The 211,348-nt window shown below is 48.6% G+C and overlaps 23 protein-coding genes and 1 long non-coding RNA gene across 49 annotated transcripts; 8 read left to right on the forward strand and 16 right to left on the reverse strand.

Moving 5' to 3' along the window:
- Positions 1-3,380: 3,380 nt before the first annotated feature.
- Positions 3,381-18,736, reverse strand: sapcd2 (suppressor APC domain containing 2). Its single transcript, XM_066713295.1, has 6 exons — positions 17,692-18,736; positions 9,401-9,534; positions 5,915-6,061; positions 5,579-5,680; positions 5,217-5,345; positions 3,381-4,976 (listed from the first exon to the last, which is right to left on the reverse strand). Exons 1-6 carry the CDS (start codon positions 18,506-18,508, stop codon positions 4,848-4,850), a joined length of 1,458 nt encoding a protein of 485 aa, XP_066569392.1. The 5' UTR covers positions 18,509-18,736; the 3' UTR covers positions 3,381-4,847.
- A 6,539-nt stretch (positions 18,737-25,275) lies between these two features.
- On the reverse strand, positions 25,276-27,148 carry tmem141 (transmembrane protein 141). 2 transcript variants are annotated; one of them, XM_066713297.1, is made up of 5 exons: positions 26,991-27,148; positions 26,611-26,677; positions 26,419-26,502; positions 26,192-26,293; positions 25,276-25,957 (listed from the first exon to the last, which is right to left on the reverse strand). In XM_066713297.1, exons 1-5 carry the CDS (start codon positions 27,057-27,059, stop codon positions 25,881-25,883), a joined length of 399 nt encoding a protein of 132 aa, XP_066569394.1. In that variant the 5' UTR covers positions 27,060-27,148; the 3' UTR covers positions 25,276-25,880. The 2 variants fall into 2 exon arrangements, with proteins under 2 accessions (XP_066569394.1, XP_066569395.1); XM_066713298.1 differs by having other exon boundaries at positions 27,006-27,146.
- Positions 27,149-27,838: 690 nt separating this feature from the next.
- On the reverse strand, positions 27,839-39,924 carry LOC136758712 (uncharacterized). Of its 3 annotated transcripts, none has more exons than XM_066713300.1 (16): positions 38,886-39,924; positions 37,281-37,624; positions 36,294-36,462; positions 35,946-36,198; positions 35,550-35,644; positions 32,508-32,704; positions 32,273-32,351; positions 31,562-31,740; positions 30,518-31,267; positions 30,168-30,362; positions 29,889-29,949; positions 29,204-29,427; positions 28,894-28,997; positions 28,711-28,803; positions 28,537-28,612; positions 27,839-28,382 (listed from the first exon to the last, which is right to left on the reverse strand). In XM_066713300.1, the coding sequence occupies exons 2-16, from the start codon at positions 37,487-37,489 to the stop codon at positions 28,232-28,234; spliced, it is 2,835 nt and encodes a 944-aa protein (XP_066569397.1). In that variant the 5' UTR covers positions 37,490-37,624; positions 38,886-39,924; the 3' UTR covers positions 27,839-28,231. The 3 variants fall into 3 exon arrangements, with proteins under 3 accessions (XP_066569397.1, XP_066569396.1, XP_066569399.1); XM_066713299.1 differs by having other exon boundaries at positions 38,725-39,924; XM_066713302.1 differs by lacking the exon at positions 28,537-28,612 and having other exon boundaries at positions 28,299-28,382; positions 38,725-39,924.
- Positions 39,925-40,918: 994 nt separating this feature from the next.
- On the reverse strand, positions 40,919-47,371 carry zmynd19 (zinc finger, MYND-type containing 19). Its single transcript, XM_066713304.1, has 6 exons — positions 47,113-47,371; positions 45,790-45,849; positions 45,583-45,689; positions 42,289-42,429; positions 41,731-41,911; positions 40,919-41,601 (listed from the first exon to the last, which is right to left on the reverse strand). Exons 1-6 carry the CDS (start codon positions 47,161-47,163, stop codon positions 41,458-41,460), a joined length of 684 nt encoding a protein of 227 aa, XP_066569401.1. The 5' UTR covers positions 47,164-47,371; the 3' UTR covers positions 40,919-41,457.
- Positions 47,372-49,648: 2,277 nt separating this feature from the next.
- Positions 49,649-53,479, forward strand: bspry (B-box and SPRY domain containing). Its single transcript, XM_066713303.1, has 6 exons — positions 49,649-50,141; positions 51,149-51,247; positions 51,498-51,728; positions 51,952-51,977; positions 52,240-52,364; positions 52,468-53,479. Exons 1-6 carry the CDS (start codon positions 49,767-49,769, stop codon positions 52,998-53,000), a joined length of 1,389 nt encoding a protein of 462 aa, XP_066569400.1. The 5' UTR covers positions 49,649-49,766; the 3' UTR covers positions 53,001-53,479.
- An 844-nt stretch (positions 53,480-54,323) lies between these two features.
- On the reverse strand, positions 54,324-63,452 carry entpd8 (ectonucleoside triphosphate diphosphohydrolase 8). Of its 3 annotated transcripts, XM_066713306.1 has the most exons (11): positions 63,374-63,452; positions 63,023-63,237; positions 61,043-61,173; positions 60,539-60,656; positions 60,289-60,439; positions 59,333-59,492; positions 58,821-59,051; positions 57,907-58,173; positions 57,466-57,576; positions 55,408-55,545; positions 54,324-54,973 (listed from the first exon to the last, which is right to left on the reverse strand). In XM_066713306.1, the coding sequence occupies exons 3-11, from the start codon at positions 61,160-61,162 to the stop codon at positions 54,752-54,754; spliced, it is 1,518 nt and encodes a 505-aa protein (XP_066569403.1). In that variant the 5' UTR covers positions 61,163-61,173; positions 63,023-63,237; positions 63,374-63,452; the 3' UTR covers positions 54,324-54,751. The 3 variants fall into 3 exon arrangements, with proteins under 3 accessions (XP_066569403.1, XP_066569402.1, XP_066569404.1); XM_066713305.1 differs by lacking the exons at positions 63,023-63,237; positions 63,374-63,452 and adding an exon at positions 61,706-61,908; XM_066713307.1 differs by lacking the exons at positions 63,023-63,237; positions 63,374-63,452 and adding an exon at positions 61,706-61,922 and having other exon boundaries at positions 54,780-54,973; positions 55,408-55,568.
- Positions 63,453-72,189: 8,737 nt separating this feature from the next.
- On the forward strand, positions 72,190-76,899 carry trub2 (TruB pseudouridine (psi) synthase family member 2). The gene is made up of 8 exons (XM_066713312.1): positions 72,190-72,437; positions 72,940-73,074; positions 73,239-73,313; positions 73,576-73,637; positions 75,494-75,575; positions 75,660-75,732; positions 75,993-76,129; positions 76,233-76,899. Exons 1-8 carry the CDS (start codon positions 72,320-72,322, stop codon positions 76,538-76,540), a joined length of 990 nt encoding a protein of 329 aa, XP_066569409.1. The 5' UTR covers positions 72,190-72,319; the 3' UTR covers positions 76,541-76,899.
- Positions 76,900-77,175: 276 nt separating this feature from the next.
- Positions 77,176-83,836, reverse strand: coq4 (coenzyme Q4 homolog (S. cerevisiae)). Of its 2 annotated transcripts, XM_066713313.1 has the most exons (8): positions 83,483-83,836; positions 82,712-82,753; positions 82,424-82,594; positions 82,202-82,298; positions 81,908-82,010; positions 77,988-78,117; positions 77,798-77,891; positions 77,176-77,697 (listed from the first exon to the last, which is right to left on the reverse strand). In XM_066713313.1, the coding sequence occupies exons 1-8, from the start codon at positions 83,541-83,543 to the stop codon at positions 77,511-77,513; spliced, it is 885 nt and encodes a 294-aa protein (XP_066569410.1). In that variant the 5' UTR covers positions 83,544-83,836; the 3' UTR covers positions 77,176-77,510. The 2 variants fall into 2 exon arrangements, with proteins under 2 accessions (XP_066569410.1, XP_066569412.1); XM_066713315.1 differs by lacking the exon at positions 82,712-82,753 and having other exon boundaries at positions 83,483-83,821.
- On the forward strand, positions 82,877-109,669 carry traf2b (Tnf receptor-associated factor 2b). 4 transcript variants are annotated; one of them, XM_066713308.1, is made up of 12 exons: positions 82,877-83,089; positions 84,125-84,181; positions 92,704-92,910; positions 95,021-95,099; positions 96,395-96,493; positions 103,780-103,941; positions 104,164-104,238; positions 104,616-104,690; positions 104,947-105,288; positions 105,601-105,778; positions 106,161-106,309; positions 106,512-109,669. In XM_066713308.1, exons 1-12 carry the CDS (start codon positions 82,956-82,958, stop codon positions 106,731-106,733), a joined length of 1,779 nt encoding a protein of 592 aa, XP_066569405.1. In that variant the 5' UTR covers positions 82,877-82,955; the 3' UTR covers positions 106,734-109,669. The 4 variants fall into 4 exon arrangements, with proteins under 4 accessions (XP_066569405.1, XP_066569406.1, XP_066569407.1 ...); XM_066713309.1 differs by lacking the exon at positions 84,125-84,181; XM_066713310.1 differs by lacking the exons at positions 82,877-83,089; positions 84,125-84,181 and adding an exon at positions 87,577-87,591.
- Positions 109,670-109,915: 246 nt separating this feature from the next.
- Positions 109,916-115,418, reverse strand: fbxw5 (F-box and WD repeat domain containing 5). Its single transcript, XM_066713316.1, has 10 exons — positions 115,329-115,418; positions 113,494-113,708; positions 113,063-113,220; positions 112,635-112,809; positions 112,285-112,433; positions 111,739-112,086; positions 111,264-111,441; positions 111,005-111,152; positions 110,667-110,879; positions 109,916-110,563 (listed from the first exon to the last, which is right to left on the reverse strand). Exons 2-10 carry the CDS (start codon positions 113,681-113,683, stop codon positions 110,275-110,277), a joined length of 1,848 nt encoding a protein of 615 aa, XP_066569413.1. The 5' UTR covers positions 113,684-113,708; positions 115,329-115,418; the 3' UTR covers positions 109,916-110,274.
- A 308-nt stretch (positions 115,419-115,726) lies between these two features.
- On the forward strand, positions 115,727-117,332 carry LOC136758722 (uncharacterized). The gene is made up of 3 exons (XR_010819987.1): positions 115,727-115,815; positions 116,328-116,420; positions 116,810-117,332. It is a non-coding gene; the product is annotated as an uncharacterized LOC136758722 (long non-coding RNA).
- Positions 117,333-117,348: 16 nt separating this feature from the next.
- On the reverse strand, positions 117,349-121,109 carry LOC136758721 (transmembrane protein 268). Of its 2 annotated transcripts, XM_066713318.1 has the most exons (9): positions 120,987-121,089; positions 120,503-120,578; positions 120,272-120,378; positions 119,796-119,903; positions 119,364-119,513; positions 119,035-119,145; positions 118,741-118,821; positions 117,999-118,187; positions 117,351-117,790 (listed from the first exon to the last, which is right to left on the reverse strand). In XM_066713318.1, exons 1-9 carry the CDS (start codon positions 120,990-120,992, stop codon positions 117,611-117,613), a joined length of 1,008 nt encoding a protein of 335 aa, XP_066569415.1. In that variant the 5' UTR covers positions 120,993-121,089; the 3' UTR covers positions 117,351-117,610. The 2 variants fall into 2 exon arrangements, with proteins under 2 accessions (XP_066569414.1, XP_066569415.1); XM_066713317.1 differs by lacking the exon at positions 119,364-119,513 and having other exon boundaries at positions 117,349-117,790; positions 120,987-121,109.
- A 658-nt stretch (positions 121,110-121,767) lies between these two features.
- atp6v1g1 (ATPase H+ transporting V1 subunit G1) lies at positions 121,768-125,025 on the reverse strand. The gene is made up of 3 exons (XM_066713319.1): positions 124,835-125,025; positions 124,049-124,149; positions 121,768-123,630 (listed from the first exon to the last, which is right to left on the reverse strand). Exons 1-3 carry the CDS (start codon positions 124,914-124,916, stop codon positions 123,457-123,459), a joined length of 357 nt encoding a protein of 118 aa, XP_066569416.1. The 5' UTR covers positions 124,917-125,025; the 3' UTR covers positions 121,768-123,456.
- Positions 125,026-127,816: 2,791 nt separating this feature from the next.
- On the reverse strand, positions 127,817-129,738 carry hdhd3 (haloacid dehalogenase-like hydrolase domain containing 3). 3 transcript variants are annotated; one of them, XM_066713322.1, is made up of 2 exons: positions 129,566-129,738; positions 127,817-128,800 (listed from the first exon to the last, which is right to left on the reverse strand). In XM_066713322.1, the coding sequence occupies exon 2, from the start codon at positions 128,785-128,787 to the stop codon at positions 128,059-128,061; it is 729 nt and encodes a 242-aa protein (XP_066569419.1). In that variant the 5' UTR covers positions 128,788-128,800; positions 129,566-129,738; the 3' UTR covers positions 127,817-128,058. The 3 variants fall into 3 exon arrangements, with proteins under 3 accessions (XP_066569419.1, XP_066569417.1, XP_066569418.1); XM_066713320.1 differs by having other exon boundaries at positions 129,180-129,729; XM_066713321.1 differs by having other exon boundaries at positions 129,418-129,725.
- Positions 129,739-130,702: 964 nt separating this feature from the next.
- anapc2 (anaphase promoting complex subunit 2) lies at positions 130,703-137,187 on the reverse strand. Of its 2 annotated transcripts, XM_066713324.1 has the most exons (15): positions 136,904-137,187; positions 136,644-136,743; positions 135,842-136,491; positions 135,621-135,753; positions 135,336-135,492; positions 135,082-135,201; positions 134,839-134,956; positions 133,270-133,448; positions 133,003-133,144; positions 132,821-132,896; positions 132,483-132,686; positions 132,254-132,386; positions 131,860-132,101; positions 131,485-131,705; positions 130,703-131,136 (listed from the first exon to the last, which is right to left on the reverse strand). In XM_066713324.1, exons 2-14 carry the CDS (start codon positions 136,719-136,721, stop codon positions 131,496-131,498), a joined length of 2,442 nt encoding a protein of 813 aa, XP_066569421.1. In that variant the 5' UTR covers positions 136,722-136,743; positions 136,904-137,187; the 3' UTR covers positions 130,703-131,136; positions 131,485-131,495. The 2 variants fall into 2 exon arrangements, with proteins under 2 accessions (XP_066569421.1, XP_066569420.1); XM_066713323.1 differs by lacking the exon at positions 130,703-131,136 and having other exon boundaries at positions 131,275-131,705.
- Positions 137,188-138,798: 1,611 nt separating this feature from the next.
- Positions 138,799-141,100, forward strand: ssna1 (Sjogren syndrome nuclear autoantigen 1). The gene is made up of 3 exons (XM_066713325.1): positions 138,799-139,067; positions 140,068-140,267; positions 140,633-141,100. Exons 1-3 carry the CDS (start codon positions 138,863-138,865, stop codon positions 140,729-140,731), a joined length of 504 nt encoding a protein of 167 aa, XP_066569422.1. The 5' UTR covers positions 138,799-138,862; the 3' UTR covers positions 140,732-141,100.
- A 400-nt stretch (positions 141,101-141,500) lies between these two features.
- On the reverse strand, positions 141,501-151,668 carry tprn (taperin). The gene is made up of 4 exons (XM_066713327.1): positions 149,411-151,668; positions 145,090-145,312; positions 144,697-144,824; positions 141,501-143,318 (listed from the first exon to the last, which is right to left on the reverse strand). The coding sequence occupies exons 1-4, from the start codon at positions 151,472-151,474 to the stop codon at positions 143,256-143,258; spliced, it is 2,478 nt and encodes an 825-aa protein (XP_066569424.1). The 5' UTR covers positions 151,475-151,668; the 3' UTR covers positions 141,501-143,255.
- Positions 151,669-154,141: 2,473 nt separating this feature from the next.
- On the reverse strand, positions 154,142-157,177 carry tmem203 (transmembrane protein 203). Of its 4 annotated transcripts, none has more exons than XM_066713332.1 (2): positions 157,084-157,177; positions 154,142-155,673 (listed from the first exon to the last, which is right to left on the reverse strand). In XM_066713332.1, the coding sequence occupies exon 2, from the start codon at positions 155,139-155,141 to the stop codon at positions 154,725-154,727; it is 417 nt and encodes a 138-aa protein (XP_066569429.1). In that variant the 5' UTR covers positions 155,142-155,673; positions 157,084-157,177; the 3' UTR covers positions 154,142-154,724. The 4 variants fall into 4 exon arrangements, with proteins under 4 accessions (XP_066569429.1, XP_066569432.1, XP_066569431.1 ...); XM_066713335.1 differs by lacking the exon at positions 157,084-157,177 and adding an exon at positions 156,992-157,071; XM_066713334.1 differs by lacking the exon at positions 157,084-157,177 and adding an exon at positions 156,940-157,023.
- Positions 157,178-157,387: 210 nt separating this feature from the next.
- alad (aminolevulinate dehydratase) lies at positions 157,388-163,000 on the forward strand. 4 transcript variants are annotated; one of them, XM_066713328.1, is made up of 12 exons: positions 157,388-157,525; positions 158,509-158,645; positions 158,848-158,898; positions 159,532-159,628; positions 159,825-159,960; positions 160,067-160,150; positions 160,252-160,340; positions 161,465-161,520; positions 161,639-161,726; positions 161,955-162,041; positions 162,237-162,366; positions 162,622-163,000. In XM_066713328.1, exons 2-12 carry the CDS (start codon positions 158,530-158,532, stop codon positions 162,681-162,683), a joined length of 996 nt encoding a protein of 331 aa, XP_066569425.1. In that variant the 5' UTR covers positions 157,388-157,525; positions 158,509-158,529; the 3' UTR covers positions 162,684-163,000. The 4 variants fall into 4 exon arrangements, with proteins under 4 accessions (XP_066569425.1, XP_066569428.1, XP_066569426.1 ...); XM_066713329.1 differs by lacking the exon at positions 157,388-157,525 and adding an exon at positions 157,556-157,575; XM_066713330.1 differs by lacking the exon at positions 157,388-157,525 and adding an exon at positions 157,600-157,729.
- A 2,121-nt stretch (positions 163,001-165,121) lies between these two features.
- rnf208 (ring finger protein 208) lies at positions 165,122-172,340 on the reverse strand. Of its 2 annotated transcripts, none has more exons than XM_066713336.1 (2): positions 172,048-172,340; positions 165,122-167,444 (listed from the first exon to the last, which is right to left on the reverse strand). In XM_066713336.1, exon 2 carries the CDS (start codon positions 166,016-166,018, stop codon positions 165,278-165,280), a length of 741 nt encoding a protein of 246 aa, XP_066569433.1. In that variant the 5' UTR covers positions 166,019-167,444; positions 172,048-172,340; the 3' UTR covers positions 165,122-165,277. The 2 variants fall into 2 exon arrangements, with proteins under 2 accessions (XP_066569433.1, XP_066569434.1); XM_066713337.1 differs by lacking the exon at positions 172,048-172,340 and adding an exon at positions 168,807-169,690.
- An 8,004-nt stretch (positions 172,341-180,344) lies between these two features.
- On the forward strand, positions 180,345-182,907 carry LOC136758733 (uncharacterized). Its single transcript, XM_066713338.1, has 2 exons — positions 180,345-180,656; positions 180,805-182,907. Exon 2 carries the CDS (start codon positions 180,954-180,956, stop codon positions 181,332-181,334), a length of 381 nt encoding a protein of 126 aa, XP_066569435.1. The 5' UTR covers positions 180,345-180,656; positions 180,805-180,953; the 3' UTR covers positions 181,335-182,907.
- An 11,367-nt stretch (positions 182,908-194,274) lies between these two features.
- On the reverse strand, positions 194,275-199,107 carry prpf4 (pre-mRNA splicing tri-snRNP complex factor PRPF4). Its single transcript, XM_066713339.1, has 14 exons — positions 199,011-199,107; positions 198,089-198,302; positions 197,754-197,940; positions 197,554-197,641; positions 197,340-197,419; positions 197,084-197,177; positions 196,822-196,916; positions 196,584-196,642; positions 196,295-196,418; positions 196,075-196,164; positions 195,860-195,982; positions 195,534-195,641; positions 195,241-195,359; positions 194,275-195,131 (listed from the first exon to the last, which is right to left on the reverse strand). The coding sequence occupies exons 2-14, from the start codon at positions 198,255-198,257 to the stop codon at positions 194,938-194,940; spliced, it is 1,530 nt and encodes a 509-aa protein (XP_066569436.1). The 5' UTR covers positions 198,258-198,302; positions 199,011-199,107; the 3' UTR covers positions 194,275-194,937.
- Positions 199,108-199,666: 559 nt separating this feature from the next.
- Positions 199,667-202,054, forward strand: cdc26 (cell division cycle 26 homolog). The gene is made up of 4 exons (XM_066713346.1): positions 199,667-199,806; positions 200,122-200,198; positions 200,932-201,106; positions 201,358-202,054. Exons 3-4 carry the CDS (start codon positions 201,026-201,028, stop codon positions 201,541-201,543), a joined length of 267 nt encoding a protein of 88 aa, XP_066569443.1. The 5' UTR covers positions 199,667-199,806; positions 200,122-200,198; positions 200,932-201,025; the 3' UTR covers positions 201,544-202,054.
- A 66-nt stretch (positions 202,055-202,120) lies between these two features.
- Positions 202,121-210,719, reverse strand: slc31a1 (solute carrier family 31 member 1). 6 transcript variants are annotated; one of them, XM_066713343.1, is made up of 6 exons: positions 210,133-210,292; positions 207,443-207,539; positions 206,015-206,158; positions 205,810-205,882; positions 203,750-203,918; positions 202,121-203,523 (listed from the first exon to the last, which is right to left on the reverse strand). In XM_066713343.1, the coding sequence occupies exons 2-6, from the start codon at positions 207,467-207,469 to the stop codon at positions 203,322-203,324; spliced, it is 615 nt and encodes a 204-aa protein (XP_066569440.1). In that variant the 5' UTR covers positions 207,470-207,539; positions 210,133-210,292; the 3' UTR covers positions 202,121-203,321. The 6 variants fall into 6 exon arrangements, with proteins under 6 accessions (XP_066569440.1, XP_066569438.1, XP_066569441.1 ...); XM_066713341.1 differs by lacking the exons at positions 207,443-207,539; positions 210,133-210,292 and adding an exon at positions 210,559-210,719; XM_066713344.1 differs by lacking the exon at positions 207,443-207,539 and having other exon boundaries at positions 210,133-210,294.
- Positions 210,720-211,348: the final 629 nt, after the last annotated feature.

Genomic DNA, 211,348 nt, shown 5'->3' on the forward strand with positions numbered 1-211,348 from the left:
CACACACACACTGAGCATACACACACTGACACTGAGCACACGCTACACACACACACTGACACTGAGCACACACTGCACACACACACACATACACACACACGGCATATACACTGTGCACACACACACACTGTGTATATTATAATATAAATAATATTGTTTGTACTTGTTTTAAAACTACAGAGTTGCTGAAAGGAATGTCCCCTAGCAGAACCCCCCACCCATCATTTCTGTGGAACTCTCCACCTCAATTTCTTCACCGCCCCCCCTCTAAACCTCTCCCTCTCGCAAGGCATGTCAGGGAGCACAGTGACAACCAGAGCTGTGTTTACCTATGCAGGTAACAGCAGCTATCTGTCTCCATACATATTCACATAAGACTTGTGTGTGTGTGTGTGTGACTGCACTGCACCCTACTGTACTGTGCTGCTCTATACTACACAATACTGTGGCACACTGTGCGAGGGCTCTGGGCTCCTGCAGTGCTGACTCTGGGTTCCCAGGGCGCATGTGGAATATGGGGGCGAGAGGGTCCGGCACATTCCAGTGTCTGGGGGCAGAGCAGCTGTCACCCAGTCCACAGGGAGGAGGAGCAGCATCAACATGGACAGATGTCCCGGTGAGGACAACAGTGCGCACAGATACGTCCCCTCTGTGCTGGGCTATGCTGAGCTGTCTCCTGTCCACAGCAACTGGGGGTAGGGTGTGGGCCAGGGCTCCCTGAACATACAGCACCGACTGTTCATCCTCCCTGGCCGGGCCGAGACGGACAGTGAGTCATCGATCACAGCGCAGGCACGGCACACAGGGCCTGTGATCCACACACACACAGGCACACAGTCACACACACATATGGAGACAGACACACACACACACAGACAGAGCCCATGTGTTACAGAGATCAGGGGAGCCCTTGCGTGTCTAATAAACCCACACAGCCACAGTATAAAGATATCACCCCCCCACCACATCTGGACAGAGCCCCTCCCCAGCTGTGTAAAACCCCAGGCCAGTTCCCCTCCCAAACCCAATAGGCCAGTGGCCTGGAGTCCAGCCTTTCCTGCCATCAGGCATTCAGTAGAAATGCAGCAATGATCCTTGACCCCTTTACAGAGTCAATCCCACTCTTACACACACATTCCCACTCGCACACTGCAGCTCGCTTTCTCACTCACTTCCTCTGACACACTCACTCACTCACCTACCCCCACACACTCCCTCTCTCTCACATTCACTAACACTCAGGAAGGGAAGGTGAAAAATATGAAAGAGGGATGAGAGAGAGTGGCAGAGCAGACAGAGGGAGAGGGTGGGGGGTAGAGTGAGATGGAGAAAGGGGGAGAAGGAGAGGGGGGTAGAAGAGCCGTGGAGGGGGCAGCACTGTGATTTTCTCCCTGGGTGGGACTGCAGACCCAGATTTAGAACATAAATTGAAGAAAGAAAAAAACAGGGGGAGGGGGCACAAACAGAAAGACCATTGATCATGAGCAACCCACCCGACAGTGTCTGAAACCCCCATACCCGCCCCTGCCAGCCAGAGACACGGCTTTGTCTTGAGTTAGCAACTGTGCCAGTTTGTGTCCCGAGGGCAGAGAGAGAAAACGGGGGGGTGGGTTAAACTTAAAGAGCGAGGGATAATGAGAGACAAGGGGGGTGGGTGGGGAGACATGCAAAGAAAGTGAAGAAAGAGAGGAAGAAAGTGGGAGATAGGAGACAGAGGGAGGGACAGTAAATGTAAAGAGCGAGCGAGAGTGAGAGATATGGTGTACACCGCACTGTAATACACATGTTGCTGATCCTGACTGCAGGTGCTGCTCCCACAATGCACTGCTCCTCAGCACTGGGCCTGTGTGGGCATGCTGCGGCAGCAGTCAGCTAGGTGCATCGATAAGTATTATTTAAGAAGTTAATAGGTCTTATGACGGGTGTCTCTTATTCTATCAGAGCTGTCATCTCATGCAGGTTGGGCTAGAGGACGGGCAGCAAAGCTGAGCTACACAAACTGCACAGAGTGGCCTTTTACAATAAGAGCCCCCTCCACATGACCTATAATTATTATCAATCTCACAAGTTAGGATTGACACACAAATATCGCTTGATAAATGGTTTGGTCCCGGATCTGCTGTACTATAACTACAGGAGCCCATCTGTGTCTTCATGCAGGTTAAACGTAAGGAACCGATTTATTAAAGACAAATGTACATCCTGTGGAACTGGCACCACTCACATTGTGTGCCGCACCGTCACAGGTAGCTGAAGAATTTTAACATCCTGATTAATCTCTGCACAGGGGGACATTTATACACAAGACAAGAGGTATAGCAATGTTTGGAAATGCAGCTCTGTGATTGGCTGGTTTCTCATACGTGATTTTTAATATAAATTCTTAGGCACCGCTCTGTCCCTCGTCTGTGACCTCCCTGTCCCTCTTTTTGTTTTTGTTTCGTGTGTGCGTGCAAGGCCCAGCCACTCCACTGAACTGACTTCTCGCTTCTCTCCTATTCCCTGCTCCCCGACCCCGCCATGGGCAGACAGCATTGTTGGATCTCTCTGGGAAACCCCCCCAGGGGCCAACGACAGAAAACATCTGAAGTTCTCAACAACCTCAGCGTTAAAGAGACAGTGCCTTCTCCCTTAACCTTAACTCCCTTAAAACCTTAAAAGAAATGGATTAGACTGTTTTGTTATGTTTAGTAGCATGTTTTGGTTTTCATTTGTGTAATGCATTTACCGTTAAGTTACAATACATCAGATTGTTTGGAATTGTTTGTTTGGAATTTAATTGACATTGTTTTAGTTAAAATGCACTAATGATTTTGATTTTTGCACTGATTCAGTTGTTCTTGTTTTGTTCTTATTGAGATTTATTTTGATTTTAAGTATAAGTATTAAAATATGAATGTTTTTACCTGTAATTGTAAAATACTCAATCTTAATAAACAGTATTTTAACCTTAACTCCCTATCCTTCTCTATGTAGGCATGATACTTCCCCCAGGCATACAAGTAAACTAATTATGAGAATGATATTTCTGTTTGTTTGGGGGAGTTAAATGGAGAGGCTGAAAAGAGTGCAGATGGTGAAGGGCGTCCTGGATGGAGGTAGGGGGGTCCCTGACGCTGTGCGGCTCATTAAGGCGCAGGGGCTGGCATATGTGGTTAAGAACATCCAGGCTGCTGGCAAGAAAGTGGGTTTTATGAACTGTTTTTACTTTGCTAGCAGCCTGAGGCCACTCGGCCTCTGTATCATGTGTGTCAATGAGGTTTTCAGTGGTCCTAGTCAAACAGTGAGCTTTGTCTCCACCTTGTGGTGGCAAGTGGAAACTCCTCTCCAATAACACAAGTGATGAAAAACAAACACTGCAGATAAAACAGACAGAGCAGTCTCTATACAGCAGCTTTTATTGCTTTATTTACAAACAAGCAAACCAAGGGAGCTTTTGTACAAAACAGGGAGGAGTGGAGTGTGGCAGTGAAGAAGTGAGCAGACCAGTCCGTGAGGGAGCCGCCCAGCCAGCCCCACCCTACCGCACAGCTGTCCACTGGCGGCTTGGCTGTTTCAACCTTTAGAACAAACCTAGGAGGATCTCATATTTTCTGAAGCTCAGCACACCCCACTAGAATACAGTACCATACAGTACAGCACAGCTGATCCTCATTGTACTCTGTATAGCACGGTTCAGCCGGGGGCCCGTCACACACAGCACTGTGCTAACCCCAGCCAGTCTCTGTGAGCAGCCTGCCCTGTCCGAGCCTCTCTGAGCTCAGTATGACGAGCTCCTCTCAGGCTGGGTGTTAATTCACCGTAGACTCGGGTGCACTTACAATGGCCAAATATGAACAGACAGTACCGAAAGCTCAGGATGTGCTACTGAATATATATGCAGAGAGACGTACATACATTTTCTGTGGGTAAGGGGCTGCTAAGTTTCCTGGAGTGTTGTGTAGAAAGACATCAGTGCCAATCTGCTCCTGCTTGTGTCCAACGTGTGTGGGAACAGACACACCGTCTCACACACACTATACTAAAGGGCTATATATATGTATAACAAAAAAATTACATATATATGATTGAGCAGTGCAGGTGTCCGGGCTGGAGTGAGTGGGCAGGGAGTAGCAGTGTGGCAAAGGAATAGCCCCAGTGCCAGGGCTCTCTCTCACCAGCACAGCCCAAGAGTGTGTGTGTGTGTGTGTGTGTGTGTGTGTGTGTGTGTGTGTGTGTGTGTGTGTGTGTGTGTGTCTGAGCGTACACATGTATATGTTTGTGTGTGTGGGTCTTAGTTACAGAGCAGCTCCTTTACTCCTCAGGGTTCTCTATGAATCATTCACCCGTCCCAGAGTGGCCACAGCTCCACACAACACAGCAAATGCAGCCAGTTGGCAACAGTGAATACCGGCCCAGCAGGCATCTCTCTACAGAATTAAACCACAAAAAAAACAATAGAGCAGCAGGCTGCCCTGCACCCACGTGGGAGCCAGCGCTGCGCCCTGCGAATCCAAGGGTTGGAAACCCCGTGTCCCCATCCCATGCAGAATGTCTCATGTGACATAGTGTGTCCCGTGTCCATGTAGTGTGTCCCATGACCCATGTAGCATATAGTGTGTCCCTGTAGCATGTTAAAGTAGAGTGTCTCGTGACCTATGTAGCATATAGTGTGTCCCAGTACTGTGTCCCTGTAGCCCATCCAGTGTCCCATGTAGTATCTACTGTGTCCCTGTAGCCTGTCCCAATCAAGTGTCCGGTGTCCCATGTTTCTGTAAACTGTCCCAGGTAAAGTCTTCCATCTCCCATGTCCCTGTAGTCTGTCCCATGTCCAGTGTCCATGTAGTGTGTATGTCCTGTGTCGCATGTCAGATGAAAGTGGAGTCCAGCGCCGCCCCCTCCTGGGCACTGCGGGACCTCGCCTCAAACAACTGCTTGATCAGAGCCGACTTCTCCTGCTCCAGCTGGGTGATGCGCTCACTCTTGTCTGTCACCTCCTGAGAGAGAGAGAGAGAGAGAGAGAGAGAGAGAGAGAGGGAGAGAGAGGGAGAGAGAGGGAGAGAGAGGGAGAGAGAGAGAGAGACTGTCAGTCAGATAGATCGACTGCACACTCCCATACACAGGTGTCACTGTAACACTGCACTGCAGGGATATAATCTTATAACCTAATTGCCACCCCCACTGGTTCTATATGCTTCCCCCCGATGGCACGGGTCAGTACTGCAGCCTCCCCTTACCTTAGTGAGCAGGCGGTTCTGGTCTTTGAGCCTCTGAATGGCTTGCTGGGGGTGGGGCAGGCTGGGGGGGGCGTGTGGTGGGTTTGAGGGGCCAGCAGGCGCCAGACTGGTGGGGGACGCGGAGAAAGGCTACAGAGATAGAATATAATTTAATACAATTTATGTAAATACATCTGTTATTAAATTATGAAATGTGTAATTAACATATCTATTGTTCCACATGAATAATTTAACTGATCTGGTATTATTATTGTTGTTACTCTTATAACAATTACTATTATTATTTCTACTACTACTAGTATTATTATTATGAGACTGGAGACTGGAAACGACAGCTGGGAACTCAGAATCAGAACACCGACCATTCCAGAACAGGATATGAGGTCACCGAGGCACCGGTTCACTTCCTGGAGTTTGGGCAGTAGCACATTCAGACGACTTTGACTGGAATCGGAGAAAAAATCCTGAGAGAGACAGAGAGGAAACAGATGTGTGTCAGCGCTTCAATATCAGCACATCACAGAAGCATGGTGCAGTTTGAGTGCGTGTTATTGTGTATGCGCGTCTCACAGTGCAGTGCGTGTCAGTATGTGCGCCCCTCTCACAGTGCAGTGCATGTTAGTGTGTGCGCGTCTCAGTGCAGTGTGTGTTACTGCGCGTCTCACAGTGCAGTGCATGTTAGTGTGTGCGCATCTCACAGTGCAGTGTGCGCTCTGGCCCACGTGTCTCTGTCTCTCGGTGACGCTGTGGATTTGCTGCTGGTACCAGTCTCGGGCACGTTCCACCGCCTCCAGCCCGGCCAGCAGGGAGTCCTTCTCCTGCTCCAGCTCCTTCATCTGCTTCAGCTAAAGGGAGGGAGAGAGGGGGGTGCAAGGGGGAGAATAAATATTGAATATTGAGGCCCATCTGGCTCATCCCCTCATACCGTTGCTGCTGACGCTGCAGTCGGAGTCTTCAGTGCTACACAGTCCTGGAGGTCAGAGAGGGACCAGCCAACACAGAGCCAATCAGCCCCCCTTACGTGTGCCCGTGCCTCGCAGTGTATTTATACTTTGATTTTGATCCTGCCTTCAATGTCCTACAGGTGTATAACCCTGACCTACCGGTCTCCTCAAGATCAACCCCTGCCTGCCCCATCCCTCCCCAGCCCCACCAGCATGGTTTCCAGTGTGTGTGTGTGTGCGAGTTTGTGTGTGTACACCCCCCTCAGATGCCAGTGCAATGTGCTCAGTGCCTGTCACTCCAGCACAGGCCGCAGCGCAGCTTATCTGATCCAGACACTCATTTGAGCACACAAACATTAACATCACACACACGCAACAATGGCCATTTCACACAGAGGTCACAGGCCGGTCACTGGATCACACAGATCACACACCTCTGCCTCTCTCGCCCACCTCTGTCCCTCTGTCTATCCCCATCTCTCTTTTCATCCCTGCGTCCGAGACCGACAACTGACCAACTTCACCCAAAGACCAAAAAAACACCCTCCCAGACAACAGTGCCATGCCGGCCCCTGGGACATGACTGTTGGGGGGTGGGGTGCTTCTGTGCAGGAAGTGAAGCGTGATGTGAGTTGACTGTGTTTGTGTATCGGGCCAGAGGGCCAGAGAGACAGAGAGAGAGAGAGAGAGAGAGAGAGAGAGGGATGACAGAATGACAGGCAAAGAGTAGCAGGCAGTCGGGGGGGGTTGCACAGAGGAGCTCAGAGGGGAATCCAGGGTCTGCACTGCTGCTGTTATCAGTGTTATGATCTGCAGGTAAGAGCACAGCATCTAGTTCTCTTGCAAAACCTTCAAGACTATCAGACTCCTCCCACTACAATGATCCTCCCACAGATCCTGTGCTCCACACAACGCTCCAACTATCATTCACCACGATACCTAGAACGCTGCTCTTTATACAGATATGATCGATAATTATTGATTTATGAATCCCATTGACAGCAATGATGGAACCCTCAATATTCTATTCCTCATTAAGCGGAACATTCATTAGCCAAATCAGCAGTGAGATTTACAGAAGATCGATCAGATGCCCTTCTTTTGAATTACTGGTGAAACACGTCAAGCCTAATTTAATGGTGATATCTATCATCCTTCAAAGACACGTTAACTCATAGTCGCTGCATTCTTTGACATATCATTCACCACGCCCCCCCTACTCAACAGCTCCGCAGCAATTCCCCACCACACTCAAAAACTCTTCAGAACCCCCCCTCCCTCCCCACCGACTCAAAATGCATGTGTCCCCCCCCCCTTCTGATCTTCTCTTCTACCTCTCCCTATCTCCTTCCGCTAAGAATCCAGGAGCGACCCTTGACCTCGCCCTGTCCTACTCCCAGCACACTCTGACATGCATCTGCCGATTCTTCCTGAGCAACATATGCAGAATCTGACTCTTCCTCAGCAGCGACGCGACTCAGCTGCTCGTCCAGACCCTGGTTCTCTCCCACCTGGATTTCTGCAGCTCCCTCCTGGCTGTTCTGCCTGCATCTGCTACCCCTCCCCGCAACTCATCTGCTGTTCTCTCTGCCCTGATTCACACACACTACTCCACTACTCTACTCCCTCCCCTCGCTCCCCATCTCAGCTCGCATCCAGTTCAAGACATTGACCCTCACCTACTCACTACAGACTGCACTGAGTCTTATCTGTGCTTACACTCCTTCCAGAAGGCACAGTTGGACAGACCAACATATGCACAAGACATATACACACTTGCTGACACTGTCACAGACAGCACACGCAACTCAGCACCCCCCAGACTCGCTCTCACTGCACCTTTCACTGTGCGTACACTTTTCCCTCCTCCCTCCCTCCCTCTGTACAAAGGGTCTACCCCCCTCCCGTCTTTACCTCTCCGTCACAGCCAGTCTCCCTCTCTCTCTGTGTTGCTCTCCCCATCCTCCCTCTCACTCACCCACAGGAAGAACTGCAGGGCCTTGGTGCTGTACAGGCTGCTACTCAGAGGGATGAAGACGGTGGTGTAGGCTGCCCACACAGCTGTCCAGGCTGGGGCTGCTCTGTCAGGCAAATCCCCTGCTTCTAGGCCCCTGGGCCGGACCCTGCTGGTCACCATAATGAAGGCAACCAGGGTGAGGAGGGGGGCCGGGGGGGCGGTGAGGGCGGGTTAGGGATGAGGGAGGGAGTGGAGAGGTGGGGTGGGGTGGGGTGGGTGGTACAGTTCTGTCTAAACAGAGCTAGAGAGACAGAGAGGCAGAGAAGCAGAAAGAGAGAGTGGCAGAGGGGAAAGAGAGAAACGCACTGGCACACAGAGAGAGGGAGAGGTGGGGGGTAGAGGGAGGGCGATAGGGTGAGGGAGTTAGGGGGGAGAGAGAGGGAGGGTGTTATAGTCAGTGAGAGAGAGAGAATTAAAGAGAGAGGGAGGGGGAAACACACTCACACTGACACACCAGAGGGAGAGAGAAAAAGTGGGGAGGGAGGGATAGAGCAAGGGTGGGCACAGAAGGGAGAGCTGGGTTGTATTGTGCTGTCAGCAGTTTAGTTCTTGTTTGGGAGAGAATGAGAGAGGAGGAGGAGAAAGGGGGGTGGATGACAGCACTAAAAAGCACAGGGGGAACTTAGGGGGGTAACACTCTACCCACTTTAATGATTCCACTGCCAATGTGACCACCTCCGTCTCCCTCACTCCCTTCATCACCCCAGTCCTGGTCACCCTGACACTGAGCAGATCAGGTCAGAGGTCAAAGGTCATTCACTACCACAACAACAGCAGCAGAAGCAGCAGCAAGAGCAGTGATGGGCCCCTGTGTGTGCTGATACAGCGCCCCTTCCCCCCTCCTTCATTCAGCACTCTCCCCATCTCCACAGCATCACTGAGCCAGACAACCAATCACACAGCGGCAGGGCTGACCTGCCCTTTCCTCATTGGCTGTATGCAAATACAGGCAGCAACCAATAGCCAGCAGGCAGTAAGGAGAGGAGGAGAGGGAGAGGAGGATGAGAGAGAAGAGGGGGACAAAGCAGAGGAAGAGAAGAAGAGGAAAAGGAAGAGCAGGGAGAGGAGAAGGAGGAGGAGCAGAAGAAGAGGGTAGGAAAGAGGAGAGATGGGAAGAGGAGGAGAGGCAGAGAGAGGAGGAAGAACAGAAGAGGGAGGAGGAGCAGGAGAGGTGGAGGGCACAGCTCCAGCAGAGGGGCTGCGCTGCAGTCAGGGGGACGCACCATGCCGTAATCCACCCCGTTCGTGATGGTGTGACGCCTCTGCTCGTCCCGGCTCCGCCCATGCCGCCGCACACCGGCCAATCCAGTCGTCGTCTCACTCTGCGACCGTGGCAGTGCCCCGCCCTCCAGTCCACCTGTTGTCGGGGAGAGAGGGACAAGCATCACTATACCACCTGCAGACATTCCAGAAGTGTGCAAGTCCAGGTTTACAGGGCAGGGCAAGATTCCCTGAGGGCAAAACAAAACAAAACAAACACAGCACGCTCATTGTGATGGTTAAAACACAGACAGGCGTGGCGAGTGCCGGCTGGTAACACAGACAGGTCACAAACTGATGCGTCGAAATTCAGGATTTGCAACAATATGGTGTAGAAAACTGGATTTACAAAACAGCAAAACTCATTGTTAATTAATGCCAGGTCACCAGGGGGAAAACATACACTTGTATGGCATTGGCTAATAAACCAATACACAGGACACCAGCTAGATCAATACAATAAAGTTATTATTAAAATAAACAAATGCATAAATAAAGAGAGAGGGAAAGTAAAAGTGTTAACATGGGCCGGACACTTTACAAGAAGAACAGATCAAAGATGGAAAGAGAGGGGCTGACAGATCGAGAGGAGCAGGAGTGGCCTGGGAGCTTTAGCACTAACACTGTGTGGACACTAGAGGAAGCCAGACACCAGCTGCTACATCACAACTGGGAGTGACTGTCAGTGTGAGTGAGTTTTTTTTTTTCCTCAATGTGAGTCTGCATCTCTGAGTGTGTGTGTGAGTGAGTGAGTGATACACCCACACACACCAGGATAGAGAAGCCTGATTAGATCTACCAGTGTCATGCATTGTGCCCAAAAATCTCTGTTAGCACACCCCCCCGAGAGCGGTTTCTGTCAATGTTGCATTGTCGTCAACACCACCACACCCCCCCAAGCTATGCAATATGTGCACACATAAACAGACACCTGCTTTAACCGGCGAGAGCGGTTACTGTCACTACATTTATGGCATATTATTATACATATGGCAAGCACTCGATTGCGATCAACGGGTTGGGCACCCCTGGTCTACAGTCACAGAGAGAGTGTTTCTGGACAGGAATGATCTGAACAAGAGTGTGGAAGTGTACCCGTCTCAGAGCGAGTGTGAGTGTGCGTCAGTGTTGCCTGCGAGTGTAAGTGTGCGTCAGTGTTGCCTGCGAGTGCGAGTGTGCGTCAGTGTTACCTGCGAGTGTGAGTGTGCGTCAGTGTTGCCTGCGAGTGCGAGTGTGCGTCAGTGTTACCTGTGAGTGTGCGTCAGTGTTGCCTGCGAGTGAGTGTGCATCAGTTACCTGTGAGTGTGCATCAGTGTTACCTGCGAGTGTGAGTGTGCGTCAGTGTTACCTGTGAGTGTGAGTGTGCGTCAGTGTTACCTGTGAGTCAATGTTACCTGTGAGTGTGTCAGTGTTACCTGTGAGTGTACGTCAGTGTTGCCTGCGAATGTGAGTGTGCGTCAGTGTTGCCTGTGAGTGTGAGTGTGCATCAGTGTTGCCTGCGAGTGTGAGTGTGCATCAGTTACCTGTGAGTGTGCGTCAGTGTTGCCTGCGAGTGTGAGTGTGCCTCAGTGTTACCTGCGAGTGTGAGTGTGCGTCAGTGTTGCCTGCGAGTGCGAGTGTGCGTCAGTGTTGCCTGCGAGTGCGAGTGTGCGTCAGTGTTGCCTGCGAGTGCGAGTGTGCGTCAGTGTTGCCTGCGAGTGCGAGTGTGCGTCAGTGTTGCCTGCGAGTGCGAGTGTGCGTCAGTGTTACCTGCGAGTGTGAGTGTGCCTCAGTGTTACCTGCGAGTGCGAGTGTGCGTCAGTGTTGCCTGCGAGTGCGAGTGTGCGTCAGTGTTGCCTGCGAGTGCGAGTGTGCGTCAGTGTTACCTGCGAGTGTGAGTGTGCGTCAGTGTTACCTGTGAGTGTGAGTCAATGTTACCTGTGAGTGCGCGTCAGTGTTACCTGCGAGTGTGAGTGTGCGTCAGTGTTACCTGCGAGTGCGAGTGTGCGTCAGTGTTGCCTGCGAGTGTGAGTGTGCGTCAGTGTTGCCTGCGAGTGCGAGTGTGCGTCAGTGTTGCCTGCGAGTGTGAGTGTGCGTCAGTGTTGCCTGCGAGTGCGAGTGTGCGTCAGTGTTGCCTGTGAGTGCGAGTGTGCGTCAGTGTTGCCTGCGAGTGCGAGTGTGCGTCAGTGTTGCCTGCGAGTGCGAGTGTGCGTCAGTGTTGCCTGCGAGTGTGAGTGTGCGTCAGTGTTGCCTGCGAGTGCGAGTGTGCGTCAGTGTTGCCTGTGAGTGCGAGTGTGCGTCAGTGTTGCCTGCGAGTGCGAGTGTGCGTCAGTGTTGCCTGTGAGTGCGAGTGTGCGTCAGTGTTACCTGCGAGTGTGAGTGTGCGTCAGTGTTACCTGTGAGTGCGCGTCAGTGTTACCTGCGAGTGCGAGTGTGCGTCAGTGTTGCCTGCGAGTGCGAGTGTGCGTCAGTGTTGCCTGCGAGTGCGAGTGTGCGTCAGTGTTGCCTGCGAGTGTGAGTGTGCGTCAGTGTTACCTGTGAGTGTGAGTCAATGTTACCTGTGAGTGCGCGTCAGTGTTACCTGTGAGTGCGCGTCAGTGTTACCTGCGAGTGTGAGTGTGCGTCAGTGTTGCCTGCGAGTGTGAGTGTGCGTCAGTGTTACCTGTGAGTGTGAGTCAATGTTACCTGTGAGTGCGCGTCAGTGTTACCTGCGAGTGCGAGTGTGCGTCAGTGTTGCCTGTGAGTGCGAGTGTGCGTCAGTGTTGCCTGTGAGTGCGAGTGTGCGTCAGTGTTACCTGCGAGTGTGAGTGTGCGTCAGTGTTGCCTGCGAGTGCGCGTCAGTGTTGCCTGTGAGTGCGAGTGTGCGTCAGTGTTACCTGCGAGTGTGAGTGTGCGTCAGTGTTACCTGCGAGTGCGCGTCAGTGTTACCTGTGAGTGTGAGTGTGCGTCAGTGTTACCTGCGAGTGTGCGTCAGTGTTGCCTGCGAGTGCGAGTGTGCGTCAGTGTTGCCTGCGAGTGCGAGTGTGCGTCAGTGTTGCCTGCGAGTGCGAGTGTGCGTCAGTGTTACCTGCGAGTGTGCGTCAGTGTTACCTGCGAGTGCGCGTCAGTGTTACCTGTGAGTGTGAGTGTGCGTCAGTGTTGCCTGCGAGTGCGAGTGTGCGTCAGTGTTGCCTGCGAGTGCGAGTGTGCGTCAGTGTTACCTGCGAGTGTGCGTCAGTGTTACCTGCGAGTGCGCGTCAGTGTTGCCTGCGAGTGCGAGTGTGCGTCAGTGTTGCCTGCGAGTGCGAGTGTGCGTCAGTGTTACCTGCGAGTGTGCGTCAGTGTTACCTGCGAGTGCGCGTCAGTGTTACCTGTGAGTGTGAGTGTGCGTCAGTGTTACCTGCGAGTGCGAGTGTGCGTCAGTGTTGCCTGCGAGTGCGAGTGTGCGTCACTGTTACCTGCGAGTGTGAGTGTGCCTCAGTGTTACCTGCGAGTGCGAGTGTGCGTCAGTGTTGCCTGCGAGTGCGAGTGTGCGTCAGTGTTGCCTGCGAGTGCGAGTGTGCGTCAGTGTTACCTGCGAGTGTGAGTGTGCGTCAGTGTTACCTGTGAGTGTGAGTCAATGTTACCTGTGAGTGCGCGTCAGTGTTACCTGCGAGTGTGAGTGTGCGTCAGTGTTACCTGCGAGTGCGAGTGTGCGTCAGTGTTGCCTGCGAGTGTGAGTGTGCGTCAGTGTTGCCTGCGAGTGCGAGTGTGCGTCAGTGTTGCCTGTGAGTGCGAGTGTGCGTCAGTGTTGCCTGCGAGTGCGAGTGTGCGTCAGTGTTGCCTGTGAGTGCGAGTGTGCGTCAGTGTTACCTGCGAGTGTGAGTGTGCGTCAGTGTTACCTGCGAGTGCGCGTCAGTGTTACCTGTGAGTGTGAGTGTGCGTCAGTGTTACCTGCGAGTGCGAGTGTGCGTCAGTGTTGCCTGCGAGTGCGAGTGTGCGTCAGTGTTGCCTGCGAGTGCGAGTGTGCGTCAGTGTTGCCTGCGAGTGTGAGTGTGCGTCAGTGTTACCTGTGAGTGTGAGTCAATGTTACCTGTGAGTGCGCGTCAGTGTTACCTGTGAGTGCGCGTCAGTGTTACCTGCGAGTGTGAGTGTGCGTCAGTGTTGCCTGCGAGTGTGAGTGTGCGTCAGTGTTACCTGTGAGTGTGAGTCAATGTTACCTGTGAGTGCGCGTCAGTGTTACCTGTGAGTGCGCGTCAGTGTTACCTGCGAGTGCGAGTGTGCGTCAGTGTTGCCTGCGAGTGCGAGTGTGCGTCAGTGTTGCCTGTGAGTGCGAGTGTGCGTCAGTGTTGCCTGTGAGTGCGAGTGTGCGTCAGTGTTACCTGCGAGTGTGAGTGTGCGTCAGTGTTGCCTGCGAGTGCGCGTCAGTGTTGCCTGTGAGTGCGAGTGTGCGTCAGTGTTACCTGCGAGTGTGAGTGTGCGTCAGTGTTACCTGCGAGTGCGCGTCAGTGTTACCTGTGAGTGTGAGTGTGCGTCAGTGTTACCTGCGAGTGTGCGTCAGTGTTGCCTGCGAGTGCGAGTGTGCGTCAGTGTTGCCTGCGAGTGCGAGTGTGCGTCAGTGTTGCCTGCGAGTGCGAGTGTGCGTCAGTGTTACCTGCGAGTGTGCGTCAGTGTTACCTGCGAGTGCGCGTCAGTGTTACCTGTGAGTGTGAGTGTGCGTCAGTGTTGCCTGCGAGTGCGAGTGTGCGTCAGTGTTGCCTGCGAGTGCGAGTGTGCGTCAGTGTTACCTGCGAGTGTGCGTCAGTGTTACCTGCGAGTGCGCGTCAGTGTTACCTGTGAGTGTGAGTGTGCGTCAGTGTTACCTGCGAGTGCGAGTGTGCGTCAGTGTTACCTGTGAGTGTGAGTGTGCGTCAGTGTTACCTGTGAGTGTGAGTGTGCGTCAGTGTTGCCTGCGAGTGAGTGTCAGTGTTGCCTGCGAGTGTGAGTGTGCGTCAGTGTTACCTGTGAGTGTGAGTGTGCGTCAGTGTTACCTGTGAGTCTGAGTCAATGTTACCTGTGAGTGTGCGTCAGTGTTACCTGCGAGTGTGAGTGTGTGTCAGTGTTACCTGTGAGTGTGAGTGTGCGTCAGTGTTACCTGTGAGTGTGAGTCAATGTTACCTGCGAATGTGAGTGTGCCTCAGTGTAACCTGTGAGTGTGTGTGTTTTTCAACATTGGTCGAAGTGCTAGTCAGTGTCAGTGTGTATGTTTCACAGTGTGTGTATTAGAGTGTGTGATTTTCTCCATGGATAGCAGTGAGTCAGTGTGTCTGCGTCAGTGCATCTCAGAAGGCAGTCTCTCTCTCTCGCTCTCTCCCTCCCTCGCTCTGTGACAGTGTCACTTCATTCCAGCTGATCAGCTGCTGAGACAATCTCCTCTCTTTGCCCTCCCTCCTTCCCCCCCCCTATTTCTCCTCTCCCACTCCTCCACCCCCCGTACCACTGAAGTAACCAAGCTGCAGTTGCCTGGAGAACAGCATCTGAGAGAAAGAGAGGGGGGGGGGGGGGGAGAGAGAGAAGAGAGCGGGAGAGGGCTGGCAGGATGAACGGCCTTAATTGACAGTGGCTTCTCATCTCATCTACCCTGCAGCCAAACACTGAAACTACTGACACACAACTCACACAGAAATAGAAGAACAGAGGAGGTCACACTGACACACACAGGGACAGAGAGTGAGAAAGACATGAGAGATCACCCGTCAGCACCACCCCCGCCCCCCATCAGCAGGGTGATATGCGGGATTATGTCGCTGTCGTGTTTCAATTACCGCGGCGCTGTAATCCACTGTAATCCCACTGTGGCTGTGCCGTGTGCTGCAGCTGCAAGGGGGAGGTGGTGGAGGGGGACACTGATCGCATGCCTTCCCTACACACACACACAAACACGCTCCACCCTCACCAAAAGATTACATCCCTCCAGTCTAACTTGTGAACTCTCTTACCCCAGTGCAGCACACTGATGGGGAGACATACAGGACTGCAGGGCCAGCTCTCACACACTCACACATCCGCCCTGTCACTCACACTGTCAGTAGCACACTCTTGCACTCACAATCACTCTGTATTTGTTCTCTCATTCACTGTACTGTACTGCTGCAGTCTGCAGTGTGACTGACTGGACTGTGCTGTGCTGGGCTGACCCTGCACTTTGGCCCCAGCTTTGAGAGACTTGACAGTGTGATGTCACAGCTCAGGTCTGTCACTCAGGTTGCACAGAGCGCCTGCTGCTCAGGGCATATCTGCACATCACCACGGCCTCATGTCTCACTGTTACCCATTACATCCCAATCCCACTGAACAACTCTACAAGCGCACTACACAATAGGGCCAGAGAGTGAGCGTGCTGTGTGCCCTGCGTGTGTCCTGCGTGTGCGAGCTGCTCTCTATGGTCAGACAGCAGTCGGGCTCTGGCAGTGCAGCCACACTGACTCATCCTTCCTGAGAGCCTGTTAATGACAGGTCTATCCTCTTACTGGGGATTGAGTGCCGTCTCCGGGTGCAGCTACAGGAGCAAAGCTGCCCCACAGTGCACCGCAGCACAGCTACAGTACAGCACAGCAACAGTGCTAAGAGTTACAGCACATCAATACTGCTGAAGAGTTACAGAACAGCTACAGTACAGCACAGCTACACTGCTGAAGAGTTACAGTAGACTAAGAGCACAGCTACAGTAACACTGCAGTAGTGTAAGTGTAGTACAGCACAGTAACACTGCAGTAGTGTAAGTGTAGTACAGCACAGTAACACTGCAGTAGTGTAAGTGTAGTACAGTAACACTGCAGTAGTGTAAGTGTAGTACAGTAACACTGCAGTAGTGTAGGGTGGTAGTACAGCACAGTAACACTGCAGTACTGTGTAAGTGTAGTACAGTAACACTGCAGTAGTGTAAGTGTAGCACAGTAACACTGCAGTAGTGTAAGTGTAGTACAGCACAGTAACACTGCAGTAGTGTAAGTGTAGTACAGCACAGTAACACTGCAGTAGTGTAAGTGTAGTACAGCACAGTAACACTGCAGTAGTGTAAGTGTAGCACAGTAACACTGCAGTAGTGTAAGTGTAGTACAGTAACACTGCAGTAGTGTAAGTGTAGCACAGTAACACTGCAGTAGTGTAAGTGTAGTACAGCACAGTAACACTGCAGTAGTGTAAGTGTAGCACAGTAACACTGCAGCAGTGTAAGTGTAGCACAGTAACACTGCAGCAGTGTAAGTGTAGCACAGTAACACTGCAGCAGTGTAAGTGTAGTACAGTAACACTGCAGTAGTGTAAGTGTAGCACAGTAACACTGCAGTAGTGTAAGTGTAGTACAGCACAGTAACACTGCAGTAGTGTAAGTGTAGCACAGTAACACTGCAGCAGTGTAAGTGTAGCACAGTAACACTGCAGCAGTGTAAGTGTAGCACAGTAACACTGCAGCAGTGTAAGTGTAGCACAGTAACACTGCAGTAGTGTAAGTGTAGCACAGTAACACTGCAGTAGTGTAAGTGTAGTACAGTAACACTGCAGCAGTGTAAGTGTAGCACAGTAACACTGCAGCAGTGTAAGTGTAGTACAGTAACACTGCAGTAGTGTAAGTGTAGCACAGTAACACTGCAGCAGTGTAAGTGTAGCACAGTAACACTGCAGTAGTGTAAGTGTAGCACAGTAACACTGCAGTAGTGTAAGTGTAGCACAGTAACACTGCAGTAGTGTAAGTGTAGCACAGTAACACTGCAGTAGTGTAAGTGTAGCACAGTAACACTGCAGTAGTGTAAGTGTAGTACAGTAACACTGCAGCAGTGTAAGTGTAGTACAGTAACACTGCAGCAGTGTAAGTGTAGCACAGTAACACTGCAGCAGTGTAAGTGTAGTACAGTAACACTGCAGCAGTGTAAGTGTAGCACAGTAACACTGCAGCAGTGTAAGTGTAGTACAGTAACACTGCAGTAGTGTAAGTGTAGTACAGCACAGTAACACTGCAGTAGTGTAAGTGTAGTACAGCACAGTAACACTGCAGTAGTGTAAGTGTAGTACAGCACAGTAACACTGCAGTAGTGTAAGTGTAGTACAGCACAGTAACACTGCAGTAGTGTAAGTGTAGTACAGCACAGTAACACTGCAGTAGTGTAAGTGTAGTACAGCACAGTAACACTGCAGTAGTGTAAGTGTAGTACAGCACAGTAACACTGCAGTAGTGTAAGTGTAGTACAGCACAGTAACACTGCAGTAGTGTAACAGTGCAGATAATTAGAACATTAAACACGTTTTAATAACTCCATCCAGTAATAATAAGAATAATTACCAGGTTTTTGGAGCTGTGGCGATTCCAGCGCTAGGGACTCTATGGAGCGGATCCGATTCTGCTGCTGTAGCTTCTTCCCGGTCCGGCTCGGCTCGGCTCGGTACTGGCTGCTCTCGGGCAGCACGGGGATCCTCTCCAGGCTACGGCCGGTCCTCTCGTACGGCCCACTGCCGTAGCGCCCAGGTGCCCCGGGAGCCACAGAAACGGGCGGCGGGACGGAGGCGTACACCGAGTGGTCCCCGGAGCTGGAGGGGTAGGGTGTCGGGTGGGTGTTGACCCCGTTGCTGGGCCCCAGGGGACGAACCTTGACCGCTGGGTTTGTGTTCTCCACGCCTCGGGAGCCCTGGGACGCACAGCCGGCGTGGGGGTGCGAGTGGCCGGGGTGGGGTGCTTTCTGCTGCCCCGAGTGGGAGTGGGAGTGTTGCTGCTGTTGGGATCTGTTGTTGAGCAGCGAGAACCGCAGACCGGCCACGAAGCGCTCGAAGGACAGGCAGCCGTGCGGAGGGGCGACCCGGCGCAGGCACTCCAGCACCCCCCGGGGCAGCTCCCGGGTGTCGGCGCCCTGCCAGCGGCTCTCGATCTCCGAGATGTGCACGTAGCCCCGCTTGGTGTCGTCCAGGATATCGAATAAAGTCCGCAGGCTGTGCAGGAAGGCTCTGGGCAGCCCGTCCGTGGAGAGATCCAGCTCCCCGGGTTGCATCCTGCTGTCGCCGCTGCTGCCGCCGCCGACCCCTGCTCGCTGACTGGCGCCCAGGCGAGCCAACACAGCCACAGACCCGCTTAGTTTGCAGCTCCGATCCGCGGCAATCAAAGCCATGGAGCAGAACAGTATGAAGTGTGTGTGGCGCCTTACTGAAGTATAAGCACAGTATATACACAGCTGTATATAATGGTTTACTGTGGTTATATTTGCAATCAAAAAGTCCCTTTCACTCCAATGGAGAACAATAATAAATACAAGTTTTAGGTCGTATTTCTTTTTTTTTCTTTCTTTCTTCCTATTCTCAATACAAAAAGTAAACGTCTCCCGGTATCCCTCTTCCTCTTCCTCTCCCTCCTTCTTTCTCTCTTTCTCTCCTCCCTCTCGCTGTGTTTTTTTGAAACAGGACCGCCCTGCAGACGTCAGCGCTCTGGGTTTCTCGGTGGGCTCTGTGATTGGTCCGCGGTGAGGCCCTTCTGCTCCCTGATTGGTAAACAGAAAACAGTTTGATTTTTTTTTTCTTCTTTCATTCTTTCTTTTCTTTCTTTTTCAAAGCGGGACTATCCCTCCTTTCCAACTCTTCGCCACCAAAGAGAGAGAGAGAGTATTAGATTACACTGTATGATAATAATTATTAGTCTGAATTATAATTTACATATTTATGTGTGTGTGTGTATGTATGTACACTCACCTAAAAGATTATTAGGAACACCATACTAATATTGTGTTTGACCCCCTTTCGCCTTCAGAACTGCCTTAATTCTACGTGGCATTGATTTAACAAGGTGCTGAAAGCATTCTTTAGAAATGTTGGCCCATATTGATAGGATAGCATCTTGCAGTTGATGGAGATTTGTGGGATGCACATCCAGGGCACGAAGCTCCCGTTCCACCACATCCCAAAGATGCTCTATTGGGTTGAGATCTGGTGACTGTGGGGGCCAGTTTAGTACAGTGAACTCATTGTCATGTTCAAGAAACCAATTTGAAATGATTCGACCTTTGTGACATGGTGCATTATCCTGCTGGAAGTAGCCATCAGAGGATGGGTACATGGTGGTCATAAAGGGATGGACATGGTCAGAAACGATGCTCAGGTAGGCCGTGGCATTTAAACGATGCCCAATTGGCACTAAGGGGCCTAAAGTGTGCCAAGAAAACATCCCCCACACCATTACACCACCACCAGCCTGCACAGTGGTAACAAGGCATGATGGATCCATGTTCTCATTCTGTTTACGCCAAATTCTGACTCTACCATCTGAATGTCTCAACAGAAATCGAGACTCATCAGACCAGGCAACATTTTTCCAGTCTTCAACTGTCCAATTTTGGTGAGCTTGTGCAAATTGTAGCCTCTTTTTCCTATTTGTAGTGGAGATGAGTGGTACCCGGTGGGGTCTTCTGCTGTTGTAGCCCATCCGCCTCAAGGTTGTACGTGTTGTGGCTTCACAAATGCTTTGCTGCATACCTCGGTTGTAACGAGTGGTTATTTCAGTCAAAGTTGCTCTTCTATCAGCTTGAATCAGTCGGCCCATTCTCCTCTGACCTCTAGCATCAACAAGGCATTTTCGCCCACAGGACTGCCGCATACTGGATGTTTTTCCCTTTTCACACCATTCTTTGTAAACCCTAGAAATGGTTGTGCGTGAAAATCCCAGTAACTGAGCAGATTGTGAAATACTCAGACCGGCCCGTCTGGCACCAACAACCATGCCACGCTCAAAATTGCTTAAATCACCTTTCTTTCCCATTCAGACATTCAGTTTGGAGTTCAGGAGATTGTCTTGACCAGGACCACACCCCTAAATGCATTGAAGCAACTGCCATGTGATTGGTTGGTTAGATAATTGCATTAATGAGAAATTGAACAGGTGTTCCTAATAATCCTTTAGGTGAGTGTATATGTATATACAACAATACCAGACTCTGTGATGGAGCACTTTAACAATCGCTTTGTCAACTGTGTATTCCAAATTTGAACTGTGCCTACTGGGGGCCTTTCAATCACAGTTTGAGATGGAGAGAGATAGAGATAGGAAGAGGAAGAGAGAGAGAGAGGGGGGAGGAGAGATACCCCCCGAGGCTGGGAAACAATTGTCCTGGATTACAATAACAGGTTCTGAGCTGAACGCTATCGACTACTAACGATCAATAAGCCCCCCCCCCCCCCGCTCCCCCACGGTGACCCCTGCCATCCCAGGACAGCAAAACTACTGCCTCAGGATCCCTCCCAGCCCCTAGTGGGAACAGTGTTGTCCGCTGATACTGACACTGACACCAACACTGACACACTCACATTAACACTGACACCGACACCAATATGGACAATGACATACTCACACTGACACTGACACCAATACTGACATTGACACTGACACTCTTACTGACAATCACACTCATTGTATTGAAACCCTGCAACCAGCTATTTACACTACAGTGCTATTGAAATTAATAATAATTATTAATAATAAGTATAATAAATGCACACACACACAAAGCACACAGTTGCACAGGTGGGGTCACCCGGGGCAGTTGTTGCCCCAGGGACATGTGAGGGGGAGACAGTGCTGCAGTGGGTCTAGGGGCGTGGCTGAGTAAGAGGGGTTGAAACAGCCAGAGGAGTCTGACTGGCTTGTTCCTTATAGGGGTGGGGCTGAACTGAAAGCTGACAAACACTGCTCCCCCAAACAACATACAGCATAAACTACAAAACAAGCTGAATTCTTAATCTTCATCTTCCTCTTCTTCATCTTACTATTATTACTTTTTTAATTATTATTATTATTATCATTATTATTGTTATTATAATTTTTCCCTGGTTGAAGCTGAGCTTCCTGGTGCTGAACACCTCCAGCAGGACTCAGGGGAAAGTCATTAAATTGGCCTAATTGAGGCACTAACAAGATGAAATAGGCAGATTAAAGCTCAGGAGGGAATTAAAACCTGGAGAAGCACCCCCCACAAGGAGCAGGACTGCACTTCGGTGCCCTGACTGCACTACCTTCTACAGCTCTGACACACTGAGACTCCACACACGCTGAGCTCCTCCAAAACTCAATACATCTCTCTCTCTTTCTCAGCCTCCCACTCGTTCTCGCTCTCCCTCTGCTGCATCTCTATCCCTCTCTCTGGCTCCCACTCCTACTCTCCCTCTCTCTTTTCCCTCCCTCTCTCTCTAGACACTGCAGTCTACTTGCATGTGTGGTGTGGAGCTGGGGGGCTGTGCTGTGTGTGTATCCCTCTGGGTCAGGGGCTGCACCAGTCAGCTGTGTCTGTAGCTTTGCTGCTGTCATCATCATTATTACTGCCGCTTCACTCACTATGCTTGTTGTCATTGTTGTTGTTGTTGTTGTTGTCATTACAATCTGTCCAAGCACGTCAGCAAGAAATTCTCGCCCGCTTCCCCCCCCACCCCCCAGCCATGGGACCGTGCTCTCTCTCTCCTGCTGTCGTTCTCAGCACAATCTGATAATCAGGAAAATTCATAAGTGGGATAAGTCTGAACTGTGGACTTTGCCCCCCTCCACCGGCCCACCACAATCACCAGGAAGGGGCTGAATGCTTTTGTAACCACACACACACACACACACACACTGCTGTGCCTTGTTGTGTAACTATTTCATAAACTTGATTTATTTTATCTTATAACTCTCAGTTTTGCTCCTGAAGCCACAGTCCTGCCCTCCCTCCCCTAATGGCTCCTTAGATTCTGCTGCCCAGTCCAGCCCAGCCCAGCCAAGCCCACTACAACTCAGCCCAGTCCACCCACAACAGTCCAGGCCAGTTAAGTCCAGTTCAAGGATGGTCTTCTTTCTGGGCAAATGTCTCCCTTATTGGTGTGTATTTATTGCAGTGTAGGAGTAAGTGCATCACCTCTCCCGTCTTGCAGTGACCACAGCGCCGCTCCTCTCTGGGCAGCCAGCTCTGCCTGTGTCAGCCTGTTTCTCTGGGCAGACTGTGGTCACTGAGCCTGTACTTGGTCAAGATCTGTCTCTGCTTTGTATCTCTGACAGTAAAGAGAGACTCTGCCGGGATGGAGTCTCTGTTTATAGCCTGATACCAATTTAATTTGTTTGGGGATTCAGTTTCTTTGTCTGCAGGCTTTCTCTTTTAGTGCTTTCACTGACAGGACAAAGCTCCCAGACGCACTGATCTTCAGTCTGAGGTAATTGTAGCTCAGGGTGTGTTCCAGGGTGGTGTTGCCTAGAGTGAAGTGGTATCTGCTCTCCTGACATCTGGGCTTTTTTTGGAATATCGTCATTTTGGTCTTTTTTATGTTCACTGCCAGGGCCCAGTTGCCACTATAGCTCCTGTTTTGTGGGCGACAGGAGGACCAGGTCAACTGTGTAGAGCAGGAATTTGATCTCATTGTATAGATCTCATCTCTCTTTCTCTATGTTTCCCTCTCCCTCTCTCTGACCTGTGGATCTCCACTGTTGGCTGTATCGGCCCCAATCAGGACAGTCCATGCATAAGCCTCCAACGTGCAGCCAACACTGGCCCAATGACACCCCTATCTCAAGGGCCTGGAGAGCCACATGGCCAGGCAGCCTCTCATCCCTAATCCGCCCTTGTTAATCCGTGCCGCAGCAGAAGTGCCGTGTAGCAGTAATTCCACAGGACGCGAATCAGGGGGGATAATCGCTCGTGTACAAACCGGCCCTCTGACCCCAGCAGGCCGTACGAAGTGCAGTCAGTGTGTAGCAAATACTGGACACACCAAACACACAGTGACAATTAAATCTGTTTATTTCCAGACAGTACAATTTGTCTGGGACAGGAGATTAATAACCACGCCGCTTGACCGCCTCGTGGGGCATAGAGCAGTTCTCCTCCTGCCCCAGGAACTGAATTGAGTCTGACCACCCAGCCCATAGTCAGCACATTGACCACACACTGTCCACACACTCAACAACACATACTGACACACTGACCACACACATACTAACTTACACAATACCTGCCACACTTACTGTCACGCACACACACTGACCTTGTTATAGTCCTGGGCTGTTAGTTTGGAGGTGGTGCCAACACAGCCTTTCAGGAAGGTCAACTTGGCACCAACCAGCAGCAGCTTCTCCAGGGCAACCAGTCTGGCACTGGCCTGCGCATCCTGAGAGACAGGGAGAGAGGGAGATGCAGAGAGGGAGCATGAAGGAGGGAAGGAAACAGATATCAGTAATGAGTGTCCTGCTACCCACTGTGATATAGTGTCAGTACAGTGTGTCAGTGTTTCAGTGAGAGTACAGAATGTCAGTGCATCAGTGTGATTCCAGTCAGTTTGCAGTACAGGTTATCGATGTCTTGCTCCACTCTCTGCAGCAGCTGCTGAGTCATTCCCAGCCTGGCGCCCCATTGGCCACACCTCCAAATGCTCATTCTGCAGCCCCGTATTCAGTTCCTCCACCAAACGCTCAATCCTGCGGGGGGGGAAGGGGCCTCACTGAGCACCATGGCTCTCCCGTGGAAGCACCCAGTGGCTTCAGTGTGCTCACCTCCTAGCACCAGGCCCCAGGCTGAATTTGAGCTGCGCGTGCTCCAGGTGCAGGGCTGCAAGCCGGGCATGCATCTCCCTGTCTATCTCTGCACTGCGCAGCAGATGCGCTGACTCAGCAGCCGGTCCTCCGGCATCTGCAACACAATATTCACGCAATGCTGCTGTAGTTTAAATGGTTACACTCCTAATTAAATCCCTGATTCTGATCCTATCTTGATTATGTTATCACACATTTTATATTTCTGTATTTTTGACACTGTTTGTGAACTCTGAATATTTAATATTGTGTGCACTATATAAACAGTGGTGCCCAATACCTGTAGGTCAGTGCGGCTCAGAGCAGCTCTCAGGCTGTGCAGTTCCACGGCCAGTTGAGGGTTGAGCTGCCCAGGGGCCTAGGAGGGTTCTGAGGACACAGCACAGCTGAGCCAGGAAAACAAACAAACATATGTACGGACACTCTCGCACACACATACACTAACACACACACAGATCCCAGTGTCCCTTTAAATCTGGGGCTGCTGATCTCTGAGGTAGCTCTCTGTGACAGGGGCCCCTTAATCTGGGAATTAGTTTAATTAAGATGTTGAATACTGAGTCCAGAGGAGCACCGAGCCCCAGAGGGCCCAGCCGGGCACTGTGACCCTCGCAGCCTCTCTCACAGCCGTCAGTATTGCGCACACTGCACTGTGCTGCCTCCACACAGGCCCCAGGCCAGACAGCCATAATCAGACTGACATACACACAGCGCAGAGGGGAAGTGCGTGTGCGTGTGTGTTGGTGTGTTTAGTCAGTGCATGTTACTTAGTCTGTGTAAGTGTCAGTCAGTGTGCATACCTTGGTGTATCAGTGAATTACTCAGTGTGTGTTTGTATACTCATTATTGACACACAGACAGACAGATAAGACCCAAGATAGACACAGACAGACAGACAAACTGACACTCTCCTCTCAATGGCTTTATGGTCTCTCTCCCTGCTCCACCCCTCCCCCTCTCCCTTCACTGCCCTACTCCTCTCCTCTAGCAGCCTTCCTCTCTCCTCTTCCGCTTCTGTCTCTCACCCAGTAGCTGTAGTCTTGCTCTCTTCTCCTCCAGCTGCTCCTGCAGACACAATACTCCTCCCTTCTTTATCTCTTCAGCTTCTCTACATCTCAGTCGGTCCCTTCTCCTCCTCCCTAAGAATACTCCCTCTCTCCTTCTCTGTCTCCTGTGACGTCAGAGGGCAGCGCGGTAACCTCATTGCTTGCATCACCGAGCTGCATGTTGGGACTGTGTGGCTCTGACTATAACATGTTCAGAAACAGCTACAACACAGCGCTGTGTGTAAGTAAAACACATGGAATTGATGAAAGTCAAATAACAAGGACATCCACAATATCAAAAAGTATAGTAATAATTTATATCCATACACACAAAACAACCAAATACAACAGAAAGTGATCACTTTATTACAAACACTTGTAAACCCCTCAGCTGAAAAACCACAGCTGCCTAAAATGGAAAAGTGGCTGTATGGAGTGGATGGGGGGGCAAGGGGCAAGGGGCAAGGAGCAAGAAGGAGGAATTGGCAGTGCCCCCACCTACCCTTTGCTAGCTCATTGCAGCCGCACAGAGAAACATGCAGAATCGATGACCTCACTTTATGGCTGTGACATCACAAAGCCCTCCTCTGCCAGTGTTCTACAGCACACCTCACTACACTATTGATCCCTTCAATATTGACCATGGAATTAATAATAATTCTGATGCAAACAAAACTATTACTACTAGCTCTTATAATCAATTGTTAAATTAATAAAATCACCCCACATTATATATACAGATATCTCTCTCTCTCCCTGCAGTGTCTCTCTCTCTCTTTCTGTAGTCTCTCCACTCTGTCACTGTGGCAGAGCCCCAGCCTCCCATCCCTGCACACCACATTAGTTACACAGGATCTGCAATCATTGGGCCAGCAAGGGCCTAAGGGAGTATAGAGAGTATTGTTAATCCATCGCATCGCCATAGCGCGTGGTCTTCGGCCCAGCTTCCACAGAGGGGGCGGCTGGGAGGGGCTCCTCTCCTGAAACACAGACCCCCCCCCGAAGGTTCAACTAGAGGCAGCGCAACATAAATTAAACCAAATTAAAGTGTTGCCAAAGCATTTATAGATACAGTAAAGAGAATACAATTAACTCTCTAACACACACTGTGCTAAAGCAAAGACACAAAAATACATACATAATATGTATGTACACAAAACACACACACACACACACACACACACAATCTCTCTCTCTCTCTCTCTCTCACTCACCCCTGCCCTCTGCCAGCTGGCCAGTCTCCAGGTACAGCCAGAGGTCAGAGCAGCGCTGCGTCTCCCAGCGTGTCACTGTGTAACTGCACACAGACCCCACCACTGAGAGAGAGAGAGAGAGAGAGAGAGAGAGAGATGGGGGGTAATTCAGGGTAGAAAAACACACAAAATGAGACTAACACACTCATATACACTCACTCCCTGCCACTCTCTCCCTCCTCCCTCACCTACAGACAGCAGCAGGTTCCAGTGCGGTGGGAAGGGCAGGCGCCTGTGCAGAGCTCTCTGTACCGCAAACACTGCCGATGTGCCTGGAAGAGAGGCAGGGAAACACAGGGGTCTGAAGTCAGTGTGTGTGTGAGTGAGAGAGTGAGTGAGTGAGAGTGTGTGTATACGAGTGTCTGTCTGTCTGTACTCACCCAGGAGGAATGTCCCTGTCCCCTTCATAAAGGCGTGAGACTGACAGGCGGTGTACTGCTGCAACCCCTGAGAGAGAGGGGACGGGGTGGAGATTGGGGGTTTAATGAGGTGACTGCAGTGTCAGCAGGCCACAGCCAAATGATCAGGGAATTCATGCTTCTTCATGCTTTTTTATGGGACACATTATAACATCATGGGAGTTTAACAATCTAAGGACGGGGAAACACACACACACCAGAGCCTGACGCATACGACAGTGACACGCAACATACACATACACTAACACACAACACAGTCTGACGTATAGGGCAGTGACACACAACATACACACACACTGGAGACTAGTCACTCACAGACTAGTTACTACAGACGCACGCACACACTCAGGACACACCGGGTGTTTCACTGCCAGCGCATCGTCCACTCTCGACAGCCCGATATTGACCATCGTGTCGGACACTAATCACGGGCTCTGAAACTTTCTCTGTCGCTGTCACTCCTGCAGCTGCGAACCGGCACTTCCGCTCCTCAGCGCTGTGCTTTCCGCCAGCTGTTGTGAGGTAAGTGCGCCCTCTTGTGGACTGGAGCAGTTCAAAATAATAATAATAATAATAATAATAATAATAATAATAATAATAATAGGGATTTATAGATTTTTTCATTATGATAACTGTGAACGCTGTCAGTTGCCATAATAATATAATTTAATGTATAGGAAGATATTGTGTCGGCATGTGAAAGTGTTTATTGTTAACACTATTTTTAATGTTTTATTATGTAATACAATATGAATATGATGGGCACATGAGCATCAGAACTGGACCACGGAGCAATGGAAGAAGGTGGCCTGGTCTGATGAATCACGAGTTCAAGGTGTTGACTTGGCCTCCGAATTCCCCAGATCTCAATCCAATCGAGCATCTGTGGGATGTGCTGGACAAACAAGTCCGATCCATGGAGGCCCCACCTCGCAACTTAAGGGACTTAAAGGATCTGCTGCTAACGTCTTGGTGCCAGATACCACAGCACACCTTCAGAGGTCTAGTGGAGTCCATGCCTCGACGGGTCAGGGCTGTTTTAGGACCTACACAATATTAGGCAGGTGGTCATAATGTTATGGCTGATCGGTGTATGTATGACAAGAGCAGTGATACTACATCATTATTATTATTGTTGTTGTTGATCATAACTAATCATAGACTGGAAATAACCCACAGGACTAATTAATCCATCGCTACGTCATAACTCCTTTAATATGGAAATACAAGCCTAGTAAGGAACAAAGTGTGGTACAGGACAGCCAAAAAGTGCCATATGCAACCAAAACACGGCACAGCCAGTGTTGGGGTCAGGGGTTGTGAGTAAAACTACACAGGTCTAGAACAAACTAGTGAAGCAAAGGGGCCACACAGGAAAGGCAAACATTTAACGCCCACAATAATAATAATAATAACAATAATAATAATAGCAATAGTAATAATAGCAATAATAATGATAATAATAATTCCAGTGTGCCCAGCACAGAGCAGAGCTGGGCCTGGAGATTCAGGCTTTGGTCTGTTGGAGTGGTCCAGGTTTCTGTAGTTTAAACAGCTTGCCCCAGTTCTGACCCAGGCAGTCTCAGCTGGTGCTGTCCAGCAGCCTGTCTTCAGACGCCAAGGGCCGCCCCCCCAATCTGGCCACACTGCTGACCCTGACTGGCCTGGGCTTCTGACCTCTGACCTGGGGGTCCATGCCAGGGAATGGTGTCACCTGAAAGAAGCCAGCTACCCTGAGAGAGAGGCAGTTAGTGAGTGAATGAGAGAGAGAGGGAGAGGGAGAGGGAGAGGGAGAGATTGAGGAGAAAAAGGAAATACAATAAACCTGAAAGTGACATTGATGGCATATTTCTCACACACTCTCTCACTCACACACCACTGTGTTACCCGTGTGCTCGAGGGCTCCAGTTCTCCAGCGTCGACTGGATCTGAGACAGAGTCCGAACCCGCCGGCCCACGCCCGCTGACATAGAGCAGACAGACATGTCACACAGACAGGCAGGCGGGCAGACAGACACACAGACAGACAGAGAGACAGGCAGATAGACAGGCTGCACTTACGGACAGAGTGGTTGATGTTGGGCAGCCCCTCCCTCCAGCGTCCGGTGCCAAGAAATCTCCCCCCAACTTCACAGTTCAGCCTTACAAACACACCTGCACAGAGAGAGAGGGAAAGGGAGAGGGAGAGGGGTTATGAAGCCGCAGTCACAGGCAGTCATGCTCCCCCCTCTCATTGCAGTGTACCTGTGCTGGCGTGGCCCCCTGGTCTGAGTGCATTGGGGAGTTCAGTGGGGTCCCAAGAGCTGTCAGCAGGGGGGGCAAGCGGGGGTGCACACAAAGACACCTCCCTGAAACACAGAGAGAGACACTGCTGAGGACCAAGAGCCTCTCAGCACTGGGAACCACAGACTGCACTGCACTGTGTCTCTCCAGGACAAGGGCTGGAGACCCCAGTCAAATGGAGGATCTGCAGCAGCTGTGCTTTGACACACACTGCCCACACAGCACCCCTAACTCCATCTCAGGTGTGATGTCTGCCTCCCCGCCCCTTCACCTGCTCCAGGTGAGCCCACTGGCCCTCGGTGCCAACCAGGGTTGTTGCCGTGTCAGCAGCTGGCTCTCAGTCTTGGCGCGGTGGGGCAGCAGCAGGGGGGGCGGCAGGGAGAGGGGGGCACTGCCAGGAGGCGCTGTGCTCTTGCCTGGGCCCCCCCCCCAGCTCATCCTTGCTCTGTGCCAGGCTGAAGACACATCAAAGCCACTCGCCGTGCCCACGCACACCTGCAACACAACAGGGACACTGACCAACTGACCACACGCACACTTTTTTCCCCATTTGAAATGTAGTTTATTAATTCAATGTTTTGCTCAAAGCCGAGTGCTTTCCGATTTTTTGCCGTCACTCCCATCCTGAAGGAGGCCGATGAGCTTTGTTGCCGTTGCTGGTGCTTGGCCAGACTCCCAGCCTCTTGTTTTTACTGTTCCGGACAAACGGTTTATCCAGAAACAAATCTGTCTCGAATGATAGCTGTTAGTTTTCCAAGGAATATACTCAATAAACCAGTCTGTTTAACCCGAGTAATCCGCCATTGAAACCCGTGTTGTATTTAGTGGTTACCTGCCTTCTCAGTACATTGTAAAGGAAGATAAGTTCTAACAGGATCTGTTATAAGTGGAGTGCAGCTGTATTATACCATATTACATTGTCCTGTACTATATTGCACTATACTATGATATGTTACCTCAGTGTAGGGGCTTGAGGACTGCCTGCTCTCTGAACCATGCGTCTGGACCAAGGGTGTCCTGCAGGGGGCGACAGACACAAAAAGACACAGAGACACACAGAGACACTTATTTTCTGATTTCCATACATTTTCGGACACTTTTTAGCGATTGGCGTTGTTTCAAAAGCAGCAGCTTCTTGTGGCACACATCTCTGTCTTCATGTGTAAGGACACAGGCGCTACTGCCCGTCTGCACAGCTGTCCCAATGAATAGGCGCTGCGAGAGTGAAGACCCACCTGCATCTGTCTCTCCCGCCGTCCGCCTGTCTGTCCGGAGCCCCACTGAGGGACAGCTGAGCTCTGGGCTTCTGGCCGGGCTGCGGTCCTGACCTCTTGACCTCTGTGATCTCCCTGTTGGGGGGGAACGGGGGTAGAGGTAGAGGTGGAGGGGGGGTGGCAGGTGAGGTCTGTCGGGTTGGTGAATAGAGAGACCTGAGAGAGGGAGAGAGGGAGAGAGGGAGGTGAGATCAGGATGGAGAGAGAGAGATATACTACCTATGTGGGCTACAGTATTATGATACAGTATGATTCTGTGTATGTGTGTGTACATATGATTGTGTGTACATATTGTGTGTGCGTGTGTGTACCTGTGTGTGTGTTGGTACTCGTCTCTGGCCGTCCTCTTGGTGACGGGCAGGCTCTCGCAGCGCCCCCCGCTGGTGATGGCGGTGACGGTGCAGGTGTACTGGGTGTTGGGCCGCAGTCTGCGGGCATGGTGGGTGTGGCCGGTGCCCAGGTATGCCACGCTGCCATTGATGCTGAGCTGGTAGTTGAACAGCTTCCCCAGGGGCAGCGCGGGCACCCCCCAGCTGACCTGCAGCTCCCTGCGGCCCAGCACAGTGACTGTGAGGCGGCTGGGCGCATGGGTCAGGGGGTCGGCAGTGCGTCCGCGGACACTCGCCCCCTCCCCCACCTGTACCCCCGTGCCCAGACCCCGGACCACAAACTCGTACTCCGTCCCCGGCGAGAGCCCCCCCACCACAGTGCTCAGCTGGGAGGTGCACTCCAGCACAACGCCCCCCCGCAGCAGCTGGTAGGCTCGGGGAGCCGCGCCCTGACTGGGGGGGGCCCAGCATAGACGAACCCATGTCGCTGAGCAGCTGAGCACCCGCAGGGCCAGTGGGGGCCCGGGGGGTTCCAGCTCCGGCTCCAGTCTTTCTCTATCCAGGGCCAATAGCGTGGCCGCGCTGCAGGGGCTGACATCCCCGCCAGCCGTAGATTGGACCAGCCTTAGGCTGAGCGGGGGGGCGGGGCCACAGGGGTTGTGCAGGTCAGAGAGGCTGAGGGTAAAGGAGCAGCCCCCCCCCCGGTATAACAGTCGCTCCCCACACAGCAAACTGAGGGGTCAAAGGGAAGTACTCAGTGTGACATTCACTCATTCTCTCACTCACTCATTCTCTCACTCATTTACAGCAGTGTAAATTTTAAATGTCTCTATAAGCTCCTGGCTGACTTCCAAAGAGAAAGCACATATCCAGTAATAACCTATTGTCATTATTATATTTATTGTTATAATCACTATTATTATTATTAACCTAGGCTCCCTGTCCCCCTCTCCTTCTCCCATCCCCTACTTCCTTCCTCTCCTTCTCTCAATCTCCCTCCTTCCACACTCTCTCTCACTCTCTGACCTGTTTGTGACCTCCAGTCCGCTCTCAGGCTGGCTCCTGTCCCAGGTGACCAGGGCGGAACCATTGTCCAGGTGTTGCATGTGTGGGGGAAGGGGTTTGGGGAGACGCTGCAGCTTCCTCAGACATGCGCTCACTTCCTCCAGGACTTCCTCTGGAGTGGAGTCTGAGCAGCTCAGTGTCTGGAGAGCAAGAAATATTATTATTATCATTATTATTTATTTATTAGCAGACACCCTTATCCAGATAAGTGCATAAGAGAAATATACAGTTAATACAAGTCCCACATCCTAGATTTGTGAGCTAATTGCAGACAAGATGTGGAGTCATAGTTAATAGCTCAGGGGAAGGGGACATAGGGGCAAACAATATAAACAACGTGAGTACTAGCAATGTAAAAGCAAGTTGTACAACAAAAACTAGATAAAGTGCAATTTAACAGGAGAACTGAGCCTTGCAGGGGAAAAACAGCTACGTTACAGGTACAGTCTGAATAGGTGTGTCTTGAGTAATCGCCCTATACTATATATACTATATATTCATATATATAGAATAGATGTTTTGTCACGCCAAGAAAGCCTCTGAAATGAATTGAAGTGAATTAAATTGACAGAGTCATCAACACCATCGCACTGCTGACCACACCTCCACCCGGCACTCCCTGATCAGACAGCACAGCCCAGAGAGAGGGAGGAGAGGGAGACGATCAGGTACCTGCAGCTGCTGCTCCAGCTCTCTGTCCTCCCTGACTCTCAGCACACCACTGGGCCTGGACACCAGCACCCTCACCACCCTGAGACAGGGAGAGAGAGAGGGGTGGGTGGGTGCTTGTGTCAGTGTGTGTAAGTGTGTAAATGTAAGTGCCACAGTGTGAGTGCGTAAATGTGAGTGCAATGTTAGTGTTTGGTCAGTGTGGGTGTGTCAGTGTCACTGTGGTTGTGACACTCACATGGCAGAGAACCAGGCACAATCCTGCTCCTCGCCCTGCAGGAGGCGCCTCAGAGACGCCAGCAGGCACGGGAGGGCAGGACTGTGCAGGATGTGGGTGTGGCCATTTTCACCTGTAGCCAGGCAACCCAGGGCAAAGCAGGCGCTCTTCCCCCCCCCGGGGTCTCCTCGAGAAATTAGGGACTGCAGAGCCTCCACCTGGCAGAGAGGAGAGGGGGACAGGAGGGTGAGAAACATGAGTGAATGTCACAGTGTGTCAGTGTGTATGTTTTTCAGTGTGTGTGCGAGTGTCACAGTATGTCAGTGTTACAGCATTGCAGTACGGTGTGTTTCAGTGTGTGTGTGTGACTGAGTGTCACAGCATGTCTCTGAGTGTGTGTGAGGATCGCAGTGTGTCAGTGTAACAGTGTTTCAGTATGGTGTGTGTGTCAGTGTGTGTATTGTGTGTCTGTGCGAGTGTCACAGTGTGTGTGTGGTAGTGTTTCCAGCCCGGGGACCCGAGGCATTGAAAACCCGGGCAACCCAGATGATTTCTCAACCCCACAAGCCCGGGTTTGGCATAGGTATAAAACCGGGGTTGACAGAAAAAAAAAAAAAAAAAAGACATACTTGCGTGCACAGTGCAACAGCAAACTCTTGTATACTTTCAGTGAGAAGACTGATGTTCATTCAGTAACCTGTGTAGCGTTATGTTGGGTGTATTTTGATAAGAGCATTTTAGCTCTGAGCTGAAGCACTGATCTAAAGAAGACCTCTCCCGCCCAAAGTTATCAGATTTCCTTAACTCATCAGCGTGTGAACTGATTTACATCAAAAGTGACAGTCTTGGGTGGATGGCACCGAGAAGAGGCCAAATAGTTTGGAATCCCTGCTGTGAGATGTCTGGAGAAAGGGGCCTGTAGGTGATAAAAACTCTTTGAAATGGACGACAGCCGAAATCCCGACACAGAGCTACGAACCCGGGCCAACCGGCATTTCCAAAAGACGGCATGGATTGACATCAGTCATAAATCAAACCCCCCTCCAATAGGACACTGGGGGCTGAAACCGAAATCCAATCTCACAAACTGAAGAACCAATCACCTATTGATCTGACAGGCGTATAAATCAGTGGACTTTTACAGCTGGACAATTGACTAAGTCGACTGTATACGAAAGTGTCAGTCATTTAAATAGCTATTTGAGTCTTAAGAAACTTGACCCTTGGAACAAACAGGGCCCTGCTTTCCTCAAAGACTTCGTCTTCAAGTAACTACGGTGGAAAAACCCTGCTTACAAAGAAGATTTTGTGCACAACCTTGGAGCCTCCAAACCAGTGGAAAATCTGTTTGGAATCGACTCTACTTTCGCGAAACCCCAACTTCCAGGTGCATCGACTGAGTGGAAGTTCTTGGACGAAGCCGAACCGGACTGCCTTTGTTCCAAACCACACGGACCTCGTGCCGTGTGCTGTTATCTGAGCCCGAAGCCAGAGAGGCCTCTCTGCGACGAAGTTCAGATAAGTTTAACAGTTTGGAGTTTGTGATTCATGACATTTGAGAAATCATTTAGAAATGTTGATCTGTGATTCATAACTCTAGAATGTGTAATATCATTTAGTTTTCTTAAATATAAATGTGTGTTGCATTAAACTGTTTTGTTGACAATTTTAGAAATAAAACCTGTCAACGTCGAGAAATATCTTCTCATTCCTGTTTAACTGTTTAGTCTGAAATTGACACAAGTTAATAGACATTAGATTATTGGTGGTCCTGCCTATCCTTAATCATTGAATAATAATCAGTTAAGGGAAATTGTGGTAACAAGTAATGATAGGATCTTTCTCGGCACCTAAACATAAATGAGACTGATATATATATATAACGAGAAGTTACCTGACATAAATACTAACCTGCATAGTTATTTAATGTCTGACTAACAACACTAATGAGAGACTCACCTCGTCTTACTAACCGGTATTGTAGTCAATGTGTTTATAACCTTTTTTGTTTAACGATTTGTGTGTTAAAATATGCGATCCCATGGTCTTTGATTTGGTCACAGAAGTGATTTGTCTTTGATTTGTTGATCTAGAGTTGAATTTTAATTAGTTTTTCCCTTTTGTATAGTTAGTGTAGTGCTACATTTAGTCTTTGTTTTTGAATAAATTTGACAATTTATATCTTTGCAATTGGTGTCTGCGTCCAATTATTACAGAAATTGAGTTCTACAAGATTCCAGGATTCGTGATAAGGTAATACTATAAATTCACTTCTTTAATTGAAATTTATAAGTGTACCTTACGCTACACCTGTGTCAGCAAAACCTACAATATAACTGAGCACTGTTGCAAAATACGAGGAGTTCAAGAAAAATGTTTCCGATCCGAGCTCGGTTTGGTTCTACTTCCTACAAGAAGTACACGGCCAATCAGCCAAATGCAAACGGTATGCAAACAAGGTATTGCAAACAGCTGGGGGCTCTACAAGGTCACTTCAGTTTATACAAATGATCAATACATAATAACTATGTGAATTAATAAATAATAATAATATTATTATTATTATTAATACAGTATAACTGAGTTTGTGTTTAATTTCAGCTCCACATAAAATACAGACACAAAAATGGCATTTATTATTTTATTTATTTAGTATTACCTTGTTGATATGGCCAGGGGTTCTAGTTTAATTAATAAAATAAGGGGGAAAAACTAAGATTTGACATACGTTTGATGTATCTAAATGTGTGTGACAGGGTGAGGCGTGTGCCTGCAAGGTGCCATGGTGCGCACGGTGTGCTGAAAGCATTGTATAATGACATTTGAGAGAGAGAGAGAGAGAGAGACGCAATCGGAAAAGTTTAGAGTGAGCTTAGTGTTTTTTGTTTATTTAATTTTGTCTCCATATTGATTATTTTTTCCATTTATATGCCTATGAAATAATTTGGCTTCAAGCCCGGGTGCCCCGGGGACGCCGGGTTTATGAATTTTAAACTCCAAAAAGGAGTCCCAGGCCTGGAATTTTCTCCCGGTTTTGGAAACCCTAGAGTGTGCGTCTCTCACCAGGTCAAGCTGTGGCTCCAGGCTCAGAATGTGGCGTCTCCCCTCCTCAGAGTCACACAGCCGCCCCAGAGCAAACGCTGCATTCACACCACAGTCTGAAACACACACACAGACACACACACATGGTTACATTGGTTATGTTGCTTTTACACTCATTTATTTACCAATTTATTTAAATTTAGCTCAAATTCGCAGCCTGTTTAAAGTGCACAGTATGTGTAGAGTGTCTGTAGAGTGTGTGTGGAGTGTGTGTAGAGTTTGGGTAGTGCGTGTAGAGTGTGACTGATGTGTGTGCAGTGTGTGAGTAGTGTGTGACAGATGTGTGTTCAATGTGTAAGTAGTGTGTAACAAGTGTGAGCAGTGTGTGAGTATGTAGTGAGTGCAGCGTTGGGTTACCTGTGCTGCCGTGGGTGAGGCAGCGGTTCAGCTGGTGCAGGGCTAGCGCGGCTTCAGGGTGGGCCAGGAGCTGCTGACAGCCAGCTGGACACAGCGACAGCCTGGCCAGCACCAGCGCCGCGTTGCTGACCCCCTCCTCGTAACTGAGCTCTGCCTCCTCACTGACCAGGTCCAGCAGCCCACACACCCCACTGACCAGCTCCCTGAACACCTCTGAGCCCAACACACACTGCCGCCCAGCACTGCTCTCCGCCTGGCAGCAGGGAGAGGAGGGTCAGGCACTGCTTTAAGAACACAGAAAATTTAACATCACCTTAAAAAAGGTGTGTGTGTGTCAGTGTGTGTTACCAGTGTGGCGATGGCTCCGGCACTGTTGGCTGCGGTCTCGGGGTCATGGTCCCTGAGCAGCTTCTGCAGTGCCCCCAGCAAACCAGCACCCCCCGCTGCCAGCAGCCCCCGCACCCCCGCCTCGCTCTCTGCCAGCACCCCCACCAGGTATGCCACATTGCTGCACAGCCTGAGCACACACAGACAGACACCATTATTCCACAGCCTAACAGTTAATAGGGGCTGTAATAACAGTACAATTGAATAGTTCTAATAAATGAGCAAATCAATAAATAAAACTAAATATAACACAGCTCTCTCAGTATCTCTGCAGTGTTTAATTCAGGCACTGCACTGGCCAGCCCCAACCCTGTGCACAGTGACTGCTCACAGTCCACACACAAGACCTCTGTTACCTTGGAGACCATCAACCAAAGCCCCACACCCACCCCCCTGCCCTGGGACAGATACGCATTCCCTCACTACAGGGCACAGGACACAGATCAGACGGTAGAGATTGTGTACAAATTTGGAAATGACTCACAGAGCCCAGCATCAGTTTGTATGTGTGGGTGTGTGTGTGCTTGGACTGATGTGTGCATGTAACCGTACACTTGTGTGCGCCTCTGTGTTTAAATATGTGTGTATGTGTTTTCAGGGAGTAGCCTGTACTGTTAAACACTGAACAAAGTTCAGTTCAGCTTGTATGACACGTGTTCAGTGTGACATGGGAGAGGGAGGGAGATAGAGAGAGAGAGGGAAGAACAAGGGGAAATGGAGCTGAACTGCTGTCCCAGGGGGTGGTGCTGTGTGCTATACACCTCGGCACCAGATTGACTGACCAAGTGAATGATCGTCTCACAGTCCATTCCCTTTCCACGCACAGGTCTTCATTGGGTAAAGCTGCTTACTCATTAATCAATCACTTAATTGACCTTTAATTGCTTAATTGACTCTGCACCTAAGGAAAACTCAATGTAACACCATGCACCAGGAGAGGCTGCTAACCTGCTGTCCGTGGAGGTGAGCAGGTGGCACAGCGCACTAATGAGGCCCTCGCTGTCGGGATGGTCCAGTATGGTACATGCCAGCCCCGCCCTGTCCTCCTGCACCCCCATCTGCAGCTCCTCCACCGCCCCCGTCACATGACCTTGGTCTGAGCATGTCAGCCTGGCCAGCAGTGCGTCCTCGCTACAGCACTCTCTTGCCGCCTCCATGGCTACAGCCACCCCCACCTCCAGACACTGGCTCTCCACCCCGGGACCTGAGGGGCAGGGCCTGGCATCCCCGTCGCCACACTGACCAACAGACTGGCCTGCTGACTTATCCACCAACTGCCAGGGCAATCCACACTGCAGAACCCAAAAACACACTGTTAGTTTAACAGCAATGATATGGAAAAGCTGCCGGACCGTGCAACAGCCTCACAGACACACACATCACCTGTTTGTGTATATAAAGTAAAAGTTTTACAACACACACAATCAAGCCTACAAGACACATAAACAGACAACCCTGCAGGTACATAGACATCCTGCAAGACTCCTCACACACTCACACACTCACACACACACACACACACACACACACACACACACACACACACACACAGTGTCTAAGAGTAACGCTATAGATAACGGATCGTATTGTAAAATGCGTTTCTATTTCATATCTCCCTATCTTTCACCCTCCACCCTCTAATCCCTGAGGTTTGGATTTAAATAAAGTACAAAACTCGACTCTGTGGATTTACAGCGCCATGTATGGTATACAATCCAGCTCAGTGTCCCTCTTTGTGTCACTCATCTCTGTAGTCCCCTCTCCATCTCCTCTCTTTCCAATTCAAAGACGGATCACAGCGAATATCACAGGCAGGACGGCGGTGCCCTCGTATATAGGACTATCCATGCCAAAATTAATAATAAATACATAGAGGACTTAATAAAATCAACAAATAAATGTTGGCATTTATTTGTTTCAACGTGCTTATTTATTCATGTATTTATTTCAACATTTATTTATTCATTCATGTATTTCAAGTTACTGATGTATTTATTAATCTATTTATTCAACATGTATGTATTTATGTCCCGTGTGCGGATTACTTACCTTTCTCAGTGCGCGTTTACATTTTGAAGCGTGTTCTCATTTCTTTTTAGATTTCACGGAGACAAAACTCCCTCCTTCATTGATTATTTTCTGTGTATGTATTCTTAATTTTGGCATCGATAGTTGTCCATATCCTTGTGCTCATCAATTATAAACAGCGGCGATGTACACACTGACCCCGGGAAATAAACAGCACACCCTCTTAACGAACCTCTCTCACACAATGACAGGCAACAGCTTTTTCTTCTTCTTTAAAGGTTACTGAGACTTTTGTTAGGCTATTCCTGCCGAAACAGTATTTTAAAAGCTGGAAGAAGTCGTAAATGTCGTTCGCAATACTAACCTCAAAATGTTCTTGGGTGGAAATATCCAAAGCAGCTCAACAGGCAGATCCCCCTTTTCCGTGCATCTCAATAGCGAGTCGACACAGTACGACACCGTCCCCGAAAGTGTAGATATTGACCAGTGTTTATTGGTTTGTTACCCAAGCTCCCAGTCACTTACCACCGGCACAGTGCGGCAGGTGCCCGCTCCCCGCACTGGCTGCTCGGGTCCTTAGCGCAGATTTCCACAGTTCTGCGCAGATCTGCACAATTCCAGCGACCTCACTGGCGGAGCAAGCGCAGAGCTGTAGAAATGTGAGGCGGGGGCTCCTCTCAGTTAATTATGAATATTAGAAACGAAACAAACAAAACCGTTAGATACCGTAGCCACGATCGGAGGCAGATTTATTGCATATTAAAGTCAATTAAAATATGTATATATATATTTGAGAAATATAAATGAAATGTCGTTTTTCATTTAATTAAAGTGAGCTGCTATGCATGTTTAAAACAGTGACATTACCAAGTTCTGCTGGTTGTATATTGCAAGTTTGAAGTACTTTAGTACATTAGCTGAAATAGCCTATTTGTAATGTTCATTATATCGTCAGCCTTTAGATGATTACAAAAATAGTTTGTGTCAGGACATTCTAACAATGCCTTGTTAAAAAAAAGCAATCACGTGTTAACTGGCGGCCTGTTTATTTACGGCCGATGACACCTCCAGCCGCGCCGTCCAGAGCCGCCCGGCCTCTCTCCATGGCAATGACGCCATAAAGGCCCGGTCTCCAAGGCAACGGCGCCAGAATGGTTACTTATTAAGTGTCCGTGTAAACTGCACACAGTCATAACAGAGACCCGGGACTGTTTTCTGAAAACCTTTTTCTCCTGTCCACTGAAAAAGTTTTGACTTGCCAACTTTAATTTCAAATTAACTTCATTATATTCATAGCAAAATGGGTAGCACGCCACCACACACGACACACTCCGGGGAAACGGCGGAGTTTAACCGAGCAAAAGCCATACTTACTAAACCACATTAAATAATGGTTAACGGATTGGACTTCTTTCCATGTGCAATGTCGCCGCCAAGTGGTGGTGCCCTGACACAACATCTTCGGCTTCTGCAAATCATGAACTACAGTAGGATGAACACAAACTGTAGGCAGCAGAAAAAATAAAGGCCAGAAGGAATTACGCGCCAAATGAATTCAGTTATTAAATACATTATTTAGAGTCATTGTGATTTTTCCCTCATCCCCACATCTCTCCCCTCCAACCCCCTTACAGGAGCACAGCTCTCCAGATATAATTTTTTAATTTATTCATTTTTATTTAACTTTTAGTGTATTTGTACAGTGGAAGGCGCTGAACACACACACAGCCCTTCATTCATCAGCCTTTTTTTCGAGAATTAATCAGGATTGTGTTTTTGCCTAAATAAAAACAAACAGAAGCACCCCCTCTCACCCCTGCCCTGCCCTCCCCTCCTCTACCCTTCCTCCCTCAATTCCACCCTCGCTCACTCAGAGGAGGTGCAGTCCATCGCTCTCATTTTGCTTCCCCTGACAGGATAAAGAAAGGAGAGAGGGAAGCAAAAATGAGAAATAAATAAAAAGGAAGGAGAAAAGAGGAAGATAAAATACGAGGGAGGGTGAGGACACCGATTCAGTGCAGTGTTTAAACCCGTCCAGATTAGCAACTACAACAAGAACAATATCAATAAAAACAACAATGCTGAGGATAGATAGGCAGACAGGCAGACTGCCCTGTTCTGTTGGACACACATACAGACGGACCAGTCGTACCCGGGGCCAGCCTGCCCCCAGCCCCCACAGAGCTCTCCCCAGTCAGTCCTGGAAAGGGCAGGCGGGCACCCTGACTGGAATCTGTACCGCTGTGTGGACAGTGCAGGACAGCAGGCCATTGTGCGTCAGTTTCTGTGGGTCTGCGTGTGGCCGTGTGTGCGCTAGCAAGCATGTGACATTGAGGGCGGTAATGTGGTTTTCTGTAAGCATGTGTTGTACCTTGTACAGGCCGTGCTGTGGGTGGCGTTGTTGTGTCAGTTATCGAGTGTTCTATCTAGATTGTGTCTCTCTCTCTCACCCAGTGTGTCACTGTGTGTGCATGTCTGTGTCGCATTGTGTGGGTCTGTGTAACATCTATGTGGAGGAGGGGGTGGGGGAGTTTAATCCACACACAGGATTATCTGACTTTTCCTTTTTTTTTTTTTTTTACCACGAATAACAAGTAATGGAAATCATGGTCTGCCGCCACTGCTCTCAGATCCACAGACATTTAAACACACAAAAACACCCCCCCCACCCACTGCAGAGCATCAGTGAGAACCAACAATGTCCGGAGCGGCCGGGGGTGGGGCAGGCTGGTCAGGCAGGTGGGCAGCCAGGAGCCCCAGTGAGGACAGGAACACTTCAGGGCTCCGGCCCACCCTGCCCCTCCCCTCTCTTCACTCTCCTCTCAGTAGCAGTGCAAGGGGTGGGGGGGGGGTGCAAGCTGTCCAGTTGTCCACCAAGGGAGGGGGGAAGTTACAGTGAGAGGGTCCGTTTCCATGGTAGTGAGCTTTGTGTCCCTTTCCAGGTGGGGGGGAGCAGGGGGCGGTGCACGTCGACTCAGACCCAGTAGAGCAGAGCAGTTCAGTGAGCAATTGCGCGCCTTTCGTCCTCCCTCTCTCGCACTCCTTGCCCATCTCTCTCTTCAGCCCCACGCCCCCGCCCGGCCCCAGGTCAGAGGGATCACCGCTCGGGCTCGGACTCCAGCGCCAGGGCCCGCTTCCTCTCCCGGCACTGCTTCTTGTGGGCCGGCCAGTCCCTCTGTTGGCACTGAGAGCCACAGTACCTCGCCACCTGGCAGCGCCCGCAGATGTTGAACTCTCTTAGCTGGAGGGAGAGACAGAGAGGAGGAGTCCAGTCACAGAGCCACAATCACACTGTACACAATGACATGTTCTCAGCATCGCAGTCCGTGTGGTCTGCCCTTTCCATGTGCGTCAATGTGGGGGTACTCACCCGTCTCTCAATGAGCGAGCAGGGGGGGTAGTGGCACTCGTAGTAAGTGCAGGAGCACTCCTCCTCCTGCACCAGCTCCCCGTTGGCATTGTAGTAGCGCGTGCGGCTCAGCTCCAACGGTTGCTCCTCCCCGGGGTCAGCCGGCACCTGCTGGATTGCCAGCCAGTACAGAGACTGTTCCCTACAGAGAGACACAGTCAGTACAGAGACTACTCCCTATAGACACTAGTGACAATAACTTATACACTACGGACATCTAATGAAACTTACAGCACAGTTGACGCGTGCATAAGAACTGAATATTGCAAATACAGCTGTAACCTGACCAACTAAAGTGGTTTCTTGTACGTATATTAAATTAAATTTTCATTCAATAATAGTTTAGCAATGTTAACTGCAACACAAATGCCTAAAAATTTGCATCCTTGTAGCAATGTTTTCTGGTCATAACAGTGAAATACAAGATGTATTACAGTATCTAGCAAATTGATACAATACACCATTTTCAAACCAAATATGAAGAGACAGACAGAGACATGGGCCAGGCCAGGTCAGCACCTCTGCTTGCTGGACTGCTCCTCAGGCTTGGGTGTCCATCCCTGGGGGACGAGACGCAGGTTGTCAAGTCGGTTGTCCACTGTGACCGAGTTGATGTGGACGACCTGGAAACATGGAGCAATACCCCCACGGTGCTTCTCCCTGCAGACAGAGACATACCTTGGTCAGACAGAGACAGAGAGATTCCCTGGAAGAGTACCTCTTCACTGTCAGAGAAACGAAGCAGAGACCGATCCTGACCAAGTACAGGCTCAGTGACCACAGCCTGGCCACAGAAACAGCCCGACACAGGAAGAGTTGGCTGCCCAGAGAGGAGCAGAGCTGTGGTCACTGCGAGACAGGAGCTGTGGACACGGATGCAATACACAGCACCAAAATATGTCGTTACAAACATTATTTGAAATCCCAAAGATCAGTGTCCCTGATCAAATCGAGATATCAGAGGTTCGACTCAACAGGTAACGTATGTAACTTGGTTTCCCAAAGAGATTCATACCAGCACAGTGGGAAAATCTTTTCATGAAATATTCATGCTACAAGATTGCTATAATGAACTTAGATCAGTCAAGTTTTTAATTTCAGCAACTCTATTACAGATGGCACCCTAGTATATTATGGACACTGTTACACAGGTGACCACAGACTATACGTTTCTTGTAGTTTTACCAGAAATAAATGGCATGAGTTGGCACAATATTATAGCACCTGCACAGATATGCTCAATGACAGGACATCACAAGAATTTTACTATCCAAAATGTAGACGACTTTTTTTTTGGCCAAAATGTACAGTGAGGGAAAAAAGTATTTGATCCCCTGCTGATTTTGTACGTTTGCCCACTGACAAAGAAATGATCAGTCTATAATTTTAATGGTAGGTGTATTTTAACAGTGAGAGACAGAAGAACAACAAAAAAATCCAGAAAAACGCATTTCAAAAAAGCTATAAATTGATTTGCATGTTAATGAGTGAAATAAGTATTTGACCCCTTCGACTTAGTACTTGGTGGCAAAACCCTTGTTGGCAATCACAGAGGTCAGACGTTTCTTGTAGTTGGCCACCAGGTTCGCACACATCTCAGGAGGGATTTTGTCCCACTCCTCTTTGCAGATCCTCTCCAAGTCATTAAGGTTTCGAGGCTGACGTTTGGCAACTCGAACCTTCAGCTCCTTCCACAGATTTTCTATGGGATTAAGGTCTGGAGACTGGCTAGGCCACTCCAGGACCTTAATGTGCTTCTTCTTGAGCCACTCCTTTGTTGCCTTGGCTGTGTGTTTTGGGTCATTGTCATGTTGGAATACCATCCACGACCCATTTTCAATGCCCTGGCTGAGGGAAGGAGGTTCTCACCCAAGATTTGATGGTACATGGCCCCGTCCATCGTCCCTTTGATGCGGTGCAGTTGTCCTGTCCCGTTAGTAGAAAAACACCCCCAAAGCATAATGTTTCCACCTCCATGATTGACGGTGGGGATGGTGTTCTTGGGGTCATTCCTCCTCCTCCAAACACGGCAAGTTGAGTTGATGCCAAAGAGCTTGATTTTGGTCTCATCTGACCACAACACTTTCACCCAGTTCTCCTCTGAATCATTCAGATGTTCATTGGCAAACTTCAGACGGGCCTGTACATGTGCTTTCTTGAGCAGGGGGACCTTGCGGGCGCTGCAGGATTTCAGTCCTTCACGGCGTAGTGTGTTACCAATTGTTTTCTTGGTGACTATGGTCCCAGCTGCCTTGAGATCATTAGCAAGATCCTCCCGTGTAGTTCTGTGCCGATTCCTCACCGTTCTCATGATCATTGAAACTCCACGAGGTGAGATCTTGCATGGAGCCCCAGACCGAGGGAGACTGACAGTTATTTTGTGTTTCTTCCATTTGCGAATAATCGCACCAACTGTTGCGACCTTCTCACCAAGCTACTTGGCGATGGTCTTGTAGCCCATTCCAGCCTTGTGTAGGTCTACAATCTTGTCTCTGACATCCTTGGACAGCTCTTTGGTCTTGGCCATGGTGGAGAGTTTGGAATCTGATTGATTGATTGCTTCTGTGGACAGGTGTCTTTTATACAGGTAACGAGCTGAGATTAGGAGCACTCCCTTTAAGAGAGTGCTCCTAATCTCAGCTCGTTACCTGTATAAAATACACCTGGGAGCCAGAAATCTTGCTGATTGATAGGGGATCAAATACTTATTTCCCTCATTAACATGCAAATCAATTTATAACTTTTTGAAATGCGTTTTTCTGGATTTGTTTGTTGTTATTCTGTCTCTCACTGTTAAAATACACCTACCATTAAAATTATAGACTGATCATTTCTTTGTCAGTGGGCAAACGTACAAAATCAGCAGGGGATCAAATACTTTTTTCCCCTCACTGTATCTTACAGTAACATATGTAACAGACACCATGTGTTTATGTGGATCGGCATAACTGGTCACGCTCACAACGTGATAAATAGAGTGAAGGACACGGTGTCATTTGTGTTAGACTGAGGCTCACAGCCTCCTTTTTGCAAGTTGTTTATATCTTTAAGGAATTCATATCATGGGGCATCCCAGACAATTGTGATTTCAAAGGTCCGTTTTCTTTTAATTTAGTAGCGGTCATAACGTTTCTAACTAACTGGACACGAAATACATTTCTAATTTTAGAATATCACTGTATCAGCAGAGATTGAAAATACACAACTAGTAATGGGTAGTTTATTTTGCGTCCAAGACCCTGAGAATTAACAGCCGTTTCATTATTCCGTGATCACTACACAGTCTGTAGGTGGAACTGAACGTAACCAGCACAGACACGACACAACGATATTACCGGTATTTTGTAATCAAATTTCTTTGTCTAATTAATCATTCTCCAACTATATAATTAGATTGGTTCATACAGATCACACAAATTCAGGTCTCCTGTATGTGATCAGACTAAATATTTCTCAGATAATCAGTCAGGAATGTTAGACTTTACTGCTTTAATAAAACAAGAGCTCTCTTTTATTCATATGTTACCTAGAGATACATAATTATGTAGTACTCGCCTGCACCCGGGCTGAAATAACAAGGGTCAAAACCCTCAAATGAGGCATACCCCCAGTATCATATTTTTACCTATATACATTTAGTTATTCTTGTTATCCAGTTTTATTGCATGTTGTGTCAAAAAAAAAAAAAAAAAAAATGCTTTGGCAATACAATATTACTCCCGTTTGTCATTCCAATAAAGCGAACTTGAATGTGAAAGACTGGTGCTGCTCAGACAGGGTGCTGGCCAGCGAGCACATGCAGACTCTACTCACCACAGCAGCTCGTGCAGCGGGCGCCCAGCCCAGCGGCCCTTGTTGATGTCGAAGGCATAGGCGAAGATCTGAGCCCCATTGCCATCAGCGTCCACCTCCATCCTCGCCTGGGAGAGGGGCGAGAACAGCACAGTTCCTGAGTCTCAGAAACAACCCCCACCTGCCCTCGACTCACACAACCTCCCTTCACGCACGCACACCCCTCACCTCAAAGGCGTAGTTCTCCACGAGCGGGATGTCCTGCTCATCAATCAGTGTGTACTTCGTCTGTAAGGGGGGAGACAGCGATCAATAACTAATCATCAATAGCCAATAATCACTGCAGTCCTGTTCAGCTTCTCTGCCAGAGGCGGTGAGCTCTGGTATACAATGCATACTATTATACTCAGACACAGGAGAACAACAACAGTAATGAACTATGATTGTGCTCACTGGCTGTTTCTCTGGTCTTTTCACACATATTGTGAAAGTTGGGCACTAGTACAGGACTTCTATTCAGGGGGCACAGCCACAGTGTGTCCAGGTGCCCTGCCCCTCCTCAGCTCTCAGCTCCCTAATTCAGCGCAGTATTGTCATGATCTTCACTGGCACAGTTTGACAGCACTGTCCAGTTCTTGCGGTTCTCAGTGAGCTGGGCAGGACAGGGCCCGTGCCCTGGTTTGTGGTGTTTTCTGCTCCCATTCACTTTAGCTGCCTTATTACCATTCTTGTAATTATACCCAGGATGACTCTTAAAACAGCATTTAAGTACAAAGACACCTGCAGGGAGTACAGTGCCAGTTCCCAACACGCATTGTTTAAGCGCTGAAACAGATCCGGAAATAAAATACAAACCGGTCTAGTCAGTGACGGAATCTGGACCAGTACCGAACCCGAGGGAAGTGCAGCAGCTCCCAGTGACAGACAGACACGTAGCGTCTGCACCAGCCAACCTACCCGTCGCCCTCATACAACAGGCCGAGCAGTGGATTGAGGCTGTACATTAACACACACATGCACATGCACATACACAGACAGAAAGGCAGGCAAACAGACAAGTGTCTACATTAATGCACTGCTTTCGTGTTGTTGTGGCTAACGGCATTGCCCTCTAGCGTCCCTGCCAGTGTCTCGCATCAGCCGGTCTCCATTCCCGTCGACACACGCCTCAGACAGACAGCCCCGCGCGTCTCTCGCCTCCGTGCCAACACCGCACAGACGAGGCAGGGGACGGTACTGTGGATGCCACCCCAGTTTGCGTGCGTGTCGAGGTCTGTCTGTCTGTCTGTCTGCCCGCCCGCCTCCCCGCTCTTCTCCCCGACCCTCCCCACATGCCGGCGTGTGTCACGTTGCCTAGCGGTTCCTGGTTTGGGTCTGAGAGCACAAAAGCACTTGTCTGTCTCGCCTAGCTGGGGCACCAAGCCGGGCAGGAGAGCACGCAACACACGACAAACACACCCTCCCCGCCTGCTCCCCGGGTGGCGTCTGAGTTTTATCCCCCAGCATTGTCTCCCCTCCTCCCCCCGCCAGCCCCACATGGCTCGCACTCACCTTCCCCGCCACACGGCCCAGCCGCACTATCCCGAGCTTGAAGTCCGACATTGGGGGGCGGGGGAGGACAGAGAGGGGCTGTCGCGTCCGCTGTGGCTCCGAGCAGCGATGAGGAAGGAGGCGAGACTGCGGCGCAGAATGTTTCTCGTCAGGGCGACCCCGCCGCCCCGGCCCGCTCCGGATCCGGCTACAGACTCGAGCACAAGCCGCCTCTCAGCACTCGCACTCCCGCAACGGCGACGGAAAGGCAGGCCGGGGAGGGGGAGGGGCTCCGGGCCGAGAGCGCCGTCGCCTGGGCCATTCAGCGCAGAGCAGGGAGGGCCGTCTAGCCAATCAGGAGGCGAGCGCTGGGAATCTTTTTTTACGTTTAATTCCAGGGCAGTGACGTAAGTGCCCATGACGCCAAACTGTTCGATCGACCTGGCCAATCAGCGCCTGGAATTTCCCTCTGAAACCCTCCCACTTTGGCGCTGATGTCAGCACGTTCCGTCGCGCTGTTTTTCTGTCGCTGTTTTTCGCGCGAAAGTAGATTCATAGGCGGAAGCAGCGTGGCGGCCTTGGGGAGGGATATGCCGGAACCATGTGATTCACACCCCGAATCTACACTTTATTAGAAAAATTGCCCAGACGTATCATTAAGGTCATTTTATTTGATCACACACATATATAGGTTATTATAGAGTGAGGAATACAGAACAACATTCAAACAGAACAAGAAAAAACAGTTTAACAGGTAATGACAAAGTATTATAATGACATAGTGTGAATCAATTTAGGTAATTTATGAACACCCTGAAATAACAATAATAACGATTATCCTTATCATCCTTGTTAGCTAGATACCTTAACCCAAGGTGAATTTTATATGATATTATTTATTTATTAGCAGACTCCCTTATCCAGGTTGACATAGACTTTAGACACTTAAGTGGAATCAATATGCAAAACTATATTTATAACTTTGATACTATACTACACAAGGCCTTATATATACAGAGAATAATACTTGGCTCACAATTAAATAAGAACAAGAAGAAGGCAAAGAAGCAGATTTACAACAACAATAAGCACAGAAACACCCACTCTGGTTGCACTGTCCACACAGGACACAAGCATCTTGCAGAGCTCTTAGCTCCAACAGACCCACAGCACTCTGCAAAACCCTTTCTGTCCCCCAAGCCTGCACTGGGACAGTCACCAGACCACTCACACCACTCCGGAGTCGCACAACCTGTACAGCAAGGGAACCCAGCCCTGATCCTGGAGAGTTGCAGACCAGCCCAGTCTGTTCCATTCCAGTTCGGCAGGTTACAGGTCTAAGCCTCTGAGGGGAAAGCACTTATTAGACTCCCTTTCTCAGGGTGATTTAGAACATTTCCTAGGAAACACTTCTGAAAAGCATTACACCAGACAGTAAAATACAGTAAGTACAACATGCAGCATACCAATAATAAGTATCAGTCCCAGCAGATGCCAAATATAAAGAGCACAACATTTAGTGCAGAGTTTACTCCAGCTAAACCCCATATGGCTCAGGTAGAATGAAAACCAGAAGATGATGCCCCCAACCCCTGTCTGTCTCACTATAGAGACACTCTGTGTTTGTTCAGGCCCAGTGATGGCCACGCTTCTCACTCTCCGTACAGGAGATTACACTGAGCTCTGCACACACATGTATGTAACAGCATAGAAATCAACATACAGAGACACTCCCCCCAACACACCTCCCTCCCTCTCAAAACACTGTTAAAGTGAGTTGTGATATTAAATGCAGTGTCAAACAGGGTACATTAAAGACCTGGGAATAAGTAACAGGAAGTTAATCTAAACAAGTCAGATGGGCAGAAGGGCAGATGAAAGTCCAGGTGAGATCCCAGACAGCTCACGGACCCACAGGGAGGTAAATGTGACATGGCGGAGTCAACTATATTGAGATTGTGCTGCAGTGCTGTGTGAGAATAACAGGTGTTTCAGACACAGCACTGATTATACACAGGGCAATCTGTGTGCGCCTGGACTTACTCATTAACTTACAAATACATACATACATACACCAGCAGCTGCATGTGTGAGTGTGAGACAATAATTCAACAAAATATAATGAAATATAATAAATAATAATATGATCCCTTCACCCCAGAGAGCAATGACACACACACACACACACACACACACACATAATGCTCACTACTACTATATACTACTACTAGTACTAATAATAATAATAATCATAATAATAATAGTACAATGATTAAAGCAAACGGCAGTGACACACCAGCTTGTAGGCAAACAAGGAGGGAGAGAGAGAGAGAGAGAGAGAGAGAGAGGAGTGCAGGAGAGAATCGAGGTGTATTTCAGGAATGTCCTGTTCTGTCATTAAGAGATACTTTGCGAGTATCTGGATAATACAATAATCGCTCAGTCCTCTCCTACTCCTCTCTCTCTCTCTCTCTCTCTCTCTCTCTCTCTCTCTCTCTCTCTCTGTGTATAGTCCTGACCTTTACCTGTACTTCCGTGTTGCTTATACGACTCCTCACCTGTCGCAGGTAACCCAGCCTCCTCCGCACACACACCTGTCCCGGCGGTTCCCGGTTTCTTTCCGAATAACTGATCGAACTAACCGACATCGCCAGCCTCTCCTCTCCCGCAGCGACATGAGCGCCCAGGCGACAGACAGCGAGCTGACCCCCGTGTCTTTGCAGGACGGGGACGGGGAGCCTCGGCTCAACTCTGCTGGTCTCCCAAGCACAACCTCCCTCCCCCGCGGCCAGGACGGCAACGCCGGCACCCAGGACCCAGATCCTTCAGAGGAGTCGCGGCTGAAGCCCTCTGGAGGCAGGGAGCACAGCGGCGAGGCAGGAGAGGAAGCCGGCCCGGGCGAGGCGGTGGGGCAGTGTGTGGACCACGAGTCGGAGCTGAACTGGTTCTGCATCACGGAAGGGAAACGCGTCTGCTCCCAGTGCCCCATCGTGGGCTCCTGCAGGGGACACAGCGTCAGTCCGGTGGAGCGCAGAGCGGCCGCGGTCCGAGTGAGTGCAGGGGCCACGGGGAGAGGGACATGCAATGAACGTGTGTGTGTTAGGGGGGCGAGGTGTTCATGTAAAATAAGTGGGTATTTTATTTGTTTATTTATTTTATCTCGGCTCTCACCACAAAAGCCAATAATGAAATACAACCCCAATTGCGGAAAAGTTGGGACAGTATGGAAAATGCAAAAAAACAAACAAAAAGAGTCATTTGAAAATTCAATTCACCCTGTATTATATTGAAAACACATTATTAAGAACTTATTTGATGTTTTACTTTGTGAATTTAATTTATTTTTGAAAATATACACTCATTTCAAATCTGATGACTGCAACACGTTCCAAAAAAGTCGGGACTGGGGCAATTTAGGACTAAAAGCGATGTGACAAGTTGAAATAAGTTTCAACTTGTCACATCGCTATTAGTCCTAAATTGCCCCAGTCCCGACTTTTTTGGAACGTGTTGCATGCATCAATTTCAAAATAAACGTTTACTTCAAAAAACTATGCAGTTGATTAGGTAAAACATCAAATACCTTGTCTTTATACGTTTTTTGTTTAAATACAAGTCAAAGTACATTTACAAATCACTCCTCTTTGTTTTTATTAGCATTTTCCATACTGTCCCAACTTTTTCGGAATTGGGGTTGTATTTTAAACCATCAAGTCACTACAAAAAACAGAAACGCCCCAGTAACAGTCTGTAATGATGACATCTTGTCTGCCCCTGACAGGGCTTTACGCATGACATATTACTGGATATGCATATTATTTACAGTAGTATGCAGGTTAATATCAGTGAGAGTTTGTAAATGAAGTAGTAGTAGTATTATGGAGGTAATGAGTAGTATGCCTCAGTAATAGACACTGATATACACAGAGGCACAATGATGGACTGTATCAGTGTCACAATGTCTCAGGCTCTCTGTGTCTCTCAATATCTCAGTCCCTGTCCCTTGGTGTCTAAGTGCTGGCCCCTAAGTGCCTGTCACTCTCTGTCTCTCTGTCAGGATCGGCTGGTGGACGTCTGTGAGAAGCTGCAGCTGCAGGCCCAGCGCATCGAGCGTTTCCTGAGCGACACGCTGTCCACCCGCGAGCACGGCCTGCAGGTCAGCACACCAAGCCACACTGGACCAGAACTGTCTTCACTGAAAAAGCAGGAGATAATGAACTTCTGTGGCACTCTTTCTCTCTTTGTGTGTGTGTGTGTCTGTCTCTTTCAGTGTGTGTGTCTGTCTGTCTGTGTGTGCAATTGTGTAGGCTGCATCTCCACCTGTGTCTCTCTGTCTCACATCTCTCTCTCTCTCTGTCTCATTTAACAATTTACATCATTCTCTCCTCCCCGCTCCTCTCCCCCAGGTGGCAGCGAGCAGTGCGCGGGAGCAGTGTGTGCGGTGGGGAGCAGGGGTGCGGGGGGCAGTGGAGGAGGCGGAGCAGTGGGTGCTGGAGGCGGTGCAGAGGGAGGACGAGCGTGTGCGGAACAGCCTGCTCACCCAGCGCGCCCACTGGGCACAGGGCCTGGGCAGGCTGGGCACGCTGCGGGCCGAGCTGGTGCGGCTGCTCACTGAAACCACAGACTCACAGCTGGTGGTGAGGAGGGGGAGCGAGGGAGTGGGGTTCGTGGAGGGTAGTTGAGGCGAGGGGAGGGGGGGGCGTTGAGGAGTAATGATGATATTGATAATAATATAACAATAACATTTGTATTTTTACTGATGTTGATGTGGTGATATTTATCCAGCTTTGTCTGTTTGCATGTCTGTGTGTCTGTGTGGGTGTGCTTGTGTCTGTGTGTATCTGTTTGTCTTTCCCACAGAGCTCCAGCCAAGAGATGTCAGAGAGGTGAGGCAGTCCAGCCTGCAGGCACAGACACTGACAGACAGACTGACACACACAGACACCGACAGACTGATAGACACACAGACACTGACAGACAGACTGACACACACAGACACCGACAGACTGACAGACACACACAGAGACTGACAGACACAGAGACTCCACCTCACAGCACACACTGACTGCACCTTACACTCACCAGCTATTTCTCTATTTCTCTATCTCCCTCCCACTCTTCACCTCTCTCTGTCTCTCTCTCTCTCAGGGTGGAGCAGGCGGAGGGGGTGGGGGAGCCCCATGACTCGGACAAGCTGACCTTTGACCTCAGGTGCTGTGAGAGCCCCCTGTTGATGAGCATGTGGGTCAGTGCCACCATCCTGAGTCACCCTGGTAAGAGAGAGAGAGAGAGAAAGTACAGACACATGATTCACAGACAGCACCGAAATGACCCTCTCATTTTCTCTCTCCCTTTACCTCCCACCCCCCTGCACAGCGGAGAACTCCCTGTGCTTTGATGAGGGGACGGTCAGCCCACTGCTGTCCCTGTCTGACGATGGCCGCTGCCTGACCTTCCTGCCCCGTCGGCAGCGGCAGCCCCGCCTCTACAACCCTGGTCGCTTCGACAGCTGGCCCAATGCGCTGTGCGGCCGCGCCCTGGCCTCTGGGCTGCACCGCTGGACCCTATCGCTGGAGGGCAGCCAGGCCTTCAAGGTGGGGGTGTGCTACGGCAGCATGGAGCGGAAGGGCTCCGGGAACGCAGCACGCCTCGGCTACAACACTGGGTCCTGGGTCCTGTCCTACTACGAGAGCAAGTTCTGCTTCTCCCACGCGGGCCGGCACCTCGCCCTGCCCGTGCTGTGCCGGCCCAAGTGGCTGGCTGTGCTGCTGGACTTCCAGGGGGGGACGCTTGTGTTCGCGGACAGAGAGAGTGGGGCTGTGCTGCACGCCCACCACCAGGCCTTCAGCGAGGCCCTGTACCCCGCCTGTGCCGTCGCACACCAATCCCTCCATCTCCTCAGCCACTGAGGGAGAGGGGGACTGCAAAACTGGAAAACACTGTTTGATACTTTCCCTCACTCTCACTGTATTGTCACCGTCTCTCTCTCCCACTGTGTCATTCTCACTGTCACTCTCTCACTCTATTGTCACTCCCATTCACTCACACTCTCTCTCTCTGCTCTGAGGATTTTGAGGCAGGTGTTTTACAGCCTCCTCTAGATTTCTGAGGTTACTGAGTGACTGTGACATCACTGACAGGGCCCTTCCATGAACAGAATGCTGGGACTCTCTGATCACAACACCCCCGTCTGTGTGTCTGTAAATATATGATATTGTATACGTACTGTGTCAATTAAATACTGAACAATCATAAAATGTCACTGTTGTGTAGAGCAGTCGGTACCCAGTGTGTCCTACAGAGGGAGACATTACACTATCGCAAAGACAGAAAGAAAAAAAGAGACACACAGAGATGAGCTCCTGAATAAATTCCTGAACTTTCCACAATAGAGGTTTACATTTGTGTTTAACAATTTTAATAAAGTGGGTGGACAGAGAGTCTGCAGGAATAATCATCACAAAAGTGAAAATGAAGACAAAAGGCAGACAAGAGAGCGAAAACCGCAAGAGGAAACCAGAGCAGCACAGAGATGAGAGAAGGAGTGAAAAATAAAAATAAATTAAAACTACATTATCAGAGCTACTAAACTAGGAAGATATATCTATTTTTTATTTTTTATTTAAAAAAGCACCACCGCCCCCCCACAGAGCAGCACATCCCCCGTCTCCCACAAAATCAACACCACCGAGCCATGGAAGGAGTGCCTGTCTGTGCTGTAGCTCAAGTTCCCTGGGTTCAGGCAGCAGACCCTGAGCAGGGACCAGGTCCACAGGCTGGAGGCAGAACACAGGGCCAAGATGAAGGAGCTGAGAGGGGCTGTGAGGGAGCTGGACAGGCACAGAGGGCAACAGCCATTCAATTTGAGACCCCCTTTGTGCCACACACACATTAGCACTCACAGTCACAGCCACAACAGCATGGTGAACTGCAGCGGGGAGCAGGTCCTGTGTCTCTGTAAAGGCCGGGGTGAGATCTCAGCAAGAGGGAGTCACACCTCAGACTGCATGTGGAAGCTGTTCAGTTACAGATTGAGGGTCTCCCTCTGACCTCCCCGAGACCGTCTCTGTGGTGAGCACATCTCATGAGGTCACACAGAGGTCAGCAAGAGCAGGAGAGCTTAAGTAGTACACAGAGAATGGTAGGATTCTTGGACATACTGACCCACACACACACACACACACACACACACAATGACTGCCCTGTCACACACACAAACTGACCCCTCACAATGTTGTTGTGATTTTTATTGTTTGTAAACAGAATGATGGTCAGCAGAGCTACAGTGACACAGGTACACACTGACTCACAGAGACACAGAGAAAGAGAGAATAAAGGAATGCAGACTGACAGAAACAGAACAGAAGGAAGAGACAGATGTAGAGTTAGAAAGAGAAAGAAGGAAAAATTGGGAGAGGGTGAAAAGAGTGAAAGAGACAGACGGGAGTAGTAAGCATTGGATATATTCACATATAGATACATACGTCCAAGTACAAAAAATAAGCTGCTACACACTGACACTGAGGTTCATAAGACAGGTATTATTATTATTATTATTATTATTATTATTATTATTACTATTTTTAATAATCGTATTTCCCTGTAGTCTCTATGGCAATAAGTCAGGGGTGAGGGGTCAGCTGCCTAAATCCCCTTCGGTTCAGTCTGCAGCGCCTGCTCCTCCCTTTCCTTTAGTAATCAGGTTCCAGATCTGCACAGCGAGAGCCAGCAGGCTGAGGAAGATGGACAGGACAATGAAGAAGGATGCTGCTGCCCATTGGTCACGCTGCTGCCTCACTACCTCCGGGGGCCGCTCTGCCGGGATCAGGTTGGTGAGGTTCAGCATGTAGCCCAGCGTCCAGCCAATGTCTGTCCCTGCAGCCTGGGACATATAGTGAGACACAGTGAGACAAACACACTCAGGGACACACAGTTATGATACATATGGAGGACTATCCATGTCAAAATTTAAAATAAATACACAGAGAAAAGTATACAAAAAAATGTTGAAATAAATACAGGAATAAATAAATCAATGTTGAAATTAATAAATACATACATTTATCTATTTATTTCAACATTTATTTGTTTATTTCAACATCTATGTAGTCATTTATTTCAACATTTATTTATTTTTTTCCCACTGGCCACTTTGCTATTTACATTTCTCAGTGGGCTTTAACATGTCGAAACACACAGACACGGAGAAAGAACAGCTCAGTGTGTGTGCAGTGCTCAGAGTGTATGTCAGTGTGTGTCCAGTGCTCAATGTTTGTCAGTGTGTGTCCAGTGCTCAGTGTGTGTCCAGTCTCTCACCTTGCCCTGGAAGATGATGTTGTTCCAGGTGCTGTTGTTGAACTTGTACCCATCCAGCAACAGGGTGGTGATGTAGTGGGCAGCAGCACAGTAATCTCGCAGGTACTGCTCCTTCTGCCCAGGGTACTGGGCCTGCAGCTGCATAGCACAACACAACACACCTCAACACACCACCACACCACACCATAATACAACACACCACAACACAACACAGAAAAACAAAACAACACACTGTCACTGAACCTTCATTTTACTTCAAAAGAAGTGATAAAATTAGTGACATTTTGGTCCAGGCTTGGATTAGAGTTACAGGCAGGTATGCAGACAGACAGCTCTTGGAGTAGGTGAGGGCAGTGCAATGGCCAGCCCCCTGGCCTGGGCATAGTGGCAAGGGGGCAGACAGAGTTAAAGGCGCTATATACAGTGAGGGAAAAAAAAAATGTCATCCCCTGCTGATTTTGTACGTTTGCCCACTGACAAAGAAATGATCAGTCTATAATTTTAATGGTAGGTGTATTTTAACAGTGAGAGACAGAATAATAACAAAAAAATCCAGAAAAATGCATTTCAAAAAAGTTATAAATTGATTTGCATGTTAATGAGGGAAATAAGTATTTGACCCCTTCACTTAGTACTTGGTGGCAAAACCCTTGTTGGCAATCACAGAGGTCAGACGTTTCTTGTAGTTGGCCACCAGGTTTGCACACATCTCAGGAGGGATTTTGTCCCACTCCTCTTTGCAGATCCTCTCCAAGTCATTAAGGTTTCGAGGCTGACGTTTGGCAACTCGAACCTTCAGCTCCCTCCACAGATTTTCTATGGGATTAAGGTCTGGAGACTGGCTAGGCCACTCTAGGACCTTAATGTGCTTCTTCTTGAGCCACTCCTTTGTTGCCTTGGCTGTGTGTTTTGGGTCATTGTCATGCTGGAATACCATCCACGACCCATTTTCAATGCCCTGGCTGAGGGGGAAGGTGGTTCTCACCCAAGATTTGACGGTACATGGCCCCGTCCATCGTCCCTTTGATGCGGTGCAGTTGTCCTGTCCCGTTAGTAGAAAAACACCCCCAAAGCATAATGTTTCCACCTCCATGTTTGACGGTGGGGATGGTGTTCTTGGGGTCATTCCTCCTCCTCCAAACACGGCGAGTTGAGTTGATGCCAAAGAGCTCGATTTTGGTCTCATCTGACCACAACACTTTCACCCAGTTCTCCTCTGAATCATTCAGATGTTCATTGGCAAACTTCAGACGGGCCTGTACATGTGCTTTCTTGAGCAGGGGGACCTTGCGGGCGCTGCAAGATTTCAGTCCTTCACGGCGTAGTGTGTTACCAATTGTTTTCTTGGTGACTATGGTCCCAGCTGCCTTGAGATCATTAACAAGATCCTCCCGTGTAGTTCTGGGCTGATTCCTCACCGTTCTCATGATCATTGATACTCCATGAAGTGAGATCTTGCATGGAGCCCCAGACTGAGGGAGATTGACAGTTATTTTGTGTTTCTTCCATTTGCGAATAATCGCACCAACTGTTGTCACCTTCTCACCAAGCTGCTTGGCGATGGTCTTGTAGCCCATTCCAGCCTTATGTAGGTCTACAATCTTGTCCCTGACATCCTTGGACAGCTCTTTGGTCTTGGCCATGGTGGAGAGTTTGGAATCTGATTGATTGATTGCTTCTGTGGACAGGTGTCTTTTATACAGGTAACGAGCTGAGATTAGGAGAGTCCCTTTAAGAGAGTGCTCCTAATCTCAGCTCGTTACCTGTATAAAATACACCTGGGAGCCAGAAATCTTGCTGATTGATAGGGGATCAAATACTTATTTCCCTCATTAACATGCAAATCAATGTATAACTTTTTTGAAATGCGTTTTTCTGGATTGTTTTGCTGTTATTCTGTCTCTCACTGTTAAAATACACCTACCATTAAAATTATAGACTGATCATTTCTTTGTCAGTGGGCAAATGTACAAAATCAGCAGGGGATCAAATACTTTTTCCCTCACTGTAGCTATATAAACAGACTGGTGGCAGCAGGAGGGTACTGGTCAAACTCACCCAGGTCCAGTTCCGTCCACAAATCTGCTCCGTGGTGCTGAGGACGCGGGCCAGTGGGGCCTGGGGGGTCAGCTTCAGGAAACTGAAGGTGTAGAAATATGCAGAGAACGCCTAGGGGGAACAGAAAGACCAGCAGCGTCACCCTCACTCCCCCAGAACTCTAACACACAGCACGGTCTCTGTCTGCCCAGCGCCCCTGCAGCCACCCCTGTGGCCCAAACCAAAGAGCAGTATGGCGGTCAGACAGCGCTGTGCTACAACACTGTGTCAGCAGTATATTAGGGGCATTGCAATGGGCTGATCACCGACAGACTGACGAACTGATACATTGACAGACAGACAGACTGACTGAAAGAGAGACACAATGTGTATGTGATCTGTGTGTGTTTGTGTGTGTGACCTCTGTGTGTGTGGGGGTGGGGCTCTGGAGGGAAGCCTCACAAAGAAGCGTCCGGTGACGTTTGGCTGGTAGACGCCGTTGAAGCCGCACTGGGGGGCAGACGCACAGTCCGACAGGTTGAAGATTTTCCTGACTAGCGTGTGGCACTCCCCGGAGTCACTGCTACCGGAGAAGGTCACTGAGGTCACAGGGTCAATGGACGAGGGCTTGGAGACGCAGGGCGAGTTGAAGAGGTCACTCATGGTCATGGTGAGTTTGTAGCCTGAAGGATAGCAGGGGTGGGTTACCGGTTTTGACAGGTTTTTGCCCTGTAGGGAGTAAACACAACAACACTGAAAGTATCTGAAGAACCTTTGTCTGCATGTGACAATACTTTTTGCATAATGTATTACTGGATATGTATTATTTTTATGGTCATATGCAGGATAATACCAGTGACAGTTAGTAATTAGTACAATTTAAGAGTAGTATTTATCAGTAATAGTCTGTCAAGATAGGTTAGTAGCTGTAGTATATTATGTCAGTTACTATCAGTATATAGAAGTATTATTATAATGATTATAACTGATCATACAATGGAAATACCCCCAACAGTATTTAAGCTGTTAATCATTTGGTATCGTTACACTTTAATATAAATAAGGACATATGATGCAATACTGCGCGATACAGTGGGATACAGCGCAGTATCCCTGCACTGTGCAGCTATCGCAGGGTCACAGCGCAACGGTGTCTCCAAGATCCAGGCATCAAGGAGAACGAAGAGGAAGAGCAGAGAAAAAAAAATAAGGGAAATAAGGAGATAGGAGAATAAAATACAAATACTGCTGTACTACTATTACTTATTGTACAGGTAATGAAAATGAAACAACAGTGATGATAAGAAGAACAGCAGTAGCAGAGTGAGCAGAATGAGCAGAGTGAGCAGAGTGAGCAGAGTGAGCAGTATCCTGACCTGCAGCAAGGCGACCTGCAGCTGTCTCATGGCCTGCTCCTTGCCGTAACACAGGTAGCTGTAGGTGTACACACTGTAGTTGTAGCCATAGAGCCGGAAGTCAGCCTTAGTTTGGGGCTGCAGGATGGATGTCTGGGGTTCAAAGGTTATCTGTGTGGACGCCCCACCCAAGTCCAGCGCCCCCTGGATCTCCCCACTCTTGGGGTGCTTCCACTCCCCATCGAATGTGTACTGCAGGAGAGAGGGAGAGAGGGAGGGAGTGAAGGAGAGAGGGAGAGAGAGGTCACACACTGCCACTGCCTTCTTGGATACTTGTCCCCTCCAACCCTCCATCCCTATCCTCTCTCTCTGTCTCTCTTCTCTCAACTGCTTCCATCTCTCTCTCCCTCTCCCTCCATCCCTCCCTTTCACACACTCTTTTTGTTTCACACCTGGGTCACATGTTGCAGACCTGATATACCTTCTGTCATTATCTTTACCCCCCCAACCCCCTTCCTACCCTCTCCTCCCACCTTGATGAATCCCTCCAGCAGGTAGTTGATTGTGATCCAACCATAGGCACCCTCCTCCTCGCCACTGATGATGCGCGCACCCCGGAAGTCAAAGGGGTAGGACCGAATAGAGCGCGACACCTCCTCCAGCACCTTGAGTGACTGCCCAGGGCTCTGCAGACTTCACACAGACACAGAGATAGACAAACACACACACATACACGCCCACATGAGAGTGTGTATTCAGTGTGTGTATACAGTGTGAATTCAGTGTGTGTGCATAGTGTGTCTGTCTACGTGTTCTGCGTGTGTGTGCTCAGTCCGACGTGTGCTCAGTTTGTGTGTGTGTGTCAGTGTGTGTGTCAATGTGTGTGTGTGTGTAGTGGCTTCAAAGCCAATTTAAACCACTACAGCCCCAGCAATAGTTGGTAAATGTTCAACACGCCTGTCCCGTTGTTCTTCCTTTCGTGGCTCAGCGTTCCATTCCTTGAAACACTCTTTCTTTTAGTAAACATCACTTGCAATTCATTTGTACAATCCATAATTCATTGTGATGTACTGATGGAAAATGTAAATAAATATATAAATAAAGATAAGAGGAGAAGGAGGAGGATAGAGTTTTAGAGTAGGAGACAAGAGGTTGAAAAACTGTGTAGCTTCCACTACTGCTAGGACTGCCCTGTTTCACTTCTCACCATTACTTCCTCATATGGGCTTGGCTTCCCGAAATAGTGGGTGTGGTTAAGTTGTCACTCATCTCCAGCAGCAGAGTGTCAGATAATAATTAATCAAAAAATGGGAAGCACAAGCCCATCAAAATATATTTCATAACAACATATCTATATATAAATAATTATAAAATTAAAATTAATTATAAAAAATAACATAATTCAAAAGGCATTTGGCTTTTACAGTGTGTCAGTGTATGTGTGTGTGTGTGTGTGTGTGTGTCATTATGTCATTGTGTGCGGACTCACTGCAGCAGCCTCATGCCCGCGGTGGCGCCCAGGTAGATGGGGGCGCTCTGCTGCCGGTCAGCAGGGATGGAGGCCTGAGCCATGTCCAGACATGCCCGCAGGCTCCGCCCCGCCCCGGGGGGGTCCCCTGCATAGCTCGAGATACCAGGACCTGTGAGGGGGGGGCAGAGAATAGAGAAACACAGTCTTGTGTTGTGTTGTGTTGTTGTGTGGTGATGTGTTGTCTAGCGGTGCTCAGCACAGTACCTACCCTCCACGTCACACACCAGTACCTGTGACACCACTCCAGTGTTGTTCTCCTTCCCTCCGGGCCAGCGGTACATGAACAGAGACGTGTGGGTGGATCCTGCGTCAAACACCATCCCGTACTGACACACAGAGAGAGAGAGCATCAAACACCATCCCGTACTGACACAGAGAGAGAGAGCATCAAACACCATCCCGTACTGACACAGAGAGAGAGAGCATCAAACACCATCCCGTACTGACACACAGCGAGAGAGAGCGTCAAACATCATCCCGTACTGACACACAGAGAAAGAGCATCAAACACCATCCTGTACTGACACAGAGAGTTAACACACCATCTCATATTTACAGAGAAAGAGAAAGAGATACATACAGTCCACATTATACACACACTGTAAACGCAAGCACTTCACACACACTGAACACCCGTGTGCCAGACCCTCACCTATGTGCCTGTCTCTCACCTGTGTGCCAGACAGCCCCTCACCTGTGTGTGTTCACTCACCTGTGTGCCCGTGGGCAGTTCCAGGCTGCTGACATGGACCAGTATGAGGATGAGGGCGATGACCCCGACACAGGCCACCGCCGCAACCAGCGCCCCCACCACAGCCTGCTTTACTGCCATCACAGCTCCTCCTGCAGGGACATGCACACAGACACGCACGCACACAGACACGTACGCACACAGACACACACGCACACAGACATGCACACACACAGACAGACAACAGCAGAACATCAGTTGCAGACATTAAAAAACATACATAAACTTTTCAATAAATAACTAAATTAAATAAACAAACCAAATAAGCAGTGAGTGGGAGTCCACTCATTCACACGTTTATTCTGTCTGCACTAGTCAATTCAAAGGAGGCTTTACTCAACCAACAGCATAAATTAAAATAAGTAAATAAATACATTTCAGTGACAAAACGTAATGATAGTGGGGATAACTAACTGACTCTCCCACTCCCTCACCTCTCTCTCCCTCTCTGTTTGAAGCCCCAGCTGTGTACTCACCCTGAGTGCTGTGCCCCAGTGCACCCCCACCCCCTTCAATGTCCATTCTTCCACCTCACCCTACGCTTATTCTGCCGCCTGGCCCTCAGTGCACTGGGCTGCACTGGGACGCATCCTGGGAACCAGTCAGCTGGTGCTGTAGCAGTACCTGCAGTTGTGTTCATGCTGGGAAAGTGTCAAGCTGATGTTTCATGCAAAATAATCAACTCTCTCTTTCTCCCTGTCCCTCCGTCTCTCAGTTTAACACTCTCATTCTCTATCTCTCTCACTCACACACACACACACACACACACACATAGATGAGAGTGGGGGAAGAAAGTGCAGCACACAACTCCCTGCAATGTGGCCTGAACTGTGTTCTGGGCTGCACTGGGGCCCCGGCTGGCTGGCTACCTTAATTGTTAACAGCCCCGCAGACCGTGACCCATACAGTGACCTGAGCCCAGCACTGCCTCTTTGCACTCACCTTCCACACACGCACACACACACAGAGCCACACATGCACACACATACGCACATACTCACACACAACAGGAGACACACACTCAACAGCTACACAGTGTTGCTGTTGTGCTGTTATCCGGCTCATCATTTGCATCTCTCTGTGTGATTATGTGCACAGCTGAGCCCCCTGCCCCAGACTCACCACCACACTACTCTGGCCCTGTGCAGCTCTCTGCACAACCTGTCAGCGGTGTGAGGGAGACAGGAGTTAGGGCTGCAGTGAGACAGGGGACAGGGCTGCAGAGAGACAGGAGTCAGGGAAACAGGAGATAGGGCTTCAGAGAGATAGGGGACAGGGCTACAGAGAGACAGGAGGCAGGGCTGCAGCCTGTGAGTCACTACTGTGTAAAAAAATAATGATGGAAAAAACTAAAAATTAATCGCCACAGCTGGGAGCTCTCAGATCGCAGTGACCCAGGGACCTCTGTGTGCAGCTGTTATTAATATGAGTCAGGAGCCCCTCCAGTCTCAGCACCCTGCCTCACACACACACACACACACTCACTCACTCATGCACACACTCCCACTGTGCTGCTATACGTTTGGGGGCAGGGAGGTGGGGGGGTAGGGCAAACACACCCCTGCCCTCTCTGTACACTGTCACTGTTGTTGGAGGAGAAAGGTTTAGTCAATATTTACTAACAGACCATTGTGCTACAGTAACTGCAGAGAGAGCCACGGTGCCTCACAGTGGGTCTGTGTTAGGCCACCGTGGGAACACCAGCCCAGATGAACACTACCGCAAAACACACAGCACAGACACACACACCCAGCACAGACACACACACCGCACCTCTCTCCCTCTCTGCTGGCTCCCGGTCATCTCTTCTTCCTTCTCTCCCTCTCCTCCCCATCTCCCCTATCCTCCCTCTCACCCCTATCCTCCCTCTCTCCTCTCTCTCCCCCTCTCCTCCCTCCCCACTTCAGTCAGGTGTTTCCCAAGAATGTAAACAGGATTGACCTTAGGACTGGACTCTCTCCTCAGAGTGGTAGGATCTGTGTCGTGTGCCTGTGTCGAAAAGCTGTTGGACAGTCTGCAGGTAATCCAGCCAGCGTCCAGTATGGTGGCCCTGAGTCTGTCCACTCGTCTGTCTTCAGCGTGGTTGGTCCGTTTGTCCGTCGGGCTTACAGTTTGCACTGCAGAAGCTCAGGAACTCTCTCTCTCGTGTTTGTTTTCTGAAGATAAAAGTGAAAATGAGGGAGGGGAAGAGTGAGGAAATGATTCACCCTACAATAGAACACACAGTCACTGATACATACGCGCACACACAGACACATGCGCACACACATGCTCACACACACTGACACATACACACACTGATGAGCACAGGGGGGACTCGGGGGCTCAAGCCCCTGACCTCATGGCCAAGTGCCCCTCCCAAGCAATGCCTGCTGTATCAGTACTTGCTGACAATACATCATCATTAGCCCTCGGTCGGCACTTCATTAGCCCCTACCCTCTTAATATCCTGTGCACGTTACTGCATACACACACATGCGCACACACACTGACAAGCAAACACATGCACAAACACACAGACATATACACACATACTCACACTGACACGCAAACCATACAAACATACACATTCACTCACTGTAACACTGAGGCACATACACAAGTACAAAAACACACATTTACTGACTGGGAGACTGGGCACAACACACACACACACTGTACAGAAACACAGTTTGTATATATGCAACCTGTTCACTGGGATAGGTGTATGTGTGCACGCACACTCTTACCTGTGGGTGGTGTCTCACGGCCCAGAGCAGACTCACCTGTGTTTATATACAGTGAAATATTGCGCCAGATGTGTGTGGGCGTGTGTGTGATGGGGGGCAGGGCTACCCAGACACACTCTCACGTGAAATAATCATGCGTGTCTGATGCTCACGGATGTTGTTAGATTGGATCAAGTTGATCCATTGTCCAAGTTACATTGTCATCCTGATCACTGAAGTATTATAGCACTTTAAATCATTTTACTGTATCTTCCTCTGTGCTTACACTGCTCTCTGTGCTTGGCACTCATTAGGGAGGGACCCCTGCTATGTTCTGTTGTTTTAGCTCATCTGCACTAGGATGTCTGCTTATTGTGCTCCTCACCGATTGTCTTACTGCACTTTGTGATGCTCTGAAAATGTTTCTCTGTGAAATGTCGTCCTGGATGAGACATATATAAATAATAATAATAATAATAATAATAATAATAATAATAATAATAATAATAAAGGCTGCTGTGTGTGTTATGTTTGTAGCTCTGTCTCTAAGCAGCCAAGTCCATCCCAGCTGTGTGTTTCAGACTCAGGTGCCCCCTCACAGCACGCCTCCCTTGCCCCCCCAGGGCTGGTGTTTCCTGTACCCCCCTGCCAGCCGTGACATCCTGATTAGTGCGTACAAAGCTGGCCTCACCCCCACCCCTCCGCCACCCTGCCACGCTCACAAAGCCAATGTGATCGGGTTGCGTTCTGGTCCATTATGAATTAGCAAGCTGAAAGGGGAAGGCTGAGCTGCCGTGAGCTGGAAACTGTGTTCTAGAGACCAGAGGCCAGAGACCTGCCCCCTGCAGCGCTACAGCGCAGACGCTTTGGGGCCCCAGTCACTGTGCTAGACTGTGTTGTGTGACGTTGAATCACATCATCTCCGACTGTGCTGAATTGTGCTGCTCTGCGGTTGGCGTCTGTGTATTGGGGGCAGAACAGTTACTGTTGGACACTTTGTGCTTTGACAAACACAGGAGCCTCACAGGTACACACAGCTGGGGCCTGTGGCACACCCAGATATACACACTCAATCTCTCTCTCTCTCACACACACTCACTCACTCACACACTCTCTCACACACTCTCTCTCTCTCTCTCACACACACTCTCTCTCTCTCTCACACACTCACACACACACACACACACAGCCCTACACTGACCCTGGAAATAGTACTCCCTCCCTCCCTCTCTGTTTGCAGATTCTGTGCACAGAGGCACAGCCTGACTGGACAAACCAGTTGTGTGTTTGTGTGCCACGGTCACAGTCCCACCTGATCTGGCTGCCAGAGAGGGTGCCCAGGGAGTGCAGTGTAAGGGCAGGCTCCTGGGATCTATCTCCATCTGGACGTTGTATCACACCATCTCGCTCTGTGCTGCACTGTGCTGCTCTGTGGTTATTGCTGTTAATTCAGGGTGCAAAGATAAAGGGACAATGCATCTGCTTCTCTCAAGTCTCCAACAGTTTGTTTTCAGAACTTGGTAGCACAGGGTGGACTCAGCTGGGCCAAACCGACTGTCCAGTGCTGTCCAGTGCTGACCGCACTCGTAGAAACTGCTCCCCTCTAACAGTTGGCTGAAATTTCTGGAACCTTCAGTCAGCGCAGCCACTGCAGTTGACAGCTTTAAGAGAGAACATTTTGTAAGTTGGGGTGGCACCATGATATTTAATTGATTAAAAAGCAACAACCCTTGGGCAGCACTTTGCCAGCACACTGACCAGACACCGATTCCTGACTCCAGACTTCAGTTATTAAAGAAAATATTTCTACAACTGCCACCCCCACCACCCCACCATGTCCCTGCACCAGCTCCAGCAACACTTCCCGACATTTCCTTGAGGTTTAATTGCGTAACAGTTTAAAGTTTGGGATTTCATGGGTGGATGGTGCAGCATGCACAGTGGTGTGACAGTACTGGGCTGATGTGAATTCATGCTTCTGCTTCCTTTCAATCTTCTCCTTCTGCAGAGAACTGCACCACATTACCATCCACTGGCCCTGCTATGTTTGTTCCTGTTCTTCGTGGCCGACGACACAGTGAACATCTTCAATACAGTCTGGGTCTCTCCTGCTGCATTCCTACAGAAGCTCATACCCGCCAACGAAAAAAAAATGCAGCTCAGATCACTATCTGTAGAATCATTTCACAAACTTGTTCAAGCCAGAGGCAAATCTGCTTCTTCCTTTACAACTGAGAGCAAGCCCCCATATAAACTTTAAAACCAAACTGACTCTCGGTGAAAACCCTGAGCTGACCAGGATGTACTGATTTAATGTTGATACACGAGAAGCTTAACTTATTTATTTATATCCAGTTTTTATGTTGGAGAAAATGAACTGAAAAGCGCTGGCGTGCAGTGCGGCAGGGTGTGACAGCAACCCAAACCTCAGTCATTCAACCCAATGCAATGCGAGTTCAAGCTCATCGGGGCGCCCTCTACTGTACGCAGGCAGGATAACAGGTCTGCAGGGGCTACTTACAGGGCAATCCCACTGTGTCACCGGTTTCTCCGGCCACTGGGGGCTGCTCTGGGCTGCCGCATCAATGCTCAGCTTGGATAATTAACATGTCAGTCCAAATCAACCACTTACACTGAGTATAAAAATAATAATAATTGTGATGGACTGAGAAGTCCCTGAATGAAACACAGGTGTCTTTATGGGTTCAAAGAAAGTACAGCTAGTAATTGATTTGTAAAAGAATCATAGAAAAACAACAATGTGATATGTTTCTTTTGTTTAATGTTTGTAATTTAATAGGAGTGTGCAACATGTTACTAATGCATCATTCTGGTGAAGGGGAACTGGGAAGAGGCGGGCAACAGATCTCCAACGAGTGCAAGTTTAATGTGTTGCGCCCTGCTTCTAAAGTAATTACAGATGCGATCTCTTCATCAGAGTGTGGTATTAGGTATCCAGATGCGTTTATTCACATTGCAATACGTTGTGAAAGGGTAATTGTTGTTTTTAGTGAGCTCTTACCCATGACCCATGGGGTTAGAAGGATAATACAAAGGGACACCATTGTAATATCTAAATGAGTACCCCCCGCCAACACATAATGTGTACAATATACTGTAAGGAGTTCATATTGTAGCCTGAATGTGGTTGTCTATTGGATTTTATTGTTCTGTATTTAATTATAAATCTCATGGGGTAATATTATGGAGCCTTCTAAGAAGGGAGGGCCCAGGTGTTGGGCTGTATAAAGCTGACTGAGGGGCACAGGGGCTGGAGATTAGTTGTGGAAGGATGAGGATCGCTACTGGAGAGGCTTAAGGTCCAAAAGTGACCTGTATTATAAGTTGCTTATTTTGTGTATTTGTCATTAGTATGTTACAGTCTTTAGTCTAAGTCCTGGTGTAGTTTGTTTGTTGTTTTATTTTTGTTCATCTTAACTTCCTTCTTATTGTTGCCATATTTTTGTGATCCACTTACCAAGACCTACCACAATTCCATGTGAATTTCAATGGGCAATAAATTAGATTTAGGACTCTATTTTTTCTCTGAGTTTTTTCTGCGACCCCTACATATTACCAACAGTGCTGCAGGGTCCTCTACTAACAATAATAATAATAACTAGAAGTTGCATGCAACTTTTAAGGCTTCCATGTTGTATCAGTAGGTTTCAGATTTGAACAGGCATTTGTAGTTTAAATGCATGTGTTATTAAATGTGTACTTTTCAATTCTAATCCAATGTAGTATAGATTTAAGTTTTTCAATATTTTGTCACTTGAAGTGTGTATTTCAATGTCAGTGAAGTATAATATTAATTTATTGATTGCATGCATCAATTTTGAAAGGTGCCATTGTATTTTTCACTTAATTCAAGCATATATGTGAAGTTTTAATTGTGTCATTCAAGATGCAGACTGCAATTCTGAAGTTTGGCCTCATGATGGAGATAGAGGTCTACATAAGGAATGTCGTGATGTGGCTGACATGAGAAGTTTTCATTTAGGTTGGTGCACAGCAGCAAGATTTTGTGTCCTATCAACTTGGCTTCATCAACTTTGACAGATCTTTCTTCTAGTTTTATCACTGACAATTTAAGTTCATTAGGCTATAGTTCTGAAGATAAGTGACATAATGTAACAGAATTTGGTGAGTTTTTGAATTTTGCTGATAGGTTATTCTGGGGTCAATATCATGCTTTTGTTAGTATGTGTATTTTGCATTCGTGCACAGTCATTTTCTTGTGGCTGCCATGTTGTTGAACACAGTCACATGTCTCTTGCAGACGTGATAGATAGCAGTGTCTTTGTAATAAATGCAAAGTTTCAGGGCACTGGGCTTTAGGGTTCCGGAGTACTAGCTGTTGTCATTTGTGCACGCGGACACATGTTAAATCCAACATTGCGGCTTAACCGTGTACCTCACAATCTTAATTATCAGGTTTTATGTTCAATGCACAGACATAAACATAGGTGCTGAGTTTCATATGTGTACTGCATTCCAGTGTAGAGGTAATGTGATACTTGTAATACTTGTAATGTGATACTCTGAAGCGATGCATACGTTTTTTTCATTGGCCCACAGCACCCATGTATTTTACTGGGGCAACTCGCCTTTAACAACCTTGGTAGTACTCTGTACTAGTGTCATGCATACCAATTTGTGGCACAGTTGGTATACAGTGTGGGAAAAAATTATTTGATCCCCTGCTGATTTTGTACGTTTGCCCACTGACAAAGAAATGATCAGTCTATAATTTTAATGGTAGGTGTATTTTAACAGTGAGAAACAGAATAACAACAAAAAAATGATGTCAGGGACAAGACTGTAGACCTACACAAGGCTGGAATGGGCTACAAGACCATCGCCAAGCAGCTTGGTGAGAAGGTGACAACAGTTGGTGCGATTATCCGCAAATGGAAGAAACACAAAATAACTGTCAGTCTCCCTCGGTCTGGGGCTCCATGCAAGATCTCACCTCGTGGAGTTTCAATGATCATGAGAACGGTGAGGAATCAGCCCAGAACTACACGGGAGGATCTTGTTAATGATCTCAAGGCAGCTGGGACCATAGTCACCAAGAAAACAATTGGTAACACACTACGCCATGAAGGACTGAAATCCTGCAGTGCCCGCAATGTCCCCCTGCTCAAGAAAGCACATGTACAGGCCCGTCTGAAGTTTGCCAGTGAACATCTGAATAATTCAGAGGAGAACTGGGTGAAAGTGTTGTGGTCACATGAGGCCAAAATCAAGCTCTTTGGCATCAACTCAACTCGCCGTGTTTGGAGGAGGAGGAATGACCCCAAGAACACCATCCCCACCGTCAAACATGGAGGTGGAAACATTATGCTTTGGGGGTGTTTTTCTGCTAAGGGGACAGGACAACTGCACCGCATCAAAGGGACGATGGACGGGGCCATGTACTGTCAAATCTTGGGTGAGAACCTCCTTCCTTCAGCCAGGGCATTGAAAATGGGTCGTGGATGGGTATTCCAGCATGACAATGACCCAAAACACACAGCCAAGGCAACAAAGGAGTGGCTCAAGAAGAAGCACTTTAAGGTCCTGGAGTGGCCTAGCCAGTCTCCAGACCTTAATCCCATAGAAAATCTGTGGAGGGAGCTGAAGGTTCGAGTTGCCAAACATCAGCCTCGAAACCTTAATGACTTGGAGAGGATCTGCAAAGAGGAGTGGGACAAAATCCCTCCTGAGATGTGTGCAAACCTGGTGGCCAACTACAAGAAACGTCTCACCTCTGTGATTGCCAACAAGGGTTTTGCCACCAAGTACTAAGTCGAAGGGGTCAAATACTTATTTCCCTCATTAACATGCAAATCAACTTGTAACTTTTTTGAAATGCATTTTTCTGGATTTTTTTGTTGTTATTCTGTCTCTCACTGTTAAAATACACCTACCATTAAAATTATAGACTGATCATTTCTTTGTCAGTGGGCAAACGTACAAAATCAGCAGGGGATCAAATACTTTTTTCCCTCACTGTAAGTGGCATGGATTACAAGGCACCAAAGTTGGAATCAGAGAATGCTACATGGTGGACAAAGCGTGCGCCCGGGGAACTTCTGATGAACAAGCGTAATAATGGAGCATAAGGTATGCATGTGTGTGAAGTGGCATATGCATGTGCCATTAGGTTTTGGAGGAGAAGATTTTTGTTGCATTTCACAATTTAGATTCCTAACACAATATTTAGCAACACCATGACACCAGCATGTGAAGTTTTCACTGCATTTGTAGGTATAAGTGGTTTCTACAACACTTGTGAGTTTTCATGAATGTATAAGCGTTTTATGGACATTTGAAAATGTCAAGTTTTCTGCATTGAAGATACAGAATGCAATTTTCAAGTTTGTCCTCATGATGGAGGTAGAGGTCTACATAACGAATGTCAGTATATGGTTGAGGCTGTCATTTTCATTGGTGTATAGCAGTCATGTTTTTTGTCCAATCAACTTGGCTTTTTCAACTTTGACAGATGTTTGTACTAGTGTTAATCACTGAAAATGTAAGCACCTTAGGATTCACTGTTCTGTAGATATTCATTGCTGCATGTGACATGGCCTTCAGCATCAGTACCAGTGCGCCGTGTCACCATTGGTGACAAAACTCACCACAATCAAGCATAACATTGTAATTTATTATTGTGCCAAGTTTGGTGAGTTTTTGAATATGGCTCATGGTTTTTTTTTGGGGTCAAAGTTCATGCTTTTATAAATACGTGTATTTTGCATACATTCTCAGTCATTTGCTTGTGGCTGCCATGTTCTTGCACGCAGTCACTTGCCTTTTGCACATGTGATAGATTGCAGTATCTATGTAATACATGCACAGTTTCAGGGCACTGGGATTTATCGTTCTGGAGTAGTAACCGTTTTCATATTCGCACACGGATTCATGTTAAAGCCAACATTACGGCTAAACCGTGTACCCCACAAACTTCATTTTCTGGCAGAGGCATACACACATGTGCAGAGTTTCATGTGTGTACTGCATTCCAGTGTGCAGGAAATGTGTAACTTGTCTGAAGCGGCGCGTACATTTTTTTCATTGGCCCACAGCACCCATGTTTTTTACTGGGGCAACTCGCCTTTAACAACCTTGATAGTCCTCTGTACTAGTGTCATGCTTACCAATTTGTGGCACAGTGGGTATAATTGGCATGGAGTAGAAGGCACCAAAGTTTGAATCAGAAAACGCAGCCTGGCGGACAAAGCGTGAGACCGAGCAACTTCTGATGAACAAGCGTAACAGTAGGCCATAAGGTATGCATGTGTATGAAGTGGCATATGCATGTGTCCGTTGGTTTTGGAGAAGAAGATTTTTGTAGCATTTCACAATTTCGACACTCATTGCAACATGGCGGTGGCACCATGTGACCGACACATGTAGTTTTCACTGCATTTGTAGGTATAATATGTGTCTACAATTCTTGCGATTTCTGTGAGTTTTAATGCATGTATGAGCATTTTAGGGGCATTATAAATTTTGGCGGAAGGAAAAATAAATAAAAAATATAAATATATAAATAAATAATAGTAATCTTAACAAAAACAATAGGCTTGCAGCACTTCGTGCATGGAAGCCTAATAATAAGATGAAGAACTAAAATTAGAAGGCAGAGACCCTGAGCTTTCAAATGCCGCATCGTTGTCTATCCTTTTCATATCTTTTTCAGGCCTCCGTTTCTCTATATCTTACTCATTTATATCATATCATTGTTATATATGAAATGCCAAATATAAAATTGCACACACTGAATCATGCATGTTTAAATGTATTAAATAAATAATTAATACATTTTTCCCACATTTATAAATATTTATCATTTATTTAAGTATTTATTTTAAATCATATTTATAAATGTGGGGAAAACGGCGTAAGTATTTACTAAATCTGGAATAACACCCAAGATTTAAATTAAATCTGTGGAAAAAATACACGAAAAAAATTTGCACTGTTTTAAATTTGGCACCCCATAATATAGACTACCACATATAACACACATGTGTCAGTCACAGTTATAAATCGGATCGTATTTGCTACACACTAAACCATAAGTTAAAGGAATAATAAGAATAAGAATAAGCCGCTTTAGGAGTGTTTATTTGAACACATACAGATACATATTTATAATAATACATATATATTTAACATTTATATATAGCATACAGATTTAAACGTAAGACAGACATTTATTATACGAGATAATTATAATATAAATATGTATTTATGGTGGAAGAGCAGGCAGTACCAGTGCAGAGTGGTGTTTGTTTCCTGGGGACAGTAATCGCTGCTACTCTCCAGAGTCATGGCGGCCTCCATAGTGCACGCAGGCCGGTAAACACGGGAGCAGCTGCCTGGGAGAAGCGTCGTTCTCCGGGATCAAAACAGCAGCAGCTCCGATCACCGCGGGGGCTCAGCGTGGCTGCAGAGCCGGGCAGGAACAGCGGGTCGTGCGCTCCCTCCGTCTGGGTTTGGGGTCGCTGTCCGGGTAGAGCCCTCCCACTGAGCGATGGCGGGCCCGGCGCTGCGGCTGTACCGGGGGCTGGAGGGCCTGTTCGCCGTGTACAAGCCGCCGGGAGTTCACTGGAAGCTCGTCCGGGACAGCGTGGCGACGAATCTGCTGAAAGGTACCTGACAGCCGCCGCTTTTAAACTGTCCGTCGCCGAGCTGTTCTGCTGTACTTTTACAACATGGTTTGTATTGTACTCATATATTACATTAACGTGATATGGTAGCTATTGTATTGTACAGTAACTACAACCTACCAATGTAACAGGAATATACTTTTATAATAGACCTTTGGAAGACTGTTCTACTTCACTGCTACTACAGCCGCCTATTGTAACCGCTCTGTCACTGCAGCACGGACCCCTACTATAACAGACATGTTTTACTTCACCTTTGCTACAGAACAACCCACTGCTGTAACAGCACTGTTCTACTACACCGTAACACTGATACTACAACACAGACCCCTATTGGAACAGCACTACTCTACTACACTGTTACTACAGCACAGCAACCTAATGGAAAAGCACTGCTCTACTACACCGTTACTAAAGTACTGTTAACTTTGGGTGTGCTGACACTGTGATACCTGCAGTACAGAAGACTGCCTCTCTATTTCAGAGCTGAATGCGGCAGTGCCCCCCCCCGCCCCCCGGCCACAGGTGCGCTTCCTGCCGGTCAGTGCGTCCAGTGACGGCTCCCGGGAGCTGACCTTGACTGCGGCCAGAGTACCAGCGCTGGCTGACCACCCACTGGGTCAGTACACCAGCACCTCTCCATACTCACCGTCTCTCTTCTTCACTACCTGCTCCCAATACCTTATCCACAGTCCTCTCTCTTTCCTTCACCATACCCAGGACTGCAGCCTTGTTCTCTGTAAGTCACACTTTTAACAACCTCCCTCTCTCTCTGTCTATCAGTCACAGGGCCGCAGTTTCAGGGTGTGAAGGTCGGGGTGGGTCACCGTCTGGACGCAGGCGCCTCGGGGGTCCTGGGTGAGTCTCGCTGCTGCCTCTCTTTCCTCCACATCCCCCCAAAGACACGTTTGTAAAGTGCACATGACTCTGGCGGTGAAACAATATTACAGCTGTCTAAATATTGTTAAATAAACATCTCTATCCATCAGCGTTAAATCTGGAGCATCAAGTCTCGCTGTCAGTTGTTACATTTCTCTATGTATATTAGTATACATTCAAGTGTTGCTCTGTCTGTGTTGTAAGTGAGAGTGCACCAGTTAAATCCCTCCCCCTTTCTTAGTTCTAGGAGTAGGCCGGGGGAACCAACTGCTGACGGACCTGTACAGCTGTCACCTCACCAGGGTAACTGGGCTCTGCACATTGTCCGTCACCTAGGGGCACAGCCGGAGAGTGTGTCAGTGTGTCAGTGTGTCAGTGTGTGTGTGTGAGTGAGTGAGTGAGAGAATCAGTAACCTGGTGTGTGTTTGTGTATGAATGAATCTGTAACCTGGGGTCCGTTCTTCATGCATGGCTTAACAAAGTCAGGCGAAGTTGATTTATCCCAGATTGAACAAACGTGCTAATTGATATCCAAGATTTTCAGTTCTTCCAACACACATCTCAGATTTATTTAGCTTGTTAATTTAAGAAAGACGTCACTCATCGAGGATAAGTGTGCGTTCCCATTTGGATACAAAAGGATGTTCAGTGGCACTGAAACTATGATTTGCTGATAGCAATAGAGTGTGCAGCCTATTTCAGCGCTGCTGAACAGCAGCTAATTATGCAATGTTATTAGGCAAAGCACGTTATATTGAATAAAGCCCACTGCTGCATCTGCAAAAGTCAGGGAAGAAGCCGGCAAACAATAGCAAATAAGTTTGTTTTTTAATTGAATCAATGTCAATGACCCCAAAACGCGGTGGTGTTCAATATAATTTATCCCAGATTATGCAGATTGTATGCAGAGCTCTGTGCTGGCCAACAGTATACCGTATAGAAATATACACCGATCAGCCATAACATTATGACCACCTGCCTAATATTGTGTAGGTCCCCCTTTTGCCACCAAAACAGCCCTGACCCGTCGAGGCATGGACTCCACTAGACCTCTGAAGGTGTGCTGTGGTATCTGGCACTAAGACGTTAGCAGCAGATCCTTTAAGTCCTGTAAGTTGTGAGGTGGGGCCTCCATGGATCGGACTTGTTTGGCCAGCACATCCCACAGATGCTCGATTGGATTGAGATCTGGGGAATTTGGAGGCCAAGTCAACACCTTAAACTCGTGATTCATCAGACCAGGCCACCTTCTTCCATTGCTCCGTGGTCCAGTTCTGATGCTCATGTGCCCATTGTAGGCACTTTCGGCAGTGGACGGGTCAGCATGGGCACCCTGACTGGTCTGCGGCTACGCAGCCCCATATGCAACAAACTGCGATGCACTGTGTGTTCTGACACCTTTCTATCAGAACCAGCATTAACTTTTCAGCAATTTGAGCTACAGTAGCTCGTCTGTTGGATTGGACCACATGGACCAGCCTTCGCTCCCCACGTGCATCAGTTGCCGGTTCACCACTTTTCCTTCCTTGGACCACTTTTGATAGGTACTGACCACTGCAGACTGGGAACACCCCACAAGAGCTGCAGTTTTGGAGATGCTCTGACCCAGTCATCTAGCCATAACAATTTAGCCCTTGTCAATGTGTCAATGCATGACTGGCGGTGCATGGCACTAGTGAGGTTCGGTCATAAATGAATCAACTTGGTAATTCATCCCTTGCTGACCGAACCTGTAAGATCATAAGATAATTTAAGGATCTTGGCGATCTCTAAGAATTCATTCTCACCGCAAAAGCTTGCCTTATTAAGATCCCTCCCATACGTAGTGGATTTCCTAGGTATGTGCATCATTGCTGGGGGCATGTCCGCTGTCATTTCATTGGGCAGGAATAAATACATTCAGATTGTTAGCCAGCTAACTTCAAGTTAACCTGCCAGGGAGCAGGTTTGAGATGCTGGACATGTTGCTATGGTAACACAGCAGGCTGACCTATAGGATCGCTTCGGAGATGGAAAATCCCATGTTTATGCCAAGTTATACTGAAAATTAGCCAGCTAACCATGTATGAAGAACAGGCCCCTGCTGCGTGATTTTGTATGAATGATATGGTAATCTGGTGTGTTCGTACCAGTAACTCAGTGTGCATGTGTGTCCTCAGGACTACACTCTACAGGGGGAGCTGGGCAGAGCCACTGAGGATTTCTCCCACACTGGGCGTCTCATCGAGAGAGCCACGTACGGTACGACCACGCCCACACCCACTGCCTCACAACTGCCCCGCACGCACTGCCACTGCCCCACTCACTGTCTGTTTCCATGTCCAGGTCATGTGACGCAAGACAAACTTGAGAAGGTCCTAGCCATGATCGAGGGAGCCAATCAGAAAGCTCTGCTCCGGTATGTCCCTCCCCCGTCTGTCAGCCAGCCTGACTCTCTCTGTATGTCATCATTCATTTGACCCGGTCTGTATCCCTCGCTGGCTAGCTGAGTGCTAGACTCTTTACTCCTTAGTTTGAGTGTGATAGTGTGTGTGAGATAGCTGTACATCTCTTCCTGCATTGCCAGAACTGGGCAGCAGGGGGTGGTGTGGCGCTGTGCAGCTCTGATACAGGGGTGTCCGGCAGCTCAGTTTGTCAATTCTCTTTCTCCTCCTCCAGGTACTCCGGGGTGGACCTACAGACTCAGCGTGCATATGATCTGGCAGTAAAAGGGTTACTGCGGCCGCTGGACAAATCCCCCCCCATTGTGACTGGCCTACGTTGCCTGAAATTTGACCCCCCTCACTTCACCCTGGGTCAGTCCACACCCCCCACCCGAGTCACACACAAACACACTCTCTCTCTGAGGTGCAGTGTCTCCCTAACCCCCACCACACTCTCTCTCTCTCTCTCTCTCAGAGGTGCAGTGTGTGAACGAGACTCAGAGGTTCTTGCGCAGGCTGGTCCATGAGGTGGGTTTGGAGCTCCGCAGCGCAGCTGTGTGTCAGGCTGTCCGGCGCACACGGGACGGCCCCTTCACCCTCCAACACGCCCTGACACGACAGCACTGGACACTGACCCACGTGACACAAGCCGTTGGACTCACTGCCACCACTGTCGCCCACACGCTCCGGGACACGGCAGCGAAACAAGCAGCGGCGGGCAGAGAGAGAGCAGAAGAGAGTAGGAGCAAGAGTGATGCAGTCACAGAACGATGGAGGGATTAACAGAGAGAGGACAGTCACTTATATCACTGTCTCCTTCCCTCACTCAGCACTGTCTAGAGAACACACACTCATACAGCAATGCACACCCCTGAGCCTTCAGCACCTGGGACAGCTCTGCTCTAGTCTGAACTGAACTTCCTCGTACTGCACCCTTAGGCAGCCCTTGTGTGTCTGAACAATGACCTAGCTGTGTGTGTGTGTGGGTGAGACAAACGGTCATTCTGAAACCACTGCCTTCAACAATCAACAATCCTCTTCATTGAATTCTCTTCCTTCACAGGAATTGCTTTGTATTTGCATAACTGCCTGAACAAAATCGTATGTTTTGAGGAAACAAAAATAAAATATTTATACCATAATACACAGGAAGCAGCCTGGACTGGAAATCAGACTAGAAAAAGATGGGAAAGATGCATGGGAGATTCCAGCATGAGGAAACCACTTCCTGGGGCTGTGTCCTCCTCCAGGCAGTCTTGAGTTCTTTTGGTCTGTATTTCTGTGATCCCCTTGCCTATAACTGCAGTCATGGACACACTCATGTAGACCTACACACTAACCCACATACAGAACCACTGGGAAGGTTATTGCTGCAAGCACACTTTCAACACACAGAAAAGAACCCATTAGACACGCACTGGGGCAGTGTGGTTGACATGTATTACATCAGATCCAAGTACAGGTTATAACAGTCCCAGTGAGAGAGAGCAGTTGGCAGTTATACAAACTGGAGGGGGGGGGGGGGGGTCCTAGTGCTGACCTCTGACCCTAGCTCTGGCTTTCACTCCATCTCGAGGAGGAACAAAGTCCAGCCCAGTGGCGTTTACAGGTCTCTGAATTGTCCACACTGTCAGAACCAGCTGTCAATCCGGGCCAGGGAAGCCAAGCTAAAACCGCGGTATTAGGAGCTCCGATTGGAACAAAAATCTGGAGACCCTGCAGAGCCATGAGCCTTCAAAGTCCCGCCCACCAATCAGTGCTGCAATGGATCACCTCTCCGATGCCTTAGGGCTGGGGGCGGCTCGATTCCCAGCTCCTCCCTCAGCTCCTCCAGGTTCTGTCCCCAACGCTGCTCATAGTATACACTCAGCACACAGCGGGCATTGCAGCCACTGCGCAGCGCCCACGGTACCAGTGTGCTCACCAGGGGCTGCAGCCGCCTATGGGACAGAGGGATAGTCAGAGACAGAGCACAGACTAACAATAATTATAACTTTAGTTGGTAGTAATAACAGACGAGTCGTACAGGAGGGGTCTGACCTGGGTGAGAGGCGCAGGGGTCCCAGTGCAGCTCCTAGCATGCACATGGGCAGGCCAGTCTGGGCAGCTTCAAACCACTTCACCACCACTTCACCTGTAGAGACAGTGTGGTCAGCACAGTGCATCCTACAGGGCAGCCCACACACATTCAGAGGCTCACAAACACCTCTCGGGTGGTCCGGTGACTAACCCAGCATGTTAGTGGGCATGTGCAGTAGCGTGTGCAGGAGGTCGTGAACCTCACGGTATCGCTGCATCACATACGCCAGCTCCTCATCATCCACGAAGCGCACGGCCAGCCGGGAGTCTGGGGTCACCCTCTGGGGAGAGAGAGGGGGTGGGAATTGTTCATTTTAGTTCTTACGTTCCACACCCACACTGCCATGCAGACTTTAAATTTTCACAGCGTCCTGGGCCTGGGAGTTCAAAACTTTTAATCTAATTTTGGAAATCCCATTTTTTGTAATCCAGGATCAGAAAATCCAGCAAGATCTTGTCCCGGTATTTGAAGGTAATTGAGGAATGGATCACCCTGATCCAGATCCTGCTTTTCAGTGCTGCATTCCTGCTTATCTCCCCCTACTGGATGTGTATATATTGTAATAAAAACACATTTTATATATATACAGTACTGTGCAAATGTTTTAGGCAGGTGTGAAAAAATGCTGTAAAGTAAGAATGCTTTCAAAAATAGACATAGATAATTAGCTAAATGCAGATTGAGTGAACACAAGAAAAATCTAAATCAAATCCATATTTGATGTGACCACCCTTTGCCTTCAAAATAACAACACAGGAACTTGGGTGCAGAAAAATGGCAGCAGGTGCTCTGGACTGATGAGTCAAATTTTGAAATATTTGGCTGTAGCAGAAGGCAGTTTGTTCGCCGAAGGGCTGGAGAGCAGTACATGAATTAGTGAACAGTGAAGCATGGTGGAGGTTCCTTGCAAGTTTGGGGCTGCATTTATGCAAATGGGGTTGGGGATTTGGTCAGAATTAATGGTCTCCTCAATGCTGAGAAGTACAGGCAGATACTTATCCATCATGCAATACCATCAGGGAGGCATCTGATTGCCTCCAAATGTATTCTGCAGCATGACAACAACCCCAAACATACAGCGACAGTTATCAACATCATCGAGTCTGTCTGGGATCACATGAAGACGGAGAAGCAACTGAGGCTGCCTAAATCCACAGAAGAACTGGGGTTAGTTGGGTCAACCTACCTGCCAAGTTCATTCAAAAACTGTGTGCAAGTGCACCTAGAAGAACTGATGCTGTTTTGAAGGCAAAGGGTTGTCACACCAAATATTGATTTGATGTAGATTTTTCTTTTGTTCACTCACTTTGCATTTAGCTAATTGATAAATATAATCTATTAACATGTCTATTTTTGAAAGCATTCTTACTTTACAGCATTTTTTCACAACTGCCTAAAACTTTTGCACAGTACTATATATAAACACATTGTTATTTTGAGGCCTTTCATTTTAATTATATGTCATGTTTTGTACTAAATAAACACACCTGATTGATTGTAACATCTAAAGCTCAATTGTAAAGAACAAAAATACACATAATACAGCAACAACAAAAAAAACTGTTCAGGCCTCCTCTTCATTCAAAGGCAGAGCATCCCCATGGCGTGCCTTGAGCTGAATAAGAAATCTGGCTTCTGTTTGCTGAAGTAGAGTCAGCTGTATTTGCTCCTTTGCAAGATGGATTTGCACCTCTGCCCTCTGTCTAACACTGTAAAAGTGTTTCATAGGCATCCGATTCTCTTCTCTCTGCATTCCTGGTGTGCTTGAACCTTTTTTAGGAGGTAGCTGTGGTGTAGGCCTACTGCTAGCTGAGGGTCCAGCTTCTGGTTCAACAGGGGTGCAGACTTGTGTGACATCTTGACTGCAGGCTGATTCAACACACACATTTACTAGCCAGCTGCAACTCCCTGTGGAATATTTGGTATCCCTTGCAATTATTGGGAATACTGGCCACCAATGATGTCTAGTACAACATCTGTGTAATCACCCCGTTTATAGGGCTTGTTACCAGTTTCTGGGTTTTTGGCCTGACTGTGGTCTCTAGTAGCCTTCTGTTTTAGGTTCTTCCACCTCAGCTGCACTTGCTCCACCATCCTCTTCTGTCCAGATCCTGTGGCATTCACATTTGCTGTTATTTCAATCCATATTAGGTTTTTCATTTTGAATGTTGCTGCTCCACCTTCTGCATTAAAAGTGCTGACTAAAGAGCTGTAGTGTGACCTTACACTCTCTTGCAGTGAGTGGGTCTCTGCAGGTGTAAAATGTGTCCCCTTTGTATCCATGTTTTGTCCTTGCTGGTGTTGCCAAGACTGGCTTTTTGTAAGTCTTGGCTTTAGTGGTTCTCAGTGATATAATTGATCACAAGCCCTAACATTTCTATCTGATTGAAGTCACAGGTGTGTATTTTCAATGACCTGTTTCATATCCGTTAGTCAGAGAATCTGAGAACACTGTAATATGGTATTATGGTGTTGTTCACATTCACCATGCTGAAAGAAGACCTTACCACCAAAGAGTCTATTTTGAGCGTCCCAAACCTCTTCAATAGTATACTACAGAAGAAGTTCATGTACGTTTTTGCTTTGGAGTTGCTGATATGAACTACTTAGTAGATCCTGTTAGGCCACAATTGCATCACAGAACCCTGCGGAGTCATGCGCTGACTGTGGAAGAACAGGTCGTCATTGCTCTGCGCTTCTATGCATCTGGGGCATTTTATCAATTAATTAATCAGTTTGTTGTATTTCCGAATGATGACGAAATTGCTGCGATGAAGCGCACGTTTTTGGAAATATGCCCAACACAATTGGGGTGATAGACTGCATCCATGTGCATGTGCAAGCCCCTCGTCAGTGGGAATGGGAGTTTGTCAGTAGGAAAGGGAGACACAGCATCAATGTTCAGCTTGTGGGAGATGCTGACCTTGCCATCACCTCAACTGTGTAGTGCAGTGGGTCAGTTCATGACGCACGCATCTTAACTAGCCAACTATTCAGCAGCTTGCAAACCAACAGACTGGATGGCATATTAGGTGACAGTGCCTACCCACTCCTGCCATGGATGATGACACCTTTTCCCACATCAAATACAGCCTCACAGACCTGCTACAACAATACACACAGAAAAACAAGGTGTATTATTGAGCGTATAAACGGGATTGTAAAGAGTCGCTTCGCTTGCCTTAATTATTTGCGCGTGGAGCCGCAACATGCCTGCAGCATCATATTGGCTTGTATTGTGTTGCACAACATTGCTATCCGATGCAGAGTTCTCTCTGTGGTGAAGATGAGGATCTTCCAGCGCCGCCTGCTCCTGTTGAGGATCCAGGCCTGCTTGTGGACTCTCTAAATTACAGACTTAGTGGGCATTCAATTAGAGATGCTACTGTCAACAAGTTTAAGATTGATTACAGATGGACAGATGCCTATTTAGTTAACAAATGTTTGACCATGATGAAGATATGCTTCTGTTATAAATATTTGTATGTTTGTTTATTATGTTTTATTCATGTTTTGCAGATTAACTCATAATTTGGTTGACTCCACTACTCAGAATAGAGTTACAGAATATACATGGTGTCTGCTGTATTACAGTAAATGTTACATAAAAACAAATATTAATTTTACAATTGTATTTTTATTATTTACAATCTTTCCCACCTTATTTATATTGAAATGTGTTTTTGAATGAATTGTATTGTACATTTTGTTTTAGTAATCCACTCTAAATCCACCCTTCTACTGGGATCTGGGTAATCCTGATCTTGTGTATCAAATTATCCAATTCTACACTATAAATTGTGAACTACCCGTTTTGAAGATTTGATCCGGATTATAGCTTGGATTCGACTACCTGATCTGATCAGATTTCTAAGTGATCCAAATCCACTTTTTTGGTTTTGAACTACCCATTTGCAGGATTGAATCCCAAATCATGTTTGAACTCCCAGGCCCTGGAGATAAAGTGCAAATTCTGCTCAGTCAGTGTTCGGAGGGAGGGAGAGGAGATGAGAGAGAGAGAGAGAGATATGTAGGTGGGGGGGGCAAGGTCACGCCTCCCCCACACTCACGTTGGTCTGCAGGAAGCGCAGGTACTCCCTCCCCAGGGTCCCGTTAGGCAGGGCACCCAGTGCGGACATGTCCAGCGTGGAGAGACGGATCCGCGGACGCTCCCTGGACAGACAGGACACCGCACAGTCACACAGGGGGACACTGGGAGACAGATTCTGACTCACAGGTATACTGGTACACCAAGACACGGAGTGTGAATGTTGTGTATTGTACCGTGTGTTCATGTGTTGTGAATTATGTGTGTTTCGTGAAATGTGTGCAGAGGTGTTTATTGTGTATAGTGTCATACGCACTGAAGGATGCTCTGTCCCTCAGGGTCTCTCTTCATCTGATCTCTCAGGCTGCGCAGAGCCAGCTGGCCCGTAGTCTCGCCGAGCACTGCCACACTGTCTACACACGGGGGGGGGGGGGGGGGGGCAAAAAAAGATTATAGATTATATATTAAACCCAGAATATCAACACAGACAGCTATACAGGGACAAACAGAGGTGTGCCAGTGTGTGTGGAGGGCTCACCATGCCGGTAGGGGTCCAGGAGAGCAGCGACACCTGAGCCCACTGCCAACAGAGCCTTCTGCAGGGGGCTGGTGGGCACATGTCCAGGGTACAGCCCACAGTACCCACCCTCACCACCAGGATGCACTGTGGAGCCCAGCTCAGAGTGCTGCCATCTCTCACACTGCCACACTGCCAACAGAGAGGGGAGACAGACAGACACACAGATGAATACACCCTCATGATTATATAGAAGTGTGTGTGATTACAACAGAGACCACCCATACACACATGCTCAAACTCACTCACATGTACAGCCAGTTGACAGTTGTAGACATGGGTTGGTAAATCCTGGGGATTCCCAAAGTTCAGAGTGCAGTGTTAAATTCCACACTGACGCTACTGCATCAACAACAAACAGGTGACTCAGTGACTCCAGGTAAATTCCTACCTGGCCTCCCACTACCCCCCAGACCCAGTCACTGCACAGCTCTCTCCCATCCACAGGCATGCGTGCACACACACACACACTCTGCAGTTCCAGGAAGACTATATGGCTGGTGTTGTGAAACAGTTAGCACAGCCTGTGGCCACGTCAGCTTGTCTGTGCTCAAAGAGACTGCAGACAGACAGAGCACAGGAGTCCAGACCACTGACCCCAGCACCATACTGGACACAGCGCTGTAGGTAAGTACTGGACTGGACCGCTGCTTGACCTCCAAATCCTGGATCTCTCCAGGAAAGGGCTTCAAATAAATATACCCACACAGTATATATTTACACATCCTGCTGGGTTTTCTCGTCACTCCAGCCCGCACACACATTTGTATCATACATACACATGTTCTCAGCTACATATACATATGAGCTGGTTGAAGCTATGTCTATTTGAATAGTGTGTGTGTCAGTGGCGCTATGCGTTCTTGGGTTTTCCCGCTGGTGACGAACAGACACAAACTGAAACGGTACAGCTGTGTCAGATAACCGACGGGGACGGGCCGCTTCAAACTCCCCGTGTAGCAGCGCCCCCGGTCTTCTCTCTCTCTCTCTCTCTCTCTCTCTCTCTCTCTCTCACCGTACCTGCACCGAGACCCTGTACTCGGGCCCGCACTGCTGCAACCTTCCGAGCCGCCGCCAGCATCGCGGTTCTGTGGACTGTAGCGCTCACTGTCACTGTACAAACCCCAGGCGACAACACCCGCCGCCCGCTGCCCTGCAGCACATCACCGACCCGAACCGCGACCGCTCTGCCCTTCGCTCGGACCCCAGTCAACTATGAACACACACGCGATTTGCTTCTACGGAGCCTCGAGAGGGACAGGTTTCGCTTTCGGCTCGCAGGAGAAAGGCACTATCACTGCCAGGACTCACACAGCAGCTCATTCCCGCCCTGCTAAAATATTTTTGGCATTTTGCTAGCGGGTAGACGAAGATTATATACATTTGTAATCTTGCTAAATCACTAGCATGATTACACACACCAACATGCACTTTGTATATTATCCTTCCTTAAACTACATCGAATATTACTGTTTTAATATTGAATGTAAAGTTAAAGTAAAAACACAATTTACAAACGATTATTACTATTACTATACTATTAGTATTACTGCTACCATCTCACCCACTAAACACTACCCACGTTTGACAAACTGAAAATGCTTGACTTTCGTTTCTTTCAATACATGTCGTAACAGATTAGGTAACTTTCACTTTGCACAGTGTGAGGGCGCAGAAGAACAAGAAGAACAAGAACAAGAAGAACAAGAACAAGAAGAGGTAATCTATTGTTCAAGGTTGTATACAGCGACTTTTCAGTGACCACACAGGCCAATGGTCTTTATGTCAAGGGCATGTGTGGGCAGTGGTGGAGGAGGGTGGTGGTACTCCTGGGCAGCGCAAACCAGGCCAGATTTTAAACGTAAAAATGGTGAAGGAATGAAGGAATTAAACAATTCACCATTCTGTGAGAAAGTTCGCACAGTGCTGGAGAATGTATAGAATGTTTATGGGTAGACAATTATAATATTCAATATAACACTTAAATATCAATATGTATCAGATATTTTTAATTATGTATGATTATGTTATAATTATGTATTATAATTATTATTATTATTGAGCAAATAAACGTGTTAATGAATCTAACTGTAAATATGTTGACGTAAACAAGGTAATTAATAAGTTATTGTTGCGCAACATATGTTCTAGGACAGGGGTGGCAACTTGTGCACCGTGCCCGGTACGCAATGCCGTAAAGCTTGGCACGCCAAATGAGCGACTATCTCCGTTTATATTTTATTTTTTGCTAGTAACTCAGCAGCGCTCACGTATTTTCTGAATATTAATATTTTAGGTCGGGTTCTTGTGCACAGATTATCGCTGTTATGCGCAGAACTGCAGAATCCTCATCTCCCATTGGTGGAGCTGCGCAGATCCGCGCAGAACTGCGAAAATCTGCACTTCAGAAACGAGATGTTAATATTATGATGAGTGTTTATGCTGCAGTGTGGCACTCTGGGCGCAGGGGGAGATGACAGAAACTGTAAGTCTGTCCTGTTGTGATTAATTGTGTCAGCGTTGGACGTGTTTGTTGACCACGCGGGGCGAAAGCATTTTGTTTACCGTTATCTCCTGTATCAAACGGAGAAATGGCTACAATCATTCATATTTAACACTCCGGCAATTTAAAAACTTCATAAAGTTGGTAAAAGAAAGCTTTAAATTGTCAAAAATAAATAAATTATGCATTTGATTGTATAGTACATTTGTGCACACTCATAATCAAGTGGATTCAGGTGGCAGATGGTTGGGATGGTTCTATCCATAGTTTTCAGATTTTTCTGTATATTGCGGTTTGTTTTGTTGGCATGTTTGCTTAATAACAACAAATACATATAATGTTGGTTAAAAAAAGCCCTTTAGTCCTTGTATAAACTTGTATTTCCCTAATTTATCAATGGCACCATTTGGCACTTAGCAAAGTATACAAACCCGACTTTGGGTACTCCAGCCAAAAAAGGCTCGCCATCCCTGTTCTAGGATTTACAAGCGCTTAACGTACTTTTTATAATAGCCTCACTTTTTCCCACAGATCTAAAAAGCAATAGAAATTGGGCTTTTTCTTGTGCAGTTGCTGTTTATAATGACAGTGCCTATAAAAACCAAAGCTTCACGATCAGTGATAAAATGGCACAGTTAATACATAAAAAAAAAAACATTTGTCGGTTCAACATACATCATAAATAAAATGTCCCAAAATATGTCCCATAAAGGACAACATGAATCAGATAATTAAACCCATTCCGCAACAAAACAAGAATCACTGGAATTTGGAGACATTATTTAAATCATGATTATATAATAATTGTATATTATCTATCTGTGTATTATAATTCCCTTGCAATATAATTTAGCAGTATCTACAACCGTCATTACATTTATAAACCCGCCGCTGTCATATTTTCCAATTGACGTGTCTCTGCCTTTAGCGCAAAGAGTTGTGGGACTTCTGTTCACTGCGCCGAAGCGACATTGAAGGACAAACAGCGCGATTGGCTCCTTCACTCGCCCTCTCGGCCACCGTAGTACCTCGAGGGAGCAAGTGTGCGATCTGCGACATTGTTGCGCCATTGTCAACACCATAGACATACAATTCTAGATTTCCAGTGGCAATTCTCTTTTCATAGTTTTGCGTGCAAAGTACTTTTACGAAATCAGTATGGTCCTTAAAATCAAACAATTAAGTACATTTACAGCAGCTCACGGGTAATGCATTTATTTATTCATACATTCAGTCGTACATTTGTACATTCATATTTGCATTGACAAAATCTCAATAAATATCACTCATTTACACATACACATCACATATAACTTTTAATTTTCAATTAGAGTATAATAACGATAGAGCCCATTAAATAATAATAATAATAATAATAAATAAAAGCTTATAGACGTGCAAAAAATGAAGTGTTTATTTGATCGAAATCAATGGTGTGTCTAAATAAAAAAAACAGCAGTTAAGTTGGGTAATTTATAATAATATGAATAATAATACAAAAATAATTTTGGGTAGTAGTTCCACTGTGTGATCTGTTATAATAATAATAATAATAATAATAATACCCAATATTATTTATTTATGTATTTATTATTATAAATTCCCCAAGTTAATTCCTGTTTTTATTTAGACATACCATTGATTTCGATCAAATAAACACTTCATTTTTTGCACGTCTATGATGAGCTTTTCTTTCTATCGGTTCACACAGGTAAAACCCCCGCGGTCCAGAGAGGTCTGGAGGGAGAGGGAGTAAGAACGAAAGAGATTAATGATAGTATTGTTAATTAACCAAGTCCTGCAGAAAAAATAATAATTTTAATGAAATTGAAACAGTGTGTGAATGAGGGAGGTTTAGAGAAAGAACAGAATTTCAAAGAAAACTTAAATCTGTCGTTTGAAGCGTGGTCTGTTGGTCTGAGGATGATGTTCTCACTGTGTATGTGTGAGAGAGAGAGTCATTTATATGTAGGAATATATGCCGTAGCTTTTAGTTTGAATCACTGGTATATTTTTTAACCCAGTTTAATGCAGGTTTAGTCACTCAGATGTTCCATGAGAAATACACGTACACACGACATTTAATCTGTACCTCCTTTCGGTCAAAGAAATCATTCATCAGGCTATAGGCTATGTAAAAACAATGTGATGTAGCCTATAACAAGCATTTCGCCGGAAATTATTATTAAAATAATAATAATAATAAATATTATAATTTTTGATGTTTTGTTCCTTTCTAAAGTTAATTTTATATTTTATATACATATTGTATAGACATGTATTATATCAACTTAGCCTTATGTATTATCATATAGACATGTATTATATACTTATTTATATACGTGTATAGCAGTTGTGAGGTACCTGACTAGTGCCACCCAAAGCGCTCCTTTCAAAACATAAATATGTTTAAATTATATATATATATATATATATATATATATATATATATATATATATATATATATATATATATATATATATATATATATATAAAAGGATCACTATAGAAAGACTGAACATTAAAGCAATGTTGGTCGGGGTTTGTGAAAGGGGAGGAGCAATAGATATCGCATAGCTGCAAGACTAGTATTTCTGTACTTTCAAACCAGAGGAACATTTCGTGGTGAGTACAACTGAATTCACTGTGTTCTCCAGGCAGCGCTGCCTGCTGTAGAGCTGAGCCGCAGATAGGAGCGCCACTGCGGGAGGGTGCCCGGACACTGAGCACTCGGACTGTAGTGTCCCAACAACTGTTGGGGGAGGGGGTACGGCCCTTATAACTTTAAACAGTTATAATACACTTTAATGAATAGCAGGAGCTGGTTATTATAGAGAAAGAGGGGGCAGTAAGACTGTTGTTATTGTGCTTCAATATGTCTGCGTCGACTCGACCTGCTGGAGAGCAGCGCGACTCTGAGACAGACTGCCATTACAGCGCGGAGTCCCGCAGAGCAGCGCGATTCGAGGCGTATCGGTTGTTTCATGCTGCTGTACCTTCCTGTGGAAATTAAATGTAATGTATTACAATGTGGGTTTTAATTGTCTATTACTCAACTTACTCAAGTTGGACGGTTTCAACAACAGGGAACAGGAAGTGACTGCAGTTATTGATTAAAGCGTTTAAACAGTAACTGGAAAAAGAGAAATGGACTGGAGTGACACACAGAAGATCCTGTAGCCTATGGTGTCTGTCCAGGACCTGGGCTGGAGACCCTGCTGTACTGTACTGTCTCTCTCCAGGACCTCGGCTGGAGACCCTGCTGTACTGTACTGTCTCTCTCCAGGACCTCGGCTGGAGACCCTGCTGTACTGTACTCTCTCTCTCCAGGACCAGGGCTGGAGACCCTGTTATACTCTACTGTCTCTCTCAAGACCAGGGTTGGAGACCCTGCTGTACTGTAGACCCACAGGACTGGAGACTCACTGGTACACAGTATAGGGACATCAGCTCCTCTGAGACACTGAGATAAGAGCAGTCTCTGCACTTATCAGAAAAAAAAAACAGCTGTCAATTTTTACTGCCAGATTAATTGATACGGCAGAAAAGAATAGCCGTCAACTGGAATCCCCTCCTGTGTATATATTGCCACTACTCACACTGCCAGTCCCAGATGCCTACAGCAACAACCTGCATGGCTAAAACAAATCAAACTGAACCTCTCCAGACAGAATGATCATATGTGGAGTCTATGAGGTCACATATCTTTCTGGAAGAAGAAATCCATCTGGATTCTGTTCGGTTGATGCAAATTGGAATGTGAAGCAGATGGAGACTCACAGACAGAGCACAGAGCGCTAGAGAGCTACGCAGTACCAACATATGAACTTCTGCCACCATGGGGGAGTCTGTGTGATCAGGGCAATTCCCAGGGACGGACAAGAAAGGCAGATGGACATTCAGACAGACAGACAGGCAGACAGAAATAAAGACAGACAGACAGGCAGACAAGACTAGGGGACCTGTATCTGTGCCGTGCTGATCCAAGGAGACGCCGATGGACTGGGCTCAGGTGTTCAAACCCTGAGACACACAGAAGCAGTAGGACCGCAACATGGCTCTCCCCGGGGGAGCCGGGGGGTGGAGGAACCATGTGTCTGTGACTTGGTATAGGAGACCACGCTCACACAGGCATTGAGACCGAGGGCCGGGGCTGTGCAGCACAGTGCAGGACATAAGTGTTTGTACATAAGATTGTAGCTGAACTACTCAGTCCAGAGCACAGACTCATGCTGCCTCCACACGTTCACTCTGAAAGTTGAAACCGGCTCTTCCTGCTGCTCCTGTCTGTGGCAAGGGCTCAGAGGGTGGGGTTGGCAGGGGCAGGCATGTCAATGCTGGGAATGTTCTTAGGGCTTCCTGTGCCTGTTTCACTCCACTGGGCAAGTTGCCCTTCCTCTTGTGCTCCTAACATGCAGAGCAGAACAGAACAGAGCAGAATAGCCTGGAAATTGTACACATGAGAAAACAGTGCCTGGCCTAGCCTGTTCGGGGGGAGAGTTTTGCAGAATGCACAGTCATTCCCCAACCTTTACAGTAACCACCAGAGTCCAGTGCGATTTTAATTATTATGAGTGTCAGTATCAGTATCAGTATCGGTATTGGTAGCAGTAGCAGTATTCCTGTTTAGAAAGCAGGATACAGAGATGTCTGTCTCAGGGCCCCTCCTGCAGGATGATTCTAGTGATTGGTGTGCTCTAACTGCCACGTTGAACTGGTTAATTCTGTGGCATTGCTAGGTGACATGGCAACCCTCTCAAGCCACTGCAGATCTTACTGTTTTTTACCGTTCCTGTTGACTGGCTGATGTGAAACCCCCACCCCCGCGGTGCTGTCCTCAGCGACTCTGTGTAGGTTGTTTGTTTCTGGGTCAACAAGTGTTTATCTGAAGCACAGGAACCTGCAGACAGAGAGCACGCTGGATCTGCTCAGCAGGGTGCCGTGGTCTGTACTGTTTGCCACTGATCTCCTTGCCAACCTTCTCCTGTGAGCTGAACCAGCACTGAGACAGGGTGTCAGGGAGTGGCTGAGAGGCCGTACAGAGAGAGAGTGAGAGAGTGATAGTCCAGTACAGCAGGGTCTCCAGCCCTGGTCCTGGAGAGACACAGTACAGTATAGTACATTACAATACAGTATAGTGTCTTCTGCTTCTTGCTCCAGCCCAGCTCTAAATAACATACTTTTAACTGAACCAGTTTGTGGCTTAAACCAGTGGTTCTTAACCTTTTTGCATGCTGCACCCCTGCAGCGTTCCCTGGTAATCCTGAACTCCCATCAGGTCAAAATGTCAACCGTGGGGGGGTTCTAGTTGTCAGCTGGGAAGGCGGGTACTGCTGCTGAACTGCAGCCATTTACAAAGCCCCCATTTATAAAATAAAATACAAAATCATTGGCATTGATCGAGAGACCTGTGTTTGCAATGAGATCAGGATTGAATTCCAAAGGAATGTTAGAAACTTGCTGAGTCGATCAGACGAGCGCTATATCAATTACTAGTAATCAATTACTATTTGATTACAAAGCCCATATTGTCAGCTATATTTATTATATTCAGCTATCACATGAACTGCGGGTCTGACGGTTGGAGAAGAACATATTTATAGCTCATTAAGTTTGAGGAGTTTAACAGCTGAAATGCCATATATGTATTTAATTCAAATATTTAGTAACATATAAGAACGGATATGCAGGAGAAATTCACATACGCAGAGATGTGTGTATGTATGTTCTTATGTTAAGTCTCTAGCCAACTATAGCAAGACAATATAGATCAGCACATCCAGAATGCTATTTGTATTTGTGTGTGTGTGTGCGTGTAGTTTCTGTAACATGTTATTAACAGTATGTGTTAATTTACATCCATACATTTCGTTTTCAGTAGATTGCGATGTGTTAATGCGACACTGCCCCCTGTGGACGCGTCAACCTTACGTGCAAGTATGTTGGCAGACAACTATGCGAACGTCTGCATTCGACGCCTATGCATGTACGCAGAGACGCAGATGCAGAAGTATAAGTCAGCCTTCAGCCATGTCTCCGACCCCCCTCCCCCTGCACAGAACTCCAGGGGAACATTGTGCTCTCTCTGACACAGCACTGACACAACAAAACTCTGACACAGCACTGACACAGCAAAACTCTAACACAGCAGTGACACAGCATAGTGCATTATAAGCAGTGTTGGGGTCGTTACTCACATGGGGTCATTACTTTTATTCATATAAAAAGTAATAAATACTTTACGTATTACTCCCTGGTGAAAGTAATTGGTTACTTTACTCTTAGATTACTTTGCATTACACCCCAAATGTTGCGTGACCTCACTAAACAATTACAAAGTTACACCAACACAAGCAGTCAAATAATGACAGAAACATACTGTTATCTTTTTTTGTTTTAATAAAGCGCCACAGGAAAGTTGTATTGCCACTTATCTCTCTAAACATTAGCATCAAGGCCCAGAACAAGTCCAACTACACATCTCCTTTCTAAAATAAGGGATTTAACAAATAGTGCCGCAAAACAAGTGCTTCAGTTAATGTCATTAACAAAAATAAAACTTTTTTTCAAAAGGCAGCTTTGGAGTTTGAAATAAAATAAGCAGGAGTTTGAAATAAATAGGACAAACAAGTGGTCGCTAAGACTGAAACTAGGCCATAGTGTTACAATATGTAATGCAGTAACGAGAACATTGTTTAATCAGTAACTACTATTATTACTCCTTTTGGAACCATACCGCATTACATGACTCGTTACTACAAAAAGTACTTACATTACAGTACTTGCCTGTGTAAATTGGAAGTTGTAAAATGTATTATATTTTGAATTTATTTTGAAAAAAAAAATAATAATAATAATAATAATGCGTTACCCCCAACACTGATTATAAGCAGGTAGGACAGTGCTGAGTTGCAGAACAGACAGCACAGGGATCTGAGAGATCTGCAGTATAATAATTGATGGCCACACAGCCCAGATCTGAGACTGCTCTGCACTTCTGCAAATATGTGTCAAAGCATGCAAATTAGCAGAAGCGTGGGGAATTCCCAGAGGAACTGTGGGGGGGGCAGTAGACTGGGTGGCATTTTGTGGGGGGTAGACCAGATGGTGCTGTGTGCTGAGAGACTGGACTCCTATATGTTGGTCACCTCTACGTGGTATAGGAGACAAGTTACATACTGAGTGTGTGTGACTTCCAAGCATCAACCATTGAGCGTGTGGTATGTGTGTGTGTGTGAGTGTGGGTATGAGTGGACTCACTGTGCGCTGGGTCTATTTTTAGAGGTGCAGTGTGCACGGGAGGTGTAAAACACCTGTAACATGTTTGTAGTGCACAGGCTCAGAAAACAGAAGCAGACACAGGCCGCTGGGCATGTACACTGGCACACTGGCACAGAACCGCATCCCTGAAATAGCAAGACGTTGAGATCCGGCCTATTTAAATTAAGAAACTATTTTTAAAGTTCAGCAAAGTGCAGAGGAGTAGAGCAGGGCAGCATTGTAGTGTTCTGGGCTGTGCTGTGCTGTACTGTCCTGGACTGTGTCATGCCATGCTGGGCTGTGCCATGTCGTGCCATGATGGGCTGTGCCATGCCTGGCTTGGCTGAGCCCCATGCCATGCTGGGCTGTGTCGAGTCAGGCTGAGCCGTGCCATCAGTCAGTCAGTCATTCTTGCAGATGCAGTGAAGCTCCTCTCCAGCAGTCTGACTGTGTTGTTCTGTACCCCCACCCCCACAGGCAGAGCTATCTGTATTCCATCTGGGCTGTGATGTCTCTGTCAGCCCCCTCCCTGTGCACCAGTCTGCCCGGGATCCCGCGCAACGTGCTGTCTGTGCCCGTCGAGCCCAAGTACCTGTGCCAGGAGTGTGGGCAGGTGCTCCGCAAGCCCTTCCAGGCCCAGTGTGGGCATCGCTTCTGTGTGCACTGCCTCACACAGCTGACCAGGTATATATATATACATATATACGCACACACATTCACACTCTCACACACACACACCAGTGGTGGTGCCACAGTTTTCTTCATGGGTGTAAATGAGGAACAGGTTCTTCCTCTGGGGAAGATTATCTGGACTTAAGTTTCTACACTTCATCCTAGCTTTGTATGTTTTGTCAGCATACCACATACAGCCTATTAATAAGAAGGTTTAGAGTTCAAATATATATTAAGAAAACTTTGTTACTACCAATAAAGTATTTATTTTTGTGTTTTTTTCCTATAATTGTATCTTCACATGCAAATACGAGAACTGTATAAGTAATGGGGCCTCCCAGAGTCAAGGTTTAAATAATTTCTTTGTGTGTTTTCAGCTCATAGTTTGATCGTATTTCAATTAGACTTTTTTGTGGAAAACGTTTTCTCCCCAACGAATTTACAGATATAACTTTTTCATGAGTTGTCCAAATCAAATCACAGGTTTTTTATTCCAAGTACTGTTTTAGAAGGAACGAGAATAAATGTTCATGCCGTTTGCAAATCTCTGGATATTACAAGGAGCTTCTTGAACTTTCCAAACAAAGAACTATAAGAATTTTCCATAGGACTAATTAACATAGACATTTAGGAATGGAATTACGTCAACCACCTGTCAATTGTAAGGCAAACCTATACGTGAATATAACTGTGTTTCAGTAGCAGAGCTGTTATGAGCACTTCTACTGCCTTGAGTTAGAAAAACATTTTTTAACAGAAACATAGCCAGAGTGTACTGAACGTACTGCTACAACACACACACTGATTTACTCTGTAATTGGGAAATTATCACTTCCTTTTTGCTTTTTCATTAGGGGGGCAAACACACACACAAATACACATACACAGTCCTTCACAAAACCACAGGCCCTGCTACAGAAGACAGTAAGAGAATGAGAGAGGGAGAGAGAGAGAAGCACTTAGAGATGGAGAGATAGTGAGCAAGAGAATGAGAAAGCCACAGCGTGAGAGAGAGAAAACTAATTGGTCAGAGCTGTCATGATAACCTCCTCACAGCCACCCCACTGTGCTCTCAAACATCTCAGGTCTGTGTCTGCAGAGGGAGGCAGACAGTGCTGTAGCCGGGGGGGGGGTGATGGGCGGGGCAGAGGGGCATGAGGTGTGAGTGACACTTACCGCTAGGTGGTGCAACACCTCTGGATATTGATCAAAGATCAGATCAGAGAACGAGGAGAGAGAGAGAGAGAGAGAGAGAGAGAGAGAGAGAGAGAGAGAGAGAGAGAGAGAGAGAGAGAGAGAGAGAGAGGTGAAGGAATGTGAACTCACACTGAAACCTCCTGGCCGCGGCTCTGTGTCTGGAGGATGAGGACAGAACCTGCGGTGGCCTGGGCTGATGACAACACAGACACTCACGCGCCGGGCATGCCAGTGCTGAGCTGCAGTGTCTCAGCAAGGGAGTTTTATTCAGGGTGCAGTCAGGGTTTATTTTTAAGCATCTTTAATTGTTGGGAATGTGTGACATACACTCATCCACTCACACCCAGAAACATCACATGAGCGAGACAGCAGACTATGAGGAATGAGGTTGCGATGTAGTTAGGAAATGTAAGTCAAAGTGCGGCTGGGCCTGGCTTGGTGACTCTGCAGCTCCTGACGCAGATTCATTCTCTTCGCATGCCTCATTGAAGGACACATTCCAGTGAGTAATTCCAGTGGTTAGATACCATTCAGATATCAGATTAAAGTAGAAATGTACGCTCATCTGGAATCTGATAAGGTGCCAATTAAAAAAAAATGATTGTAGATAAGATAAAATTGTTACCACTATACTCACACTGACGTGTACACATAGCTGTACACGATCTGCTGAAGATCTTCATCCATATCGAACTGCTCCTGGGTTAAATTATACTTGTTCTCGCTGATGGCCATCTGTCTGCCTGTCTGTTTCGATCTCTTCCTCTCACACATTCACCCTCCTTTCCCTTTCCTCCCTGTCTCTTTCCTCTTCCTCCCATTCTCTCCATTTCCCCCAACTTCCTCTCTCTATCTGTGTCTCATCCCCTATGTACCTCTCTCTCTCTCTCTCTCTCTCTCTCTCTCCCTCCCTCTCTCTCTGCAGCTCAGCCCCTCACCGTTGCCAGGCCTGTGTGGAGGAGGGACTGTCGGAGGACCCACAATCTCTATTGGATAAAAAATCTGTAAGTCCCTCCCATTATTTTTTTGATGTATTCATCCATTCAGTTGTGAGAGTTAGTGTGAGACAGAACAGACACTATTGTTATTTAACAACAACAACAACAACAACAACAACAACAACAACAAATACTACTATTAATTATTATTATTATTGACAATAATAAAACAGTAAAAACAAGGTGCTGGCTATTGGCTAGATGTCAGTCAGGCCCCTTTCCACACTACCCACTGGTGATCTGACTCACTGCATCCCTCCATCAATGGCGACAACATTCCTCAGTCTCCCCCCCTGAGTAACACTGGCAACAATGGTGGGGAGCTTAAATGGCCGTGATAATAATCATTATGATAATTATAATAACCGATAATTGCAGGGTAATGAAGTGAAGCCAACCCAGTGTCTGGTTCACAAGGGGAACAAAACAAAACAAATAGACCCAATCACTTACACAAACTCACATGAGTCACATACATACACACTAACTCACATGGCTTACACAAGTCCAACACTTGACTCACATGCACTCACACACACTAATGCTCACATGCATTCACACATACTACTTAAGTAATAGTTTCCCCAGCTGCAACATTACGATCACAAGAGAGAATGAGAGAAATAGGAAAACAAAGAACAGGACCGAAACAAACTCAGACAGAGAGAGAAAGAAGGGGCGAATAAAAGAGGAATGTGGAGGAAAGTGAGGCCCCAGCGAGGGGGTGTTCAACTGGCTTGGCTGAATTAGGAGCCTGGAACGCTAGGAGCCTGACTGTGATCCTTGGTGTGTCTGTGAGTGTGAGTGTGTAGCCTGTGTAACACATACTAGTGGTGTAAAACTCTTCTCTCTCCTCAATATCTCTCTTCCCATCCCTCTCTCACCCTCTCTTCATCTCTCACTCCCTCCCCTCAACTCTCTCTCTCTCTCTCTCTGTGGGGGGCAGGTATGGCACAATGTCTACCAGGCCCTGCTGTCAGAGAGCCGTGGATCTGCAGTGGAGAGAGCTGCATCATTTCTGTGAGACTGTGTTTCCCACTCTTTCTCACACTACACTTGACTACAGCCCCTCTGAGAGCTGTGGGTATGGTGTTTAAAGGTCTTCAAATGTTTTTTACTGACTCTGATTTGATCTGTGCTGAGCTGTGTGAGAGGGCAGTTGGCCAGTTTTCAGGTGGTTTGTTTACTGCTGCACTGTGATTTCACCCTTTCTCTTCCTTGTTCTTTCTGGATCAATATTGTGTTTTAAAAAAAATCTGAAACTCAACTCGCACCCTCTCTCTGTCCCTCCCTCTCTCCAGGCTTTCCCAGACAATGCAGCTCGCAGGGAGATAGAAAACCTGCCGGCCAGCTGTAGCAATGAGGGCTGCTCCTGGACTGGAGTGATCAAGGAGTACGAGGTAGAGATAGAGAGAGTGTGAGAGAAAGAAAGGGTGGGGGTGGGGCGTGAGGCAGGGGGGGGTTCAATCAGGGGCTGGAGCAGGGTCCCACAGCTGCCCAAAAACCTGTACAGCACAAACTGAGAAACAGTGTGATTGCGTGTTTGATGTGTTGACTGGTGTTGTATGTTTGCTGTGTGTTGGACATGTATTGGGAATTCCTACACTGCTGCCCTGAACAGGTTCATAGGAACCTGACAGTAGACAGAGGACAATGCAACAGGCAAAATGCAACAATCAATGATCAACCATTTATTGGCAGCACTTCACAATTTGCCTTCAACAGGCAGCACTCAACAATTAACCATCAACAGGCAACTATCAAGGATCAATTATCTAACTATGACCATGACAGAAACATGGCTTACAGAAAATGATGCGGATGAATACAAGTTGAAAGGATATACAGAGTTTAGGAGAGACAGGCACAATTGAAGAGGTGGTGGGGTAGCATTATATGTCAGAAACAGCATTGGGGCAGAAAAACTCAGATTAGATCCTGCTAATGAAACTGAATCATTGTGGGTTAAACTTTTGAATTAAAGATCTGGAGGATTAGTGGTAGGAGTGTGCTACAGACCACCCAACTCAGATATTCAGAAACATATTGCATTGTACAGTGTAATCAGGACTGCATGTAGAAAGGATGTGGCTGTTAAAATGGGGGAATTCAATTTCCCAAACATAGACTGGGAAAGCCCAGTCCAGCCCAGGGACTCCAGAAGGAGAAATAGAAATGGCTGAGATGGTAAATGACTACTTTCTAACTCAATTTGTCAGGGAACCAACCAGAGAGAGAGCATGCATTGATTTTATATTTTCAAATGACCAAGATAGAGTCAGAGGGACACTAAATAGCGAACCAATGGCAAACTGTGATCACAATATGGTTAGCTTTGAGGCATACTTTAAAAAAAACAAGGACCAAGGTTAAAACAATGGTCTACAATTTTAGAAAAGATAACCTTGAAGGTATGAGGTGACACATAGAAGAGTTAGACTGGAGCATACTGGATACAGATTCAGTTGAAAATGGATGGCTATATTTCAATAAAATACTACTAGAGGCTCAGGAGAACTTTATACGAAAAACATTGGCCAAAATGGTTTAATAGAAGAATGCAAAAATATATTAAGAGAAAGAAAATGTTGTATAGCGCATACAAAAGGGATAGAGACTAAACAAAATACAAAGAATGTGTTGAACTACAAAGAGATCGAAAGGAATCAGGAAAGCAAAGAGGGAAATAGAAAGAAACATAGCTCTTGGAGCTAAAACTAAGATCATGTCTTACTAATTTATTAGAGTTTTTTGAACATGCAACTGCAGCTGTAGATCATGTGAAAGCATATGATATGATATACTTAGTTTTTCATAAAGCTTTTGATAAGGTTCCTCACCAAAGACTGATCCTAAAATTAGAAACTGTAAGTATTCAGGGTAATGTAAGTAGATGGATTATTAACTGGTTGATGTCTAGGAAACAGAGGGTGTCGATTAGAGGAGTCGCTTCTAACTGAAGTGAGGTTGTTAGTGGAGTTCCACAGGGATCAGGGTGTCCTCTATTATTACAATATGGGAGGAATAGAAATAGAAGAAGTAAAGCATAAGAAAAAAAATGAAGTGAGATTAACATTCAAAATTAATCATTATTCCAGGAACTGTCTAATTTCCGGGTCTGCATCAATACTTATAGTTGAAATCAAGCACTTATTTCATGCAGAGAACTGAGAACAGCGAACAGAAACTTCTGACCAATGGCAGTGCTTCGTGTGGGCGTTGCTTGCCCATAACAGCAGTAGGTTTCGAAATTATCATCAATGATCATCTACCATCAGGCAGTACTCAGCAATAAACTATCAATAGGCAGCGCTCAACAATCAACGATCATTCATCAACAAAGCTGCACTCAACGATTAACCATTAACAGGCAACTATCAATGATCAACCATCAATAGTGAACATCTAACTATTAACCATCAACCATCAACAGCCAGCACTAAATGATCAACAAGCAGCACTCAATGATCAACCATCAAGAGGCAGTACTCAATGGCTGTATTCACATACTACCCTACTGCATAAGTACATACTGCATGCTACATACTGATGATTTTCTGACTTCTAAGTAGTACAGAAGTCAGTATGAAGATTCACGATTCAGTGTCATATGTCATGTGACCTCATTTGACAGACTAGTGAAGCATGATGGGATGCAGTATTTCTTGTAGTGAGTTCTGGTTGTATACTTCATATTTTGGCAAATGTAGCAAGCCATCCGGGTTCTTTTACCATACTACAAATTAATATACTATGCACAAAACAAACTACTGAAATGTTGGTATGTAGTAAATGTAGTATGGTAATATGCAGTTTTGAATACAGCCAACGATTAACCATCAACAGACAGCACTAATCCATCAACGATCAACCATCAGCAGGCAGCACTAAACGATCAACCATCAAGAGATAGCACTCAGCAATCAACCTTCAAAAGGCAGCAATAATCCATCAACCATTAACCATCAACAGACAGGACTCAATGATCAGCCATCAACAGGCAGCAGTCAATGATCAATGATCAACAATGCCTTGAGCTCCTCTTGTTTTTGTCATCCAGGTACTTTATAATGCCTTTGTGATTTCCGTTACTTCCTCCTTCTTGCACTTGCATCTTCCACTGGTTTTCATCCAGCATCTGGTGACCTGCTGAACTTGGGCTCCTCCAGTCCAAATGAACTAGCTTTCCTGGAGTCCACACAGTGTAGGATCGCTACTCCCTTTACTCGGAGTCTGTGTTGGCTTTTCCTGTGTACTGAGCCGCCTGTCTGCCCCAATGCTCCCCAGCGTGCAAAGGAGTGAGTGCTTGTTTGTGTAACGGGACTCATAGTGTATATGAGCAGGTTACAGGTGATGTAACCCCTCTGGTTAAGACCTGGTCTTTTGGCATAGAGGGCTTATCGCTCTACTGGGTGGAGCTGCTGCAGTGCGGAGCGCTTGGAGGAGCATCTATGCAGTGCGGTTTGAATACCGAGCGGGGAGTGCCGACCGCACCAGCTACATTTGTTTAGTCATTTTCTTCCTGTAACAGCCTATCGTTTCCCCTCGTTTCTTGTTTCTGGTAGCTCTGGCAGCTTTCTCTCTGCCACAGCAGTAGGTGAAACCCAGTTCTTTAGCAGCTTAAAATGAGTTTGTCCTTTCTTTTTCTCTATCTCCTCGTTGCCATTTTCAAAATCTTCTGTTAAGTATGCAGGTCCACTCAGAAATATCCCAGTCAAAATGCTGTTGGAACGCTGGTCATTACCCAAGTCAATCATTGCACAGATGAGACATCTATAACCACGGATATGTGGTTTATGATGTCCAACAGCACCAACATTAACGTACACTGCAACAGAATCTTCCATATATTCCCTGGCAGCTCCCAAGGTGCTGACTGCCTCTGCTGTGTGCAGTGCATGTCCTCTTCTTATTTGGACTAAATAATGACGTATAATATAATATGAATGATCTCTCAGAAAACATATATATGGTCCAATACTTTACTAATACTTCACATTTAATTGAGCACTGAACACTGGCAACTGGCCAAGTCTGAGGCTGCGAGGAGAGGAAGGGCAATGTCTCCATCCTGATTTTAAAACATTCTGTTCTTGAGAACAGATGCTGTGATAAAGAAATAACTCAGGGTGAAGTACACAGAGCTGTGGAAAGTCCCCCCCCCGGCTGCTGTTATGCCTATTTACATAGAGCTACGGAAAATCCCATCCCCCTGGCGGTGGTGGTGTCTATTTACACACAACACTGGAAAGTACCTAAAATCCCCAGCTCACAGCACACCCACTGCGCCTGCGTTTGAATTCAGGGTATGCCATTATAGCACTCTGAAAATAACAGGTTATTTTAGCTTTACCACTAGCGCAGTCCCTGCAGCCCTGAGGTAAACCCCTCTGAAACTGCATATATTTATCTTAAATATGTATCAAACCTTAAAGAGCAGTTTAACAGTACAGTAACAGTGCCTGGCAGACTGCGAGAGACTAGAGCTGGCAAGTGCAGGCCAGTCCTGTATATGTAATCTGTTCCAGTGCTGTGCGTAACTCTAGACAAAACACACAACAGCCAACTCAGCACCAGTCTTCAGTGCATTTTTGTTTTGTATGAACATTTTTAGTTTTGAACCCATAAGAATTGGAACAAAGCAGAAAAACACATTGTACCGTTACAGTGTATTTTGCTGGATTCATGCCCTTTCTCTGGCATGACTGTCAGCTGCAGGGGTGTAAATGTCATCAGGACACCCCAGGGTTCATGTGAGAAGCACTGAGAACGAGACTGACCACAGCGCTTCACGGTGCAGCTGCAGTCCAAACCCCTGCATCTGGCGACACTGCTACATGCATTGTCCACTATTTTAAAACATCCTGTCTATAGTTTCACAGCATATTTTCAGTATGTCTTTGCGGATATTTCTGAGCTGCGCAACAGATGTATATAACAGGCCTGTAGGAGCTGTTTCCTCCTCTGTGGCCTTTCCTATCTTTTGCTTTGTGGGCCAGAAAAAAACAAATGAAATGTCAGTGGTTCCCCTGCAGACTCAGCACACCACCCACCGGGGCATTTTCACATGCTAAGCTGTTACTGGAACAGCTCCTGCACCTCTTTGCTGACACACCTCATTTATTCTTTTCATTAACCCAGATTGTTCATTCTGCTCATTAACCTCTTTGTGGATGGCTTGTGTGACGAGGCTGTTGTGGCATTTCGCGTTCACCTTCCCAGGAGGTCCCTCTCCACAGCTCCACTCTGGGTCAGTCTGCTCCCGCACTGCCGGCTGTGGCTCTGTCTGTCCGTCTCCTCGCAGCTGCACCGAGGCGCAGGGTTCTGGGGATGGGAAGCTGAGCTCTTCTCCACCGGGGAGTCGCACCACACAGAGCCCCAGAAGGAGAGCTCCAGCTTTGTGAAAAACATGTTACTCAATTACACAACTCTGGCTAATCTGAGCAGCTGCCAGCTCAGCACTGCCTTACATACAACCGCTCCACCCACCTGCCCTCTGCTGCTCAAAAGACAGATTGGAGGTTCTCTTTTAGGTTTTTGTTGGCTGTTTGATTTTGTCCTTGTGTCGAATAAATGTCATTCTAATGACGCCAGCTTTGTGAGTCAGAGCTGTGCAACTTGAGCCACAGTGGCAGTGGCCGCCGATTTACGCTCGCCGGAGAAAAAGACGAGTTTCTCTGGAAATGGGAAGAAAGAGAAAAAGAGAAAGGAGGGAATAGCGGAAGCCAAAGAAAGGAGAAATTATAGATTAACCGACAATGGAGACAACCCTATGATTAATCTGGTAGAGGGTGGGGAGATCAACAGAGAGGCAGAGAGACAGAGACAGTGAGACAGTACTGACCTGTACCTGGCTCCTGCTGACACTTTTGAGACACAGTGCAGAAAAAGACCACTTCCATAATCTCCCTCCCTCCCTCTCTGCCCTCCTACAAATCCAGCAGCAAGACTGTCTTCCCTCTGCAGCTTTCTTGCACACCCCTCACATACACAGGCTGAGCTGCACACACACTCTCTCTCTCTCTCTCTCTCCCTCTCCCTCTCTCTCTCTCTCTCTCTCTCTTTTTCTCTTTCACAATGTATTTTTTCTTCTGGATGATTCCTTCCATCTCATCTCTTTCTTCCTGGTATAGTTTCCAACCACCCTCACTCTCTTCCCCTTCTCTCCCTCTCTCTTCATCTGCCTCCCTTGTGCTCTAACTTTATGGTTCTCCTGTGACCCAGTGTGTCTGTGTGTATTAGTAGCCCCCTGCCCTCCCATTGTTGTCACAGATACGTGTTCACAGTGATGTTCACAGGGCCAGGCAGGAGTCAGGTTCTGCTCGCCCTCCTCCACTTCACTTCACAGAGACCAGACAGACCAGGAACCAGGCTCTAGTTCTGCTCAGCACCATACAGACTCGTGCAGAGTATCTCAGGGAAACTGAACCATGGAAACAAGTTTGATCTTTTTGTTAATCTTGTGGTGTGTCAGAAGTTTCGATTGAACATGGAACTAAAGCATTTCCTTCCTGTTTTCAGATGTTGTTTTTTGAGAACTGCGCCTGAGATACTGGGTTTTGGAGATCTGCAAGTTACTGTTTTTTGTAGCGCTGATAACCCACTGACTGATAACACCCCTTCTCTCATGGATACTGATAGCAATCTCTTTTCTCTGGATGAACATGTGAGTGTGTGTGTGTGAGATTATGTGTGAGTGTGTCTACTATCGCCATCAGCGATCTTTCATCTCAAGCGCTTTGTCCATAACACTTTCCCACATCTCAATTACAGAGAAACTGGGCAGGGCAACATGCTCCAAATTGACGGATGCACCGGACGCTAAATCGTGTGAAGCACAGTAGCTAAGCAGGGGGCCAATAATGAAAAGAAACCATGACCAAACTTAATAACTAACACGCTAGAGAGGCGCCCAGTTTGCTGTCTCTGCTGAGTGACGTCCTCATCTTGCCACAGGTGCTCTTACCCAGCCAGCAGCGGGCACATTGCATGGAAAAACACCCCAGGCTACAACAAGGGCAGGGGAGAGGTGTTCTGTGAGCCATGTCTATGGTGACCTCTAGCAGTGCCCCCCTGCAGGTGGCACTGCGAGCTCCAGGCTGGCACGTAGAACGCAGTGACGGAGTAGGCGTCAGCAACAGCACCAGGATCTGAGCAGAGCATAGGCTGCAGGCATCGCGGCCCAACGCAACAGCAGCCCAACACACTATGTCAGCATACATACAGGAGCTGGCCAAACCTGATCTCCTTGGGGTGTGACTGATTAGAGTGGGGCATTGGGGTGTGCTGTGACAATTAGTGTCAAAGTTTGCTGTTGCTCTGGCTTGTGCAGGCAGCCTGTAACCGTTCTGAGGAATGACAGTCCATTAGTGATTCATGTGTGTAGGTGTTGGAAGGTGTGAGCCTGTGGGAACTGTTCAGAGAAATGTTTTTGTATTTACAATGCTGGTAAAGTAAGTGTTGACTCAGAGGTGAGAGCTGCACATGCACATGCACACGCCCCCTGGGCCTTGAGTGCAGGTACCTACAACTTGCAAAATCCTCAAAACAGTCCGTTAAACACTGTTGTACAGAGTGTGTGTGTTTTATGGGAGGGGCTGTCAAATGGTGTTTCTATGTGTGGGTGCGTGTGTGTGATGGGGTTTGTGTGTGCGTGTATGTGATGATGTATGTCTTCTGTCCCCAGGCGTCCCATGAGGGCCGGTGTGAGTTGGAGCGCGTGCAGTGTGGGGCGTGCGGGGCGCAGGTGCGGCGTGGAGAGCTGGAGCGGCACAGAGAGAGGGAGTGTGAAGAGAGGAGCCTCAACTGCAAGTACTGCAAAGTCACCTTCAGCTTTAAGAACATCAAGGTGAGCCCTCCCCCCACACCCTACCCCTACTGACTAGACTAACTGAGACCATAATAACACAGGGACTACTTCCGTTACAGATCCCAGAGCTTCACTGGGTGAACTTTTACACTGCCTCTTTACACCAAAATGTGGTTCAGGCACTACATACTAGTTCAGTCACCAACTGTTATGAACTGATCGTGCTCATACTGAGACTCTCTCACACTCTCTTTCTCTCAGGCCCATGATGAGGTGTGTGTGAAGTTCCCTCTGCAGTGCGAGGGCTGCGGGAAGAAGAAGATTCCCAGAGAGAAGGTCAGTCCCTCTGCCCTGTGCCCCAGGGTTCAGGAGTCAGGGGTCAGGGATAGTGTCAGCAGGTGGGGTCTGGAGTAGGGTTACAGTCAGGATAAGGGTTAGTCAGATTGAGTAGTCCCCAGAACAAGACTAGTTATGTGCTAAACAAGCAAACCCCAGATTAATATTCATTAATGTACATCGAAATATCAGTTTGGGTCAAGATAATTGCATTAACGCAACAAGCAGGAATACATTGAAAAGAAGGAAGGAAGATTCAAAACTGCATCGAGATCATATGAAGGGAAGGGGTCTTCTGGATTGAGGTTAAAGTTTACATATACATGACTGGGACTGGAAGCTGCAGTGTACCAATATCTCTCTCTCTGCTTCTGCAGTATTCTGACCACACCAGATCCTGTGGGAGGTTTAAGACGCCGTGTCAGTACAGCGCAGTGGGCTGCAAGACTGTGGTGAGTGTCACAGACCCTTCTCTCTATAGCAATAGCAATAAGAAGAAGAATGATAAGAATCTATACTGGCCTTGGGTCCTGTCCAGGGGGTCCAGCCTTGCACCCTATGCCCACTGGGCTCTGGCTCAGTGTGACCCAGCACTGGATGAAGCAGTTATTATATAAGATAGATGGATAATAATAATAATAATAATAATAATAATAATAATAATAATAATAATAATAATCTTTGTCCCTGTGTGTCCCTGCGTGTCAGCTGGAGAATGAGAAGCAGAGTGAGCACGAGCAGAGCAGCATCCTCGAGCACATGGGCCAGCTGCTGTCGGTGGTGCGCACCCTGCGTGAGGTGGAAGACTCCACGGTGGGGGGTACTGCAGAACTGGAGACGGCGCTGGGCCTGTATCGGGCCCCTGAGGATGGCACCCCTGCCAAGACAGTGATGGCGGCAGGATGCGAGGGGCTGGCGCAGAAGCTGTCAGCTCTGGAGAACATCGTGTGCGTGCTGAACCGCGAGGCCGAGAGGAACGCGCTGAAGCTGGAGGCCTTCACCCGGCAGCACATGCTGGACCAGGAGAGGATTGAGAACCTTAACAAAAAGGTACGCCCACGACCCAGAACCTCACCATGCAAGATAAGCCAACGATCCCGAACCTCACCCAGCAAGGGTATACTGGCAATCTAGAAGCCTGTCAATAAGGTAATCAACCTCACAATCTAGAACTTCTACTCAATAAAGTATAATGAAAATCCAGAACCTCATCCAACAAGGGTTTATCAACCCAGACAACAAGAGAATCATGCTCACACTCCAGAGTCCAGATAAACACTCTAGAACCCTGCCAATAAGGTAGGTCCTTGCACGCACACTCTAGAACCTGTCTGCCTTCTCATCTGGCCGTGTGCCGTGCAGATGCATCAGATGGAGCGCTCAATGGCAATGAAGGAGCTGCACCTGGCTGAGACAGAGCAGCAGCTGCGGGAGCTTGAGTTCTGCACCTACGATGGCGTCTTCGTGTGGAAGATCAGTGACTTCTCTCGCCGCCGCCAGGACGCCGCAGCTGGCCGCACCCCAGCCATGTTCTCCCCAGGTCAGTGCATAATGCAGCAGGCTTTCCCCAGCACTGCAGGGCAGGGGACAACAGCCCCCAACAGACAAAGCTGCCCAGGGTGGCTTCTGGTCCTATTTGTGTTTCATTGTAAATAAAAGCGTGCTGATCTGCACACTAGTGTGTGACTGCAGCTGCTGTCTGTTAAAGGAAGGCAGTGAAGGTGTGCCAGTTTTTCTGATCTGTCAGTCCTGTTCGCATCAACACAGGCAAAATCACCCAGAGCCAGTTTCCTGGTGTATATTGATGATGTCACTGTGGCGCTATTAAATAATAATATTTAATAATAAATGTTAAATTGATGTTGGAAGTCAGCAGGTCAGATTCACAACACTGCACCCACACTCTCTCTCTCCCTTTCCAGCCTTCTATTCCAGTAAGTATGGCTATAAGATGTGCCTGCGACTGTACCTCAATGGCGACGGGACGGGCCGCGGCACTCACCTGTCCCTGTTCTTCGTGGTGATGAGGGGGAAAAATGACGCCTTGCTCAAGTGGCCATTCAGCCAGAAGGTAGGGGGCACTGTTTCTCTCATCATCTCCAGTGTGTCAGTGAAAAGGAGTGGGATGGAGTGTGGGGTTTACCTTAAATCAGTTTTGAATAAGAAAATAATCAATTTCTCTTTCTTTTTTCCTTTTACCCTCTCCTCTCCCTCACTTTCTCTCATTTTCTGTCTCCTTCCATCTCTCTCCTCCCCACTCCTCCTCCCCGCAGGTGACCCTGATGCTGCTGGACCAGAACAACAGGGAGCATGTGATCGACGCATTCCGGCCTGATGTCACCTCCTCCTCCTTCCAGCGGCCGATCAGCGAGATGAACATCGCCAGCGGCTGCCCCCTCTTCTGCCCACTGGCAAAGCTGAGTGGCGCCAAGAGCTCTTACCTGCGGGATGACACCATCTTCATCAAGGCTATCGTAGACCTCACTGGACTCTGACCAGTGCCGGCACCTGCAGGGGGCGGAGGAAGGGGTACCTGTCACAAACAGGGCAGAGAGCTAGACGCTTGGGCACACAGCAGACTGCTAGTCCGAGTTCAGCAAGCGCATGTAACGGGGCTCATCAGGTGTATGAGCTTATTACAGGTGACGTAACCCCTCTGTCAATCAGAACGGTGATAAGCCTCCCAAGTCAGGAGACAAGGTATTTTGGCGTAGCAAGGTTTATTGCTCTACTGGGTGGAACTGCTGCGGTGCGGATCGCTCGGAGGAGGATCTGTGCGACACAGGGAGCTCCGACTGCACCAGCTACACACACACACACACACACACACACACACACACACACACACACACACACACACACACATCTGAGTCAGTAGAATTTACATCATAAATGCACAGATTATACTGTATGAATGATATCATGTGTGCATTTATACACCCAGGTCCACTCCAATTACATAAAGCGGCCCCAATTACAAAGAATAATGAGTGTTCGTCAGTGCCCTGACTGGCTTGCTGTTTGCTGACCCGCTCGATCCTTATTCATTCTTTTTAAAGCCTACCCTCCACTGTTGCCTCACTGATGCAAGAGTCTAGACTGTGACCTTCCACTCTGTATCACTATATATATATATATAGATAAATATATCTGTGTGTGTTATACTGCTCTGTTGCTGATGTTTCCAGACTGCTGTATTGGGAGCAGAGCAGTGTGCCCCACAGACATGCATGCGTGTGCGTGTGTGTGTGCAGTGATCTCAGTTGTATGGAAAATGACCAGGTGACTTTCAAACACAGGTTCTAACATCTTTCTAACATCAGTCACCACAGTGAATGTGGTAACTCCCCAGAGCACACAGGCCAGTGAAAAGAATATCACCCCCGTGGCAGGGCGGTGCTGTGTGTGTGTGTGTGTGTGTGTGTGTGTGTGTGTGTGTGTGTGTGTGTGTGTGTGTGTGTGTGTGTGTGTGTGTGTGTGTGTGTGTGTGTGTGTGTGTGTGTGTGTGTGTGTCTGCCTCTGCCTCTGCTTCTGGACACTGAGCAGATCAGGGACAGACCTGGGAAGATGCAGGGCTGTATTCCCACATCAATCTGCAGAGCCATGAAGGCTTCTGTTAGAGTCACACCTCACAGTGAGAGAGAGATGGTAGAGAGAGTCTAGTTCCCCTTAATATTGAAAAATAAAAAAGACGTAAATCTTTCTGCTTAGTTATAATTATGTGATTATGGTTTCATGGGCTCCAGAAGGCTCGTCTGGCCACAGTGCTCGGCAGAGTGCTGGTTGGGCCCTGTAATCCAGACCACAACATACAGAACTACTAATGTATATAGGTCCTGTCCCAGCAGACAGAAGGCATTTTCAGAGCTGCCTGTGGAGTGGATGCATTGGGCAGAGGAGTGAGGACAAGTTGTCTGTCTCTCCACCTGCCTGGCTGCCTGCCCGTCTCTGTGTGTGTGTGTGTGTGTGACTCCTGTACAACTGATGCACACTGTGTAAGGGGCCCAGCTGTATAGAGCTATACATATTCATTCATATCGTGGTCTAGGACATGATTTATTGTTATAGTCATATACTGGAAAAGCCCTGCATGCTTCCCCATAATGAAACAGCCTCTAAGGATGGCAATATTAAATATAATTATTAATTAAAATAATATAATATTAATATATGAATATAATAATAATAATAATAATAATAATAATAATAATAATAATAATAATAATACTTATTTTATAGAAAAATAAGTACATTTTATAGAACCAGAGCCTGTACTGTGTAGGAAAGAGGTGGTTCCTGGACAGCAGAAGAGGGGAGGAGAGTGGGCAGTATTGTACTCCCACTACTTAAAACAGTTGCTTTATCCAGCAATTTATTTTTTAATGATTTGTATCACCTGAAATGATAGGGTCCGTCAGTGAGTGTGCTTGCTGCGACTGGAATGTTTTTTTATGTGCATCTTATATAGCTCAGTATAATTATTGTATATAGACACTGACATTACTTTTAAGTAAGTTGACTTTTCTAGCTGTACAGTAAATTAAATGCCAAAGTGCTTAGTAAATTTAAAAATAAATATAGAACAATTATATATAGCATTTAAATGCAAATAAACACATTGCATAAGATTGCCTATCACACGACTCAAGGCTAAGCCAGTGTGGGGAAGTGACTGAACCTTTGTGAAGGGAGACCTCTGCTGGTCACCGAGGTCTATGGCACCTGCCTTTAATCCAGCAAACAGTACTTGCAGTGAAATGCAGTGCAAATGAAAGTGCATCATAGTATACTGTAGTGTTGTGCAGTTCAATGCACTGTCGGAGGGTGTTACCTGTTACTTTCTTCCCCCTTGGTGGAGTGTAGCAGTGCCCCTACACTCCGATCAGCTCTCCTGACCACCCCAGGGCCGCCTATGTCCTCTGCCCTCTGTCCTTAGTCTCTGTGCTCCAGTTGTTTGTCGAACCCTGCACCAGCCCGAGCCCAGTGCGATTTCTTCCCCTGTGAAAACCCTCCCACATGGGTCGAGACCATATGATAGCATTGCCTGCTCAAGCACAATATTCTATGATTAATATGCAATGATAATTACAAAAACATGACTTGTTTTTTAATACTTACTTTAGCCTTTAATATTTACTACCAAATATGTAAAATTTCATATGTACTTGTACTGAAATTCTGTCTCCTCACAGCCTTCCACGTTTTACAGTTTTACGTTTTACAGTTTTACAGATTTTCAGTTTTTTATGTTTTAATTTAGGTGCCTAAATGTAGTATAAACTTGCCACTGAATTCAAGTTTAAGTCTCAGTTCACTTATATATTATTGCCCTAAATCCTAATGACCTAATGAGGGAGACAGCACAGCATGCTACTATACTGTTTACCTGTGACATTTAATTTAATACTTAATAAAGGTAAATCCAATGATGTCTGAGGTGTTCTGTTGTTATTGTGTTCAGCCTGGTGGGGCAGTCACCTCGGTCTGTGTCAAGTCTCATTTTCAACCATTTGTGAATCGGCCTTCCAGTCTGCTGTTTCTTTGTTTAATTCAATGTGTTTTTGTAAAATTCCCGTCAGTCTCCCTCCCTCACAATAGTCAGTCTGGTCTCTCTCTGCCCAGCAAAATGCTTCCTCCGTTTTCTCTCACTCACTCACACCAACCAGTCTGGCCCCAGTGTTTTTTTATTTTGAATAGTTTTATTTAAAATACAAAATGAACAGGAAAGCAATCCAGGCGCAGGGTAGACAAGCAGTCAGGGAGGGAGAGCCTAGAGAGTCCACAGGGAGGACAGACAGACAGCAACACACACAAAATCAGACAGACAGACACACAAGATATTCTCACACGCATGTATGGATAGACAGACACACAAACACATACATTCATCACATTCATACACACACAGACTCTCCCTTTTTTAATGCTCGCTCGCTCGCTCTCTCACTCACTCTCTGCCTGATAGGGAGTGTACTCAGTACAGCCAAAAAAATAAAAACACGTGCCCCACAACTTCCTGTCCCACACACACAGTCTCTAGCTGGACTTAGTGTCAGTGTTGGCTTCAGGGTCAGCGCTGGCCACTGTGTCCTTGTACAGCCAGGGCATGCGGGGCCTGCGCAGGCGTGGCCGGGCACTCTGGGCTACCCGGACCATGCGGGGGGAGCGCCACACCTTGACCGTGCCGTCGTCACTGGCGGTCAGCAGCAGCTCCTGGTCGGCTGGGCTGAAGGCCACGGAGTTGACCACGTCATCATGCTGCAGGCGGGCCACACAGATGTTGTAGTGCCGGTCCCAGATGTAGCCGTGCTTGTCCTCCGCACCGCTGCCAGGGGGGGAGAGGGAGAGGGAGAGGGGAAGAAGGATGAGGAGGAGGGTGATTCAAGTGTGTTACCTGGCTCCAGTGTGTGCGTGTGTGTGTGTGTTACCTGGCCACATAGTCACGGCTCACGTCCAGAAAGATGAAGAAGCATTCGTCGTTGGGGGTGAAGGCACGATGGGCCCGCAGGCTGCGCCGCTCCTCCCGCAGCGTCTTCAGGTCGATCACGTGCAGGTCGATCTCCTCTGCAATGGGCGGCGGTGACATTGGGTCCGAGATCACATATCCCGCTGGCCACGCCCGGCTGTTCACATACAAGTACCTGAGCAGAAGGGCAGTGGCAGGAAAGAGAGAGATATGGGAATGTACATGTGTTATTTTATTGTGTTATTATCCAAAAGCCAACCCCCCTCTCATGCACACACCCACACAGACACACTCACTGACCGGTGGTCGGGAGACAGTCCCATGCCGATGATGTGTCCGTGGATGTCTATCACGTGGTCCAGCGGGTCAAAGAACTCATCCGTCCCACGCTCCTCACCCAGCACCGGACCGCACGTCGTCATCTGCTCTGGCAGGATCCGCTTGATCCCTGTGGGACAGGGGTCAGAGGTCAGGGGGTCACTCGGGGTCAGTGGCCGGGAGGTGGTGAGCGGTGTTGTGTCGAGGCGGGTCAGGGCTGCACTGCTGTGAGCCGGTATACCTATCTGGTGGGGGGAGTAGGTCAGGCTGCCCATGGTGAACAGCAGGTAGATCTTATGCTCAGCCGGGTCCTGGCTAGGGAGGGGCGGGGGTGCGGGGGTGCGTGTGTGCTTCTTCCCCAGGAATTGGGCCACCTTTGACTCCAGCTGCCGCTCAGACAACTCCGTGCTGCACAGACCCTGCGGGACAGCGGGGTCAGAGGTCACAGGGTCACACAGGGTCACATTGGCTGGCTGTTTGACATAATAAATAGCAGCAGGGAGATGACACACAGAGGCCCAGAGACTTAACACTTAGTGAGCACAGACACTGGCATTGTGACTGGCACCCAGCCTACACACTGCACACTAATAGTGAAAACAAGACACTACACACTAATATAAAAACACAACACACTGGACCTGTCTATCAATGCTTTGGCAACATTTAATTTAATAAAACGGAACTGTTCTCAGATCTGATGCCAGCTCCCCCACCTGGATCATATTCCCCAGCATCTCCTCCAGCCGGGGTGGGGGGTCTAGCTGGGGAGGGTGGGCACAGAGTTCCTCCCTCTCTCCCTTCAACCGGTCTCTCCTCTCTCTCCTCTCCTCCACCTCCCCCTCCATATATTCATCCTCGTCCTCCTCCCCGCTGTCACCGCCCAGGTCGAAGACGAGCGGAGCGGGCCGGTTCTGGGCTGCCTGAGCGCCATAGTCCAACAGCAGGTCTGGTGTGTCATGGCGTCGGCAGTCGGCCACCATGACGGTGCGCACAGTGCTGGCGTTCAGGTTTTGGATCTTAAACAGCCGCTTCACCACATTCACATTCTCAGACTCCACGTTCTGCACAGAGAGACAGCAGCGATTGGGGGGGGAGAGAGTCGGGATATTTAGAAGCAGATGAACTAAGGCACACGGACAGATGGACAGAGAGCAAGACAGAAAGACAGACACATGGGCAGAGAGAGTGAAGGAGCGCGAGATCGAGTTAAACAGACTCATAGAAAGACAGGCAACGGACAGATAGACAGACAGACTGACCTGGAAGGCCTTGTTGAGCCAGAGCACGGAGCAGGAGGTCATGTTGCCGATCCAGTACAAGTTACCCGAGATCAGGTGAGACTCATTTAGCCAGCAGCCAAACACATCATATGGCTTATTCCTCACCCTAGAGAGCAGAGAGAAATCCTCTGAGAGAGAGAAGGTGGGTGGGGGGAGCGAGGGAGAGAGAGAGAGAGAGAGAGAGAGAGAGAGGGAGAGATAATTGATTAAATTAGATTGCAGGAGGGAGAGAGACAATTCCCCACAAAGATACGTCAGCACAGTGTGGGACCGACATTAGGAGAGACACACACAGACAAACACAGAGACACACAAACAGACGGACGAACCCAGGTTGATGACGGCGATCTCCCCAGAGGAGGTGTGGTGGGGACCAATGTACACCCCAGACACCAGCAGCAGGGTGTCATCCGCGTTGAACTGGGAGAACTGGGTATAGCCCCAGTTAAACTGCCGCATACTGGAGCTGTGCAGCAGGGAGATCTCTGGCTCACTGCGCCATATCTACACAGAAACAGAGAAAGATGGAAGGACAGAGGGAGGGAGAGGGATCGAGGGATGAAGAAGAAGAGGGAGAATAAACCGAGAGCAGGGAGTGAGAGTAGATGGAATATGAAATCTTACTGCAGAACAGAACAGTAACATTACATTAACATTTCTATAACTATTAAAGTTCTCACTGCTATCACTAATACTACAAACACTACCACCACTAATGCCATGTCCACTGCCACAGCTGGGTCTGCCTTGTGCGTACCTTGACAGTGCAGTCCTTGGAGCAGGAGGCCAGGCGCTGGCCAGAGTGGCAGAAGCTGATGTGCAGGACCTGGTCATGGTGCTCGTGCAGCGTCTGCACCTCCACACATGGCACGCAGTCATACAGCCGCCGGAACTCCCCCAGCCACGACACCGCCGCTGACACACAAACGCACACAGAGAGGGAGAGGGTGAGATGACTGTAAATCAATGCTACACATCTACAATGTGCGATTCCTGTGTTTATTATTCCTACTGCCCCAGTTCTTGAGCACTGTGCCTGTCTGTCAACGCTGTGGCAACACTGATGTCAAATGGTCATGCCAATAAAGCTTTTTTGAATTTGAATTTAAATGAGAGAGGCACCCACATACACAGAGAGACATGTCAGAAACACAGAGACAGACAGGCAGGCAAAAAGACCGTGTGTACCTGGGTGTCGAGGGATGCAGCGGGGGATGTGATAGTAGCGATAGAACAGATCCCTCCACAGGAACTCGTCCCGCGACACTGCCAGCCACTGCCGGCACACCTGCCCCGCCCTCAGCACCGCACGGGGGGGCAGCAGCAGCAGGATCTCCAGGACCAGGCTGTCCGGGAGTGGGGGGGGTATCGGGTCCATCCTGACATCCTGTCTGTCACTGCACCTGGGGGTGAGTGAAGAAGAGAGAGGACAAGTGTACCCTTTTTATGGCAATTCAGCTTTTTTTCTATTTAAAAGGGAGAGACTGAGACATAGACACAGACACAGAGACAGTATTTGGAAACGGAGGGGAACAGAAGAAACAACAAATTTTTTAAGTGGTGAAAACTTGCCTGAAAATATTGTAACTTACTCTACAAAGGGTTTCTGCTTAGAAATTATTGTTATTATTATAATAATTATACACCAATCAGCCATAACATTATGACCACCTGCCTAATATTGTGTAGGTCCTAAAACAGCCCTGACCCGTCAAGGCATGGACTCCACTAGACCTCTGAAGGTGTGCTGTGGTATCTGGCACCAAGACGTTAGCAGCAGATCCTTTAAGTCCTGTAAGTTGTGAGGTTGGGCCTCCATGGATCGGACTTGTTTGTCCAGCACATCCCACAGATGCTCGATTGGATTGAGATCTGGGGAAGTTGGAGGCCAAGTCAACACCTTGAACTTGTGATTCATCAGACCAGGCCACCTTCTTCCATTGCTCCGTGGTCCAGTTCTGATGTTCACGTGCCCATTGTAGGTGCTTTCAGCAGTGGACAGGGGTCATTATGGGCACCCCGACTGGTCTGCAGCTACACAGCCCCATACGCAACAAACTGTGTGTTCGGACACCTTTCTATCAGAACCAGCATTACCTTTTTCAGCAATTTGAGCTTCTGTTGGATCAGACCACACGGACCAGCCTTCGCTCCCCATGTGCATCAATGAGCCTTGGCCGCCCATGACCCTGTTGCTGGTTCACCGCTTTTCCTTCCTTGGACCACTTTTGATAGGTACTGACCACTGCAGACCGGGAACACCCCACAAGAGCTGCAGTTTTGGAGATGCTCTGACCCAGCCGTCTAGCCATCACAATTTGGCCCTTGTCAAAGTCGCTCAGATCCTTACGATTGCCCATTTTTCCTGCTTCTAACACATGAACTTTGAGGACAAAATGTTCACTTGCTGCCTAATATATCCCACCCACTGACAGATGCCATGATAATGAGATTATCAGTGATATTCACTTCACCTGTCAGTGGTCATAATGTTATGGCTGATCGGTATATATATATATATATATATATATATATATATATAAACATAATGTTGAAATACTGAAAAGAAAAAAACGCAACGTTGCTAAAGCAGCGCTATGTGAGTATATTGTCATACTATACTGTGTCAGTATACTACACACTGTACTGCTGTGTTGTGCTATACGATACTGCAGTACTGCACTCTTGTGTGATGAATTGTTGTACTTAATTAAGTGTGCTGTGCCCTGACAGTAGTTCCGCTATAGGATGGAGCCGGCACGGCCCAGGAAACGCCCCCAGGGTCAGTGGATCCGGATCGGTCAGAAATAACTTTCTGTTCCCGTGAGAGAGTGCGTTTGTTTTTTAGAAATGTCATTTGAAGTCGCCGGTTCGTCTGCCTTGCAAACTCAGACAGCAGGCACTGCCCGCTCGCTAAACAACCCGAGCCCAGCCGCGGATTTCCAGGAAGAGATTGTCGCGTCTGCTTGCGGGAAATCGACAATATTGCACAAAGTCTGCGTGTTTATAAGGACACTCCTTACCTCTCGTCTGCGCGTCCCTCTCAATTGCTGCTGTCAGACCCTAGCAGCCGACGCCAGAGCGCAGAGAGAGGTTCCTCAGGCAGTCCCAATCGATGCCGGATGGTTATGATTGTGATGTAGTTTGATGTGTGCTCATGTTGTCTAAGCTGCTGAATGCAAGATGTTATTTGTCTGTCCATCTAGAGTCCAATCAAACACAGTACACTGTAATAAACTCCAATAGACCTTGCTCTGTGTGTGTGTGTTTCTGGTGGGGGAGCTTCATGTGACACACTGTAGCACGTTCTCGGCCTGGGCTGCCTGCTGTCTCAGTCTCATCCAATCAGGCATTCAGAAAGGGGGGAGGGGGCTCTCCCATTGGCTGCAGTATCACCTGTTACCCAGGTACACCATCCCTCTCGCATGTAGACTGAACACACCATAGAGACACACACACACCTGAACACCAGTGGAACAGACAGAGTCATGCTGTGACTGCTCGTCAGTGGTAAGAGATGGGGACAGTGTGCCGAGGTAGTCCACATCATAGCTTTTTGTACAGGAGGGAGGGGAGATAGGAAGATGGTGAAGATCAAGAAAGAGAGGGTGAAGGTGAAATAGATAAGCAGAAGGAAAGAGAGTAAAAGGAGATGAGAGAACGCGCTGTGCTGGGCTCAACTGTATTATGTTACGTTGTGTTGTGTGCTGTGCTGTGTCAGGCAGGCCTGTTGTCAGTATGAACTGGGAGGGCGGACAGTCGGGATTGTGCGTTTGTGACGAGATCTGCTGTGCAAAACAAGTATCAGGTTACACTGACAGACCAAGAAAGAGACCAACACAGACAGACACAACAGACCGAGACACACACGTATTGTACTCCTTTGTGTGGACTCAGTATTGCTGATATTGTGTGAAGATGTTTGTTGCCTTGCTGTGTCCTGCCCAATACAGTGTGATACAGTCTGTGCAGACAAATTAACAATGTCCCTCTCTCCTCCCTGTCTCTTTCTCTCTCTGCAGCCTGCACCTATGTAGTACGCAGTATTTCTGAGTGCTGCTGCCTACAGGAGAGGAAGGTGGTCTCTGGGCCAAGTTGACACAACCAGGACCCCGGTACATGCTACACTGCACACTACTACACACTGACACAGCAACAGAAACAGCTACACACACTGAAACTGCCCTGCTCCAGTACTGCTCATATAGCAATATCGTTTTCCATGCTTCTACACTACTACCCACACACGCAGTGCTATATTGCACTAATATACAAACACTACTACAAAACACTGTTATTAAACTACTACAGAGACTGTAATGCCACACTACGGCACTACTATACCTATAACTCTTGCTGTTCCATACCAAGCCCACTGACCCCTCCTCGCCACCACACCTCTCCTCTCTCCCGCTCTCGCTCAAATTCAAATTCAAATTCAAAACGAGCTTTATTGGCATGACAAGTTTATACATGTTTTGCCAAACTCTCTCTCTCTCTGCAGGGGCAGCAATGAGGACTGTAGCCCAGTGTGTCCCAGCCAATCAGCTGCCTGCTTCCAGCACATCTATTGTTGTGTCTCCTGTCTCCACCAACCAGAGGTACCGCTCCTGAGGGTAAACGTCCGCCTGGCCCTCCCATCTAATGCCAATCATCCAATCATGAATCTGATCCCTGAGCCCCCCACTGCTCCTGCAGAGTGTGTAGACCACAGGGCAAACACAGAATGGGCAGGTCTGATGCGAGATGGGGGTTTGGCAGGGGCAAATGGGGGTGCAGTTGTGGAGGCACAGGGGTACTGTGGCTAATGATGGCAAGTGTGCAACCTCCCAGTGTGGGAGACAGACTGGCCTGACATCCTCCACAGTGCCAGGAAGTGTGTGTGTGAGAGAGAGTGTGTTCAACCTGTGCGGTGTTCATCTGCAACTTGCGTCTTCCTCATCTTCTTCATTATTATAGCTATTGTTCGGATTGCAATTATGATTATGTTTGATGTCAGAATAAACAAAAATCACTGTTTAATTCAATTTTTAATGTATTTATTTTGATTCAACCGCACTGTAAACACAGCCAGAAGGGGGTGCTATCACAGAGGTGCAGCTCTGTCCATCCTCCTCCTCCACAGGTCTACCCTCCCTCTTCCAATGTGTGTGTGTCCATCAGTCTTCTCCAGGTGTATCTGCTCTGTTATTAACACCGGTGACATTGACACTGGTGTGTGTCTGTGCAGTGGGGGAGTAGAGAGGGCAGTTCAGACTGGCTGGGGCAGATCTCGGAAGCAGAGTGGGGATGAGAAGGGTGGAGGTCACCCCAGGCAACAGAGCATGGTGTTGCCCAGTAGGGTGGACTGTACCAGCTGGCAGGGGCAGCAGGGCAGGTAGGGGGCGGCGTGGTGAGGGCTGGAGGGGCTGGGAGGGAGGCGGCCCTGCACCAGCAGCCGGGTGTACAGAGCAGACCAGCACAGCAACAGAGCCTCAGACACATCCTGTAGAACACAGACAACTGGGTCAGAACTAGGGCACTGAGACAGACAGACACATAGCACAGAGAAAGACCTACAGACAGACACACATATATAGATGGACTACACAGAGAGAAACAGGTGACCAGACAGAATGACAGGGTGACACACCGAGACAGACACACAGACAAATCAGCTAATTAGTTGTTTCCACGGTGACAAGGATGCATACCTGCGGCGTCCCATTGGGTATTAGACGTACACGCTGGGTGATTGACAGCTGCCTGGTCATGCCTCCTCCACTCACACTTCCCAGTAGAGGCACCTCCTCTGTCAGCCCCGCCCCCCTCTCCTCCTCTGATTGGCCGAGAGAGTCACTGACCACAACGCACAGCTGGTCCAGACGCTGCTGCAGCTCTGACTGGACAGACACACAGACAAGTTGGTTGAGATCCTGTTCTTATGCACATGCATATACAAAACCAGGACAACAGGGCTGTAATACATTTATATATTTATTATTATTATGATTTTAAGAATTGATTTTAAAAGTTTTTAATCACAAGTATTAAAAATTTGAATTGTTTTTTTTTAATGAAAATGTAAAATACTACACCCAATAAAACAGTATATTTATTATTATTGATTTGCTGGTCTTATATTTGTATGTATTATTTCAAGTACTCCTGTATTTTATGTACATATTCATTCCGGATTCTGGATTCATTGTTACCTTCCTGTATTGATGTGTAAAGTGCATATCCTTTGCGCTCACTGAATAAATTAATAAACAACAATAAAATATTTCAATAAAACTTGAATCATGCTACAGTGCCTATTAAACACACCAGCAGCACCACAACACTACAGCAGTGCAAAAGTACTGCAGCACGTGGACAGTACAGTGGACAATACCCCAGTCACAGCACAGAGATGTCAGGGTGGGAGGGAGGGAGAGAGAGAGTAGGGCTCACCTGCCGACAGGAGCTCCAGTGCTCCAACAGTTGGCTGAGGGCCTGCCTGCAGGGTGAGAGGTCAAAGTGCACCAGCCACAGCTGAGGGGGGTTAAGGGAGAACAATACTGTGTCCTGAGAGTGGGGCTCCAGCTGCCTTACCTTCTCTTCCCTCTCTGTCTGTCTATCCACATTACTCTCCCTCTATCCCACTCCCACTTCTTCTCCCTCTATTCCCATCTATCTGCACTCTCTCTACATTGTCTACTCTGTGCCGCCCTCCCTCCTTCCCAATCTGTGCGCAGGGTGGGATACGCGCAGCACTGTGCTCTGTGAGCCGGTGCACTGCGTCAGTCCGGCCAGCAGGTGGCGCCTCTGTAGCATCTCATTCAGCCCAGCCAGGCGTAGGTCTGTGTTCATGTTCAGCTGGGGAGAGAGATGGCATATGGTATATATATTGTACTGCTGTGCCAGGTGGGGCACAAAATGACCACTCGGAGTTGGCGTAGTAGGAGTTGTATGTTGGGAGTACAGGCGTAATCCATCCCCCGGGGCTTCTGGGGAATGCCCTTCCTGGTAGTCATTTTTTGCCCCACCCAGCACTGCACCACTATATAAACATATTTGTGTAGGTATATGTTTACCTGAGTGCTGTGCCAGTGTAGTGCCAGCAGCCCCCCTGCAGTACCCATCATTGACGTCAGACTGACCCACACACCCACAGACCAGTGTGTTGCTATTCCAACTGCCCTCAGGCTACAGTACAGGTTCAACCACAAGCACACGTAGCACACCTGGGAGGTCAAGGATCAGTGTGGACAAAGTAGAAAAATGTGCAATTTACTGGAATAGTAACTTAGTAACCACCACAGAGCTGAGACAGGGTTGAAGGAGAGAAAGAGAGGGATAGAGGAGAGGAGAGACGAGGAGAGGGAGGGATGGAATAGAGGGAATGAGATGGGGGAGAAGGGAGATGAGAGAGAGAGGAGAGCTGAGAGAGAGAAAAGTTGATGAAAGGAGAGAGAAGAGGTACAAGAGTGAGAGAAAGGGGTGAAAGGAGAGAGGAGAGGTCTCACCAGGGCCAGCGCGGTGTGGGCTTGGCGGCTGGTGAGGAGAAGGTAGCGTCTGACCTCAGGCAGCCACAGCGCCCCCTGCAGTGCAGCCCCCAGCTCTGCCACGCTCACCTGCACAGGACAACAGCACTGTCACATCACTGCACACCTGCCTCTCAGTCCCACACTCCTGCATTACTGTCAGTCATAATGGTTAAATATTAAGTATAAGACAATGATTTATTACTTTTTTGGACCCCTGTATACCTGTGTCAGTATGACCTGTGGGCAGTGGTGTAGTGGTAGAGAAAAAGTTACCCAATCAGTGGTCCCAATTAGAATCATCGCCTGGGGGGGAGGCTGACGGATTGTTGACCAGGGGGTTGAAACTAAATCCACTACATCCGTGACTGTCAGAGACAGAGTTCTGCCTTGAATGGATTCTGAAGTGCCGGAGTGGCAGCACTACAGCTCTGCATGTGCGTCAGTGAGACCTTTACCCCTTTGTCCCTCAGGCTCTGCTCCCCCTCTTCCAGGTTGAAGCTCTGACATGAGCAGCAAGACACAGCAGCCGTCAGCACAGCAGCCACCTGCCCATTGCGCAGCTCTGCAACACAGACACACACACAGTGACCTGCGCAGCTCTGCAACACAGACACACACACAGTGACCTGCACAGCTCTGCAACACAGACACACACAGAACACCTTGGACCCCCCAGTGCAGCTCACCTGCTCCCCAGTGCAGCACCCCCTCTTGTTCATCACTTGTCTTGCAGAACATGGGACATGACACCCCAGGGGAATTCTGGGACATGGAGACACAGGGAGCATTTGGCAATTAACTGGCACAACAGAGGTATTTAGTGATGGACTGCAAGGAAAACCAGTTGCTCTCCAGAACCAGGGCTGGAGACAATGCTGTACTGTAGTGTAGCGTTAGCTCTGTGCTATAAACAAAGTAACAAGTAAAGTGCTGTACGCTAAACGCTCGAATTCTGCTAAAGGTGGCAATACATAAACTTGCTGCTCTATTTACATTTGTAAGCGATTTGAGAATCCAGTCCTTTTAAATAATCAGACTACACTACAGTGCAACACAACACACACATGCGCGTCTCTAGGCCGTGGTGCCGAAGCGCGGCTGTCCGTGTCTGTGCCGTCTAGAACTCTAGAACTGCAGCGGAATTCAGAACTCCTGAAGAGACGTTCTCACCGCCATCCTCGGCCAACGCAGGTCCCGTCCCGGCCCAGCACTGCTCCCCGCTGTGTATGACGGTCTCTGACCCTGGGTCTGGGTATGTGTTTCACTCACTGTGTGTGCGTCCGCAGGGAGACGCGAAATCTCTAGCAAACATATGCAGATTATTCACACAAACACTCCCAACTCCACAGGCCATTGAGCATGAGAAGAGGCGTGCGCAACAGGGGGCTCCACTTGGGCAATTGTGTGGGGGTTTGTTGCCACCAGCCTACGTAAATGAAATAAACCAGTGTGGAGAGATGTGTTTGTTGAGTTTAGAAAAAGAAAGAACCCATGGTTTGTAGTTCATTATTTGAGAAGATATTGCGATTTCCGCGATAAGATACAGCTGAATAAACAGAGGAGCCCCGGTGTGCCGAAGGGAGTGTGTGGGGGGGTCGTCAGCACAGTGATGAATGTCTCGCCTCGCCTGAAGGACAGCACTTCATTAAAGCTGTTTTGCACAAGATTGAGGAATGTGTACGTCAAGTGAGACTGTTATCGACAAAACTACCCCTTAAACACACACACACACAATTTCAAACTTACACCAAAAAGTGACTTTCAGTGAGACACCTGAGCTAGTCTTGATGCCTTGAAACATTTACATCTGCCAGAAACTCATCCTATTTAAATAATTGACAGCTTTATTATTAATTTTAATATCAATGTTATGTGTGCAGTTGAATTCCAGTGGGTATTTCTTCCAATACCGCCCCCCAGTCAACCCCCACAAACCCACAGCAGACAAGAGCAGTTTTTAATGTTTTTACTCAGAAACCAACAAAAACAGACCTGCCAGGCTAGCTGACCCAATCGGCAACAGCTTCTGCCCCAAGGTACCGCACCACATTGAAGACAATTCAACACAATATACTGGGAGAGAGAGACGAGAGTGAAAAAGATGAGATCTGGATATACAGAAAGAATGAAAAGTGAAGCTGCAGAAATATACTGAGCCAAATACACAGGGAAGGAGAGATAAAGAGAGTAAAAGACAGACACAAGGAGAGAGAAGAGAGACAGACAGGGGCTGGAGAGGGGATTACAGCAGGGTTCTGTCCTGGCCGGTCTCTGGTTTAGATCTACAGACCTCAATACAGACAGATTTTAATCAATACGACTTCTCCCACCACCAGGGGGCTACACAGCAACTCTACTGACCAGGGTTCGAGAGGCAGAGGGGGGAGCAGAGACACTGCAGGACTGATGGGGATCACGTTATTGCAGAGAAACAGACCTGCTATTAAAGGGCTTCTGAGGGTGAGGGGTGGGGGAATCACCCAGACTGACTGTTCTGTCCACCTCACGAGAGAGACACAGCGGGACAAAGAGAAAGGGAGGAAGGAATGAGAGAAGTGTGTGGGTCAAAGTACAGTACAGTACAGCAGGGTCTCCAGCCCATAAATTGAGGGTTCGAGCTGCAGGGAGTCCGGAGATAATCCCTGCCCCCCCCCCCCCCACCCTGACTGTCCACAGCACCTCTGCCTCTCTGTCCATCACAACCAAACAACTTTTTTTTTTTTTAACACATTTAAAATAAAACAATGACAGCACTTTGTGTGATCATATCAGACACACTTGCCAACACACGCTCAGGTATCACGAACACGCATCCTAATAATCCTACACACAGCTACATGGCCCAGCGCGGGGGAGGGGGGCAGGCCAATTCCCAGTGCACAGCACACGGATCTGGGTCTTCCAGGGAGCTGCAGGGATGTGGGCCGGACTCTGCCCAGACAGAGAGAGCAGCGAACAAACAGACCTGCCATGATACAGGGACCCCCGCAGACACAGCCGAGCTGCACTGAGCGTCTGTGACAGACTCTGCACAGCACACAGGGCCCGCGCTACAGCACACACTCACAGGCTGCAGTCTGCTCCCTGTGGTGCTCGGTGTTGTCTGTGTCACAGTCAGATTTACTTTTTTGGAGAGGAGTGACCCTTTTAACATGGCAAGAGTCTGTAAATGTATTGATTTAGTTATTAAGTTTTTTTATATATATATATATATATATATATATATATACATATACACACACACACACACACACACACACACACAGGGTGAAGCAAGAGTCACCACACAGGTGAATACTTTTATTAATTAATGAGGTTAAATAAATATGCTTTTATAAAAAGTTTCAATCTTGTCTTTTCTTCAAGGCATTTTTCTGTGACAGATGAAAATCTTGTTTAACTATAAATGTACACAGCTTCTTCACCCTGCATGCATGTATGTGTGTGTATATATAAATATTTATATATACACAAACAGAGAGAGAGAGAGACCAGGCAAAACAGTATTATTTCAGGTAGCACCAGGGATTGGCCTTTTCTACAGCAGACCCTGCAGCCTTCAGTGCTGTGCATTGGGAATCTGCACCAGGTCGTCCTGCGGGTCTCTGAGGGGCTGCGTTGGGCCGGGCCGGGCTGGGTTCTAGCCGCTGATCCGGTAGTTGGTGTGGATCTCAGGCTTGATGTCGCAGATCAGCGTGAGCAGGCTGGCCAGCACAGTCTCGCGGTTCTGCTGGTAGTTCCTCTCGATCATCTTAATTTTGTCCACCGTCTCCTTGTCCACCTCAGTAGCGGAGTTACCATGGGAACCCAGGGCCTGCCAAAACACACACACAGTGAGGGGACACACACAGTGAGGACACACAGTGAGGGGACACACACAGTGAGGACACACAGTGAGGGGACACACACAGTGAGGACACACAGTAAGGACACACACACACACACACAGTGAGGACACACAGTGAGGGGACACACACACACACACAGTGAGGACACACAGTGAGGGGACACACACACAGTGAGGACACACACACACACAAACACACCGTGAGGGGACACACACACACACACACCCCCCGTGAGGACACACTGTAACACACACAACAGGGCTCACAAGATCCTGACTCACTCTCACACCCTCTTGCTCTATTTGTGTCTTTCTCCTCCCCCCCCCCCCCAAGTCCCCGAACTGTGTGTCCCCTCGCCCCCTGCAGTGTTGTCCCCCCTCATACCGCCTTCTCCTTGGTCTTGAACTCGTTCTCCCTCTGCAGCCGGTACTGCTCGATCTCTGCCTGCGCCTCCTCCTTGGCTTGCTTCAGACGCCGGTTCTTCCCTAAGACACAAAGACACATGAGGACAGAGACACACACACACACGGACGAGGTGCATTGAGAAGGAGAATGAAAGACACCGAATGACAGAGAGAGAAAGAGGAAGAGATGAGTGTGCAGGCCCTGTGACAGTGCAGTCCTCTGACACTGACCCAGACATTACACTCAACATCTCATCATTATACTAGATCAATATTAAACTATACTGTATCATTACTGTTTTAGCAGTAAACAGCAGGAGTAGAACTGTTTTTAATAATAATAATAATCTCTCCGCCAGATCCTGTGCGGTTCGGCTTCGTTAGGTTTGGTTGGGGTTTCGGACAGGACGTCTCACTGACAGACGCATTAAAATACAGACAATTACTTGCTTAATTAACTCAGTAATAATAATAATAACATCATATTACAATAACAACAAACAAACGACACGGTGCTGGTCACTCCGACCTTCCGTACAAAACAGCACTTACTGAATTACATCATTTCCACATTAGGTTTATAATATTTAATGTTGGGTCAGTATAATGTATATTTCTCGTTTTCTGTGTGTATAATATTGTAATTATTGCTGTTTGTATTGCCGGAGCTCCGGCCTGCAGTGTAATAACAGAGGTCATCTCTGCGGGGACAGAGAGACGTCAGCCCCGGACCCCACGGAACCCTCTGGCGGGGGCTTTGACTCACGTTTCCGGGCCTCGGCGACCTTCTCTGCCGCTCGTTTCTCGGCCTGGAGAAGCTGCTGGATGCCCTGCGACTGACTGGCCATGGCTGGGTGGACGGCGGTGTGCAGTGGATGTGGAAGCCGCGGTGAGGAGTCTCGGCGACGGTGTGTGAGAGAGAGGGACTGCGGGGGACTGACAGAGGAAGCGGAGTCAGCTGATCCGCTGTCATGTGACCCGGGGTGCGTCACGGTGGGCGTCAGTCAGCCGTGTGACGTTTGCGTGATAGACAGTGCTAGGTGTTTCAATAAAATCATAACTGGAACTTAATGTATCCGAAGAAACTGTCTGCATCTGGTATAACCTGCTGGACATGTCACATCTGTATGGTAGTTTGTAGGTTAATATCAGTGATAATTTGTAATCAACATGTATAGAATTGTAATCAACATATATAGTATAATTTAGGTTAGGAGTAGGATGCAGTACAAGAAGGGGGGCATCCTCCTCACTGAAATTAATAACAAATAATGATAATAATGAAACCTTTAAAAAAGTATTTGATAAAACTTTACAAATCACCTGATTGCAATCACTCTTTTGCAATGAAGGTCTACAGTTCTCCCAACAGCACCTCCTCCCTCCTTTATTTCCATAATACAACGATGGGGGCTCATAGTTAATCCACCTTTCCATAACCTTACGCAGTCAAATGTGCGTTACAGAGGATGTCCTCCAAGGCTTCGACCAGTCTTGGGTCATCGAGGCCAGGCCAGGAAATACCACACTGTCACGGACACAAATGATCTTACTTCTTTGTAACTTCTTATTTTTGTATAATGGCAAACACAAATGTTTAAAAATGCGTTTTCACATTGCTGCATCGAAGCAAGCAAATGGAGTGCCACATGCAAGGAGATTGTGGAGACAAAATGGACAATGGGTTTACTAAGCAAGTAATTGATCATACCCCTCTTTGTGAAATATATATTAATGACTTAAATTGATACAAATCCAGATGTTCCCTACATTCACATTTGAATGCAATAGTGCACTTTGCTAAACGATCCCGACGTGTGCTAATCCTAATATAACGGGGATGTTTTACAGTTTACAGACGATTTCAAGATTTGTATGTCCACTAAAACCTGAGGATATCATTTAAATATCTGGTATTTCTGAACATAAATTGGAGAAGTCTTTTAGATATTTTAGCTTTTTTAACACTAGAACTGCCATAGCTACTTTTTGTGCAGCTCTTTGCAATTCAAAAAACATGTCTGCGTATGGGAATTTCTCCCACATATCCGTTCTTACATGTTACTAAATATTTGAGTTTAATACATATACGGCGTTTCATTTGTAAACTGACCGGCTCAGCACGTTTCTAACTTCCCTGTGCATTTCAATGTTGATCACATTGCAAACCTCATTGGTTCACCAGTTCACCAAATTGGTCTCTGGATCAATGTCTTGATTATAAAATGTTTGATCATGAGTGCTAATTATTTTTGTATTAGTGTAGGGCACTGTAGTGTTGAAAAGCGCGTTTTCTGCATTGATAGCCAGCTGTAATAGACGGAGCCATTTCGAAGGGCTTTCCCGTGCATAATGTCATATTTCAGTTTTATGTTATTTTTACAACTGGTTATGTTTTATATGTCTGCTAAGATATGTGCATACCGATATATACACCAGTTTACACAGTTTATTGCGTGTTCTTTTTGTTATTGTTTGTTTATTCATGTTTATGTAGCCTATGCGCTCGTTTTGAAAATATAAGGGCGACTTACAAGAAAATACAAAACATACATAAAGAATCAAATAATTGCAAGGTATGAAATACAATACGTTACAATATACAATAACTTTAGTGCTAGTAAGAGACAATTACAATAACTACAGTACTACTAGTAATAAGTAATGAGTAATACGACATACGATTCAATTCCCTGATAATAATAGTAAATGTAATATTGCAATGCAAGTATCGTTAATCTAATAATACAAAGCCAATGTAATATTATTTGTTTAAATAGTTTTGTAAAATAGTAGAATATTGGACAAATAATTGATCACATTCAATATTGTTGAATTTGGATATAGTCCAATTATTAAATACAATTAATTAAGGAGAGAAATGGGAATGGATTGCCAAATATTATTCTTTTTGATTATTAACTGGAATATTTTTTCTTACAGTAATCTAAAGTATACAGTTGTACAAATTTGATTAAAACGGTCTACATCTAACCCGATTGATAAACTGCATGACTGTGGCTTTTACCTTTTCACCTTTAAAATTTTCTTATCATTGACCTTAACCAGCCTGCCCTAAAAGCTTCCCGGTCTTGACCTCCTTGGCCTTTTGAGTCCCGGCCTAGAATTCAAGACTGGCTTCAACCAATCAGATCTGTTACAGAATGAACGGACATATTTGCCATCCAATCAAAGGCTCCAGAATGAACAGGAAGGCACCCGTGTATTATGAGTGTAGTGAGTCTTGACACTGAGATAGTGATAGTTGATAGTTGATTCTAATGAGCTATTATTATTATACAAATAAAGGGAGACAGAGCAAGTCGATTTTATAATTTGTCTTGGTTATAAATGCCTTTAATAAATGTTTTAAAATAATGTGTCTTAGATAATCTTTCAAACAAGCTTTGCCATCTGTGTGGTCCACACCTATACCACATATATCCCATCCTCCTCAGTTTCTCAAGTCACACGGTCACAGTACATTCCCATCCACAATCCCCAGTGAACTGAATTCTCAAGTGCAACCAAAAAATTAGCTGAAGGAATTGTAAATATAGGTTTATTGGGTACAAAAGTATTTTTTGGCAATCACTGAAGTGTTTACTGACTGTAGTATTTGTCAAACTCTTGTTGTGTGTGAAGCTCTGCACATAGTAAGAATGGCAGTGTTTGTGCGTCAGTGAGTTCAGTGGAATCTGACAACTTCAGGGACAGACAGCAGTGAGCAGAGACAGAAACGGGAACCCAGACTTAAATATTTATTGTTTTTCTTTGCTGTACAACAGAGCAGCAGCTCCTACTCTCACACACACACACACACACACACACACACACACACACAGGGACAGTCTGCCATCCTGTGAAAACAACAGACAGGCAGTGAGTGAGGCAGTCAGTCAGTTGAAATGACAGAAAGAAACACGGACATGTGGGCAGACTATTGGTGGTGGGAGGGTACGGTCAGTCAGTGGGGTGTGGGTGTGTGGGTCAGTCCAGGTCCTGCTCCAGTCGGGGCAGCAGCTCATCTAGCGAGCGAAGACGGTGGTGGGGGGGCACCTCCAATCCTCCCCCTCCCTCCTCGGACCCCCGCTGCAGTAGGAAGGCATGCAGCCCCAGGGCGCGGGCAGGCAAGTAGTCATTCTGGTAGCTGTCCCCGACATGGGCCACCTCCCCTGGGGCAGGTTGGCCAGCCAGCTCCAGCAACCGCAGGAAGGCACGCGAGTCGGGTTTGGCGGCGCCAGCGCTCTCGGAGGTAAGCACGAAGCGGAAGTGCTCCCGCAGGCCACAGCCGCGCAGCACATCCTCCAGCCGCCCGTCGAAGTTGGACAGCACGGCCTGCGCCAGACCCCGCGCCCCACAGCCCTGCAGTGCCCGCGTAACATCCGGGAACACCTCCCAGTGCGCGGGGCCGCTGAAGCCCTGGTACAACCGCTCTGCCAGCAACCGCAGCCGCTCCCCGTCCTCCACCCCACAGCTGCGGAACGTGCCGCACACCACCTCCCCCCACCAGGTCCGCGCCGAGCCCCCACCCGCTCCCCCATACAGGGGCTGCCGGCGCTGCTGCTGACGGTAGGCGCTATGGAAGGCGGCCTCCACGGCCTCAGGGTCGAGGGTCAGGCCCAGCTCCCGCGCCACACCGCAGTACTGCTCCCCCACTGAGTGGCGCACGCGCAACAACGTGTCCTTTACGTCCCATGTCACCCAGCGCACACGCATGGCACACGCTGCCCTGCAACACAAGAACATGCCTCAGTCTTAGGGCTTAGTCACAGTACAGCACAGCCTTGACACATAGCACAATGCAGTAAAGTGTAATACAGTGCAGAGCTATACAGTTCTGGACTCAAAATTCAGGTCCATTCCATAGAAGAATCACCTGACCCACTATGTACTGTACTATAACCATGGTAACATCACAGTAAAATGTAAGAAAGCTTGGAGATGTGATGTCTGGTACAGTGCTGTATAATAAGGTTCAGTACAATACAGCGTCACTGCACCGCGCATTGGGCTGCCCTTGCCCGCTCAGCACTGTGGGGCGGCAGCGCACATAGCCGTCAGTCGTTTAAACGCAAGTGGAAAAAGAAAGAAAGAATCAAATAACTAACAGACGTGGGCTGGTCACCCGTCACAGCTCGGGGAGATGACAGACAGCGGGCCCTGATCTGGATCAAACTGCCAGCGATGTGGCTGAAGCTGAAAACTTGGCAACATTCAAGAACAGACTGGATAGGATCCTTGGATCACTCCGTTATTAATGGACACCAAACGAGCAGGATGGGGCGAATGGCCTCCTCTCGACTGGACACTGTCTTATGTGCTGACCGTCCCCTCACTTCGCCCCACCTGCAGTCTGTCTTCGCCGGGACAAGTGGCAGCCGGATACAATTTACAGGCGCACTTTGCTGGCCCGGTTCAGTTCGGTTCGTTAATGGCTCGTCCAGAACCTCGATCAGAGACACACACGACACACAAGGTCACCCAGATAAGTTACTCGTTTGCAGGTGTTTCGGCGTCTCAGATCCGGATCCTTATCTCCTTGCTGTCCGACAGTGACAAGACTCCGGCCCTGCAACCAGCGCCAGGTTAGAAAGGTTCCCCTCCACACACACAACAGCTCTAATTAAAAACACAACCAGATTCCCTTCTTTACCTCCTCAGTTCCAGGTACTTCTCAATGTACACATTGTATAATAATAATAATAATAATAATAATAATAATAATAATAATAATAATAATAAAAGTTTACTTTATTATTCACAAGCTTTTACAGACAGATGAAAGTTAGTAGTTGAAGCTGACACACAAACACTCACACCCTGACTGAGATGCACTGCAGTACTGACAAATGAGTGCAGCAGTCTTTGGCCCATGTTATTATTATTATTATTATTATTATTATTATTATTATTTATTTGGCAGATGCCCCTATCCATCTGTATGTGTGTATACTATACTTTACCATGCTACACCAATCTACACTTTATCTGATTTTACCATAGTACACTGTAAATTATCACACTTTTACCATGATTTTACTACTTACCATGATTAAAAAAATAATCACACAGCCACATAGCCACACAGCCTCATAATTGGCCCACAGTCCTGTATGACATTTAATGTCAATTATGACAATTTTAAGCTGCCTTCTACCACACTGTCTCTTTTCCTTACTGGAGGGGTCCTTATATAGGGTTTATGATGTAAAAATATCATAATTACTCTTGGGGCTATATCATTGTATTATCAATAATTATACATATACTTATAGTAACTTACATACTATCATAAACATGAACATACCTGCTATTATACTACAGCTACTTACCCATTTATGCTTACATACTATTACTGATGCATACTACTCCTAACCTGCATTGTACTATTACTATGTTGATTACAAACGATCACTGAAATTAACCTGCAGTATAACAAATAAAGGTTCTTTTGGTTTCTATGCATCACCTTTTGGTTCTTACTAAAAAATTCAGAATCATTCATGAGAAAAATATTCCATTAGGAGCCATTATTAACTAATTAACAGACATTTTAAAAGGGTCGTATGTGGTGTTAAAGTTACAAGATTTAATGAGTATAGCTGCTTAATTAAGCTGTTTGTCTTCAAACTTCATTTTTCAGTTGTTTATTGTTGTATAATGAAATACAAAAATCTTTGCCCCTCCTTAAGTTAATCTTATATATGTATCATCACTTTGAGTAAATTTAATAAATGAACCTTTTTGATATTTGAAGCAAGCCATGGAACCCTTTTTGGTTCTATATTGCATCATTTATTGTAAGAGTTGTACCATGAAAATAATATATCATTAATCACATGCAGAGAAAATATCTTCAGATACTTTCATCCCTTGTTATTATCATTTCACAATAGTTTTAGTCCCCTTGGTTCCATCCTGAAGGCTGACTGAATCCCCATGGTAGCTCTGCTTTAACCCATTCCTGCGCGGTCCCTTGTGCCTGTGCGAGTGCGTCTCTCGTACCGCAGTGCAGCAGCCCCACACACAGGACGCCTCTCGTCTCCAGCTTGGCCGACTGCCCTCCTGCTCTCAAATCACAGTATTAAAATACGGATTGATTGATTATCAATAATTATACTGCAGTTGACTGCTCCCCCCATCCATCTGTGAGATGCCGGAGGTTTGCAGTTTATGTGTAAAGATTAAATAAACAGACATATCTTTTTCCTTTTTTAAACAAATTAGTTTTAATTTTTAAGGGATTTTGTAAACCAGATCACACTGTTGTGTGTGATATCAAGTGTGTCCACCAGAGGGCAGCAAATCTGACTCACTGATACACAAGCACATACACACGCACCCAGCTACTAACGCACACACTCTCACTCATATACTCATATAAAAACATTCATTTCTGACACACACACTCACAGCCCCTCTTCTCAGTGCGTCTTGGGCAGGCGGTACACGCCCCCGGAGCAGATCAGCTGATGGTCTCTGACTTTCCTCTGCAGGAAGTCCTGCAGCTCCTGCACGTCCATCTCTGTGACGACGGGCCCCATAGTGACGAACATGCGCAGCATGCTGTGGATGCGGTCCAGCGTCATTGTCTCCAGATTGGTCAGCATGGCCTGGATATAGGCCCAGAACAACTGGGGGGGAGAGAGAGAGTGTGAAGTATGTACTGTGTTTGTACAGTATTACTTTAAAGTACAGTATAGGTATAGTGTTATACAGAGTGTACAGTTATATACAGTACTGTACACAGTGTCCCGTGCAGTGCGTACAGTTTTATATACAGTGTACCTGCAACTTCTCCTCCCTCTGCTCTGACTGGGTGGTGGTGTTGGAGTCCCCTTCCTCGTCACTGTCGATCAGGACCACCCCCCTGTCCGGCCGCTCACGCGCTCCGCCCCCTTCCACCACGCAGAAGCTTCCCACCCCCTCCTCCCGCAGCACCCCCTGCTGCTGCCATAGTGCCAGCTTCCTGCGCACCACCCCACAGGGCAGCGCCAGCACAGAACTCAGCTCCTCCAGAGACCAGGAGCCTGGAGAGGGGCAGGGGGATTGAAGGTCATTAAAATGTAAGATTGCCAGGGCACAATGATGAATACAAACAGCCAGTGATTGACAGAGAGAAGGACAGTTGAACACGGATGGAAACAAGTGGACTAAGACATAGAGGCATGGTGGGACTCACTCCGTTCCTGGAAATGCAGGATGATGGCGGCATGGACGGGCGACACCGACAGGTCAGTCAGCGTGCGGTCAGCCAGCTCCACATCCAGCGTCACCGAGCCCAGGTGCGGCTTCCATGACAGAGTGCGCATTGCCTGAGGGAGAAAGAGGAGAGAGATCAGAAATGATTCATCCCGTTTGGCAGCTCTGTGACTACCTCCGCCTCCCTCACCACCTCTCCCTCTCTGTACCTTCAGCTTTTCGTAGCGGTGTGTGTACGCCTCCATGGCCTGGGTCACGAGGGGAGGCAGCTCCAGCTTCTCCTCCTTTAGGGGGGGCCAGAACTCAGAGGACAAGATCAGGGCACTCAGGGCCAGGGTGGGGCGCTCCTCCTCCCCCAGCTTTGCCTCCTCGTCCCGGATGTTGGTGTTGATGCGCCGCGAGTCAGCCACGTCCTGCCAGCGGGGGAGACACAGAGCGGCACTGAGACACACAGCAGTGCGTAGAGAGAGAGAGCGACAGAGAGGGAGGGACAGTAGGGGGAGAGGGAGAGAGAGAGAGGGGCAGTGGGGTGCGGAGGGTTACTGACCTTGAGCATGACCTCACAGTAGTGCATATGACTCTCCCCAAAACGCAGCTTCAGCAGCTCGACGTTGCGGATCTCCCTGCAGGGACACAGCACACTGAACACACTGGCAGCCACAAAACACTGAACGCACTGACAGACAGAGAGAGTTTGTGTAGTGGACAGTACGAGTGCAGTGTGTGTACCTGGCAGTGTTGTAGTTGAGCTGGTGTAGCAGCCGGTCAGCCAACACTGTCCGGTACTCGTTGATGAACAGGTCCTTGCTGCCGTAGATACTGACTAGCAGGCTGATGATGTCAGAGGAACGGCGCTTCGACCCAGACTTGTCTGAGAGAAAGAGGAAGAGAGAAAGAGAGAGAGAGAGAGAGAGAGAGATGAGGGGACAGTAAGCAAATCTCTCATTCTGTCCCATCAGGACATCAATGAGGTCGAGGGGTGGGGGGCAGTCTGACCTGTCAGGGCGTCAATGGGGTCAGGCGTCCACTCCTCAGGGTCGCTGCCCTCGTCCTCGCTGTCCTGTGTCTCCAGGGTCACGGGGTCGCCACGGAACAACTCGTTGGCCAGGTCACTGCAGCCCTCTGCGTCGCCTGTCAGACTGGCCACGATCTGTCGCACCGTGTCCTCCCGCGTCCTGACAGGCCAGCCAAGACACACACCGCCGATCGATAACCCACACTAATCGTTTCATCACACAGTAATCACAATACCGCTCAATCAGATATTTCCACAGACAGGCCGCACTCGTGGGATCCCCCGCCGTTCTACAGGGCGCTCCGAGCCTTTGCGCTCGAAGTAGGCCTCCATAAAGTCGTGCTGGCCTCCTGGGATTACAAGACCATCTGTAGTCAGATGAGATCTGCCCAGGAGACCAGCCGGATAGAAGATTTCCCTCCCGAAACCTGCCAGTTTATCTGGGCTAACGCTACGCACGTTTGCCTCACGAACACGCAGAAAGATGTCTCCTGGATGGCTGTGAGTCGGTGTCTCCCCACCCGAGTGTTCATGCACAGAAGGGGCATAGCTCCTTATGACACCTGCCCCTATAAGGGTTGCTTGGGGAAGGAGACGGAGGCTCACATCTTTAGTGAGTGCCCCTCCGCCCACAGGGTCTGGCTCCTGTTTTCTCCGTTCCTCCACAGGTTCGCCGTTCCTGCGCGGGCGACCGCCCAGCAGATCCTATACGGTCCAGCCAAGGGAATCTCTACATCTACCTTGAGGTGCTGGTGGCGTGTCGTCTGCGCAGTGAAGCAGGCACTGTGGGAGGGACGGAACATCTGTTTGTTCAATAAGCAGGAGCTGGACCCGATCGTCATCGCGCGGAGGGGCATGGTGTTTGTGAAAGACTACGTCAATCTGGAGGTCCATCAGAGGGGCAAGGAGGAAGCCTTTAAGAACTGGCGCATACAAGATCTGGGGGAGCTCAGGATCCCATGATGGGACCCACCTCCGGGGACGGTTAGTTCCCCCTGCTGGAACCCGAGTCCAAGATCTTTTAAAGATCTTTTAAAGATTTTATGAATGATTGTTTTTAAAAGAAGATTTTAAATAACGAATCTTAATTGTTTTTAAAGATTTAGTTGTTTTTAAATCACATTGTTTAGGGCTTTTAGGTATAGTTTTGTTATATTTTGTTGTCAAATACATTGACCGTTTTGGGTTTAATTTAAAATGCATTAGACTTTTTTTGTTTGTTTTTTATTTTTTCCTTTTTAATTGTTTCTTTATTTTGTCTAATGCATTTTCTGTTATTTTCAATGTATTTGACTCTTTTGTTGGTGTGCAGTTTTTGCTTTTATCACGTTTTGTTTATTTGAATTGAGCACGTTTATTTTAAAGTTAATTGTTTTAGTTTTGTTAAAAATCACAAGATTTTAAAAATTTTAAGTGATTTTAAGAATTGATATTTTAAATGATTTTAATCACAAGTATTAAAATTGGAATTGTTTTATTTTAAGAAATGTAAAATACTCAACCTAATAAACAGTATTTCCACAGACAGACACACAGGCAGGCAGACTGACCTGAGGTATTTGCGGATGGGTTCGCAGGCAAGCTGCAAGATGACCATGGAGGGGTCCAGCTCCCGCAGCGCCATGATGGCCGAGATGTACAGCGTGATGATGTCAGACGTGTGCACACCTGCCAACACAGAACAGGAGGGAGTGAGAGAAAGAGGCACAGACACACAGAGGAACATATACACACATACACGCGGATGACACATAGACACGCTCTCAGAGACGCACACAGACATGCAGGGTCACCTGGGTGCAGGAGGCGGGTCTCCAGCGCAGACTTGAGTGATGTGAGCAACTGCTGTCTCTGATTGGTCCGCTCCAGACAGAACTTCAGGTCCTCAATGGCTGGTTTGGAGTCGGGGAAATCTGAGAGAGAGAGGGAGCATGAGAGGGAGATTTTCTTTACCGTATCTGTAAATGCTTTGGCAACACTTGTCATGCCAGTAAAGTTCGTTTTAAAATGTATTTTCCAGGCCTCTCTCCCTCTCCCTCTCCCTCACCCCTGATGATGCTGAATAGCTCCTCTATCCTCATGCTGACGTAGAGGCGGCAGAACACCTGGTGCAGGTGGCAGCGCCATCTCTGGAGCGTGGCGCTGCCCGGCTCACTGGCATTGAGGAACACCCGACCCAGCCAGGCCCGCACCCTCTCCAGCCACTGCACTCACAAGGGGAGGGGGAGAGAGGACATAAAAAGTTGAAATTTCAGCATGAGATTTGGAAAGAGAGGGTTAGGGAGAAGAAGAGGAGGAGGAGGAGGAGGAGGAGGGGAGGAGGGGAGGTTACCTGTGTGAAGTCTGCAATGAAGGAGCTCTCGTACTCTCCCCTGCAGCGCTGCTCCATGCGCTGCTCCATCAGCTGGTGCAGGATGGCCGTCACTGCGGCGCTGCTCACCCGCTCCTGCAGCTGCAGAGCTGAACTGGGGGTAGATTGAAATACAGATTCACACACAGACATTATCTCTCTCCCTTCCTCCTCTCCTCCCCTCCCCTCGCACCTTCACTCACAGGATGTGGCTCAGCTCCCTCAGCTGCTCCAGGGCCTCATCACACCAGCACTGCTCCGGAGGGGCCACCTCGCAGCCCGGACACTGGCCGCTCTCGCCCTCTCCCTCTCCCTCCCCCTCTCCCTCTCCCTCATCCTGGCCGCTACCTCCCCCCTCACGGGCCATGTGGACCTGGAAGGTACGGCTGTAGAACTCCAGCAGGCGGTCCTGCAGGGCTCGGCCTGGCGACAGCAGCAGGATGGCTCTGATCAGCGCAAAAGCCCTCTCCCGCAGTCCCCCAGCACCTGGACCCTCCAGCCCAGCCTGTCCCTCGTCCTGCCAGCACCCCAACCGGCCCAGCCCCCGCAGAAAGGGCTCCAGCCGGGCGAGTAGGGTTCGGAACGCCCCCAGCAGCAGTGCCGCCCGGTCCCGTTCGCTCAGCCCGTTCTCCGGCTGGTCCAGCCCGGCCCAGAATTCTGGCCCCACTGCACTTTGGAGCCGCGTCTGCAGGGCCTCCAGCAGCCAGCCCTGCAGACTGCTGCCCAGCCCCCAGGAGCACAGCACACACAGGGCTTGGGACACCTGCCCATCCTCCTGCTCCTGCCCCTCCCGCTTCCCCTCCTCCTGCTCCTGCTCCTGTTCCACCCTGCTGGGACATGCCCCGGAAGACAACTGGGGAAAGGAGAGGAGAGTGGGAGAAGACAAACAGAGAGAATAGAGGAAAGGGGAGAGAAGAGGAGAGAGGTGAGACAGGGTCCACTGTGAGAAGCTGTCCTCCCCCTTGAGATGGAGCGTGGTCACTGCTGACCGACTCCTCTCCTCACCAGCGCAGTGGTCACAGTGTCCCAGGCGGCAGCCAGCTCCGGGGGGGCAGCGGGGTCAGGTGGGTGACTAGAGTCCATCTCTGCTGCGACTGGGGCGACCCTGTCAAACAACAACAATGACAACATGGACAGGGTTCAGGGATCGGTAGGTTCACAGCAGAGTCACACCGTTTCCACAGAATACTTTTCTTTCTGGGCTCCAGAGAACTGACTGTAATGCCAGGGCTGGAGACGCTGCTGTACTGTATTCTAGTACATACCTTTCAGTCAGGGGATTATTCTGGTGGCTGATCACTAGAATATCCCTCCTCGGCTCAGATCGGATCCGGTACCGGGTGATATCGGTTCCCAGTCAAATTCAGATTACGGACACGAGCTGTTCGGTTTGACACAGAGCCCGGGGATACCGGACTCACACAGCAGGTCGGAAAGATTAAAGCGGAAAGCGATTTTTTTCCAAACACGACATTGTGCTGCAGTGTCTCTGTTATTGTAACTGCGGCGGTGCACAGCATTGACATCAATGGCGCTCTGCTGCAGACGCCGACGCACTCTAATGACGTCATTGGCAAACGGCTAGAAGAATCCGAGGTGGGGAAGGCCATAGAAATATGGATATTTAGATATATGCAGAAATCGAGTGTTTTTCCTGTCATTACTTAAAATAGGATCCGCCAAATTCTGCACTTCGTAGGGTGCATTTGAATGCACTGGAGCACAGCCTGTATCAGCCAGAGCAGACAGGCCATCCCAGCACAAATGTGTCAGTCTGTTACAGGCTAGTCCTCCAGGGTGAGGGCACCCCGTTCTATACTTAGAAATAAAGTTGTTTTGTTTGTATTATATGGATAATTAATGAAACAAGAAATATTAATTGATGAATGGATTTATTTAAAATATTTACAATTTAGTTTCTTGAAATAGAAAACGTGGGGTTCGACTCACTTCACCCGGACTAACTGGCACTGTGCCCCTGAGCTGAACGGCCTAATGCACTTTGCTTTACCGTGTACATAGCAGTATAACCCTATTGTATTCTACGTAATAGTAGAATTGGCAGAAGCGGTAATTGATAATGTTATTGAAAACCTATTGTGCTGAGGGCTGCAGTCAAGCTTGTGGAATTTCTAATGTGGAAATATACATATATAGCTATTTCTGTATTTATATATTCATTGATGTATCAAAATAGGGCTGTTGTATAGTGTGTATGTCTACAGACTTTACATCTGTGTCAATATGTATGTGTACTGTACTGCAGAAATACGTAACAGTGCAGTACAGTAGTCAGGGGGTGTGAATCGCCCTGAGTCATGTGATGAAGGATCTTCTGAATCTCATGCTAGATATGGCAAAGTACAACATAAATATAATATTTTAAAGCTTGTCAGTTCAACAACAAAAGAATACATTATAACCTAATTTCCACGTATTATGTGCATTTGTAAGTTGCACACCTGGCAAGGAAATCCATAATACATACAACATTTTTTACATGTGTATTTCTCTCAAAGGACACATTTAATGTAGATTCGAAACCAGTGTAAATATAATATATATATTTTTTTTAAAGTTGTAATTAATTTGATCAGTATGTTAGTAGTTAACCCTTATGTGTCCCAACAATGAGCAGGAATAAAACATTCTACAAATGTAAATGTATTAAAGGGTCATAAAGCTACTGAATCTGATAGGAACTGATGGACTGATTACACTGTAAAGTATGAAGCTGGTGCAGCACGAAGGGAACTTCGATTGCATGAACGTCTGTGATCAGGACTGACTTCTCTCAGCAGCGCCTCCATGTTTGTTCTGCTCGAGTCTGCAGCTGCAATGCCAGAGCTGTCCACGCTCCATCTGCGCAGACCGTGACGTCACACGGCACAAAAGTGTCGTGAACGCAGCCATAATAAAGTGTGGCGGAAGCAGGATAAAAACCCCAGAGTGAAGTGTGGCGGAAGCAGGATAATAACCCCAGAGTGAAGTGTGGCGGAAGCAGGATAATAACCCCAGAGTGAAGTGTGGCGGAAGCAGGATAATAACCCCAGAGTGAAGTGTGGCGGAAGCAGGATAATAACCCCAGAGTGAAGTGTGGCGGAAGCAGGATAATAACCCCAGAGTGAAGTGTGGCGGAAGCACACAGAGTGACAGTTAGCCTCTGTGTAGTGGTTGTCCTGGAAACGGAGAGGGGGAGGAGGAGGGCAGCGCGGGATCGCCGCATGAATCTGTTTCCGACGCGGACGGAGAGAAGGAGGGAGGCCGGCAAACTATCGATACTGCAGACCCGCACCCGCAGCGCACACAGAGGTTTTAGAAGCCCAGACGGGAGTCGCTCAGGGTGTCGGCCAGGGCCAGGCCGCAGCACCGGCAGGATGACCCAGCAAGGAGCCGCGCTGCAGACCTACAACAACGAGCTGGTCAAGTGTGAGTGCAACCAGCGGGGAGAAGACGAATCAGAGACGATGGGGGCGATATGGGTAGTGAGAGAGACCGCGGGTTGCTTTATCAAGCCGGTGTTGCAGGCGAGCAGGGTGTATTAAGAGATATAGGATACAGTGTGGTTTGTTCAGCTGCAGCTGTGTTGTGTACAGACACCTAGAGCAGGAACAAGCGTTGTTAACACACCAGCGCTGACACTTTCAGGCGATATTATTTTCTAGAAACGGTGCTGCAGACACGTAGTAGGAAGGTACCGTGTAAATGCGTCCGTCTCCGGGGTGTGTGCCGTCTCACTGCGGCGCTCTGGCGCCTGCACTCCCGATACAGACGGGCTGTCGGCAGGCCTGTGCTGGATCACATTACTGTCTATAGATTACAATGCGTCTGCAGAGAAAGGGCAGCGCTCACCTCCCTTATCCCTCACTGACTCTCTCCCTCCCTCTCTCCTTCTTCCAGTCTCTCAGGTCGCACCTTCAGTCCTCACTTTACCACTGCTCTTCCTCTCCTACTCTCAAACCAACACTGTTTCCTTCTCTCCATTTCCCCCCAAGTCTTTCAGCTTTAGTCCTTGCTACCTCACCTCCTCCCTTTCTCTCTCTGTCTCAGCTCTGCCTGCCTGCTGGTTGCCCATCCTCAGGGCAGTATCAGCTGAGACACTCCTGTTGTTAAAGGGTCTCTGAAAGTGATCCCCTTCCTGAGTGTAACGTGCCTGTGTGTGCATACACCACCTGGAGAGAGAGGAAGGGGCGGCTGTGTATATGTGTGTGTGTGTGTTTGAGCAGAGCTAGGTCAGTATGAGTATATTGTGTGTGTGTGTGTTTGTGCAGGGATAGGTCAATAAACAATGTATTTCTGTGAAAACACTCCCAGAGTAAAAAATACATTTGTGATCCAGTGAGCAGTGGCTGTCTGTTACAGTCCTGTGGGATATTGATATCAAGGAGCTGTGTGCAGTGTTGCAAAATTGCATTGTGTTGTTGCGCAGGTATCGAGGAGCTGTGTTTGCGGAGGGATGAGCTGAACCGGCAGGTGCAGCTGGAGGAGGAGGAGAAGCGGCGGCTACAGTCAGACATAGGTGTGCTGACTGAGAAGCTGGGCCGCCTGAACGAAAGCCTGGCTCGCAAGATGGCCGCCCGCAATGACTTCGACCGCACCATTGCCGAGACGGAGGCCGCGTACATGAAGGTCAGAGACACGGCCGCGCTGACCAGCACGCTACACTTCACATTGACACACTAAACGACATTATGCACTGTCCCTGTACACACTCTCCTGTCCTACTTGAGGTGGATCAATGTTTCATATTCTCCAGCATTCCTCCCCCAGCCTGCCCTAGAATGTACTGGATCCCCACCCCTGTAATTAAAATCAACAGCCTAACAACTGGGGGGTCAGGACAGTGTTTGGATCTGCCCTGTCCTCCTGTCTCTTAATTAACTACAGATAAGCCCCCACACTGCCTGTTTCCCAGTCAGCAAATAGTCCTGCCTGTTATGATTGTGTGAGCGTGGGATACTAACACTGCGCTCTCTCTCCCTGGGGACGGACAGATCCTGGAGAGCTCTCAGACTCTGCTCAGTGTTCTGAAGAGGGAGACGGGGAACCTGAGCAAGGTCAGCGAGCCCCGGGGGGGGCACAAGGACCACTGACCCCACCTGGGTGACAACCAACATTAACCACAGCACTGCCCACCCCCCCGGCCTGCCTGTGAAGCCGCTGAAAGAACCGAACACTGATGACACACTGCACTCGGTCCACAGCCACCTGCATGTGTGTGTGTCTCGCTCTGCATCTTTCTGTCTCCTGTCTTCCACATCTGTATATGTCTGTCCATCTCCTTACCCATCTGACAAACAGGCAGGGTAGGACAGCGGCTGGAACCCGTAGTAGCGGGTCTGCAGCGTGACTGTGGGCTTCAGAGCTGGGAGTGTGAGCACACAGTTTCCCCCCACAAACCTGTCTATATATGTTTTATAAAACTATACATTTGCATATTTTAATAAACTTGTTCTTTAGTACCTCTTGCAGCCTCTGTCATTGTGTGATTAACTGATTTCTTGATTACTGAGTGCTGCAGGATTAGGAAAGACACTGGTCTCGTTCTTGAAGTGCAGATTTCCCCAGATCTGTGCTGCTCCACCAATGGGATCGAAGAAATTCTGCAGAACAGCAGAAATCTGTGCTACAAGAACGTGGCCACCATCTGTCCAGCTTAAACTAGCTGTGGGAATGTAGGAGACAGACCACAAACCCCACAATGAGCAACATGCAGGCCTCTCTCCATACACAAGGGCCACTTCTGTAAATAACACTGAGTGGAGACTACACAGACATGTACACTGTGTCCCCAGACCAACAGTCACACACATACACTAGGTTGCCAGACAGACAGGTGGACAGAGATGCTCTGAGATGCTCTCTGTTCATCATCTATTTGCTTTATTTATTCATTAGTTTTATTTTTATGTTCATTTGTTTTGTTTTTTTAATCGTCGGTTGGACAAAATCTTTTATGAAAATCTTTTCTTGGTATAAATGATGCAATGAATACAATTACAGAAGAAATATAAAAAAAAAAAAAAGTCTCAGTTTCTAAAAGTGACCCCCAATGCAAGTCTCTCGCACTCTCTGTCTCTCACGGCCACAAGCCCCAGTTTTGATTGCTAGCTGTGCCGATCGCACTGGGCTGCAGCTGACCGGCAGCGACTCTGCAGGCAGTGCTGGGACGCAGGGCAGCTGGCTGTCAGTACTGTGCAGGAGCCTGAGGGTGCCCTTGCAAAGAGCACCTGGGCCTGGGGGAATCGGGATAGAGCCCAGGAAAGGAGTGGGTGGAGCTCTAACCATGGCAATACCCATGCAACTCAATACATGGAGCCCGCATCACCTCGATGGGAGATGAAGGGAAAGGTGGAGCACGATGGAGAGAGTGAGAGAGCAGGATCCACAGAGGGAAAATCACAATTAAAATGTGTCATTTCAAAGACCCCTTAATCCAAAATTTCTGCTGCAGTCAATGACTTCATTAACCTGGTCATTTTATGGTCTGTGGCTCATAGACTCTTTTCATGAAGGAGCCACTGCCTCTACACAGAGCTTACACCCCTCCAGCTGCTCAACCCACGCAGAGCTGAGACCCCAGCAGCGTCTCACCTCTCTTCGCTCTCCACAGGGTAGGGGGGGCTCACATTGAGTGCAAAACAAAGCAAATAAGCCAGTGCAAATTAAAAGAAAAGTACAAATAAGTTTCAGAGCCCCCTCCCCCAGAATTATCAGATCACATGGGAAGACTTGGACGTGGTGAGGGAACAGGAGAGGCGAGGAGAGGGTCCAGAGGAGAGGAGCCAGAGCCCAATGCAGACAGACAGACAGACAGAGACTAAGGGCCGGCAGAGTAACAGAACTGGGGGTCTATAATGGGAGCAGGACTGGCAGTGCTGGGGAAGGGGTAGCAGCTCAGACATGAGACAGAAAACAGGGCTGAGAGAGGGAGGGGTTGACAACATCACAGAGGGCAACCAAGGGACGAAAGACAAATATATAAAAAATAAAAATAAATACAAAATAATTATAAGAGGGGTGCAGGCATTCTAATCATCAACAGTATCAATATTATCAGCTTCTGTATTTATCTTGTTTTCATGCTCAGTCTCTCTCTCCAGCTCTTCTCTGTTGGAGTGTGTGCAGTCCTGATCTCTGAACTCCTCTCATCTCCTCTTCTCTCCTCTGCAGGTCAGGACATGTGCAGCTGGTCTGGGTTCTGTTCAGATGCCTACAGATACCAAGGCTTGCGTGCCACACTGGGCTATCAGAACCAGCTATGGATTGTGCAACAGTGAGCTAACTGGGCTCAGGCGTTATAGGTACCATGGCCCAATTCGAGAGCTCCTGTGTGGGGAGGTGGGCCAGGTCAAACTGGACTGTGCTTGTCCGCAGCTGCTCCGGCAGGGTGGGTTAGAGCCGCGGAGCTGCTCCTCACAGGTTCTAAAATCCAGTCTGACCCGGACTCTCTCTCTGGATTAGACTCTTCTGTGGGACTCTCCCTGGTTCTGTGTGGTTCTGGTTGGTCCCATGTGGAGTGTGTGTATTTTGAGTGTGGAGTGTGTTTCGAGTTTGAAGTGTGTGTGAGGTTCTAGTTCTGTTTGGTCCCGTGTTGCTCGGCTTGGTCCTGGTGGGTCAGAAATACAGTGCCGGCTCGCTGCTGAAGTCCGACAGAGAGGAGTCGTCCGCTGGAGTGAGCTGAGAGGGAGACAGGGAGAGAAATGTGTAATTTCTGTATTTATTGTTCCTATTGCCCCAGTTCTTGAGCACTGGACAGGTCTGTCAAAGCTGTGGCAACACTGATGTCAAATAGTCATGCCAATAAAGCTTTATTGAATTTGAATCAAGAGTGATGCAGGGAGACAGTCAGTCTTTACCGTGCACAGACACTTAGACACTGCTTAAAATCAAAATCAACCAATGGCTTCCAGTCCAGTTCCATAATCACACAGACACACACCCCTCACCCCACCTCTACTACTGCCCCCAACCCCAGCAGTCTGACCCATCTATCATTTTTGCCCTCAACTCCACCCTGGGGGTAGCATTGAAGTCCCACTTCTGATACTGACAGGTAATTGGTCCCCAAGTCTGCCTTTATCATTGGTCTACCTGCCTTGATTGAAAGAGGTTTTCTCAGTATTGGAATAGTGGAAGGAAACTGTGCTTATGTTTTACAGTAAAATTATTTCCCAGCGATAAAGTGGATACTGATTAAAATATGAAATGTAAAACGAATACACCTTTTTGTAAAATTATTGAATGGATTTCTTATTATACTCAAATTCATTTTAAAAAGTTATATGTGATGTTATATGTTTGTAAAGGAGTGATATTTATTCAGTTTGTGTCAATGCAAGCAAAAATATTAATGTAGGCCTACGATGTGCACTTCTAAAAATAACACTCCACTCTACCCTGCCTCCCTTTTGATGAATAAATTACTAAGTTACAGTTATACATGCAATGGCATTGAAATTATTATTGTATTTGGCCCTAAAACATTAAACTAAAGTTGTGAATATATTTAATTTAAATCATCCAAATTGTTCTCAATTTTAATGCATCTCTATAATGTTAATTTAATAGATTAAAGGTCGTTTAACATTAGGCCAAATTTATATTTGTAATGTTACTTTCTTCTCCTTGAAATTATTATGCTGTAATGTACATTTGTGTATTATGCAACGTGTATTTTTTTACTATTGTTTTAGATGTTTTTTGTAATGTTGTAGTGTTTGTAATAGGCCTATATTTTATTAATTATTTCCAACATTTATTTTCTGTATTTTATAGTAAGTCAACAAATCACTGCATAGAATTTTACAGCGCCTTTTATAGTATTTTTCCACTATTCCAATGTATTCCTGGAGTTTCAAGTCCGATGCAGGTCATTGCACAGATACCTAAGAGACGGAACCATAGAGGGCTGAGGACATTTAAGACAACAGACCAATGATGAAGGCAGACTGGGGGACCAAGAGCTCGGAGGCAGGACTACAATGCTACCCCCAGGGTGGAGGTGAGGGCAAAAATTATAGATGGGCATCAGTCTGCCCATCTCTCTGTCCTTTACCATCACTTCCTCCCTGGACAGCTCGGTACGCTGCGAGGAAGAGTCCCCTGGGGGTGCAGACTCCTCATACTTGTGTTCCTGCCAGGTGCTGAAATCCACAGAGTGCTTCGGAGTGTAACTGGACAGGTCTGAGAAAGGGAGGGAGGAGAGAAAGAATGTATAGTAAAAGAACGACTAATTAGTTTTGGCTCCAGACCGCATGATAGTTTCTCCCTCTATTCCTCTCTTTGTGGTGTATAGGTCTTAGGCTGCAGTACACTCCCTCCTCTGCAGGTGTCTCTGTGGCTCATGAAATATCTTCCTCTGCATCAACACAGACTCTACTGTCCTGCACTGTGCCTCTCTCACTCTCTTCTCCCTGTCCCCTACTCCTCTCCCCTCCTCCCATCTTGCCTGTGCTGCTGTTGGGTGTGTGTGTGGGAGAGCTGCTGTAGGAGGGGTGTGGGATGAAGATCCTCTGGCTCACACCCCCCCCCTCTTCCCGATCATCCTCCCCCTCCTCCTCCCCCTCTCTCTCGTCATCCTCCTCCTCCCCCTCTCCACTCTCCCACAGGCTGCTCTCGGAGGGGTACTCGAACGTGCTGTGCAGACTGGACTCGTTGAAGGAGATCTTCAGCTGCAGGAGACAGACAGACAGTCAGGGTTAGATAAACAGGCAGAGTGATAAAGAGAGAAACAGACAGACAGGGTAAAAGAAGGCTAAAAGAGGGTTGGAGAGGTGAAGGGATGGAGAGGAAAGAACAAGAGAGAGGCACACTTCCTGCTGCCTTAAATACACTGCCATCAGGGACGCCTCCTCCCACAGACTTGCTGCCCACATCCCTGACCTCAACTCACAGGGACAACAGTCAGGCCATCCTGCTGGGGAAGAAGCTCAAACATAGCAGAGAGACCGGAGCAATACATCACTGTCGGCAAACAGCACCCCGGGCCCTGGCATACAACAATTCTATGCAAACAGTCTGTAAATATTAAAATGTAAAATGCATAATTTCTGTATTTAGTCCCCCCCACCCCGTCACCCTATTCTTGAGCACTGTTCGTCCGTCAATGCTTTGGCAACAATATCAATTAGTCATGCCAATAAAGCTTGTTTTAATACAAAATGGAGCGAGAGAGAGAGTCACCTCTCCTTTCATCTTTTTCCCCTGCTCAGTCTTCAATAAATCTCTCTCTCTCTCTCCAGATAATCTGCTCTAATCCACCATCACAAGACCTGAGGCCCAGGGAGGGGGGGGGGAAGAGAGAGTGTGAAATGGGGAGAGAGAGAGATGGGGGTATTGGTACAGAAGATTTAGGAAAAGAGCAACAGAGACCATAAGATGAGTGTATATAAATATCAATAAAGCTTTACATTTATTTTTTATTTTTTTTAGAGCAAGAGAATAGGGGGGGCTGAGAAATGTCCACGCACCCCCCCCCCCCCAGGTTTCTGCCGATACCCATTAGCCGTGGCTGCATCTAAATTTACCCGTTTCCTGGACACACCCAGCAGAAAGAGAGAGAGAGATTGACGCTCAATGTGAATACAGCACAGTTACCACCACTCAGGACACTCTCTCTCTCTCTCTCTCACACACTGCACTGTGACCTGTTCTACTGTTACAGGACACCTTGAACAGGACTGTTCTGCTTGTACTGTAGCCCCTCATAGTAACAAAACTAAGTGTGTGTGTGTGTGTGTACGTGTATGTGACTCACGCGCACACACACACACACACACACACGGCGGCACATAAATAGCTCCTGTATGACACCATTGCTGCAGAAAGCTTATTACAACAGACTATCAACAATAAAGACATAAAAATACAAAGAAGGGAGAGAACAGAGAGGGCGTCCCATTGTGTGTGCATGTGTAGTTGTGTAAGGTCTGGTCCAGGTCTGTGAAATGCCCGATTAACTCTACTCTGCTCTGTTTACTCAATTCCTCAATCTGCAGAGCTGTGACCTCGATATGCTCAGAGACATAATGACTCACTTACACACCTCAGACACACTGCAGTTATCAGGGACCAGCACTGAGACAGAGAGAGAGAGAAATGGAGAGATTGAAAGACAGCCCTGGGCACCAGAGCTCCAGTCTCAGTATTTGCAACATTATAGACAGACACACAAACACACTGTATTACAGACACCGACGCACACACACTGCATTACAGACACACAAACTATACTGCTGACACATCCATACACCCTCCGCTCCCAGTGCATGGACTCACTACGTCTGCAGTTCATGAGAGCCTGCTTATGGAATCCCCCTGATTGCACAGCATAATGCAGCTCTGTACCAAGATAGAGGAACTGTGTGTGCGTGCGTGCCTCAGCTGCAGTGCTCCTGTGACTCAGAGTTGAAGGTTTCTGTTCCTGGGCTGACAGGAGCAGTTCCCCAGAACAGGACAGACAGGGCTGGAGCTGTGTGCTGTTAATGCAATTATTTTTGAGCTGTTCGATCAGAGTTTTCTGGAAAAAGCATCCCATGTCCAGAGAAGCTGCAGGCATCTGTATTGATTTATCAGCAGTGTACATTTGTGCAGGAGACACATGACACACACAGTCCGGAAGACACGAGGAGATCCTCCACAGAGTCTCATCCTCTGCTCAAGGTGGGTTCTCACTGCACACCACAGTGCAGGGCAGGACGCTGCTGCACACCCCAGAGACAGAGAGGGGAAGGGCAGCAGAGAGAGTGACTCACAGGGAGAGAGAGACACAGAGACACAGACAGAGGAGTGGAGAAGGCAAGCCCCATTCTACATACAAACACACACACCTGGCAACACACAGTCACACACACGCCTACCTACACACAAAGGCTGGCCGGCCAAGTGGCACATGCTCACACACGTGCAGTAACACAGAGGTGCACAGGGCATGTACACACAGTGCAGTCCAGTAGGGTACAGTGCCTGTGCAGCAGTACAGCATCTCGGTACAGTGCCAGGCTCTCCGTTCACATCACAGGTTTCCAGGAATGCTAATGACAGGATAGAATGCCCAAGGCTCATGTTGCAGAGTGACAGCTGCCATGGATATAGCGGAACAGTGTCGTGGGCTTTAGCACACTGCAGGTCAGTGCAGGAAAGGGATAGATGAAGGATAGAAACACACAAGATTCAAAACAGCTCCTCATCTCTCTCATCAGGCTGAGAGATGAGGAGAGAGAGGGGGAGGGGGATCGAGAACAGAAAGATGGAGTCACACACATTCCTACGCACACACACACACACACACACACATTCTTGCTGTGGCTCCACAGACGTGTGGATGAGAATGTGTCCCAGCGACTCACTACCACACAGATATGGCAACACTGACACGCTCTCAGCCACAAAGACAACCACACAGTGTAGTATTAATAGACTCTGTAAAATGGATAGATACACACGCACACTCGCTCCTCTCTCTCTCTCACTCACTCACTCTCCATCCTGCCTGCGGAAACACTGCTGACACCTAGACTGAACTCTGAACTACTGCAGCCTTACAGACTACCCACTGCACACACCATTAACACTTCTCTTATGAATGCGCACACAACATTCATAGAGAACACAACTGCAACTGAGTGCAGGGGACTGCAGGTCATGGCTGAGACACAGGGCACATGCACACATATTCACACACTCATTTCCCATTATCCATTTCCCTCTGTACTTCGGATGAGACCAACAGCTGGTGCTCCTGATAACCCTAGTCAATATTGACACTGACACACACAACATCACAGCAACCTGGCACACTGCATCTCTCTCCTTGCCTCAGCTGGTCTGCCTGACACACTGACTGACAAACACACTGACTGCCAGACAGGCCACAGGACCCTGTTGCTCACTATCTGAGGCAGAGAGAGAGAGACAGACAGAGACATGCGCTCTCCCTCTCAGCAGAGAGGTAATAAAGTGTGCTTGAGGGAGCAGGGTTCACCAAGGGGTGAATAATTAAACACACTGGACTTTCACACTGAGCACATTTGCACACACTAAACATGTAAACTCAAACACACAGTCTGACACACACTGTCTGCTCAAAACTCAAAACACATGATGAACGAGCACACTGCGCACACACAGACGCACCCACAGCCCTGGGTGTGAAGAACAGCCGGCCGTGTGTGTGACCGGATATGACCACACTGACCTCCCTGCTGCTGCACTCATGCCCCCTGCGATGTATGGCACATCCTCACAGATGTAAAAGAGCAGGGATGAATTAATCACTGTTCGACTGAGGCATCAGACAATAAGAAATTAACAAATAAATAATATAATGAATTAATAAATGAATATGGGGGCCACAGGTGCATCGGGCCTCTGTGACCCTGAACCCAGTCTCTCACAGCCGAGCAGCTTTTCACGAGCACTGGAGCAGCGTTCAGCCTCACAGAGACGGAACAGCACTGCACACTCACTCCGTCACACACTATGAGTATGATGTCAGAGCCCAGGTCCAGTACAGCACAGCCTGGGTGTTTACAGTACACTTTGAAGTCTGTTACAGTGTGGATCAGCATGATACACCAGTGGGGCACCACCCCACTTTCTCTGTGTCTGTCTCTCCATCCCTCAGTACCAACACACTCAATCTCATCCCACTGCTTCATATAGAGGATGCCTGCAGTATAGTGCAGTGCAGTATAACCATGTACAGTGCAGTACAGTATTGCAGTATTAGTGTGCTCCGCAGTACAGAGCAACAAAGCGGGCAGCCCTACCTTCTTGTGCGTGGAGCCACTCCTCAGGCAGGACCGGCCAAGAGACAGGTAGCCCCCGATCACCTGGATGTCCTGGACAGCAGGGTAACGCTTCTTCAGCATGGAGCCCAGCTCAGCATAGGGGGCGGGGGGGGGCTGGGTACTGGTGGGGGGGGGCTGAGGGTCCGTCTTGCGTTTAGGCACCACAGTGAAGGTGTTGCCAGAGCGACGCTGCAGCACAGGGCCGGGGAGGGCAGCGGTGGTGGGCTCCTCAAGGGTCACAATGTCATCGATGTTGGTGACAGGCAGCTTGTCCAGTTCATGCAGCTTCCCCCCATCACCCACGTTCTTCTCCGCCTCCGCCTCCTCCTCCTCCTCCGGACCTGTGAACTGCACTGGTGTGGGGGGGGGCAGCTGCTGTGCTGGGGGGGTCGGAGGACTGCGGGGGTGTCGAGGCTCTGGGGGAGGCGTGGGGGGAGCTTCTGGCTCTGGCTGCAGGGGGGGTTCAGCCGGGGCTGGCCTCACTGCTGGCTCCCTCTCCTGCTGCTGAGGGGAGGGGGGGGTGGCAGGGGGGGTTGGCACAGTGGCGGGGGACGGGCGGCGGGGGATGACCGTGAAGGAGTGGCGAGATTGCAGGCGCAGGTTGGCGAGGGCACGCGCCTGGATGTCACCAGGGGGCAGGGCTGACAGGTCGGGCAGCGGAGAGGGCAGGATCTGGAAGGATGGGGAATGAGCCCCCTGGGGTGGGGGCATGCTGGCACTGCGGGGGGGGGCAGGGACTCGGCTGGCACTGCGTTGGGGGGGGGATTCGGCTTGGACACTCTCCACAGGCTCTGGAGCGGTGGGCACTGTGGCGGCCGCAGGCATGTCCATGGCAATGCCCTCTTCCTTCTCCCAGGGGAGCCTCTCCCGCTGGGCCCCCACCCCATTGGGCAGCCACTTCTCACCCCCATAGTCTCGGTCCCGGTGGGGGCCTATGCGAACCCCATCCTCAAAGCGCCGGCGGTAGGAAGACACTGAGCTCGAGGTCCCCCTGTCCTGGTCTGGGGGGGTCTCAATGGAAGACTGAGGGGATGGAGGCAGCACAGGGGCGGCCGGGCTAGGCCACTCGGGGCTGAGGGGGGGGGGCGAGGTGGGTGTCTTTGGCACCGGGTCTGGCGGGGGGGTGCGGGGCTGGACCGGGCTGGGTTCCACCTCCAGCAGCAGGTTCTCAGTGCTGCGGGACTTGGGCTGCAGTTTGCCATAGTTGCGGTCGAACTTCTGCAGCATGCGACTGACGCGTCCCGTCTCCCAGCCCTCCTCCTCCTGCCCGGTCCGGCCCAGCGTGCTCAGGTTCTCCTCGCTGCGGCTCAGCGCAGAGTCGTAGATCACCACCTCCCTGGCGCGGATCTCTGTCACGTTGCTCCCCCGGCGATCCAGCAGGTCGCTCAGCGAGCTGTAACTGCTCACTGTGCCGTTCTGCTGTAGCCGGGGCCCGGCCGCTGCCTTGCCCCCGCCTGGCTCTTGGAAGTAGTCTGGATCTGACTCGATGATGATGATGTTGTCGGCCCGGATAGTCTTGATCCCCGGCACGTTGCCATACAGCTCCAGGATGTGCTGGACGGGCCTGGTGGCGCTGTCCTTGTCCTGCCGCCGTCTTCGCTCCTTCTCCAGCTTGATGAAGGGGTTCTCGTCCAGCGGGCCCAGGCTGTCCTTCAGGACAAGGCTCTCCTGCCCCACGGCCGTGCCGCAGGTGTCGGTGGCTGCCGGGGCGTGGAGGCTCAGCTCTTTGTTTGTTTTCACCGGTGACAGATCCGGGGAGCCGCCACTGCGCCGAGTTCCGAAGTGCTGGCTGGCCGTGGTCACAGAGAAATTCCTGCCGGCGCTGGAGGCAGAGTCCTTACCGTCGCTGTCCTTCCCTCCGCCCGCCGGCAGCTCGCCGTTGGTCCGGACGCTCCCAGGGCTGGGCTCGGCTGCACCTGCTCCCCCGCTCTTCGCCTTCCTCCTTTCCAGGATCTCCCTCTTCCAGGCCGGCATCCTGGCTCCGGGCCCCGGATTGTCCGGGCCGGCCTCCCGGCGGAGGACCCGCACTTCGCTGCCTGACATGGAGGGGAGGGGGGGCTCTCCGGGCACTCGAACGGCCTGTTCCCGAGCTGGGAGCTGGGGGGTTTCAATCCGCTTTCTCGGTCGCTGTACCTGCAGCGCTCAACACCATACACGCATCCCCCCTCCGTCCGTCCGTCTCTCTCCCTCTTTCTTTCTCTCCCTCTCCTCTCGGTCTGTCTCTGCCCGTGCTGCGGAAGCCCCGCCCCCTGCACCTGTCAGACAGCTACGCCACGGACAAACCCCGCCCCCGACCCAAGCCACTCCCCTCCGCCATAATCTCCCGCGAAAGCCCCAGTGAAACCACGCCCCTGTGTGCGTACTAACCCCGCCCATACCACAAACCCCTCCCTTTGCATTGTTGAGTCGCGAAGAGGAGATGTCAATCAAACCCGGGGGAGCCCCACCCCTAAGAGCTGTTTAACCCTTTGGATGCTGTGCCTTTTTAAAATTCATGTTTTTTTCTTCTTTTAATCTCCAGAAAAACAAATGACAGAAACGACAACAACAAAATATTCGTATTTTTGTTCTTTCCAACTTCTTTCCTAAAAGGCTTAAAAATGTATTTCTATATTAAGGATAAGAGATGGCGTGAGAGCGAGAGGGATTAATTGTGTCTTGCTGCACAATGCTATTGTGCTCTGGCTGTTTGGGGAGCAGGCTATGGCCCGTGTTAGTCTCGTCGCTACAGCCTATCTGAATTCAGAGGCAGAGCTAAAAATAACATTAAACGTAACGAGAGAAAGGGGGAGCGGAGAGAGACTGTCTGCAGGTGATGCTGGGAGTCTGGCCGCAGATCAGGGCGGATTATAGCCAGGGCTCCATGGTCATGTGTGTTCGCGTCACAGACACTGGCTATAACCCCCAGCCGTGCCCGCCAGGAGCTGACCAGGGCCGGCACAAACACAGCCCGGCGAGCTAGTGCAGCAGCAGCAGCAATACTGAAAATACAATGATAATTAATAATAATGTGCGTGTGCCTTGCGTTTTTACTACTCCAGCGGCTCATCAAACATTTATCACGACGCATTATGAGGAGGTCCTGGCATACATGAATATATAAATTAATAGATGCATAAAATCGCTGAGTTCGCTCATTCTGTGTATTGAAGTGTGTATCTGTGTTACTGCACAGTATCAGTGATGTGTGTCCACCTGTGTGTCTGTGTCAGGGCTTGTTACTCTGTGTGTGTCTGCCACTGTGTGTATGTGTATGTCTATCTTAATTAGTACATCTACCTATATGTATACAACCATTATATGCCTGTCTGTAAATGTTACATGCATGATTTCTGTATGGTTTCCATTGCCCGGTTCCTGCGGACTTGCAACACAGAAATCAATTAGTCATGTCAGCAAAGCTTTTTTTAAAAAACAAAAGTATTGAATTGTTTGTGTTTCAGTCTTTGAGGGTGTTGCAGCAAACGATCAAAGGCGCAAACACGACTGATGTAACACGAGTCTATTTATACTCGCGGTGTCTTAATCCGCAACAATTGTTACCATTTGAGGAATCCTGCTCAGCACAGCAGGCCGGGCCGCGGGCGAGAGAGGGACACAAACGACATAAGACCAGTTCATGTCCCGTCAGCCGCATCTCAGAGAGAGGGGCTCCGGCCGCAGGCCACGTAACGGTTCATCTTTCGCTTTTACTTCAGTCTCACAATGAACACATCGATACACAGGAACACACACACACGCACACCCTGACTGACCGAGGTACACGGTGACACGCACGTACCCTCACGCCAACATACCCTGACACACGCACTCAAACGCATACCGAGAAGCGCGGGGCCTGTAATGATTAACCCGTCGCCTTGAACGTGTGATCTGGTCATTGGGCCTGGGGGGGGTTTGCGAGTCGACAGCAGGCGGAAAGTCATAAAACCAGTACAGTCACAATAAAACACTGATCATTTTAATAATTACATTATGACTGTGGTCGCCGTCGCCATCTGTACTTTGAACTGCATTTTGTATCTTTGTATAACTATCATTTCGTATTGTTTCCGATTTATAGCCTGCCAATCCACAGCATATATCCTTTTTGCAGCTCCTTGCTCAGGCCACAGCAAGTTAAAGTGTACACATCTAATAATACAAATAATAATAATAATAGTAGTGGTCATAATAATAACATAGGCATGTGTACTGCGGCCACGCCTGAATGCACCCTGTGACTCAGTCAGGCCTTCAGTTTCCTGATTCTTATCTTCGATACTTATTTATTTTTATTACCACCATCCATGTCGTTATGGAAACTGCAGAGCCTCCCTCAGCAGCCTGACGGACGGCGAAAGAGCACTACAATGTGGCCGCCTGCAGGCAGTGCAACCCCACTCAAGACTGACGATTAACAATTATATAATAACGCCTGCTAACATTTCTCAAATCACAGAAAATCCGTAGGAATTATTTACATCTGCAGTGGAATTGTATTGGTTATTGTTAAGGAATGTTTTTGCAATTCATCTTATTGTACAATCAACTAAAAATAACCTCCATCTGGGCCAAATGTGAGGTAAGAGCAGAGGATGAGGTGGGCCACTGGATACAGAGTGCAGCATTGTCACTTTACTGCCTGTATCTGCAGATAGTGATCATATACACACACACGCCACAAGCTCAGACACGCAAAGACATGTAAACGCACACACACCTCAAACCCATAGTATAAAGTGTTTATTATTGTGGCTGTATTTACATACTGTACAACTAAACAAAACAGAAGTAACAATGCGCCAATGCTGTGCCACTCCTGCACTGTGTGGCATGACACAGCTGTAGAATAATCATAATGAAGCAGGGGGGCGATGACTGAGACACTCAGCCCAGACTGTGGGGTCTGCGTGGGGTCAGCAGGGCCCAGTTCTGTTTCAGGGCCGAGACTCAGTTCAGTCTGGTAGAGGTTGGGGAATGACTAGCAGCAGGAGACCAGTGTCCCCAGGTGTCCTCAGGTCCCCCGATGTCCTCTGTGTCCCGTCAGCATTCGAGGTGAAGACACGCAAATGAAGGAGCACAGAGGTCCACTCAGTGGGCGTGTCAGCCAGTCAGAGTGTGGGACTGTCAGTCAACGTGTGGGTCAGAGGGGCGGTCAGTCAATCAGTCAGTGTGTGGGTCAGAGGGGCGGTCAGTCAATCAGTCAGTGTGTGGGTCAGCGGGGCGGTCAGTCAATCAGTCAGTGTGTGGGTCAGCGGGGCGGTCAGTCAGTCGGCATGTGGGTCAGTGGGGCGGTCAGCCTGTCTGGGGCTCAGTTGACTCGACAGGCGCGGATCATGAGCAGCTGCAGCAGGATGAAGAGCGGTGAGACGATGAGGCCGAACCAAAGCTCCCGGGCCTGCTCCTGCTCAGCCAGCTTCTGGCACAGCAGCACCTCACACACCAGCTTCAGACTGAGCACTGTGAGCACCCAGAGCAGCCGCAGCACTGCCAGGCGTCGCTCGCCCTCCTGGTACAGCCGGATCGACACGATGGCCGTGAAGTAGGTGCTGAGGCCGTCGGCGGCAAACAGCGGGACGAACACGCCCCACCAGGTCACACCCGTCGCCAGCATGTCGGCCTTCAGCGCCACCAGCAGGCTGAACACCAGCAGTGCAGCCAGGTGCAGCAGCAGCTCGAAGGTGGCAAAGCCCAGCCATTGCACCAGCTCACGCAGGGAGAACAGCATTCTACCCCCCCACTGCACACACTTCTGCCCACCTGCCCACTCAGACAGCCAGTCAGAGTATCAGTCACTCAGTCAGTCTCCCAGCACCCACAGCTGCTCAGTTCAGACACAAACACAGTACAGATCTCTCAAACACACTCCCACACTACAGCTCAGTAGCCCACACAACAATCACAGGTCACAGTGCCTCCCCTTGCATGGCACTGCACACAGAATAGAGGTCACTAACTCTCACACAGCCCAGTCCCAACAGCACACAGCCACCATGCTGCGGCACAGGCACCCTGAGGTCCTTCAGATGGTGGCTAGAAAGGCAGCGAGTTCCTGGACCAAGACACGTTGACTGGCCTCACAGACAGGCGTCCTCCTGCTCCCTGCTGAACAGCTACAGTGCACACAGCCTAGGCAGCACTGCCATGGAGGGGGTGAGGACTGGAGGGTCAGCAGGGAAGAATCCTCCCAGAGAACAGTTGCAGGGAGTCACACCATAACTGTGGCATCCAGCAGTCAGGCCCAATCACAGCAACAACACCTGCAGAGAGAGAGAGAGAGAGAGAGAGAGATTAACAGTGTGAAAACAGTGCGTCTTCTATAAACATACAAAACTACCTATAGAGACATGAGAGCAGAGGGAGGCTTGAGCACAAATGATAATGATGAGTATCACTGTCCAAGATTAATCTAAATCAACAGTGAATTGTGAACCATTGGAACAGTCTCCACCCGTGTCTCCCAACCATTCCACATCTAGGTCACCCCTACTTCACACCAAATACATTTAAAACAAAACTGACTACCAGTGAGAAAGTAGGAATTGTTTATTTAATATATCATTTTTCAAACTTCTGTGCCACACCCAAAATGAGAAAATGTGAACAATTATAGTTAGGGGCAAGTAATCTCCTGATGTAATTCAATAGTGCAAGTGAAAGGTCTCTACTCTTGACCTCACAATGCACTACTGCAGCTCCAAATCAAGATTGTGAACATTAATAAGATGTGAGGCTAATGAATTGCCATAGCTGTATTAACTGAAGATTTTGATTTAAAAAATAAACAAAAAAACTGAAATTAGAACATTTGCTGCCTGACATAGAGGGGAGGAGGGGCTCTCTCTCTACTACAACACCTTTCTACTTTGCTAAACATGATATCTATACCAGACACAGTTTATAACATCTATACATCCCTATACATCTCTATTTCCACCAATCCTGGCACATCCTTTAAAAATCACCTTTTACATCACTTCAAACTTCTACAATGTAAACCTTTCCTCTTCAAAACATTGTCTCCACAATAATACACAGGCCAGAGGCATCTAACCATGGAAAGACCTAGGCACATGTACCTGTGTCTGATGTTAATGGACAACGCCGCAGTATGTGCTGTTCCCTGGAGGTACGGCTGGCCAATAGCACTGCCACGCAGACGTGCTCGGTCCTTGCGGGGACAAGTCTAGTTTAATGTATATTTCTGTATGAAGTCATTGTTTCAGCATTTAAGGCAGGTAGGTAACCTGTACCACAATAAAGCATTTAATAAAGCGTTTTTAACTGAGAGGTCACTGCCAGTTCAATTAGCTGAACCCCAGTGCGCTGAAGTTGCGTGTCTATAAGCCCTCGCCCCAGCCGATGCAGACGACACACTTTCACATCTCTGAGCTTCAGAAACAGACGCACTCATATAAACGCACCCTGTCCCCCCCATGTGTCCATTGTGTGTGTGTTTGTGTGTCTGTCTGTCTGTCCCTCTGCTCTGCATCTCCTCTCTGTACATCCCGCACACGATACTCGACCCTTCAGCCTTGCCAAATACAGAGGGTGCCGCCGCTCCCTGTGCCCTCCAACCTGGGACAGTCTGTGGTTCCCCTCCGAACCCCCGAAGTGGGTCTCAGTTGCCCCTTCCCCAGTCACCCTCTCCCGGCCCGGTGCGTATTTACCTTCCGCCACCTTCCCGACCTGCTCCGTTCATCGCAGCAGCGCAGATCTCGCGAGCGTTCCCTGCCTTCAACGCGAGAGCTGTGTGTAGTCGGGGGCGGGGCTATGCTAATTAGACGCTACGGCGTGTCAAATAGCAGTGTAGGCGCTATGTACATAGAGGATCTGCGGTCCAGACCACTCTATACGATGTATATGGTCCAAAATATAGAATTTATGGACCAGGCGACTTGACCGTCATGTAGTGTAATATAAAGGCAGGCAAAGGCAGAGATATAGTAGAGATACGTACTGAACTAAAACTACAATTCCCACAATGCCATTGTTATTAATATTCACAAACAGGGCGTGTGTCCTGTATTATCACGCACAACCCTTACGGTGGCTCATTTGGGTCATTCAGAGTTTGTATCGGGCAGGCAGTTAGAAGACAGCGACTTGAAGGTAAGCGCCACGAACAACTGTCGGAGAGTGTGCGATGCGTGGTGTACGAAGTGAGTGAGTGAGTGAGAGATTGATTGATGGAGAGACTGAGAGAAATAGACAGAACTGAGGGAGATAAAGCAATTGCAGTTTGAACCTGTCTGTGTTGGAGAGGCCAGGCTTCAGATGTCCGTGAGAGCGGAGCCCCGGCAGCGCGTTTAAGATGTACTGTACTTTACTTTACTTTACTGTACTGTACTACACTGTAGTGTACTAAATATACTGTACTACTGTACTGTGGCGTCTGGGTGCAGACATGAAACCAAAAAGGAGAAATACGCGCGTTTGCAAAGAAAGCACAGTACAATATATTACAGACTGTACTATGCTGAACTGGGCTGTCTTTGCAATTTATAAGCTCAATTGTGCTGTCTTTGAAAATTCGTGTATTTCTTCATTTCGGTTTCACGTGTGCACGCAGACTCCGTACCCAGTTGCAGATTAACACGGACAGAGGCGCAGCTGCCCGCAGTTCAGTTCAGTTCAGATCAGTTCAGATCAGATGGCGCTGGGACATCAGGCAGGCAGCCAGACAATGTGTCCTTGACGCTGCCCAGGTCCCCTGTCTGAAGGAGGGAAATAAGGAATATCTTCTGCTTGCTATCTGTAAACAGTTTCACTCAGAGAGGACAATCAATTAATCACGTAGATTAGCGCTATGATGCAGTTATTGCCTCACTGGGAGAGTGGGACATGGGCTGATTAAATAGGAACCCGCTGTAACTGAGTGTTGGAGATGTGTTGGCATGTTCACAGTTCCCACGGTGGCTGGGCTCCTCATGCATGCCTGCCTCTGGAAAAGCAGAGCCCAGCCAGCGCCTGGGACAGGGCAGCACAGAGCTCACTCTGTCACTTCAATTCAATTCAAATTCAATTGAAAAAATCTGTATCAACATCAGTATTGCCAAAGTCTCTCTCTCTCTCTCTCTCTTCTTCCCTCTCAGCCGTGCCAGTCTTTCCTTGCAATGCAGTCGGCCTCCTCTCTCCTGCACAGTGGGTATTTCCACCCCACCCTGCGCGCCTGGCAGAGCTGCGCCTCCGACCTGCGGCCCAGCAACCTCATCTACCCCATCTTCATCACGTATGCCCCACTGACATTGACTCACTGACTGGCACACTGACAAGCTGACTGTATGGTTGGCTGGTTGAGTGACTGATTGATATACAGTCTGCCTGACTATCTGTGTAATCTATAGAGACCCTGTTTGTCTGGCCCCATCTGTGGGACGAATGTCAGTCTGGTGGTCTGTTAGTGGTAGTGTAACTGACTGTGTCTCCTTCAGGGACAGTCCTGATGCTGTGGAGCCCATCGCCAGCCTGCCCGGCCAGGCCAGGTACTGTACTCCCACTCCAATTCAGCGCACTCTTTTCTCCCTCTCTCTCACTCTCTTACTCTACCTTTCTTTTACTGTCTCCATTTTTCTTTTCAATTATTTATTTATCTGTGTATCTGTTTATTGATAACATGTTTATGACAGCAGCTGATGGTGAGACTGTCCTGAGTGGTGTCTCTCTTTCTCTCTCTTTCTCTCTCTCTCTGTCTGTCTCTGTGTCTCTGTCTGCAGAATGACACAGAAAAGAAGAGACTGCTCAGCACAGCCCCCCCCCCCCCACCTTGCTGGGAGGGAGGGGGTGATAGGGGGAGTGCTGGACTGGCGCCCGAGATAAGGAGGGCTGTCTTGGGTGTGGCTGGGCAGGAGAGGTCCTGGTCTCAGATAATACTCAGGGGCGTTAGGCCCTTTGTCTCACAGGCAGATTCGGGGGCAGACAGCGGGGCGGGGGCTGTGTGCTGTGCAGTGGTGGTGGTCTCACTCTGTGTGCTCAGTTCAGGCCTTGTAAATGTAACTTTACTCATTTCGCAGGGTGACACAAAGCAACTCTTGCCAGGTCTCTCTTTCTAAACTTCTGTCTTTCTTTCCATCTCCTTCTTCCACTCCTCCCTTCTATCTCTCTCCCTCTGTAAACAGGTATGGGGTCAACAAGCTGGAGGGGATGCTGCGCCCTCTGGTGGAGGCAGGACTGAAGTGCGTCCTGATCTTCGGGGTTCCGGCAAAGATCGCCAAGGTGAGAGAGAGGCCCGTTCCGCCACAGAGGAGTGTGGGGGAGCCTGTGTGGGTGCCCCGCAGTGTACAGGAGCGTGCAGATCTGTAGATTTCTCTGTGGGTCTGTCAGGGTGAGGCTGTGAGGTGGAATTAGCAAGAGGATGTCAGTGTCTGTGTGTGTGGGGGGATGTTGACTCTCACTCTCTTGCCCTCCCCAGGATGGCCATGGCTCGGGTGCAGACTCTGAGGACACCCCTGCCATCCAGGCTGTGCGGAAGCTACGCTCCCTGTTCCCTGAGCTGCTGCTGGCCTGTGACGTCTGTCTGTGTCCCTACACCGCCCACGGGCACTGTGGTAAGCCTGCCTGCCTGTGTATCTGTCTCCCTTGGTCTGTCGGATCAGTGAATGAGAGAGTGAGTGTGTGTGTCTCATGGTTTTGCTCTGTGTTTTGCATCTCCAGGGATCCTGCGTGAAGATGGTTCCCTTGACAACGAGGCGAGCTGTCTGCGGCTGGCAGACGTGGCAGTGGCGTACGCACAGGCGGGTGAGTGGCACCCTGGGGTGAGTGCAACCCAACACCCCCCCCCTCTCTCTACTGTCTCCACGCTCACCACACTCTCTCTCTCTCTCTCTCTCTCTCTCCAGGCTGTCACATCATCGCTCCCTCAGACATGATGGATGGGCGCATTGGAGCCATCAAGCAGGCCCTGATCTCCAACAACCTGGGTAACAAGGTGAGGTTGGGGCAACAGGGCAATCATTGGGGCAAAAGGGCAGGAACACTGCAGTCACTGCAGGGGGTCAGCCCAGTTCTCAGGGGCCTTGGTGGACCTCCGTGAAGTTGGCACTCCATGTGTTCAGAATATGAATAAAAATATATGCATTAGTTTGTGCTGCATTTGTGCTGGTTTGTGCCGCAAAATCATCATTTGTGCCGTTATGGTTCCTGAGATATTTAAGATTATATTTTATGACATGTGACATCACTCCCCATCAACGTCCAAATCGCACCAAAATAGTCTATTTTGTTTGTGCTACGTTCGTGCTGGTTTGTGCAGAATAAAACATGACAACATGAATAAACTTTCAGTTCAGAAAATGTTACATGTTATCAGCAGGTTCACTACTGCATTTTGGGTACAAGGAAGTAGCCTATAACTCCATGCGAACCCTAAACAATTGAAAAGGTATTTTACTGCACCAGACATCAGTTATCCAGAGCAACTTCTTACTAGATGGTCGATGTCGTTGACACATTTTAAGTTATTTAAATTGCATTGCATTAAAAACAGTCTCCTTTATTTAATAAAAAGTTGATCCATGTACCCTAATAAAACAGTGGTCACCATAGCACATAGACATGTGATAATGAAAGAAGCTGATTTAGACATTCCAGAATTAGGAATGATTCAATTAAAATCTATGTTTTTTACTAAAATAAATGTAATAGACATTTTGTAATTGTTATTGTTATTGTTTACAAACAATAATTTTTGCTGCACAAACCAGCACTAACGTAGCACAAATGAAGAGACTATTTTGGTGCAGTTTGGATGTTGATGGGGTGCTGAAAGACGTCACAGCTCATAAAATATAATCTTTAATATCTCGGGAACCATAACGGTACAAACGATGATTTTTGTGGCACAAACCAGCACAAATGCAGCACAAACTAATGCATATATTTATATTCATATTCTGAACACATGGGGTGCCAACTTCACGGAGGTCCTTAGTGGGGGTTGGGGAGCTATGAGCTGTTAGTGTTCTTTGGGTTGACCTTCTCCTGTCCTAAACCCCTGCCCACCCACACACACCTGTCCTGTGTCTGAGCTGCAATGTCTCTCTCCTTCTCCAGGTGTCAGTGATGAGCTACAGTGCCAAGTTTGCCTCCTGCTACTACGGTCCCTTCAGGTAACACCCCTCCCTCAGCTGGGCCTGGAAACTCACTCATTCACACACACACACACACACACACACACCTGAGTCCCTGGAGGTTTCTAACAAGATTTTCTCGTCCATGTGTCTGCAGGGATGCAGCCCAGTCAAAGCCTGCGTTTGGTGACCGGCGCTGTTACCAGCTGCCGCCGGGGGCGCGCGGCCTGGCACTACGTGCCGTGGTGAGTCACCTGTGGCCATGGCGATCTGGCGGGGTTGTGTTGGGGGGTATCTGCTGCTGCAGTACTGAAGAGCACTGTGCACTGTGAGTGCGCTCTTTGGCAGCAATAGGAATGACCAGCACTGTGTAAGCTTTAGTGGCAGTAGCACTGACAGCAATAGTAACCAGCATTGTGCGTGTCTGAGTGTCTCTGTGTGTCTCTGTCTCTGTGTGCGTGTCTGTGTGGTAGGACCGAGACGTCAGAGAGGGGGCCGATGTGCTGATGGTGAAGCCTGGGCTGCCGTATCTGGACATTGTGAGAGAGGTCAAGGACAAGGTGAGCGGGGGGGGAGGGGTCACAGTAACACATCTCTCACTGTGTCAGAGTGCACTGGAAATTGAAGGATCATAATAACAAACATTCTCTCTTACATACTCTTCCTCCTCCTTCCCGCTCTGCCCCTATCTCCCCGTCTATTTCCACCCTCCATACCCCCTCTCTCTATCCTTCCTTCCTCCCTTTCCTGTGCAGCACTGTGCGGTGCCGCTGGCAGTGTACCACGTGTCTGGGGAGTTTGCCATGCTGTGGCATGGGGCGCAGGCCGGCGCCTTTGAGCTTCGCGCCGCTGTGATGGAGGCCATGACTGCCTTCCGCAGAGCTGGTGAGGGATGGTGGGGCTGGGGGCAGGGGACGATGGAGAGGGTGGGATGACAGGGACTGTGGGAAAGTGAAGGTGGAGGCAGGGGGAGTCTAGAATCTGGGAGGTGGGCAGGGAGAGATAGTGATGGACAGAGGGACACCAAAGTGTGTGTGCATTTGTGTTTCTGTCTGTGAGTGTGTGTTCTTTCGTGACACACAGACCTGCACAGAAGACATGTCGGCAAGTCAGATATGTGACCTCTGTCCTCTCTCTCAGGAGCTGACATCATCATCACCTACTACACCCCCCAGCTTCTAACCTGGCTGAAGGAGATGTGAGGGTTGGACAAAACGGACGGACAGATGGACAGACTGACTGACTGACTCCTCTCCAAGCCTCTTGGCTGGGGGACCCTGGAAGATGGGGACCAAAGAGACAATCCCTCCACAAACTAACTGCTCTGAGTAGCCGCACGTCATCCTCCGTGCAGGTGCCGCCTGCTGCTGCTCTGTGTCAAGACACCTGCTAACCCTCCTCCCGCCAGCCAAACCACCCCCTGGCCCTGGCTCGGAGCGGCTGGGGCCCTCTGGGTGGTCAGACTGGTCCTGAATGTAACGGTGCCTTTATCATAATCAATAAAGACTAATGGGCTGTTTGAGTGTCTGAGAGTCTGTTCTTTGTCTCACTGTCTGTGTGAAAGTGTATATATGTGTATGTGTCTCTGTGTGAGTGTGGCAGAGGGTAGTTTTGCATACTGGAATGCTTCTCCATATGTGAATTTGCCTGTGTGCAATTTGACTTGTGTGTGTTCTCAGTGTGTGTGCAAATTAAGCCTTTGTTTGTTGTCTGTGGTGTTTGTGTGTGTTTCAGTGTTCGGAGTGGTATATGTCTGTTCAGGGACGTAGCCAGGATTTGGATGTGATAGGATGTGCAGGGCCCTCTTCCTCTTAGGGCCCCCTGACTTTGTCATCACCTTTCACCCCTTTACCATGACCCTGTGTGTGTGAGTGCGGTTATGTCAGTGTGGACACAGCGTTGTGCAATACTGATTTCACCATGTTTTGAAAGCAGGGAAGTGAGCAATACTGCACAGTGGTGCCAGGATGCACCTGGGCTGCTCACTGCTAAAAGGAGAGACCCGATGAGCAGGTTTAATGAGTCAAACGCATCGAATAACATCACCTGATAAGTACTGGATATAGAACGCAAGGGTTCCAACTGCCATTAAATGACTTGTGCTTGAGATGCTGAAGCTCAGTTGTGCACCAGAGGGCGCTCTCTTGCCACAAATGCAGCCGAGTGAATGGGACCCTGGACACTCCTGCGTTGACAGGCTGCATGCCTCACAAGAATACATTACTTTGATCCAGCAGGTGGATTTATGATGTGTTCACCATGGTACGACATAGTCCCAGTCTTATTTAATGCACAGGAGATGTGGCTGACTGGACGAATACACTGCTCACTAATCTTGCTTCTCCTCTCAGCGTATAATAGCAGTGTGCTCCCACACGTTGTTGTTGTTATTATTGTTATTATTATTATTATTATTATTATTAAGCCTGGACCCAAATCAGAGCACAACTGTTGTGATGATATTATCATTGTAGGATGGTTAATTATTATTATTATAAATAAAAAATATGCATTATTTCAGTGATGAGACATTTTTATTTTTGCTGTGAAATAGAATGATGAATACGGTGTTCTACTGGAAGTTATTTTAAGTTTCTTTCATTTTAGTGTGGTGACACAGCGCTCATATGACGCTGATTCAGTCATTGCTGTGGCGGGGGAGTGACGCGCTGTTCCTGTGTCAGACAGCCCCCGGTTTGGCTGCTTGTTTACGGGCTCCGTGGCGTGGGACCGACCCCCCTTCGCTCTGCTGACAGCACATATCTCCAGCCGTCAGTCAGCGGTCCCACTCAGGCCCAATATAGACCACATTCCCGTGCCCTCTGCTGCCCGGCACTATCACAGGAATGACGGGCCGAGCATGGACCAGGGACAGAGCCACTTCAATAACGTGCTCATGCGCAGTGGGGAAATGGTGGTGGCCTGGAGAGCTTCAGGACAGGAGGACTCCAGTAACCCCTGGAACTGGAATGATTTCTGTTATTTCAGTTTCCAGTACAGGTCTAACACAGACTATCCAGCACTAGTTAGTGTCAGGTTAAGTTCTCAATGCATATTCTCACTACCTCACCTTCATCACACACACTCCCTCACACACATACACAGTCATTCTTACCCGTGCACACACACAACTCACACCCTCACACCCTTACACCCTTACACACATACACACAACTCACACTCATTCTCACTTTTACATGCACTCATTTTCTTTCACACACATACTCCCAATCACACATACTCACAAACTCACTCTCATATTTACTGACTCTTACACACACATACACTCTCTCTTTCACACACTTTGTGAGCTCGTCTCCAGATCGATACTTTCACTGAGTGGAGCATCTCTGTCACCAGCGCTGAACAGGGCTTATATAGAGAGCCACACTGAATTTAAACTGATTGACTGACTGGCACCAGTCCTCTGGTATTGACTGATAGCAGCTCTGTGTGCCCTGCTCTAGCCCTGCTCCTCTGGGTCACCCATTGAGCCAGCAGAGCCCCAGCATGCCTGAACAGAGATAAACCCACACAGCTGATGAGCAGACAGACTCCAACCGATGTTCAGCACACGCCCAGTAGACACCCACAGAAAGAAGGAAAGATGCAGTTAATACATAAAATACATTTATTGGATAATTCCCTTTTTTCATAGTTTTATCCCCGTCTCTCATCTTTCTCTCCCTTCAGTCCCAGTCATTCTCTGTATTTGATAATCCAGTGCTAATAAATATATAGATATATCTGTGTCTCTGGGGGCCAGTCTGGGCATGGGGAAAAAAGACGGGCGGGGCTACATGATGGCGCAGGAAGACAGTGGGTTGCCCAGCTGGCAGGTGCAGGCAGACTGACAGTACTGCCGCACAGTCTGGTAGCAGCTGCGGTCCGAGTCGCCCCCCCACTGCACAGGGTTGGCCGGGCCCAGCCCCCCCTCAGCCGGCAGGCGGCTCAGGATGCTGGTGTTGACGGCCAGCGCAGCTAGACCATAATCAGTGAACAGCACAGTCTCGCGGCGGCAGGTGGGGCAGGAGATGAACTTGTACTTGGGGCAGGACTCGTACAGGATCTGCAGACATTCCTCGCACACCGAATGCAGGCAGGACAGGATGCGCGGCCGCTTGCCCGTGAAGTTGTAGGTGTGGCCGCAGGTGGGGCACTCTAGGGGCTCGCATGGCGCGGACACGGCGGACCGCAGCACGTACTGGTTGACGATGACATCGTCCATCTTGCAGTGGTACTGGTTGTGGTAGCACAGTTCAGCTGCACTGGCCTTGCGCTGGGCCAGGTAGCCCCTCTCCCGGCGGGACGGGGGTGGCGGTGGCGGCGACACCATGGGGGTGGCATTGATGCCGTCCAGGCCCAGGTCTCCACAAGCCTGGTTCACAATCACTTCCCCTTCCCCCCCCCAGGCCACGCGCGGGGGTGGCGCATAGCGTGGCGGGGGGGCGGCACACTCATGGGGGAACTTCTCTGATTGGATGATCTTCACGGTGTCCATGGGGATAGACACGGTCTGGCGGCGCAGGCAGGACATGCGCTAGCCGGACGTCACGCAGGGTCACAGGTGGTCGGCTGCACGGCGCTCTCACTTTCTACCTTGGGCTGTTGGGGGCACTAAAGTGCAGGCAGTGCGGGGGTCCCCAGGGCCAGCCTCAGCCATTCGACGGGATGCGAGGTCTGAGGGCACTGTCCATGGTCACCGCCCCCCCTCCCCCAAAGAGCAGTGGCGGTCCCTGGGCAGACAGGCTGTGGGGACTCACTCAGAGGGATGGGGCTCAGACCAGGAGTATGGCAACGAGGTGTCTCCTCTAGCCTGAGGGCGTTGGCTTGGTGGGGCACCTGGCACAGAGCTCCTGCCACAGGCAGCAGGGAGGCGCTGCTTATTACAAGGAGCAGAGGTAGTCTAGTCCCTCACTGTTCTGGTCAGGGCTCAACTCTGCCTGCCCTGCAGCTCACACAGGTCCTGCTGATTGATCCGTATCAGGTCAGATGCTGATTTGGATGGATACAGTGTGTGAAGTGTAGGCAACACACTTTCTTTTGTAGTTGTTGATTTTCTAACAGCACAATACGACAAGGCGGATTGTTCCAGAGTAATGCAGTGTCAAACAGAATGATATGCTGTGGATATTTAACAACAATAAATAAATTACACACAACAACACACACACACGCACACACACTCACACACAGCTCCTACTGGGTGGGACAGTAATATTGACCTTTGCAGGAAAGTTCTTTAGTTGTTCTTCCCCAGACCCTCACTGCAGCTCCCTTCCCAGACACGTATCAATCCCCTTGGAGGGGCAGTCTGGGAGTAATGGCTCTATCAGGAGCCTTTAAACCGCGTTCAGAGCCGTGCTTTCAGCCCTGTTTCTGCACTCAATGTCGACCGTGCTTAGAGCTCCTGGATGTCTCTTTCCTGTGAGCTGTGCCACAGCAGATATGGGTTTAAAGTGCAGTCCAGTGTCTCTGTCCCTCCAGTGGCTGTGCCCTTGGAGTGGAGGCCAGATATTCCACCACTTAGCGTGCAGGTTCTCCGTGCCGCCCCAGAAAATGGCCTGGGCTCGCCTGCCTCCCTCAGGCTGTGTGCTGATAAGATAAAGTGGCCAGAAAATGGGCTGCTTTTTTGGGAACTGGCACAGTGTTTGGGGATAAAGGTGGTGTAGTGGGGGGGCTCAGGCAGCTGCTGGTCCCGGGGAGCTTAGCCTAGCATGTGCTGTGTAGAGTGTCCGTGTCCGTCCCCTTAGCGGACAGTGTGTGTAAAGTCCATGACGGCTCAGATCCTCTGCTCTGAGTGGGCGGTCACATGGTTGCCAGTGTCCTCACCATCACTCTCCACTTGAGCCATAGGGAGCCCTGCAACGCCCCCCCTGGCGTGGAGGTCTGCCTGCACTGGGAGTATCTCGCTGGACTCCAGCTGTGGAGACAGTGCTGGACACCTTCAGCACACACCTTCCCTGCAAGACAGAACATCACAAATATATTTAACCATTACCTAGCGATTTTATTTCAAAATGTTTAATCAGCATAATAATGATTTTCAAGATAGAAATTAATAAATAATACAGATGAAGATGGACAGAATTCTCTTTTTGTTTTGGCCTTAATCTGTTATTAGGAGTGCACTGGCGATGTGTGTCTGATATGACCTGACAGTGTCACCCATTTGCTGTGTTTGACCTGTATGGAAAGTCTCACACACACTTATCACTTGAAGGGGAAAAATGCACTGATACGTTATATCAGAGCGGCCGTCTCTCCAGACAGCCAATGTATGATTGATGCCCTGCCACCACCCCCCTCTCCCCATAAAGCACAGCCAGCTGGCACCTGCAGCAATAACAGCAACACGGGATGGACCATTCCACCCAACCTGGGGGACACCAGAAACAACAGCTGGCCTGGACCACTGCAGTCACGCAGGAGGGGGAAGTGGACAGATGCTGCTGTCAGCACAAATCTCCTCAGTCGCGCCGGCACAGCCAATTACCCAGCCTCCTTGCTGTCTTTGCACAGGACTGTTTTTTTGTTCTCATTAAAAATGGCTCCACACACACACACAAACACTCACACCCCACACACTCCCATGCAATCTCTCTCATACACAAACACTAACACTCTCTCTCACACACACACACACACACTCTCTAACGTACACACAGACATACACACACTCACACTCTCTCTCTTTCTCTCACACAGACACAGACACACATACACTCTCTCTCTCACTCAGACAGGGTGTTACTCCATACCCTACCAGCTTCTGACTGACTGCCTACCGTCATCATTTAATACCCATAACATATCACTATGGATACTGCTCTTATCCAGAGTCAGAAGATAAGCAGGTACAGCCTCCGCCCAGCAGGCCTGTGTGCACGTGAGTGCACTGTGCTGCAGGTTTGGCAGAGCTTCAGTCCAGCCCCATATCAGCCCCTCCAATCTGCTCCAGGTCTTTGCTGCAGCCAACTCCTCAATTATGTAATTCAATTAGTGATCAGTAACGTGCGTGCTGCAAGCCCCAGTTCTGTGGTGGAGCTGGACCGGTGATCGGTGGTGTAAATCACAGCACCGCAGCCTGCTGTTGTGGGGCATGCCTGCATTCCTGTTGCAATCCACCTGCACGGCCCAGCCAGCACGGCTGATAGAGATGCTGTGTCTGAGAGCCCATCCACAACCCCCCACCACCCTCCTCACATGGCCTGGATCCTTCCTGGGTCTTTATGTCAGATCTGTCCCCTCCCCCACCCTCACCCACTTGCCATCCCCATCCCCCCCAGTCCCTCAGTCTGTGCCACACAGAGCCAGGTGCTGACCTCAGTCGTGGGGTGGGCAAGGCTGCGCAGGTGATGGCGATGTCCTGCGGCGTTCAGTGCTTCAGTGCCAGCCACAGGGAGGCAGGGGGCAGTGCCAATCTTGACAACGGGCACACACAGACGCTTGCCTGCTCCACGTCTTGTCCCGATGCCCAGACTGTCGGCGGCACAGAGAAACAATGACGGTGCCCAGGGCAGGTAGAGAGGACCCTGCACGGCTCCGCAGACAGAGATGGGAGCAGATCTGAAGAACTTGTCTATACCTCTCTCTACCAGTGTACCTCTTTGCTCAGAGAGTCCCTCCCTCGCCTGTATCTGTCCCTCCTCCCAGCTGCTGATCCCTCGCTGGGTCTCCCTTTTGTTTCCTCTTGTCTGTATCCACTGGCTGTGCTGATGTGTACCTGTCTGTTCTTTGCTGTGGCTTCCTCAGGTCTCCCCTCAGTATTACAGCCTTCCTCCTCTGTATCCTGTCAGCGTCTCAGGCGATTGTATAATCTCCCTCTCTCTCCCTCTCTCCCTCTCTCCCCCGTTCTCTCTCTCTCTCCTGTCTTGCTGTCATGCGGTACAGACCATCCTTTTGCCTTTGGTTGTGTTCATGTTTTTTGTTACTGCTTGCTTCTAGTGCCATCCATCTCTCCTGTTCAGTAACATGAGCCTCTTCCCTGTCTGTTGGTCTATCTGTCTGTCTGCGTGTGTTGTTGATATTTATCCTTGACCTCCTCCTTCTCGTCTGTGCTGTGCCTGATCTGTCTGTGGATGCTCCTGGTGCTGTTCTCTCTCTCTCTCTCTCTCTCTCTGCAGTCCGCGCTGCAGTGCTGCTGCAGACTGGATCACGTTTTTCATCACCAGCGAAAATCTCCAGCCAGCGAGGACTGTGCCTCCCCCAGCCCCCACACAGAGTGGGACAGGCCTGGTTAACCCTGCACGCTCCACAGCCCTGCAGCCCGGCTCAGCGCAGCACAGCCAGACGCCGCAGCCTCTCACAGTCAGCACACAGCACTCACTGCCTGGAGAGAGTCCTTTCTGCAGGCTGATTAAAACAGCAGCGCATCACCCCAGCTGGGAAGTGTGATCACACCTTTATATGCCACACGGCTGGATGCTGACTCCACCGGTACATCTTCTGTTAGTTCAAATGATGGTTCTCAGTGTGGTGTGAATCTGCTTTGTTTCTGCTCACTCGGGGGCATTGGCGAAACTGTGAGGCTGTGAGCGCTTTGTCCAGGCCGGGCCCCCTGCGGTCAGGCTGCTTCCCCACTGCAATGAAGGGCCACCAGAGAGCTGGGCTCCAGCAGATTCCAGTCTCTAGATTCCGCTGAGAGAAGCCTGCTCCAGGTTTTCTTCATTTCACTATGAGGTTCTAAAAACTGTTGCAAATATATAAATAAAAAATAACATTGACTGAGGCAACCAATCCAGATTAAAAATGAAAACTTCCGGTTGAGACAAAAACCTGCACTGCTTTCAGGCCACCAGGATCTGGAGTGGAGAATATAGATAGCAAATGCCTTGAGGAATGTTTTTATATAAGAAAAAAATGTATTTCTGTAGCCATTTTCTTTATATATAGATATCCAGTCATTCTCTCCATCTGCATTTTCATTCTGTGACTGCCAGGCTGATTGGAATGTGCTTATCGATCTGCAGCTGATCAGAGCAGCTGGGCTCACTGTGTAATCCAGTCTCTCAGGGACAGACGTGTGACCCTCCTGTGCAGACTGGGTCCTGCAGAGCTGCAGCTGGAGGGCAGGGAACACAGGCCTGAGTGGAGGCTCTTCGCTTTGCTTCCGTCTTGTGGTTCTTTGCTAAATGTACCGCAGTGATGGCAATGGCATTTCTCCTTTCCTGTGGCTGTCCCCCATGCCAGCTGTCCAGGACCCTGGCTGTAGTCAGAGTCACACCTGCTGCCGTGGGGCAGCTGCTGCAGGCTGTGTCTGTGTGCTGTGGTCTCCTGGGACTGCACTGTGCATTGTCTGCATGGCGAGAAGTGTAACTGAGGGGCTAGAGCTCTGGCTGGGACTGGGACTGAGAGCTGGGGGAAGAAGGCAGGGATGGAGATCAGGGCCATCGCTGTCACTGTGTCTGTGTGCGTCTGGCTGCTGTGGGGTGAGGGGTCCACCTCCTCCGGCTGGCAGCTTCAGAGTTCTCAGGTTTTAATTGACAGGAAGTAAACAGCGCTCGCCTTGTCAACAACCAAATCTCCCAGTGCCTAACCCAACCACAACAGTGTGTGTGTGTGTGTGTGTGTGTGTGTGTGTGTGTGTGTGTGCGTGTGTGTGTGTGTGTGCGTGTGTGTGTTTGTGTGTTTGTTTGTATGGTAGTGTGAGTGTGAGTGTGTGTCAGTGTCTGGGTGCGCAGGTAGCTGACATCTCTGTGCAGTGTTGTCGGGAGGCCACACTCAGACAACCCCCCCTCGCTCCCGTTGCCTCACAGTGAAGCGGCCCATGTAACCTTACAGGGGATAGTGACACACGTGTGCGGATGGGAGCTGCAGTGTGCCGGATCGTGGGAATGTACCTTCACAACACATCCCCCCTTCTCCAAAAAGCCTTTCACTGTGTGCTTCTGACAGCCTCATACACAAACACTAACACTCTTCAAGGCATTTCAGAACAACGAGAGAGAGAGAGGAGGAAAGCATGAGCCCACGCTCGGCAGCTCGGCACTGGCACAGGCGGGCTGATTCAGGCTCCATTCAAGAACTGACAGCAGCCCTGAGTGGAGTGGGGAGTGGGGGGTGGGCAGAATGACCGCCTTTCATTCGCAACCTTTTCTGTGACGTCCTTCAATCAGGACAGAGAGGCAGCGGCAGTGAGGTGAGCGTCTCCAGGCGAGGGTGGGAGCAGTGTGCTGTGGGCAGGCCGCGCAGTGGAAACTGATTCACTGCGATCTGTCGGGAAACAGCCTGACGAGGATCTCATGCTAAGATAATCAGTCTTTTAAAGGCACAAAATGGAGGATAAAAGCCATACAAAGCACCCTTGGCTTCAGCTCCCTGACAGAGATGACCTGCAGTTGCCCAAGCAGAGCTTTGGACAGGGAACACAGGAGACTGGACACCCTGCCTGTGTCTTCCTGCTCGGCTCTGCAACCCGGGTATAGCAGTATTCACCAACACACACACACACACACACACACACCAGAACCACTGCACCACTGCTGAAAGCATATTAAACAGATTGTAAAATGAAACATAATAAAATACAACAAAAAAATCGGCAAAATCGGTGCGGAGGCTCACCTGGCTTTGCTCTGGCTCCCGGGCTCTCTGGCTCTCCCCGTCCCGGCGCTGGGAGGGCCCAGGGCTGCTGCTGCTTCCTGAAAGGGTTAATTATCCCACGGTGCTCTGATGTGCTCTCCGCTTCGCTCCAGATGAGAACAGCGTCTATTCACCTCTGTCTCTTCCCCTCTCTCTCGGTTTCTCTTTCACTCTCTCTCTCTCTCTCTCTCTCTCTGTCTCTCCCTCTCAGAGATGTTATTTGTAGTGAGAGAAAAAAAATAAGCCGTTTCTCATCTCGGCTGCTCTGCGCTGCCTCAGTGGCTGACTGTGAGCAGCCTGTGGGCTGCACTTCCTTCCTCTCTCTCCCTCACTAGCTCTCTCTCTCTCTCTCTCACACTTGCTCTCTCTCTTTCAGCAGCAGGGGGTCACCTCTCAGCTCCAACCTGCAGCACACAACCCCCCTCCCCATCCTCCTCCTGAGCTCTTAATGAAAACACACTTCAGCCTGAGAGCACCGTAAACCAGAGCACTGTTCTGTGCATGTGTGTGTGAGAATGTGTGTGTGTGTGTGTGTGTGTGAGAGAGTGTGAGGGGTGTGTGTTGTAGAGTTATATTCTGTGGCTGTCTGCTGTGTATCTATGTGTGTGTCTGTCTCGGACACTGACCAAATAACACCCATCACATCCTCTTTTTTGTGTGGCTCAGTGGGGTGCATCATTTAGCAATTTTGAGTGTTATTGCAAAAAATAACAAATGTTATATTATATTAAATTAAAATTATTTGAACACTGAAATTGTAACCCTGTCAGTTACAATAATGTTATAAAAAATATAACTATTTAAAAATAATATTTACAATAGTATCAATATACAAGAAGATAAACTATTCGAAATTCCAAGCTTGGTTCATGTTGTGATGCAATAAATCCAGCTGCGTGAGCAAAGGTGAGAGGGGTAATAAGTGAGAGGAGACTGCATGGCAGCCCAGAGGGGCTCTGTGCCAGGCAGGAGTCCAGCTCCAGGGTGGGGTAGGCGCAGCCTGTACCAGGGACAGCACAGTACAGCTGGGCAACTCCAGCACACTGGCACCTGGCAGAACTTGTAACCACTCCTGCTCATGTAACTCAAATCTGGCCCACTGGCGCTGTTTGTCAGTGGTTTGTCCGGCATGGGGGGTTGAGGGAGCATCCCCCCCAAGGGAATACTCTGCACTAGCAAACTGGCAAAGAGGACACACGCCTCTCTCTGACCAACTGCCTGCAGACTGGTAGAGAAGGGGTGTGGAGGTGTGTGGGGCGAATACAGGAATGTATGGAGACATGCAGAGAGAGAGCGAGAGATAGAGGGAGAGCTTGCTGCATACTCCCACACTCAATCACACACACACACACACTCCCATTCATTCACACACTCAATGCACACACAGATGGACACAGAGACAGACACACCGACTGAAGGCATGAATAGCCATTGCTCAGGCCAGTGTCACACTCTCGGTCACGCACATGCAGCTTTGACACACAGCTGTTACTGGCAACACTTGGTTTCCTCCTTGAAATTCCTCAGACAGCCTCTGCTCACACTCTCTGTTTACCTTTAATTACAGCACCAGGGACAGAATCAGCGAGCCATTGTTTGCACTGCCCTGTGTCCAGCATCAGCCAGTGAGCTACAGACTAGGCTGAAGGGAGGCCGGAGGAGGGAGCACGGGACACTGTCAGGTACTGAATATAAGCAAATAACACAAAACTGCTCATGCATCCCCTTAGATAGGAGCACAGCTGGACTTAACTGCAGTATGTGACTTCAGCCCTGACCGGGCGAGCTCACATCACTACTGCAATCCTCAGCACTAAACAGGACTGGACACACACAGATAAGTCAGGTGCAAGGAAACTCAGAATTGAGGCTGGAGGAAGAACTACAGCAGGATTAGGGTTTGGAAGCGTGCAGTGTCAGCCCACTCATCCCATGTGGAACAAGCACATATCTTTAATATAGGTTACAAAGGTGGAATTCTTATATATTTCATGCACCACAATTGCAGCCTTTTCTGTATATTTAAAATATACAGGATGTATTTTAATTATGTTTTAGTCTGTGAGTGAGAACCACGTCTGCAGCCCTCTGTGCCCAGTGCTTATTAATGTGCTCCTTTCCCTTGTATTTGCAGGCCTACAGCCATGTCTTCCTGGTGACAGTTGGCATAACTGCATGTGAGAGCGGCAGAGAGAGCTGCGCGGTGAAGGATAAACAATTTGACAGCCAGAGCGTGCCGGCTGAGCGAGTCTGCGCCCACCGGGCTGGATGTGCTCCTCCTCTCCCTCTCTTGCAGGGAGACTCGACCTTATTCTGCCAAGGCTCGGGTCTGAAGGCAATGTGCCCATGGACTGGACGGCTCTCCGGCACGGGAAGCAGCTGCAGGGGAGAGCGTGCAGTGGGCCACGGCAGAGCGGGGCTGACATCACAGCAGGGGCGAAGACCCAGACCGTACACTGTGAGAGGAGAAGCCTGTGGAAGCAGCTGTTCTGGATGCAGCCCTGCAGATGCGCGGCGGCTCAGAGCTGAGCGCTGGTTCTAGTCAGGCCACAGCATCAGCCAGGGGACATGACAGCGACTGAGATGCAGCTCCTGGTTTTATTGTGAACTCAGCAGGCTCACGGCACGTTCCTCATTAGTGTCATTATTTTATCAAGGGCTATTATCTTTTCCATATCCTTGTTCTCGTCCCTTCCTCTCTCTCTCTCTCTCCCTGCCTCCCTCCCTCCTCTCCTCTCCTCTCCTCTATCTCTCCCTCCCTCCTCTCCTCTCCTCTCTCTGCAGCATCAACATGAGCAGCCACTTCAAACAGAGCTTACATAACCGAATCCAAGCCCAATGCATCCTTGGATTTTGCTGATGACACAGATAAACTCTGAGACACACAAACACAAACATTGCCTCTCAGCAAATCAGGTCAGGGGGAAGTGGATTCCTCATCCTTTATTTATCAAAGCAGGCCTGTGTTCTCCACCACACCCCATCCCCCCTTCCCCCCAGCTGCATGTATCACCACACCTCCCCCCCCCCACCCCCAACAACGACATGCAGGGTAGACCACTGTTAGCCCAAAGGTCAGGCTGCTGCCCAGCTTGTGTTTGATGTGCCAACTGGCTTTACGGCACTGACCAGCTTAAAGACTGGGAATTAAAATACATTTCCACAGAGAGGTTTTTCTAAAAAATAAAGTCACTACAACCATAAATACAATTGTCAATATTAGTGCATCTCGACACAAACTGGAGCACTATAATGCAGATCCCAAACAGAGACACCAGCCTGCCAACCTCTCTGCCAAAGAGGGTAAAACTCAGAGCACAGCCAGACCCTTAAGTCTGCAGTGCAGGCCCCTGTGACACTCGGGTGATGATGGTGGGCCTTTGCAAGTGCCACTCCTGTCTCCCGAGCACAGGAGAAGGCACAGAAGTTGATGTATACAGTGAGCGAGTTAGAAAAACAGCCCACCTGCCAAACCCTCCCCCCAAAAAACACACATGAGTTATTTCTGCACAGCGCTGGTTAAAGGCCAATGCATTCTTCTCTGACAGCTCTGTGTGCTTCTGAAAGCTGCACACTGACAGGTTTTCATCAGCCTCATCTCTGAGCCAGCTGATAATCTGGGGGGGTGGTGGGGGGGGAGAACCTGAAATATTTCAGCCAGCAACATTCCTTCAAACGGCCCCTGGAAGCCTCCCTGCCTCTCTCCACGGTGTGTAAAGTTCTGACCCCTGTCTGGACTGTAGGCGTGGCAGTGGGTGTGATGTGGTTTTCTCACTGAAAATCAGACAGAGGAAGTTTGTCAGATTGCACTTTTTTAATTCTGTAATAATCACATTGGATAAAAGCTCTGATGGGGGTGGTGACATGTTTCTTTCGCCCCCTCACTCTCCGGTTTCCTCGTTCCCACCGTCCCTGGCTGGGAGACTCTTTTACTAATAACACAGACATGCTGCACTCAGACTTTATCTCATGTTTAGTGGCCTGGCTTTGAACAGTCCTCTTCTTTGGAGCTCCAGGCACGTTTCATCAGGGGGGTGTCAGGGCATGGCCTGCAGGGGGCGCTGTCTCTTAGGGGAGCTGAGCTGGCAAAGTCAGTCTATGGCATTAACCCACCCCCTCAGAGACCCAGTGCATTGTGGGACTCTCTTTTTCACAGAGCAGCAGGTGGGGGACTGTCCCCTTCCTTCAAAGTCAATAGGTTTGTCTATGCAAGCTGGCTCTGAGCTCCTGGGCTGCAGGCTGTGAAACTGGGCAAGGGAGTAATTTAATGCTGTCTCCCCACAGGGAGGGTTATGTAACTGTGGGATTACATGGAGGCCTGCAGCCCAGTGCCAGTGTGGCCCTGTGGCTCCTCACGCTGCCAGCCTGGCCCTGCAGCCCCCGCCTGACACACACACAGGCAGGGTACCCTGACACACTGCTGCTTGAAGCTCAGTTCAGTGTTTCAGGATAGATCTGCATTCTCTGTACAGATGTCAGCAGAATTGAGTGGGGGTGGGTGGGGACTGAAATTGACGGTTAAGAAAGAAGGCAGAGATTATCACACAAAAAAACAAAGAAAATCAGAAGACGTGAGAGTGAGTGAGGGAGGCAGGGAAGGAGAGGGAGAGGGAGGTGGGAGGGGAGGTTGAATGAAGGTTGCATTAAACCAGCTCGAAGGGACTCGGTTACATAAGAGCTGCTGCCGAAGCCGCAGTGAGCTGCCATTCACGAATACTAATGTGGGAGGAGTACTGGAGCATAGACAGGGCACTAGGGCTGTCACAGCCGGACCCCCACTGCCGTGCCAGCCCCCACTACAGCCCCACAGCGCCCTCCGCAGGCTTCTGTGGGAAATGCCCAGAGGACTGGGAGCCTGTGGGAGAGGACTGTTGCAGTGCAGACAGGGCAGCAGGCCTTGTTGTAGGAGCTGCGCAGTTAGCGTGCCATGCTGCATTACTCGCCGTCTGCACCTCTCCGTCTGGTGGTATTTGTTTATTTGGCCGTTTGATTTCCCTGTTTGAAGCCACATCTTCAATGAAACAGCTCAATAAGGGCAGCTGCACAGAAGACTCAGTGAATCAAAAGCTCTTTCATATTTTCACTAGAGTACCAGTGGTGTGCAGCACAGCTCCCTGTTCCTCCCCAAGCCAGAGGCTGTGTAAACTGGGCCTGCAGGCGGCACATGCAGGAGGGGGTGGTATCATCTGGCTTTGTAACACTGAATAATGGGAGCTCAGTCTGTGAGCACAGGACATTCAGCCTAGTCACTGGCCCCTGCCCAGTAGCAGGTACCAGTTGGGCTGGGCCAGTACTGCAGAGTCGCTGCCTGTTGGGTGAAGCTGTAAGCGGTCTTAATCCCCCCAGTCAGGAACACAACCACTCTATAAACACTGGAGGATTTGACACAGTGGGTACAGTTATGTGAGGGGTGGAAAGTATGCATTTGGCACACACTAGAGTCACTGTCTTCTGAGAGCACTAAGCATAGTTTCTGCTCCACTACGCCACCTAGTGATTATAATGAGCAATAGGCCTCAATATCCACCAACTCTCTGTTTATCATTAAAGCAACAATCCTCTTACATGGAAGACACAGAACACCAACTAGAGTATACAATGGGTTTATTTGGTAGTACAAGTCCAGAGAAGTTAAAAAAAAAAAGTTAAAGAAAGTGTCCAAAATGTCTCCAGGGCACCTTCAGCTAAACTGAATCTTTGCCACTCCCAATGCCTAAAAACAAATAAAGCACAAAGGAGCAACAGGATTATATCAACCAGGCTTCATGAAACTAACTGAAAAGACAAAACTCTACTACCTCGCGCTCATTTAGCATATTCTAGGATTCTTGGGAGAATGTTTTTGGGATGGTGGACTTGGCTTCATTGCTTATTAGCTAAGTTGTTGCACCAGTTTTTTCTTTAACAGAATGTGCAATCAATTAAAGAAAAAACTGGTGCAACAACACAGTGGGTCAAGTTACACAGTACAGAGCAGATTCTACTAGATAGATGTGGTACGCAACATCATGCAATAAATGACACAGGGAAGGAAATTACAAAACACAACTCTTGGTGCAGAAGGACAGACCACTGAGGCTGAACAGCAAATGGAGAACAGAAGGCATGAGAAGAAGCGGATACGGCACGGAGAGCCCATACCTCAAGGAATGAGACCTGACCAGCCTGACCGCATAATCGCCCACAGACCCTCCCTGGTTCTCACACTCTCAGCTAGACCTGCTGGACTCCTCAACGTGCGCCGTTCCTCAGACGACAGCACCAACACAGCTCACCAGTCAAAGTGTTGTTGCATCGGGTCATTTTGCATTGGTGTCCCTAACTTGGCATGGAATCACGTTCGCAAGATTCAGTGACTCTGTATATCACAGTGTTGCTAACCTCCTGTCAGAATCACTCTCTCACACACACACACACACAGTCACACATTCACAAACTCACACACACTGGTCTCCTGCAGCCTGCGGCCAAATGTTCTGCTTTGTCTTCCCTTTCCCTACAGCAGTGCAAGGGGTGCGGGACTGGCAGATATCTGAGAGTCACAACAGGTCCTCAGGATATAACAGGCCCGGCTCCATTGTGAGAGGGGCAAGAAACATTACCAGCAGCTGCAACAAGAATTTCCTGTAAAATCTCAGGAATTTCTAGATAAGCAGCATTCTGTACACAATTCAAAAAACACAACCACAACGACAGATTTCCTCATGACGCACTACAAGTGATTTCTGGGCTCTGAGAGCGGCGCACTTTTTTCCCAGGGGGTGCACACACGTTTTTAATAGAGGGGAGATGTGTGATCCTTCTATTTTTCAGATGCCCCCTTTTGTATATTCAAAATATATGGGATGTATGTGAAATATATTTTAGTCTATAAACCATTTATTTCTTTTAAAGGTATAAATATGTATGGCACAAGATGCACAGGCATCTCGGGGGCGGGGAGACACAGCACTCACTGTCTCTACAAAATAACTTTTAATTATGAGAAAAAGCATGAGGCTGAACCTGTGGGCTCCCTCTGGACTGTGTCTACCTTTTCCCTTTCCTGACCCTTCCCCTCCCAAACATCATCATGGCAACAAATGCCTTCAAACAAGGGTGGCTTTCATTAGTTCTGTCAGATATACAAGCCCATGTCCTACAGGAGAGCTCACAGCCATTCCATAGCCAAAGAAAACCAAGGGCCAAGCTCCCCAAGAGGACAGCAGCAGCACTGAAACACTGAGTGTGGCAAAGTTGCAGTAAGAGACGCAGTTCAGATCCGGGGAGACCGGGAGCCTGTGATCACACACGGTGTCTACAGAAGGAATGTCTCTGCCAGGGGCGGAGCCGTGCCTGTAGGACTGAGGAATGTGCTCTAATTGAGCGAAGGTCAAAGTCTATCTGTCATCAGTGATGCATTTCTCAGTCGATACCCACACAGGCCATTATGTGGGAATTCCTGTTACTTCTCTTTGTTCTTGTCTAAACTGATTCACACGTTGAGTCCATGAGAGTTAAAAATAGGGCGCAGAGTGTTTATTTGCAGCCGCTCCCTCGGACAGCGAGGCGGTCTCGGTCAATGCCGACACTGTGGCCGGAGCACAGGGCACAACCTGTGGCCACACCACCATGGGCTGCGGAGGGCTGAAGCCATGAGGAGGAGGGAGGGATCGTCTCCAGGCAAGGGTTTAAACCAGCAGGTTAATTCTACCGGTTTGCTTCAGTCAAAACCTGAATAGAGTCAGAAGCCCCTGGAGGTGTCGTGTCAGATGCCTCCACCCAGTGTTAACCCTTTCACTGATAAATGCCTCACTGACACACAGACACTACATGACTTACTACACCTGTGCGTTTACCTGGAATACCTGAGCACAGAGTTCAGCAGTAGCTTACAGGCTCTGAGATCAGGCATAATTTAGTGTTAATAAAATCACCTCCTGTGCTCATAATGGCCCTTGTGGTGGCACCGTGTTCGTCTGTTTACTCTGCAAACAGAGAAGAGAAGGCGTGAGAAGAAGCACAAAGTTATCTTCTGTGGTGTGAGGCAGTGCAGAGCGGTTCCGGCTTAAAGGATAGTCAACAGGAGATGAGTTTAACACGAAGAGCTGTTTGCTTCTTTCATGAAGGTGGTGTAAATGTCATAGTGGAAAATAATGTGTGACTGTGACAAAGAGGGTGTGTGACACTGGCGAGAGAGGGAAAGAGGGAGAGAGAGAGAGGGGGATGTGGCTGCAGTACCTGTGGGAAGGCTGCAGTTCTGCATTCCAGCGCTGACACAGCAGGGGGCCGACCCCAGCCTCGGACCCGCCCAGGGGAATCCGACTCTCAGTCAAAACACCTGAAGCCTCAGTCCGCCCCGCAGAGCAGAGATGTTCAGCGAGCAGAGAGCACAGGTATGCTCCCGCAGCTAGCACACAGATGACACCTGCACACAACAAGTAGACTGTCACTGCCAGGGGAGACGCATTATTTTTTACAAAGCAGTAACCGAGAATCTCAGAGCTGAGGCTTGAGGAGGACCGCCGATTCTGTACCGCAGAGCAGGAGAGGGGCTGTGTTTCAACCCAGAGTCGCTCTAAGGGATCCAGCCTGTTTGCTGAGGGTGGAGGGTAAGTAAATACACACTTCTGTGCTCTTGACTTCAGGGAAATACTTAGTAAGCCTGCATCTTTAATAAGGAAACAAAATCAAAAAGCAAACTTTTTTTATAGCTGAGTCACTGGCCTGGTTTGTAATCCAGAAAATCTAACCTTTCAGGGGATTGATGCGATAATAGACAAGTACTTCAGAGAGAGAGAGAGAGAGAGAGAGAGAGAGAGGAAATCCAAGGCCTACACAAAGCAGCTCCAGCCCAGAGGGAGGCGAGTGAGAGAGCTGTGTCCGGCTGCTGTTCCTGCACCCGTGTTATGAACTGCCTGCGTGGGGAGATGGACGGTATCTCTCTGGACAACCCGTACGGCGATGTGATCATCCCCCGCGCCCGGCTCAGGACCACGTCAGAGGACAACTCTGCTGCCGGTGACTCCAGCACCATCATCACCAACCCACTGGCCCTCAACACCACCTTGTACCAATCACACAATGACCGCAACTCTGCACTCAACCCTTATGGCAACTTCCACCCACATGGCTCTCAGGTGCCGCACACCATGCCGGTGTACACCGTGGACACCAAGAACCCACCGCCCTATGAGCTGCAGATGCCCAGCTACACCGTCAAGGAGGACCCGGAGGAGGTCACCCGGAGGTGCTGTGCCAGCTGCCGCTCCTGCAGGAGGAAGAAGTGAGTGGTGTGTGTTTAACAAAAGTGAGAAAGAGAGAGACCCTGGGCTCACAGCCACACACTCAGCACAGACTGCTGCCTCCTTTCCTTTTCCTGCTTGCAGCACCGTAGGGCTCTCCCACACACTGCTCGTTGTGCCACTCCACTCCAATCCACTTTTGTTCCAGACCTGTGTTTCCTGTGACTGAGCAGCAGGGCACATTGTGTGGGGTCAGCACCGTTGTTTCAGAACTCAGAGCTGCTGTGGAATTACCCTGCGGGCCCAGGACCGGCGGCCCTGTACATCCAATCTCTCCAGCCGCTTCACCCACCCTGTACTGCGAGAGTCAGGACTGTGAGCAATCACACGGGCTTGTGAGACAAACACCAGAGTTCAGCTGGCTGATCTGTTTCCTCCATGTTGCAGTGATCGGTTATGTATGTCCAGTACTGATGGTATTTGAGATGCACTTTGCTCTATTTATATGACTCTGTCATGAACTGACTTCTCCCACAGGTTCGTGTGGTACCGCATTTGTATTGTTTTGCTTTGTATATCACCAGTATTTTTGTTTTTAAAATTCAGTTTTTGTGTCTAACCTCCTCGTGACAAGGTGTGCAAATTGTAAAAGCCAGCATTAGGTCCAGGAAAAATTACATTGAATTGAAAAGGTTTCCCAAAAGCTCTGTGTGGCGCTGTAAAGCTGGGGGGACTAGTGGACAGTGCAGGTTTACTGCAGTGAAGGTAACAGACTCATCAGTACAGGGGGTCTGGATACTGCCCCTAGCCGTCCCTGCCCGGCCACACAGTCCTGTTAATTTGCACATTAAAAGGATCTTAACTGCTGACCCGGCTGTATCTTTGCTATTGTCCAGTCTGTGTCTGTGAGTCTACTGCACAGGACTTGGGGGGACAGTGTTTAACAGTGTTTGATAATGGTCAACAGTGACAGTCACAGAGAGGGCCGTCTCAGACCCAGGGTTTTCAGGCAAGGGGCGCGACTTCCGCTCAGGTTTTGATCAGAGGCTGCTTCACAGAGGGTGGAGGAGGGGAGCTGTGCAGGCGTTCACCAGGGCACAGCAAGACACCCTGACAGGAACAGCAACACCCCGGCCAGCTCAGTCTAGCGGCACTTCCTGCTTTTGAGCTGCCAGAGGAAACAAGGAACCAAACTGCAAAACAAGACCTCTCCAAGACAATAGCTCATTAATGACATCACCTTTTTGATATGAAAGGCCAAACAAACTGGTTTCAATGGTTACGAGTGAGCGGATCCATTCTTGTAAACGTTTTGCTGTTTGCATTGGGGGCAGATCTGTGTACGCAGTGATGTATGTCAGCCATCCAGTCAAGCAAGTCTTCATGGAGAGTAGAACAAAAACACCAGGCACATTGTGGGAAATTATAATGCTAATAAACAGGTTTTTCCACTGTGTTGCACAATCATGTCAGAAGAATGGTATTGCTAGAGGAATCTTGCAGTAGTAAAGTCACCTCTGAGAGACTGTACTTTTCTTCTGTACAGCATGTTACATAAATTGTATTGCAATTTGTATTTTTTTAAACTATAAATTAAAGCAAACTGTTGATAATCATGGACTGTGGTAGGAAGAGTTTTATGAATTGTTTACAGAAAAATTGATTTACCGTCAAGGGAGTTTCAGCATCTTTTGCAAACAAATTCAGGTTCAGACTCCCGCGCCTTCTGAGATTAAAGAGCTGCTGTGTGTTTGCAATCGATAAACCTCCTCGTTGGTATGGTCTTCATTACGGTCTCTACGGGGCTCTGTGACTCAAGATACTGTCCATCTAAGCTTCACATTTCTGATGCTTTGCAAACTTCTGTCCTGGACTGACAGCAGGGTCCCTCTGTGTATGATGTTAAACGGGACTTAACAAGCATTTATTCTGAATAAAGGACACCAGCAGCTCCTATGAAAGCTCTGTCTGCAGGTCAGTCCAGGACTGTCAGGACTGCAGGACAATCAATATATCTTAAGTTATTGGAATTATCTGTGCGGACATGGCCATTATCTTTAAGGGACAAAACATGTCATTTTTTTCCGACCCACAAAATAAATTTCTTAAGAACGAAGACATATTTTGTGAAAGGCTCATGTTGTTGTAATTTTGTAATGGAATAAATATAATGTGCACCTTAAATAATAATACAAATAAGGTGAATGTGGGATATATTTTCAGAGCACTGTGAAAGACAGTTTTCCTATGAAGCTATGGTGGGTGGAAAATGTGCTACTCAGAAATGCTTTTGAAATATGCCATGTGACTTAAAATGACTGTGTGCACAATCCAAGATATGATTTCAGGTCTAAGATAAAACAAACAAACACACACAAAACTGCAAGGAGAGAAGCGGGACTGTATCGAGGTCGAAGGGCGGGCCGTTACTGGCCGGATCTGTACACAAGCTGGCCCTGGCACACCAAGGTCACCACTGAAGTCTCCCACAGCCAGGCTGATCTGACGGGTTCTGCATGTCAATCTTGGTGTGGCTGCAGGTGTGAATTGGTTCTTATCTATGGATAATATTACTGCCCCTGTATAATACAGTGTGTACTGTAAACACAGTTTTGGTCACAACTGGAGGTCAACTGGAGCACCAGAAGCAGGGAGAGAACTCTCAGGTGCATGTAGTTCCCTTTTCTTGCCCTAGACCAGGGGTTCCCAATGTCTGGTGATGGAGGGCCAATTTCCGGAGGTTGCATGGGATGGGGAGCCGTAGTAGAAGATTAACCACTGATGAAAACGAAACCTTTTTATTTCCTATACATTTCTGTTAGGGAACATTTACTTTAACTGTTGTTATTATTTCCCCCCAAATTACATTGTGCAATTTGTAACAGAAAATGTTCTGAAAGTGTGAAAATACAGTAAAGGTTCAGAAAAGGGGTGGTTGAAGTTTGGCTTTGGGGGGGCTGCACCAAACATCCTCGAGGGCCGCATTTGGCCCCCGGGCCACACTTTGGGAACCCCTGCTCTAGACAAAAGGGCTGAAGCCAGGCAGTGCTGCTCGTGGGGTATTTGTTCTGCAGAGCGTGTGTTTGCTCTGACGGCGTGACTCACGAGTTGTTCCACAGCGGAGAGGGCATTTGCACCATGGCTGCCCTACCTGCTTCCCAAACACGGCTGATTGCTGTCCCCTGACTCACCTTGGCTGCCCCACCATGGAAACACAGGCCTCAGTCCACCCCTTAGAGTGACACACAGCTAGGCAGGTCTCTCACAGCTCGTTGACAGGTGATTGTGGGGTGCGATGGTGGGGGTGGGCTCTTTGAGAAGAACAAAAGTATCCTTAAGGGCAGAAAATGCTCCATCCATTCCACGAACACGGGCAGGCCTACACAGCTGCCTCCACTAAGACCCTATTCCAATTTGAGATTTAGGCCGGCCCTGGGCCTGGTCAAAACTAGTCCCGCTTTTTGACCCGGCCTAATGAATGCGCTGGGCCCTGTGTGACGCAACTCAAGCCAAGAGCCCAGAGACTCGAATGTGAGTCAAAGAGACGCTGCTTCGCCACCGCAGAATAAACACAGGCACCAAAACAGCTCACACACTGCATAAGACACACAGTATTGTCTATATTGTTTGAATGTCATATCAATCTATAGCCTTAAATGTACTGATACATTTCGCTAGCTCACATATTTATATATTTTAAAAAAGTATAGGCTAAGTAATGAGTTATAATGATGTAAACAGTTCAAACTACTAGGTCAATTAAAATAAGTGTGTAGCTGGTAAACTTGCTATTGTTTTTTCTTGTACTAAGTATGATTGAAGTCTGAAATTGAACAGTATGCATTTTACATGTGAAAATTGCATTGTGACCAGGTAAATTTATTCACTTATCAGAATTTTGCAATTAAATGACATAAATTTTACCGAAGCAGGTTTCCATTCAAATCAATGCATTTTAAAATGAGACCAGCTGTTTACTATAAAAACCGAATGCGTTTAGGCATCCTTTTTTGCCTGCATATGTGACGCACTTAGGCCTCCTAAAACCGCAAATGTGAGCGGGGTCTCTAAAAAAAGCCGGAATAAATTTGAGGCAGCCCAGGGCCAGCCTAATAAGTGTGAACGGGGTCCTAGTCACTCTGCTTGGGGACGCTCACTGGGAACCGGATGAACGCAGCAACTCCCTTCATTTGAAGTTTGAAACAAGAACAAATCCTGAACATGGATCTGCCCAGAAGGCACTGCAGGGCTCTTCCTGGGGAGAGCCGAGGCCTATGCACAGCTACACATGTCGACTTCAGCCCCCTCCCCTGGGTGTTCCTGGAGCCCAAGGGTGTTGCTTAGAGGGAGTCAATGTACCCGGGGAAGACTATGGGCCCCCATTTATTTCTTACACTGCATTACAATACATGCACATTCCTTTAAGAATAGGCAGAAATCACTGTAAGAGAGAAAATCTAAATATCCTGGGTTATATCTACCATCTTATCAAAATTAAGCTTTTGATTAATTACTTTTTTTGTAAAAGAGAAAAGAGTGAAGAAGGGTTTCGGGACTCAAGCACCCTGGGAAAACGAGCTGAAATGGGGGCAGGCAAGCTGCTGGGGTTGGCTGGGTGAGAGTGCCGGGGGAGGTCCAAAACCGATAAACAAACCCAGGTTGAAAAGACTCTCTGTTGGCTCAGCTTATCTAATCACAGTAGGAATCTGCCAATAAAACCACACCAGTCTATAAATAAATGGAAACAAAAGAAGTCACCTGTAACTGGCTTTCCTCTGTTCCACTCCCCTTGACAGCTTATGTTTGTCCATTTTCTCAGTGGTAAAGAAAGAAATATGATAAAAACTACAATAGAATGAACAAGAGTGTCATCAGTATTGGGACTCTGAGCCACACACCCCACTCGGGCAGCCAGCACCGTCGGCAAAGAGGAACGGTTTATTGAGCGACTTAACATCTCTTAAATCTTCCTTCAAGCCTCTGAGCTCTGCTGATACTAGGATGGAGAACCAGGAGCTAAGAGGCCAAGTACTGCGAACCCACCGACCCTGTCTGACTCTGGGCAGACTGGCATGCTGACGATGAACTGAGAACATGATCTTCCCTGAACATTACATGCTGTACTGATGGGGAACTGAGCACACTCCTTGACTACCACACCTGGTGCTGAGTACAGGAAACATGAATTAAAACCCTAAGATCAATTAAAATTCAATGAAGTGTCCTGAATTTGGAAGCATCCAGCTCGGTGTGCGTGCGAGGCACTTCCGTTGGCTGACACATTCGTAGATAAAGGGCTTATTATCACCTGGGAGCTAAGCCACACCGGTGTTTTCCATTTTTCACTGGAAGGATATTGTTGTGCCGTGAACCGTGGTGTGGAGGTATTTGCATGCAGGCGGTTGTGTGAGTCAGGGCTACAGATCCGCCAGGTTTTGCACAGTGAGACCTTTCAGAGGAGGAAGATAAACAGCTGACATTAGCTTCTCCTTGCTTTCAAACAGAAGTATGTTAAACACAGCAATAACATGTTTTATCCTCTCTGCGCTGGACCAGGGATAGAGTTACAGTTCCCACTAATCTTCCTTTACTGGTGCCTCTGTAAGCAAAAGGCTTACGTTTCTGTAACTGAGGCAGGCGCGGACACAACACAAACGCTTCCTTCTCGGACGCAGTAAACGCTTGCCTCTTGCACCATTCAGACATCTGAGGCCTGCGTGCCTGGTCTTGCCTGGTCTTGCCGGTGCAGAGAGAGCAGTGCATTATGTCCAGCCGGTCCTCTTTCTAAACCCCTGGGGTGTCAGCCTGACAAACAGTGACACTGATTAAAGTTTCCTTGGCAGCTAAAAATCAAGGCACTGCTTGTTCTGTTGTTCAGTACTCTTTGTCTGTGTCTCTCTCTTCAACCCCCCCCCCCCCACACACACACACTGTGAGCTGTGTCACCAGGAGAGAGGGCCGACACTGTGACATGGCCATACTGCTGCTCAATCACTCCATTGTAAGATTGTTTTTTTCTCCTGACCTAAAAACCCATATAGAGGAAATACTGAAAGATAAAAACTTTGCAAAGGTCTTTGCCCTCGACAGCTGCTCTGCAGGGTTGACTAAGGATTATTTCAATGAAGGAATTCAGCTCAGCAAGTCAACAGGAGCTGCTCCAGCACACAGCAGAGTGCCCCACACCGTTTGACAGCATTCAGAATACATTAATCACAGTGTATGTAGTAAGTGGGTGTACTGTGTGGGCCAGGGTAAAGTAAAGTGCTTCCTATGACACTGTTGCGTCTTACCACACCGTTGAGCAGCTGAGACAGGAATGCGGTGTAGGCTGGTCTGACTGGATCCTCCAGCAGCCACTGCCAGATCCCGTTCAGGGCTCAGATGTGCTGGGCCTGTGACGCGTACTGCTCCACTGCCATGGCAAGCCTGGCATCTGCGTGTTGTGAGGCGACAGGAAGGAGGAAATATAAATATTGTCAATCAGTGTATAAACAAACCTGGATTCTGCATGAGACCCATAGCTGTAATATGAGGTGTCTGAAAGTGGTAAAAACAGCAGCGGCTCAGTTGTATCAGCTGCAGAACTGATAGTAGCCAACGCCTGGGCTGGGGTCTCGGGGTCAGCCTGAGGTCTGTCTCTCTGCAGTCATCGTTCAGAGCTGTTGGACGGAGGCCCTGAATTGCTACTGCTCATTAAAACATCAAAGCACTGCCTTTAGAATAATTTATGGTTTCATCTCTTAAGACTGAATGTGATTGAAACGCAGGTGCCGTTGTGCGCCCTGTTTCTGTGCTGCTGTTCAGTGTCTCTGCGCCCTCCACTGAACACAACAGACCACAGCGCTCTGAAAACAAGCCCTGATTCGGGAAGTGAATCCTATTGCTGGCAAACAGGAAGTCTGGGCCTGTTATAATGAGAAACACAGACAGAGTTGAGACTCATTGTGGGCTTGCACTAAGCCTGTTTGTGAATTAATTAATTTACCTCTTACAGAGAGAGAATAAAAATAATTCCAGAATAGTTAATTATTTTAAATTGGTAATCAAGCTCCTAAAATCCTCTCTGATGGGCCCCCAGAACCCAGAGACATGTGGGAAGTGATGAAGCAGTGCTGTGGGCAACGTCACAGCAACACGCTCGCCTAACATCCGTGGTAGAATCACCCCACAGCCATTTCAGCCTACTGCGTGCAGAAGCAGCAATACTCAGTACTTTAGCTCCACCTAGTGGCCCTTGAATTTGAGACACGGCCCAGAGCAGCCGTGTCCCACAGTGCTGTAATGTAACCCAGGGCCAGCCCTTTCAGTTTCTCACAGTGAATGAATAGAACAGAAGGACTGTCACTGCAGGCAACAGCATTCTGACAAACCCCCATCAAGAGCATACCGCAACAAATACTATATAATTTCAACAAGCGTTTACTTTGTTAAGTTTCATTTATATGAATCAGCCAAACACAGCAATGTCATACACCACACGTGCATTTCTGTTGTTGCAGTCTAGGGTCAGGCGCTGTGGCTAATTACAAAGCTGTGATTGGAGGGACTGGCTATATTCGTCAACATTAAACTTAAGAAAATGAATTATCCCTAATGGCACAACAATACACACGGACAATTCTCAACTGCTGGAGCCACTACATATTGACTGCAACTAAACATAACAGCCAGTTTTAGCTTATTATATAAATGTCTGGCTCTGTCTGTGAGTATTCACAGTGGACACCTGGTGCATTCATACTCCCTGCAGCCCCAGTGCAGAGCCCTAAACAGGATGTTGTCACTGGACCAGCAGCAGGAGTCCCCCTGCATTGAAGCTCCGCTGTCTGAGTGCTTTGGGGATGTGTGGCTGTATTGAATGGCTAACAAGGGTGTTGTGTTTCAAAGAGTGCATTGTGTGCAGATCAGAGGCTGCAACCTGATCGCCTGGTCTATTGCGCCCACAGGACCGATACCCGAGCTGAGTCAGCAGCCACCCATTTCAACAGCTGGCACCCAGGGGCAGCGCAGACTCACCGCCATGCACCAACAGGTGGACAGGTGAGTGGCGCAGAGTGGTGCCGGCTGCAAGGTGGACCGTACCAGACCGGCACTGGGACTCTCGGGCCAGTGAGACTCACCCAGCTCTCGCTGCAGACTGACACTTTGCTGCACGGCTCCCACACCGAAAGGCAGGACTTGGACAGGTGGACTCACAGCCAGTACTCCCCAGCCCGGTCCGGCCAGCATGGGCAGCAGCACAGAGACTCAGCAGCCAGCCACAGACCTCAGAGGGGCACTGTAGATATCTAGAAGAGAAGAGAAGAAGAAGAGAAGGTACGAATGGGGCACTTGTCAGTGCCAGAGCGCAGTGTTAATGAATGTTTGCATGTGTGCCTACAGAACCACTTAATATGTGACATTCCTATCTATATTTCTATTTCACAACATTAAATTATTACATTTGCAGCTTGCATCACAAGGAGACAGCGAGGTTTAATGTATTCGGTCTTGGAATCGAATGAGTTGAGGTGGGGGTGTGTTGTGGAATATGTACAGTAACAAGGTCCCTGTGGAAGCGACTCTTTCATGCAGACCTGCCACACTGTGTCTGGGGGATTGTTGGTAATTCAGCGTCACTCTGCTCAGGCAGGCAGGATGAATTATTCATGGAGGCTTAGCTCAGTATTAACGGCAGGGCTTTAAAATACCCTCTGCATGTGTCGGATGTGTCTCATAGCACATTCTAAAGATTAATACATTTCGCACATATATTTCACTGCATTTCTTTGCTTGGGGTGATTTTAAATATTGTATGACTCCTATTATAGTTATCTATTCCTGGGCGAGACACCCTTACCCAGGAAGACGTATACATATATATATATATATATATATATATATACGCATTTCATAAAAACATTGTACAAAAGATCAAAGATCAGATTATAGAACCTAATCCTAATACAGTGGATGTGGCTGATGCTAGAGTCTGCGGTGTGAGATTGTAACCAGTGGGGACAGATCAGGCAAAATGACAGAAATCAGGGAGACGGTTATAATTAAGGCAATCAAAGGTGTGCTGGAATAAAACATAAAAATAAAAGCAATAGTGGGGAACAACTAGGAGGGCAGAAGGGAGGTGCAAGTTCACTTTCTGCAGCCTCCATTTCTCAGCAGGCAGAATGATTGCGACCCCCCCTGACGGCTCAGACATCAAGAGAGGCTCCATACCGCACTGTGAAGGGAAATGCCACCCGATTACACCTTTCCCTTGACTCTCCTCACACCCATGAGATCAGACCAGAGCAGAGAGCTTTAGAATGCACAGCTGTCAGTAATATTAATGGAGGTTTAATATCGTGAGAGGAAACCTGATGCTCTAGCTGTTACTAACGCAGTGAGGAGCTGACTGAACTGGACCGTGTGTTGTTCCCCTTGTCAGAATGTCTCTGGACGGTGAGGGGGAGCTGCGGCCGGAGGCAGGGCCAGTCTTGGAGCACCCAGCAGGGGATCCTTTGGAGCCCACCGTCCGGCCAGCCAGGGACAGCCGCAAGCTGGACTGCATCATCTGCTACTCATCCTTCAACTTGGGCGAGAGGCTCCCACGTAAGCTCTACTGCGGCCACACATTCTGCCAGGCGTGCCTGCTGCGGCTGGACACGGTGCTGAACGAGCAGCTGTGGATCCCATGCCCACAGTGTCGCCAGAACACACCACTGCCCAGGGCTGGCGCCGCTTCACTGGACCTGGACCTGGCCGCCTTTCTGGGCGCCAAGGCGGAGGCAGAGAGCCAGCGACTCAGCGCACGACCTGGTGAACCTGCGACTGAACGCAAGCTGCCAATAGGCAAGCAGCCAATCACAGAGCAGCCCCTGTCTGCCTGGGGCCAGGACACACCCCCAGAGCCACACTTTCCCAGGAGCCCCTGCTGCAGGAAGTGCTGGTCCTGCTGCTGCTCCTAAACCCCATGTTTGTGAGCAGAGACAGCCACAGTACAGGAGTAGGCTGACCACTGCATAGTCAGAACGGAGTTTATGCACAAGAGGAATTTCAGTGCCAGTATTGAGGAGTGAATAGGGAGTATAGGGAGACGGCTGCCCTCACCCTTCCCAGACCTCCCACGTTGGCATCTGTGCCATCTGAGCACCAGACCAGAGTAAAGGCAGAAAGAGAAGCTGACAGAGGAGTTGCAGCACAGACTTTTGCATTAACGTTTGCAGGCCTGTCAAATTAACTGCAGGAACGTTATACTAGACACCTGACTGGTGTCTCCGAAAGCTTTTACATAGGTGCATTTTTTAGTGTGGATACCAGTTGTGTTAAAACGACCTGCTGTTTTTTTCAAAGCTTTCAGTTTCACGGTGTTTGAATATGTAAAGGTTTCTACAAAGCAGCCTGTTGTTCCAATTTTGTGTGTCGCCGCTTTCCTCGCGTTGGACTGCCGTTCCAGGAGCCTCCTATTCAAATAAATTAAAAATATTCCCTCTATAATTTCACTGTTTTCCAGCAACGACTCTGTAAATTCATGCAACTTGAAACACTGAAGACTATATCGCCCTCTACTGTTTTAATTCTCCATCATATTTATTAATTTAATATTGTGCTGCTGAAGGAGACACCATCACTTGAATGCTCAAGCTCAATTCTGTACCATGAGTACTGGAAGGCCTTCATGAACTCTGTCGTTATAAATTATTAATAATAATTCCGGTTAATTATCTCTACTTGGTAATAATAAGTAGTTGGAACTATTTCTCAACTCAGCGAAAGGCCGATAGAGGTCGCGGATCTCCACCTGCAGTGCTGTCTCCACCTGTCAGTCTTCTCCCCCGACAGCGCGCACAAACTTTCCTGCCGCTATGGTGTAGCTGTAGGTTTACATTTAAGTTTTACATTTTCCATTGTTTTGTCATAACTCTCACTATTAATTAGTTTACAATATTCTAACAAACTTTTTTATTAATAATATAAGCAGTCGTAGGGTGGGACTATTTTATAGGTACCAAATATAAATGATTAATAATCACATTAACTGTGCTCGGAAGCCTGTCTCCAGAGCAGCGCAGCCCGTGCACCTGGGGGCGGCAGCGTCACGTGCACTGAGCACACCTGAGGCGAGCAGCCTGGGCAGGTTTCCATAGCAACCCCCTCACCTACTCGTAAGATCCCACCCCCTCCCCCACCCAGAGGGGAAAAGAGAGACCCGCCACCTCGCACAGGTGATTCCTGATCTCAGACGGCCGGCCAACCTCCCTCTTCCCCGGCTGCTGTCAGTCGTTGCTCGGAGAGAAACCGGAGAGTGCATGGTCTGCCGCCTTGCATTTGACTTTTGGACCAGGGAGAGTCGAGACTGGAAAGGTAAGAACAACAGAAATAAGGGTGTAAGGGGCTGCTAGAAGAAGGAGTGTTAATATTCAGGTGGCATTTGTGGCTCCCGTGCAGCCCGCGTTTGTCAATCGGGTGCTTAAGGTAAACAGTGCAGCTGCTCTGCACTTACTATTAATAAATACTACTACACTAACATACTATAAATTAACTACTATACAATATTATACTTTACTATAATATGCTTTAATATTACACTACTATGCTATAGTATACTAAACTGAGTGGCTGGCTCTAGGAAGGTCTTAGCCGTGTCGCTCGTATCTCACAGCTTGACACTTTGACCCAGTGCACCCCCCAGACAGTGGGCTTACACAGGGCAGTGTTGAGCTCCACCAGTCCTGCAGCAACGACACCCGAGCAGCAATGTCCCGCCCCCAGCAGCATCTCCCCGACGACGCTCCAGTAACCTAGCATCTCAGGGGCCTCCCCTGTGCCCCCTCCGGCCCAGAGTGTCTTTTGAGAGCACCTCCCTCACCTCTCACAGCAGTGCATGCACAATAACATAACAGAGCACAACAGCACCTAAACAAAACAGGAACAGCAGCTCGCTTGCACACACTCAGAAAACACCCCCTCCTCTCTCCCCCCACCCCAGAGAGCCAGAGCAGCGTGTGGCAGAGGAGCCAGGTTGGTGCCATTCCTGTTGGAGCACGAGGTTGGGACGAGCTGCTGCCATGGCTCCTCAGTGAGCGCAGAAGGGGGGTGCTGGCCCGTGAGCGCTCATCTCCCTGAGCCATGCCACTGAGCCCCCTACCCAGCAACCCGGGGGGGATCACCGCCGCGCTCAGCTGATCAGGCTGCTGGAGCTTCTCTCTCTCTCTCACGCCCGCGGAACAGCACAGTACCCCAAACCACCCTGGAGGAGGAGGGGAGGGGCGAGGAGGGGCCCCCCCACACGGACTGTGCGGTGTGCTGGAGCCCCTTCGACAACGCGTTCCGTACACCCAAGCTGCTAACCTGTCGCCATGCCTTCTGCCTGGAGTGTCTGGCACGGCTCAGCCTGGCCTCGGCTCCAGGGGGGGCGCTGTGCTGCCCGCTGTGCCGCCGCCTCACCCCCCTCCGTGGCACCAGTGTGGCAGAGTTGCCCAGCGACCTTGCCCTGCTGGACCGGCTGCGGCTTGAGCCTCGGACCGTGGAGCTGCAGGATGGCCGGCTTTGGTACCGCGCCCCACCCCCGCCCCGCTCCTGGCTACGGCCCGCCCGGCCCACCATTTACACTCTCAGCCTGGACGTGGAACGCCGTCTGCGGCCTGGGCAGAACCTGGTGGGCCCAGCTGGGGAGGACGAGGGGGATCAGGAGGAGGGGAATGGGGGGGATGCAGAGGAGGGACTGGTTCCAGGCAGCGAGGAGCCCGACTGCTGGCTCAGTCCGCAGCTCCGGGTCTTCACCTATCTCACTGCTGGCATTTTCATTGTCCTGCTGCTGCTGCTGCTCTCCTTCCTGTGGCTGCGCAGGGACCTGTGGGGGATGACCGAACCCAGGGCCACCGACACACCCTAGAGGAGATTGGAGCCTGGAGCCTGCAGAGCACTGTACGCGTTCTTCAACAGACAAGCTGAATTAAGACTAAATGGTTTACAAACACACACACACGCAAAAAATCTGGATTCATTTGTAAAAATGAAAAATCAGAGAATATACTTTATTTGACAAAGTATCACCCAGGACACGTCTCACTATCGACACGAATCCGTGCTTCTCACACGGCATGTTCTTTCTGAGAATTTTGTATACCTTTTATTTATTTTTTTTAATGACCTGAAATAAAATAAAAATAAAAACCTTTGACAAATGTGCAGCTGGTCTGGTGCAAGTCCAGTGTGGGTCCTAAGTGGCACAACAGGATGGCCGTCTCAGCCAGTCAGGGAAACTGCACTGGCCGCCAGAAATTCAGCTGAAATTCCACATCTCCACAGGAGGGTGCTGTTGCATCACTAATTACTCTGGTCCATTTACAGGCTTCTGTAGCTCTTGACTGTGTCTGGTGAATTAATGACTAATACAGAGGGTGGCGTTCGGGGGAGTTGTTGGCCTTGTCCTAGAGAGAGAGAGATTCCCCAGCAGGATCCCTAGGGCACCACAAATCTGTTTTAAAAAGACTAGGACCAAATGCCTTGTGATCAGTTCAGTAATTAACGCTTTAAAAATTCTGCAATTTAGAGACAAGGGAGAGACTGTGGTTGCACGGCGAATAGGTAGTGCAGCCGGGACTGTAAGAGTCTGTTCGTGGTTGTGGGGGTGTGTGGTGGTCACGGGGGAGGGGGTCACACCCCCTTACTCGGACATCCACAGCTTGAAGGTGCGGTCGTAGGAGCAGGTGGCAATGAGCTGGCCATCTGGTGCCACATCCAGCCCCATCACCTTGCCCTCGTGTCCTGCCAGCGTCTTCAGTGGTGACCAGCCCGGGTGGCTCCACACCTTCGCCGTGTTGTCATACGCACCTGTCAACAGGTAGTGCCCATCCACGGCTGAGAGAGAGGGGGAGAGAGAGGGAGAAGGTGAGAGAAGGAAAGGGGAGGAGGGGGAGAGAGGAGCAGAGAGGTTTTGGAGTGCACTCAGTGACCAGGAAATACTCACGCTGGAACTTGACCCCGGACAGCAGGTTCTGGTGGGCTGGGATGGTGTAGGTACACGTGCGCTGCCGCAGGTCCCATACCTTGCAGGTGTTGTCTCCACTGCCTGTGGCCACATTGTACCTGAGGGCAGGGGCCAGGGGAGAGGGGGTGGTTACCGGGAGGGACACACCATCTGACGGCACTTCCTCTGACTAAATAAACGCCTTGCACACATGGGACACACACTTAAATATCATTGATATCCTATACGACAGTCTATGACCAAATTTCCAAACACATTGCCCCCCATCTTACCCGTTGGGTGAAAAGTCGATGCTGTAGATCTCCTTTAAGTGTCCCTCCAGGAACATCACGCAGCGGCCAGTGCGCAGGTCCCAAATCCGGCCAAACGCGTCCAGACCCCTGAGGGGGAGGGGAGAGCAGAGGAGTCAGCAGAGGAGTCTGGAGCTGTGCCTACATGTAATGTTGTGCACTGTGTGTGTACGTTGTGTTAGGCAGCATGTGTGAATCTTGTGTAGTGTAGTGTGTCTGTCTGTGTGTGTAATGTAGTGCAATGTGTGCGTGTGTGTGCTGTACATTGCAGTGTGTGTACGGGTGTGTAGTGTAGCAGTGTGTCGTACCCGGTGCCAGCCAGAGAGCCGTCAGGGTGGAAATGCAGGTCATGGACACCTTTACTGTGACCCTCCTGGTGCAGAATCTCCTCCTGCGCCTCCAGGTCCCACAGGCGCCATGAGTGATCATAGCTGCACAGATGGAGAGGACAAGATTATTCAGTGAGCTGCCGATCAGGGTGTACAGGGCAGTCAGTGTATGAATGTACCATGACCTCACTCACCACGTGGTGCCCAGGAAGCGGCCGGACGGGTGCCAGGCGACCCGTGCCACCCGCATGGAATGGCCCTCAATGTCAGCCACTGGCTCATCACTGTGGAGAGAGACACGTTTCAGAGAGATAAGGGGAGAGAGAGAGCGACCGTCCAACAGACACAGTTAGACAGACAGGCATATGGACCGACACAGTAGAGAGACCGGGACAGACCGGCCGGCAGACAGACCTGTCCATGCTCCAGAGTTTGACAGAGCCGTCGGCGGCGCAGGATGCCAGGTTGACGTCCTTCTCATCCAGAGACAGTGTGGCCTGCGGGTGGAAGGTGATGGAGCCCACGTTGGTGTTGTGACCTAGAGGACAGACCAGGCATTGTTACAGGCCTACACCACAACACTGAGAGATTTCTTTAGACAACCGATAAGTATACCTTAAGGCTCCTGGATACCATGCATTGTAAGAGAGAATGGAGGGGAATAGACAAAAAAGAGAAAGAAGTGGAGAGGAGGGAGACTCACCTCTGAGAGTGCGGATCAGGCTGCAGTCAGGGATGGACCAGAGTTTACACAGACCACTCCTGCAGGAGAGAGAGTCAGAGACGCACACTGCTATCAGGGATGTATGCACACACACACTGCAGGAATATCATTAGTCTGTGTGTAACAGTGCCTGGGACTGAGTGAGTTTGTGTATCAGTGTCAATATGATTGAAACAGATTGTGCCAGTAGAGCTGAAGGAGGTGTGCAGTCTCTCACCAGGACGCAGTTACCAGCAGTTTTGAGTTAGGACTGAACTGGCAGTAGGAGATGGGCCGGTCATCCCCGATCTGACTGCAGAAATTATTCAGGTTCTGAAACAGACAGATGGACATGGAGTCAGACAGACAGACATTATTAACCCAAAAGCTCGCTCACAAAAGTTCGCTTAATCTAGTCACTGACTCTGTGTGAAGACTTTCAATCACAAGTGTAAAAATAGGCAACTGCATTAGGAACAAAACAAATCAACCCCACCCACCCGCAATGATTTGTGCAGCTCCTGTTGCCGTACTGTCCGCGTGGCTTCCGGAATCTCCTTATGGGCCCGGGCCTCCTCCAGTCGCCGCATCGCCCTGGCAAAGCAACACACACAGAGCTCACAACAGGCCTGACTGACAGAGCTACTCCACACACATGAAGACAGACAGCCTGGCTCTCCATCTCTTTCGGGGTACAAAGTCACGCCCTGCATCTTGCACCCCACTGCTCAGCCCCACTGGGGACCAGCACCTCACCTGGGCAGAGAGTAGCGGGCCAGCCAGAGCCGGGCCTCCTTCAGTGTGGATGGACCCTCATGATACCAGGTCTGCTGGAACTGTGGGAGTGAGAGAGACAGAGAAAGAAAGGGAGAGAGACAGAGATATTGTGAGGCCAGGAAAGACTAGAAAGGGAATAAAAGGTTCCAGAATGTGTGTGTGGTTGCCATGGGTGACCAGGTCGGCACTCAACCTCGTCCTGGGAACGCTTGGACTTCTCGTCATCCTTCTTGGATTTCTTCAGTGCGTCCGTCCCCACCACCGACAAGACGTTCCTCAGCCTGGGGGAGACGGGACGGTCAGGTCAGTGCCAAAGAGACCGACACACTGATACTGTCCAATATAAACTGGGACTCGCCCCTTCGGAGCTGCTGGGCTTTTACCGACCCTCACCTCTCTCTGCGCTCTGCAGGACCCTCCCCAAACAGCGTGATGGGCTCCCCCAGCGCGCGCAGGCAGGCTTTGACCTCAGCATCGTCCGTGGAGACATTGATCTGCCGAGCCCGCTTCCTGCGCTCGAACTCTGCCAGCACCTCCGCCTGTCGCTCGCTCACCCGCTCCTCCAGGTCCAGAGACTCGCCTGGAGTAACACACACAGTTCAGCTGAACTTGGGGCTTATACACACACTGCACCTCACCTGCACTGTACACACTGCTTAACTGTACTGCACACACTGTGTATATGTGTGTATAAAGCACTAAACGTGCAGCAAATGGTGGGTACTGACCACTGGAGATGTTGATGTTTCCGGACTCAATCCCGGCCTTCAAGGCCTCCCTGCCGGAGGCGGCGCTGTCCCCCCGGCCCAGGCGCTCCCGCTCCCTCTCCTCCAGGCTGCCATAGAAGATCCGTGGCCTCTTCACCAGAGGTGGGGGGGCCTCCTCCTCATCAGACATTGCAGGGCAGGAGCACTCACAGCACACTGGAAATGACTTGTCTCACTGGAGTGGGGGAGAGGGTTGAAATTGTGAGGACCCAGTCCAGCTCAGGGGGTGCATAAGACCAGGGACGCCCTGACGAAGCTATACACACACAGACACACACTGGGAGAAGTCACAGTGATTTTACACATATTTTCCGTGTGAAGGAGCAGTAATAACTACTGCACTGATGGTGTTTAGCTGAGTGAGTTGTGCTGAGAAACTGCAGCCTGTCCAGCACACAGTGACACTGTCGACACTGGTCACCTTTTCAACACTTTACCGCTTCACTGCGCATTACAAACAGCTGTTTCCACATCTGCTTCGTTAGCTGGCAAAAGAAGCAGCAAGTAAAGCAACTCTGAGAGGGGCTGCAATGCTCACCACACACCGCAGAGGCGACGACAAAAGACACGTACAGGAAAACGCCACATATAGCTTAACTTGGGGGAAAATATATAATAATACATTCCCTCAAGGTGTGTGTAGGGGGGTATTACAAATCGCTGAATCTGCGCCGCTAAATTTGTTAACAAGGAGTTTAAACGAAATTGATCGATTGGACCCGCAAAACCCAGCGTCCACGACACCGGCGATTCCCAAAACACACGGGCAATCCGAGCAGTAATAACGGTCTGACTCGACACAGATGGGGCCCCGCACTCCCTATCGCTCACAATAACATTAATGTGATTACCGATTAAAAAGCACACCGTGCACTTACAGTACCTGTATCACCGGACGAAACAGCCGCGTTTAGTGTGAGACAGTCGCCGGCAGGACGCGTGTATAACTACAGCGCCCTCTACAGATCCGGAGGAGAGCGGCAGAAATACCATAAAAAACATTATTCAGAAAAGGGGATAATATGTATCGCCCTCTATCGTCAGGGAGGCTACATGGAACTGAGGAATTGAAAGTCTAATGTCACCCCCAATCAGACACATTATTCAGATTATTCAGATTCAGATTCAGATTATTATTCAGATTATTCAGTCCCTCAGATCATCTATCGTTGCTCTCGTTATTCTCTCCGCATCATGTACTGTGATAAAACGTAAAATCAGCATAAAGCGTTGTGTAGTGAACCGAGGTCACACAAAACCGTGTATCGCGATGTTCTGCCCAGATAACTGCATGATACCATTGGTGGCAGCCCTCCCAGGATTAGGGTTTATTCCCACCTAAAAAGACGGACTGAAATCTCACTCTGCTGAACCGTACCAGCAGAGGAGGAAACCAAATTCAATATACAGTAGGGCACCCGCAGACTGCAAATTTGAGATATGATACATTAAAAGTCTACCGATTAGGCTATATCTATTTTATATAGTTTTATTCAAGCAAGTCAGTAAAAGTACAAACTATGTTTTAACGCATGGGTGACAGTTTATAGTCTATGGAAAGTTATCAGTTACCATAAGAAGTGATTCTGGACTACAATTCCCAGCAGCCGCTTGGGGAGTCGATGACGTCACTCGCAGAGTAACTTCCTGTTTTTGTGGCGGAGTGAGCGGTGTACGAGGTGCGTGAAATTAAATACTGTTAATCCCTCTTCACATTTCAAAATATATGATGTTGTACTCATGGTGGTTAATATGTTATACTTTACTTAGCAGTGATTGTAGTTTAAATGTCTGCAAATGTCCCTTTCTGCTGACTAACGGCACCTCTCCTGCGTACAGTTTTGTGCTGTGTCAAGGTCTGGTTGCTTATTCCAATGCACGGTTCAGGTTGATCATGCCGGACTGTCGTGCCGGGTTTGTGTTGGTGGCTCCCCGCTTCCCGAGTGACCTGCAGCGCATCCCCACAGTAATGTGACCGGCCTCTCTCTGCACAGGTCGCCCGACACGGCAGACAGCGAGGCGAGGACTGGCCGGGCCGGGAGAGCAGCGCGGTACCAAGCAAGTCTCTCTGGTGTGTGATGTCTGTCTCGTATATGGCTGGCTGTGTGTGGGGATCCCAGCAGGAGAGCACTGTTCTCTGGCTGTGTTTTGTTGCAGTTGATGAATATGTGTCCTTCAGTCAGAGAAATTCATACCCCTGTTTTACAGGGAGGGGCCCACTAGGTATTAAGGAGACCTCCCCTCCCCCCCCCACCTTTGACCCACCCGCTAATTGAAAATTATTGTACATAGTAGTGGTTACATTTATGATTAGAAGAAAGTGACATCTTACTAAACATGAGTACTGTTCTGTAGTTTTCTATTAGCGGGTGGGTCAAAGTTTTGATTTAATCTGGCCTTTAGTTGAATTAATTTGTTATAAGATATTGTGAACTGAACATATTTTGCTGTTAATTTATATTTACTGCCAATAGTTTTTAGTGTCTGGTCTTGGTCTGACTGCACTAAATAAATGATTTGTATTAATTACAAGTAATTATTTAGTATGTCTGTCTACTTTTTTAACCATACCACTAAAGGCCACTCCTTGCACTTCACATATTTTAATTACTATTTACTGACATATTTTAACACGCCATGAGCATGTGATAATAGTTTTAGCAACCCGTTGCCATTCAGGTAAGACAATACCTAGTTAATTCGGGTTTGTTGGTGTGCCGAGAGGTTTTTGATCTTGGTAAAGTGTGCCCTGGCATAAAAAAGGTGGCAACCACTGCCCTAGACCCTGATTCTTGTTCTTGCAGTTGTCTGTCAGCCGGCAGGGGGCACTGCTGGGCTGTGTGTGGGAGGCGGGGAGTTCCTGAGTTGCCAAGTGGATCGTGCTGTCACAGGGCTGCAATGCTGCGGCGGAAGCCCACCCGCATCGAGCTGAAGCTGGACGACATCGAGGAGTTTGACAGCGTAAAGAAGGAGCTGGAGGTATTGTACACACTAACACTTACACAAGCACACACAGTAAAACAAAACGAACTCGCACATACTGTAAAACTGTCACACACAACATACACCATTGTAACACACTCGCACACAGACTACTACATACTGATATAACACAAATCTCAGGCCCACAAATCCATCAACATTCACACAAGTGTACCTTAGAATTTGTGTAAGGATTTTGGGGGCAGGGTTCCTCAAAAGCTCATTAAAGTGGCCCCCTCTCCCCACAGAGCCGCAAGAAGCAGCGTGAGGAGGTGGATGTGGTGGGTGTGGCCAGCAGTGTGGAGGTAGGGGGGGCTGCAGCAGGGGGTGCAGAGGGCAAGACCCGGGAGCAAATGATAAACGAGCGGATTGGGTACAAGCCCCACCCCAAACCCAACACCCTGCCCTCCCTCTTTGGCAACCTGCAATTCTAGAGGCTGCTGGGACACTCTGGTCACAAGTGGGCCGTCCCATAGTGTGGGCACCTTCAATATGCGCTCTCCAGACCATACCATCCCATGGCCCCAGGGAGGGGTGTTATGGTTGGCACCCTTTTTCTCACTGGTTTCACCCCGATTCTGCTGCCGCTTGTATGGAAAGTGCCAGGTGTACAGCCGATGCTTGGCTGTTAGGCAGCATAGTAACAGCAATGAAACACTGGAGGCAGCTGCGGAGGGGACACTCCACCCACCTGACCTTGGAGCCCCCCGCACACACAGCCGAAGACACGCAGGGCAGGCTGGCTGTGGTCTGCTCCGTCGCCCACTGACCTGACCACGGGTCTCTCCTCACAGCGCAACGCCAACCGAACTGTTTTCTGACCCATTCAAATGTCCCAGTGGCAGCGCTGCAGCGGGTTAGTGTTTGTGTGTGGAGCAGCCCTGTCATTTTTTTTTAATTTTTACCATTAATGCAAATAAATCTTTGACTGTTTGTTCAACCTGCTGTTTGGGTGCAGTGCAGTCTGTCCCCCTTACCCCATCCCACCCAGAAACACCCCATGCAACTCAGTTTCTTATTCTTGGAGTTTATTAACATTTTTCTCTTGAATGATTGATTACAGCACTGTAAATATATATGCATATATCTATCTGTATATACACATGAACACACCTGAGTGAACAACAGCCCCTGGTCCCAAGTGGTCAGCTGTCACCCCCCACTCCCTTCTCCCGCTCTGTCCTGGTTGTGGAAACCGCAGGGATGGCCGTTACAACTCCATGTCTCGAGCTACATGTCACAGAGCACCTGACACACAGCCACAAAGTCTCAGCAGACACGGGGCTGCTGTTCCCACCCCTGGCAGCCAGCGCTCATGTGAGGAACAATAATCCAGGCTGTGCATCCATTGCAGCAGAGCGCCGTGATAAACCCTGCGGTGACACTGCTGTGCACTGAGACTCTTATCACACCTGGGACCGGAGCACGCTCACCACAGCAAGGCTTCTGCTACAAAAATTAACAGCTGACACTAATTCAGAATCATAAAATAATTATATTAAAATAAAATCATAAAGATCAACTTTACAGTTTCCCCTTCTCCCCCCAGTTTTAAAGCTGGAGGTTGTTGATTGATGCCCAGACCTCCAGCCTACCTCCACCCTCCACCCAGAGCTGCAGCCTGTCTCAGACCCCCCACTCAGGGGTTAGTCCTGCCCAGCCCTGAAAATTGAACAGAAATGCAGACTCATGAAACAACTAAATTACTGTAATTAACAGTGTGGGATATTGCTACTTTGACCCTCCAGCAGCACAGAGATTTACTGAGCCAGTCAGCATAGCCTGTTCTCTCTGGAGGCTGATTTGTGACTCATCTAGGCTGGGAATTGGAGCTATTCTCCCCTGGGACTGTGGGGGCTGCCGTTACCTTAACCAAGATACTTTACCTAGGTGGGCTGCAGCTCTCGCTATTAAGGCAGGATGGCTGAAAGGCGCGGTGACAGCTTTGCGTGTCTGTGTGTCTTTGAGATCTTTTCCTACCTCCACGTATTGGAGACAAGGTGATGGCAAAAGGTGAGGTAGACAAAGGAATGCAACAGCAGACAGGGAGAGCTGATAACCTGATTCCTCCCTTATTTTTGTGAGAGAGAAAGTTGAAGGGATAGGCAGAGGAAAGAAGGGGAGATGGGGAGAGGACAGAGGTCAGCAGGTGTCTGTGAAGGCTGGTTCTGTAGTGGCGGTAAAGTCTGGGTGCAGCGGTCAGGATCTGGGCTCAGTGGCAGTGCTCAGTGATGTCCACCACCACGGCCTTCTTCCAGCTGAACAGGAAGTAGCCAGTGCCTGCGCCTGCTGCCACGGCGATGCACAGGAATCCGTTGTAGGTCATGAACACCAGCATCAGGAAGTAGCTGACCACCACCTGCAGCACGTGGAGCACCGTTTGGAGAAGGTGGGGCAGACTGAGCATCCGCTGCCTGGGGAGAGGGAGAGGGTCAGGGTGGTGTACCGAGAGAACAACAACCACAGAAGCGTACACAGACCATTCAGCTTGCTCTCTTAGAGAATGTGTGTCAGCGGCTCCATCTCCATGTCAGTGCATCTGCTTGTGTCAGTGTGTGTGTGTGTGTGTGTGTCTCTCTCTCTCTCTCGTATCAGCGTCTCTCAGTGCGTCTGTGTCGGAGCCTTCGCCTTGTCACTCACCCCACAGTCTTGTGGGTCTCCATCATCACACAACCATTGGGCCCAGGCACTGGCATGGAGTTGTAGCGCACGCTGACCTGACTGCGACGCAGCAGGAACTCACGGGCGATCTTCAGCCCCTCGTAGAGCATAGCCAGCAGGAACACTGCAATGCACGCCCCTACCATCTCTACACACAGAGAAGAGACAGCGAGAGTCAAGACAGATACAGAGGGGAGAGAGGTACACAGAAAGCACATCCATGTGGAACAAATGCCAGAAGTTAAAAAAAAAAGTTTAGGTTACCAAAAACTGAAAAATAATATACTTTTCAGAGTTATACAGTGCCTTGCAAAAGTATTCACCCCCCTTTTTCCTATTTTATTGCATTACAATCTAATTTAAATGGATTTTTATTTGGATTTCATGTAATGGACATACACAAAACAAAATTGGTGAAGTGAAAAAAAGTTTTAAAAAAAATCTAAAAAAACACAAAACAAAAAAAAACAGAAAAGTGGTGCGTGCGTATGTATTCACCCCCTTTGCTATGAAGCCCCTAAATAAGATCTTGTGCAACCAATTACCTTCAGAAGTCACGCAATTTTAGTGTCACATGACCGGTCACATGATCTCAGTATATATACACCTGTTCTGAAAGGCCCCAGAGTCTGTAACACCACTGAGCAAGGGGCAGCAACAACCAAGCGACACCATGAGGACCAAGGAGCTCTCCAAACTTTTGACCGGTAGTGTAAATGTTTGTTTTGTTGAAACATTCCACATTTAAATTGTCATAAGAACTTGACAACAACATACCCCCCTGACAGAAAAATCATAAAATCAAGTGAAAGTAATGTTATGCCTAGATAGAAAGGCCTGTGTATTGCTTGGCCTGTCCTGTGTTTTTTCAATACAAATTATATTGTTTTGTAACTTTAATTATAAAATATAATAAGTTATTTAAATCTTTATTTTCAATTAGACAGAGGTCCATGCAGGGTTCACCATCAAATTGCATAGGCTTGGCATAGTCAGTGTCAAATTTGTTGAGAACGAGAGCCAGGGAGGTGTGGCAAGAACAAGGACGCTTTATTTATTTATTTAATTGTAGTTTTGTTTTTTTTAATTTCTTTCAATGTTCGCTCATTTGTTTTGCCAACCAATTGAATATGGAAATTCTTGGTCCATGTATATTCAAAAAGTAGTCAACATCATTTCAGCAATTATGAGAACACCATGTTCATAACACCAAACACATCTGTGAATTTTAGAACAGTAGACTTAGTAGCTCAAAGTAATTAAATTCAGCATAGTTTTATTTCTGTGCATTTTATTTTGGTGTTTACAAGTTAAGGACTCTCATTTGAAATGAGAAATTCTCTCAATCTTATCACTCCTCCCTACATAGATATACCCTTACAGTTACCCTACAGTTAATAGAATACATCACATTACTGCAAACTTTCCATTCCCACCCACACAATACAAAGACTGCGAGCGATCTTCAAAAAACAGACATAATGGATAAGAGTTTACCTGTGTTTTGACATTACTTGAGACTAGTTCAGTGTATGGACTCCCAGAACATTATCTGCACAGCAACTAAGAAAGTCCCAATGTGTCACACTGACAACATATTTATAAGCTAACACACACACTAAAACATGTGAACAGAACTGTACACAAAAAACCAGAGACAAAGACACGCACAACCTCTGGGCCACTCCTTTATCACATTTGCTCCAACAAGCACGTATTTGTATAGCAGTGGTGAACTTCAGCTCTGTGGAGATAAGGGTGTCAGTGTGACCTGTTGGCGGTGTTAATGTTTATAGTTTATGGCATCACCTAAATAGGTCTCTCTAGCCTCCCCTCTGCCAGGGCATCTCTCTCTATCGCTGCCACACACCCAGCTCCATTTCCGAGAGACAGACAAGGCAAGAGAGTGAAATGGCATCGGGAGGACAGTCAGATGGAGAGACTCAGACAGGATGTAGAAGCAGAAAGAGGTGAACAAGCAGGCAGTTAGACTGAGACACAAAGAAAGACCGTCAAAAGAGAGACAGAAACAGACCCACCTCCTGGACTGTTGATGATGAGCCCAGAGAACAGGAGCGCCACGTTCTTGTAGTCCATGTTGAAAGTCATTTGCTGCAGAGAGGGAGGAGAGGAGAGACAATGGAGGGCTGGCTGTGCAGACAGTGACACCTCTCAGCACATGGAGGTGCTGCTCACTGCGGCCTCAAGACCACAGCTCTGCTTTTTTGTTTGTTCCACACTCACCATTGACATCTCATGGCCCCCATGTCCCCCCCCCATGTCGCCAGAGGTGTGGTCGCCGTGGGAACTGCTGGTTGGTTGCATCACAGTGTTGTGGACATGATTGTGGTTGTGGTCATGGTCAGACATATTTATATTTCCGTGGAACTGGGGAGAAAGGGAGTAAGTCACTGAGACAGAGGGACAGAAACCTGGGATGATGCACATATTGGGGAAGGGGTGTTACTGCAGCTCCACAGCTCTGGTTGTATCTGTTGACCATCTTGCTAAACAATTGATTTATCAATTCTTGTATTAAATTAAGGTCACATGTCCTCCCTGACCAGGCCCCTGAGCAACAGCCTCGTTAAGAGCCCAGTTAAGGACAGACTAATCAGGCACTCCGAGCCAGGTGTCTGGACCACAGTTGCCTGCGGGTGAGCTGCCCGACAGCCTGTCCCTCTGTAATCACATCTCAGCCCCTGTAACTCAATCAGCCCCCTAGAGACCAGGCTGAGCCATCCACACTCACTCAAGTGTAATGAGTTTAAACGGATCAGAGTGATCAAACATCTTCTCTGAAAGGGACACCTGCAGGGCTGCAAAATGTTAGTTTAGCCCGTGTTGAAAATAAATATTGCTAAAAAAGCCTACATTTGTTCCATCTACAATGTTTCTATTATTATGCCATGTTGTTCCTTTTTCTGAAATCATTTTAAATCCATGTAGAAAGTTTGTCATAATTGTCCATACATTTCTAGCTTGTGTTTATAAAGTTTTAAAATCAAAAAATCAGAACATTAAAAGATAAAACTGATTTCATAGGGCTCTATAACAATCCCAGTGCACACTGTGATAAAACTGTCTGAGCTCGCACTCATTCATACAAGCACACAAATGGGCAGAAAGTGTCCCACTGTCTTGTTCGTCTGACACACAGATTTACAACACACGTGATGTGAACACACATGCACATGCACACGTACAAGCAATCTCTGGGCCTCTCCTTTAATCAAAAACAGATTTGCTCCAGCAAGCACATATTTTTATGGCAGTGGTAAAATGCAACTCTGTGGAGATACGTCTGTCAGTGTGACCTCTCTGTTGGCTGTATTAATAGTTATAGATTATGGTGTCACTGAATCAGTCTCTGCCACGACACTTTACTGTAGAACACCCAGCTCCGATTCCCAGACCTGGGGGAATCACAGTTTGCACAATCACGGCAGGTACTCATTAAATCATTATTTTTTTCCCTTTACTGTGCGGGTCCCTATTGAGGGGCTGCCTGATTGTCCTGCAAGGCCCCTGAGGACAGCGCTGCCCCTCCACATGTTAAAGGAATGACAGTAGCACACCCCCAACAGCTCAAAGGACACAGACCAGCAACACCACCAACCGCCCCACTCTGCCTGCCCCCTGCCCCCTACTCTCACCCTCATTCACACTCACCCCAAGTCCTGCTGTCTGCATGTCCATATGTCCCTTGGTGTTCAGAAAGTGTGCATGCGTGCGTGCATGCGTGTCAGCCTGCAGGCTCTGTCCGGCACTGGGAGCAGAAGGAGTAGGAGTATGCAAGTGTGAGGGTTTGTGACTGCCCAGCGTTTGGAAGTTCAGTTGTGTATTGCAGTGTGTCTGTGTCGCAAGTGAGCATGTTAATGTGCGTGCTGCTTCCTCATGACTGGGAGCCTCTCTCATGTGATTGCTCTCCTGCCTCCAATTTCCTCTCCGAGACACTCCAAACCCCACCTTCTGCTTCCCAAGACTCCACCCACATCTGCTACTCTACCTTTACTGTAAACCCCCCCCTCCCACTCTTTGTCTCAAATCTGTCTTTCAAATATCAGATTCCCTTTCACTTTCCTTCCCATTCCTTTTACTCTCCTTCCTCTTGCCATTTCTCACCGCAACATCTCCGAACTATTAAAACTCATTCTCCTGCTCAGCTCTCACTCTGCAGAGGTGGCAAACGGAGCACTGACTGCAACCTTGAATAACTCAGCGCAGAGCACTGAACGACAGGGAGTGAGTCAAAGGGAGCGCTGCTTACTCCCACACTCCTGGACTGTTTTATTCATGACCAAAACATTGCGAGCTGCGTCAGATTTAATGTTTCTTTTTCTTGTGAGGGATCGGTTTCCCAGTTAACTTCAGTGCTGGTCTTTTTGGTTATCATCATAGTTCTGTACACCTGCAGCTCCTCACTGCTTTTCAGGGTGTGTAAGAGCAATTTAAATTAAACTTTGACATAAATTAACATACTCCTTATCACTTCACCCAAAATATTATGATATCATTATAAATGCAAACCACCCACAATAGCAACTGGTGACACTGTACCCCCAATATCAACTGCATACCTGCAGGGCAGAGCGAGGAGAGGTGGGAGCTCACAGTACTTGGCTGTTGTCTGTCTGTCAGTTGTCGGTCTCTCGACATCAGTCGGGCAGCAAGAGGGAAGCAGGCAAGAGTACGGCTCTCCTCTTGCCCGCATACCTTATATACCACCCCCGAGAAGGAAACAACCAAAAAATACAAATACCAGAGCTGCCGAGCTGACAGGAGATGAGAGGCACATTCCTCCAGGGAAACGGCAGCCTTAACCCCAGTGCTGCCACAGGCCAGTCCACCACAGACCCTCACTGCTGGCACAAACACAAAACCACCACCGCATACATCAGTCTCACAGAAAGACATTGCAGCAGGGCAGGTTGGGTCCTCTCTCACTGGCTGGCTGGGCTGATGTGTGACCCAGATGTGGATGGCAACTTTCTAGCCCACAGCAGGTGCTCCCATCAGAGAGAACAGCCTGTGCTCCCCATGCCCACACCTCCCCGCCTCATACTGGCTTAAATCCAAAATTTGACAGGCTCCTAACTGTGCCGGTGCCAAACACAACACCACAGCAGAACGTGTTTTCAGGCTAAAATGTCACAAACAGACGGCTCTTGACACTCAGACAAAAGACTCTTGTACCCAACTCTCTCTCCCCCCCCCCAATTGTTTCCTAGCAGGCGCCGAGCTTTTCGGGAAACACAACTGGGACCTGAACTTTTGCCTCTGATTGCCATGGCAATACACACCCCCCCATCCCTACACAGGCTCACATCCCAAACCACCTTCAGTAGCACAACAGAGCACAACACAGGGCTGGCTGGGGTGTGAGTTCATTAAGTGTAAAGCTTATCATTGGACTTTATCCAAGCTTTGCCAACAGGATACTATATATCAAATAGTTATACACCTCAGTGTCTCCGCGGTGTGGCTTCCGGCTGTAGCTGCCAGGCCGGACTCACACAGTATTGTTGCCTTGTGTGTGTGGGGGGGTGCATGGGTGCATGCGTGTTTGAGTGCATGTGTGTGACGTCTATGTGTGCAAGTCTACTTGTTGTCTATGTGCGTGTTGCCCAAGTGTTACGGTGTCTGGCCCACGCCTCAGTGTTGACTCTGGCATGGAGGGCAGAAGTAGCCCTTGCTACTAAAGTCAACAGCAGGACAAAGTAAACAGACTGGCTGAGGGTCAGGGCACAGGGCCCCCCCAACCCAGCACCCCCCCACCCACGGAGTGAGTCAACACCTCCCGCCCCCCGCCCCATGCTGCAGTCGCCTAGTGCTGAAACCACACACAGACAGGTACTGTTAGTAATGTCTGAAAGCACAGGCCAGGCTAATGTTGTAACCTGAGCATTTAAAGCTTAAATCACAGTTTACGGGACCACGGCGCACTGACACCGTTAAGGCTATGATGTAGCACCGGAGTCCCGAACCACAGCGCAGCCACCTTTCAATGAGCCTCATCTCCTCCCAGCTCCAAAGGCACACTGCGCAGACACACGCAGACCAGAGCACACTGCGCAGACACTGCAGGGCACAGGCAGGCAAGCAAGCATCCTCACTGAGCTGTACCATCCTGCCACTATTTCAACTACAAAGACAGTCTACCATTGCAGGAACTAAGAAACAAAAACTCACTGCCGCAAAGACTGCAGAGACCTACACTTAAACACACTCACTCACTGCAGACTGCACAGATCCGGTGGGCACAATCGATCCTCAGTACAGAGGTCACGCTGCTGTCTGTTACCGCCGCCAGGCAGCAACAGCAGCAGCATCACCATCCTCCCCCTCAGTCAGACACTCACCTTTTCCGGGACCTACTATTATAAAGGCCTACTTCTCCGTCTCCCCGTACCGCTTTATTTACTAAAAACCGGAGCTACTGAACTTCAAACTCGCTGGGAGCAGAATAACCAGAAATCCACCGGACGCACCGAATCAACGGACACACACAAAACACTGACGTAGACAACAAGAACAGGGGGTGCAGCCAATAGCAAGGCTTCTGCGCGGAAGTACCGCCCCTTCTTCCGGCAATGCCACATCGACACGGCAGCGCTCATGTGATGCCCATGTGTGTTTTCAGTGCTACAGACATCATCGAGCAGGTTGCATTAAGAGCAGTCTATGATTTATTTCAGTGTCATTATTCGAAGTGTGTTAAGCTTGTTGGTCACTATGCAAGTCATGTAAACCACAATAGCATGCTACACGAAATCGCAAATACTTACATTAAGAACACAACCGAGGGGAGGCCATCCGACCCATCGTGCTCGTTTGGTGTCCATTAATATCTAAGTGATCCAAGGATCCTATCCAGTCTATTTTTAAATGTTCCCAAATTTTCAGCTTCAGCCACATCGCCGGGGAGTTTGTTCAGATTGTGACGCCTCTCTGTGTGAAGAAGTGTCTCCTGTTTTCTGTCTTGAATGCCTTGAAGCCCAATTTCCATTTGTGTCCCCGGGTGCGTGTGTCCCTGCTTCTAAGGACTAAGTTAGTCCCGTACTTAGTCTCCTCTAGAGGCAGCAGCAGTGATTTTGGGGTTCGTTGCAATGGAAACATTTTATAGTCCGCAGCTGGGGACTAACTTCAGCTGTTTGTAGAAAAGCCCATCAGCGCAATAACCTCGTATCCCTGTACATACCAGGTTAACACAGTTGATTATAAAGATCAGCAAAAAAGCAGAATGCTTTGGCATCGATTGCTTCTCAAGTGCAGTCCACCTGAATATTTTCCCCTCACAAGTGACATTTTTAACAATGCATCTTTACCCACACATAATGTCATCGCATTGTCATTTGACAGATACGAAGCATAGGCATGTGTAAATCATTAAAAATTAATAAGTTAAGGATAGTGTAGAAATAAGGACAGCCCATGTACGTTATGTCATTAGCCTATATGCATTTTATAATCAGAATAACAATACGTAATATGATTATTTTGATCGTTTCTATCCCCGGTGGCCAACCACCAACCCTATAAAAACGGGCAAGTGAGTATAGATTAATAGTATGATTA

Source organism: Amia ocellicauda, chromosome 9 (genome assembly GCF_036373705.1).
Source record: "Amia ocellicauda isolate fAmiCal2 chromosome 9, fAmiCal2.hap1, whole genome shotgun sequence".
Classification (NCBI taxonomy): Eukaryota; Metazoa; Chordata; class Actinopteri; order Amiiformes; family Amiidae; genus Amia; species Amia ocellicauda.

Excerpts from the sequence above, each read along its gene's own strand:
- sapcd2 (XM_066713295.1), bottom strand. The coding sequence starts at position 18,508 with ATGGCTTTGATTGCCGCGGATCGGAGCTGCAAACTAAGCGGGTCTGTG. Across the intron at positions 9,535-17,691 it reads GCCACAGCTCCAAAAACCTG|GTGGACTGGAGGGCGGGGCA; the intron begins GTAATTATTCTT and ends CCCCGACAACAG. Across the intron at positions 4,977-5,216 it reads AGAACCGCCTGCTCACTAAG|GAGGTGACAGACAAGAGTGA; the intron begins GTAAGGGGAGGC and ends TCTCTCTCTCAG.
- tmem141 (XM_066713297.1), bottom strand. The coding sequence starts at position 27,059 with ATGGTCAATATCGGGCTGTCGAGAGTGGACGATGCGCTGGCAGTGAAA. Across the intron at positions 26,503-26,610 it reads GACAGGGACATTCCTCCTGG|GCACATCGGCAGTGTTTGCG; the intron begins GTGAGTACAGAC and ends CCTCTCTTCCAG. Across the intron at positions 26,294-26,418 it reads GAACCTGCTGCTGTCTGTAG|TGGTGGGGTCTGTGTGCAGT; the intron begins GTGAGGGAGGAG and ends TCTCTCTCTCAG.
- LOC136758712 (XM_066713300.1), bottom strand. The coding sequence starts at position 37,489 with ATGGAGGCGGCAAGAGAGTGCTGTAGCGAGGACGCACTGCTGGCCAGG. Across the intron at positions 29,428-29,888 it reads CCTCAAGCCCCTACACTGAG|GTGTGCGTGGGCACGGCGAG; the intron begins GTAACATATCAT and ends GTTGTGTTGCAG. Across the intron at positions 28,998-29,203 it reads AGTGGGCTCACCTGGAGCAG|GGAGGTGTCTTTGTGTGCAC; the intron begins GTGAAGGGGCGG and ends TCTGTGTTTCAG.
- zmynd19 (XM_066713304.1), bottom strand. The coding sequence starts at position 47,163 with ATGTCGGACTTCAAGCTCGGGATAGTGCGGCTGGGCCGTGTGGCGGGG. Across the intron at positions 42,430-45,582 it reads CCGCTGCACGAGCTGCTGTG|GGAGAAGCACCGTGGGGGTA; the intron begins GTGAGTAGAGTC and ends CTCTGTCTGCAG. Across the intron at positions 41,912-42,288 it reads GAGCAGTCCAGCAAGCAGAG|GGAACAGTCTCTGTACTGGC; the intron begins GTGCTGACCTGG and ends GTCTCTCTGTAG.
- bspry (XM_066713303.1), top strand. The coding sequence starts at position 49,767 with ATGAGCGCCCAGGCGACAGACAGCGAGCTGACCCCCGTGTCTTTGCAG. Across the intron at positions 51,978-52,239 it reads AGCCAAGAGATGTCAGAGAG|GGTGGAGCAGGCGGAGGGGG; the intron begins GTGAGGCAGTCC and ends TCTCTCTCTCAG. Across the intron at positions 52,365-52,467 it reads CACCATCCTGAGTCACCCTG|CGGAGAACTCCCTGTGCTTT; the intron begins GTAAGAGAGAGA and ends CCCCCTGCACAG.
- entpd8 (XM_066713305.1), bottom strand. Across the intron at positions 59,052-59,332 it reads TGCTGGAGGGATTCATCAAG|TACACATTCGATGGGGAGTG; the intron begins GTGGGAGGAGAG and ends TCTCTCCTGCAG. Across the intron at positions 58,174-58,820 it reads TGCAGGTCGCCTTGCTGCAG|GGCAAAAACCTGTCAAAACC; the intron begins GTCAGGATACTG and ends TACTCCCTACAG.
- trub2 (XM_066713312.1), top strand. The coding sequence starts at position 72,320 with ATGGCGGGCCCGGCGCTGCGGCTGTACCGGGGGCTGGAGGGCCTGTTC. Across the intron at positions 73,638-75,493 it reads ACAGCTGTCACCTCACCAGG|GACTACACTCTACAGGGGGA; the intron begins GTAACTGGGCTC and ends GTGTGTCCTCAG. Across the intron at positions 76,130-76,232 it reads CCCCCCTCACTTCACCCTGG|AGGTGCAGTGTGTGAACGAG; the intron begins GTCAGTCCACAC and ends TCTCTCTCTCAG.
- traf2b (XM_066713308.1), top strand. The coding sequence starts at position 82,956 with ATGGCTGGTGTTGTGAAACAGTTAGCACAGCCTGTGGCCACGTCAGCT. Across the intron at positions 92,911-95,020 it reads TGCCTCACACAGCTGACCAG|CTCAGCCCCTCACCGTTGCC; the intron begins GTATATATATAT and ends CTCTCTCTGCAG. Across the intron at positions 104,239-104,615 it reads AGAAGATTCCCAGAGAGAAG|TATTCTGACCACACCAGATC; the intron begins GTCAGTCCCTCT and ends CTGCTTCTGCAG.
- coq4 (XM_066713313.1), bottom strand. The coding sequence starts at position 83,543 with ATGCTGGCGGCGGCTCGGAAGGTTGCAGCAGTGCGGGCCCGAGTACAG. Across the intron at positions 82,595-82,711 it reads ACTGTCAACTGGCTGTACAT|TGTGGCAGTGTGAGAGATGG; the intron begins GTGAGTGAGTTT and ends CTCTGTTGGCAG. Across the intron at positions 77,892-77,987 it reads CATGCCCACTAACATGCTGG|GTGAAGTGGTGGTGAAGTGG; the intron begins GTTAGTCACCGG and ends CTGTCTCTACAG.
- fbxw5 (XM_066713316.1), bottom strand. The coding sequence starts at position 113,683 with ATGGACCCGATACCCCCCCCACTCCCGGACAGCCTGGTCCTGGAGATC. Across the intron at positions 113,221-113,493 it reads CTGCATCCCTCGACACCCAG|CGGCGGTGTCGTGGCTGGGG; the intron begins GTACACACGGTC and ends TTTGTGTGTCAG. Across the intron at positions 110,564-110,666 it reads AGCCGTGACTATGTGGCCAG|CGGTGCGGAGGACAAGCACG; the intron begins GTAACACACACA and ends CCCCCCTGGCAG.
- LOC136758721 (XM_066713318.1), bottom strand. Across the intron at positions 119,904-120,271 it reads AGAGCCTGAGGGACAAAGGG|GTGAGCGTGGCAGAGCTGGG; the intron begins GTAAAGGTCTCA and ends TGTCCTGTGCAG. Across the intron at positions 118,822-119,034 it reads CACAGAGCACAGTGCTGCGC|CTGTGGCTGGTGCACTTTGA; the intron begins GTATCCCACCCT and ends AACCCCCCTCAG.
- atp6v1g1 (XM_066713319.1), bottom strand. The coding sequence starts at position 124,916 with ATGGCCAGTCAGTCGCAGGGCATCCAGCAGCTTCTCCAGGCCGAGAAA. Across the intron at positions 124,150-124,834 it reads GGTCGCCGAGGCCCGGAAAC|GGAAGAACCGGCGTCTGAAG; the intron begins GTGAGTCAAAGC and ends TTTGTGTCTTAG. Across the intron at positions 123,631-124,048 it reads TCAAGACCAAGGAGAAGGCG|GCCCTGGGTTCCCATGGTAA; the intron begins GTATGAGGGGGG and ends GTGTTTTGGCAG.
- hdhd3 (XM_066713322.1), bottom strand. The coding sequence starts at position 128,787 with ATGCGTGTGCGCTGGGTGACATGGGACGTAAAGGACACGTTGTTGCGC.
- anapc2 (XM_066713324.1), bottom strand. The coding sequence starts at position 136,721 with ATGGACTCTAGTCACCCACCTGACCCCGCTGCCCCCCCGGAGCTGGCT. Across the intron at positions 134,957-135,081 it reads GACCCGCCTCCTGCACCCAG|GTGTGCACACGTCTGACATC; the intron begins GTGACCCTGCAT and ends CTGTGTTGGCAG. Across the intron at positions 132,897-133,002 it reads CTCAACTACAACACTGCCAG|GGAGATCCGCAACGTCGAGC; the intron begins GTACACACACTG and ends GTGTCCCTGCAG.
- ssna1 (XM_066713325.1), top strand. The coding sequence starts at position 138,863 with ATGAATCTGTTTCCGACGCGGACGGAGAGAAGGAGGGAGGCCGGCAAA. Across the intron at positions 139,068-140,067 it reads CAACAACGAGCTGGTCAAGT|GTATCGAGGAGCTGTGTTTG; the intron begins GTGAGTGCAACC and ends GTTGTTGCGCAG. Across the intron at positions 140,268-140,632 it reads CGGAGGCCGCGTACATGAAG|ATCCTGGAGAGCTCTCAGAC; the intron begins GTCAGAGACACG and ends GGGGACGGACAG.
- tprn (XM_066713327.1), bottom strand. The coding sequence starts at position 151,474 with ATGTCAGGCAGCGAAGTGCGGGTCCTCCGCCGGGAGGCCGGCCCGGAC. Across the intron at positions 145,313-149,410 it reads GTGGCTCCACGCACAAGAAG|CTGAAGATCTCCTTCAACGA; the intron begins GTAGGGCTGCCC and ends TGTCTCCTGCAG. Across the intron at positions 144,825-145,089 it reads CACACCCAACAGCAGCACAG|ACCTGTCCAGTTACACTCCG; the intron begins GCAAGATGGGAG and ends TCCCTTTCTCAG.
- tmem203 (XM_066713332.1), bottom strand. The coding sequence starts at position 155,141 with ATGCTGTTCTCCCTGCGTGAGCTGGTGCAATGGCTGGGCTTTGCCACC.
- alad (XM_066713328.1), top strand. The coding sequence starts at position 158,530 with ATGCAGTCGGCCTCCTCTCTCCTGCACAGTGGGTATTTCCACCCCACC. Across the intron at positions 162,042-162,236 it reads TGAGAGAGGTCAAGGACAAG|CACTGTGCGGTGCCGCTGGC; the intron begins GTGAGCGGGGGG and ends TTTCCTGTGCAG. Across the intron at positions 162,367-162,621 it reads GACTGCCTTCCGCAGAGCTG|GAGCTGACATCATCATCACC; the intron begins GTGAGGGATGGT and ends CCTCTCTCTCAG.
- rnf208 (XM_066713336.1), bottom strand. The coding sequence starts at position 166,018 with ATGTCCTGCCTGCGCCGCCAGACCGTGTCTATCCCCATGGACACCGTG.
- LOC136758733 (XM_066713338.1), top strand. The coding sequence starts at position 180,954 with ATGAACTGCCTGCGTGGGGAGATGGACGGTATCTCTCTGGACAACCCG.
- prpf4 (XM_066713339.1), bottom strand. The coding sequence starts at position 198,257 with ATGTCTGATGAGGAGGAGGCCCCCCCACCTCTGGTGAAGAGGCCACGG. Across the intron at positions 197,941-198,088 it reads AAACATCAACATCTCCAGTG|GCGAGTCTCTGGACCTGGAG; the intron begins GTCAGTACCCAC and ends GTGTTACTCCAG. Across the intron at positions 195,642-195,859 it reads GGCTCTCTGGCTGGCACCGG|GGGTCTGGACGCGTTTGGCC; the intron begins GTACGACACACT and ends CCTCCCCCTCAG.
- cdc26 (XM_066713346.1), top strand. The coding sequence starts at position 201,026 with ATGCTGCGGCGGAAGCCCACCCGCATCGAGCTGAAGCTGGACGACATC. Across the intron at positions 201,107-201,357 it reads GCGTAAAGAAGGAGCTGGAG|AGCCGCAAGAAGCAGCGTGA; the intron begins GTATTGTACACA and ends CTCTCCCCACAG.
- slc31a1 (XM_066713340.1), bottom strand. The coding sequence starts at position 207,688 with ATGAGAGAGGCTCCCAGTCATGAGGAAGCAGCACGCACATTAACATGC. Across the intron at positions 205,883-206,014 it reads GGGGCCATGAGATGTCAATG|CAAATGACTTTCAACATGGA; the intron begins GTGAGTGTGGAA and ends CCCTCTCTGCAG. Across the intron at positions 203,524-203,749 it reads GAGACCCACAAGACTGTGGG|GCAGCGGATGCTCAGTCTGC; the intron begins GTGAGTGACAAG and ends CCCTCTCCCCAG.